General features: G+C 44.9%; 7 protein-coding genes and 1 non-coding gene across 22 annotated transcripts in view; 3 read left to right on the top strand and 5 right to left on the bottom strand.

Moving 5' to 3' along the window:
* Window positions 1–8,235: 8,235 nt before the first annotated feature.
* Window positions 8,236–23,739, bottom strand: RGS14 (regulator of G protein signaling 14). 2 transcript variants are annotated; one of them, XM_047730894.1, is made up of 16 exons: window positions 23,685–23,739; window positions 23,299–23,523; window positions 16,363–16,384; window positions 16,010–16,188; window positions 15,564–15,656; window positions 15,337–15,480; window positions 14,789–14,932; window positions 14,566–14,677; window positions 14,139–14,251; window positions 13,485–13,691; window positions 11,694–11,770; window positions 11,327–11,453; window positions 11,163–11,244; window positions 11,010–11,056; window positions 10,816–10,930; window positions 8,236–10,543 (listed from the first exon to the last, which is right to left on the bottom strand). In XM_047730894.1, exons 2-16 carry the CDS (start codon window positions 23,341–23,343, stop codon window positions 10,341–10,343), a joined length of 1,710 nt encoding a protein of 569 aa, XP_047586850.1. In that variant the 5' UTR covers window positions 23,344–23,523; window positions 23,685–23,739; the 3' UTR covers window positions 8,236–10,340. The 2 variants fall into 2 exon arrangements, with proteins under 2 accessions (XP_047586850.1, XP_047586851.1); XM_047730895.1 differs by having other exon boundaries at window positions 13,485–13,688; window positions 23,685–23,738.
* A 3,977-nt stretch (window positions 23,740–27,716) lies between these two features.
* On the top strand, window positions 27,717–46,595 carry LMAN2 (lectin, mannose binding 2). Its single transcript, XM_047730431.1, has 8 exons — window positions 27,717–28,063; window positions 28,233–28,351; window positions 35,256–35,373; window positions 36,170–36,249; window positions 36,423–36,584; window positions 36,681–36,795; window positions 40,829–40,948; window positions 42,714–46,595. The coding sequence occupies exons 1-8, from the start codon at window positions 27,868–27,870 to the stop codon at window positions 42,872–42,874; spliced, it is 1,071 nt and encodes a 356-aa protein (XP_047586387.1). The 5' UTR covers window positions 27,717–27,867; the 3' UTR covers window positions 42,875–46,595.
* An 18,948-nt stretch (window positions 46,596–65,543) lies between these two features.
* Window positions 65,544–73,131, top strand: MXD3 (MAX dimerization protein 3). Of its 2 annotated transcripts, none has more exons than XM_047731430.1 (6): window positions 65,544–65,739; window positions 66,017–66,122; window positions 66,770–66,799; window positions 66,928–67,042; window positions 69,098–69,281; window positions 73,034–73,131. In XM_047731430.1, the coding sequence occupies exons 1-6, from the start codon at window positions 65,670–65,672 to the stop codon at window positions 73,102–73,104; spliced, it is 576 nt and encodes a 191-aa protein (XP_047587386.1). In that variant the 5' UTR covers window positions 65,544–65,669; the 3' UTR covers window positions 73,105–73,131. The 2 variants fall into 2 exon arrangements, with proteins under 2 accessions (XP_047587386.1, XP_047587384.1); XM_047731428.1 differs by lacking the exon at window positions 73,034–73,131 and adding an exon at window positions 69,365–69,863 and having other exon boundaries at window positions 65,547–65,739.
* Window positions 70,113–73,652, bottom strand: PRELID1 (PRELI domain containing 1). Its single transcript, XM_047731427.1, has 5 exons — window positions 73,408–73,652; window positions 72,611–72,836; window positions 71,075–71,188; window positions 70,881–70,959; window positions 70,113–70,644 (listed from the first exon to the last, which is right to left on the bottom strand). Exons 1-5 carry the CDS (start codon window positions 73,497–73,499, stop codon window positions 70,496–70,498), a joined length of 660 nt encoding a protein of 219 aa, XP_047587383.1. The 5' UTR covers window positions 73,500–73,652; the 3' UTR covers window positions 70,113–70,495.
* Window positions 73,653–73,768: 116 nt separating this feature from the next.
* On the top strand, window positions 73,769–78,747 carry RAB24 (RAB24, member RAS oncogene family). 3 transcript variants are annotated; one of them, XM_047731432.1, is made up of 8 exons: window positions 73,769–74,239; window positions 74,324–74,392; window positions 74,607–74,685; window positions 74,795–74,862; window positions 74,940–75,039; window positions 75,258–75,308; window positions 75,440–75,502; window positions 78,614–78,747. In XM_047731432.1, the coding sequence occupies exons 1-8, from the start codon at window positions 74,123–74,125 to the stop codon at window positions 78,664–78,666; spliced, it is 600 nt and encodes a 199-aa protein (XP_047587388.1). In that variant the 5' UTR covers window positions 73,769–74,122; the 3' UTR covers window positions 78,667–78,747. The 3 variants fall into 3 exon arrangements, with proteins under 3 accessions (XP_047587388.1, XP_047587389.1, XP_047587387.1); XM_047731433.1 differs by lacking the exon at window positions 78,614–78,747 and adding an exon at window positions 75,590–75,984 and having other exon boundaries at window positions 73,770–74,239; XM_047731431.1 differs by lacking the exon at window positions 78,614–78,747 and adding an exon at window positions 75,622–75,984 and having other exon boundaries at window positions 73,773–74,239.
* Window positions 77,194–232,036, bottom strand: NSD1 (nuclear receptor binding SET domain protein 1). Of its 9 annotated transcripts, none has more exons than XM_047731423.1 (24): window positions 231,911–232,033; window positions 229,868–229,981; window positions 229,038–229,127; window positions 162,532–162,667; window positions 149,634–149,806; window positions 144,693–147,264; window positions 128,164–128,288; window positions 124,522–124,792; window positions 123,205–123,314; window positions 121,150–121,225; window positions 117,652–117,770; window positions 116,593–116,736; window positions 113,545–113,668; window positions 107,075–107,275; window positions 105,588–105,767; window positions 102,356–102,512; window positions 100,300–100,505; window positions 97,856–97,968; window positions 92,882–93,151; window positions 91,382–91,498; window positions 90,199–90,340; window positions 87,594–87,700; window positions 85,192–85,396; window positions 77,194–83,633 (listed from the first exon to the last, which is right to left on the bottom strand). In XM_047731423.1, exons 2-24 carry the CDS (start codon window positions 229,895–229,897, stop codon window positions 82,003–82,005), a joined length of 7,299 nt encoding a protein of 2,432 aa, XP_047587379.1. In that variant the 5' UTR covers window positions 229,898–229,981; window positions 231,911–232,033; the 3' UTR covers window positions 77,194–82,002. The 9 variants fall into 9 exon arrangements, with proteins under 9 accessions (XP_047587379.1, XP_047587381.1, XP_047587378.1 ...); XM_047731425.1 differs by lacking the exon at window positions 231,911–232,033 and adding an exon at window positions 231,432–231,453; XM_047731422.1 differs by lacking the exon at window positions 231,911–232,033 and adding an exon at window positions 231,113–231,381.
* On the bottom strand, window positions 206,105–206,297 carry LOC125101487 (U2 spliceosomal RNA). Its single transcript, XR_007127883.1, has one exon. It is a non-coding gene; the product is annotated as a U2 spliceosomal RNA (small nuclear RNA).
* A 26,836-nt stretch (window positions 232,037–258,872) lies between the features above and the next one.
* Window positions 258,873–267,095, bottom strand: part of FGFR4 (fibroblast growth factor receptor 4) — a 10,550-nt gene continuing 2,327 nt past the window's right edge. For all 3 annotated transcript variants that reach the window (XM_047731023.1, XM_047731024.1, XM_047731025.1), the window contains 17 exons: window positions 266,677–266,820; window positions 265,732–265,995; window positions 265,560–265,640; window positions 265,270–265,436; window positions 264,548–264,671; window positions 263,817–264,007; window positions 263,536–263,674; window positions 263,016–263,209; window positions 262,760–262,905; window positions 262,552–262,673; window positions 261,273–261,383; window positions 261,002–261,192; window positions 260,485–260,607; window positions 260,323–260,393; window positions 259,976–260,113; window positions 259,665–259,770; window positions 258,873–259,566 (listed from right to left, as the gene is read on the bottom strand). In XM_047731023.1, coding sequence (XP_047586979.1) covers window positions 259,420–259,566; window positions 259,665–259,770; window positions 259,976–260,113; window positions 260,323–260,393; window positions 260,485–260,607; window positions 261,002–261,192; window positions 261,273–261,383; window positions 262,552–262,673; window positions 262,760–262,905; window positions 263,016–263,209; window positions 263,536–263,674; window positions 263,817–264,007; window positions 264,548–264,671; window positions 265,270–265,436; window positions 265,560–265,640; window positions 265,732–265,995; window positions 266,677–266,820 — 2,459 coding nt within the window. In that variant the 3' untranslated portion in view covers window positions 258,873–259,419. The remainder of the gene's footprint in view (window positions 259,567–259,664; window positions 259,771–259,975; window positions 260,114–260,322; window positions 260,394–260,484; window positions 260,608–261,001; window positions 261,193–261,272; window positions 261,384–262,551; window positions 262,674–262,759; window positions 262,906–263,015; window positions 263,210–263,535; window positions 263,675–263,816; window positions 264,008–264,547; window positions 264,672–265,269; window positions 265,437–265,559; window positions 265,641–265,731; window positions 265,996–266,676; window positions 266,821–267,095) is intronic.

Here is a 267,095-nt window from a genome sequence, read left to right as displayed (position 1 = left end):
GTTTCCCTTTCACAGGACTCTGGAGCTTGAATTAGGGCCCAGGTGTACAAGAGAGATGAGAGAGATATTCCCTTCTGAGGGAGAAAGATTCAACAGATCCAGCAGGGGTAGGTTCCACTCAAAATCTAGCTTGGACAACTGCCTGAGTAACCTGTCCAACCACCCGTCCACCCATCCATCCATCCACCCACCCCCCTGGCTACCTAGCCAGCCAGTCATGTGTCCGTCCCTCCATTCCCAAGAACAATAGTTGAGTTCCTACTCTGTGCTGAGCCAAGATTGGCTAGGTCAGCTCTCTCCTGTCTAATCCCTGGGTCAGGCTGGGTGCTGAGGCAAGTCACTTCGAGTATAAGGTGGCAATCAGAGGGGCACCTGGGTGGCTCAGTCGGTTAAGTGTCCCGGTCTTGATTTCAGCTCAGGTCATGATCTCAGGGTTGTGAGATGTGAGATCGAGCCTCGCATCAGGTTCTGCACTTAGTGGGGAATCTGCTTGGGATTCTCTTTCCATCAGCACCTCCTGCTCATTGATTCTCTCTCTCTCTCAAATAAATAGATTTAAAAAAAATAATAAAATGGCAATCAGCAGTTCTTTTGCAGTGGGTTGAATTCAATGAGCTAGCTGACCCATCTCAGTGACCAGAAGAGTCCCTCAGCATGTGCGTTCTCTTCATGCTTGTGTGCCCCTCTTACTGTCCCTGGGATGGCTGCAGTGTCCCCACCAAGGGAACGGCTCCACTTCCTCTAGATTCGCAGCCCTATTTCAGGTCAACAACTTGCCTGGGCTCCCCGGTTGCCCTTTGATTGCTCAGGGTCTCCCTGAGTTGCAGCCCATTATATCTCACATATATTGGGGTGACACAAATCTAGCCTTTCTCATCAAAGTAGATGGACGTTTCTGCACAGCTCCCCTCTAATGTGACAAAAGTCAACTAGTTTGTCCTTAATTTGCAGGACACTGTGGGGTTGTCCGCTGGCTAGTGTTCATAATGGAGTCTCTGTCGGAGTGGTTAAGAGCAGACAACAAGGCCAGCCTGGGTTTGGATCCTGGCCCCTCCACATTGTGGCTGTGTCACTTTAGGCCACAGAAGCCCCAAGGGAGCAGGGAGGGGTGGGCAGAGGGGCAACTGGATTGGTTTTGGGTAGAGTGACCATAAGTCCTGGTTTGCCTGGCCAAGTCCTGGCTGATGACTGTTGGCCCAGAGTTCCCTTTCACTTAAAAAATGCCCTGGTTTGGAAAATCAGCCATAGAGCCTTATGACCTGTTCTGGGAGATTCTGGAGAACTGAGGCAGGCAATCAGCCACGTGGGACATCCTAGAAAGGTCTCCATTCACAGAAAAAAGAAAAAACAAACCTGCTTCTTCAACCCATTGTTGTCACAGAACACTGCCTCTCAACCTTTTCTCTGTACCTCTCTCACCTATTTGGATTTTTTTTGTTTATGAAAGATTGCGTCTTGCTCTTTTCCACCTACCGTTGCATATTACCTTCCCTGTGTATTTACACTCAGGGCCAATGTTGTTTTTAATGGTTGCATCATGTTCTGTCCTGAAACTTAATTTATGTAGTGATCCCTCGGGTGTCCCGGAAACTCTCCAGACTGGACAGAGTGATTTGGCAAAGATTGGGGTTTGTGCATGGGTGGGAGGGGTGTCGCTGAGCCAGGGGCAGGTAGTCATTGTTGAGTTCTCGTGTCAGAATCATCCTCGGGCTCACAAGTGCTGGTGAAGTCACATTGGGGCTCAGAGGCTGCCTAGGGCCAGGCACCCCCATCCCCAGTGGGTCCAGAGACCACCACAGGCCATGTTCCTCTCTCCTGCCCTGCTCTGGTCAGACCCAGAGCAGGAGCCACTGTATCCGAGGTGTTCTTTATAAACTTAGGGTGCTTCTTCTTTTTTTTTTTTTTTTAAGATTTTTTGTATTTATTTGACACAGAGAGAGAGAGAGATCACAAGTAGGCAGAGAGGTAGGCAGAGAGAGAGCGGGAAGCAGGCTCCCTGCCAAGCAGAGAGCTGGATGTGGGACTCGATCCAAGGACCCTGAGATCATGACCCGAGCTGAAGGCAGAGGCTTAACCCACTGAGCCACCCAGGTGCCCTGGGGTGCTTCTTCTTCTTTTTAAAAAAGATTTTATTTATTTATTTGACAGACAGAGATCATGAATAGGCAGAGAGGCAGGCAGAGAGAGGAGGAAGCAGGCTCCCCAACGAGCAGAGAGCCCGATGCGGGGCTCAATCCCAGGACCCTGGGATCATGACCTGAGCTGAAGGCAGGGGCTTTAACCCACTGAGCCACCCAGGCGCCCCTGGGGTGCTTCTTTTTAATAAGGTTAAGATCTTTGATAATTTTGCCGTCTACATTCCCTGGTTTCACGGAGCTCGGGGTAGTGGTCGGGCAGTGACCACTACCAAAGGAATTTGGGAGGGTGGCCTCTGGAGCCCTGGGGAGATGACCAGAGCTGTTTTCTGAACTCCCGCGAGCATGGAGAAGGCGACCTCCTCTCTGCCCCTTGGTTCACCTGAACTCCTTCCACTCACGTGCTGCCTCCTCCCAGCCTGTGACAGTCTCTGCGTGTCCCCCGAATACTGACTCCTGCCCTGTCTGCTCACCAGCACTCTGGCCGCAGCTTCCTCTAGACCTCTCAGCCTGGAGCCTGGGGGTTGGCGGTATCTCACCCTGAGAAGTGGCACCCGGGAGGAGGAGCAGTTTTGGAGGGAAGATGCCAAGATCCGTCTGGACAGACTGTGTCTGAGGGGCCTCTGGTGTGAGCAGTTGGCTCTGTGGGTCTGAAGCACACGACGTGCTCTTCACCCCAGACAGGGCTTCCCACACGTTCCCAGCCTCAGGGAGCAGCGCATGGTCCTCTGATCTGAGCCAGAAACAGAGCAGGTTCCTTGGACTGTCCTTCTCCCCCACCTCCTTGTCTCTCCTCCATCACCCAGTGCTCCCCGTTTCCCATCAGAGGGAGCTCCCTCAACCTTTCGCCGCCTCCCGGGTCTGGTCCACCATCTCTCACTGAAGGGTCTTCCTGCTTCTGGCCTTGTGCCTCCCGATCCAGTCTCCAAACTAGCAGCCGGCCAGCTTTTCAAAATGTAATTCTGACTCTGTCACCCCTCTCTTTTCAAACCTGGCCCTGCCAGTACAAAGACCAGCATCCTGTCCCAGCCTTGGTGCCCAGAGTGACTTGGCATCCCTCCTGCCTCAAGGCCTCAGGTGTAGCCTGTGAAGATGCCTCTCCCCTCCCAAGGGAGAATGTGCACATTGAATAGAGAGAAGGCCCAGGGCTGAGCCCAGAGGAGCACCCATGTTTGGGGGAGGGCAAAAAAGAAAAAAAAAAAAAGAGGGACTCCTGAGAGGAAGCCGACAGGTATGACAGGATTGGGAAGAGCAGAAAAACAGATGTCGCAGAAGCCAAGTTCACCCCTGTCTTGAGAGAGACAACCTGATCAGCCAGGTCAGATGCCACAGAGCTGTCGGGGAATGTGAGGACAGAGCAGATTTAGTGACCCAGGCGAGCTGTCCTGAGCCGGTACTGGGGGTGGGGGCAGCTTATGAGGGCTTGTTGGGAAAGAGCAGGAGGTGGGAGCCGAGACAGCATGGCCAACGTGAGTGTGACAGACTGACAGATCGGGAATCTGGTCACGCCAATGAAAACTGTTTCCGCGGGAGCAGCAGGACTGCTGAGCTGAGTAGAGAACGATCCCAAGAACGAGAGCTTGGGCCAGGAACAGAGCGAGCTGGGGAAGTTGGCACAACCAGCTGTTTCTGTAATCCTCGGCTAAGATCCAGCGGCTCCTTTAAATACACACAGTTTGTGCCTGTACATTTTCTGCAGGACCTAAAGTTGGAGGACCATCAGGGGAAGAAAAGCTAACATGCCAGACAGTCCCTCCATGAACTGGATTTTTGGGGGGAGAACTGACTAATGACCAGTGTCATCCCACAACAGGGCTTCTCCTGTCTCCTTGAAACAATGTGTTTATTTCTCCAACCAACAAATAAGCCCCACGGTGAGTCAGCATGTGGTGGACACAGCCGTGAACATTCCACCCCAGTACACAGACGCAATGTGGGTGTGCATTGTACACGCATGGGGGCGTCCTTTATCTGTGGCCGAAGCAGCCATTCTCACCAATGGGCTGGGTGACATAACAGGAGCCGCCTCCCACCTCCCCTTAGGGACCAGAGCCGTTCCTCCCCTGACCCCCTTGACTTTGTCCTCTCTTGGAGAATCTGGACTTCCATCTGAGCTGTCTGGCACAGAGCAGGCAGGGTCCTATGGTGTTCTCCCCTCCGAGCCCCGTTTTCCAGATTGGGTGCTGCAGGCTATGTTAGATCCATGGATCCAGGGCAGGGGCTGCTGACCTGAGGATGCCCCATCCTTGTTTGGGGGATAAGTGCCCTGAGTAATGTTTAATCCTTATAGCCCAAGCATTGGTCACTCATTGATGGAGGAGGCCAAAGTCTATGGCCAAAAGAGCTGAGCTTGCTTTGGGCTTTTCTCAGAAATCATCTTTTCCCCTGCAGCTCCCTTCCTAGTGTGGTTCCAGCTCTGTGCCTTCATGCCGGCCTCGGGGACCAGACCTAAGGGTGAGCATGGCAGTCCCATGCTCCAGGTTCCAGACCAGAAGCTCTGAGCTCTGGCTGTAGGCTTCAGGTCCTGAGCTCCATGTTCTGGGTCTGGTGCTCTAGGCCCCATACTGTAAATTCTCAGGGGCAAGCTCTGGGTTCCGGGCTCCAGGATCTGAGCTCCAGTTCCTGTTTCCAATTTCAGGCTTCTGATGTCCAGCTGAGTAAGGTCTCTGCTTCTAGGCATTGGGCTCTAGATTCTGGGCTGCAACCTCCAATCCCAGATCCCAGACTCCATATGGGGCTCAAACTTAAAACCCCGAGATTGGGGCGCCTGGGTGGCTCAGTGGGTTAAAGCCTCTGCCTTCAGCCCGGGTCATGATCCCAGGGTCCTGGGATCGAGCCCCGCATCGGGTTCTCTGCTCAGCAGAGAGTCTGCTTCCTCCTATCTCTCTCTGCCTGCTTCTCTGCCTACTTGTGATCTCTGTCAAATAAATAAATAAAATCTTTAAAAAAAAAATAAATAAATAATAAATAAATAAATAAATAAAACCCCGAGATCAAGAGTCTCATCCTTTACCAACTGAGCCAGCTGGTGCCCCTCCAGAGTCCAGTTTTTATTTTTATTATTATTTTTTAAAGATTTAATTAATTTATTCGATAGAGACGCAGTGGGAGAGGGAACACAAACAGGGGGAGTGGGAGAGGGAGAAGCTGGCTCCCTGCTGAGCAGGGAACCTGATGCGGGGCTCGATCCCAGGACCCTGGGATCATGACCTGAGCCAAAGGCAGATGCTTAAAAACTAAGCCACCCAGACACCCCCAGAGTCCAGTTTTTTAGACTTCAGGCTCTTGGCTCCAGGTTCTGGTCTGGGTTGCAGGCTCTAAGTTCCAGCGGCATACTGTACGCTCCAGGTTTTGGGTCTGGCTTCTGGGTTCCTCCAGCCCCTCAACAATAAGGCTGGAAGATGATGGCCTACTTGGCTAGTGGGGTTATTGGTGCCCACCCCTCTTAGCTGGCTGAGACTTCATTCTGGCCACCAGCATCCTGGGCTGGCCTGGAAGTGGGATGCTGCTTCTTTGGCGCTTCTCCTTGGCTTTCTGCCTCTGTTCAACCCCCAGACCAGTTCCTGGAGAGAGGAGCTGAGAAGGTCACAGAGCACCCCTTTCCTAGTCGATGCAGGAGTCCCAGGACACACACATGTATTCATGTTTCAGCTTTTCTTGGACCTGCCACGACCACCAGGGACAGGAATGGTGCCCCCTGTTTTTTGTGAATTGGCCTAGGTGGCATCTGATTCAACATAACCAACCATGTGTGTTCTCCCCATCCGGCTTTTCTTTCCCTGCGAAAGCTGAGTGCCAGGGTCTGATCCCCTAGACACTGGAGTCACCTGACCACCAGGCCAGGCCCCCTGCAGGGTGCACCTTGTGCTCGCTCCTGGGGATAGGGATGGCTGCCCCAGGGAGCATCTGTCCATGGCTGTGTCAGCACTTCCTGCCGGGACCAGGTAGCAGCTGGGGGCTCTGCCTGCCCCCACCCTGGAGGGGTCGCCAGAGCCAAGGTCACTGTGTGCTCTGCACTTGCCCTGTGGCCACCCCATCCCATCTGCTTGACTGTCACCATGACTGACAAGAGGGGTGAGGGGACCAGACAGGCAGCGGGTTTCTTTCTCAGAGGCTTGGGTCCTATGGCCGTCCTCATGGCAGTCCCACCCACTCTCTCCGCCCGGTCCTCTGCAAGATGGGGGTGCTGGGGACTGCAGAGCTGTCAGCAAATATGTGTCCTCTCCCCTCCTTCACACCGGGTGCTTGGTGGATATAGGCTGACTCCCCTCCAGGCTTCCCATCTGGTGGGGTGAGGGGAAGCAGGATCCATGACTTTTCCCAACCACGCAGGAGTCCAGCTCTGTACAGTGCAGTGGCTTTGAAAAGGGCCTGGGGGTTGGCCAGCTGGTGCCCTCTGTCCGTGGGCCTGGACCCCCATCGCTGCAGTGAGGGCCCAGGACCTTGAGGGATTCTGAGTGTGCAGAGCTGGGAGGAGGGAACTAGGTCTCCCTCAGCCTAGGACAGCTTCAGGGTACATGTTGGGGAATTGAGGACAAGGGACACAGCAGCCAGCCAAAGCGGGCCAAGGTGGGTGGTGGGCTGAAAGAGTTTATTATCCTTCTCGAGAAAGGGATGGTGGGCCAGAGCGACAAAGAAGTGGCCTTGAGAAGTTCTTTGTTCTTATAATTATTTTAATTGCATCATTTAAAAAGCATTAAAGCTAAAGTGAAAGTGTCCTTTGAGTACTATCCCCGGTCCTGGTCCCCTCTCTATTTTCTTGTCTGTTTGACATGTATCCTTCTAGAACATTCTCTGTTCTTTCTGTATCCTTATAAGTGTGTCTCTGTGTTTGTGGTTTATATAAAGGTATCATGTCATGCACGTTGCTCTACTTTCTTTTACCGAACAATAACACATCTTGAAGAACTTTCCACAGCAGAACATGTTCTACCTAATTCTTTATCTGCTGTGTGGTATTGCAGGGCATAGACATACCACCACCTTTTTGTTATCCCACTCCCCCAGCCCCCACCCCACCCACATTTGTCTGTTTGCCAGTTTTTGGGTCAGACACAGCCCAGCAGGGATGGGGCTCCCTGTGCCTCAGAGTGAGTGATTCTCTGGTGGTACTTCTGGGATCACATGCTGTGTGTTTTTAATTTTCAGCAGAAACTCCCAAGTTGCTCCCCAGAGCAGCCATATCAATGTATCTTCACCCGAGAGGGTGCTGGCTTCCCATCAGGGTTTCCTCCCTGCTCCCTGTTGTGTGTTCCTGAGTCAGACAGCCTATGTGTTGTCTGATTGTGTCCAGCAACACATTCCTTGCAGGATCCTGGACTTGTCACTTCCCCTCCTGTAGCCTTGGTTTCATCCCCATCAGGCTATTTTGTCATGAGGACAAAGATGAGATAAAGGATGGGACATGCCTAACTTGGGGGCCTGAGCTGATGTGAATTTTCCTCCCCCTGCAGGAGCTCCCATCTCTAGAGGCCCTTTTACCTGACCCATGACCTCCTCTGTTACGGGGCAGTCGCATCTCTTGGTCCTTTAGAGTAGTAGGCATCACTGCTACTACTGGTGGATGAAGGGTGCGCTTGCCTCAGGATCTGCCAACTTTGGGAAGGTCCCATCTTTCACCTGGTGTCCCCACCTCTTTATCTTCACACATGGAAAGTGTCTCTGCCCCCAAGGGAGAACCCCCAGGGTGCAGGAAGTATAAGGAGGTTCTGTAGCTGATTGGGGAAGGGACAGGGGTTTGTCTCTCCATCCTCTTCTGACCACAGACTATGATCCTGGTGCTATGCAGTCCCCTGCCCAGGACCCCCACTGCCCTGCTGTCCCTGTGTCCTTCACTGGGTCTATCTGAGGCTGCAGAATCATTTCCCACTAGGCCAAAGGGATACAGCACTGACTACGATGGACAAGGTCACTGCCATCAGGGCATGTTTATCGTGTTGTCAGCAAATAAGTGTAAAGTAAACAAGGTCACTACAGAGTGGGATGAGCACTGTGAAGGAAGGAAACCGGACAGCATGGTAGAGAACAAAGTTACGGAGAATGTCATATCTGGTATCCGTCCATTTGGGCTGCTATAACAAAAATACCAGAGACCAGGAGATGTATAAACAACAAAAATTTATTTCTCACAGTTCTAGATGCTGGAAGTCCAAGATCAGGGTGTCAGCACATCTGGTGTCTGTGACAGCCCTCTTCCAGGTTGTAGACAGCCAAATTTTTGCTCTGTCCTCACAGGGTAGAAAGGGTGGAGATTCTATTTTATAGGGGCACTAACCTCACTCACGAGGGCTCCACCCTCATGACCAAGCACATCCCAAAGTCTCCACCTCCTAATACCATCACCTTGGGACTAGGATTTCGACATGTGGATTTGGGGGGTGCTGGTGGACACAAGCATTTAGACCACAGCATCTGTGACTGGGGAAGGCTCCGCTGAGGTGTTCAGGCTGAACGATGAAGTAGGACTTTTGCAGTTGCTGGTCCTAGAAAACCTACTCAGAGCCACAGGCACATGCACGCAAAAAGAATGTGTTGCCTTTCCTAAAGGAGGATATCTAGGGGTGGGTGACTTCAAGCCTGGGTGAATTTAGGTGTTCAGGTAGCTTTGGTCAGGAATCTCCTTCTATCTCTCAGTCCTGCTGTCCTGTGTTGGCTTCACTGACATGCAGGTTCTCTCCCTGCATAATCTGCTCAAAGCCCTGGGAGATGGTAGATGACCACGACTGAGGTCAGAGAATTGTCCCTGCACCAAACTCTGATTGGCCAGGCCTGCGTCATGAGCCCACCCCCACCCCCAGCAGCTAAGGGTTCTGGTCAACCCAGCCAAGCAAAATGGGTAGAGGGAGCAAAAGGCTGAAGGCCCCCAAGAAAAGCTTGGGTTCAACTTCTGGAGAAAGGCATGATGGGCCAGCAAACCCAACTGATCTGTCTCAGGAATTTCAAGGAAGAGGTGCTATGATGGGGGGCGCCAATTCCTGGCAGAGGGGACAGCAAGCACAAAGAACTGGAGTGGGGAAGAGAGCTTGACCACCTCAGGGTCAGGAGGGCCCCTCACTCCTCAAGTGTCCCCTTGAGGTCCTCATGTCCCCTGGTTTCCTCTAGCTCAGCAGCACCAGGCCCGAGTCTGGCTTCTCTGCCCATACACTGGGCCCTCCTTCTGGGAGGTCCTCCCTGCTCCCCCTCAATGTGTGGGCTGCCTAGAGACAGGGATGACCCCCCAGCCAAAGCAGACAAGAAGCAAAACCTGCCCCCAGTGCAACAACCAGTATTTCCACATTATTAAGTTGTGCGGATTAAGTATTAAGTTGTGTCCAAAGGAGCCCACAGCCATGTCTGCAGACACTCGAGCCCCACTAGAAGCAGAGGACGACATCCAGATGTTGTACTCTGCTCAGATCCAGAGACTGAGGAACAGCATGGTGACAGGGGGCACAGGCATGGCTCCCCCGAAGGGTCTTCTCCTCCTTCCCCTTCCTCCGTCCCTCCTGTCTCTGTCTTATCTCTCATATTCACACCTCAATACTCTGTGCAGTCAGGAAGAGAAGTTCTGACAACAGGAAGTCAGGGGGCACATCCTGAGGTCCCCAAGGACTTCCTGGCACTAACCTTGGTGACAGAGGCAGTGCAGTTTCGGTGGGGGGGGGGGGTACCCAGGGTAGACAGGCACACAAGGAACACACTTCATGGGAGAATAATAATTACTATTATAATAACAATATCATACATCCAGGACAAACCCAGCTGCCCCAGGCCAACTTCAAAATCCGTATGTCCAGCAGCACCTGTGTGAGTAGTGAGGAGCTGCCCACCTGCAGCCCCCAGGACTTACTCATACCAGCTCCCTGCCGAGGGGCCAGCCCCTCGTCCTGCTCCCTGCTGAGGCTCTGCCCCGGGTGGGGAGGCTCGCACTCCAACGCTGCCCCTCTGTGCTGGGCCTGCCTGTACTGGGGAGGCTAGCCCCACCTCCCCTCAGTGGCCTGGCAGCAAGGGTTGAGGGAGTGAAGCGATGAGGGACCGAGTGGTGGCAGCTGTGGGGTGTGGCTCCTCTGAGCCCGCTCTCCACTGCCTTCCAGCTCTTCCTGCGGGCCTGCCCGTGGCAGGAAGGGGCCAAGGACACTCATGGCACAGACAGAGCATGCAGAGCGGGCCCATAGCATGCTTGGCCCGCCAGGTGCCGTGCAGCTGGCCTGGACTGCTGGGCGGGTGTCAGAGGGCCGCGTGGGCTGTGGAGTCCGAGGGGTCCCCCTTGGGCTGGACCTCTGATACAGTCTGTGGTGGGGCCTCCTGGGAATGGGGCCCTTGGGTTGGCAGCTGCAGAAATTCTGGAAGCACCAGGTCCTCTTTGCGCAGAAGGCCCCTCTGGTCATGGGCCCCACTGCTCTGCACTCGATTCAGCAGCTCCACCAAGCCTGGGGCGGAGGGCGGCGGCGCATAGAGTCAAGAGGCCCATTGGTGCAGACCTGCCTATGCTAGCCCACCACCATCCCGCTGCCCTTCCTATGACCACAGCCTCCCCAACCCCCACCCATCCTTCAGCCACTCTGTTCCCCTAGCCCCAGTGGACACTCTTCCAGCCCCAAAGACATGCAGGGCCCTGCCTCAGTTTAAGCCTCTCGGATACCACCCACCTTCGATGGTCCCCAGTGCTTCTAGTCCCTAGCTCCCACCATCCCCAAAGTACCTTCAATGTCACAGGTCTGCCGCTTCCCAGGGATACTATTGGGCGCCTCAGCCAGCGAGTTGAGGGACAGTGGAGGGGGATGGGTGGCCTTGTTCTGGGCTCTAGGCTGGCCACCCTGTAAGAATGTGGAGTCAGAGCCACAACTGGGAGGGGAGGCACGGTGGGTAGAGGGGGGAGCCCTTTCCCTCTCTCACCTGGCTGCAGCGCTGGGCTGCATCTCCAGCTCCGGAAATCTTCACACCTATGACAGAGAGCACCACTGTTAGTGTTTGCCTCCCACCCGGCCCCCTTTCCTTCTGGGCCCAAGCCATCTCCAGGGACCAAGCCCCAGAGCCTTGCTTCTCTACCTGGGTGAGTGTCCAAAACCAGTCTCTGGGCCGCCACCGAGCTCACGAGCTTCCCAAGATCCAGCGGCTGCTTCTCGCCTGGCTGTGGGGACAGGTCAGCAGCCCGCAAGCCAGGCAGCCCGCTCCCGGCCGCCCCTGACCCGCCCCGCTGTCCCCCGGCTCACCAGGCACACCGCCACCTGTTGCGGGCTCAGGCCGTGCTTCGCCAGAATGGGCTGCAGCGCCTCCTGCAGCCGCTTGGTGGGCTTGGCGGAGATCCGCACCACCCGCTCCAGAGCCACCAACTCGACCCTGCACGGGACCCTCGAGCTGCGGCAGGGCGGAGAGCAGGCCCGAGAGCCCCCCAACCCACCAGGGACAGGTCTAAGAGGGGGCGGAGCCTGAACTGGGGGTTGGGATTAGTTGGGGGTGGGCCCTTAGTTCCGGTGACACAGTTAGCCTGAGGCGTTAGGACGGGAGTGGGAGAACCTGAACTGGGACCCAAACAAGGGTTGGGACCCAGGCCCCAAGCCTGGGAGGAGGGGCACTCACTCGAAGGTGATCCTGTTCTCCAGACGCACTTCCTGGTCCGCCAGCACCGCGCAGTCCTGGTCCAGGACCAGGGCCTTCTGCAGATGCCGGAGGGAGGTCTCAGAGTCCCTCTCTCCCCAGCCCCAACCATCCCCAGAGTCCGAGGGAACCACCTCACTTCCTCCCATGGCGCCCACTGGGGTCCCCTGAGGGTCAGAGGCAAGGGCCAATGGGCTGGTGAGGTGTAGAGATGTAGATGGAGTAAACCACCTGGCCAGATTGGGATCCTAATACGGCCAAGGCCAGGGAGAAGGGGACAAGAAGGTTGGACAGCTTCGGAAACGAAGTGGAGTTACAGGAAGCATGGAAGTGGGGTAAGCACAGAATGGCAATGAGGCTGCTTGGGTAAGGAGCAGGCCTAGGTCCTGGATCATGGGGCCGCCTCTTCCCAAGCCAGGCCAGGTCAGGCCCTGCCTCCTGGACAGCTGCCCCCTTGTCTCTCAGGCATGTGAAACCCAGCCAGACCAGCTGGATGCATTTCCTTCTTCACCACCCACCTTTGATCAGCTACCCAGGCCTTGTCCCCTTTTTGACATTTGTCTACTTCTCTCCATCCCCACCTACCAAAGACACTTCCTGTCTCCTCACTGCAACAAGCCCTCTTCCCCCAAGACTGCGGTGAGGCCAGAAGAACGTAGTGTCTGCACAGTGCCGGGCACATAGTAGGTACATAAACAGTAGGTGTTGCGACTACTGCCCCTCTAGTCCCCACTGTCTCCACTAGCCCAGGGCACAGAGGGAGCCTCTTCCAGGGATAGATCCCTGCTATGCTGCAGGGACAGGTGGAGTGTGGGTGGGGAGTTATATTTAGCAGTCGTGAATGCCCATCTGGGCTTCAGAGGCTGCTCGGGTGGCCTGAGTGGGCAGAGCTCCTCCCACGGCTGCCCTCCCAGTCCCACTCTCCAGGCCCTGGAACTTGCCCTGCACTTCTTACCCACATCCAGGACTTCACTTAAGCTGCTCTATCTGCCTAGAATATCCTCTCCTGACAGCTCCACCAGGCAAACTCCTCCCCGTCCTCATTCTCCCCTCATCAACAGCTGCCTCTTCCATGAAGCCTTCCTGGCAGCACCCAGAAAAGCCTACCTTTCCCCAGGAATTCTCTGAAGCTTCAGCTTCTCTTTCCTGATCACATCCTGCCAGGCTCACCTCCATCCTGTGGGCCTGGAGGACAGAGCTCAGGCCCGGGTCCCTCTGCCTACCCACCTGGTAGGGCCTTAGGTACTGCCTGGGTGAAGGAAATCCTGCAGGGTCTCTCTGGAAGGCAGCATTCTTTCTTTAGATCCCTTTTATGGGATGGTTTAATCCAAAGTGAGTTTTTCCTTAGACTCCTCTTTAAAACTTAACGCTCATTTGCAGCTCAAGAAAAGTTTTTCATGGGCTCAGTGCGTTCGGGTGCCCCTAATGGCCATTTCAAGGATGGCCAGTAGGAACTCTGGGAGTCATGGGGGGAAACCCAGTTCTGGCCATGCTTCTCCCCGCAGTGTAGATGATGAAGCTGGAAGCTGGGAGGGGAGTAAGGATGGGACTCTCATGGGGTGGGGTGGAGGCCCGAGTTTGAGGAGTTGGTGCTAGGCTGCTTTGGAGTTGGGCATAGGGGGAGGGGCAGGGTTGTTTTGGGGACTGGTATTAGGAAGGGGGTGAGGATAGGAACGGAACTGGGGTTGAGGTCCTAGCTGAACAGAGATAGGAATGGGGTTGGGGTCAGGATCAGGAGGAGAGTGAGAGCTGGGGACCAGACCAGATTCACACCTGCTCATTGCTGACCAGGTAGACCTTGATGTCAGGTAGAGAGAGGCCTCGTTTCTCACAGATGCCCGCCAACATGGCACGGATGGTGAGGCCAGGTCGTGCCAGGGCCAAGGATGCTGTGCCATCAGGCAGGTACACGCAGCAGTACTTCCCTGGCCGGCTCTCACTCTCACCTTCTGTGCTCCCAAGGCTCTTCCGGTGACTCTGCTTCCAGGCAGGAGCAGAGGGAAGGTCATGTATACACATTCAGGGACATGCAGGGAGGTACACAGACAGGTAAGGTCACTGGGGCACACACACGCATGCACAGGCCTAAGGGCATACTTCTAAGCAGGCAAAGGCACTCCGCCTACAACAACATAGATATGCTCACCCAGATGTAGTGGTGCCTAGAGACAGGTCCTCCCACTGACCCACATACACCTGCTGGGGACACCTGGGCACCCACACGTGCACACACACGAGGAGAATGTACACCCATGGCACGCAGGGGCCCAAGGCGGTGAGGACAGGAAGAAAGTAAGGAGTATGAGGGGTTAGCAGCAGGAGACGGAATTGGGGACGAGGACTGTGACTGTGAGTGATGGCGGCCCCCCAAAGGTGCATGAGTAGCAGTTTTAGCCCAGGCCTCCTCTCCCCCAGAAGTCCGCTCACCTCAGATTTGCTGTTGACAAAGGCAAGGAAGCCAAGGTCCAGACTGGCAGAGGAGTTGAGGGAGCCCTGGGACTCTCTGCGTAAGGCCGAGTTTGGGGCTCCGCCTGCCAGTTCTAGAGGAGAGGGAGCAGTGAGCAAAACAGCCCCTGCTCCCTACACCCACTTCTCCACAACCAGGGGGACCCCGCTGGAGCCCTCCTGCAGGGGTCTAACGCGTCTTGGGACCATGGAAGTGTTGCTACTGAGGGGGCTTCCCAAACTTCTGCTCTAATCTAGAAACCAAATCAGCGGGGAAACATGGTGGTCATTGAGACTTCTATTTCGGTTTTCACAGATTTACAGACTGAGACAAGTAGGAGGAAGTGGGGATTCTCAAAGCTTGCCCAAACTCCCACCCCGACTTTTCTCTGGGGCCTCCAACCCTCACCCCTGCGGAAAGACTTGCGGAGTGGGCGGCCCCCAGAGCCCTCAGTAGCCGGCAGGTGCCCCAACTCCTCCACGCCCAGCGGCAGCGACTTCCCGGGCTTCAGCTTCGGCTTCTGCGGGTACAGGAAAGGCACTGGCACCGGGCTGGGTTCCAGACCGCGTGCAGACTAGACCCCTACAAATCGGCACCCGGCCCCCTGCTGCCCACAGCCTCCCGTCCGCACCTTCCTCGTGGAGTCAGGGCTGCCCGGGCTGGAGGAGCCAGGTTCCCGCAGGGGGCGTCCCTCGGCCTCCGCCAGGAGACACTCGCGGTATAGCGGGGACTTGACGAAGCGCGCGTAGCTGTCAAACTTCATCAGGTTGAAGATCTGCGGGACCCGCGCCGAGGCGGTGAGCCGGAGAGGGCGCTCGGCTCGCCACCAGCTTACCTGACCCTGCCCTCAGGGCTGGCTGGATCCCCAACCTGGCGGGCAAGACCCTAGCCCCTCCCACCCAACTCCTTGGTCCAGCCCCGCCCCCTTGGCTCCGCCTCGACCTCAGCCAGGCTCCGCCTCTAGCCCCTGTTCGCTGCAGCCTCTGGTACCTCCCTCTGACCCACGACCTGACACTGTATTTTACTTTGGCGCTGGCATCATAATTTGCCCTTTTCCGTACCCCACTCCACCCACATCCCACCCGCTACAATCGGCCCCGGCCCCTGGATCTGGCTCCGCCTCTTGCACTTTCTTCCAAGGCCACACCCCCTAATCCCAAGAGACCATGAACAGCTCACCTGGAGCTGCTGTGCGCGGAACATATCTGGTCGGGGTTCTGCCAGCACCTCCTCGCCTAGCCAGGCCTGCCGATCTATGTTCACTGGGCTCAGCGCCTGGCTGGACAGGAATTCCTGGTAGATATGGCGGGCTTCCTGAGCAAGCTGTTGCAGGAGGGACAGAGAAGTTCAGGGACATGGCCCAGGCTCTGGTCCCACCACTCTGTTCCAGCCCCCCTTTCCCCCACCTGCTGGGTGTCGCTGGCTGGGATCTGCTGGAAGCGCTCGCAGGCCTTCCAGAAAGTTACATTCTCAGCGCTGAACTCCTTTTTCAGGAACTCCTAGCACAGAGAAGGAGAAGGAAGTTAGGGACACAGAGACCCGGCCAGGGGGTGCAGTCAAAGAGCCTGGGATAGAGGTAGGGCCAAGAGGCCAAGTCAGGCAGATAGGGCCAGGCAGACAGATGAGGCCAGGCTGGAAAGCACAGAGAGAAAATGAGAGGCAGACAAGGAAAGTTCCCTGCAGAGAGAACAGGAAGAAGATGCCAAAGAAAGGCTCAAGGAGGCAGCTGACAGAGGAATCCCACTCTGAAGCTCCATCCATGTCCTCTCCCATGCCCACTGCCCAACCCCCTCCCCCCACACACTATAGTGACCACTGCCATCTGCCCTCCCAATCCCACCCCAAGGCTTACAGTGAAATAAGCCAGCCCCAGCGGGTCCTGCAGCAGCCGCTCGAAGGACAGGCCCCAGCTGGCCACAGGCTGCTCCTCGGTGGGGAAGGGGCTGCTGGGGCCACTAGGGAGGCTGTGGATACTGAGGGAGCTTCCTCGGCCCTCGCCCTGGCCCTGAGGCCCCGCCGTGCTGCTCAGCTCTGTAGGTGGATGGACAAGTGGTGGTGAACCCTGTGGCCTTTCCCAGCCCCTGACCCAACCCCATCTGCAGATATTTTCCCTGGAAAGATAGCAGGTGACGGGGTGTCCCCACCCTGTTTCCACATACCCTCCCCCACCCCAGGCAAGCCTCCTCTATACCCTCTGTCACTTACCTCCATCTGAGACAGCCAGAACCTACAAGAGACCCAAGGTAGGCAGTCAGAGCACAGCTCAGGGTGGACTCAAGGGACAGTTTTGGGTTCAGGCCCCAGGACTGGAGCTGTGTTCTCCTCTCCTTGGAGGACCACGCTGGGCATTCCCAGCCTGGTCACTGCTTACTCTGCACTTTGCTCAGGTTCTTCCTGGCTCCCCTTCCATCATGTGCCGACCACTGTGGGCTGGGAAGTATGCCAGCTTACTTTCCATTTGCCCCTGGTTCCCTCCTCCCGAAGCACCTGCTGGCTAAGCCCAGGTGTGCAGCATGGTGCTATCAGCAGAGACTCTGGATCTTGTCTCTGCCATTTACTAGCTGTGTGACTCGTTATTTGTTTGTCTTCCTCTGCAAATAGGGGATAATTATAATAACAGTAACTTACTTCCTCGGACTATTGTAAGGATCAGATCAGTTTAAGACATTTCCAGCAGCTGAAACAGTGGCCAGCATGTGGTAAGTGCTGTTTTTATCAGTGTTTGCTGGTGTCTCTATAGCCAGTGATCTCTTTGTTGCAACTGTGTCCTCTTGGAGAGGGAGAGACTGAGAGAACCTGCCCCGCCCCCCCAACCTTAGGCTGGTGCCAGGATGCTATTTTATAGTTGAGAACAGTCATTCTCAGACTCTCGTGTTCATTGAAATGAGTGGTAGGAGCCCGGTTCCAGAGATTCAGACTCAATAGGTCCAGATGGGTCCAGAGACTCTCCATCTCTAACAGGCTCTCAGGCAATTGCTGATGCGCTGGTCCATAGACCACTGTGAATAGCACTGCTGTAGACATCAACTCCATCCTCCCCCTCCCCCACACACAGCTCCGACTTCTCTGGGAATCCCAACCATTAGTGAAATAGAAAAAAACCCTCTTTTCAAAATGACTATTGCAGTGGTTTCCCTTGGTCTTCCTACCTTCCTAGCAGCTCCTCCAGCTTCCTCTTCATCTCCTACCCACGCAAGGTGGCCTCTACCCCTCCCTGACTCTGTCCTGGGCCCTTTCCCCCTCCCACATCTCTCCAATTCCAAATCCACATAGCCAACTTCCTGCTACCATCTCTGCCCAGATGTCCCACAAGCCCTTCCAACTCAGCCAGTCCCAAAGGGAGCCACCGCTGCCACCACCAAAGCAGGACATGGAACAGTTTCCCTACATCCTTCCTGTCTTTCATCCCCCTACCTGGGTTCAGTCATTCCCAATTCCTTCCCCTCTCTCGGATCCTATATTCTCACTAAGCCTGTCATGGTGGTTCCTCCCATCTGTCCCTTTGTTACATCCCCGCTGGAAACAGGTCTGCAAACATGTCTCCCAGCCCTCCTAGCTAGAATCTCCCTCCTTGCTCCCCGCGCTCCCCTAGGAACCTCAGGTCCCACATCTGTGGGCCAGAGCTGGCCTGGAAATATGTAGGACATTATTAATATCTTGGGCCTCATTTTTTTTTAAGTGGACTTACCTGATTGAGCCACCCAGGAGGCCCAAGACTTTGTTTTTTGTTTTTTTTTTTCATTGTAAGTTTAAAGGTGTTTCCCACATTTAAAAACCAGGAGTTTCACGTAAACTCCTGTGATGCCTCAGCTAGCCGGAGCTTCTTCCCAGCATGACAACCTTGGCTGGCCCTGAGCAGCAACTAGCTTCCCTGGAAGGGGCTCACGTTCTCTTTAGAGGTCTCTGGGGCCAGTTTTATGCATTTATGTTACTTATGGAAACAGGTGCTGTCCCAGACTGCCTGAGTCCCCATTTGTGCTGTGTCATCTTGGACAAGGCACTACACCTCTCTGTGCCTCAATTTCTTTCTCTATAGAAATAGGGCAAATGCTTCCCCTGACTTCAAAGGGCTGCTGTGACTAAATAAGTTAAATATATAAATAAGGAACCCAGAACATGATCCGGCATGATCCGGCGTGAAGGTCACTCTCATTGCTGTTGCTGCATTAGTATCGGTGTCTGACCCTGCTCCACTTTCGAGTTTGCTAGCTCTGTTGTAGAGGAAAGAACACAGGTGTTGGGGTCTGCCAGACCCAGAGACAAATCCCAGCTCTGCCCTTTTCCATTTCATACCCTCTGGCTCTTCCTTGAGCCTCATCTCCCACTGGGAGTGTGGAGGTAAGAGTTTGCTGAAGAGGAAAGAAAGTTCTCACAGAATGTGGCTGGGCGTGGAGCCTACCAGCAGGTGCCCCACTCCCACCACTGGCACCCTTGCCCCCCTGGCTCTGCATCCCCCCATCTGATGGCTTCTTTCCTTCTTCCGAGTCAGCTCCAGTGGCTGGCTGCCAGAGAAAGTCCCAACTCCTGGGGTGCATGAGAATTGAAGCTCAGGGTCCCTTCCAGCCTGCTCCTTCTGTTCCTGGCAGCTCTGCTCCTGCCACACCTGCCTATCTTGCCTGCTCTGCATCTTTGCTAACCTTAGGGCTGCTGACACCATCCTCTGCCCCAGGCTCTGGGAACCATCCTGCCTCCCCCTCCGTGGTGGCCACCTGGTCCTCTGCTCCCCACCCCACACTGGCCTCTCTCCCGCCTGCCCTGTATCCCTGCCCTCAGCCTCTCCTTAGCTCAGAGTCCCCATGGCTGCTGGGGCAGGCCTGGAGCCACGGGCAGGGCACAGGAGCTTGCAGCCCAAGCCAGCCCACACTCCTGTTTTCTTTCATTCTTGACATTATGTTGACTTGACTGTCCGTGTCTTTAGGCTGGCTCCCAGGTCGTGGGGGCGGCCGAGCTCCCTGCCCTGGGGGGTGGAGCTGTTGCTGGGTCACAGCTGAAGCTCAGCCTGGGCCTGACTAATGAATCCCATCAGCCTCCCCCATTTCCCTCCCCCTTACTCCACCCTACATTTTATCAAACTTTTCTAGGTTCCCCACACCCCGTCACATTCCTGTTTCCTGCTTTTGCTGCTTTTTCTTGCAGGGTATCTGCTCCCACTCCCCTCACTGAACTTATTGCTCTCCAATCGCCACTCATTGACATCAGTCCCCTCCAAAGACCAGTTGCCCTGAACCCTCCTGCCCACCACACTTGTGCCCACCCGTGTCTAGGCCTCTCTGTCCTTCTAGTTTTGTAGCTCCCTGAGGGTAACTCTGGTTTGTACAGGGACCCAACCTGCACTCCCTACCATGAAGCACCCTCCTGGCTCTGGTGTTAATGTGCAGCCATCAGGGTCCCTGCCCTCCCATGAGGTCCTGGCACCCTCTTTACCAGGGATCCTCTGAACGCCCCATCTCTGTGGCCTGCAGTTCACCTCTGCCTGTCCCTCTGGCCCCCCTGGTTGCTGATCCATAGAGTTGGGGCTGAGGTGGGGTATGGACAGAGATCCGGAGGTGGGAGGGAGTGAGGATTGAGTCCAATTTCAGTTCCACCATTCGAGGGCAAGTAACTTCCTCTCCTGGGCCTCAGTTTCCCCCCTGGGTAGAACAGGGCTCAGCATTCCCAATTTCTTGGGACTGTGAGGAAGAGTGAGTGGGCATGCGGCAAGCACGCAGCCGTCAGGGGCTCCGATGACCTCATGCCGTCACAGCTGACCTCATGCTGATGCCTCTGCCCAGGGCTCCCGCCTGCCCAGTCTCCCAGGCCTGGGGAAGTTGTGCTGAGCAGGTCCGGCCTTGCACCACCCGGGCTTGCTTGAGGAGAAGTGGTGAGTGAATGGGAGAAAAGGGGAAGAAAGGATGAGGAAGGGTGTGGTGGAAGGTGACTCCCCTGACCATGGTCAGGCCTCAGTGTGCCATACTTTCTTCTTAGGCCCTGGAAGGGTCACTGGTGTCCAAGGATACCAAGGCGAGAGTGGGGTGGCCCAGCACTGCTGAGCTCCGGGTGAGTGACAGGCTCTCTCTGACAGTATACACCCTTGTTCTTGCTCTCTCCTCAGATCTTTATCCTGTGTGGCAGGTGTTATTAGCCCCATTTTACAGATGAGAAAACTTAGACCCAAAGAAGTCACACAGTAGGGAAGTGGCTGAGCTGAAGTTAAAAGCCAGGTGTGCTCAGCTGGAGCCTGAGGTCTTTCCCTCCACTAAGCTGCCTCCCTGGGCCGACAGGAGATGTACAAGGGGAGCTGGGAGGCCCAGGGCCTCAGCTCTTCAGACACAGGTGAGCAAAGTCAATGAGGGCTAAAGGGCCCAGGGGGTCCTCTTGAACTCTGCCCTCTGGAGAGGTCAGGCCTCAAAGGGAGGGCCAATTGACTTAGCATCTTCTGTGCTGGACACTCTGTACCATCATCTCATTTCACCCTAGTTTGGGGAAACTGAGGTCCCCAGATCCTCTCTGGGTATATATATGCACAGAAAACCCCTTCAGCCTGAGCCGACCCTGAGGAGCTGACCCCTAGCCCCGAGCTGGATGCCAAGAAAGCAGGCAGAGCTCCAGGAGGCTCTGCCTTGTGGGTCTCTCCAGGTGGGTCTCTCCTGCCTGAGAGTGGCAGGATATGATAACCACCTCTCTCCAGGCTTGAGGCCCAGCTTCCCCTCAGGCCACGTCCCTCCACACACACCCTGTGTCTCCCCACATCCAGACCCTTCCCCATGCCATCCTCTCTTCCATATGGTGTAGCCTTTCAAGAACTTCATCCCACAATGCACAAAATGTTCCAACAAGTCAGGTCTCCCTTCCCAGGTCCCCCTCAAGCTTTCTCTACCCCGGGCTCGTGGCTCTTACCCAAATCTGAATAGTATTCTGATATTTGTCTCCATGCCTTTTGTGCCTTGCCAGACTGGGAGCTGCTTGAGGAGAGGGGCCAGGGCAATGGGTTTGGGTCTCCAGTGCCTGGGACAGGGCCAGGACAGAGCAGACCCACAGAGGAGCTGTTGACTGAATGACCACATGAACAAATGAAGTGGCAGCAGGGTTTGGGTGGAGATGTCCCTGGGAGGGGGCTGGGAGCCTCTCTAAGTGACAGGTTTCATTGCAACTGCCTGACAAGCTGAGTGGAAGAAAGACGAGGCTGACAAATGAAGCTGCCTCAGCAGGGAATGATGGCAGCCGTGGGTGGGGGTGGTGGCAGGGGGAGGTGGGGGAGGACGGAGCCAGGCAGTTCTGGGAGGTGGGGGAGCAATGGCGTTGAGTCAGAGAGGCCAAGCTCAGATACAGGCCCTTCTACTTGCTGGCCGCCTTCAGCATGTCTGCTCCTCTGAGCCTCCCTCTGGGGGTAACCCATAGAAGGAGCCCGCCACCGGCTCCAGGGGTGCCTCTGTGTGCTGCCCCTGTGTGCACCCCTGCCTGTCTGCCCCTCCCCATGTCAGCTGAGCATGGTTTTAGAAAGCTGACCGATGACCCACAAGCAGCTGAGCTGACCGATGACCCTCAGGGTTTCAAGAGGTGACATGGAGAGTTCAGAACAGACCCAGGAAGAGCTAAGATAACCTGTGTGTGAAGTTTGCTTCTGGGAATCAGGGAATCTGTGAGCTTGCCAAGGCTGGGAGCAGAACTTGGGCACCCTCCCTTCTCTAAAGGACTTTGGGGTAGAGAAACCATGGGCTGACATGGGAGGGGCAGAGGCTGGGTCTGTCTCCAGGTACCCTCAGTCGCCTCCCAGTTCTGGGCACTGCTCAGAAGCACCAACCCAGCTGCCCTCTGGGGTGGGCGTGAGAGTGGACATGATCCTCCTTGGCCAGCACACCTGAGTATGGTGCTTCTGGGGCTGGAGTGCAAGGACCTTAGGTTCTTGAACTTTCAAAGTTAGGTTGTAGTAAAGACAGTGAGGTGGGGCACTGGGCCAGCTTGGTGGGGTTTGCTTCTTTCCCACCCAACTAGCCTGGGGCTGGGCAATAGATAATGGAAGAAGGAGAGGTGGAGTAGGGTCTCGGTAATTAGGAGGTAGGAGTGTGAGTACAACCTCAGTTTCTGAATGAAGGAGGGGATCCTTGAAGAGGGGCTGAGCATGAAAGAAAGCATCGGGCTGACATTTATGGAGCCCCCGCAGTGGGTCAAGGGCCTCATATTCATCATTCTACTTTATCATCTCAACAAGCCTTTGAGAACTGCTCCAATTTCCTCGTTTTACAGGTAAAGAAACTGAGGGTCAAAGAGGACCCCTGGTAAGGGACAATGGAGCCAAGACTGGAACCCGGTTCTTTCTAGATCCATTGGTTTTGTTCCATAGTCCTAAGCTGGGGCTAGGTTGGAGGTTAAGACACTGGCTGGCCTTCCTGGGGTTGCGAGGAGGGGCTGGGGCTCTGCCAAGTGGGCTGGTATCCCAGGGAGAGAAGAAAGGCCCAGCACAGTCTGCCCCATCAGCTGAATGCATAAAGAAGCTGGACTGTCCGAGCACAGCTATGATTTACAGGTGAAGCAGCCAGGGAGAGGGTTTAGGGGGTGGGGCAGCAGCAGTAGCCAGGGCATCCGAGCACCCAGCTACTCCCACCCTTCCTGGTAGCCCAGGATAGAAAAGACAAGCTGCACCAAGCTGGCCCGGCCTGGCTGAGCCATCCCAGGCTGCCCGAAGACTACTTGTTCTGGCAGGAAGCCTCTGGAGCAGGTCCAGCTGAAGGGCAGTGACCCACCGAGGGTTCCCCTTACCTAACCTTGGACATCAGGACATGGGGTGAGGGGACAGGACATGAGGCTAAGTCAGATGTGGGGGTCTGGGCCCTTATGGGGGTAGGCAGGGGTCAAAGGGCATGCCAGGTCTCCCTGCCCCCGATGGGGCCAAAGTGTCCGGAGAGGGAGCAGTGGGGACCAGAAGCCTATACCCACTGTACTCTGCTCTCCTCTCCAAGGTTGCCCCAGATCCCCAGCAGGGCCCTCTAGAAGGTCCTAGGATGAGAGTCCCAGGTCCCATTACCTGCTCCTGTTTTTATCCAACTTCTCCCGCCCGTGAGCAGGATGCAGGCTCTTGCCCAGTCCTGCCTGGTGTGCCTCCTGGGCTCCACCCTGGGTGTGCCCACCCCTTCCCCATGGGCCTGGCCTGGAGCCCACACTCACCATGCGCCCGTTGGGGACACCCAGGTGCTTGGGCTTCCCTGGCATGCCGCCGCTCTTCACGGGTCCCTGCTGTGAGGAGAGCCCACCATGGGGACTGTGGGCAGCCCCGGCCAGAGCTTGCACGGTGGCAGGCAGGCAACAGAGAGAGCCCGGCTCCGCTCCTGCGGGCCCTCACATCCTGAAACACCAGCTCACTACCTCTTTTCTCTGCCACAGGAAGTGTCTCTATAGAAACCGAACCACAGAAAGAAGCAAGGTCTAAGAGAGCGAATGCCTCTTCCTACACACACACACACACACACACACACGCACGCACGCACACACGCACGTTCACAGGCACACACACATGCCACCAGTGCACCCTTGGCAGTGCCCCACACTGTCACCAGCACATCACAGAGACCTCTGTGTGCCTAGGAAGGAGCTCGGCCTGGTCTGGCCCAGTCCAGGGAGCTCCAAGTTCATGTCCGGGCACACAGAAGTGTGTGCTCACACACTTAGTCACCTTTTTGCACCCTGGTGGGGGCTCACGTCACCATGTGAACATGCGCACTGAGTATGCACACATGTACTTTACTCAACATATACTTAGCTCCCACCTGCTGTGTGTGTGCTGTGCATGGGCACACCCAGTGTCCCCCCAGGCACTTGTGCTCATGCGGAGTGACTACCTCTACCCCCAGGCACCACCCAGGTATGTGCCCAAGTGTACAGACTGATGGACACCTTGTGTGCACGGTCATGTACACACAGACCATTCAGGCATGTGTGTCATAAACACAGAGGCTCGCCCTTCATTAAAAACCCCTTTATAAAAAATAAAAAGAAACCCCTGTATATGTATATCTAGTGCCCTGGACAGGGGCATGTGGCAGGCACAACTGCCCATAGACATGCAAGTCCTCAGCCCTCCCGGTGACACGTGCATCAGTGGCTTCCATGTGTGACGCCTATGTGTTCATTCTCACTCAAACAAAAATCCCACCTTGGTGTAGCACCATCAGCTGAAGAGTGACACCCTGCCCTCCCAGCCCCGGCCCAAGGCCAGCTGAACTCTGGGCCCTTAGCGAGAGTCCTTAAGTTGGCCTCTGTCTTACACAGACATGCACCCACCAAAAGAGCTTGCATTTTACCTTGTGTATGGGCTTAGCACCCTCAAGTCACCCACCACTCTGGTCTGGGCCCCTCTTCGGTTTTCTACCCTCTATCCTACTGTCCCCTTCTAGGGCTGTGACTTGAACCTTTCGGTGGTATAACTGGCTGACTTTTCACTACAAGTTCATGTCCTCTTCCTCTGGGTACATGGTTAAACTTTAATTTCCCAGGCTCACTTGCAGTCAGGTGTGGCCTTGTGACTAGTCCCACCAAGTAAATATGAATGAAATAATGGGTGCTATTTCTGGACCAAGATCTTTATGTAATATGTACCCACCACATGGTCTTGTTCATCTTTAGCTGGCTGGGTGAAGGAGATTAAGGGATTGTGGGGCCATAGGAGGAAGGAGACAGGATCTTTGTATTAGGGCACAAAGGAAACCCACCCATCAACCAGGAACACTAGTTTTGCACTGTTACGTGAGTGAGGAATAATCTTTGAGCTGTTATACACATTCAAGTCTGTTTGTGATAGCAGCTAGTGTTCCCCTCTTCACCTGGCCTGATTTATCCCTTCCCAGATACCTTGCTCCAGGCTCCCCAGATAGAGGGATTCAGTCAGACTTGGTATGTGTATTGGGGGCTGCTTCTGGGCCTGGAGCATTGTCTTAATAAGGTGCATGACAATGGCAATGTGCTTGGGGGTGGTTTATGGGGTGTGTGATGTCAGTGGGAACTGCCCATCTATCTGCTGTGCCCTGATTCTGGGCCTCGGTTTCATGGAGGGCTTTACCATTTACAGGGTCTTTTCCCCATATGACTTCATTTGATCCTTATACCCTTTTTGTGAGTGGCGCTCATTATTTCCATTTTACGGATTGGGAAGCTGAGACTCAGAGAGCAGTGAGTTGCCCAAGGTCACAGATCAAGTTAGATACTGCTAAGTTGTGAATATGTGTGCTTGGGTGCTGGGAGCTGCACCTGGGCTGCTACTAGGCCAGGTGCCAACAGTTCATCTTTCTTCCCAAAAAGGCCCCATTACAGGCTCTGGCCCCTGCCAAGGTCATCCTCTCCTCTCCTCACTTCTCCACTACAGATGCCAATTTCAGCTTTGACCGCATCTTTACCCCAGGGACCCCAGCCAACCCTAGGACTTCCCATCTCTTAGTTCTTATCAAGATTTCTTCCCTGCAGCTCTCAGAACTCTGTTTTCAACTTCTCTTTCTCTCCCTGGCTCCCACAGGGGATCAGTTACTGATTTCTAGTCTTTGTGTGGAAGATCCAATCCCCCTTCCTTCTGTAGACTTCCCTGGATCAGGCCTTGCTATCTCTCATCTGGTCGTAATGACCTTCTATTCCATCTTCCCACCTGGGGAAGGTAGCTCCCCTCTAGTTTCTTCTCCTCACCATAGCCAGAGAAACCCATGTTGGCCACTCCCATGCTTAAAACCATCCCATTGCTTTCTGGAAAAAGGCCACATTCCTTAGCTGGAAATAGAAGGCCCTTCAAGTTCTGGCCTCAGCTATACTCTCACCCACCTCTCCTCAGCCACTCCAACCTGCTTTCATCCCTATGCTCTCTGGCATCCCTCTGGGCTTTTGCATCTCCTGTTCCCTCTGCTGAGAATGCCCTTCCTACGGCTGGTAAACTCCTACTCATTCTTCATGGCCCAATTCCAGGTTCTAGACCAAATATTCATATTTTTACTAATTACTTATTAATCACTTCCTTTGTGCCAAGTGTGGTTTTAGATGCCGGGCATAATGGGCAAAAATCCCAGCTGTCTTAGAGGTCTAGTGGAAGGTATAGATATACATTTCTGGAAGGGAATGGCAGGGGACTTTTGCTGTATTATATGTCTGTACTACATAGATGAGCATATTACTTTAATAAGCTAATCAAAAGTATGTGATCCAGAAAGATGTCTCAGCACTAATCTTGAATAAATTCACTCATTCAAAAGGGCAGATTCTTGAAATAAAATAAAGGAGCAACCAACCAATGATTCCACCCCCGACCCTGTCAGCTGTAGCAGGGGTTATTAATTCAAATAGCTGGAGGGGCTGGGCAGGTGTTATAAATTAGTGGCCAGTGGGAAGGCTAGCTCCCCAGAGGAAGGGCTTTGTAAGGCCACATGGGCGTAGTGTGGTTGGATTTCCAGATTTTCCTGAAAAGCCGGAAATTTGGATTTCTGATGTTAAGTCTGTCGATTTAGAAATACTGATGGGCTGGGGCGCCTGGGTGGTTCAGTGGGTTAAAGCCTCTCCCTTTGGCTCAGGTCATGATCTCAGGGTCCTGGGATCGAACCCCACATCCGGCTCTCTGCTCAGCGGGGAGCCTGCTTGCTGACTTCCCCTGGGAATCGCTCTAGGCGGGGAGTCCACTTCTCCCTCTCCCCCAACCCCACCCCCCTCCCGTTTTGTGCCTTCTCGCTTTCTAATAAATAAATACAATTTAAAAAAAAAAATAGGGGAGCCTGAGTGGCTCAGTGGTTTAAAACCTCTGCCTTCGGCTTGGGTCATGATCCCAGAGTCCTGGGATTGAGCCCCGCATCAGGCTCTCTGCTCAACGGGGAGCCTGCTTCCTCATTTCTCTCTCCCTGCCTCTCTGCCTACTTGTGATCTCTGTCTGTCAGGTAAATAAATAAAATCTTAAAAATAAGTAAGTAAATAAATAAATAAATAAAATAAATCAATATTTAAATCATTGTATTGAAACAGCATGAACAGGTAAAACAGAGCTCTACCCAGCTGTGCGCCAGCAGTTTTTGACCTCTGGTCCACAGGTGGCTTTTCTGGACCATTCATGGCCCCTTCCAGCTGCAGCGGGTGGGCACTAAAATGATTTGGATCCGGGTGGGTAGTAACCGTCTCAGGAGTCCGGGATAGGATCCGGGTCCGCTCCTCTGGCTTAAACCCTACTGGGCCACCGGAGTTGGAAATAGTGGAGCCCGCAACTGAGAATTCTACGTCTCCAAAGGCCTGGCGCTAGGAGAGGGGTGGGGCCAGAAACGGTAGCCAGAGCCACCCAGTGAGTGAGTACGAGGGGGCGAGGGAGCTGGAATTCAGGCTTCCTCCTTCCATTCTGAGTTCTTTCCCCCCAGGACTGGGAAATGTTACTCCAGAGATGCGATCACCGGCTGGTGCCCAAGGTCGTTCTTCGTCTGCCCAGCCCGCGCGAACCCCCCCCCCAAACTACAAGTTCCAGCATGCCTCGCTTCGCACACGCCCCTCCTAGAAACCCATTGCTGAGGCTGGCAGACAAGTTCCTCGGAGCCGCCAAGGAGATGGAACGGCATTTGGCCAGGTTGGGGGCCTGCTCAGTAAATAAAGCCGCCTTCCTTTCGGCTGCGAGGCTTTGCTTTTTTTAACTTCCCGGTGACATTAGGGTTGAAGGGTTTCCCGCCGGAGACATGAGGTGGGACACCCGGAAGGCGGAAGTCCTAGGGCGGAAGTGGCCAAGAGGAACGGAGAATGGCGGCGGAAGGCTGGTTTTGGCGCTGGGGCTGGGGCCGGCGGTGCCCGGGGAGGCCTGGGCTTCCCGGCCCCGGCCCTGGCCCCACCACACCTCTACTTCTCTTCCTGTTGCTGGGGCCGGTTGTTGCGGATATAACTGACGGCAACAGTGAACACCTCAAGCGGGAGCATTCGCTTATCAAGCCCTACCAAGGTGAGGCCTGGGGCGGGAATGAGTGCAGGGTGAGGGCGAGGCTGGATAGGGTTGGTTAAAGGGGTTTCTTTTCTCCTAAACAAAGCAGCTCTGTGGGTTTTCTGCCTCTGGCAAGGCCATTGCTGGCATGGCCTCTTACGCACCTGTCTACTCCCCTCTCTCCCCACAGGGGTCGGTTCCAGCTCCATGCCCCTCTGGGACTTCCAAGGCAGCACTATACTCACGAGCCAGTACGTGCGTTTGACCCCTGATGAGCGCAGCAAAGAGGGTTCTATCTGGAACCACCAGGTGAGTGACTCCCAGGACGCTAGGTGTATCCTTAAGTAAGCTGCTACTACCAGTCTCCGCAACACCCCAGATCTGAGCTTGGGTTGAAGGCTTGTGATCCCCCACCCCCGACAAGGTATCCTCATCTTGACTCTTGAAGTCAGTGTGAATGACTACTGAAGTTAACTGTGGGGAGCTGTGCCTGACACTTCACACCTTTCTCATCTAGTTTCTTGGAAAGCCAGGTGAATTAAGTGATGTTATTTCCATTTTACTGACGAAACTAAGACTCAGTTGAAAGTGCCTGACTCAAAGTCACATAGCTAGTAAGCAGTGGAGCTCATAGCTGTCTGAATTCAACTCTCAATAGTGGGTAAATGGAACAGATGGAATCCTTATTGGGTATTTTGTGTGTGTTAGCCACTGACCTTAAATAGCCTTATTGCATTTAATTCTCAAACAGGCTGTTTGAAAGTAGATGGTTGTCATGGCTTTATGCAGAGCTAACACAGACATTGAATGGTATAATCGGTATTTAAAGTCTGATCTGTCTGATATCGAAGCCCAGCAATTCACTTGCAACACATGCCCGCCTTGCTCCTCCTGTACAATGGAGGAATCCCTTAGAAATACTTGTGGACTTAGTCCACCTCCCCAGTGCTTTACTGAGGGTCTTGTCCATCACTGATAATAAAAATCACTTTTGATTTTTGAGACCTTCAGTCTAGAGGTTAGCGAACCTCAGGTGTCACTGGCATGTCATACGTGACCAGTGGCCAAAATAAGTTGCTATGCAGACTCCACACTGAGGAAGTCTAGGTCAGGAAAGGGGCGAAAGGGGACTAATTTGGGGCTGGGTCACACATGGACTGGAAGCTGTTCTTACCTCAGCGTACCTGATTCCACTTCTTCCCATAGGCCTAAGCTGTTGGCCATTGTCCTAGTTTTCTTCATCACCCTGTTCTTTAGTCCATTCTGAATGGCTTCCACATTTAGTTCTAGGAGCCCACACTGTCCTTGTCCTTGTCCATCTGCCTGTCCCTTCTGCTCCTCCTCTCCTTTCTGCTAGGGGCATCAGGGTTACTTTCTTCAGCTTTCACTCTGATCCTCAGAGCCTGGGGTCTTCTGTGAAGGGCATAAACAGACATTATGTCTACACAGTCTGGCTCCTGGTGCTTGGCATCTCCATTTATACTGGTAATTTTATACAGCCTCTCTGGCTGCCTTCTTGCCTCAGGACCTTTGCACTTGTTGTTCCATGTGTCTGGGACACTGCCTCCTGGTTCTTAATGCCTGCCTGCTTCTTTCTCGTCTGGTATGTCTCAGCTTGAGTGCCACCCACTCAGTATTTCATTAACTACTCTGTCTCCCCCGCGTCACATCCTGTCACATTATTCTGTCTTAGGGTTTTCAGATAATTTTTAAAAATTATAATGTGTTAAATTTTTTATGGGAGTGAGTTCAGTATGTCATTAATTTTTCTTTTTTTTTAAATTTTTCTATTTTTTAAGTAAGGTACAAACAGTGCTGGAACTTTCAGAAATTGGTTCAGCTACAAGTAACTTAATTATGGTTGTAGGTAACTGTTGGTTGGCACTGTCAGTGGCTTGGTGATGTCACAGGGCTGAGAGAGTTCTGCACTTAACTTTGTCAAATTTTCAGTCTGGAATATAATTCTCTTCCTTCCCCCACGTCTCCATTCACTTCTAGGGACTTTCCTATTTAGCCCTGCAGATATTCTTGAAAGAGTTGGAGTGGTTCCTGTAATTCTTGAAAGAAATTACTTGGAATGCTTAGAACTTTCTGCCTGTTGTTTCCCAAGAACTTTCCTTTACTGGAGAGGTGCTTTCTGGATGTTTCTTTGTCTCCCTCACTCTGGGAAGGGCCCTGAATTAGCAAAATACTCATAAGCACCTGCTGTGGTCCCAAGAAGAGAAAACATAGCTTCTGCTGTTTTGGGGTGGAGCTGTCCAGACCAGGGAGTGGCCCCAAGGTGACTGGAACTCCCAAGAGTCTGATGGCTGGAGCACAGGACAGAGGGAAGCCCAAGGGGCTGATTGGGCCCATCCTGGGGAGCCTTGTGTGGGCTGCAGAGTAGTATTTAAGCTTTTGTGGCTGATGTACTGTCTGAAAGTATATATTCTCTTACACTTTTTAGAAGTTGATATCCAGAACTGCTTTTCTTACATTTAAATGTTTGTAAAGGATGTAGTTTCCAGTATATTTTAAATACTGCCATTTTATTTATTTTTTAAAAAATTTTATGTACCTACGTATGTACTGAGGGAGAGAGCATACGCCCTGGTTGGGGGGTAGGGAGAGAGAATCTTCAGCAGACTCTGAGCGGAATGAACGGAGTGGGCATGAGATCATGGAGATCATGACTTGAGCTGAGAGCCAAAATCAAGAGTGGGACGCTCAGTTGACTGAGCCACCCAGGTGCCCCTAAATATTGCCATTTTAAAATGAAACTGTTAAGTACTCTTTTTTTTTTTTTTTAAGATTTTATTTATTTGACAGAGATCACAAGTAGGCAGAGAGGCAGGCAGAGAGAGAGGAGGAAGCAGGCTCCCCGCTGAGCAGAGAGCCCGATGCGGGGCTCCATCCCAGGACCCTGGAATCATGACCTGAGCTGAAAGCAGAGGCTTTAACCCACTGAGCCATGCAGGCGCCCCCTGTTCAGTACTCTTAAGTGTATTCAGTGGAATCTAAATATTTCCATTTGATATTCACCATACGTTTTAAATGCTGTGAATCAGCCCAAATTATACATCAAGTTTTTTCTTTATTGAATTTGTATTTTCATTTCATCCCACATAGAATTTTGTTCTGTGCAGTGTATTTAATGCTTGAAAATCTCTTACTGATTAGCGTGTCTCATTCCTTTCCAACTAAAATAAGTGTAATAATGTAAACCTTTTAACTTTGGTGGGACCTTAAAACTAAGTTTTAGTATTTGGGGGGGGAATATTATTAATACATATTTGGTCAAAATAAATGCATCACACAATTTTTGGATAATTATCGTAGAAGTAGAAATTTGAAGTGTGTCCCTGTCTGGATGGTTGTTATTGTCAGAATAAGATAGGCCTCAGCACCATTTCTGCTTTTTGTTTTTGTAGATGTGAGTGCTGGGAATCTGTTCACTTAAATAGTAGATGAGGATGGAGGGAGTTTTGTTATAGCAGAGTTACTTGATATTTTCAACTTCCTTAGGTTTACAAACCCCAAATCACATAGTGATTTCTCATCAGAATGTTTCATGATGTATCAGCTGACTCTTTGATTAGCTCTGCCTCCCACTTGTGAGCAAAAGCATGGAAATCACCTGTAGCCAGGTGATTCTGATTTAGTTGCCCCAGGGAGGGCCAGGGCGTTAAGATTACTCAGCGCCCCAGCCAGCTCAGCTTTGCATCGAGGATGGAAAAGCATGACCATATCACTCTGCGTCCAAAAGCAGCTTCTAAATCAGTTCCAGCTGGTACCTTACCTGAACCTGCTTAAAATCCTTCAGAGGCTATATAGTGTCTCTATCTTGGTATTTCCCTCCACCGATCTGCAGTTTTCAGTCTGCCATACGCAGAGACTGGTCGTGTAGGATTCAGTTTCTAGGTTTCAACTTCTGTGTGTACCCTTTCCGGAAACTCCTCTCCCTATAAACCGTACCAGGGGCAGGAGAGTAGGTGTTCCTTTCCCATCTCCCTGCAGTTGCCCTTCTGCTTGGAGGCACCCCTTATACCCGCTTGGGGTGTTATCTCAGTGCATTGTTCTCAGATGCAGAAAATTCCTGGGCACCAAAGAGACCATTTGAAATCTGGTTTCTGGGCTGACTTTTGTAGAGGTGAGATATGTTTAACTCTTTTTTCAAACATAAAAGCTTTTCTAGTTCCTAAAAAATTAAGTCATCATTAATATCTAGTTTGAGTTTATCATGGTCAAAGAACACAATCTATTATTTCCGTCCTTGAAGGTCTGTTGAGTCTTGCAAAGGGTCAGGTTTTTGGAAAATTTTCTGTGTGCGTTTGCAAAGAATGTAGATTCTCAGCTAGTTGAGTACATTGTGCCCTTTAGGTCCTTGGTCACGTTTGCTGATTGGGTTCAAGTATTTGTATTCTTCCTGACATTTTTGCTTGTTTTTATCAATTACTGAGAGAGGTGTGTAAATTGCTTTGTGGATTTGTTTTTATTTTTGTAATTCTGTCAATGTCAATTTCTGCTTGATAGATTTTGAGGCCAAATTTTCCTGGTAAATGAAATCTTTTGTTCATTAAGAAATCCTTTTGTCGGGACACCTGGGTGGCTCGGGGGGTTAAGCCTCTGCTTTCAGCTCAGGTCATGATCTCAGGGTCCTAGGATCGAGCCCCGCGTCGGGCTCTCTGCTCAGCAGGGAGCCTGCTTCCTCCTCTCTCTCTGCCTCCCTCTCTGTCTACTTGTGATTTCTCTCTGTCAAATAAATAAATAAATAAAATCTTTAAAAAAAAATTCCTTTGACCTGTTGTCTCACTTCTTATCTTCAAACTCCAGTTATACGTATCTTTCATTCTCTGTCTCTTACTGACAATTTTGTATCTATCCCTCACTCTCTGTGCTTCCTCCTGGATATTTTTATCTACCTGACTGGCCTTGAGATCACTGGTTCTCTCTTTGTTTTTAATCTGTTGTTGAACCTGTTTGTTATATTATTTTCAGTTACTTTTTTAATTCTGGAATTTTTTTGTGAGGTGATTTTTTTAAAATTTCAGTTATTTCCCAGAGTTCTCAATTTTGTCTTTTATCTCCTTGAAGTAGTAAGCTAGTTATTTGAAAGTCCAGTATATGGAGTTCCCATTAGCCTGTCTCTCCCTCCCTCCTTTTTGGTTTTGGTTGATAACTTGTCTTTTGTGTTTCTGATTATTTATTGTATGCTGGATACTGTATTTTGTAAGATTGTTTGTTGAACAGTTTCAGGTGTGGGTGAGTCGCTTTAGTCTACTTTCAGGGATGAGAGGGCTCAAGCTGGGCTCCTGCCACTGGCAGGGCTTTTCCTCGCAGTCTTTGTCCATCTATCCTTGAGAGCTGGTCTCCTCAGCTCTCACCTGTCCCCTCTAGAATCTGCAGATTTCCACAGAGCCAGTGAATTCCCAAGAATTGGGAAGGCCAAGATTTCACACTACTTGCGAGCTGTTGGTTAGGTGTCTGCCATCTGTGTTCCTGGGCTGAAACTGGGGTTCTTCATCTTGGTTTTTGGTTCCCAGAGCCAGAACAGTACGTCTGATGAATCAATGAATGCCCCAGCCAGATCATCTAAGAGGGGATATAAAGTTTTCTGTTTTTGAGTTTTAAAAATTATATTAATGATATAAAATTCAAATATAGAAAGTAAACATGTCTTGTAGTTCCCCTCTCAGAGTCCCGTATCATTAATGTTGGCCCATGTTCCTTTAATTTTTATTTTCTCTCTGTATACAAATTTTTTTTTAAAGTTTTTTTTTTTTTTTAAAGATTTTATTTATTTATTTGACAGAGAGAGATCACAAGTAGACAGAGAGGCAGGGAGAGAGAGAGAGAGAGAGGGAAGCAGGCTCTCTGCTGAGCAGAGAGCCCGATGCGGGCCTCGATCCCAGGACCCTGAGATCATGACCTGAGCCGAAGGCAGCGGCTTAACCCACTGAGCCACCCAGGCGCCCTCTGTATACAAATTTGAACTTTGTCAACTTTTCTTCTCTTAATATCTTTGATATCTTCAAGTATAAAGGCTTACGGATGTGCTGTGGTCTGTTAAAAAGCTGCAACAACCAGACTGCCCCCAAGAAAATGGGAGCATCTACAGTCCCATTGGTTGTTTGAGAGCATGTGTTTCTTTTCGTCCTCCTCTGCACTGGTATTAACGATCTCTTTAATAGTTGCCAATCTGATAAGTCAACAACATCTTGTTTTAGTTTGCTTTTCTAATGGGCCTTTGTTTAAACACTTGCTCGCATCCCCATCTGTAGACTTCCCCCGTGTGGATTCTTGTCAGAGTATGTGTGTCAACACCTTAGTTTTCACCAGCAACTTCCTGGTGGGTGAGGCTAGGCTGTTCCCCTTATTGTGGACAGTGCCCAGCTCTGCAGCTGGTGTTCCTGAATACCAGGGAATGTCTGTCTTTTCTCACATCACAACAGCCCAGAGACCCCAGAGCATGAACTTTCCAGCCACCAGCCCTGGCACTGTCCTCACACTGAAGCTGGACCAGGTCCGCAAGAGGCAGGAAGGGTGCCGGCCAAGAGGTTGGGGTCTGGAGTCATCCGTACCTGGGTTTGAGTGTCTCAGTTTGGAAACATGGTTAGAAAGGAAGACAGTAAGGTGGGAGACCAGAAAAGAGTTGCTGCACTTTGTGTTAAAGGCCTGAGGTTCATGGGAGGTATAGAAGACACAGCAAAAGTTTGAGTCCGACAGATCTGGGTGATCGTAACCTGCTGTGGTTAAGTCCACTTAACCTGCTGTGGACAAGTTATTTTGTCTTTGAATGGGTTTTCTGTTTTGTAAAACATGTGGCTCAAATAGGAGTAGTAATCCTACAAGATTTGGGGGCAGGAGTAGTGGGGATGGAGAGGAAATGGCTGGTTTGGTTGGTGTTGAGGAAGGTGAATCATAGAGTGAGAACCTGTGGCCAGGCCGAAGAGAAGACTAGGGCCAGGATGGGCAGCCCGGGCAGCCCAGGCAGCCCTGGGACACTGGGTGACCCCTTCCTCCCCACCTGGGAGGCCCAGCAGCCCCCTCCCTTCCTGTGGAGAATGTCGGGGGGGGGTCAGGTGTCTGTTGGTCAATGTCACTGGTGACTCTGCTGCCTGGCCCTGTTCCAAGGAGTGCCAGCTTCAGTGGAGGAGACGGGCTTGCGCTGGGTCACCTCTAACTGGCAGGATAGCCGGTGAGTTCTGAGCAGCTCTTTCTGCTTTCCCTGCAGCCCTGCTTCCTCAAGGACTGGGAGATGCACGTCCACTTTAAAGTCCATGGTGCTGGAAAGAAGAATCTCCATGGAGATGGCATTGCCTTGTGGTACACCCGGGACCGCCTTGTGCCAGGTAAGGACGCACTTATCTAGGTGAGGGCATTCTGTACCCTCCAGTTAGGGTCCTACTGCTCCTCTTTGAGTCTGCTCTGGGAAGTGTCCCTTTAAGAAGAGGGCTAGCTGGATCCTAGCAGCTATACCATTGTGGCCTGGTGTTGTACACCAGCTAAGAAAGGATTTTACCATTTGACTTTTTTTTTCCCAATTTATTTATTTACTTTAGAGTGTGCTCTAGAGCACATGAGTGAGCATGCATGAACCAGGGGGAGGGGCGGAGGGAGAGTGAGAGGGAAGCAGAGCTGAGCACAGAATCTGATGCAAGGCTCAATCCCAGGACCCTGAGATCATGACCTGGGCCGACTCCAAGACTTGGATCCTTAACTGACTGAGCCACCCAGGCATCCCATCATTCTACCATTTTTAAAATAGCAAAAACAAGACTTATGTGGCTGAGACCATATGTGTCTTAAAAGTCTAAAATGTTTTCTCTCTGGCCCTTGACATAAAGTTGCTGACCCCTGGCTTAGAAGATGGGGCTTCCTCTGTAGGGGTCCCTGCCCTCTTGTCACCTGACATGTCCGAGCACAAGGCCAGGTGCTATTCCCTCAATAGTTCTGGTTTCAGATTTTGAGTCTTCTCTGCTGCACCCCTGACACCTCCCCTCCCTTAGAGATCCTTCCCTTCCCTGGGTGAATGACCTCAGATTAACCTCTCTTTCCCCCACCTGCACTGGTATTACTTTGTCCTTCAGGTACCAGGGGACAACTCCCAATATCTCCCATTATGAGAGCATCTCCTTCTAATTCCAGGGCCTGTGTTTGGGAGCAAAGACAACTTCCACGGCTTAGCCATCTTCTTGGACACATATCCCAACGATGAGACCACAGAGGTATGCCTCTGCCTTCTGCCTCTGACAGGACAGGAAGGGCCGGGAAGTTGGCCGGAGGGTTGGGGACCAGGACGTCTCCCTGGTCTTGGCACAGTGGGGCCTCCAGGGATTGGGGCCCCCACTGCCTCCCACAGGTTGGGCTGGCCATGGAGTAACTGGTGTCTCGGTCTCAGCGTGTGTTCCCGTACATCTCGGTGATGGTGAACAATGGCTCCCTGTCCTACGACCATAGCAAAGATGGCCGCTGGACCGAGCTGGCGGGCTGCACGGCCGACTTCCGGAACCGCGATCATGATACCTTCCTCGCTGTGCGCTACTCCCGGGGCCGTCTGACGGTGAGCAGGCAGGCCAGGGCCAGCTCTGTCTGTAAGGGCTCAGGGATGTGGCTGGGCTTGAGCATGGTGTGTACTTAACTTGCTGGCTGGCTGCAGGTGATGACTGACCTAGAGGACAAGAATGAGTGGAAAAACTGCATCGACATCACGGGAGTGCGCCTGCCCACAGGCTACTACTTCGGAGCCTCGGCTGGCACGGGAGACCTATCTGGTGAGTGTGTGGGCTGAGCAAGGCATTAAGCTTCAGTCTTGCCCTTTGCTGGTCTGTCAGAAGCTTGCGATGCAGTTGATCACTTTCCTTCTTGAACTCCCTTCATTTGGGTCCGCATGTACCTGTGTTTCTTCCTTCACTTTCCAGCATCTGGGAATGTTGGCACACCTGGGGCTTACTGCATGAGCACTCCCTCAGCCATCTTCTATGCTCTTGAGCAGCTAGAGGGCTTTGAATCCAGATGCTGCAGAGTCCCATCTTTCCATCACCAGCTCAGACCTTTCCAGACCTATGTAACCACCTGCCTGCCCAAAATCTCTACCTGGATACCCAACAGGCATTTTAGCCTTCACATGCCCACAGCTGAAGCCCACATCTTGCTACCGAGGCATAAATGACACCTCTATTACTCTAGTTGTTCAGCCCCAAAAACCTTGGTGTCATTCCAGTCTCGTTTTTTACCCCTCTTACATGCCACCTCTCATTCTTTGGCGAGTCCTGCTGGCCTTGTCTTCTCAGTGCAGCGGACCACTTCTCTCCCCTCTGTTACTACTTGGCAGGTCCGGGCCATTGTCTTCACTCACTTCACTCACATGAGCCGTCCATGTGGTCCTCTTCTTCCACACTAGCCCCCGACAGTCTCTCCCAGTTCAGCAGCCAGAACGATTCCATGAAAGCTCGAGTGAGATCTCACCACTGCTCGTGTCTCCTGCAGAGTCAAGGCCACTGTCTGTCCTAGTAATGGTCTCCTGGGCCTTGTGTGCCAGTGCCTCTCCTCCCCCCACATCACCTGTGACTCATGGCTCCCTGCTCCCTTACATCACCCATGGCTTTTCTTCAGACATGCCAGCGCCCTCTGCCAGGCCTTTGTGCCTGTGCCTTACCCTCCTCTCCTTCAGGTCTTACTCAGATGTCACTTCCTCAGTGGGGCCTTCCCTGATTCCCTTTATTTATTTTTTTATTTTTATTTACTTTTTTAATTTTTAAAGATTTTATTTATTTATTTGACAGAGAGATCACAAGTAGGCAGGCAGACAGGCAGAGAACAGCGGGCGGCGGGGGGCTGGCGGGAAGCAGGCTCCCTGCTGAGAAGGGAGCCCGATGCGGGACTTGATCCCAGGACCCTGAGATCATGACCTGAACCGAAGGCAGACGCTTAACCCACTGAGCCACCCAGGCGCCCTTTATTTACATTTTTATTTTATTTTATTTATTTATTTTTTTAAGATTTTATTTATTTATTTGACAGAGAGAGAGATCACAAGCAGGCAGAGAGGCAGGCAGAGAGAGAGGAGGAAGCAGGCTCCCCGCTGAGCAGAGAGCCCGATGCGGGGCTCGATCCCAGGACCCTGAGATCATGACCCGAGCCGAAGGCAGTGGCTTAACCCACTGAGCCACCCAGGCGCCCCTTATTTACATTTTTAAAGTAAGCTTTACACCTAATGTGGGGCCTGACCTCACAACCCCAAGATCCAGAGTCACACGCTCTACCAGCTGAGCCAACCAGGCACCCCTGCTTCCCTTATTTAAAATGGCACACGAATACAGTTTTCTCTGCACTCCTTATTGCCTTTCTTGGATTTATTTTTCTTCATAGTATTTAACTATCTTGGAATCTACCATATAATTTGGCTTTCATGTGTCCCTTTCACCAAACTGTAGGTTTCATAAAGTCAGGGCTCTCGTTTGGCCCACGGTGTGCTCTGTAAGCACTGGGCTGCTGTCAGCCTGTGCAGGGTTTGCTGGGCCACTGGGCCTGGGTGACACTTGATAGTGACCTTTGGCTATGGTACTCAGAAGGCATCAGGGCCCTCAGAGGCACCAGGCCCAGGCCCAGTTGCTCCTGACCAAAAGTGGGAAGCAAAAGGGCTTATTCGTCCTCAGGATAGACCTTTCCAGGGCCTGTAATCCAGCCACTATCTGGGAGCCTGGGTCCACTTGGTCCCCAGAGAGTCATTGCTTTGGGGTATTAAAGTTTTTGGTATGGATATTTTTATTATATACCCCAGAGTGGGGAGAATGGTCTAGTAAGTCCCTTTGCCCCTGTTACCCAGCTTCAGGGAATCGTTAGTTGCTGGTGGACAACGTGGCAGTCAGTTATCAGGGGGCTGTCAGTCTGGTTTCATCTAGGTTTCCACCACAGTCTTCCCCCTCAGGCAATCTGGAATTTTACCTGATCGTATTTCAGCCTGTGTCAGGAGAAGGTTCTGGGAGCAAAGCCAGATCTGTGGCAGTGGATGCTCTCTGAGGCCATTTGGAGAGGCCCAGTGGAGACTGCTAGAGATGGCTGTCTACACAGTAGTGCCTGGCCATTCATCGGAGGTGTGTGAGTGTGAGCCTCTGCAACAGGCCGCTCACGAGTGTCACATGATGGTGTGGCCACTTTTCCCTTTTTTTTTTTTTTTTTAAGATTTTATTTATTTATTTGAGAATGAGAGAGAGCGAGTATGAGAGGAGAGAGGTCAGCAGGAGAAGCAGACTCCCTGCTGAGCAGGGAGCCCGATGTGGGACTCGATCCTGGGGCTCTAGGATCGTGACCTGAGCTGAAGGCAGTTGCTTAACCAACTGAGCCACCCAGGTGCCCCGCTTTTCTCTTTTATACACCTGATACCATGGGGAGTTTGAGAGGTGAAGGGATCTCCCCACGTTCATAGACCTAGGAAGGGCAGAGCTCAGATGGGAACTGCTGTCAGACCTGAGAGTCAGGACTTGTCCCTGGGCCCCCGGGGCTATGCACACTGGACTGGCAGGTACCACAGGGCTCTGCCTGACCCAGCTGCCAGCTCCCTGTTCTTTAGGCTCTCCCTTTTCCAGTCTCCAGAGTTCTTGGCATGAGGCTTTGCCTCACGTTCAGCTCATTAGCTGCATTGATACTAGATTTAAGGGACCAGCACCCTTGTCTCAGGTCGGAACCTCCCCATCTCAGAATGGGGTGATCCCTTAGTGTCAAGCCGAGGTTCTCTCTCTCTCTCTTTTTTTTTTTTAAGATTTTATTTATTTGACAGACAGAGATCACAGGTAGGCGGAGAGGCAGGCAGAGAGAGAGGAAGGGAAGCAGGCTTCCCGCTGAGCAGAGAGCCCGATTCAGGACTTGATCCCAGGACCCTGAGATCATGACCTGAGCCGAAGGCAGAGGCTTAACCCACTGAGCCACCCAGGCGTCCCAGAGGTTCTCTTCTGCCCACACTGTTAGACCCGACTTTTTCTCACGTCTCCTCGGGGACAGTCACTGCCCAGGAATTGGGGCCTAGCCCTCAGGTAGCTGAGTGGTTTGTCTGCATCTTGTTCTTGGGTCTCTGACAGAGCGCCTGGCAGCTGCTTACTGCCCCTTGAGAGGATCAGGCTTCTCAAACAGCCATAGAATAACATGCAGGTTTTCTTCTGGTACATACTCTCTGCTGGGCAATGTCTTGTGCTTTGTATGTACTATCTCATTTTCTTTTTCTTTTTTTTTTTTTAAAGATTTTATTTATTTGTCCTAGAGAGAGAAGTGAGAGCGCGCACAGGCAGACAGAGTGGCAGGCAGAGGCAGAGAGAGAAGCAGGCTCCCTGCCAAGCAAGGAGCCTGATGTGGGACTCGATCCCAGGATGCTGGGATCATGACCTGAGCCGAAGGCAGCCGCTTAACCAACTGAGCCACCCAGGCATCCCACTATCTCATTTTCTTGCCATGATAACCAGGCAAGGTGGAGAGTATCATCCAGATTTACAAACAAGGAACCTGACTCAGGATTTAGACCCAGCTGATTCTCAGTGTAAAACCCATGCTTTTTTGTGTGTGTCTGTTCTGCCTCCTCCCAGATTTCTTAATGTTTTAGAGGTATTACAGCCTCTGCAACGCTGCCTGTTGGGGGTTGCCGGAGGTGGCTGGAAAGAAAACAGGCCCCTCAGGCGGCAGGAGCAGGGTTTGCCCCGGGGGACCTGGCCACTTTCCCTGACTGGAGAGGCAGCCCTGAGCTGGGGAGGGGCATGGGCCATGTGCCCTAAGGCAGGCTCTGCACCCCTTATAATAAGCTAACTCTGGGTCTTGCAGACAATCATGACATCATCTCCATGAAGCTGTTCCAGCTGATGGTAGAACACACTCCTGATGAAGAGAACATCGACTGGACCAAGATTGAGCCCAGCGTTAATTTCCTCAAGTCACCCAAAGGTAGATGCTTGAGGCCCACCCCAGCTTGGGCAGCCTTGTGCAGGGTGGGGGTGGGGCCAGCTGGGCTGAGTGCCTGTCGTCTATTTGCTCTCACCTGGTCGGGTTGTGGCCTGGGGTCTTAGAGTAGCAGTCAGTGCTAATGAACAGATGTGAGAACACCTGGCCTCTGCTTCTGCCAGTGCTTGGTGCTGGGTTGATGGGCAATAAAGACAGAGGGGCCAGATTGTTGGTGTCGGTGGTGTGCAGGGCATTCTGATACAATATGTGTGTGGCCTCAGTGAATGGCCTGGGCAGGAGATCCTGCCTCGAGCTGGGGGAACTGATCCTCCAGCTTTCCTCAGCTAGAAACAAGTAAAGGCAAGATTTGACCTTAAGTTTTTGCCAAGCCACAAAGGCTCAGACTCTTCCCCTGGCACTAATTAGCCACCAGCCTGTCTTCACAGAGCAAGGGTTCTGGTTGAAGTGAAACTCCTGTGTGTGTGTGGACATACACCCCAAGAACCTTAAAGTTGTGCCTGTGGGGTTGGGGCCCTGAGGAGCCTCTCAGCCTAGCCCAAGGTTTTCATGTAGAGTGGGAGCCAGAGTGGAACCCAGCGTTTTACGTGACGTCTCACTGTTTTAAGATTCAAATTACTTTTAAACATCTCAGGGGCTAAACAGACCCTGCCATATGCCACTGGTTTTGCAACCTTTGATTGAAGGGTTTTTGGCTGCTGAGGGCTTTTGGAGACCTAATCTGCTCTGACCTACCCAGCAGCCCTAGGAGGTTGGCCACGTAGGGATTAACTAGTTTGCAGACTTGTTGCTCTTTTCATTCCTTTAGCAGATGGTTCCAGAAATTCCACTCGGTGCCTAGCTGTGGGCTGTCCTGGGGCTAAGTCTAGTGACTGAGGCAAGAGGAGGAAAGAGGCTGGTGTTAAGACCATGTCAGCAGGCCTGCCCTGTTCAGGTTGTGTGGGAGAGGAGGATGAAAGTTGGCTCCTGGCTGGCATTCAGGCCTGGCTGGGAGGAGGCCCCGAGTAATCCCCACAGTAAGGAGTAGGGGATTGTGGCTGCGGAGGGAGGCCAAGTGGCAGGAACAGGGCCCAGGCTGCACAGGGCAGAAGGGCCTGAGTCCAGACCCGAGTCCCTTCACCACAGACTGATAAACTTGACAGTTTGTTCCTCCCGTCAGCCTCCTATAAAAGGGAGATCAAGAGTTCCCCATCCCAGTGTGGTTGGAATTCCAGGAGATACCTAATGTGGCAGGGCCTCATTCCCTGCAGCGTTGTTGATGGTGTTAGCAGGCAGAGAAGTAGTGTGGCTGGAGCAGAAGGACAGGGGGCGGGGGGCTTGGGAGACCCCCAAGGAGCCGTGGAAAGCATCCAGGTGTGAGTCAGGGCAGCCTTTGGCCAGAGCTTTGTTCTTCCAGAGGGGGGCCTTGGGCCCCTGCAAGGGGCTGGGGTGGGGTTTTGTGAACACAGATCTTGGGCCTGCCCTGTGCAGACTCAGGCTCTCCTGGGGAGGCCAGGAATCCCAGCTTTCACTAACTTCTTGTGGCAGAAGGCTCCTGGGGCCTTGATCCCTGGGAAGCTAGGTCCTAGTGCGGTTCTGCCTCCGTCCATCCCACATCCCTCACCGGTAGGGCTGTGAGCAGGCCACAGCTTCCCCTGTAGGGCTGGCTGTGGCCTGTCGCTCGGCTCCGTCCCTTCGTACTCCCCTGTCTCCTGGGAGCCTGCCTGCCACCTCCACTTTGCCACTGCAGCTCCCCTCTCTTCTCCCCCAGATAACGTGGATGACCCGACCGGCAACTTCCGCAGCGGGCCGCTGACGGGGTGGCGGGTGTTCCTGCTGCTGCTCTGTGCGCTGCTGGGGATCATCGTGTGCGCCGTGGTTGGGGCTGTGGTGTTTCAGAAGCGGCAGGAGCGGAACAAGCGCTTCTACTGAGTGGCCGGTGCTCTGCTCCGGGGAAGGGCCTAGTTTTGGGCCCCAGCACTAATGTGAACTTTTTTCTTACTGGGATTGTAAAAGAAAAATAAGACGACCTTATTTCTTAACTGTTTCAAAGAAATGATTAAAAGTATTTTCGTACATTTTGCTTCTTGCCCAGCAAGGACAGGCTGCAGGGCTAGGGAATAGGGTTTGGCACCCCCACAGCTGGGAACAGAGGTCCTTGCCCGTTGCCAGCATCTCAGGAGCAGGAAGGAAGCTGTGCCTGGGAGCTGGGCCCTGGCAGGCTCTTGAACACTGGAGGGCCCCTCAACCACATTAGGGTGGGTGCCTGAGGACGTGAGCAGTGATTTTGTTCTCTGCAGGGTGTGTTGGTGGAAGAGGAGGCTGACTAGAGAACCTGGGCCTTCCCAGTTGCCCTCTGAGCTGCTTCCCAAGGCAGACCCTTGAGTGAGGCTGGAGGAGTAATCTGGTAGGGCTCAGAGGGTGACCATTTGCTAAATAAAGTGAAACAACCAACTTCAGCTGTGTGACTGTCCTCAGGGGCATGCTTCTCTTTTTCTTCAAGTAACTTCCAAGTGGCCAGTGCTTTATGGCTCTCACCCTCCACCCCTCGGCCCTGCCACATAGCCCCAGGAGGCCAGTGCCATGCTCCCCTTCCCAGATGGGGAAGCACAGCTCTAGGAGGTCAGTTGAAACTTGCCAAGTGTCTCATAGCAAGTGAGGGGATAGGGCCCTGTGCTGTCTCCCATGCCACACCCATGTGCCCTGAGCCTCTGGGTGAAAGGCTTCAGCCAGGGTAGAATGTGGGGTACCACATGGAGGCTGTGACCTAAGCGCAAGTGAACTCAAGGGAACTCTGGCTAAGGGGGCTTCAGGAAGATCTGGAAGGGATTCATGGGCTCAGGAGGACAGGCTAGGGTCAGTATTCCCTTTGGGGTGTTCTGAGGGGAGAAAGATGGCAGAGGGAGTAGAAGAAAGCCAGCAGCTGGAGGGAAAGCACCCTTATCTGGCAGCTTTCATGGGTCGGTCTGTCCTGGCCATGGCCTGCCTCTGCTCTCCAGACTGCTCTTGGATGCCGCTAACTCTGCCACAGAACAGTGTGTTCTCATCCATTCTAGAACCATCTTCAGCATCTTCCTAAGTCACATTCGAGTCTCCATCTTAAAAGTGAGAGCAACCCTGTCTTCCTGTTGGAACCAGGCTTTTTGTAATTGATATTCTTGATTAGATTCTCGCAGGTGGATAGAAGTAGATGAAGTGAGGAGGAGGAACTTCCTTTTCCTATTAATCTTTCACTCTCCCGAGCTCTTTGTCGAGCAGCTATTCACGTTCTCTTGTCCTTCTCCATGTGCTCTCTGCACATGTAGGACACATCCTTCGTGGGTCAGACGTCAAGAGATTGTTTACGAGACCGCAGTGAGACACGTCTGAGCTGTGTTTCCTTCTCATGGGGCTGGGAGACCATTCATGAAGCTGTAAGAGTAAACGTGATCTTTACTGAAATATTTTACTGAGCTCACTTAACCCCCAAACTGTTTCTTTACTTGGGAAGTAGCTAACTTTGAGTGCTTACTACATGCCAAGCGTGGTTCTGAGCAGGTGACGCATACTAACTCCTCTCTCTCCACAACACTTAATCCGTTCGGACACCGGAAATCCACTAGGTTGGGTGGCTCCTGTCTCCCCGGGCCTCTCCCTCCCCCAGGGGGAGCGCCATGTCCACCCTGAGGGCTGGGGTCTGGAACCCCCCACAGCTGCTCCAGCCACCATCGTCAGCACCACACGCACCACATTTGGCCTTTCATTCTGGCCCCTCAGGGCCTCCCTGAATTCCTGAATGATGAGGCACGGTGGCACCCTGGACGATGTGGCTCTGGCCCTTGGTTGCACATTGGAGTCCCCTAGAGAACAAAAGTCCGACCTCTGTGTTCTCTAGTTTGGGTTTGAGGAGTCAATGGGGTGTGGGCAAGGACAGTGTTTTCTTTGGAGTGGCGGGGGGGTGGGGGGCACAGTGCGGCCCAGGAAGGGCTGCTTTGAAATAACCACACTGGGTGGTTAGGGTGAGGTTCTAGGCTTGGGAATCAGTAGGTGTAAGACCAGCGATTTGAAGGCAAAGATGGAGTGGTTGTGGTCTCTTCTTGGCTGTCAGCGTCTTCTTTGCATCCCTTTCAGAGTTTATACCTGGAGGTGCTTCCCTAGAAGGTTCGATGTGTGCTTTCACATCTGCTTTCTCACACATGTGGGATCATGCTGCTGTAATCCACGATTTTTGCCACATGGATTTAAAAATGGAGTTATTTCATCATACAAAAGATAAATATGAATGTGTATCCTTGTACTTGCTGTGCAACATGAGAAATAAAGTGTTGCTGACACACTTGCATCCCTCCTTGTCCCCCTGCCCTGAGTGCGAGCCCTCCTTTTGAAGGCGATTGCTGCAGGTTCTGATTTTTTTTCAAGTGTTTCTTAAAAATGTTACCGTGGAGGTATGTATCCGTAAATACATAGTAGTAGTTTGCATTTTAAAAGTTACAAATGGCACACAGATGTATTCTTGGATCTTAAAATTCAACATTGTTTGTGAGTCTTTGCATTACATGTAGCTCAGGGTGGGCCTTGAGTGGACTCCAGTTTCTGCCTTTGGCTGTTGTTGGCTGTTTGGGTGGTTTCCAGGTGTTTGGCTCTGAGAATGTTCCTCTGACCATTCTTGAGCACGTCTCCATCTAGGCACAAGTGCACAGGAACTGCTGGGCAGATTTAGTTGGGTTTCAGGATTACTAGATGTCCCATTGTTCTCTGGAGAGGGCTGTATCCATTCTTCTCCCACCTGGTGATAGAGATTCCCTCTGGCCCTTTCTTAACACTGGCTGTTGTCAGTGTGTACTTTCTGACAGTCCGATAAGTGTAGAAGTTTAAATTTGCATTTCTCTACCAGTCAGGTTGAGGATTTTTGTTATCTTCAAAATCAAAATCCATTTGTATTTCCTCCATGGTCGTTTGATTTTTTTTTGCCTCTCCCTTTTTCTGGTTGCTGTGTGTGAGTTGTCATATGGTCCTTAGGTTGTGTCCTTTGTAGAAACAGCTCAGTATGCTTATCTTTTTCCTTTTCTAATGATGTCATGTGATATACAGTCTGCATTTTAATGTCATTCACTCTTTTCCAAAGACTTTTTTCCCCCAGAGGTTTAAAAATTTTGCTGTTCAAATTTAGTATGTAATTATGAAATTAACTTTTGTGTAAGGTGTGATGTAGGGACCTGGTTTTCCCATTCTGTCTAGCCAGTTATCCCAACACATTTCTTGACATTCATCCTTCCAATGGAGCCACAGCACCATCGAGTCAGACACTCCGGATACTGCTCCTTCAGCTCTTCCTCTTGTGCAGCGGGAGGGCTCAGTGCTCAGCCACATCTTCAGCGCCTTAGCTGGGTGGTTCCAGGGGAGTTGTGCCTGCTGAGATGCTGGAGGCAGTCTGCCAAGGAGGTTCTCAGGAGAAAGGGTCAGAGAGCAGCTGGCGTGGCTCTGTCCCCCTCCTCCTGCTGGGATGTGGAGGTGACCCCCCAAAGTATAGAGGCCCTCTTTGACCACCGGGGCCAAAGTGAACACCAGAGCTGGATAGAACGTGGGTTCTTAGGACGTCAGGTGCTGCCACAGTCCTGGACTCCTGACCGCTGGGCTTTTATGTAAAAAAATAAATTTGTATCTACTCAAACTACCTTGAGTCCTGTTTTCTGTTATTTGAGACCAATAATAGCTCTACCTCTCCTCCATGTATATGTCTGATCTTGTAACATGTCGGCATCTTCTCTGGATTACAGCGAATACTGACGTGACCCCCGTGCCGCATGCTGTCTTAAGCACCGGGACACAGCAGAGAGTAAAAGGAACTTAGGGTTCCTCATGGAACTCACAGTCTGGTGGGGACCGCAGGTGAAATAAAGCTTTATAGTAGAAAGTAGGTTTAAAGTATACAGTGAGCATGACTCTGCCATGTTTCTGCGAGTTGCCTCAACTAAGCACCATGGACTGGTGGCTTCAAACAGCAGAAACTCATCGTCTCACAGATTCTCTGCAACCTTTGGCATTGCTTGGCTTCTAGACCTAGATCGCTCCAGTCTGAGTCCGTCACTGTGTGGCCATCTTAACGTCCTCTTCCTTCCACCTCAGGTTCCCCTTTGTGGAAGGAGCTCAGTCATGTTTGGATTAGCCACGTCCCTGACCTCATCTTGTCTGGATTAGATCTACATAGACCCTATTTCCAAATAAAGTTGTATTCTAAGATACTGGGGATTGGGACTCAACATACCTTCTTAGGGGAATACAACCGGTAACCGTGTGAAGGGGAACAAAATTAAGGAAAGTGGATACAAGGAGTCAGATGAAGATGGAGAAAGACCTGCATTTGGCTGAGGGAAGCGGAATGAAAATTCATTGGTAAGATTTGTGCATTTTTCCATACATAATATTTCAGTAAACATGAACTTACCTATCAAAAGAGAAGCTTTTACTTAGTTTTAACTGCAGTATCGACACACGACATTATAGGAATTTCAGGTGTAAAGAATGGTGATTTGACAGCTCCGTGATGCCACGCTCACACAAGTGTGGTTGCCGTCCCCGTATAGCGCCGGTGCGACACCATCAGCTGTCTTCCCCGCGCTGTACTCTTCATCCCTCTGACTCAGTCATGCCCTGACCAGAAGCCGCTGTCACCCACTCCCCTTGGCACGTTTTGCCCATCCCCCTACCTCCCTGCACCTCTGGCAACCAGCAGTTCTCTATATTTATGGGTCTGTTTTGTCTGGTCTTTTTAGATTTCATATAGAAGTGGAGTCCTATGGTATTTGTTTTTCTCTGTCTGACTTACTTCACTTGGCATAATACCCTCTAGGTCCATCCATGTTGTTGCGAATGGCAAGATCTCATTCCTTTTTATGGCTGAGTGAGATTCCGTTGTGTATACGTATACTACGTCTCCATCCATCGTCTGTGTATGGGGACGCTTGAGTTGCTTCTGTACCTTAACTGTTGTGTGTTGCAGTGAACATGGGTGCATATATTTGAATTGGTGTTTTGTTTTCTTAGGGTAAGTACCCAGTAGTGGAATTACTGGATCGTATTGTATTTCTATATTTAGCTTTTTGAGGGCCCTCCCTATTTTCCCAGGTGGCTGTGTCAGTTTGCATTCCCAGCAGCGCATGAGGGTTCCTTTTTCTGCACATCCTCATGTACCTTATTACTTCTTGTCTTCAATTCTGGCTGTTCTGACAGCTGTGAGGTGATATCTTACTGTAGTTTTGATTTGCATTTCCGTGATGATGAGTGATGTTGAGCATCATTTTGTGTGTCTTTTGGCCGTCTATAATGTCCTCTTTGGGAAAATATCTATATAGGTCCTCACCCATTTTTTAATCGAATTATTTGTGTTTTTTGGTGTTGAGTTATATAACTTTATATGTTTTGGATATTAGTTGCAAATGAATATATCATTTGTAGATATCTTCTCCCAGTCAGTAAGTTGCCTTTTCATTTTGCTGATGGTTTTTTTTTTTCACTGTGCAGAAGTTTTTATTTTGGTGTCATCCTAGTAGTTTATTTTGCCTTTTTTTTTTTTAAGAGAGAAAGTGGGGGTGCGTGGGGGGAAGGGACAGAGGGAGAGTCTTAAGCAGGCTCCACATCCTGCACAGAGCCTGATGCAGGGCTTGATCTCACGACCCTGAGGTCATGATCTGAGCCAAAATCAAGAAGCAGGATGCCTAACTGACTGAGCCACCCAGGTGTCCCTTTGCTTTTGTTTTCAAAAAGGCAGGGCGGGGATGCCTGGGTGGCCCAGTCTGTTAAGCGTCTTCCTTTGGCTCAGGTCATGATCCCAGGGTCCTGGCGCAGAGTCCTGCATCTGGCTCCCTGCTGCGGAAAGGGGGTAGGGTGGTAGCTTCTCCCCTCTGCATGTGCTCTCTCTCTGACAAAATACGTAAAATTTTTTTCTTCTTCTTCTTTTTTTTTTTTTTTTTTGATAGAATGGGTGTTGTTTTAAGAATCTCATGATCAGGGTGCCTGGGTGGCTCAGTGGGTTAAGCCTCTGCCTTCGGCTCAGGTCATGATCTCAGGGTCCTGGGATCGAGTCCCGCATCGGGCTCTCTGCTCAGCAGGGAGCCTGCTTCCCTCTCTCTCTCTCTGCTGCCTCTCCGTCTACTTGTGATCTCTCTCTGTCAAATAAATAAATAAAATCTTAAAAAAAAAAGAATCTCATGATCAGAGGCATCTGGGTGGCTCAGTGGGTTAAGCTTCTGCCTTCGGCTCAGGTCATGATCCCAGGGTCCTGGGATTGAGCCCCGCATCGGGCTCTCTGCTTGGTGGGGAGCCTGCTTCCTCCTCTCTCTCTGCCTGCCTCTCTGCCTACTTGTGATCTCTCTCTGTCAAATAAATAAAATCTTTAAAAAAAAAAAAAAAAGAATCTCACGATCAATACTTGGCATTTCTTGATTTCAGTCAATAGTACCAGCAATGAATGTGACCTAAAATAATCTCACCCATGGTTTTATCATGCTTTATTTTGATTCCCAGTTTTAGTTCCGTCATGGACTAAAGGCTAGCTAATTCAACAAGTCCTTGTTAATGAACTAGTGTGTACTAGGCAGTAGGCAAGGGATGCAGAGGTGCAGTTCCTGTCTTCGCAGAGTGCAAAGTCTGGCTGAGAAGACAGGTTGCATGATTTGGGATCCAGCGTGGACAAAGTGCCACACCACGTATTTCAGACAGAGGGTGCTAGACATAGGGAGCTGGCTGTGGGGGTGTGGGGAGGCTCAGAGCAGAAGGGGGCCCTGTGATAGGCCAGAAATTCAGCATAGGTAAACACATGCCTCCCAGAGTCACCAGAGGAAGAGGGGTTATACTTTCAGAACCCTGGAGCTTGGAGGATCCTCTGGTTTGTGCTGAGCCCCGTGAGACAGTGGAACGTGGCACTTGCTTGGACTTGCAGGAGAGCCACAGCTCCCGTGGGGGCAGCCCGGGTGAGCTGGCGCTTTCTTTGTCTGCCCGGCAGGCCCTGTGCTGCTGGGAGTGCTGGAAGCGGGAGCCATCTGGTGCCCCGTTGCTGCTGCTGGCCTTGGGAAAAAGGAAGTCCCTTCTTCCTGCTTCCCCTTCCATCTGCCACCTCCCAGTGGCAGAACTCAGTAGGAGGCCAGCTGGGTGAGGAGCCTGGGAAACAGTGCAGAGTTCCAGACCCAGTGTCCCACAGCAGCATAGGGAGGCCGGCTTGAGGCTTAGAGATGGCTGGTGAGCAACCTGTGGGCAGCAGGGCTGCTGGGCACGAGGCCATCTGGAGGGCGGCCTGCCAAGGTCCCTGGACTGGCTGCCACTGGAGATCGCCTTCACAGGGAGAGAAGCCAACTGCTGTGTGTGCCTTGTGTTGGATTTCCTTTTACTCAAAGCTGAATGTAATCCTAGCTCATGCAAGTGGGGATTGGCAACCAAAGGGAGAATCTATTCTCTAGGAGGAGTGAAGCACTTGGTAGATTTAGGAGACTTCACAGGTCAGTGTAAGTTTAGGAAGGAATGGGCTCTTGTGGAGAGAGAATGTTAGGAGGGAAATGGGCAAGCCCTGCACTGAGGTGTGAGGCCAGTGGAGGTGACTAAAACACAGGAAACTGGGGGACGTGGGTTGCGTGTCTGTGGAGTGGTGCAGCCTCACAGGCTCAGCTCATCCGCTCCTTGGGCACCACGGCTTGGCTGCCAACTCCAGGGGCCTTGAATCCAGAGCCAGGATTCATTCTGGATCCTGGGAGAGATGTCTTAAGTAGCCGGGTGTCCCTGCCATCTTGGGAGAGTAGAACAAGAAAGCAACAGAAATTATGTGGGATTTTGGTTCCAAAATTGGTATTAATGTTTTAAAATGCTCATTTATTTGCTTGCCTAGTCTCTTTGCTCTGTGATTCTTTGTCCCATGTCTTCTGCATTTCTTTGGTTTTGTGGCACATACCCATCTTCTTAGAGATGCTGCGGGGAGGAGACCATTCTGAACTCTTCTGTGAAAATGGATTTCTTTTGCTCTGACACTTCTGCTTAGTGTTGCCAACTAGAAGTCTGACGTCATCTTCTGGTTCCTATTCCTCCTGAGTAGATTATTTTTCTTGACATTTTTAGGAATACAGTTGATCCTTGAAGAACTTGGGTTAGGGGCACTGACCGCCCCCCCGCCATACAATCGAAAGTCTTAGTATAAATTTTTTTTTTTTTTAAGATTTTATTTATTTATTCGACAGAGATCACAAGTAGGCAGAGAGGCAGGCAGAGAGAGAGAGCGAGGAGGAAGCAGGCTCCCTGCTAAGCAGAGAACCCGATGTGGGCCTTGATCCCAGGACTCTGGGATCATGACCTGAGCCCAAGGCAGAGGCTTTAAACCACTGAGCCACCCAGGCGCCCCTAACTTTTTTTTTTTTTTTTTTTAATATTTTATTTATTTGACAGAGAGAGACAGTGACAGAGGGAACAGAAGCAGGGAGGGTGGGAGAGGGAGAAGCAGGCCTCCTGCGGAGCAGGGAGCCCGATGTGGGGCTCGATGTGGGGCTCGATCCCAGGACTCCAGGATCATGACCTGAGCTGAAGGCAGATACTTAATGACTGAGCCACCCAGGCGCCCCCTAGTATAACTTTTGACTCCACTAAAACTAATAGGCTACTGATCCAGGCGCCCCAGACACTTGCCTCATTTTCACTTGGATTTTTACCCATATACAGACCATACTTCTTTCTAAAGCCCTCTCATTGTCTTTGCTTCCTTTTCCGTACGTCCACCCCCAGGGCGCCCTGTGGCCACACACCCATGCTTGGGTCTTCCATTCTTTGTCTTTCTGCACTGGAGCAGTTCTTCGGGGGCTGACATCTCTTTCCGGGCACAGCTGCCTTGTTTTGCTAGAATCTAAACTCTGAACACTGGCGTGGCCATGGCTCCGCTTCCTCCCAGCTCTAAAATAAGTACAGCAAGAACTTTAACCATCTGCCTCAACCTGTTACATGCACCCAAACACCCCCAACAGCACTCCTTCACGAGCACACCGTAAAGAAGAAATCTGTATAACATTGAATGTCGTCACAGCTCTGTAAAACTGGGAGAGGGTGCTTATGTGGAATTTTAGATAAACTGATCTTAGTGACAGTGCTGTGGCTGTAGATACCCAGCTGTGCTTGCATCCTTCCCGCCTCTCTTTGTAGCTGCTAGGAGAAGGGTACGTTCAGTTCCTTCTGTGTCTCAGTGCCCTCTTAAACTGGGGATCAGGTTAACCTCTGTCTCAGAACTGCTGAGAGTCACATGCCTGCATGAACCCATTAAACGGAGTTTAATTTCTTCTTCTTTTTTTTAATGTAGAGGAAGCTGGGGGGCAAGGGGGTGGTGTGGGGAGGCGGAGAGGGAGAAAGAGCACCTTGAGCAGGCTCAGCGTGAAGCCAAACATGGGGCTCAGTCTCTGAGGGCAGGACATGATCAAGAGTCAGACGCTCAAGTTCAATGAACTGAGCCACATTACCATGATTACAGATTATTCTCATGTTAATCCTTTTCGTTTAGTATTCTAGACTCTCCACATAGACAAATTATTTCTGCATCTCAAGAAAATTTGTAGTTTTCTATCTAAAGGTTTCTGAGTACTTTTCATGACCTGTGTTCCAGTTATTTGGTTGTATTTTTAACCAAATCTAGTTTAGTTAGACAGTCGTATTTTCTGATCCCTCCTTAAAAGAAAGGAAGATTTTATTTTGAATTAGTTGGAATCCAACAGCTTCCTTTGTAATCAGATCAAATATATCAGCAATTGTATCTGTAAGATTTTTAAAAATTGTATGTCTCCTTCAAACAAAAGATTTTCTATCAAAAAAAAAAAAAATAGCCACAGGTTTCCTATGTTCTCAGTTGGGACTTGTCTCCCAACTGAGACAGATATTATCTCCCCAATATTTACTATCTGCCTCTTCCTCCTGTTAAAACCCAGATTTAATTTGGGGTGGCCTCTCCAGTTCTCTTGCTGTTGTGGTTAGGAGAAGTTAATAGGAGTCATCAGGTGGCACTTCTAGAAAGTTCTTTGAAAGGGCTGGCTCAGCCTGAACCACACTCTTTTATCCTAGCCCTTCTCCTTCCAGGAGTGTCTGGCTGATGTTTGGAAGTGGAGTGGCCCCCCTCAGACTATGAAGTGAACTTCAGGGCAGATCTCTCATGCTAAGGATGGGCAAGCAGAAGGTAGAAGGTAGAAGGAGCTGCTGGCCTGCAGCCATCCTACCAGCCCCATGTGTTCCTGATGCTGAACACTTCAACGCAGAGAAAAACCGATCTTTGCTTGGTTAATACATGGGTTGGCCTCTTACCTGCACCTAGCTCAGTTTCTTTCTTTTCTTTTCTAAGATTGATTGATTGATTGATTGATTTGACAGAGAGAGAGAGAGAGATCACAAGGAGGCAGAGAGGCAGGCAGAGAGGAAGGGAAGCAGGCTCCCCACTGAGCGGAGAGCCAAATACGGGGCTCCATCCCAGGACCCTGAGATCATGACCTGAGCCAAAGGCAGAGGCTTAACCCACTGAGCCACCCAGGCGCCCCCTAGCTCAGTTTCTAACTGATGCATGAAACACTTCAATTATTTAATGAAAATACCACTTTCCCTAGAAATTCATTTTTTTTAAAAACTAATTTACTATAGAGTAATTTACTACCCATCGGGACCTAATTCTTCACTCAGAACGGTTCAAGCCCTATTTGAAGGGAGAAAAGGAACAGCCGAACTTTGAAAGTACTCACAGTCTGGCTGTCAGCTATAGCACACCTCGGCTGAGCCCCACTGCATTTTGCTCAGCTGCTTCTCCTGGGTCCGCAGGGCGCCCAGGGAGACCGTTCGCTTCTGGCAGCCCACCTGCCTCTCCTGCCAGCCCTCCCAGCTGTGCAGGAGCAGGACCCTGCCTGCGCTTCTGATGCCGCTCTTGTTGCCATTTCTGACCAACGGACGCTCAAGCCCGTTTCATCTCCCCATCAGCAGAGGTACCATCCCTCAGGTCTAGCTGGAATTCTCCCAGTTTTCCAGTGCCATGTCCTCTACTCTTCTGGAATGTTTAAGGCCTGACTTCCTCTGATCTGCCCCAGGATCAGCTCACCACCCATTTGTAGGGCAAATTACACATTCACATCCCCGGACCACAGAGATGAAAAACTGTCTTATTTTAGTTCTTATTTCCTTGAGTGCTGTCTGGCCGAGTCACTTCCTTTATATTCTCCCAGGCATTGTGCTTAATCTCCGAACAGTCTCATCCTGTAGATGTGGGTGTTCTGGGGTTTTTTTGTTTTTGGTGGTTTTGTTTTTGTTTTCTGCTTAAACTTTTATGTCAGTATGTACCTGGCTTCTAGAAATTTCTCTCAAAATTGTGGGGTCTGAACATATCATTTGTGTATTCTTTCTTTAACAAGTTTAGAGGGTTTTTTGAAGAGAGACATACGGGCTTGTGCCTTCCATTGAGGTCTGGCCTATATTCTGGCAGTCAGTTGAGCTTTTTTTGTTGTTTAATAAAGATTTTATTTATTTATTTATTTGTCAGAGAGAGAGAGAGAGAGAGCGCACAAGCAGGCAGAGTAGCAGGCAGAGGCAGAGAGAGAAGCAGGTTCCTTGCTGCGCAAGGAGCCCAATGCGGAACTCGATCCCAGGACCCGGGATCATGGCCTGAGCCGAAGGCAGCCGCTCAACCAACTGAACAACCCCGGCGCCCCAAGTTGAGCTTTTCTTTGTGGTATGAAATGTAGTTGATTTCTATAGGTAGGCTTGTGCATTGAAATTGTATAATTAGTTTTCAGAGGTAGAACTTGATGTGTCTGTATTAGATCAGCCTCATTCTGTAGTCCAGGTACTTTATACACTTCCTTTTTTGTGGTTTGTGGTTGTTAAAAACCAATTGAGGTTATTTGTTTTTGAGTACTGTTGTTATTTTAAATAACTATGTATAACATACATAGCTGGTATTTTTCATTTTATTTACTTTATTTTTTTAAGATTTTATTTATTAGAGAACGTGTGCATGCACATGCAAGCATAGAGAGAGAAGGAAAAGCAGACTCCCTGCTGAGCAGAGAGCCCAACATGGGGCTTGATCCTGGGACCCTGAGATCCCGATCTAAGCTGAAGGCAGACTTAACCAACTGAGCCACCATGGCGTCCCATATAGCTTGTATTTTTAATGTTGTTTTTTCCTGAAAGGTACATGAGAAAGTGCTTGATGTTTTTCTTGATCTGTCTCTAATCTTTAGTTTACCTCTTATACAAAATGGAATGAAGCATTCTTTTTTTTTTAAGATTTTATTTATTAGAGAGTGAGTGCATGTATAAGCAGGGGGAGGGGCAGGCAGAGGGAGAGGGAGAAGCAGACTCCTGCTGAGCAGAGCCCAGTGATGTGGGATTCCATCCCAGGACCCTGGGATCACAATCTGAGTCGAAGGCAGATGCTTAACCAACTGAGCCACTCAGGCACCCCAAGGAATGAAGCACTATTTGAAACCTTGTTCCAGCTAAATTAAATGAGTCATTAATATGGAAAAAAAGCCATTGGGAGATCATACAGGTTATAGGTTAACAGATCATCTGGAGGTCTTACTAACATGATTCTTTGAGAATATGACATATTGACCTGTCTTGTCTATAGAACTACCAAGAATAGTGGTTAAATGTTAAACTGTATGTACCACGTTGCTGTCCTTTAAATTTTTTTTTGGTAAAATATGCATAAATTGTATGCATGCTACATAACGACCATTTTGACCATTTTTAAGTGTCAGCTCCATGACAAGTATATCCACAGCGCCACGCAGCCATCTCCACCATCTGTGTCCAGGACTTTTGAATCTTCCCCAGTTGAAACTCTACTCATTAGACACCAACTCCCATTGCTTCCTCCCCACAGCCCCTGGTTATCTCTGTTCCATTTTTGTCCCTGAACTTGCCTATTCTAGATACCTCAGATATTAGTGTGGTCATGTAATATTTGTCTTTCGTGTCTGGCTGGTTTCCCTGACCATAATGTTTTCGAGGTGAGGGTTAGGGTTTCACTGTCATCATATAGTATGGCCAAACAGCATTTTGTCCTGTGGGTATACCACATCTCCCTCATCTGCTGACGGACACTTGGGGTGCTGGTGCCTTTTGGCTAGCGGGGATAATGCTGCTGAGAACACGGGGCACGTGTGTTTGCGCCCCTGCCTTTAGCTGAGTTGCACTGTGATTCTATGTTGAGCCGTTTGTGGAGCTGCCACACAAGTGGCTTGACTTCCCATGGCACTGTCACTCTGCATAGGCTGAGTCCACCCTCCTTGCTGCCAAAGGTTTGCTAGATGGGGCGCCTGGTGGCTCAATTGTTGAGCGTCTGGCTTCAGCTCAGGTCATGATCCCACTGTCTTGGGATTGGGTCCTGCATCGGGCTCTCTGCTCAGTGGGAAGCCTGCTTCTCCCTCTCCCACCTGCCCTGCTTGTGTTTCCTCTCTCACTGTGTCTCTCTCTGTCACAAAGATGAATGAAATCTTTAAAAAAAAAAAAAAAGGGTTTGCTAGATAAGCTGACTTGTGACCCTGCCTGTGCCCAACGGTGTGGCCCTCACTTAGGGCTGTTCGCCACTCTCTGAACACCTGTGGAAGAGGTGCCTGTGAGGTGCTCCAGGGAGCCTGCCTGTTGCTCCTGTGAGGGCCCGTGAAGTCCAAGCCTCCAGTCAGTAAAGAGATTGCTTCCCGGTCACTCAGGCACATTGGCAAACTTGGGGATCTCAAGGAAGATGGTGCCCGTCTAGTTAAAGTTTCCACCTGTGAGACCTGCTAGCAGCCAGTGTGATAGCCCTTAGGTCCTGAATGCAAACCGAAGACCTTAAACATGCTTCTGGCAGGATAGAAGCTGTAAAAACTATGACCCCTAGGGCTTTACCAAGCCTTAGCCTCAGTGCCAAGGTCGAATTTGTCAACCATCCAGGGAAGTCTCTCCGTGTTAAAGAACAAGTCTCGTTTCACCTCTGTAGAGAAAGCCTGCCAGGTAGCATCGCACATCAGAATAAATCTACAAATTCAAAAACAGTGAAGCTTTTCATGTCACTGGTGGAATTCTTTTTTTTTTTTTTAAGATTTTTTTTTTTATTTATTTGATGGAGAGAGAGAGATCACAAGCAGGCAGAGAGGCAGGCAGAGAGAGAGGGGGAGAAGCAGGCTCCCTGCTGAGCAGAGAGCCCGATGCGGGGCTCGATCCCAGGACCCTGAGATCATGACCCGAGCCGAAGGCAGAGGCTTAACCCACTGAGCCACCCAGGCACCCCTCTTTTTTTTTTTTTTTTTAAAGATTTTATTTATTTAGAGAGCGAGAGCGAGAGCACACACACAAGCAGGCTGATGGCAGGCAGAGGCAGAGAGAGAAGCAGGCTCCCCGCCGAGCAAGGAGCCTGACGTGGGGCTTGATCCCAGGACCGTGGGATCATGACCTGAGCCGAAGGCAGCCGCTCACCTACCGAGCCACCCACGCATCTCCACTGGTGGAATTCTTGGTTCCCTGACATTTTCTCGGGATGAGCAGCTCGGCTTCTCCAAGGAATAGTGTTGGTGGTGGTCGAGTTTCTATAGGCACACCTCATTTTACTGTGCTTTATTGTGTTTTACAGATACTGTATTTTTTTCAGAAATTGAAGGTTTGTGGCCACCGTGTGTTGAGCAAGTCTGTTGGGGCGATCTTTTCAGCAGCGTTTGCTCACTTTCTGTCTCTGTGTCACATTTTGGTAATTCCCATAATATTTCTACGTTTGGGTTTTTTTTTTTTATCATTATCATTGTATTTGTTAGGGTGATTTGTGATCAGGGATCTTTGATGTCACTATTGTAATTGTCATGGGGGGGCACCAAGAACTGTGCCCATATGAGACGGTGAATTGGATTGATACATGTCGGGTGTGTTCTGACTGCTCAGCCGACTGCCCTGCCTCTCCCCCATCTCCTTGGGTCTCCCTATTCCCATGGACACAACAGTACTGAGTTTGGGCTGATTAATAATTCTGCAGTGGCTTCTTGAGTGTTTAAGTGAAAGGAAGAGTCTCCTATTTCTCACTTTCAACCAAAAGCTAGAAATGATGAAAGCGAGTGAGGAAGATGGGAGGGAAGCTGGCCCTCATGTGTTGGGTGGCCAGCCAGGCTGTAGATGCAAAGGGAAAGTTCTTGAAGGAAATTGAGAAGGTGTTACTCCAGTGAATACACAAATGATAAGAAAGTGAGACAGCCTTATTACCGATATGAAGGAAGTTTGAGTGGTCTGCATAGATGATCAAACCAGCCACCACATTCCCCTAAGCCAGAGCATAAATGAGAGCTAGGCCCTTACTCTCTTCAACTCTTTGCAGGCGGCAAGGGGTGAGGAAAGTGCGGATCTGCCCTTCCACCAGGAAGGATTGGACATGCTGCATGGGAATCAGTGAGGTTGCAGGAGCTCCTTCCCAGTTGGTCGTTAGTTTGCTCTACCACAGCCGCATATATGCAGCCTCCTGGAATTTATGGCGAAAAGCCTGTGAGTGCCACCTAGTGGCCATTGATGGGATTTGCAACCAGAAAATTCCCATTTGAGAGCGAATCACTATTAGACTTTGAGATTTTCCCTGTGATTGAAGGACATAAAATAACCTTGAAACCTGAACTACCTACAGTGCCTTGGGTGACTTTGGGGAAATGCTTTAATGGGGAGGGGAGAGCCCAGAAGTATTCCATCATAAAATGTAAATAGTTTATACAGGAACAGGCCACCGGGAGAGTAAGAGGAAATACTCATGAGTAGCAGCCTCTTTTCCCCAGAGTCTGGCTCTGGAACCACCAGAGGAGCCTCTGGATCCTGTGGGCTACCGAGCCACTCAGGCAGTGCCTCATGAAAAGCTTTCCATTGGCCAACAACATTGTTGGTTTCTGGAGGACAGTTCCACAGTGAATGGACAGTTTCCTGTTTAGTCCACTACTCTGATGATGAAGGTCAAAACAAATCAGTTCAGTGGGCTGAATTGTATGCTGTTTCTCTAGCAATGATGGGAGAATTGAACAATTGTGAAAGCCCCCGTATTTGAACAATTGTGAAACCCCCCATTGCCACAGGCAGTGGCCACATGTATCTGGCAAGTCAGACTGATGCTGGTAAACCTGGCGGGGAAGAGGGTTGTGGTACAGATGGATCCTGAGGGGGAAGAGACAGTTACTCTGGACTGGGCGTAACCGATTCCCTGGTAGATATACATGCTCAGGGTGCAATACAAGGACTGGCACGGAAGATACCAGCAATACACGGACTGTCAGGTCACCCCTCATCAGACCAAGGAACACATTTTATAGCCCATAACGTCCAACAGTGGACAGAGGGATGTAATTTTCAGAGGAATGGCTTGGAGGACAATTGGAACAGGCAGTTGAAGTATATATATTTTTAAATCTAAAACGGGGAAATAAGGGCATGAAGGGCTGGCTTACACATGTCTGTGAGTGTGTACTCAAACTCAACATGGGGCCAAGACAAGGCCCCACAGACAGATTCCTCTGCTTTTTCGTGGGGAGGGTGGGTTTGGAGAAGAGACAATGGGAAGGATGCTGGTATTACTATACCTTTCTCTTTTTTGCCCACATCGCCTCAACTTCCTTTGTCCTGTCTGGTCCAGTGGTCCCAGGACCAGGGCTGCAACCGCTGGTGCCAGAAGCAGAGGCGATCCCTATGTAGAAAGCTGTCCCGTTAGACCTTCCTGTTGGAATTCCTAAGGATCTGCTGGGGCAGGTTGTGGCTTCGCCCCGCCTGGCAGAGTTCACGGTCACCGAATGCAGCTCTAGCGCACAGTGGTCTGGAAGGCTCCCCTCAGTTCTGCACTCAGTAGCCCTCCCTCCAGCCCCGCCCCAGCCCAATGGGAGCCGCCCAAGGTGGGTGTGTGTGAGACTAGTATTTCTGTTGTCAACCTGGACCACACAGTGGCCAAAACTAATGCCCCTTCCAAAAGTAGAAAAGTTAGGGTCTAAATGGAGGAGAGGAGGCCTGGTAGCTGAGGGTCAAGGTACGGGGGAGTGGCTTATGCAGTGAAAATGTGGCAGTGGGCATTGGTGCCTGGAGAGAGACTCGCAGCCAGAGGCTGTCTCCTAGCTCAGGGACACCAGGTGCCTGAAAGGGCAGGGACTCATGTTGCTGTGAGACCACCATAGCTTTTGAAACCTCAAAAAAACTCTGGGAGTCTGCAAACCTGAATGGCATCCCTCCGGCTGATGGTGTAGTCGCACAGTGTGATGATGGATGGACACACTGTTAATGGCTGAGGGGGACTCCAGTAATGTGCCAGGGCTTTTCAGGACACTTCTCCCGGCTCACTGCAACAGGGTGTGACACTGGCTATGTTGCGGTACTGGTATTCGTGGTCACATGTATTGGGAAATGGAGTCAAAGTCCCCTTGGAGAGCACTTGGAGAGCTCAGTCTGTTAAGCGGTTAGGTATGTTGGGCTCTTGGTGTCAGCTCAGGTCTGACCTTGGGGTCCTGAGATGGAGCCCTGCTCAACAGGAAGTCTGTATGTCCCTCTCCCTTGGCTCCTTGCTCCGCTCGCTCTGTTTCTTTCTCTCTCATAAATAGAATCTTCAAAAAAAAAAAAAAAAAAAAAAAAAGTCTCCCCAGGAAGTAACACAGATGGAAAAATGACTGTCCTGAGAAAACACTGGATTCATCTCACAGTTAGCCAGTTTCTTTTTTCTAAATCAATTAATTAATTTGAGAGAGAGTGAGTGTGTGAGGAGAAAGGGGGAACCAAGGAGAGGGAGAGAAACAGTCTCTAGCAGACTCCCCGCCGAACAAGGAGTCTGATGTGGGGCTTGATCCCACAACCCTGAGATTATAACCCGAGCTGAAATCAAGAGCTTAACTGACTGAGCTACCCAGGCACGCCAACGTCCGCTAATTTCTAAGCTGAATAGCTCTGTACCTGCTTATCATAAGGTAAATAAATAATTAGGACAAAAATTACTGGCTTTATATTGATTGTTGCTTTAAATCTATGCCTACTTCCACATGAGCCCCTCTAAACTTTAGGGAATATGATTATTTTGCTGTCAGAGTCTTGACCAAAGGCAGTGGTGGCATTTAACTTCACTGCAAAGGAGGCCTCTGTCTTCTGCCCTCAGCTCTTGGAAGATGATCCTTGTTTGCCCAGAGGCCTTGGGCCAGCCAGCAAATGACAGTGTGATTTAAGGTGGGCTTTAGGTCATATGACATCAGTCCACTGGAGACTTGAGATCAACCACATGGGCGCTCAGTTATTCATGCCCATGTAACAGAGCTCTGAAAACTGAGTGCTGAGTCTTGGAATAGCCTACCTAGGACCTGGTACTCTGTGGAATTGTCACACATCGATACCGGGCAAGTAACATGTCCTAGACGCACGGGGAGAGAGAATCATGGCAGTCCTGCTTCTCATAGTTCCCCAGACTCATGAGCTTCGTTCCTTGGCCAGTCTTTTTTTTTTTTTTTTTTTAAGATTTTATTTATTTGACAGACAGAGATCACAAGCAGGCAGAGAGGCAGGCAGAGAGAGAGGGGGAAGCAGGCTCCCTGCTGAGCAGGGATCCCGATGCGGGACTCGATCCCAGGACCCTGAGATCATGACCTGAGCCGAAGGCAGAGGCTTTAACCCACTGAGCCACCCAGGCGCCCCCCTGGGCCAGTCTTAATCTGTATCCCTTCCCTGTAAGGAGCTGTATAAGACAGTGTACACAGCCTGTATTTTAGGTTTGAGTGGTTGTGTGAATCCTAGCCAATCATCCCCGTGAACTTGCGGTTAGTGTAAGAAGTGACTGTGTTCACTCTTACTGTACATTTGGCTAAATTTCTCACAAAACTCACGAGGAATCCAAATCATAAGCCCTTTGCTTTAACTGCCAGATAGCTAAGGACTTGCTTGCTCTCGGGAAAATAAATGAAACAGATACACACACACATACACACACACACACTTTGATATAGTTACATTCTCTTTTTACTCCCTTTTATATTCTAGAATCAAAAATTATAAAGTGCATTTTCTTCCTTTTATGTCTCAAAATCAAGAGAAAACAGTCAGTACAAGTCCCATTGGCGCCTGGGCAGTTCAGTCACTGACGCATCCAGCTCTTGGTTTCGGCTCAGGTCATGATCTCATGGGGTCGTAGGATGGAGCCCCATGTCGAGCTCTGTGCTCAGCAGGGAGTCTAAGATTCTCTGTCTCTTCCTCTGACCTGCCCCCTGCTTGCACATGTGCTCTCTCTCTCTCTCTCTCAAATAAATAAATCTTTTTAAAGAAATAGAAGTTCCACCAAAAAAACCCCTAAGTTACTGGAATTAATAGATAAGGACATAAACCATTATACATGTATGAAATAATTAATGGGAAAAGAATAACTTGGAGAGAGAAGGGGTATCATGAGTTGAAAAGTGTTTTTCAAAAATTCTTATCCAGAACCTCTGAATATGACCTAATTTGGAAATAGAGTCTTTAACAGATGTAATTAGGTAAGTTAACATGAAGTCCTAATATTGGGCCCTAATCCAGTGACTGGTGTCCTTCTGAGAAAGGGAAATTTGGATCCAGAGAGACACAGGGGAGAAGGCTCTGTGAAGCTAGAGGCAGAGATTGAAGTGATACATTTACAAGCCAAGGAATGCCAAGGATTGCTGGTAGCCACCAGAAGTGAGGAGAGAGGCCTGGAACAGACTGTCCCGCAGAATTGCCAGATGGAACGAACCCTGCTGAGCCTGGAGTTTGGTCTTTTGGCCTCCAGAACTGTTAGAGAGTATATTTCTGTTTTTCTTAAGCCATTTATTTTATAGTACTTTGTTATGACCCTAGGAAATTAGTACATGGGGCCATAAGATATTCTGGGATATGGATAGAAAACTTTTTTAAAAATCTCAACTGGAAATTCTAGATCTGAAAGATACAATGGCTAAAATAAAAACCACAGTGGATGGGCTAAACACCAAGTTGGACTTCTCTGAAGAAAGAACAAGAGAACTTAAAGACAAGTAAATAGAATTTATTCACACTGAAGCAGAGAGTTAAAAAACAACAACAACAACAAAAACCACCTGAGGACATGAACAACATCGCTTAGCACGGATATATTCTCAGACTGGGAAGGATACATGAAATTGGGATCAGAGTAAGAGGAAGAAAAAAATAGGGCAGGAAAAATATTTGAAGAAAGAAAGACTGAAAAACTTTTCAGAAATTCACAACATTGTAAGCAAGACAAACACAAGGCAACCATACCCAGGTGTATCATAGCCACCAGATGAAAACCAAAGATAAAGAAAACTAAGAAGTAAAGGAAAAAGACACTTCTTCCTCCATCCTCCCCACTGCCCTGCTTCCTGGGAGGTGGTGCTTCCTGTCCCTCTGGCTGGTGGCCCTGAGCTGTGTTCACAGGAGGCCTTGAGGCCAGCCTGACCTTAGTGTCCCTGCTGTTGCTAGCTCCAGTCCTGCCTGTGGCAGCTGCTAGGGTGAGGGCCGCGTCTTGGGGTGGTCACTTGGGTGCTCTTGCAGCCGCGCTCTCCCCTTGCACAGCGTGGAGTGGGAGCGTCTCTGGCTCTTCAGGTGGGCCTTGCTCCCTTCTGCAGGGAGCTCTCTCCCTTCAGAACCACTCTCCGCCATCTTCTCCCCCCTCCAGGGTTCGGCCTCCTGGGTCACCGATGTCTGAATAGCAGGTTTGCGCCTGCGCTGCGTGGGTGCTGACTTCAATGAAATAAAATTGGGAATTCATTCGCAAGCCTAATGACAGCCTCTCTTGAGACATAACTGATTTTGGATGGAGGTTTGGAGGACCAGTCGGCCTGTTGTGGGGTTGTCCGCCTCTCCAGCATCAGCCTGCACTGTGCTCTCTGCTCTCTGTATTGCCAGCCACGTCGGCCTTCTTTTGGCCTATGTTCTTTTCAGCCTCAGGCCTTTGCACCTGTTGTTCCTGCGCCTGCAGGTCTCCCAGAGACCTCCTATACAGAGATGACACCTGTTTAGCCGCTTGCCCAGAAAAACCTTCTCAGACCTCCCTGATCAGGACAGATGCTCCTTAGGACTTGCCTTCATGTTGTGTCTTTTCCTATGAGGACCTGTCAAAACTGTAACTCTGTTGTGTGTGAGCTCTGCAAAGGCAGGAGCCCTGTCTGGTTTTGCCCATTTTGTATTCTCCAGTCCTGGGCACAGAGCCTGGGGTCCAGGAGCAGCTCTGCTACTGTCGTGAGTGAGTGGATGAGTGATGGGTGGACAGTGCCAGGCGGCATGTCGGCTGAGCATGGCAGTGGTTCCTCTGGGAGTGACTCTTAGAGAAACCCAAAGGCTTTTTTTCCCCTGCGGACTGAACTGCCAAGTATCATGTGTTTCCCAGGACTGTCTCTTAATAAATAATCTAGTCCCTCTTAGCCATTTCTCACTCAACCCCCGTCCGGCTATAATGCTCCACCCTGAAACAGCTGCTTTCATCTTCTGGTCTCCACCCTTAGACTCACTGTTCCTGCAGGTGTGGCCACACCTACTGGTGGCTACCCTTAGAAGTCACTGCATATACTTCTTTGGGAGGCTAAAAAGTCGTGTTAAAGAAGTGCTCCTGGACTCAGGCAACCAGGGGCTCTGTGGGAGGAAGAAACCTGTGTCTGTTTTGCACTGGCCTCAGAAGTCAGCAGCTACAACCTACTGGGCACAGATGGGAAGTGCTCTGATCCTGTGACAGTGCTGTCGTCACAGGGCTTCCTGAACATACAGGAGGGAGGTCACTTCCCGAGTCATACAGTTGAGAAGCAGCAGGGACAGGAGAGGAACCCAACTCTGTGGGTTCCAGAACCCTAGGCTCTTAGCAAGCTAGTTCGCCTGCTTCCAGAGTATGGCTTGGCTTGGGAAATTGGTACCCTACTGACAGTTTTTGTAGCCAGCAGTAGCTTCCCTGCAGATGACAAGGAGCAGGAGGAGCCAGGAGACTCTTCCCTTTCACGACAATAGGAAGCTGAGGCCCAGCACGGGCACGGGCATACAGGGGCAGATGGCAGGCCGGCGAGGGCACCGACCTTCGAGTGTAGGAGCGGATCTGCGCCCCCTCCCCCGGCGCCTGCGCACTGCAGCTCCATTCCCCGCCCAACCCCGCCCCGATCGCCCGGGTTTTCAAATTTGAAACCTGCTCCTTTTCCCGCCTGAACGTGTTGACCATCGGAGGGAGAGGGCGGGGCCGCACGCAGCCAATAGTGCCTCAGAAGCTCCCAGGCCCCGCCCTGAAGGTGACGGCAGCCAGCCGCAGGAAGCATGGGGCAAATGGGTGAGGGTGCCCACCGGCCCCGCCTCTGCGGCGCCCACGTGCAGCGACCGAGCTGGGCCTTCCCGGAGACCAAGGGCCCCCAGAGTACCATTTTAGGTGCGGAGCCTTCGCCATCAGCTTGGGACTGGAAACTGAGACCCTGATACACTTAGCAGCGCAGGGTCGTTGAGCAAAATGGGCAAGATGCGGCCCCCTTTAGCGCGGGGATTCAAAGGCTGAGCCTGGAACCGGCGCCCATAGCAGCCCCGGGAGTCTGAGGGGGGGGGGCGGGCTCGAGGAGGTGGTTGGCTGTTCCCTGGCCCCTTTGGGGGAGGGGCGGGGCCAAGGGCTAGGCCGTCCCAGGGGCGGGGTGACCCAGGGGCGGGGCCGGGCCCCTGTGTTTGTTGCACCCGTGTCAGTTACATTGTAACAAAAGTGGTGGTGCAGCCGCTCTTAGGGCCAGCACTCTAGGCCCGCCCGCCGCCAGCTGTCGCCGACATGGAATCCGTGGCCAGCAATATCCAGGTCCTGCTGCAGGCGGCGGAGTTCCTAGAGCGCCGTGAGAGAGGTGAGGAAGAACTCTTGGCCGGTCTCCAGACGGCAACCTCGCTGACACAGGCCTGGGCTGGACTTGGCTCCCAACAAGGATGGCATGCATGACTTTAGGCAGTAGCCCCGGGGCACCCCTCCCTCAAGTTGTTGGGGGGAGGGGTCCCCGGGCTGTCGGACAGGGAGGGGTTGGGGAAATGGCCCTGGCACCAAAAGCCCTTCCCTGACCGTGCCTTGCCAGGGGCGCCTGCTGGGACCAGCCCCAGGCTGAAGCGGGCTGGGGCTCTCTCTGGCAGAATCCGAGCATGGCTATGCGTCCCTGTGCCCGCACCGCAGTCCAGGCCCGGTCTACAGGAGGAGGAAGCGATCCCCCCAAGCTTCTGGCGCGCTGGACAGTGGGCGGTGAGGAAGGCTGGGGATGGTTGGGGGCTGAGGGGGGATGGGTGCCATCCCTCATGGGGCCTCACCTTTGCCCACTTCCTCCTTGTTGCTTGTATCTTCTGGGCCAGGTCCCCTACTCTGGAGGCAATTCAGACCTCTCCCGCCATCTCCTTACTCCCCTCTGTTCATTCAGGGACTATTTCTTGAGCACCCCGATGTGTCAGAAACCATAAACAAGAGACTTCAGGGTCCTTCCACTCACACTCTTGGCACTCTGCATCTCCACTCAATTCCCGTCCCCCCTCCCCCCAGACTTCTCTTTTCTCTTCTCATCCCTTTGCACATGCTAATCCCTCCAATTTTAAAACCTCTCCCTCCACCACTCTACTTTGGGTAGCATGTTTCTGGCCCAGCTCAACTGGCACCTCTGTCCAAGAAGCAGTTCCTGACTGCTGTTCAGGGGGCCTCGTTTGGACCCCACAACCACTGGGCAGGCCTCTCAGCATTTGGCTTGGTATCTCTGCCTCTGCCTGCGGGCTCCAGTGCTCAAGGCTGGTACAAGGGCCCCACATTAGGCTGCCCACATCTCTAGTGGATTTTAAGTCCCTGGGACTGAGGGTGTGGGTAGTAGCTGACGCCCCCTCACCTATCCTCCCTGGCATTGGCAGGTCTGTGCACAACGAGCTGGAGAAACGCAGGTGAGTCCCAGCTTTGCCCTGACAGCACTGGGCCCCAGGAACCATCTGCCTCTGGCCTTCCCTCCCCTGCTGTCTGTCTGGCCAGCAAGGCTAGGCTGGCACTGCCCTCCAGACCCCTTCCCCCGCAGGAGGGCCCAGCTGAAGCGGTGCCTGGAGCAGCTAAAACAGCAGATGCCCCTGGGGGCTGACTGTGCCCGCTACACCACCCTGAGCCTTCTGCGCTGGGCCAGGACGCACATCCAGGTAAAAAGTTCCTGCGGTGCCCTGCAGCCAGCCTTCCAGAACTTGTGAGACGTGTGTGGGGGGGGCTACGTGCAACTGGGGAGAGGCCTGAGGTAATAGCCCAGCTGTGGGACATGGGACAGTTCTCTGTGCTTTTGGCTTCCACTGTGTTAAGTAGGAAAAAAACAGAAAACAACTCAAAGAGGATTGTTCTGAGGCTTAGGTGAGTTTACCCAATAAATGTTCATGGTTATCAGGGCTATTATCAATTCAGTCCTAACTGAAGTCACTCAGCCTCTCTGGACTTGGTTTCCCTCTCTCTACAGACGGGTATGGCTGTTGAAAACATTCTGATGTGTTCCATGTCAGGGTCCCTAGGACTGCAGAGGTTTCCGCTCTCCCATCCTTCCAAGGCCTCCCGTTCTGAGCTGTCTCTTCTGATGCCATTTTGGGAGGCAGTGCCAGGGACCAGGAGAGGGGAAGGACAGAGGAAGCCAGTCACTCCTCCTCCCAGCATCCTTCTGTGGCCTGGGCTATGCTCAGTGCCCCCTGGTGGACAGGAGTGGGGTGAGCAGGCTCATGCCCCATGCAGACCCAGATTTTGGGGGTGGGGAGCAGGGAACTAAAAGTGGCCTCTGAAACAAGAGGCCTTTTCCTGCCATCCTGGCCCTCTTCACAAAGAAATGGGGGCACGGCCAGGCCAAGGACCGAGGAGGATAGCTAATGAGAGGCAGAGTTATAACCCAGGCCCAAGTCCCCTGCCTTGCAGTTTCCTTCAACAGGTGTTTATCAAGCACCTGTTCTAGGTACCAGGGGCTGTGGCAGACCCAGATCCATATGCTATGCAGCAAATCAATCCCAGTGCAGGGACTGTCAGCTCTGCCCCACAGTACCCGCGTCCACTCATTGTGCTGAAGAACACCCTAGCCTGGTAGCAGGACTGTTTCTCACCTGGAGCTCTCCTGGCCTGGTTCTTGGAGGGATGATGTGTGCCCTGTGGGGGCTGACTGGCCCATGGGCAGACCTGGGGATTGCTCCTTCCTTGAGGCCCTAACTCCCTGGCCTCCTGTTTTGCCTCCTCTGGGTTGCCCTCCACATTGCCCTAGAATGTAATTTGGAGCACACAGATCTGTCCAGGTTGGTTTCCTGCTGAAAAATTTCCATGGCTCGTGATAGGACAGTCTCAGTTCCTTACTTCCTATGAAACTATAGGCCCTTAACAGCCCAGGTGTTGCCACTGGTCTGCTTTAGGTCTCATGTCTTCCCACGCCCTACCAGGGAAGCTGAATCCTCCATGATCTTCCCAGTTTCCCTCTGCTTGGATGCTGCTCTTGCCCCATCTTTGCCAAGGCAGCTCCTACTCATCTTTCTACACCCAATACAAACGTCCCCTTGTTCAGTTCTTGTTGACTGAATGCAGGCTTCTGCCCAACCAGGGCTCTGGTGGGAGAACCCTTGGCACTCCAGTCCCTAGACCCCAGGCTGGCAGAGCATGAGGGGGATTAATGCTAAAGTTCTAGGGTTCCTGGGAGGGTCTTAACCAGGAGTCACAAACCCGCAGGCTTTGGTCTGTAGTTTCTAAAAATTTAAATTAGCTGCCAGCATTTAAAAGGATATTTGACATGGAAAAGTCTGACTTTCAGCTTTTCTTAAACTGGGCAATGTGGCGGTGCTAGGCCCGTTTGCATATGGCTGTAGCCAGCTAGAACCTAGAGGGGGGCCACCTCCTTGAGCTGTAGGGCCCACTTGCCACCATGTCACAGGCCTCCCCGGTCCCTGCTGCTTGCCATGGAAAGACTTCCATCACTTGATGAGGCCCTGACCGCCCTTGAGACTGGGATGCCCTTTCCAACTTACCCACACCGCATGCTCACAGGGCATGTACAGGGAACCAGAGGGCAGGAGGGCTGGCTCCCTGGAGGCTATGGGAGCCACCCTCTGGGGCCCAGATTCAGTCACCCCCGCCTGGAACAGGCCATCACCAAGTTGGCCACGGTCCGATGTTGAGTGGTGCTGGGGAGAAGCCTGAGCCCCCAGGCAGCTGACCCTGGGCCCTCGCTCCCTCGGGACTTGTAGAAGCTGGAGGAGCAAGAGCAGCAGGCGAGGCAGCTCAAGGAAAAGCTGCGCAATGAGCAGCAGAGCCTGCGGCAGCAGCTGGAGCAGCTCCGGGCACCAGCAGGGCTGGGAGAGAGGGAGCGGCCGCGGGCAGACAGCCTGGACTCCTCGGGCCTCTCCTCTGAACGCTCAGACTCAGACCAAGGTGAGTGCCCCGAAGCCAAGGAGTCACAGGGGTGGCGTGGGCTGAGCTGGCCAGGTCTCCTGACTGGACCCCTCCCTGCGCAGAGGAGGTGGAGGTGGACGTGGAGAGCCTGGTGTTCGGGGGCGAGGCTGAGCTGCTACGGAGCTTCAGCGCGGGCCAGGAGCACAGCTACTCACATGGCAGTGGCACCTGGCTATGACCTTCACCACCCCGGAGCAGGCCTCCACCCACAGACTGCCCTTGGCTCTGAGGGGAGAGCCCACCCACCCCCCCCAAGCCTCAAGGGCTGCTTGGAATGGACTAAAAGGACCCTTAAGTGGGAACAGGTGCCTGCACCCCACCTTGCCGCTGGCTGCTGGCAGTCTCTCCTTGGGGAGGGGTGCCTGGGTTTCCCCTGAGCCCTGCAGGGGAGGCAGCTTGGGCCTGGGCCATCCTTCCAGGCCTTTTTTGTAGCACTTGGCTCTGTTGTCCCCACGGGGGGGCGCAGGAAGCTTCTCGGGCCCTCACATTCCTTCCTAGAGAAGGCGCCCTGACTTTGTCCCAGATACTGTACAGTATTTTCATTAAAAACCTCTTTACTAACTTCCTGTCCGTGATCTTGCCTGATGAAAATGGGGAACTCCCAGTCACGGACAAACTGGAAAAGAGGAAATGAGATCAGTAGCCATGACTGACACCGTGCATCCTACCAGGCAGTGTCCCTTTAATCATCACAGCTGGAGGCTGCTCCGTTTCACAGGTGGCACTGAGTACAAGACTTGCCCAAGGCCCAAAGCCAGGAAAGTGTGGAGTCAAGGTTCCAACTAAGTTTTCTGACTCCAGAGCTAGGGCTCATTGAATTCAAGAACTATTTATTTGAGTGCCTGTTATGTGCTAGATACTGTTCCAGGTACTTGGGACACATCAGAGAACATGACAAAGGTCCCTGCCCTCATGGAGCTTACAGTCTGGCGCTTCCTAGCCCTGTACTGCAGGCTGTCTGGAACTGGGCAGGCCCCTGCCCCGCCCTGTGCCGAATGTGGGCATCCACAGGCCTGGCTTAGACGTAGGCAACGTGCCTGCTGCACTGTCAGTGCCAAACAGGACACCCAGCCCCAACCCACCCAGACAGCAGAAAGGGCTGGAAGTTGACTTTAATAATAAAGTACAAGGGGGACAGGCAGAGGGACTTGAGCCGGGTGGTCAGGTGTCCTACCACACCGGGCCTGGGCTAGCTACACGAAGTGCTGCTGCTGCTGCTGCTGCTTGGTGGCTGCCTTGCTGGCAAGGTCCTTGGCCTTCTCTGTAGCTGCCAGTGCCGTCTCCTTTGCCTTCTCCTTGGCTTCCTTGGCTGTCTCAACGAGGGTTTTGGAAGGGGCCTCACCTGCAGCAAAGGGCAGGGGCTGGATTCAGAAGACTCCAAGAAGACCCACCTCCACACCCCTCCTCCCCAATATTCCCCCACCTTGGGCCAGGCCCCTTCTGAAGGGTGGTATTTGCCCCAGGGTACAGATGAGGAGTCCCAGTCTTAGAGTGGGGTGGTGACAGCTGTAGATTCCAATACCCGTCAGGGCCGCTAGGACTGCACCCCAGGCTCTTTTTGTACCCAGAGCCCCTTACCCTGCAGCTTGGCCAAGATGTACTCAAAGCCCTTCATAGTCTTGGTCACATTGCTTTTGAACCGGGCAAGACCAAACTCCTGGCAAAAGAAGAAAAGAGGGTTAGGATTCTGAGCTTCCCACTGACCCCTAGCCCAGCCTCCATGCCAAATGCCTGGGCTCCCAAAGCCCCAGCACCCCCACAATGCTGCTCACCTGGACAGCTCTGGAGACACCAAATAAGCTAGAGGAGACCCAGGCTTCCCGGCGGATTTCGGTCCAGCCGCTGTTATCAGAGTTCACACAGTAAACACATCGTTCCTCCACCACCTGTGCAGGGAGTCAGGCCAACCACAATTGGGTGGGAGTCTTTCACTTCATCAACTTGCACATAAATTTGGTCACCTGCCTCTTTTTCACAGGGTAAGGCAATAAAGTGGAAAATCCACTTCTTTCCCCTACTGTGTTCCCAACCTTCATTTCAGGAAGAGAGCAAAAACATAAAAAGGGCCACTTTGCTCTCTAAAACCTCTTCTCTGACCCTTTCAACTAAAAGGCACATAGACTCGAGCTCAGGAGTGTGTGTGCCAGCTCCAGCCTGGCCCTGGACTTGGTTTGGTAGCTTTAGGTGCAGTGTTTTAGCCTGCCTGCCACCCACTGCAGCTCCTGAGCTCCCTGGCAGGCGAAATAAAAATGGAAATCAGGCAAACGTCATAGCTATCAGCTATCAGCATCCTGGAACCAGGACTTCCAGGACCAACACTTACAAGACATGTCTCACAGCTGTATCACTTATATTTGTAATTTACAAAAACAGATTATGCCCTCAGGGTAGTCAGCTGTGAAGCCTTCAGAAAACTCTGGGGCAGAACCTCAAGGTGCCTGCTCACTCTGTGACCTTGCAGGGCACTTCCTCTCTTGGAACCTCACTTCCCTCTTTGCACAATGGAGAGTAATACCTAGCTCCCAGAGCCACTGTGAAGAAGCTAGCTGAGAAAAAGAATGAGAGCTCTCTGAAAACTTTTACAGTATTCACACGTGAGATGATACTGTAGGATGTTCCTTTAACCATGGGTTTTCCAGATTTTTTTTTTTTAAGATTTTATTTATTTATTTGACAGAGATCACAAGTAGGCAGAGAGGCAGGCAGAGAGAGAGGGGAGGGAGCAGGCTCCCTGCTGAGCAGAGAGCTCGATTTGGGGCTCGATCCCAGGACCCCTGGGATCATGACCTGAGCTGAAGGCAGAGACTTTAACCCACTGAGCCACCCAGGTGCCCCTTCCAGCTTTTTTATAGGCAAGAAATCAAGAGGTATATGAACCTTTCCCCTCAAAATCTCAGGCAAAAACCCATTACGTAAAACAGATAAAGTGGAACTCCTCTAATCATCATGGGCAAGGGGCCCAGATCCTCTCCCCTCAGAGGCTCAAAGAAATTGCTTATGGCTTGATGGATTCCTGTTTGAAAATCACTGCCTCCTTCCCTCAGCATCACTTTTGTGGGCCCAAACTATATGTGTGCCAGGTACAATGAAGGTGCTCTGTATTTAGTACTTGGGACAACTCTGTAACAAGTACCCCTCCCCCACAGCATGAATGAAAAGACTAACTGGCTGAAAAAAATCATCGGAGTTTACACTCTAGTTTACTCCCCAGTAACCCAAATCTGCCTCAGATAATAGAAGCTCCATGGCTTCCTAGCCATATGTACCTGGAGCTACTTTTGGGGAACTAAAGGGGAGGGGAGTCTCACCATCAGCCGGGCGTGGTTGATGTTCCAGGTGAAGGTGGTCATGGTCTGGTTCTGCGGGTCCACAACAGAATCCTCCAGGATGTACACCGAGTGAGCGACATTGGCAGGAAACAGTCGCTCGGCCCAGCGGGGCATCCTGTTGGTCTTGGTCAGGAGACGCCGGGACAGGAGTTTCTGGTCAGGGGTCACCTCCCGGTGCACTATGTCTTCCGTCAAGACATGTTTGCTGCCAAGTATCAGAATGAAGGTGACCCTCGATGCATGCCGCTAAAAGACTGCCCGCTGGGATTCCCCTCTGAAGCTTCCCGGCCCAGAATGGCCATGCCTTCCCCAAACTTGCAACAGTAAGTAGAGTGGCTCAGACCTCAACTAGAGTTCCCTGCGACTATCCGAGGGCAAATTCCAACTCCTGCCCTCTTGCGGACCAGATTCCAGCGGGGACTGGACCTCAAGATCTATTACACCAGTGGAGAACGCCACAGGCAGAGGAGTAGGCCAGCGCCGGGATTTCCAACCCCAAGATCCCTCCCAACTGCTGTGCCGTCGCCTCTTCCTGTCTCACCACCCCGAAATGAGAGAACCTTGGACTACAGCCTCAAACCACCGCCCGGGCCCAGCCTCCTTCCACTACCTTGCAGGCCTGGCCTGGCCGCTTCTCGGATAGAGTCTTCTTACCCTAAAGATGGCCCCGGTTCCGACGGTGCCCTACCTCAGACTCGATGTCGAGTCTCTCCCGGACCCATACTTCGATCTCCAAACAGCGAGTGGGGAGGATTGCTCTTTCCAGGGCCACGTACCTATAGGGATTCGGGTACCGCTGCCAGAAGGCAGCGAACACTTGGTCCCAGGAACTCCGGAGCACGCTCTGGCCCAGGAAATACTTCACCATCGTCCCGGCCGGGGCGGGCTCAGCACCCGCGCAGCATCAGGGGTGCGAAGCCCGGGGTGGGGCACGCGGAGACCGGACCGGGGCTCGGCACACGCCCGCCAGGTTCGCAGCTCAGTCACCACCACGCCGCGCCCAAGGAGCCACCGCCGCCATGAGGAGTTGTCGAGCCGCGCGCAACTTCCGGCGCAGCGGCGCTGTACCCACCACTTCCGGCGCCTGCCCACGTGACCCCCACGACCCCGCCCCCTTACCCTTTACCACCTCCCCCCTCCCCCGCGGGAGTCGCGGCGCTGCGGGTCGGATCCAGGTTGAAGGGGCCCCCAGGTTCCGTGGGGATTCCGTGCGGGAGCGACCCCTAAGCCCGGCGAGGGAGCTGGGTGGCGGTATGCGGCGCCATTGAGGGCGCTGCCGCGCGGGCTCCCAGGCCGCGCCGAGTCCTGGGCTCTTCGAAGGAGGTTCAGCGCCTGGGGCCGAGCAGCGGGGCAGACGCGGACGCGGTGTCTCCAGTCGTAGGTTGGCGCCTGGGGTCGGGGACCGAGGCTTGGGCGCTGCCTGCCGGAGCGGAGATCCGGGCTTGCCTCCGCCCCCGCTCAGGACCCTGACGCCGGTGAGGCGGCCCCGGGATGAGCGGGCAGCGCGTGGACGTCAAGGTGGTGATGCTGGGCAAGGAGTACGTGGGCAAGACAAGCCTGGTGGAAAGATACGTGCACGACCGCTTCCTGGTGGGGCCCTATCAGAACGTGAGTGCGCCGCGCGGGGCCCGGCACGCGTGGGGAGGGAGCTGGTCCGCACCCGCGGCCCTGATCACTTCCCCCTGACTGCAGACCATCGGGGCCGCCTTCGTGGCCAAGGTGATGTCCGTTGGAGACCGGACGGTGACTCTAGGTATTTGGGTAAGTCCCCTAGGCACGCAGTCCCGAGAAAACCCATTCATGAAGAGGCTTACATTCTCCTGCCTATTATCAGCTGACTTGTCTTGTAGAGGCCATTTTTCTATTCTAGACCCCAGTTTAAAAATAGGGGTCTGGAGGACGTGGTGTTAGTTTACAGTCTTGGGGATGTAGCTAGGTAACTCAGGCCCGGGCTGAGCCGCCCCCTGCTCTTCAGGACACAGCAGGCTCTGAGCGTTACGAGGCCATGAGTCGAATCTACTATCGGGGCGCCAAGGCTGCCATCGTCTGCTATGGTAAGAGGGGTTCTAGCCTGTTTCTCAAACAAGAGGGGGTGGGTGTCAGGAAGGCCTCAAAGAACAGCCCCTGATCCTTGGTTGTGTTTTCTGCATGTCCCCTATCAAGACCTGACGGACAGCAGCAGTTTTGAGCGGGCAAAGTTCTGGGTGAAGGAACTGCGCAACCTAGAGGAGGTAAGTGCCAGACCTCACTAAAGGCCTAGGGGCTGGTGGTCCATGGGAGTGACTTTGACCTTGTCTTCTGCTTCCAGGGCTGTCAGATCTACCTGTGTGGCACCAAGAGCGACCTACTGGAGGAGGACAGGCGTCGTCGTCGTGTAGACTTCCATGACGTCCAGGACTATGCAGAGAGTAGCTGTTGCTCAGCTCCCTGGGAGTGGGGAAGGGAGGTGGCTGCTTGGGTGGAGCACAGAAAACAGGGACTGCCTTAGCTGCCTTGCCAAGACCCCGGGGAAGGTCTTTTGGCTTCCCTAAAGGTGTGGGGTCTATTAGATTCCCTGAACTGCTAGCCTTTCCCTTTGTATCCAACTGATTCTCAGGTAGGAAGCTTTAGTCACTTCTCTTTACAGATATCAAAGCTCAGCTCTTTGAAACATCCAGCAAGACAGGCCAGAGTGTGGGTGAGTGCTGTCCGGGTCCTCACAGCAGGAACAGGCAGGGGCGCCAGAGAAGAGCCTAGAGGGCTGGGTTACTGGGTGATTCCAGGGTTACTGGCTTTCAGCCCTCACTGACTTGTCCTTTTTCCTGCCAGACGAGCTCTTCCAGAAAGTGGCAGAGGATTACGTCAGTGTGGCTGCCTTCCAGGTGATGACAGGTGTGTGTGCATCCCCAGCCTCTCTGGAGACTTCTTCTAGGCCCACAGCATCTGGCCCCCTTCACGAGTTACCTGATCCCCAAACAGAATGGTGCTGAGCTGCCACCTCTCTTTGACAGAGGACAAGGGCGTGGACCTGGGCCAGAAGGCAAACCCCTACTTCTACAGCTGTTGTCATCACTGAGTCACCACCATTCACCTGGCCTAGGGGAATTAAAGGAGTTCCCCGAGAAGGGCTAGACCTAGCTCCTGTCTGGGCTTGAGTGGTCGTACGTCTGAGCTACCCCTGGTCCCCATGGCAGCAGAGGTGGCACCTGCCTGTGCTGGCCCATGAAACAGAGGCAGCATTGGGCTGACTGATGGGCATGAGGAGGGTAAAGGCTTATTTGGATCCCAGGCTCCTGTCCCGGACAACACTTGTGTCTGCAGATTATTTAAGTGGCTTTTGATTTGTAAATAAAATCAATGCACTGTGAATCACACTCAGCCCCTCTCCCTGCTGTGTGGATTAGGTGCCAAGACACCTAGTTCTGGGGCCACCTGGCTGGTCTCACTTCTTATATTAAGGCTACTCTCAGCTCTTTCGGAAGCCAAGTAACTTCACTCCGGATTGCATCTGAGATAATGTAGAAACAAAGGGACCTTTTCCTGTTCTTTAGGGGGGACAAAGATAAGTAAGGGGCTGGGGTTGGGGCAATACGAAGCTCACGCAAGGCAGGCACTTAAGTGGTGTCCAGAGATCAAAGGGTCAAGCACTCCTACCTCAGACTGGCTGGTTCTACCACTGCTTCTGTCACATCTAGGTCCATGAGTCATGTCTGTGGCTCAGATTCTAAGCTTCCCAGCAACATACTACAAGGTGGCTTAATGGAAGAAAATTTTAAGTTCTGCAAGACAGAAAGGTCTTATAGATCCAGACTGGAATCCAGTTCAGCTATCAACAGAAGAGGTACCTGAACTTGGCCTGAGTTTCTCATCTGTAAAATCCGGTAATCACTACCCAGTTCAGGGCTGCGAAGACCCTGAACAAAGTTAACTTTAGGACTGAATGTTTGCCTTTCCACACTATTCCCAGGAGGGCTTTCTGCTGAAGGGCAGAAAGTTCAGGACTAGGTCAGAAGGAGAGACAGACTCCCAAGACTCCCCCAAAGTATATCTTTGGGTCTTAGAACTATCAGGTGTTAGGGTGGATAGAACTGGTGCTTCCTGTTCAGCTAAAAACCATACGGCAGCCCTTTTCCAGTATTGAAGGCCTGGTGGCTTTGCCTCTGCTTTCCTGCCTTAGGCCTGGGCCAGGTCTTCTGCAGTGCCTAGAACCTATCTCTTAAGAACTAAAGACATGGCCAGAATGGTCAGACTCAATGCTCAGAAACAACTTTGGTTCCACTTCCTTTTTAAAAACCAATTCCTCAAAATACCCTTCCTTTATGGGTAATGGAAGCTTCCTGTATAGGAGCTGAAACTGACACCAGCCACTCCCAAAAGAAGTGAAAGACATTCTGGCAGCTGGTGGTGCTGGGAGGAAACCCACACCACTCCTGGAGATGCTCAGAGGAGGAGCTCACCTCCACCATGTCCCCAACCTGGGAACTATCTCAGAGGCTGGTTTCTGCTCTCACCCCAAGCCCAGCCTCCCTCCTGTTAAGCTACATCTCCCCACGGACAACAAACAAAACACAGGGCAAGGGCCATTAAGAGTAAAGTTAAACTTTACTTTACAGTAATTTTTTTTCTATATACAAAGAATTACAGTACATGTTTATGGGGACTCCTACAGGGCTCCCCTCTTTTTCACTAAGAGTTTCACTTACAGCTGACAATCTATGTGGGGAGGAAGGGGCAAAAGACCAGTGATGGACCTCAGCTGACACCCCCCCCGCCCCTTTCTTAAAAATATATAGATCTCTATTGTCAGCTTGTTTCTTTGCCAAGACTTAGAAAGCTGCTCTTCCATGAGCTCCTGTGTGCTGCACTCACCCATCTTCAACACACTCCTCTACACGCACACACAGGCAGCACCCACCTCGGACCTGGAGACCGCCTGTTCTCTGCCCCTACCCTGGAAGTCTAAAGCACCACAACCATTCATCTCTGCTCCTACTCCCTGGGCACATCTCCTGTCCACAAAGCTTTACTTGACTTCCAGGGTGTTAGACCTGAAGCCCCTCAATAGCCTGATGGTTTGAAAGTCATGGGAAAGCAGCTCTAGAGAAGGGACCATGTGAGAGTTTAACATGATTTTGCTTACACTGGTAGGAAACATTTCTCAGGCTGTGGATTTCTAATTAAAATAAACTCTTTCCACTTCCTTAAGAAATATTACCCTTAATCTTCATAACCAACTGAGGTGCTCCCATGAGAGTAGAAGAGGTAGAGAGGGGCACAAGGTAACACAAAGAGAACCCCACAGGCGGAGCTCTCTACCAACCTGTTCTAGGCATTGTGGACCGAGGCTACACCAGGTGACAAGGTGACACCAGCCCTGAGAAACTCAATGGCCACCCTCATCTGGATACAGCATCTCTTCCACTTAGGATTACACTGACCCACTCCAGGGTCGGGTGCAGGCTTCACTGAGGCTCTGCCTTCTCTAATTAAGCCTCAAAGAAACGATTCTATACAGAATTTCTTCCTCCCAAACAGGAACCTGGGTTTCTTAACTCACCAGTCCCTCACCCATGGCAGTGCTTATTTATACCAGAAAATTAGCACCATCATTACATTTTTTTGTGTTCAAAGCAATTATCTATTCTTATTTCAGTTTGTACTACAGCAACCTCTGGCCCTGCTGCACTGGCCCTAGGAAGCTCAGCTGAGAGCTAACTGGCTACAGCCAATGGAAGTCTCATGCAGCAGCTACCTAGCTCTAAGCGATCTGGAATGTCTAGCACATGAAACAGTCCAAGCATTACTTAGCAGGAGAAGGGGCTTGTGGCAGCTCCTTTCTTGCCATGATCTCAGGTGAGCAGACTGGACCACTCTGACCTCCTGGTTGACGAATTGCAAGAGGATGACAAGATCCTCCTAAAAAGCCTTAGGAGAAAACCCACTTTATAGGAGCTGAGGGCAAAATCCATCCACGTTTAGTGCTTTCCTGATTCCTTTCCACAGGGGAAGGTGCCAGGACCAGACATCCTTCCTGCCATTCTGTTCTCATGATGTGACCTGGGAGTCCAGCTCCAGTGAGGAGATGCTACTGAGCCTGGGAAAGGATCGCTGATGCACTTCGTGCTCCGACTGTAGTGTGGGGTAGAGAATGTGAAGATAAAATAATTATTTCCATCAATGCTAAAGATGCAGATTGGGTTCATTAGAGGACCAACACAGTGACTAAGTCACCTCAAACTCAGTAACTTCAGGGGGAAGCAGACATTTAAAAACCTGGGATCCTTCTATAGCAATGATAGCTATTTTGCTATTAGAATGGGTTTGTTCCAGCAGGAGAAGCAAATGAGGCTTTGAATCCAAATCTCAGCAGTTTCCATAAAGTTCTTCTGACTTAACAGGGCGAGGAGAGATACTGATTCTTTAGCTACCTATGGAAGCTGTGACTTCCCCTTTGGAAACGTTTCCTGGGGACAGGCTTAGAGGCACTTCTCTCTTGAGATCTTAATTTCCAGGCATTTGGCCAAATACCAAAATACCATCCTGCACAAAGATCAGGAGTTTCTAAGAGAAAAGCTTTCCTTTTAACTGCCAATTCACACCCTCTGGAGAAAAGGTCTCAGTACAAGGCTCCGGGAGAGTCCCCAAGGATGGCAGGGTCACTCCCTCCCCATTGTCCCTTATGCCAGAGTTTCAATTTCCCAACAGTCCTTTAACTCTGCTTCTAATTGTACGGTGACTGCTTTCTTGATGTAACAATCTGGTATCAGATGCTGCTATCAGTGGGCCTGATAGCTGAATTTCTAGTTTAATTCTACCTGAGAGTCAGTAACCCTTACAAAAGCCTGGATGTCCATCCATTTAGATAAAGAACTGCCACTCCCCCAACCCCGGCACAGCTCAAAAATTGTTTTCCCGGGCAGGTCTGGAAGGAAGTAAATGGTGGAGAATGGAAAGAACCAAAACAAAACCACAAAGTGGCCAATCATGGCCCACCTTTCCCTCACTCCTTGTCCTGTGAGACGTATCTAGAGCGCCTGTCAAGTCAATTACCTACCAAAGCCTACTTCAGAGAAGCTATTTCAGGATCAAACTTCTCCATTTAAATTTTTTACATAGCCTGCACACACACCCCTCCCCCCCAAATTCACAGTTTATTTCATGAAACAAAGAGCTACGGTAATTTAACACACAACATAGTGAAAGAAGATTCTGACAGTGCAGTGCGAATATCTTTTTCTGATCACAACTACAGATGACAGGAGAGAAAAGGGCACAGGACTGGCACCAAGCAAACCCTACTCATACAGCCTAAAAGATTAGGGAAAGGGACCTACTAGCTGCAGTTATATACTTATTATTCTCACACATGATAAATACTTAATATAATGAACTTTAATGTTCTGGGTGATTTCTTTAAAAATATCTTTTCCATGGTTTAAAATTTTTTTAAAAAGAAAATAAGATGCTTTGTTTTCTCTTCCTTTTGAACAAAGAGCTTTTCCTCTCTCATGATGTGGGAAGAGAGATAGGATGAAAAGGGAGAACTAGGCAGGTGGAATTTACAGAGGAGATTTCGAGGTCTAAATGGGATACAGAGAAAGGTCCCTAGACTTGGGACAGCCCTGCCCAGCCTCGTACCTCTGCCTGAGTTCAAGTGTCTCAACCCGAGACAGACTTTGGGGAATAAAAGCAAATTCTTCTTTTAATCTTTATATAAAGCGCAAATGCTTTTATAACTATTATTCCCTCCTTAAAAGTGATGTAACCTCAAAAGGAACTTAGGAGGAGGAAATTGGGACAAAATACAGAATCTTGTGAGGGTGTAAAAGCCATAACTGAAACAGAATGGCCAGGAGACATCTGGGCCAGGAGATGGCCTGTTGGCTAAAGCTGCTGGCTAAGTTGGCAAAGCAGAGAGGTAAACACGTTTGGTCTAGGGACAAAGGAGGGGTGAGTGAATGGGAAGGAACTGGCCAAACAGCACTTCCTGTTGGCAGTTGGTGAGCTGGGTGAATGGTAGGGCAGGGTAGCACCAACAGATTTCCCAGCCCTTGTGCCCCAGCTCAGGGCAGCAGTAACAGATAATCAGCAGTTATGAGGAATCCTCTCTCAGACTGGACATTGCTCTAAACACCACATCTTGCCAGTCACAGGGGAAGGGTTCTGGCCTGCTTCCGAACAAAGTCAGCAGGCACGTGCTCTCAGTACAGAACACAGCAATGCTCAGGGATGGGGTGGTAGAATCCACCAGTGAAGGAGAGGACGCCCTCCATTCAGATAGGAGGGCAAAGTATCAGAAGAGAAGTAATTTTCCATCAAGATCTGGCACTTTCCCTGAGCTGGTGGTAGATCTAGCCCAGAGTTTGCCAGAGATTCCCTATATCCACTTCCCGACTCTGAAATCTGAAAGCACCTGTTTGGGGGGGCGGGCGTGGGGTGGGCTGATGTAAAAGGGGGAAAATTGGTAGAAAAGAAAGGTAAGCTTGCCAATTGCCTTCTTATACTTCAGGAAAGGTATGTCCTTGTAGAGCCTAGACTCAACAACCAGCTGCTCTGCCAAGGACAGATTTTCAGACTCTGCACAGCCCAGACAAAAGCAGTAGTGGCTGCCCAGCCAACAGCTCCACTTGGCCTTGATGCAAACCCCTGCTCCCCACCCCACCTACAGAGACCTCCACATGAGCGTGCGTGCATCACACACACACACACACACACACACACATGCACACCCAACCAGGGGACGCTTACTCAACACAACCTCTTCTGGGGCCATAAAGGACATTACAAAATGAGTCTGGTGCCCCAGGGCCCCCTCAAAACTTCCTGTTATTTCCTGACCAAAGATTTGTCAAAACAGCCTGGGAACCTAGGCAGGCATGTTGGGTTCACAGGGATCAGGTCTTATCTCTGTTCTCCTGTCAGTGACTAGCACCTGGCCTAGCACATGTGAATGCTCAAGAATTATCACCACTGATATGAACAGTTATCAGTTCTTCCCAAGTGTTCATTAGGTGCCCTCGGTGGGGCTCTGTAGGGCTAGAGAAATAACTCCGAGAGCCCCTCTATCTTCCAACCTGACCAGTGGAATTGAATCCCATGCTTGACTCCAGAGTGGACTTTTTATTTCAAGTTACCATGTGTAAAGGTTGGAGGAAAAAGACCCAAGTCTGTCTGTCTCCTTGGCTGGGGCCCACTTGGATTTCCATACATGGTTTACACAACCACATGCCCCCACTGGCTAATGTCACAAGAGTTCTGAGTGTTGGGATATAAGGAAAGAGTAACAGTGGAAAAGTGTTGGGGTCTGTTTTTTAAGAGGGGAAAAGAAAGAGGATTTCCCTTCCCCAAGAACCCTGGGGGCAGCTGGTCTGGTCATGTGACATTTACTCATATTACTTCTGTTCTGACTCTGCACACTTGTGACTGGAAGGAGCCTGGTTAAGAGCTGGAAGTGTATTTTGCTCTGGTTTAAGGTCCTGCCCTCTTCCAAGAGACCAGCAAGTCTGTGCCAATGTCTGTGTGCTCCCAGACGACCAGCAAGATGGCGATATTGTCTGTCCAGCCACCATGGGCCAGAGTCCTGGCCCTGGTGAGGCCTTTCCCAGGGCCCAGGGACTCTGCTCTGCAGTTGCCAACTTCTTCTCTTCAGTACAGAAGGAGGATGGGGCCTTCCCAAGAGGCCTGAAGGACTGCCCACTCTTGGCAGCAAGTCCAGGGAGTTGCTGGCCTCCGGCCATCTGCTTCACCTGCTTCACCAGGCCTGGTACTTGGCTGGGAGGCCCTGTTGTCTGCTCCACCCCTGCAGGTGCTCTTCCTGAGGCCTGAGTTGTTGGCTCATATAAAAAAGCCTTGGCAGGGGACTGAGAGAGAAGTCTGGCCTGGGTGAGTGATTTAACTGGTTGCCAGGAGTGCTCCGAAGGGACTGCTGCTTTCCCCGGTGGCTGAAGGACAGGATCTGACACACTGCCTCTCTCTACAGCTCGCGGCATCTGCCCCAGACCTTTGCTGGCAGTCCACGAGCTTGACTCCAACACTGGCATCTTCTCATCAACCTGCGGTGTGACCTCATGAGGTGAAGTAGCCCGTTCTTTCTGGTGAGGAGTCAGGTCTATGAGATCCATGACCAAAGCAGCTCTATTTTTTGACTGAGTATTCTGGTCCACGGGCCTCAGTGCTTTTTCTTTAGCTACCAGGGTCTGGACCACAGCTGACAGTACTTTGTCAGGAGGTGGGAGTCTCTGGGACAAAGAAGCATGGGATTTGTCAGGTGGCCTGTCGGAAGTCTGGGGTTTGGGACTGCTGGTGACTAGCAGTCTGTCTGGTGGTGGAAGTCTCAGGCCAGCAGGGACTGGGGTTTTCTCCAGTGACTGGGGCCTTGGGCTGGCAGCACCTATGGATTTATCCAGCCTTGGGTCAGCTGTCCCCAGAGGTCTTTCCAGTGGTTGGGACCTGACTGAGGTCGAGGAGCTTACTCCAGTCACTGAAGAGAGTTTGTCCGATAGTTGGGGTCTTGGTCCTGCCACTGCAGGTGGTCTGTCCAATGGCTTTTGGCTGGATACCAAGGATTGGGGTTTGGTCCCTGACCCAGCAAGGTCCCTGACCCTATCTACAGGCTGGGCCCTGGAGTCAGTTCTGTCAGAAGGTCTTTCAGGAAGTGGTGGTCTCTGACAAGTCCCTGCCAGAGCTTTTTTGGACAGTGACAGTGTCTGGTTGGTGTCAGCAGGTAGCTTATCCAACATCTTGGGCCCCTGAGCAGCCACTCCTGATGAATGCTCTGCCAGGTGAGTGCCTGGGCCTGGAGGCAGCGGTACTGGGGGAGGCACATACTCACGGATCTCCCCAGGTTCCAGAGGGTTGGGCCCACATGGGTCATGCTCAGTACAAGACAAACGCCCATCCAATTTGGAGATGAAGAGCATCCCTTCCCGATGCTGCTTACAAAAGGAGCTGGGACACATCTCACAGAAGGAGGCTGCTTCCTTCCCACAGATGTCACACTGATGCCAAGGACACTCCCATTTCCCTAAAAACACAGATGTGAAACAAACGCTTAGGAAAATAAGCAAGATGCATGAAATGAGCCATGGCCCTGAGCCTAAGTCAAAAGAGTGATTTCAAACTGCCACCTTCTAAGAGAGCTCATGCCACTCACCTGATACCTCCCCTGCCCCAGAATCTGATTCTCCTGCACAACACACAAAAATATAAGCCAAGTACCAAGTAGCAACTGAGTATCAACTAAATATACAGGCAGGAGGAATTTCTTATTTCTATGACTATGTCTAGCAAGGGGGGGGAAAACCCAATGCTCCCCTTAGAATGTGAAGATACTACTTCCACAGTCTTGAAACTCCATTTGTCTAATATAGCCTTTTAATATTCAACTCTAAAGGGATAATCTTAGCTATTTAAATTTCTGCTTATTTGGTTGTATTTAGGAACAGGGAGCAGATGTACAAATGTTTTGAAAAACTGAGCGGATTTTTCTTTGCTCAGTTTCAAGTCTTGAAACTAGCACAAATTTTACCTGTACCATCCACACAGAACCAGTGGAAAAGACCCTGACCTACCATCTATTTGCCTCCATTTCTCGACACCTGAGAGTCTCTGCCATGGATGGTGTTTTGGCCCTGGCTCACAGTTTCCAAATAAACTATGCTAGCTGTGACTCCTGGCTCCCAGTCAAGACAAGTTCTATTGCAGCCTATGCCAGCTACAACCCTGAGCTATTGATTCTGAAACAATTCTCCATCTCCACTTCCTGGCACTGAGAAGTCATGCTGTGGCCTTACCCTCACACTACCTCCGTTTCTATTATTTCATTTCCCTGGCAACCATACATTAAAGGAAAGCTAGTTCAGGAACAAACTCCTCTCACTCCCACCCCAAAGTCCTCTTTCTGCAATTCCTGGGAGCAGGCCTCTGGTGATGTAAATCTCCTCAGCTAGAGCGGCTCCCTACTGCTTTCTTGCCCCCATCAACAAACCAGACCACCTATCCAAGTCCCCCAAAGTCTTCTAACGTCAAATCACCACTCAAGTTAGTAGCTTCTGTAATCACAAACTCCTGACACTCGATCTGCCCAAGAAGCTGCCTCTCCTTCATAGGGGAGTGCGTAAAGGGAGCTAAAAGGGTGTCTAGTCCATGCCTCACTGACCAAAATAACCCCAAACTCCATGCTGTCTCAACCTTTCTTTCTGTAGAAAGGAAACATGACTTCGTGGCCTTGAAGTCAGAAAACCTGGCTTTCAGTCCACCTCCTCCATCTACATGCTCTATTGTGACAAGTCATCTCACCAAACTGGACTCTCAGTTTCCTCATCTGCATCATGGGAAGGTGAAAAGGTCTCATCTTTATGGGTTGCTGGGAGGATAAAATAACATAACATAAATGTAAATAAAGTGCTTGACATATAATGAGTAAGTTTCTGTTCCCTTCTCTATAACCTAGGATTCCAAAGCCTTTATTTCCAGAATGAGAACATGAACCATACCCCCTTCAACACTATGCGTGGGAAGACAAAGGGCTCTGATAATTCTGGCAGAGAACGAAGACCACTCTACACGGATCTGGCACCAACCTGCTGGTCGCTTGGTTAGATTTAGACAGTCAGCGTGGTAAACCTTCGGGCAGCCTGGCTTCTTACAGGAGACGAGCTGGCCAGCATCCCCACAGCTGAAACATTCATCCTCTCTCTCCTTCGTGATTTCACCCTGGGTCCTGCGCTTCCCCTGTTGCTTCTTCTTGAATTTCTTTGACTTTTCTTCTGTGGCAATGGGTTGATTCTAGAGGTCAGATATTGAGCAGTAAGCATTCTGTTGATATATTAGTTGTGTGATCTTGACCAGGTTAACTATCCTCTCTGAGCCTCAGTCTGTCCTCTGGGAAGAAACAGTCCTCACAGACTGTTGTAAAGACAAGAGAAAATGCAAGAAAGGCACCTGGCACATCATAGGTACCCAATAAATGGTTGCATTAATTCTAACTTTTCTATCAACTACTCCTGCCACCTGAATGAAATAAAAGAGAAAAAAAACTTCTTTTTATTAACACGCAAGGCTGGTGTTGAAGGTTATCCTTTCATTAAGTTTTACTTTTATGTTTGTCTAGGTGTGTATGTTTGTGTGTGCACACACATTTCTTTGTTCAACAAACTTTCACTGAACACTTAGTAAGAATCATATGCTAGGAAGGCACAGAAAAATAATTCATGGCCCTTGACCTCAATAAGCTATGTGCCTTCATCTATATCAAATTAGGTTCATATCCACTACTCCCCAAGACAGATCCTGGTGCAGCCAGCAGCTCTCCTCCATGATCTCTGTAGCCCACCCTTGGTTACCAAACCCCATGGGTTTCACATTATTTATCTTGGACTAGAAACATCCAGGATCAATCTGATCTATTACTATCCCTCAGTGATCTCCCATTTCTTAACTTCTGCCCTCAAATTTCTCTCTCACTGATCCATGTGTGAAATATTACATAAATGTTATGGATGCAAAAACTGATATCCCTAGTGAATGTAATACCATTAAACCTGGGTTAAACTCAGTTATTATTTTGATTTATAGGTAGTAAACTGGACACCTTAAGGAACAAGACCATTTAACCGACTAAAGAAAAAAACCCTCAAATAGAAACATAATTTTCCTAATTTATAAAAGAATAATTGGTGGGTGTTCACTATCTCTATGTGTTTTTGCTCAAAACAATTACCCCCGGGGTGCCTGAGTGGCTCATTCGGTTAAGCATCTGCCTTTGGCTCAGGTCATGACCCGGGGTCCTAGAATCGAGCCCCATGTCAGGCTCTGCTTCTCCCTCTCCCCCTGCCTGCCACTTCCCCTACTTGTGCTCACTCTCTGTCAAACAAAAAAATAAAATCTTAAAAAAAAAAAAAAAAAAAAAATTACTGGGGCGCCTGGGTGGCTCAGTGGGTTAAGCCGCTGCCTTCGGCTCAGGTCATGATCTCGGGGTCCTGGGATCGAGCCCCGCATCGGGCTCTCTGCTCAGCAGGGAGCCTGCTTCCTCCTCTCTCTCTGACTGCCTCTCTGCCTGCTTGTGATCTCTCTCTGTCAAATAAATAAAATCTTTAAAAAAAAAAAATTACTCCCCCTTTAGTTATTGGGTTTTGTGCTGATTTACATTTTTCAGTTCTTAACACTGACTTCCATAATCAAAAAAGCATAATGGGAAATAACCAACTTGAGTCACTATGTACTTTTCATCAAAACTAAACTTCACTTTTCAGTGTAATGTAACTTAGGATAGAAAAATCTGGATGCATGTCCATTCATTATATAAAAAATTTAATTCACTAAAGACAATGGTTAGTCACTACAGACTATGCAACAGCAAGGAAAAAGATTTTATAATACTTAAGAAATGTAGGATACAGATTTGTAAGTAATTCTTTACAGAATTATAAGCCAGTTAAAATGCACATAAAAATTCAGGGATTAAGAAACAACAATTCTTATACTTTGTTAAGATAAGATTAAGGGTCCTATGTTTATCTACAGTGTTACACTACATTCAGAATCTTAAATTCAATATTGGATTCTTTGAGATCTTTAAAAAGACAATGACAGGAAGCGACAGACACAGATACCAAGAATCTAAGAAGCTTATTCAGAAATGTGAGTGAGATTAGCTGAGACCAATAAAGACATGGGTAGTAACCTACTTTATGGCTTCCTATTTTATAGGTTTTGTAGCTAGAAAAGTATCACCAATCAGAAGTCAGACTGCTCAAAAATAAATAAATAAATAAAATTAAAAAAAAAAAAATTCAACAACACCTATAGATCTGCTCTTGAATAACCAAACTGATCATCGGAATGCTAAGTTAACTGCCAGCAGCCCTACTGACAACAATCCAATGTCATTATTCCAAAGAGACATCTTAAAAGAGTCAGCTGTGCCATTGGTTAGGGAGGGAGGACCACACCATTATTTCTGATGGAAACATGTGGAAGGTACCTTTGGCCTTACACCCAAAAAGCCACTGCAGTTTGGGGCTCCACATTTGCAAACAGTCTTTCCATTCCCAAGACATTCTAGGTTGTAGTTGAAGGTAAGTTCAGTGCCTGCATAAAAGACCATGAAAATATTAATATCTATGATTTTAATTACATTACTTCTGTATTAATCACAAAGGATAAGGACTTGCAAGAGAACAGATTTTTCAGAGGATAGAAGGGATTTATTAACTCTAATCCCACTATACTAATGAAATACAAATAATTCTAATCCTATAATATTATTAATAAGCAAATACAACTTAATGAGAAAAACTGATAAAGGTTAATAAGTAATATTTAAAATAACTTTTACTTTAGATATGTTAATTATCCTAAGTTATTTTTTATTTTCTAATAAATTCAGATCCAAAATATTAATTCATTACCAAAACAAACAACTCACTGTGCTAGGCACTGGGAATGCAAGTATATGAAGAAAACCTGTTGATCTGTGCCAAACCTAGCAGAACTCAAGGAGATGACATCTCAATACAAAGTAATACTACAGAACTCTACACCACAGACTTGGGCCCTGGCTTTATATCCCTGTAATCACTATCTAGCTGGGTGATTTGAACCCTAAGTATATTTGTAAAACAGAGAAACCACCACCGTGCAAGCTCAGAGAATATGACATAATGCACACAGCAGTAATTTGTAAACTTTAAAAAAGAGATATACAAATTTAAAGTACAAATTGTCCCCTTTCTCTCAAAAGCGCATCTTATCAAAACTAAGAGAGGAAATAAAACACACAACCATTCAAATTCAAAGCACATTAAGGAAGGCCTAACAAATACAAGAATTTTATGTATGTATACAAAGAGATTAACTCTGGGTTGGGTAATGGTTCACTTACCATTAAGTGTGAAGTGACAATTATTTGGTCAAAATGATCAAATCTTAGCTCTCCCATTGCAGACTGACCTTTCCTCCATCAATGAGATAAACTCATATATATAGTTTTAGATCTAATATTGGATTACTATAGATCACTTTTTATTTATTCAGCTAAGCAAATTATAAAGCAGCTGCCTTACATTTAGGGGTCCAAATGGTACAAAAACTGGACTTACTCACGGCCTGGTGAGAGGTTCACACTGCAAGGAGCTTGCAGAAACTGAGACTGACCAAGGTAAGAGTAGGGTTCTGTCTCCCCTCTCACATTTATTGTGAAATTACTGAATGATAGATAATTCTACTCATACTACTCCTTTCTTATTAAGAATTTATGTGTATAGAGCGCCTGGGTGGCTCAGTGGTTTAAAGCCTCTGCCTTCGGCTCAGGTCATGATCTCAGGGTCCCGGGACCGAGCCCTGCATCGGGCTCTCTGCTCAGCGGGGAGCCTGCTTCCTCCTCTCTCTGACTGCCTCTCTGCCTACTTGTAATCTCTGTCAGATAAATAAATAAAATCTTTAAAAAAAAAAAGAATTTATGAGTATATAACTGAGTTTTCATTAATTTAATGTGCTTATAATACAACTCAACCATATACCCAAATATAAGGTGGCAGGATACTAGACATAACCTGCTGCTTACTCACAATCCACTATGTAAATCTAACTGCACAAGGCATAAATCAGAAGGTATTGTACATAAAGGAAAGACTCATACCATTTTAGAAAAGAGCCCAATATACAACAATCCTTGAGGTCTGCACTCATGGGGATGAAAGGGCGTTGGAAAAAAGATAAACAAGGAAAAAATAAAGATAAACAAGGAGTATGACACTTGTGGTAGAAAGTATAACAGGTATTGAAGAGTCCATGAACATGAATGAGTAAAGACAGCAAGCTAAAAAGTTCTGATTCAGTCTGTCAAGGCTGCAGCTCCACAGACCGCTGCACAGCACTAAGCATTCTGTCTCATTCCTCTCATCCCCACCATGCAGACTGGAAGTCAAGTGAGGACAAGAACAAAGTCTGTGAATTCCCGTACCATGCTACTTGAGATAAGTGAATATGGGAGAAGAGAGAAGAAAAATTTATGGCTAGAAATGGTAGAGGAATCCATTGCCATGAACAAAGACTAAAGTTACAAGTACAAATATGTTGAAAGCAGTCAGGAGAGATAGAAGGACCAAAGTCTTGGGCCTGGATAACATTTGAGTAACTAATACATAGGACACACCCCCAGGATGGTTAGAGGTGCCAGACCCAAGAATCCAAGTAACACCAGTATCTAATACCATATACTTCACTAACATTTTTTAAAGGATTAAACAGGAAAATATGCTTGGAATAGTGTCTGGCAGTGGTTCCAGGGGCTGAGGGGAGAGAAAATGGGGAATTAGTATGTAATGAGTAGTTTCATTTGGGGAAGATGAAAGGTTATAGAGATGGATGGAGGTGACAGCTGCACAACAGTGGAAATGGATCTACTGCCACAAAACTGTACAATTTAAAAAAATGGTTAAATGATAAACTTTATGTTATGTATATTCTGCCATACCATCATCATCACCAAAAATATTCCTTATTTCAGATTACAGGACATACGGGATTTTTCATTGATAAAACCTGAAATTCCTTTCTTAGCTCCAGAATCCTTAACTGATTCTTACCTGCTTTAATGTCACTCAGGGCAAAAAGACCAACACGGGTATCTCCATTCACAGACCATTTCTGTGTTTCACAGTTGGGCTGGCAGCAATGATTCATGAAGCGAGCATAGTTTCCTTTGGGACCAGCATCAATGATCCGGTCCTAGAATTCCAAGAGATGATGCTCATTAGATGTTTCCTGTATGTTCTAATAAGCTAGAGCTCCTTTTGTAAAGTTTGACAGTCCCAGGAGTGGTTCTCAAAGTGCAGTCACTAATCCAGCACTAGCACCACATCTATTACTTGTTGGAAATACAAATTCTTGGGCTGCACTTCAGATATACTAAAGCAGAAACTCTGAGGTGGGGCCCAGCAATCTGTGTTATAACAAGCCCACTAGATAATTCTGATATAAGCTGAAGTTTGAGGACCAATGCCCTAGAAGTAGCAGATTGCCCTATCCTCTCAATTAGGTGGTCCTGAACCCTGGTGGCACATTAGAAATCAGCTAAGGTGTTTTTAACACTGACGCTCACAACCCATCCCAAATGAAGATCTGAACACCTAGAGGTGACAATCTCTTAAATTGAAGGGTTCAACTTAATAACTGTTCACAAAGTTCCACACCAGGAAAGAATTCAGTTACAACAGCCAACAGTAGGGTCCAGGGACTGCTAATAGACTTTAACATTCAGGTATAAGGAAAAAAGTCTGATACACAGAAAATAAATACATTAGTCTACTGGAATTAGGAATGAGTCCCATATATAATTCTAGGCACTAATGAAATGAAAGTCCTCAGCAAATTCCTGTGATTGAAAAGATGACTTGAGTTCAGAAGTTGAGTTCTACAATTTATTATGACCTCCTCAATGCACTAAATATTAACAAATCAGTTTCTCAATCTGTAAAATAAAAGGGTGGAAGGATGATTATTTACTTGGCTGGCTTCAGGTTTTAATCTTATAGGAAAAATGCTAAAATACCCAACTTGTATTGGACAGTTCAAAAAGAATGCCAATAGCAGCTCTGTTGACTCTGGCAAGGGATGTATAGCCAGAAATGAGCAAATTTATCTACTCCAGAACCTTGACAAAGCAAACTCTATGAAGATGCTGTTTTGGCAGTGAACTACATGCCTACAAACAATATGGCTGGGAAAATGTCAATTTCCCAGGCTTGTAACGATGGAAATAACACTTACTTTGTCCAGAGTAAGCATATAGAAATTAGTGATGTCGTGTTCTTGGGCATAACGAATTCGAGCTCTGCACTCTTCTTCATCTATTAGCTCACCCACATACTCATTCACAAATTCACCCTAGAACCAGAAACAGTTCTTAATGGCAAAAAACTCAACCTGTGTTCCCAGATATACCTTATCTTTTAAAAAATTAATGAAAACAAATCTCCAAAGCAGTTCACGTACATATACCTAGTCAATTTAACAAAGGTTTATTCAAGAAACATAAATATGATGCTTCAACTATTTGACAATGAAAAATACCTCCCCACTCCTATCACTGTCACCAGGACAAAGACTGGGATACACTGGACATTAGAGATCAACTAACACAGAAGTAGGTAAACTACTCTATGAAGTAGGGCTCCATTAAAATGGTGATATACATAGTCAATCCCTTTAAATGCCCCCAAACCTGAAAATCAGTTTCCATAAACTATGTTCCTTTTCCTTTGACTATGCCCTGCCTGCCGCCCTTCCACATTTTACACTACTGTCCTCCTGATTCACTGAGCTACAGTCATACTGGCTTTCCCTCAGGCTGTCTGCTTTGCCAGCAGTGCCTTAACACTCACCTATCTTGAGCCAAAAACTTCTTATCCTTCAATTCTCAGCTTAAAACATTCTCTGAGTCAAAGCTTGTTTCAGGTCCTTTACCATTTACTGTATGCCTCTAGAACCCTTTGTGCTTCCACAATGGGTGACTACTTGATCAATGTCTCTCCCCCTTAGAATGTAAACTTTATGAAAGCATGGACTATGCCTCTCTTATTTATCACTGCATTTGTACCACAATGCCTGGCACACAGTAGATATATAACAGCTACTGAGCAAATAACAGAACAGCCAATATTCACATCATTTTCTAGACAAACTTCAGTAAAATTCTTCAGGAAGCATAACTAGAGTAAGGTTTATTTTATTAAAAGGTCAAAAAAGACTTATTCTACAAAAAGACTACATAATATTCTCTATTAGAAACTTGCAGGTCTTTCTAAGTTTGAAGTTGAAGATGTTACTGCACTTTTATTAGAGAAGGCCTAATCCTCTTCTTCATTTTCCATGAACAAAAACTGATTTTCCCTTAGTAAAAACAGATTTTATTTCACTATGTGATTAACACCTCTATATCACATACTCATTATCCCCTACCTCTTAACTACAAGTTCCAGGATTGTCACAAAAGAGCAAATAAAACCATGGTATCTCTACGAATTTCACTTTTTCATCCTCATACGACATGAACGTGATCAATACCAAGGACTTTAGAGGTAAAGGAGACTATCCTCAAGCATCTAAACTCTAGAAAGACACAGCAGGACCCAAGAATAATGTTAATCCTTACACTATGTTTTCTTTCCTCTAATGATCATTTTCTCATATTCATCAAGAATAATTATCCATATTAAGCAATTGTAAAGAAGAAAAAAAAATCTGGAAATTATGAAAAATTTTCTTCACCTTTTTAATATCTGTTTTTGTCCGGAGACCCCAGCCCCTCTGTAATGTGCGGAAAATTTCAACCTCTGGATACTGGCGCTTAGTGAAGCACTGGTTTTGGCAGCGTCCTCCAGCAGGACACACTGTGGGGTGGCACTCATAGAGCAGCATGCGGTTGATGCACTCAGAGTCTATCCCACAGGGGTTATCATCAGTAGCTTTACAGTTGCAACGGGGAATTTCAGACAAGTCTGCAGTGAAGATCTGTACCCTGCCAATAGGACGGTTCACCTGCAGAAGAAACACATACTACAGAACATCAGACTAGTCAACACAAGACAACTCAGGACCTATAAAAGTTAGACTTCTTTTCTTTGAAGCTGCATGCAACATTTTACATGACTTGGAACTTAGGATATTATTCACAATAGCTAAATGTGGTACAAGTAATGGAATATTATTCAGCTTAAAAAGAAAGGAAATTCTCACATGTTACAACATGGACAGACCTGGAGGACATTATGTTATGTGAAATAAATCAGTGACAAAAAGACAAATACCGTATGTATATAAGGTACTTAGAGTAATGAAAATCATAGAGGAAAAAGTAGAATGGTAGTTGCCAAGCAATGAGAGGAGGGGAGAATGGAGAGTTAATGCTTAATGGGTACAGAGTTTCAGTTTTACCAGATGAAAAGAGGCCTAGAGAGGGATGATGGTAACGAATGCAAACATTATGAATGCATTTAATATCTTTAATATGCATTTAATAACTGAACTTTATATGTTTAAAAATGATTTTCCTATTTTATCTATATTTCACTACAATAAAAAAATTGGAGGAAAAAAGATTAAGTCTGACATAAAAGCTTACTTAATAAACAAATTATGGATCCCACAAAAATTTTTAAAAAATCACTTTATGAATATCATAATTTCAAAGTTGGTAGGCCAAGTGAAGTATAAACTGGGTTTCTGCTATTACCACATGGTGGCGCCATGTTAGCTGCTACACTAAAAAAATTTTTTTAACTGGCAAATGGTTGACATGAAAATGTCTTTGGGTAACTGGGATTCCTCCCGTATGTGAAGAAATATTTTTAATATTTACTACCATAGTTTGAAATCTTTTTAATAGACTACAGCAACGTCACTTGTATTTATTCAGTACTGGTGCTAGTACTAAAAAACTACACTGAAAATCTGGTGATAAAACATAGAGGTCAAACAGCCTCTGTAACACTGAAGGTGTTAGCATTTTCCAAATGCTAGCAACAATGCTGAAGAAAAAAAAAAAAAAATTCCACAACACAAATGCTGATTTGGGCACTATGAGAATGAGTCTCCCCTACCTGGTATTGTCGGCAACAGTCAAACCGTGCATCATCAAAAACCCATCCCATACATAAAAATTGGCTTTTCAGGAATTTTGTGATTTTGACAAATCACTTCACTTGCAAGATTAGTGTGAGAATAAGAAATACATGTAAAAAGAAAAAGAAATACATGTAAAAAGACTACAGAGTCTACCAACCTCTTAAAACATGGCAGATAGTATAATTTTTTTTCTTTTAATATCCATTTTATTATTTGTCACATAAAATATTCTAGAATATCACATCCATTCAATCTAAAATCACTATGACTGGGGCGCCTGGGTGGCTCAGTGGGTTAAAGCCCCTGCCTTAGGCTCAGGTCATAATCTCAGGATCCTGGGATCGAGCCCCGCATCAGGCTCTCTGCTCAGCAGGGAGCTTCCTCTCTCTCTGTCAAATAAATAAATAAAATCTTAAAAAATAATAGTAATAAAATATGACTGGGGCATCTGGGTGGCTCAACTAAGCATCCAGCTCTTGATCTCAGGGCCATGAGTTCAAGCCTCACATTGGGCTCAAAAATATAAAATAAAATACAAAACAAAAAATGAAGGGGTGCCTGGGTGGCTCAGTGGGTTAAAGCCTCTGCCTTTGGCTCAGGTCATGATCCCAGAGTCCTGGGATCGAGCCCCGCATCGGGCTCTCTGCTCGTCGGGGAGCCTGCTTCCTCCTCTCTCTCTCTCTCTCTGCCTACTTGTGATCTCTGTCAATAAATAAATAAAATCTTTTAAAAACAAAAACAAAATGAAATCACCATGATTAACAAGTTTTTTCCATCCTCTAAATTCCCAAAAGGTTTCATTTCTAACATTTTAGTTTCTGCCTCTTAACAATATTATAAAATCTCCAATCTGTCTGCAGAAGTATATTGTTCTCAAACCTGTTCTTGATAACACCTTACAAGGATGTAACTCTGCCAGATCCTCTTCCCAGATACTTCAAAATACAGGCAAAAACTGTAGACTCTTGAGGGTGCCTGGGTGGCTCAGATAGTTAAGGGTCTGCATTTGGTTCAGGTCATAATCCCAGAGTCCTGGAACTGAACCCTGTCGGGCTCCCAGCTCAGCAGGGAGCCTGCTTCTGCTGCTTTCCCTATTTGTGCTGTCTCACTCTCCCTGCCCTAATAAATAAATAAAATCTTAAAAAAAAAAAAAAAAAAACCCACACACACAAAACCTGTAAACTTTCCTCCTACCACATGCAAATGGAAGTCACAATCCTGAGGAACGCAAACTCTAAGGGGACAGAAGGTAAGGACTGACTCAATCACCTCAGACTGCAGGTCCTACACACAGGGCATTAGAACACAGATACTTGTTTCAAGGTATCTTTACCTGACTTCCCTCCCATGAAAGTTTCATTCTACTCCTTTTCTTTCTATAAAAAAATATATTTCTATCATTCTTTCTTAACATCTGATCTAACCTGTTATTAATCCCAAATAAGTTTCTTGCCTAACATATAAACAAACAAACAAACACATAGTTAAGAATATAGATACATAAGTACAGTTAAATGCTCACTCTAGATCAGGGATTAACAAACTTTTCCTAGAAAAGGCCAGACAGTAAATAGTGTGGGTTCTGCAGGCTACAGATTTCTGGTGTGTGTAGTTCAATTCTGCCACTGTAGTATAAAAGAAGCAAAATAAATAAGATGGATGAATGTCAAAACTTCATTTATGGACACTAATATTTGAATTTCATGTAATCTTCACGTCCCTGGAAATATTCTTCTCGTTTTTATTTTTACCCCAACCACAGTAAGCCAGATTTGGTCCACAGACTATAGTTTGCTAACCCTTGTTCTAAAAGTTTTTCCTGGAAACGTTATTTGTTTGTTTTTAAAAAGGTAGGGAAGGGGTATGGAGAGGAAAGAAGTTGGCTTCTAAATTCTGTGATTTAGATCAATTCCAGGAAGCTGTTCTCTCAAGAGCTTCCTATGCTTGACGTGCTACTCTGAAATACCTCCCTTGCTGTTATCTGACACCTATTACTGTGAGAACCAGATTCTTTTCCCCTTTTTGAGGCCTAACTACACTTAGAACTCCGTGCACTATGTTATATCTCCATGCACAATAACTCCATTTAACTCTCAGTATACCACCATCATTTAGACCCAATTTTAAGTTTTGAGTGTATTTTCTTCAGCAGTTTAATCTATAAGGATGATTATTTTATGAATTTTATTCTTTCTTAGAGGTCTTCTGAAGATCAAAAAGAAAATTCACTTAAAAAAAAAGAAAGAAAGAAGGAAAGGAAAAAAACCTCCCTCACTCTATCCTGCAACTACCAAAAACATCCAATAAAACCCTTTTAAAAAATCTAAGCTACATTATGGAATTTTAGTGTTCTTAATTACCTGTATCTCATAACATTTTATTATTTCATCATTATTCATAGTTACTAATTAGTGGTTTCCACCATTACCAAAAAAGACTAAACTAACAAGAAAACAGAAAAATAATGGTATCACAAAAGCTTATGCATGCAACAGTGAAACAGTGACACTTTAGTTTCTCTATTGCATTGCCCAAAGTATTAAATAACCTTTCTAGAAAGTATGAAAGATTAGAGATAACATCTTTATAGTATGCTTTTAGTAGGGTTGCTTTATTGAGGAAATAAAAATCTAGGACACCTGCTTAAATTTGAATTTCGGATTTTTTTTTTTAAGTTTTTTTAGTTTAAGTATGTCCCATGGAATACTTGGGATACACTTGATCACATTAGACTCTAAAGATGGTGGTGAAATTGATCTCTATGTGAAACCTAAGACTCTAAGATTGCAGAAACCCAAATATTAATGGGTACACTAACAATGAATTTCTACTGACAAAAAAGAAATATGGTATTCTTATTCAGGAATGACATCACCACAAATACTCTACAATAAGAACCTGGGCAGTCTCACGTTGTTAACAGAGCTAATAGTGTTCTTTCATGTTTTCTGATGTTTGAACACTACAACTAACTTAATAAAACTCAGGTTTTTAAAAGAGTGGTTTTAGTAAATATTTACTAAAATGTCTGATAAATTTGTTCATTATTCCTGCATTTTTACTTCCATAAATTATTCATAAAAATGATTTAAAACATTAAAAAATACAAAGGGTCCACTGGACCCAGATGATAAATGGTGATGACTCTTATTAGGAACATCAAGGGTTAGGTACACCTAACATGAATTCTCCTGACCTTGGGAAACCTAATCATACTGGTTACTTAAAATATCTTTAGTATCAGACATTACCAAGAAGACTTACCATGTGTATTAGTCATACTATCTCAGGGCTATTTATCATTTTTTATCATGCTTCTTGAATCCCCTTCAAACTGTAAGATGTTGCTTGTGCAGAGACTCTAATCCTGTCCCTTCTATAAGAAGACTTTCCAAGGCAACAGAAAAAGTTATCAACACACAACTGACTTTATATAAACTGTAGACAATGTGTGAGGAATGGTGCTCTGGAACTTTTTCTTATCTTCTTTCAAGTTCACACCTCTACCTAGAGCAACTGTGCTTGTGCTTCCAATCCTCTTCATGAACAGAGCAGGAAGACAGCACTCTATAACAGGGTCTCTCCTGGAGAACAGAGTCTCCTGCAGTCTTTTCTCACCTTTATATGTTTGTAAGGCGGCGGTTTCTTGTCATTCTTTCGGTCTTCCTGGAGCTGTCTTAGCTCTTTCTGGGCCTTTAACTCCTCAAACCTTGCTGCAGCTTCCTGAAGAGCTAAGAAAACACACAGCACAAGTCACTTAATCTTGGGTGGAATAGTTTATTTTGTCTTCTTTCCCCCTTTAAAGTTGGGGAAAAAATCCATGCTTTAGACAATAAAGTCAGCCAGCACTGGACCGCCTGGGTGGCTCAGTCAGTTAAGTGTCTGCCTCCAGCTCAGGTCATGATCTCAGGGTCCTGGGATCAAGCCCCGCACTGGGCTCTTTGCTCAGCAGGGAGCCTGCTTCTCCCTCAACACCCTTCCCCAACTTGTGCTCACTCGCTCTCTCTCTAATTTAAAAAAAAAAAAATTCAGGCAGCATTATATGGAAAACTAAGAAGTACATATGACTGCTATTTTCAAGTTAATTTATAGTCCCCAGGGTATTCAGATATAGTATTAAGACAAAACACAATCTACTACTACATGGCACAATAAAGACTACCACCGTCAGAGGAAAATTTAAAACAAAAACAAATCTAGCTAAACGATTTGAAAAAGCCCACAAATAACATTTCCTAATGACAATGAGACTGTATCTGCTCAGCTAAGTCACTGTAGTTCATTAAACTTAATTCTTTCCTCAGTTCTGAACCTCCTGCCTCTAGAAACATTCTGTCTTCTAGGTGCCAAGTAACATGCTGCACTCCTCTGGAAGAAATTCAGAGTTGAAGTTTCCCTCTCCTTCTTGCCTAATTCTCTAAAGAGCACCTGTTCTATTCCTCTCCTAAGATTCATTCTGTAAATATCAACTATTAGCTGTAATGATACACAGATCTTCATAGCTGATTTATATTCAAGTCCTGTACTTTCATATGCTTAAAAGACTGTAATATCTTAGAAGTCCAACAAAATCTTAAGATTCTCATTCTTTCCCAGTTATAACAAATTTTTCATTCATTCTTTTCAAAAATTAATTCCTTGTAACCTAGATTAAAAACTCTCAAAAGAACTCTAATTCTTCCCTCCTTTCCTCTCTGTAGCTTTCCCCATATTCCGTCAATTCTTTAAAGAAAACAACTCCTTTGGTCCATATCCCCTTTTGTCCATTTCCCTGCTAAACATCTAACCAGAGCTTTTGTTGCCTGGAATCCTCTAAATTTTTTGTTCGTTGTTTTTGTTTTTTAAATTATCACTCCTTTCTTCGTTCTATTATTCAGAATGTCCTGACTAGTCTGTCTACTTAATGTCTATTCAAGTATCCATCATCCTCTCCACCCCAGGGACACTTCACTGTGACAAGCTTTTCTCTGCCTGGAACTACCAAAACAGTAACCTCACAGACATCCCTGGCCACAGCCTCTCATCTTCTACAGTTCCCAAACTCAAAGATTTCTAAAAACTCTGCTCTGACCATGTAACTTACCTACCACCTTTTCTGGCTAACAGCCCTGTGTTCCCCCAACTCCATCTTAAGCTATAACACATAGCTAGAGGTCATTCACTCAACATGTTAGATTTAATATATGTTTTCCCATGCGCTGTTTTCTTGTTAACATTTTCATTTGTTTATTTCTTCACTTTCAGTGTGAGTGAAGAGTTAGGATTCTGGAGCCTGACTGCTAGAATTTGAAACTTTCCTCTTCACTTACTGGCCCTGGCACCTTGGGCAAGTATTTAAATTTTATGTGCCTCAGCTTCCTCATCTGTAAGGTAAGGATAAAGACATCTAACTTAAACTGTTGTCACAAGGACTTAAAGCAGAAAACTAAACAGGGCCTGGCAAACAACAAATGATAACGATTATTAAGGTTCACTCGTCAAAGTCTCAAGGGAAAAAACCAACCCATGACTGCCTAACTCTGATCTCCAGCACAGTTATGCTTCCTCTTGGTCTATTCCCATAGCATACATAGCATGCACAGTTCTGCCACAACACGCTATGAGTAACATTTTGACTGCTTTCATCTGTATCCAATTCCCCCATAAAAACACGTTATGTATTCCTTGAAGGCAGAGGCACCCAGCCAGCCTAGGGTTGAGGCATAGAAAGAGCAGAATCCCAGAGCTTCAGCAGGGAGCCTGCTTCTCCCTTTGCCTGCCACTCCCCCTGCTTGTGCTCTCTCTCTCTCTGACAAATAAAAAAATAAACTCTTTAAAACAAAACAAAAAGATGTTGAGAAACCAACTGGTGAGACAAAAACCTCCCTAAAGGAAATTCCTGCTATATAAAGGCAAGGCTAAAAAGTAATTATGCAGATCAACTTTCCTGTAAAATCTTGTAGCTGCCCCAGAGAAAAGAACACAGCTGATAATGGAACATATGTGAATTCTAACACACAACAGAATAGATACGTGGGCAACAGAGGTCTGTGTTGGCCTGCGAAACAAAAGGATAAAGTTACCTTTTTTATATGTCCCATCCACTCCTTTGCCCATCTTATCCTTGCTGCTCACATCCCCCTCCATATAGGGAAAGACTCGGGCCTGATGTGTCCACAGATAGTCATTAGACCCAAAGAAGAGCACAGGGAACTCGCCCACATCATGTCTCATCTTATCGATATTGGAAGGTACAGCGCGAGGATGGCAGATCTCAGCTGGCCACCACCTGGGAAAGGTGAAAATAAGGAAAGAAATCTTTAGAAGGCTCTAAGACACTAGGAAAATGACCTATCTCTTAGGACATGAATAAGGAATGGTCCAACCTAGTGCATTTTTACAATCTAACTAGAGAACAATGAGTAATATGTGCTGAAAACCTGAATGGCCACCCTCACAGATGTGCTCACATAGACACTTTTTAGACCCAGTTACTTTAAGGAAATTATAAAGGAAATAATAATTTAATAGTAAATAATAATTATCTCATATAAGATAGAAACAAAGCTTTGACTATAATGTTCACTTAAGTATTATCTATAAGAGTGAAAACCTGGAAACAATCTAAATGCTCAACATTTAGGGAATGATAAAGTTACTACAGAATATGATACAATGAAATACAATTTGGCCTTTTTTTTTAATTGGACAGACAGAGCGAGAGAGAGAGAGAGAGAGAGAGAGAGAGATCACAAGTAGGCAGAGCAGCAGGCAGAGAGAGAGGGGGAAGCAGGCTCCCCTCTGAGCAGGGAGCCCGATGCAGGGCTTGATCCCAGGACCCTGAGATCATGATCTGAGTCGAAGGCAGAGGCTCAACCCACTGAGCCACCTGGGTGCCCCTCAATTTGGCCTTTAAAAAGTAAAAGTTTCATTAATTGTGAAGGGTATAGAAAAATGACACCCCCCCCAAAGACACCAAGAAATGCCTCTGAAAATAAAAAGCATACAAATTTATGCTTTACATCCACTTTAGAAAGACAACTTGGCATTTGCTAGTTAAGCTGGAAACCCCTATTCCTAGAAAAACTGTGCATGTACACTAAGGAAGATTGACAAAATGCTCATAGTCCAAAGAGGAGAATGGATAAAGGAACTGCACTATATTTTAAAACTATATCAAAAAGAAATGTAGAATAGCAAAGTATGAACTAGAGTACTGCACTACTACAAATCTCAGGAGCATAATAGTAAATGAGAAAAACAAGCTGCAGGAAAATACAGCAAGAATTTCTTTACGAAAAGGTCTACAACATGCAGAACAAAACATTATACATGTGGTAAACCATTACAGCAAGGCAAAGGAATAAAAAAACACAAAATGCAGTATAGTGGTTACCTCTAGGGGTGGGGAGAGACTGGGTTCAGTAAAGAGTCATGGAGGGAGCCTCAAAAGTACCAGCAATATGGTATTTCTTTAAATGGGAGGTACCATACACAGATGTTCCTTTCTAATCTTTTTAAATCATGCATGTTATGATATTCTTTTATATATTCTATGTTCAATAAAAATAATTTTAAAAAGGAAAAGATAAAAACTGAGTATAAATATAAGGCCAATTATTTTGAGGGTACATGCACTGGTGTGTCTCCAAATAAATATGCCAAACTGTTAGCAATGTATCTTCCTTGTTTATTATGGGTTTATTTTCATTAATGAATTTTCTACAGAGAATATGTATTATTCCCATATTTACAAAACATAAAAATGAGGTCTTTTTCTTATAATGGAAAATTAATGGGCAGAGAGGTTGACCTTGCTTAATCAGAAAAATTATTTAAAAAAGAAAGAAAGAGGGGCGCCTGGGTGGCTCAGTGGGTTAAAGCCTCTGCCTTCGGCTCAGGTCATGATCCCAGGGTCCTCTCTGCTGAGCAGAGAGTCTGCTTCCTCCTATCTCTCTCTGCCTGCTTCTCTGCCTACTTGTGATCTCTGTCAAATAAATAAATAAAATATTCAAAAAAAAAAAAAAGAAAGAAAGAAAGATAGGAAAGAAAAAGCGTTAAGCACTGTATCTGGATCCAAAGAAACAGAAGATGGGATGGTAAAAGAAATCAGTGCCAGTCTCCTTCATGCTCACTCACCTGTATCGTCCAACTTTTACCCAGACAATTTCCCTGTAATGTGGCTTTTTGCCTGCCTTACAATCATTGCAATACCAGTTTCCTTCAGGGATATCAATGTTCAGGCACTCCCGATGAAAAGCAGCAGGGCAAGAATCACAGCACAAAAGGCTGCCTCCTGTGGGAATCAAAAAAATGTGGCACTCAGAATCACAAGGCAGCACACAATGACCCAGCTGAAATGGCTTTTGCTCCTAACCAATTATTTATTGCCCAGCGAAGGGCTTAGTAATTTAATTAGTTATTCAGAAAGACTTTTCTTCATGAGCACTTCGCCCCTCTCCAATATTCCTGTGAACCACAACCTTGAGGGTTTGTTATATTCACAGCAAATAAACATGAGATCCCACTGGCAAAATTAGGTTAGGGCAGTGGTCAGAAGTCAACTTCCCAAAGTCAAATATGTGCATAATACACATTTCTTTCTCTTCACTAAAAGACAATACACTAAATTTTCCACAACATACAGTAAATAATCAAGTCTATCTGAAGACTAAACAAATGAATAAATGGCACAGTAATGTTTGACATTGAAGTCATCCCTATATGGTCACCTCCTTCCCCCTTTTAAAATTACTAACTCTTTAATCTTTTTTTTATGTTTTGCACTCTGATACCTATGGGCTCTTTTCAGATTATCATTTATGAACGCTCTAACCTAAAACATATATTAAAAGGACACTGTTACATTAAGGTATAATTATCAAAGTGTTAGAACAAGAGATTATAGCTACATGTTTCTTTGTAATACAAAAGTAAGATCTAGCAATAACGATGATTGCAAGATACTTTAAGATATCTAAACTGAAATATCTGTGATTTTCAATGGTGACAAAAATTACAAGTACTAATGCGGTTTGTTGCCTAAACTTCAGTTAAAGTTCTCCCCCTCCATGGAGGTTTTCAGACACCAGGGTAATTAAATACATTGCAATGACAATGAATTTTCACTTGAAGATTTTTCAGAGTGACTCAATTTATATATCTGAAGCTGAAACCCATGGTTGCAGACTATAAAAAATTTCATATCAAGATGATTCATATTTAAGGAATATAATAAATACCCTATTATCTTATGCCAGAAATGAGCATGTTACAAGGTCTTAGCAAAGTGTATGTCTACATCCATCTGGGTTTTACTATGCCCATTTTGCCTCATAATATCTTATAAAAAATTTAACGTTTTGTGACCCCATCCTAACCATGCTAACTTTTTTCCTTTTCTTAATTATCTGAAGCAGGCTCTTAAAATAAGCTTTGGGGTGTTTATTTTCTTGGGGCCAGGACTGTGTGTGCCTAAGACCCAACTCCTTTTCAGTTACAGAAGCTTTTCTCTTATCTCTGCTGTATATTGTAGCTTGATTCAGTGATATTTGGAAAAAAGACTTTTGCTACAACTTTGAAGAACTTGTTTACTCAATACATATAACCTGTACTCTCTGCTCTGAAACTTGTATTTAGCTATTCCCGGGCATTTTGTAGGATGAGTTGAACAATTTTAGCATGGGACGTAAGAATGATGCAGAGTACATAATTTATCTGACACAGTAATATACCTTCTAGAACATCTCCTATTTATGCTTAGTTATTGCAGCTGAGTCACAATCTAATTAACAGTATAGTCTGCAAACTACATGGACTTGGTAGAAAAATCTTCCTTTTGCTAAGTTGGCTTTCATTATACACTAGAAATATTTCATGTACAAAAAGGCCTTTGCACTAGGCCTTAAAAGGAGGTTAGACAGCATGAAAAGAAATCTGCACATAAGAATACCCACTGAAGAAAGGCAAAGGACAGAGCTGAGGGGAAATAGTGGCAAAGAGTTTTGCAGGGAAAGACATATGATATGAGCTGAGAGAGAATATGAGAAAAGAAATCAACAGGATTTATCTGCATAGATGAATGGGAGGTAGGCAGAAGAGTTTATCTGGTGGCATATACATACATATATATATATATATATATGAATATATATATATATGAGTATATATATATATGAATATATATTAAAAACCTAACACTATTCTAAAGGAGAACTATGTTTTAAGTTGAAGGGAAAAAAATATCAATTTTTCTTCATCCACTTTAGAAGAACTTTTAGAAATTAATATCCCTAAGAGTGAAAAAACATTTTATAGACATTCATAAATTCCTTCACGTTCCTTTTGTTCCATCCCTTTAAATTCATGACAAAATGATTTAACAAAAAAGAAACACAACTTTATTATATAATACCATCTTCTAGAACTGTATACAACTATCTTAAGTAGTATCACTTAAAATTAAGCAATGGCTTTTTTTCTGATGGTGGGACTTGGGATGATTTATGATTAATTAATTAATCATTTCCTCCATTTTTTATCTTTCCTTTCGCTCCCTCCAGATTTATTAAGATATAACTGATTTATAACATCATGTAAGGTTAAAGTGTACAACAGAATGACTAGATATATGTATATACTGTGAAATGATTGCTGAAATAAGCTTAGGTAGAACATTTAACACCTCGCATACTTAAAATTTTTTTCATTTTGGTGGTAGTGAGAATTTTTAAGATCTACTCTCTTTAGCAGCTTGCAAGTATACAATAGAGTACTGTTAACTACAGTTACCATGCTGTACATTAAATCCCCTAAACTTGCCCATCTTCTAACTGGAAGTTTGCACTGTTTGATCATATTCCCCCATTTTTCAAGGACAATTTTATTTCCTTCCCCTTGTCTTTTATTGTTTCATTTATTATTATTTTTTTTTAGGATCTATTGGTTTATTTGAGAGAATTTGTGCACACACATGCATGCGCCCAAAAGCTGGGGAGAGGGGAGTGGGCACGGTGAGAGAGAAGTTCAAGGTGACTCCATGCTAAGCACTGAGCCCAAGGCAGGGCTCAATCCCACTGCCCTAAGATCACGACATGAGCAAAAACCAAGAGCGAGATGCTCAACCGACTGCGCCACCCAGACGCCCTTCATTTGTTCATCATTTTAATAAAAATAAGGTAAAAAAAATAAAAATAAAACCCCTCTCTATTGGGAAAAAACCCCAAGTTTAAACGTTCTGTTATCATTAATTCAGAACATTACTTCCCAATATTTCTCTAGTAGCAAAGTGAAGAAAATTATTTTTGTTGCAGTTAGAATACTGTATTAATCTCTTTTTAGACTATTCATACATTAAGCAGTCATGTCTTACCTTCTGAGCATACGAAACACCAGCTAACATTAACATGCTCATGATTTCGGCAGCCCCGTCTAGGTGTAAAGTGATTAGGGCAGATGATACTATTAGATGCAAGAATCTTGGACCCGGCAGCCAGGCAAAAGTCATTGGCATGGTATGCCACAGGGCAGCGAACACAGCGCATCAGACGACCTAAAATTAGGAGAAGCAGGAAAACCAGGTGTAAAAGAGAAACAAAGAGATTAAACATAAAAGCAATGTGAGTTATTGAAATGTCTTTGTAAGCACTGAGAAAATGTCACTAGTAGAAGGAAGCACTACTAGGACAAGGGATCGTAAAACACACAACTCACTATGAAAAAGCTCAGATGGGAGCTATGTGATAAGCTGCCACAAGGCATCCGATCTCACAACTGTTAAGTGAGCCTACCTCACCAAAGAAAGCCCTATTCAATCCATTGCCCTGACTCCTAGGAAACCTGGCATCAGCCTCAAACTAAATACGGGAGATGTCACAACCTGAATAAAAGACCAGCTAGGAGAAAGACTATGCTTGCTTTCAATGCCTGGTACTGTATGATTCTTAAAGCCTGAACTTTTAGGTGAATGAATCTTTCCAACCCTTCCAGATAAAGTATGTCCTCTCATATACAGCACCTACTAAAAACCATTACCAAACCACCTAAATACAAACTACAATAGCAACTGAAAAGGGGAAGATAAGCTGATGGTTAAACTGTAATTTTGATCAAGCAAGTGAAATCAATGTACTTAAGACTGATGAGATCTATAGGCTCAGGAACTCATATTACAAAAGGTACTGCCAGTCTAATTAGAAGAAAAGTCAAAACACTAGTAATTTTCCTGTTTGATCCCCTATGGGAGAAGCAGGGGCTCATTTAACAATAGACACACAATATTTGGGTTAGGAAAAATTAGTAAGAGATCCCATTATTACTAAACAGAAATGTCTGTTTTCCCAATTGAGAACAGACTTAAAAGCTTAACTTTGCCTATATAACCACAGGCAGTTTTGGTAACCTCAGCTCTATAAAGCAGGAAAGACGTTTCAGAATAGAAGTTTCCAATTTAAAAAACAAAACAAATTAACACAAAACAAAAACCTCAATTCTGCCCTAAATTTATGCATGAATAATATTACACCTGACAACCACAGATATAAAGGGTCCACAGGAAAAGAAAAGTACTTTAGTCTAATGGAGTAGAGAGAGGGAGACTTACAGCAGAACACTTTCCTAAACTAAACAACACATGAAATCCAAGTATTTGAAACCACCACATAACAACAGGGCTCCAAAGAATACAATGTGGGAACTGCTGGATTAGTCCATTATTTTCCCCTCTCTCACATAAAATAGTGGTACTCTGACAAAAGCTAGAGAGGCCATGAAGAGATATGCCACACTGCATCTGGAAATACATGCTATCAATGAAACCAAGGTTCTGTAATTAGATCAGTCCATGTAAGAATCCCATACCTTTAGATGCAGAAACACTGGCTGGATTAGCAGCATGACAGGTTATACAGATGTGGAGGGAGCACCGGAAGCCCTTGTTTTGCATGACAGTGGGTGGATACTTCTGGACACATTCTTCATGGTAAAACTTTCCACACAAGGGCAAAAGGCACCTTTTAACATCTTCCCCACTCTGCTTACAAACAAAACAGGTATGGATTCCTGGTAAACAAAGGAAGGTAATAAATTAACACCAATTCAAGAATTCATCCAATGCTAAACCATTAGATGAAAAGTTTATTAAGTACACAATTCTGTACCAAGTTCCAATATGGAATTCCATGCAATTCTCCAACACCAGCTGTGTGTCTTACAATTCAACTAAATTCTGAAACTATATACAAGGTAACATCATATCCCACAGGTTAAGGACTCAATTGGGCAAGATGGCCTTTGCCCCTAACTTCAGATGCCAATCTCAAGTTCAGGTTGTCACCTATACTTCTGACTGGCTATAAATCAGAGGTTCCTATAACCTGCACTTCCTTGGGTTTGATTAATTTGCTGGAATGGCTCAAAGAACTCAGAGAAACATTTTATTTACCCGATCACCAGTTTATCATGAAAAGATAATACTCAGGAATAGCTAGATGGAAGAGATGCACAGGGCAAGGTATGAGGAAAGGGTGGGAAGCTTTCATTCCCTCTCCAAAAGCAACACTTTATTCTCAATCTCCACACACCCACCAATCCAGAAGCTCTCCGAAACCCATTCTTCTGGGTTCTGAGACTTCAGTGCATAGGCTGATTAAACCATTGGCCACTGGGGACTGACTCAACCTCCAGCCTCTGACCCCCCGTTTCCCTAGAGATTAGGGGGAGAGGAGTGAAAGTTCTAGCCCTGTAATCATAAGGTTCGTTCTCTTGGCAATCAAGCCCCTATCCTGAGATGTGTCTTTTATTAACATAGTCAAACACACACAAAGAACATCTTGGTAACTCTCACCGCATAGGAGAGACCAAGGTTTTGGGAGCTCTGTGCCACAAGCTAAAGACCAAAATATGTATTTCTTATTATAAATCACAGTATCACAATAAAGAACTTTGTAACAGACTAATCGGGCTGACAAGAACCTACCAAACAATTTTAAGATCATTATTAAGTGAGAAACTCTTGACAATATATGCTTGCTGATATGACACAATAGGAAGAACACATTACCTACAAAGCATTCCTGCCAAAAGAAAACTGATCTGAAATTAATCCAGCCTCTAGATCTAACTACAAATTTCCAGGAAATATGGAAGATAGGGCAACAAGTTAAAAGGACACCTGAAAGATGTAATAAACCAAATTTGCAATGCAGAAAATTTAGCAGGACAAATAACTGTCAAAACAAATAAACAACATTAAAAAATAGGATGGAGGTGTACTGTTGTAGATTAGAAGAAATTGAAGAGACATACCAAAAAATACAATAAAAGCAGTCTTATCTGGATCTTGATTAAAATACTGTAAAAAGACATCTTTGAGACATATGGAAAAACTGAAAATGGGACTGGGAAGTTGGTGACACACAGAAGTTACTATATAATCTTGCTACATATTAGATATATATATTTTTAAAAAATATTTTATTTGACAGACAGAAATCACAAGTAGGCAGAGAGGCAGGCAGAGAGAGACAGAGGGAAGCAGGCTCCCCGCTGAGCAGAGAGCCCGATGTGGGGCTCAATCCCAGGACACTGGGATCATGACCCGAGCCGAAGGCAGAGGCTTTAACCCACCGAGCCACCCAGGCATCCCTAGATATATATTTTTAAGTTGCATTAGATCTTTTGAAATATATGGGTAAAGCACCTGGTATTATATAAGACTGATGACTCAAAGAGCTGTACCCCTGAAACAAATATATTAAAAGAAATATATGGGTAGACAGAAGCAGAAAACTGATAACTACTGAAGCTAAATGATGAATACACGGGATTACTTTATACTGTTCAACTTTTGTAAATGTCTGAGGATTTCTGTAATGCAAAGTTTAAGAAAAGTGAAAAACAAAACAAAACAAAACAAAGAAACAATTACCTCTCTTTGAGAAGCCATACAAAGTAAGGGAAAGCCCAGGCTTGAGAGACAGACCTGAACATGAATCTTGCCCGTAACACTTGCTGGATACAGGAATTCATTAAAATAACCCGCCATACCTATAAACAGTAAGATCACCCAGCTAATAGTGATTTTAAGAAAAAAATTTTAATTATCCATTTGGAAAAAAGCAAACTTCTTACTGTCTGATGTCAATATTAAACTGGAATAACCTAAATTATGGTGTGGTCACTCCACATTAGAAAAATAGGGTGAGCCACAAGAAAAAAGAAATGACTCCCTTATTTTTACTCTATTCACCTAGGGTAAAATTTCCTACCCTCAAAAATAGTAGGGCACCTGGGTGGCTCAGTCGGTTTAACAACTGTCTTCGGCTCAGGTCATGATCCCGGGGTCCTGGGATTGAGTCCCACATCGGGCTTCACCTGCTCTGTGGGGAGCCTGCTTCTCCCTCTCCTTCTGCCTGCTACTCCTCATCTTGTGCTCTCTCTCTCTGTGTCAAATAAATAAGGTAAATAATCTTTTAAAAAATTTTTTAAAGTTAAAAAGATAGTAATAAATCTACCTCACATCATATAGAAAAATTAATAAAGAACAGACCTTAGACATAAAGGTAAAACCTCAAACTATAAAATTTTCATTAGAAAACAAAGAAAAGCTTTATGACATTGGGTTATAAAAGATTTCAACATGACATCAAAGCACAAACTCTTTAAAAAAACAAGCTGATAAACATCATTTACAATTAAAAAACTGCTCTTCATGGGACGCCTGGGTGGCTCAGTCATTAAGCATCTGCCTTCAGCTCCAGTCATGATCCCAGGGTGCTGGGATCGATGCCCACGTCAGGCTCCCTGCTCGGTGGGAAGCCTGCTTCTCTCTCTCCCACTCCCCCTGCTTGTGTTCCCTCTCTCATGGTCTCTGTCAAATAAATAAATAAAAATCTTAAAAAAATAAAATAAAAATAAAAAACTGCTCTACAAAAGACATGATTAAGGAGAAAAAAAAAAAAAAAAACCCACAGACTGGTAGAATAATTTTCAAAGTATGTATCTGATAAATAACTAGTATCCAGAATATATATAATGAACTCTTAAAACTCAACAGTAAGAAAATAAACGACCTAATTAAAAAAAAAAGATTTGAACAGATACTTCATCAAGGAAGATGGCAAAAAAGCACATTAAAAAGAAGCACAACATCATCTGTCATTAGGAAAATGCACATTAAAACCACAATGAAGTACCACTACATATCTGTCCAAATGGCTAAAATTAAAAGGACTGACAATACCAAATGTTGATGAAAATATGGAGAACTGAAACTCTCATCCATTACTGATGACAATGTAAAATGGTACAAACACTCTGAAAACAGTTTGGATGTTTCTTAAAACGTTAAACATATACCTACCATGCCTTCCACCCTTAGGTATTTAGAAGTAAAAAGAAAATGTGTCCTTACAAAGACATGAATGTTCATAGCAGCTTTATTAATAATACCCCAACCTGAGAACAACTCCAATGTATTATCAACAGATGAATGAATAAACCAACTGTGACACATTTGTACAATGGAATACTACTCAGCAATAAAAAGGAATGAACTCTCAACACGTACAGCAATGTTGCTGAATCTGAAATTACCTATGCTGAGGGATGGTTTCGCAGGTGTATGTGCACACACATATGTATCAGAACTTAACAAATTACACTTTGTGCACTTTACTGTACAACTCTCCCTCAAAAAAGCTGTTTTAAGAAAGAAAATGAACTACTGATAAACACATTAACACAGATGAGTGTCAAAAACATTATGCTGAACCAGACAAAAAAACTACATACGTTTTGTTCCACTTATGAAACTCTTTAAAAAATTAAATCTCGTGTAATTACAGAAAGCACATCATTGCTTGCCTGAAATAGGATTGGGGTGGGGGGGGTAGTGAGGGGCGGAAGGATCAACTAGGACTAATTACAAGGGAACTTTCTGGAGCAATGGAAATGTTCTGAATCTTCATTGTGGTTATCCTTACATATGTTTATAAATTTTATCAAAACCTACCAAAACATATATTAAAACTAGTGCATTTTTTAATAGGTAAATTATACTTCAGTAAGGTTAATTCTTTTTTTTTTTTTAAAGATTTTATTTATTTATTTGACAGACAGATCACAAGTAGACAGAGAGGCAGGCAGAGAGAGAGAGGGAGAAGCAGGCTCCCTGCCGAGCAGAGAGCCCGATGCGGGGCTCGATCCCAGGACCCTGGGATCATGACCCGAGCCAAAGGCAGAGGCCTTAACCCACTGAGCCACCCAGGTGCCCCAGTAAGGTTAATTCTTCAAAAAATACCTTTACCATAACTAGTTCAGAGAATATCACATTATAATAAAGATAAGACTAGCAGGGGCGCCTGGTGGATCAGTGGGTTAAGCCTCTGCCTTCAGCTCAGGTCATGATCTCAGGGTCCTGGAATCAAACTCCCCATCAGGCTCTCTGCTCAGCAGGGGACCTGCTTCCTCCTCCCACTCTGCCTGCCTCTACTTGTGATCTCTGTCAAATAAATAAATAAAATCTTTAAAAAAAAAAAAAAGGGTAAGACTAGCAAAGCTGGATTATCTGTACAAAAGGCAAGACTTCTCTAAGATTAGGATTAAGAGATATGCACACACCTAAAATTTTTTTCCCTAAATTTCACTTATAGGGCTGGATGGCACTATTTCCCATAATGATCAAAAAGACCACTGTACGGGAGGCAAAATAACCCCAGAACTATCTTGCCTTTTAGCTTTTGTTCCCACACTGCTAAAAGTAGTGGCAGAAAGAGGAGATAACTCAATATGACACAGCCACTGATTTACAGACGCAAATTAATTCTCTAGGTTCCCACAGGAGCTACTTTAAACCTACCACTCCACCCTTCAAGTTAGAAACCACCTTTTCCCCATCATTCTCATCAAACTAAGAAAAACTCTGGCTTATTCTCCAACTCTCCAACTCCAAGGTACATTCCTGTTTTATCTTTTTATCTCTTCAAGATTATTCTCTCCAATCACTTAGCAACTACACTCCATTAATTATTCCCTCCTCTTGCAGGAATTTATTTCCCTATGTGGTTCTTAACATTTATCCTACAAACATTCAAGATGTTCTTCCTCTTGACCCTATAATTTATCCTCCCTTCAGCTACTACCCTTTTTTCCATGGATATCAAAGCTTTTGTAAGAAGTAGCGTATACTGCTAACCATTTGCCCCTCAACTAGGTTTAGTGTGGAACACCTGTGTGGCAAATATATTTCCCACTGCTATATATATTAGCCTCTTCTCACCCCAAAACCTCCTTGGTCTCTCTGCCACATATGCCCCTGCTGATGATATCCTACTCTCCCTGGCTTCACAAATATTCTTTGACTAGCTCCTCCTCACCCTGCAGTGTTTTTTTTTTTTATGTGGGCACCCCCTGAGTACTTTTGTTGGTCCTTTTCTCACTCTCCAGATGCTTTTTCCCTGGGCAGGTTCATGCACACTCATGGTTTTAATGACTCAGGAGTGTAACCGCTTTTAGCCCCCATTTTTCCCTACTACTTAACTGCTGTAGCATTCGCATATAATGCTGAAGAAAGAACCATCTCCTTAGCGTAGCCATGAGGTACTTTACAGTTGGTTCCATCTGACCATTCTCAGTTTCTGAGCCAATCTATATAACTCTCAAGATTACATACATCTTTCCCCTGTACCCCTGGGGCTAATAATATATTACATGTTAATAAAAAAGTAAAAAATATGTCTTTCCTTATTTTTGTAAATAGTTTTGTTCACATATGATATACACACAGAAAAGTATAGCATCCTAAGTGTACAGTTCACAAATAATCATAAAGAAAACATGCTTATGTAATCACTGTTCAGCTCAAGAAATATAAAACATCACCAGTAATCCAGAAACCCTCCTTGTAACTAACAATGCCTCTTCCCTAAAGTATCTTAAACTCTAAACACACTAACTTATGCCTCCTATTTCCCAAATAGTCTATACTTTCATTACTGGATCTTCTTGTACTTCACCTCCCCACACCAATTTTCATGTCTCTTTTAAAGCCAAACTTAGCTATCTTCCTCTGTGGAAATGGCTCACCTTTGTTCACCTATCACTATAAATCTAGCTCTACTACAATCCTTTTGCACTGTATTATACTATCAATTCATTATTCACTTGGTATTCTTTTCCACAGGGAAAGACCACACAGCACTTATCTGCGTCTATCGCAACTAGCCCTGTATTGCTGTAGAAAGTGTCTGCAATAAATGTTGGGAATTTTTCCTGAAGAACTTAAAACTCAAACCATCTTCGGAAGAAAACCCCATCTATAACTACTTCACCTGTGCGACATTCATTGCAGATAAATTTTCCTCTCGGCATCTCAGTTAATCCAAGGCACTCCAGGTGGAAAGCCCCACAGCACTGAGCCTCACATAACAGCAGCTCACCCAGTTTCTCACAGTTCTGTTAAGAGAAAGAAAACAGGTATGTCTATAAAGGGTTTTTAAAATCCCAAGCAGAAGGCCTTCGTGAAGAAAGATTAAGCAGGCGCTTTCCAGAAAGAAGAGAGCCACCATTTATTCAGCCAATATTTAATGATTAATTCCTCTATGCCAGCTTCCACAAAGTCCCCAGCTCTCACGGTTCATATATACTAAGGATTGAAAATAGAAGTAAACAAACAAACACAAAAGATATCAGATAATTATAAGCATTAAGTAGAGAATTCAAATAGCTACTTGGGATTGGGTCATCGGGAATGGCCTCTCAGATGCAGTTCAGAACTCCAAGTTAGTCACATGATCTGACAGAAAAACCAGGGAGACAAATACAGAAAGTCCACAGATAGGAAAAACTATGTTAGGTCTGAGAATCATAAGGGAAGTCAGTGGACAACACTGAACAAAAGTTATACGTGGTAGAAGATAAGGTAAGAAAAAGGCAACAGCCTGATTGTGTGGTCTTACACATATGCTACATTTTTAGATTTTATTCTAATTACAGAGGTGTGCCATTAGAGGGCTTTAACAAGAAAAGGCTAAAATCAGATATTCATTTAAAAACAGATTCCTCTGATTACTACATGGAAAATGAATTCAAGAATGAGAAAGGTGAGAATAGCAGTAAAGAGACAATCAAGAAGGCTACTGTAATAGTTCAAACAAGAGATACTGGTTAGCTAGACTTGGGTTCTAACAGGCCAAAAGGGCTCTAGTCAAGGTTTAAACAATGTTTGAGATACATCTACAACCATCTCAGAGAGGTCACCTTTCTGAGATGATCTCATCTAAGATAGGGTGTCATTTATGATAGGGCCTTAGGAAATAGAGATCTGGCTTTGTTGCTTTCAAAACATAGATTTATGAAAATTCTGCAAATTCCCAACATTTGTTACTTTCATCCCTCTAACATCCTGACTTGTTGCCCCACAGGGATTAGCAGGAAAATACTAAAACTGAAAAAGAGTCTTATTGCGGAAGACAAGAAAGAAGAAGGCAACTAAGTAAGTCTAGTATCTTCGAGCACCTGAAGAAACAAAAGGTCTTGGCCACTTGACATCAAAGCTTGAATAAACAAATGAGTAGAGGAGAGCTTTGGGGGAAAAATGGCAGAGGCAGCCAGGGATTAAGAGCAGACAGACCTCAAGGTCTTAAACAACCTATACTGTAAATTAAGTCTTACAACTCTGGCTCTTCCATTATCCCCTAACTCACACATAAAAATTGACAAATGCCGGGGCGCCTGGGTGGCTCAGTGGGTTAAGCCGCTGCCTTCGGCTCAGGTCATGATCCCAGGTCCTGGGTTCAAGCCCCACATCGGGCTTTCTGCTCAGCAGGGAGCCTGCTTCCTCCTCTCTCTCTGCCTGCCTCTCTGCCTACTTGTGATTTCTCTCTGTCAAATAAATAAATAAAATCTTTAAAAAAAAAAAATTGACAAATGCCATAAATATTACCCACTTTATTTTATACAATCACAGTGCCAGTGATACCAGCTTTTATGTACAATAAACAAATTTGCCTTCACCATTTAAACAGGGAAACTTCAATTACAGTATATATCAAAGACAAATTTAAAACATGTTATGGACTAACCCTTTAACTGGGATGACCAAGTAATTCATCTTTCAAACTGGTAACCATGTGAGTGAAAGGACATGATATTAATAAATTAAACAAGGACAACAGATTTAAACAAAAAGTGATCCGAACAATCCAGGACCACAAAGCAACTATCCTTTTAACCACATTTTGTTGATAATCTTTGTTGTTATACAATCTCTGAGGAATAACACTGTGTTTGGGTGCTGATCTGAATATGATCAGCGTTCTTTATACAGTAATGAAAATGAAAAAACAAACTGAATGGAAATTCTGCTGTTCTACATATTCTAGGCTTGGGTTAACTTTATTTTTAGCTGTTTCAATAAAAAAAAAAAGAAAAAGAAACCTAGTATCTTCAACTTTTTATAGGCCAGCTTTTAAGAATTTACAAAGGTAAATCAAGCCCATAAAAAAGAGAATATAATCAAAGCATCAATTTAACTGACTCTACTCCCAAGTCTGATAAAATCTCTTTACAGAGAGGCAACACAACATAGTGGTTAAGACTCTAAACCCAGATTGCTTGAGTTTGAATCCTGGCTTTGCTGTGTGACTATAAGCAAGTTATGTAACATCTCTCTGCTTCAGTTTCCTTGTCTGTAAAAATGAGGATAATAATGGCAATCTACTTTACAAGACTGTTATGACTAAATGACCTAGTATTTATAAAAGTTTAATTTGATAAATTTTTAAAATTTATTTGGGGTGGGGGGCACAGAGGGAGAGAGGGAGGGAGAAAATCTTAAGCTCACAACTCTGAGATCATGACCTGGGCCAAAATCAAGAGTCAACTGCTTAACCCAGGTGCCCCCAGAATATTTATAAAGTGATGGAAACTCTTGAAACACAGTAAACACTGTATAAATACTTATTAAATAAATATAAAAAGGCAGCAGTAGATTCTCTGAAATCACTATTTTAAAGAAAAAGAAATCTCAAAGTGAAAATTTCCCTTACAACATTCCTTAGAAACCCAGAGATTCTCACACCATGAAACATACAGGAAAATGATTTTTAAGTAATCTGTGATTCCTTCTTCCATCTCAGACCTGCTCCATGGCATCTACTCATGGGTAACAAGGGCAGGTATTTTACCAACACTAAATATTTATTTTCCTTTCTCTTTTTGTGAGAAGGGTAAGACTTAAATCCTTAAAGGGAAGTGACTCCACTGGAATCATCCACGAAAAATGTTTATTCTAACATGACTGGGTTATCAAGAGATGGAGAGGGCTTTTCTTAAAAGACACACAAGCAATCCAAATGCAAGTGGGCAACATCCTTTACCTGACAAACGTTCTCCTTGAGTGCAGCTCCTCCGCCTCGTTCGCCCTGCAGCCTTTTAGATGCTGGCATCCCATGATCATTCTCTACACCCTCCTCAACAGTCTCCTTGGGGCTTGCAGCTGTTCTGTGTGTCATCAGTTCTCCCTTGCAGAGAAAAAATAATGTCCCACATCTGTATTACAGATGTCTCCTCCATGTGACCCCCTCCCTCTGGGCTGCTATTTGTCTAGCCATTAAGCACTTACAGATGTTCAGCCAATCACGCGGGCGGACTGCATGCAATGTTAGTTCTAACCCTGCTGTGATTGGGCGGGTAGTGGGCGCCTCATGCCCTGCCACTAACTGCTCTGAGGCTGTTCCACTGGAACTTTTTGAGCTGTTCCATTTTAAGGTTTCACTAAGGGAGAGAAAACATTCTTAAGTTTATTTGATTACTTATTTGTCCTTCCAAGATCAGTGTTTCCTAAATAATGCCTCCCTTGGGCATTCGATTCAAATTATCCTGGAAAGAAACACTCCGTATAATAATGTGTAAAGCTGACCTCACTTGTTCTAATTCTCTTTTAACCTGAGTTGAAAAGCTAGAGACCGCATCAATGACTGCACTGATGCTCTACAATGGTTTTAAATGCTCTACATGGTTTTAAATCTACCTTTGTTTCCTTAAAGCAAATGTTTACAAACATTAGTCTAAAATTAAGCAGTTGATGGTTTCAAGAAATAAGCAAATGAGTTTCCCTCTAATTGCAGCAGTCTCAACTTGTAAAGGGCAATATCTAAGTTCATTCAGATCATATGGTTACTTGGTATTGTGCTCTGGTTATTTAGAAAAAGCTTACTTCATGATGAAAGCTATAAAATGCTCAGATACCTAGAGCATAGGATATGGTCTATTAAAAAGATCGTATCCATAGTTGCCATATATGTCTTCTTACAGCTGTTAATTAGCTGTTTCGGTAGAACATGATTCTTAAGAAAACTCAGGGAAGAAGGGTGTGGTCTCTACTGTGAAAAGTAGATTTTCTTTGGAAGGTCAAAAGATGAGGAACTGAGTAATACCTCTGAGGTTGGAGTTTCTTTTGATGAATCATCATTTTTCATTTTTTTACAGTGCACCTTGGCTGTAGTATGCCTCTGTCGTTTTCGCTTCCTTGGTTTATCAAATATCTTGGTAGTGCCTAAGACAGAAAACAGGCGTTATCTGCTGGTTATTCACCCACATGTTCAAGAAATCCTATCCTCAACTTAAAGGACCTCAAAGAATTACAGAATGTTAGAGTAAAAAACCAATCATAAAGTCCATTTAATTCCCCAACTTAGTAGATGAGGAAAAGGGCACAGAAGGGAGGAGACTTACCCATGACTATATAACTAGTTGGGGAAAGAACTACGCATATATAAATTCTGTCTCATACAGATTAAATGGTAAAATGAGTAAGTAGGTTAAAGCAGTTTCATTTTACACGATGAAACGAAAGTCTTCATAGTTCCTCAAAGGACTTAAATATCCTATAGATGGGGAGGAAATACATTTAGTACTCAGGAAAAGATACTAAAACCTGACCTCCACAACTAAAGACAGCAAATTATATCACTATACAATGTAAGGAATGTAAGGATAAGATGAAAAGCTGCAATACAAAAATCTGGCTTGGGGAAAGAGGAGACCTCCCACAAAACATTTAGTGGCTTAAAGGATATTCATGCTGTAGTACTAAAATCCTGAACATCCAACAATATAAAATAGATAATATATGATCTAATCAGGCATATTTATAAAATTCCAGTCTCTCCCTCATTGTCTATTACACATATTTCAACTTTTTGTTATAGAAATAAAGAGGAATCTCAAGTGCTACTTCATAAAATGTTCCAGGATAATTAGACTAGATAAAAACATGAAGGCTAGACTTTGGAAAACCGGCTTGGTACTCTCTTTCTTGAGACTGCTTGATGGAGATGGAGAAGCTCTATCAAAGCTGCCAATCACCTATGACTAAAAGAATTAATATGGTAGCAGAATAAAAGTTCAAAATTCGGGGCGCCTGGGTGGCTCAGTGGGTTAAGCCGCTGCCTTCGGCTCAGGTCATGATCCCAGGTCCTGGGTTCGAGCCCCACATCGGGCTTTCTGCTCAGCAGGGAGCCTGCTTCCTCCTCTCTCTCTGCCTGCCTCTCTGCTTACTTGTGATTTCTCTCTGTCAAATAAATAAACAAAATCTTAAAAAAAAAAAAAAGTTCAAAATTCTCAGGAGCTAAAACAGCTGATGAAATTTACAAAAGATAAAGTACAGGTTGTAGATTTTATAAAAACTGAACTACAAAAATAGAAGAGCTGGTATTTTGGAAGTCTGTTTTTTTGTTTTTTTTTTTTTTAAAGCAAGCAAGCAAGCAAGCAAGCAAACCGGTGAATCTGTGAAATTATGTATGAACACAAGGTTAACATAAGCTAATATACTACTAGATTTACTTACTAGAAAACTTAATAATCTTGGGTTATATTTAAAGATGTGCGTATTTACAGGGCGCCTGGGTGGCTCAGTGGGTTAAAGCCTCGCCTTTGGCTCAGGTCATGATCCCAGGGTCCTGGGATGGAGCTCTGTGGGGAGCCTGCTTCCCCCTGCTCTCTCTGCCTGCCTCTATGCCTACTTGTGATCTCTTGTCAAATAAATAAATAAAATCTAAAAAAAATATATATATCAAAAAAATGCTCATAAATAAATAAATAAATAAAGATGTGCGCATTTAAGGAGTGCCTGAGTGGCTCAGGCACAAATTGAGCATCTGCCTTCAGCTCAGGTCATGGTCCTAGGGTCCTGGGATTGAGCACCGCATCAGGCTCCCTGGTCAACAGGTGGTCTGCTTCTCTCTCTTCCTCTGCCCCCTCTCCACCCCTTCTGCTCTTCTATCTCTCAAAAAATAGATAAATAAGGGGCGCCTGGGTGGCTCAGCGGGTTAAAGCCTCTGCCTTCGGCTCAGGTCATGATCCCAGGGTCCTGGAATCGAGCCCCACATCGGGCTCTCTCCTCAGCAGGGAGCCTGCTTCCCTTCCTCTCTCTGCCTGCCTCTCTCTCTGCCTGCTTCTCTGCCTACCTGTGATCTCTGTCAAATAATAAATAAAATCTTAAAAAAAAAAATAGATAAATAAAATCTTTAAAAAAAAAAAGTGCTCATTTAAGATCATATGTAGTACTGCCTGGGGGGCTAAGATGATTAAGTGTCTGCCTTCAGCTCAGTGATGATCCTGGGGTCCTGATATGGAGCCCTGTGTCAGGCTTCCTGCTCAGCAGGGAGTCTGCTTCTCTCTTCCCATCTGCCCCTACCCCTGCTTGTGTGCTCGCTCTCACACTCTCTCAAATAAATAAAGTCTTTTTTTTCCCTAAAACAATCACATGTAACATAACCTTCCCATGATACCCTTTGCTGGCAGACCACATCTGAGGCTATATGCTGAAATTTGGGCTAATATCTCAGAAATGACACTAATCAATAAATGGCACTGGCAGATGAATGAATAAAGTGGTACAAAGAATTGGCATGGAAAATATCTGGGGTGGATAACAAGATGGTAGTGTGGCAATGAGTTTGGTCAGGTCTGGATTTAGTACCCCAACACTGCCACCTCTTTCACCTTATTTTTCTATAATACAGGGATAATACGGATAATACCCTAACTCTCTGTAAAGCTTTAGATGGGTTAGATGTTAACAGTCCTAGAGCAACGGACTGAGCAAACAAAGAATCTGGTAGAGGAAATGCTTGAACTACGATATTATATCTATTATTGAATTACTTGGTAATTCTGCCTCTCTGCCCACTTGTGATCTCTGTCAAATAAATAAGTATAATATTTTTATTTATTTTTATTTTTTAAAAGATTTTATTTATTTGACAGAGAGAGATCACAAGTAAACGGAGAGGCAGGCAGAGAGAGAGAGAGAGAGAGAGAGAGAAGCAGGCTCCCTGCTGAGCAGAGAGCCCGATGCAGGACTCGATCCCAAGACCCTGAGATTATGACCTAAACCGAAGGCAGCGGCTTAACCCACTGAGCCACCCAGGCGCCCCAATAAATATAATCTTTAAAAAAGCAAAAAAATGCCAAGAAAGAAAGTAACGATTTCAGTTAGAGAATCACCCAATAAGAAAATTGAGTAGGAGATTTTTCTTTATTGCTCCTAACTTTTTTTTTAGTCTAACATAATTCTAATTCCATGTAACTAATTTCAGCATGAAGCTCAAAATGACCATCCAATTTTCTAGTGTCACGCACTGTATTAGGAAGCATATTTGGGCAAGCAAGTTTTTGTTGTTGTTTTTTTAATCTTATTTTTATTTATTTCTAAGTAATTATTACACCCAATGTGAGGCTCAAACTCAAGACCCTGAGATCAAGTCTCATGCTCTTCCAACTGAGCCAACCAGGTGCCCCTTGGGCAAACAAGTCTTAGAAGATACAATCTCACTGGTCTTGCTAACATATGTAACAACTTCTCTAGTTAGCTGACCAGGTGGTTCATAGTTATTTTGCATTACATTTTTTTAAGTTTCAAAAATACACACCTCCACCATACTCTTTAGAATGAGATGCAGCACGTGATTCATTAATGTCGTTCTCCAAGTGACCGGCTTCATAACACTACAAATAAACAAAATGCAATAGATTTACAGAGGAACCGAAAATAAACCTTTTATATTATATGGCATAAGCTGAACTATTATCACAAATACAGAAATCCTGGCTGTTTCTGGCAATTAAATAAACAGTATTAACAATAATGGGTTGAACAGAAACTACATGGGGAAAGACATCAAAAAACAAAAAATACAGCTCCAAAAGACTCCTACGAACACACACTCCTTTGGGGTTAACCAGAGACTCCCAATGTATCAAGCAAATACAGAATGGTACTCTGATTCAAATGGTAGACAAAGAGAAAGGGTATATTCCCAGAGACCCAGCATCTCAGCTCTATTCCATACCACCCTGCATTTAAAATCTATCTTCTTAAAACTGCATTTATAGCCATTAGATTTTACAAAGACTTATTTACTTGATGAACTCTAAATATTAAAAAGCTCTGAATCAGTGCTCACTCCAGCAGCACATATACCAGAAAGCTCTGAATCATGGAATTATCTTTCTGATTTAATTGGCTATAGATTAATATAAATGAAAGCAAGATTAAATCTCAAAAGAAAACACTCAGACATCAAGAGTAATTTCCTACACATTTCACTCCCCTACTAGTAATGCTTGTATGAATTAGTTTCAGTCCAATAAAATGTCTTCTACAATAAATATATTCTTCAGCAGGAATGTTAAACAAAATTTAGTGGCCACAAAAAGTCAAGAGATGTTATTCTTACTGTAAAGTCCCCAAATTTTGTGATTGAAACAAGCTAAAATATAGCAGTGAATGTCCAAATGTTCACTATATCCATTAATCAAATCATTAACTTATGCATGTCAATTTTATCTCAACAAAACAGGTAAAAATAATATCATTCTCTAAACTGACCCAAATGCTGATTTTCTTTAAAATGTGTCATTACCTCAGACTGTAGCATTAATGCAACAGCTTTACATAATTCGCCTTGTATAATACTACTAAACTTATCACCTGATAGCAAATGTTATTTCCATGCTCAAAATATTGTGATGAATCAGTTTCCGGGTCCCTTACAAGTGGCTAAGATTTGAATAAGACAAAGTTAGGAGAGAAAGCAGTGCAGAAAGAAACTATCACAGTCTCACCGGGACATGTCTCAGGAAATGGACTTTGAGAAGAATGAAAGAATTAAAGAATATAATGCAGACTTTTTAAATGAGGTATAAAAACACAAATAAACTGAGTTTTACAATTACATGCTAATCCAGCTGGGTGAATAACTCATAAAAGCAAAAACTAGGATCCTCAATATAGGATTAAATGACATAAGCCTGTTATAGCTAATGAAAGAAGTCCAAAAACACTATTTTTTATCTGATTACAATCTGTATTTTTCCTATTAAAATTTTTCTTTAAAAGAAATCTGTGCATCCTAACAACTGAATTTCTAACACTTACCCTAAGTTACTCCTCACACATATGGGCAATAGGAGGATTCTTAAAAATTATATCCAGGAAAATAACCTTCTATTTCCATCTACTATTTAGTGATGCCTTCTTGGCCAATAAAAACCATGTCTGCAAACTCAAAAACTTAAGTTCAAATGTTTCTGCCTGGTTATAACTAAGCTGAGTCTTTTCTGAGGTGTTATGCAGACAGGGGAATGGGATAAGAGTAGGTTAGTGGCTCACAGAGAAAGAAGTAGAAAGCAGGTAAGAGTTTTAATCCCAGAAAAGAAACAAACACACACTGTACTCAATCTTATAAGCTCTTTTTATTTTCATTTGAAAAGAACATCTAAAATGAACTGATACACATGTCCATACAAATGCAGAACAGCTTCTCAATATAGGATCTCTTAGACCCAAGGAATATATTCTGCGATTCTCTTATTTCTATGTATGTACGCATCCATATTGCTAAGCATTACTAAAAGATTTGTTTTTAAAATCCCATATTTACATATGGTTAAATCATATTTTAGAATTGACAAAAATAACATACCTTTTTAGAAAGGCCAAGATCCCCTTTCTTGGGCATAAATCCAGGGTCCAAATCATTGGATTCGAGAAGTTTCTTAGTTGGTTTTCTCTGACGTTTACTTTCATAATTTCCTGAAATGTATGTATCTTTTCATTAGATGATTTAGAAACTAGACATAAACTAATTTTTAAAAAATCTATATGCCACAGAAAAATGTTTTTTATGTTTTCCTCATCATCTTCTGGTGAGGAGCAGGATATATCAGAATGTATTTATTTATTCTAAAATATTAGTTAACATAAAAAATAGGAAAACAATTCTCAATACAGACACAAACTAATCTGAAAATGTTCTTATGTCTCTGTGTGTGTGTATCATGAAAAGACTAAGGGGGAAATCAAAAGGGCAGAACTATCTTTATAATAATTAACTGGTAGTAAGGACAAAGGAGAAGTGAGGTGGAGTAGACCCTGAATTCCAGGCATGATAGAACCAGGATCAGAATTTTTATTCTGCTCCTAAATAAACAAAACACATTTACTTTGTAGGACTGTTCTTAAGAATTATATACAAGAGCCTAATAACAGAGTTTAGTACATGCTAAATTATGAAATAGTAACTATCTGTACTATTTTTAGTCTTTCTGATTCTGTCTTACTTGATTAATAAACACGACTGGGATACTCTCATTTTTTAAATAAGAGAAATATCATCACAAGCTATTGTTGGGAATATAAAAAAAGTTATATGCAAAATTTTCTTTGGGTGACTACAATGTTTGAGAGTCAGAAGGTAAATTAGAGACAGTATGTTTAGATTCAACTTACACCAGGTGACATGTATATAAAGAATAATAAAGTGAAAAGCAACTGGTAATTAACTTCATAAGGGAATATTTACATTTAGCTACTTACAATGTATCGGGTAAACTGCATTATGATGTCCATTTTATAAAAGAGGAAACAAGTTCAGAGGTTAAACAATTTCTTAAGTAATACGAAAACTGATAGAGCCAATTTATCTGAAGCGTAAGTTTCATGTGTTTATTAGTATGTAGTGCCCTTCCCACAAACCCTGCTAACCTGAGTGTTGACTCACATGGTGGTTGATCAGCAATCATAACAAGTAACAATGGAGTAAGGAGAGTTGTTTTTAAAACATATCTTAAGGACAGTGTCCCACTAATTCGTGATCATTAACTATATTCAGTTAGCTGACACTTTCAGGATTTCCCAGGACAAAAGTGGGTAACTTGCTGTACAGATTCACTATTGGCTTTTTATCACAACATGCTAAAATCATATCTACCTACATTCTGAGACCCCATTCCCATCTTACCTGGTGTTTTAACTAGCAATTCCTCAGACTCAAGGGCAGGCCGTGGAGAGACTTCCGGAGCCACAGGCACAGACAAGGTCAGCTGTGGCAACTCAGCATGTCCACCTCCAAGTTCTGAGTGAGCCAAGGGCCCTTCCAAAAATGGAGCCTCCCTTTCAAGAACTGGAGGCTCTTCTTTGGTTGAAATCAAAGAATTCTCATCCACCTGCTTGTTCTGAGCACTAGATCGACATCGGGCTAAAAGGCTTTCCTCTTCACAGCGGGAACTTACCTGAAGCAAAAAAATAAATGTAGAATCCATAGAACAAAGTTGCTATAATTTCAGTTTCAAAAAGAATAATGCACTTAAAAATGAAATTCTGACATGCTACAACACGGATGAATCTTGAAGATATCACTAAGTGAAATAAGCCATACACAAAAAGACAAATATTTTATGATTCTACATATATGAGGTTAACCTAGAATAATAAAATTCATAAAGACAGAAATAGAATGGGGGAGGAGCATGGATGGCTCAGTTAGTTAAGCATCTGATTCTTGATTTTGGCTCAGGTTATGATCTCAGGGTCATAAGACCAAGCACCACACTGGGCTCTGTGCTAGGCATGGAGCCTGCTTTAAGATTCTCTCACCCTGTGCCCTTCCTCTACCCAACATGCATGTGTGCACGCAGTCACTCTCTCTCAAAAAAGAAAGAAAAAAAAAAAAAAAAAAAAAAAAAAAAGAAGAAGAAGAAGAAAGAGGAGGAGGAAAAGAAAACAGAATAGTGGTTGCCAGAAGCTGAGGGAAGCGTAAACTGGGAGGTTACTTTTGTAATAGGTAGAGTTTTAGTTTGGGAACATGAAAAAATTCTAGAGATGATGGATGGTGGTGATGGTTCACAACAATGTGAATATACTTAATGACAAAGAGCTGTACACATAACAGTGTTTAAATTACAAATTTTGTTATGTATATTTTACACAATTTTAATTTTTAAAAATTTTTTTAAAAGGGAAAAAATGCAGTTGAGATATACTAAAGCTGTAAAAGTTCATTAAGACCATGGGGCGCCTGGGTGGCTCAGTGGGTTAAGCCGCTGCCTTCGGCTCGGGTCATGATCTCAGGGTCCTGGGATCGAGTCCCGCATCGGGCTCTCTGCTCAGCGAGAAGCCTGCTTCCCTCTCTCTCTCTCTCTCTGCCTGCCTCTCCGTCTACTTGTGATCTCTCTCTCTGTCAAATAAATAATAAATTAAAAAAAAAAAATCTTTAAAAAAAAAAAAAAAAAAAAGACCATATGATAACCCGGGGCACCTGGGTGGCTCAGTGGGTTAAGGCCTCTGCCTTTCTGCTCAGGTCATGATCCCAGTGTCCTGGGATCGAGACCCACATTGGGCTCTCTGCTCAGCAGGGAGCCTGCATCCACCTCTCTCTCTGCCTGCCTCTCAGCCTACTTGTGATCTCTGTCTGTCAAATAAATAAATAAAATCTTAAAAAAAAAAAAAAAGACCATATGATAACCCACCCCACCCACAAAAAGATTTCCTAATATGTCACCAATAAAGCAGCTAATAATGAATTCCCAATGTTAAGTTAGTAAATTAAGGAAAGAAATAAGCATTTATGCTTCTTTCATATATATCAAGACAATAAAGTGTTCAGTTAATAAAAGAGATCGCTAGCTAATAAAAGTAGAAGAAATAATCTGAAAGTTTTCATTTTGTAACCCCTAATGAAATTATTGATACAGGCAAGAAATCTTTGACTGATATTTAAAAAAAAAACATTAGGGAAATGATGGTTAGAGAAAAAAGACATTCTTATGAAGCCAAAGTAATTACATACATACTGCTTCATTGTTGCTATTTTAAAGATTTTATTTATTGTGGGGCACCTGGGTGGCTCAGTGGGTTAAGGCCTCTCTGCCTTCGGCTCAGGTCATGATCTCAGGGTCCTGGGATCGAGCCCCGCATTGGGCTCTCTGGGGAGCCTGCTTCCCCCCCTCTCTCTCTGCCTGCCTCTCTGCCTACTTATGATCTCTGTCTGTAAATAAATAAATAAAATCTTTAAAAAAAAAAGATTTTATTGATTTGATTTGATTTGTTTTAGAGTCAGAGAGAGCCTGTGAGCAGGGGAAAGGGAGAGAGGCAAAAAAATAAGACTGTGCTGAGCACGGTACCCAATGCAGGGCCTGATCCCAGGATTCTGAGATCATCACCTGAGCTGAAACCAAGAGTCAGATGCTCAACTGAGCCACCCGGGTATTCCACATATTACTTCTTGATCAAAGGGAGCAAAATGACTTAAAAGAAGGAAATCAGAACTATGGATAACTTCTAATGTCGTGCAATATACAACACAATAGCACCTATAATTTAATCTAGCTGAAACTGTTCAAATTGAATCCATCAAATTGTTAGTTATATTTTCCACATAACAAGGAAGACAGAGAAGAGTTTAGTGAAATATATGAGGAAGCCATCATACAAATCTAGAAAGGGGATCCTGTAAAGGTATTATTCTCATTGGTTAGATAGGGTCATGAAAAAAAGGGGACTGTTCTAGATTTAAAGAAATTTAAAAAATGTTAACAAACAGATATAATGTGCAGTCCTAAAATGAATAAACCAAATGTAAAGATTAGAGAGCAAGTGATCTAAATATGGATTTGTTGTTATTAGATGAACTAATCTTATAAGATGCAATAAAGTTAAATCATTTATGAAGGAAAATGTTCTGTTTTTTAGAGATGCATATTATTTAAGCATAGAAGGTAAAATGTCTCTAATTTACTTTAAAAATAAGTGAGCCTATCTCTGCTCTGCAGGGAGACTGCTTCCTCCTCTCTCTCTCTCTGCCTGCCTATCTGCTTACTTGTGGATCTCTCTCTCTGCCAAATAAATAAATAAAATCTTTAAAAAAAAATAAATAAGTGAGCCTAAAAAAAAACTGAATTAAGGGGTGCCTGGCTGGCTCAGTTGCAAGTATGTGCAAACTGCTGATCTCAGGGTCATGAGTTTGAGCCCCAGAGATTAAATAAAGATTTAGAGTAGTGTAGAGATTAAATAAAAATTCAAAACAAAAGAACTGAATTAAAAATAAGGCAAATAAGTTATCAATAACCTTTGTTTAAAAAATTACACTCCTGGGTTGCTGTGGTGGTACAGTCAGGTGAGCCTCTGTTTCTTGGTTTGGGCTCAGGTCATGATCTCGGGTTGTGAGATCAAGCCCCACATGGGGCTCCGTGTTCAGCACGGAGTCTGCTTCAGACTCTCTTTCCCTCTCCTTCGGGCCCTCCCCTCCATGCTATTTCTCTCTCAAATAAGTAAATCTTAAAAAATAAAAATAAAAAATTATCCTACCATATTTTATGTTCTATGATTTTAATATTTTGTCATAATAATATTCCTAAATCATTACTCTCTAAAAGCAAAGGGAGGAAAAAAATTTATGCATACACATACTACACACAGTGCATACAGTCATTTATACTTTCATGTATATTCTAAGTAGTACCAAAAGCTAGAGGTAAAAAATGGAAAAAGCAAGATCCCAGTTAAGGAAATTATTGTCCCATGCAGACAAAAAAGGATATTAAAGGCAAAACTGCAATATCCTAAAAGTACTGATGAAAAGACTGTTGAAAATGTTGGAACATACCTTGTGCACCTGTTCCTGCACCTTCTTTTGTTTTTTCTTAGGAGCAAATATCTGATCATATTCTTCTGTATACTCCAGAAGCCACTTGCTTGGCTTCCTAAGGCGTTTCTTCTCTGACCGCACAGCTAAAAGAGGAGAAACGAGTTTTAGCTGTTAGAGGAGAGCCCATTGCTTTCATGAAACCATCCCTGCACTCTCAAAGGTACAGAGATGGGAAATTCTCAAAATCACTCTGCTTAAGATCCAAGACGCTAAAAGTGATTTCCTATGGTTTATCATATGCAGAAGCTGAGAGGGGAGACTGAGAGCAACTTCTGTTGCTCTATACACATATACACAGACCATGTGAAGTTAAGGAAAAGGTTTAAAAAAAAAAAAGATTAAACTGAAACTAACTCGTGTCTCATAGTGACTGATAGAGCTAACATTAAAATATAGTCTAGGGGAGCCTGGGTGACTCAGTTGGTTAAGCATCTGCCTTCGGCCTAGTCATGATCCCAGGGTCCTGGGATTGAGCCCTGCATCAGGGTCCCTGCTCAGGGGGAGTCCACTTCTCCCGCTCGCTGTGCCTAACCCCCGCCTAGTGTTCTCTCTCTCTAGTAAGTAAATAAAATCGGGCTACCTGGGCAGCTCAGTGGGTTGAGCCTCTGCCTTCGGCTCAGGTCATGATCTCAGGGTCCTGGGATCAAGCCCCATATCTGGCTCTGCTCAGCGGGGAGCCTACTTCCCCTCACCCCACTGCCTGCCTCTCTGCCTACTTGTGATCTCTGTCAAATAAATAAAATCTTAATAAATAAAATCTTTAATAAAGTCTAAATAAAGCAAATTCATAAAATATACCATAAATTATTTTAATAACATCTCTCTAGATTATGTAGAATACTAGACAGAATTCAGATACAATATTTACCTTATCAGTATTACCGTGTGAATTTCAAAAGCACTTTACACACACTTCATATCATAGTTGTGATAGGAGTTTCACGTTAGAAAACTGAGGAATAGATCTTAATAGAATCATTAAAAACTATAATTATATGTATACCATTACCTCAATGACATAAAGAGTATGTGGCATGTATGCCAAAGGCAGAAAATAAGATAAAAATACAAAGTTCAGGGGCGCCTGGGTGGCTCAGTCGTTAATCATCTGCCTTTGGCTCAGGTCATGATCCCATGGTCTTGGGATTGAGCCCTCCATCAGACTCTTTGCTCAGCGGGAAGCCTGCTTCTCCCTCTCCCAATCCCCCTGCTGTGCTCCCTCTCTTATTGTCTGTCAAATAAAAAAATACAATCTTAAAAAAACAAACAAACAGAGTTCAGGGTATCTTTTGAGAAAAAAATTGTCATCTTTTATGGTCAAATTTCTAAGTATCATACCATTTTTCTTTGAGTTAATTGTAAAATAAACACCTATTATAATTTCCCAATAAAACTTTGTCCAGTTTAACATGGTATACTCATTTTATAAGGTCTTTGGGAGCAAAACCTAATGCATACAGAATGTAGGATAAATTCTCCCCAGGAAACAATAAGTACTTCATGAGACAATGACCTCAGAGGAACTATTTCTGCCTCAGTTGAATGAGGAATACTAGTGTTCTTTCAAAGAAATGCATAAGTTGTGAACAAAAGGAAATGGTCAAATCACAGGCACAGTAAACTTGGCAAAGGCTTTTACTATGGAAAAAAGCCATAGAATTTTGTTAGGATGAGATATGAAAAATAATTTTTTTCTAACTACTGTAATTTCGTAGTAATAAATAGTAGTAACATATTACTTAGTTTAACTATTTAAATCTAATATAAAAGGAGTTGAAAACTTATATTCACCTAAAAACCTTGACATGGGTTTTTAAAGCAGCTTTATTCATAATTATCAAAAGTTGGAAGCCACCAAGACACAGGAATTGATAAACTGTGGTATGTACAGACAAGAGAACATTATTCAACACTAAAAAGATATGAGGTATAAAACCATGAAAAGACATGGAGAACACTTAAATGTATATTACCAGGTGAAAAAATCCAATGTGAAAAGGATATATAAATACTGTATGATTACATATATACATTTCGGAAAAGGCAAAACTACGAAGACCATAAGAAGTAGCGTTGGTGGTATAGTGGTGAGCATAGCTGCCTTCCAAGAAGTAGTTACCAGGGGGTAAAGTCGGAGGACATGCACATGGAGGGAGAAAGGGCTAGATACGCAGAACACAGAGGATTTTTACGGCAGTGAAAATACTCTGTATGATAACATAATCATGAACACATGTCATCATATATTTGTCCAAAGCCAAAGAATATACAACACTAAGAGTGAACCCTAAGATAAACTGTGGACTTAGGGTGATTACAATGTGCCAATGTAGATGCATCAATTTTAACAAATGTACCACTCCAGCAGTGGACATTGGTAACAGGGGAAGGTTGTGCATGTGTGTGGACAGGGTATACAGAAAAACTCTGTGCCTTCTCCTCAATTTTGCTACACACCTAAAACAGCTCTAAAAAAAATAAAGTATTAATAAAAAAAAGAAAGTCGGGCGCGTGGGTGGCTCAGTGGGTTAAGCCTCTGCCTTCGGCTCAGGTCATGATCTCAGGGTCCTGGGATCGAGTCCCACATCGGGCTCTCTGCTAGGCAGGGAGCCTGCTTCCTCCTCTCTCTCTCTCTCTGCCTGCCTCTCTGCTTACTTGTGATCTCTGTCTGTCAAATGAATAAATAAATTCTTAAAAAAAATAAAATAAAATAAAAACAGAAAGTTAATGGTAGAGGCTGAAATAGTTATCAAAATTATATACCTACAGAGCTCCCAATATAATTACGAGGCTTGTTAAACCCTTCAACCAATGCAATTTTTCTAACTCCTCAGTTTTAGACAATACACCTGTAAGTGATCCAAGCTGGTGAGTTTTTCCCAAGTAAGTATTTCAAAAGAAATTAAAACCACCAGCCAAATAATGACTTAAAATGTTCCCCTCAAATAATAATGTTTAAAAATCTCTCTCTTGGGGGTGCTTGGGTTAAGCCGCTGCCTTCGGCTCAAGTCATGATCCCAGGGTCCTGAGATCGAGTCCTGCATAGGGCTCCTTGCTCAGCGGGGAGCCTGCTTCTCTCTCTGCCTCTCTCTGCCACTCTGCCTGCTTGTGCTCTCTCTCTCTCTCTCTCTCTCTCTGAGAAATAAATAAATAAAATCTTAAAAAAAAAATCTCTCTTGGAGAAAAGAAATAAGCTAAAATACATTCTGAAATAAGTATATATGTATCTGTACCTGTGACAGTTAATGGTTAGCAATTTTATGCTCTGAAGCAAATAGATTATGCCTTTAATAAAGCCCTATTAGATAGCATCTAAATTTTCAAACACCAATGATTTTTTTTTAAAGAATTATTTATTTACTTATTTGACAGAGAGAGAAATCACAAGTAGGCTGAGAGGCAGGCAACAGAGAGAAAGGGAAGCAGGCTCCCTGCTGAGCAGAGAGAGCCCAGTGCGGGCATCGATCCCAGGACCCTGAGACCATGACCTGAGCTGAAGGCAGAGGCTTAACCCACTAAGCCACCCAGGTACCCACCAATGACATTTTTTTACATTTTTTAAAGATTTTATTTATTTATTTGACAGACAGAGATCACAAGTAGGCACAGAGGCAGGTAGAGAGAGAGAGGAGGAGGCAGGCTCCCCACTGAGCAGAGAGCCTGATGTAGGGCTCGAACCCAGGACCCTGGGATCACGACCTGAGCCGAAGGCAGAGGCTTTAACTCACTGAGCCACCCAGGTGCCCCCACCAATGACATTTTTAAACACAAATAAGACCAAAGAAATGATACGGAATAACATGGGTTTACTATGTGCATGCAAGTCACAGTTCAGCCATTTAACATTCATTAATTTCTAATCTTTACTTCAAGGTAAGTGATGACATCATCATTTTATAAAAAATGTAACTGAGAGGTGCCTGGCTGGCTCAGTTAGTACAGCATGCAACTCTTGATCTCAGGGTTCTAAGCCTGATCCCCACATTGGGTGTACAGATTACTTAAAAAAATGAATTTCTTAAAAAAAAGTAACAGGCTTGAAGAGGAAAGTATCTTGCCTAAGCCCACTCAAGTTAGTCCATTACTTAAGTGGCAAGGCCATGATTCCAACCAAAAACTCTCCATGCTTCAAAACCACTGGGTTCTTTTTACTAAAACAGATCCCTATGCTATCACATCATCATATCCCTTATCCTACTGCACCCCACACAGCCACATCCATCACTACCTCCCCACATTAATTAGACCTCAGTCCCAGACAGGTTATGTTCTCTGTCTTCTTAGAAGATTCCATGGGCTAATCTGTCCCCTCCATTTCCTCCTGAAGCTACTGTCCCCATTCTGTCTCTGGGTTTACTTCTCTCACCAAGTAAGTTCTCAGACTAAATTTTAGTCCTTTAGTTCTTTACTTCCTTATGATCCACAAGAAAATCAACGAAGAGCACAAAATACTGGAAATTAATGTAAAAACTGTATCTGACATACTACTAGGTTCCTGCACAAATACATACATTGCAGGCAACCCTCTTGGGTCCCCTCTCTCCTCGGGAGCTTTGTACTATCACTTTGCTTTTGCTCACCAAAAAAAAAAGAAAGGAAAAAAAGAAACAAAACAAACAAACAATAAAAACCACACAAGTACATGCATTTCTCCTCACCAACACTGTATCAAACAATCCTTTAAAGGTTTAGGGTTTGGCAAACTACCAGTGGGACTATTTTAGTAAATAAAGTTTTACTGGAATACAACCACGCTCATTTATTTACCAATGGCTTATGTCTGCTTTTGTGTCACAAAGAGTTGAGTTAACAGAAGACAGTATGGCTTACAAAGCTTAAAATACTTACTATTTGTCCTTTTAAGAAAAAGATTACCAATTCCCCCTCTTAAATGTACAATAGGGTAACACAGTGTAAATGAAAACACCCTGGTCACAACTGAATGACTTAAAACCCAAAGTCTCCAGCTGTTCCTGAGTTTCCATTTTCTTGCCCTCTTCAACTACACCTACTCCCGAAACTCCCTACTCCCATCTATGTTCTCACCTAAACTAGAATGCTCATCCACTAAAACTACTTTTGAGTTGAAAGAACCCAGAGAAGGGGCGCCTGGGTGGCTCAGTGGGTTAAGCCGCTGCCTTCGGCTCAGGTCATGATCCCAGGGTCCTGGGATCGAGTCCCGCGTCGGGCTCACTGCTCAGCAGGAAGCCTGCTTCCCTTCCTCTCTCTCTGCCTGCCTCTCTGCCTACTTGTGATCTCTCTCTGTCAAATAAATAAATAAAATCTTTAAAAAAAAAAGAAAAAAAAAGAAAGAAAGAACCCAGAGAACTCACTATATCCAATTACTCTACAAATGGCCAAAAGGAAGTGGCTTGCCAAATTAACATAAACAGAGTATCAAGAATGAAAGGGGAACATGACCTTTTGGATACTAAAGGGAAATATTAAAAGGTGGAAAATAACAAAATGGAGAGATGAGTAAATCATGCAAACCTCAATTCATGGCACAGAGCAAGAGCCAAAATATGACCATGATTAAATTTCTTGGCAAATACACATCAACTCCTAGCACAGAGCCAAGACCTACTGTAAAGAATGGATAGGAAAGTTTAGCAGTATCTTTTTAGACTACAGTGTGTACATAAACCAGTTAAAATAATAAAATATCCAAAAAGTTAAATCAACCCCAGCTGTTCACCAACTGAAGAACAGGTACATAAAGTGTGGTTTTCTGTACCCTGAATACTATCCAGCAATAAAAAACAAAATATTGATATATGCCAGAATATGGATAAATCACAAAACCAGAAACATTGTGCTAAATGAAAAGAGCAAGACACAAAAGGTCATATACTATATGATTCCATTAATACGACATGTCCAGAAAAGGCTAATGGGAGTGGGGGTAGTGGTGGATTAGTGGTTGCTGGGCTGGGAGTACAAACAGACCAACTATAAATGGGACAGAAGAATCTTACTGGATAGAAGAAATGTTCTAAAACTCATTTATGGGGGTGGTTGCACAACTCAACAAATTCACTAAAAATCACCTCCTTATGCACTTAAAATGTATGAACCTTGGGACGCCTGGGTGGCTCAGTCGGTTAAGCCACTGCCTTCAGCTCATGTCATGGTATCAGGGTCCTGGGATCAAGTCCCAGGTCGAGCTCCTTGCTCAGCAGGGAGCCTGCTTCTCTCTCTGCCTCTGCCTGCCACTCTGCCTGCTTGTGCTCTCTCTCTCTCTCTCTGTGACAAATAAATAAATAAAATCTTTCAAAAAATAAATAAAATAAAATGTATGAACCTATGGTATATAAAGTTGACTATATTCAATTATATTGAATAAAGTTTATTTTTTTAAGTCTTTTTTTTTTTTTTAAGATTTTGTTTATTTATTTGACAGACAGAGATCACAAGTAAGCAGAGAGGCAGGTAGAGAGAGAGAGGAGGAAGCAGGCTCCCTGCTAAGCAGAGAGCCCGATGCGGGGCTCGATCCCAGGACACTGGGATCATGACCTGAGCCGAAGGCAGAGGCTTTAACCCACTGAGCCACACATGCACCCCAAAAGTTAAGTCTTTTTAAGACTAATTACAAAACTTTATTTTTTTCCTCAAAATGGTGAATTTTCCTAAAGGACTACGGTACTAACATCAATATCACTCCTCACTACACATTATCAGTTCTTGTCATACCTCTACTTTCCTAAGTCTGAAATCTCAGAAGCAAAATGTTAAAGGAAGGGGGTAAAAAAAGCAAAAATCCAAACATCTCTTCATAATAATAGTTAAGTTACTGAGTCCAACCTCCTCTGAAAACAAATAAAATGCTGTATAAAAATTTTTTTAAATTTTATTTATTTAAGAGGGAGTGGGAGAGGGAGAAGCAGGCTTCCTGCTGAGCAGGGAGCCTGACGTGGGACTTGATTCCAGCAACCTGGGATCATGACCTGAGCCAAAGACAGAAGCTTAACAACCTAGCCACCCAAAAGCCCCTGTATAAAGTGTTTTAAAAGATTTGTCAGCAAAGCACTGACAAGACTGTTTAGAACTACAAACCAAACACAAAGGAATAGCGCAGAGAAATAAATACAGCACTGCAATGGATTTTGTCCTGAAGGCTTTTTTGTGATCCTACTGAAGTATAAGGGGTAGAAGTTTAAAAGAGAATTAACTAGTGCCCTGAGGAATAAACTAGTGCCCCAAAGGACTCTTTTCCTCAGAGTCACAATGAAGCAAAAGTACACCATTGTCCAAACCTCCAGAAGACCACAAGGAAAGGTGCTTTGGCACAAAGCAGAAAGGGAGCAATAAGTCCTTGAGAAGCTGTGACTGGTCCTCCTAAGGATTTGCAGCTCCCATAAGAAAATCAATCAATGTAATTAATACATCATGTTAACAGAATAAAGGGAGTAAGAAGGAATGATTATCTCAACAGACACAGAAAAACCGTTTAACAAACAAAGTATATAAGGGAACGTTCTCAACCTGAAAGGCCGTCTTTCAAAGTCATAGCTAATACCACAGTTAACGGTAAAAGATTAGATGCTTTCTCCCTAAGATCAGGAGCAAGACAAGAATGCCTGTTCACTCCACTTATGCTTAACACTGCACTGGAGGCTTTAGCTGGGAATCAGGCAAGAAAAAATAAAAATAAAAGACATCCAGATTAGAAAGGATGAAGTAAAACCATCTTTATTAGTTGATGACATGATCATGTACGAAGAAAATCCTAAGGAATTCACAAGAAAACAATCAACTAAAAAAAATGGGTTCAGGAAGGTTGCAACATGCGAAATCAATACACAAATACCAACTATATCTCTGTATAGTTGCAAAGAGCAACCTAAGAATGAAATTAAGGAAATGATTTCACTTATAACAGGATCAAAAATGAATAAATTTTTTTAAAAGATTTTATTTATTTATTTGACAAAGAGAGATCACAAGTAGACGGAGAGGCAGGCAGAGAGAGAGAGGGAAGCAGGCTCCCTGCTGAGCAGAGAGCCTGATGCGGGGCTCGATCCCAGGACCCTGAGATCATGACCGGAGCCGAAGGCAGCGGCTTAACCCACTGAGCCACCCAGGCGACCTGAATAAAATTTTTTAAAAAAACAGTAAAATACTTAGGAATAAACTGAATAAAAGCAGCATAAGATTTATACACAGAAAACTACAAAACATCATTGAAATAAATGAAACAAAACTTAATTAATGAAAGCCATTCCTTGTGTACAGTTTAGAGTAAACTTAATATTGTTAACTATGGCAACACTGCCCAAACTGATATACAGATCCAGTACAACCCTCATCAAAATCCCAGCTGGAATTTTTGCAGCAATTAACACATTGTTCCTAAAATTAAAATGGAAATGCAAAAGATCCAGAAAAGCCAAACAATCTTGGAAACAAAGTTGAAGGACTCAATACTTTCTAATTTCAAAATTATAATAATTACTGTACAAACAGTGTAATTAAGACTTTGTGGCACTGACATAAAGACAAGACATATATATACACACGAAAAGAAAGGAGTTGAAGGCTGAAATGAATCATCACATTTATGGTCAAATGATTTTCAGCTAAGATACCAAGACCATTCAATGGAAAAATAATATACTTTTTAACACAAATGGTGCTGAGACAACTGGAATAAGCAATGGTTACTCAAACATGACACCAAAAGCCCAAGCAACCAAGGAAAACACAAACTAGACTTCATCCAAATTAAAACCACTTGCGCTTCAAAATATGTAATCAAAAATGGAAATGGTAAACCCATTAAATGGAATATTTACAATTCATATCCAATAATACTTAGATCTACACGAAGTAAAGAATTCTTAAATTAAATAATAAAAAGACAAACAGTCCAATCAAAAAATAGGCAAAGGATCTAGACAGACGCTTCTGCAAAAGATTTAAGTAAGACCACTAAATACATGAAGAGATGCTTAATATTAACAGCCAGCAGGGAAATGCAAATCAAAGCACAATAATGAAATACCTCATGACACTACTAGGACAGCTATTTAAAATAGGTGTGATTAAAGAGGTAGAGAAACTGGAACCCTTATATATTGCAAATAGGAATGTAAAATGTCAAAAGAGCTTTGGCAAAACATTCTGGCAGTTCTTCAAAAGTTTTACATACATAATTACAAAATGACCCAGCAATTCTGCTTCTAAATATATAAACAGTAGAAATGAAAATATAGCCATACAAACCATGGCACACAAATGTTCAAATAATACCATTATTCATAAAGGCCAAAATGTGGAAACAACCCAAATATCTATCAGTTGATGAAATAATAAAAATGGTTTGTTCATACAATGGAGTATTATTTGGCATTAAAAAGACATGAAACAGGGTTGGCCTGGGTGGCATAGTCGGTTAAGTGTCCAACTCTTAGTTATGGCTCAGGTTGTTAATTTCAGGGTTGTGGAATGGAGCCCTGTGCCAGGCTCTGCATTCTGCCCAAGTCTCCTTGGAGTTTCTCTCTCCCTCTGCCCCTCTTGCTTCTGCACATATGTGCTCTAGCTCTGAAAATAAATAAATAAATAAATCTTTAAAAAAAAAAAAAAAAAAAAAAGGACATGAGGAAAGAGTAGTGACAGTAAGATGGTAGAACTGGAGCCCCTACAGGAGTACTCTAGAAACCAGTTAGGAGGCTGCAGGCAAGTTCAAAAGACAAGAACTATAGCATCAAAACGGGTTAAAAAAAAAGCCAGTTCACTTTATCTGAGACTGCCACTCCCAATGCAGGCAAAGCTCCCCTCATGGTTGGGGGAAGTGAGGGAGCTGGGGATGGGGAGCTTGTGTCCAACACACCAGCTTTTCAAAGGGCTGCCCAAGAGACCAGACTGTTTAACAGGACTGGAACCACTAACAGAACCCACATAGTTTGGATTCATGAGGGCTGCTGAAGACAAGGCAGAGAATGGGCAGCATGCTGAGGAACCAGATGGCTTGCGATGAGGTAGTCAAAGGCCAGCACAGTTTGATGAGATCAGGAGAAGGTACTAAATTTATACTCCTCAAGGTTAAAGACTGGAGCCAGCATTTGGCAATCTGGATTCCTAGAGAATTGCCCAAGGGGCTAGTTAGCATCTGTCTTGCCTGCTTTTGAGAGCAAACGGGGAATCAGTACTCTTTGAATACCTGGAAGCCACTAAGGGAAAAGTTTCAGTGACACAAGTAAGCCTTCAGTACTGCAGAAAAACACTAGAGGGAGCAAGATTACAAGCCCCGAAAAAGAAACAGAACTCCCTAATTAGGAAATTACACATACAAGCCCAGAGAAGCCCACCATTCAGAGGTTTCCAGAATATCCTATTGAGGTGATTGGTGAAATGTCCAGAGCCAATCCCTAAAGACTTAAAAGTGGTTCTTATTCAAATGCATAGAACTCGGGGGGCGGGGACGGATGGATCACCAAGTACACAAAGAAACAGGGAAACACGACCCTAATCAAAGGGTCCAAACAAATCTCCAGGAGTGCCTGGGTGCCTTAGGTGGTTAAGCATGCAACTGTAGATTTCGGCCCAGGTCACGATCTCAGGGTTGTGAGATCAACCTCCCAGATGGGAGCTTGAATCTTAAGAATCTCTCTCTCCCTCTCCCTCAGCACCCCAACCCAGCTCTCTCTTTAAAAACAAACAAACAGGGGCGCCTGGATGGCTCAGTGGGTTAAAGCCTCTGCCTTCGGCTCAGGTCATGATCCCATGGTCCTGGGATCAAGCCCTGAATAGGGCTCTCTGCTCAGCGGGAAGCCTGCTCCCCCCCCCACACACACACACAACCTGCCCCCTCTGCCTGCCTCTCTGCCTACTTGTGATCTCTGTCAAATAAATCAATAAATAAAAAAACAAACAAACAAACAAACAGGGGCGCCTGGGAAGTTCAGTGGGTTAAAGCCTCTGCCTTCCGCTCAGGTCATGATCCCAGGGTCCTGGGATCCAGCCCTGCATCGGGCTTTCTCCTCCGCAGGGAGCCTGCTTCCTGCTCTCTCTCTGCCTGCCTCTCTGCCTACTTGTGATCTCTGTCAAATAAATAAAATCTTTAAATAAATAAATAAATAACCAAAAACCATCCACATACTTTGGAAGATAACAAATATAAGTATATGTGCATACAACATCAGAGCACCAAAATATATGAAGCAAACACAGAATTGACAGGAGTTTGAAACACTCAAACAATAATAGTGGAGTATAATACCTGGCTTTCAATAATGGGTATAACACCTAGATAGATCATCAATAAAAAACTGGAAAATCTGAACATCACTATTTATCAAATGGATCTAACAGACATATACAGAACACTCACTCCACCTTATAGCAGCAAAATACACATTCTTCTTAAGCATACATGAACTGTTTTCCAGGGTAAATCATGACAAACCACAAATCAAGTCTTGGAAATATAAGAAAACTGAAATCATAGCATTATCTTTTCTAATCACAATGGGCTGGAACTCTAGCAGTTGGAAAACTGGAAAATCCACAAATGTATGAAAATCAACATACTCCTGAACAACCAATGTGTCAGAGAAGTCCCATGAAAAAATTAGAAAACATCTTGAGACAAATATGAAAATACTACATACCTCAACTTATGAAATCCAGTAAAGGAAGTACTAAGAAGTTTACAGCAGGAAGCACCTACATTAAAAAAAAGATTTCAGGGCACCTGAGCAGCTTAGTCATTTATGCATCTGCCTTGGGCTCAGTTCATAAGTCTGGGATTGAAGCCCACATGAGGCTTCCTGCTCAGCACAGAGTCTGCTTCTCTCTCTCCTCTCACCCCTGCTTGAGTTCTCTCTTATAATAAAAAAAAATCTCAAATCAATAACCTTATTTTTATACTTCAAGGAATAAGAATAAACTAAACCCAGAGTTAGCAGAAAGGAAATAATAAATATTAGAGCAGAAATAAACAGAAAATTAAAAATATCAAGACTAAGCACTGATTTTTATTAATGATCAATAAAACTGGAAAGTCCTTAGCTACATTAACTAAGGAAAAAAAGACACCAATAACTAAAACCAGAAATTAAAGTCATTTCGACTGATACCACAGAAACAAAAGAATTATAAAAGAATACTATGAACAACTGCATGCCAACAAACTGAATAACCTAGAAATTTCTAGAAACATGCCATCTACCAAGACTGAATCATGAAGAAATACAAAATCTGAATTAGTAAGGAGATTAAATCAATCATCAAAAGCCTCTGAAACGAGAAAAGACCAGGATGAGATAGCTTCACTGGAGAAATCTACCAAGCATCTAAAAATTAATTAATGCCAAACCTTTTCAAATGCTTCCAAAAAACTGAGGAGGACAGAACATTTCCAAACTCATTTTATGAGGTGAGCATTGCTCTCATACCAAAGACAGACAATATACTTTAAAAAAAAAAAAGTTAACCAATATTCCTTATGAACATTGCTGCAAAAATTCTCAACAAAGGGGCGCCTGGGTGGCTCAGTGGGTTAAGCTGCTGCCTTCGGCTCAGGTCATGATCTCAGGGTCCTGGGATGGAGCCCCGCGTCGGGCTCTCCGCTCAGCAGGGAGCCTGCTTCCTCCTCTCTCTCTGCCTGCCTCTCTGCCTACTTGTGATTTCTCTCTGTCAGATAAATAAATAAATCTTTAAAAAAAAAAAAAATTCTCAACAAAAATTAGCAAACTGAATTCAATACACCATGACCAAGTGGGATTCACCCCAGGAATGGAAAGAGGATTCAACATATAAAAAAGTTAATGTAATACAAATGTTACCAAAATGAAGAAAATCACATGACTATCTCAAGTGATGCAGACAAGGCTTGACAAAATTCAACACTTTTTTTTTTTTTAAAGATTTATTTATTTTGGAGAGAGGGAAAGCAAGAGAGCACATATGCACACGATTGGGGAGGGGAGGGGCAAAAGGAGAGAATCTTTAAGCAGACTCCCGGCTGTGCACAAAGCCCAATGACAATGCTCCATCTCACAACCCATGAGATCATAACCTCAGCCAAAACAAGAGCTGGACACTTAACCCACTGAACCACTCAGGTGTCCCTCAACGTTTTTTTAAGTAAGGTCTAGGCCCAACATGTGGCTTGAACTCATGACCTTGAGATAAAAAATCACATGTTCTATGAACTGAGACAGCCGGGCACTTTCTACCAATATTCCAACAGCATTTTTTGCAGAAACAGGAAAAAAAAATCCTAAAATTCACGTGGAATCTTAATGAACACTAAATACCCAAAAATAATCTTGGCAAAGAACAAATACATCCTTTCTTCAAAATATATTATAAAGCTACATTTCAATATGATATTGCCATAATGACAGACGTATAGGTCAATGGAACAAAAAGGAGAACGCAGAAATAAACCCTAAGTGTATTATCAAATTATCTTTGACCAATATGCTAAGACTACACAATGGGGAAAGGATGGTCTCATCAATAAATGGTGCTCGGAAAAGTGGATATCCACATGCAAAAGATGGATCCTTATCTTACACCATATACAAAAACTAACTCAAAATGGATCAAAGACCTAAATCTAAGATCTGAAACTATAGCACTCCAAAAAAAGCAAGGGAAAAAAACTGATTCATGACTGGAATGAAAGCAATGATTTATTTGATAACAAGTAAAAGCATCACAAAAGCAAAAATAGACAAACTGGACTGCATCAAACTTAAAACCTTCTGCACAGCAAAGTAAACAATTAACATAGTGAAAAAAAAATCAACCTACAAAATGAAAGAAAATATCTGCAAACCATTTACCAAATAAGGGGGAAAAAGAAAGAAAAAAGGAGGGAACGTAGGAAGGGAGGGAAGGAAGGAAGGAGGGAGAAAGCCTTGAACTCAGTAACAAAACATGCCGATTCAAAAATGGTCAAAGCACCTGGAGAGACTTTTTTTTTTTTTAATTAAGATTTTTTTTTTTTTTAAATTTGACAGAGATCACAAGGAGGCAGAGAGGCAAGCAGAGAGAGGGGGAAGCAGGCTCCCCACTGAGCAGAGAGCCCGATGTGGGGCTTGATGTCAGAACCCCAGGATCATGACCGGAGCCAAAGGCAGAGGATTAACCCACTGAGCCACCCAGGCGCCCCGATTTCTTCAAAGAAGATACACAAATGGCCAACGGGCATATGAAAAGATCCTCAACATCACTAATCACTGGGGAAAGGAAAATCAAAACCACAATGAGCTATCATCTTACACCTGTTAGGATGGCCACTATTTAAAAAAAAAAAAAAAATAACAGGTGCTGGTGAGGATATGAAGAAATTGAAACACTAAATGCACTGTTGGTAGGATTATAAAATGTGCAGCCACTATGGAAAACAGTATGGAGTTTCCTCAAAATACTAAAAACAGAATTCCCATATGATCACTTCCAATTCTGGCATACATCTAAAAGAACTGAAAATGTGATCCCAAAGAGAGATTTTCACACCCATATTCAGTACAGTTTTATTCACAATAGCCAAGATAGAAGCAACTTAAATGTCCAATCCTAAATGTCTGCTGACAGATGAATAGAAAAAAAAAAATATATGGTTTACACATACAATGGACTATTATTCAGCTTCAAGAAAAATAGAAATCGTGTCATATGCTAAAACATGAATGAACCCTGAAGACATTATGCTAAACGAAATAATTCAATCTCAAAAAGACAAATAGTACATGATTCCACTTACATGAGATATATAAAGTAATCCAACTTATAAAAACAGATAGAGAATGGTGGTTGCCAGGCGGTGGGGGAAAAGTAAAAAACTGTTGTTCAATTCAGTATGGTTTCAGACATGGAAGATGAAAAAGTTCTAAAGATCTACTCTTCAATAATGTGCATACAGTAATACTGTACGGTTTAAACTTGTTCAGAAGGTAAATTTATGTATTTTTTACCACAATAAAAATAAAGCATTGCTACATGCTAACTCAAAGAACCAAACACCAAAGTACTACATATTGTATGATTCTATTAACATGAAATGTATAGAACAGGAAAACCTATAGACTGGGGAGAAATGAAGGGAGGTTAATAAAGGGTACTATGCTTCTTTCCTGGGTGATGCAAATATTCCAAAATTGATTATGTTGATGACTGCAGAAGTCTGTGAATATAATAAAAATCACTGAGGTATAAACTTTAAAAAACGATAGATATTTCATGGTATTGATTTGTATCTCAATAAAGCTGTTTAAAAAAATCTACTACAGTGGGGCGCCTGGGTGGTTCAGTGGGTTAAGCCTCTGCCTTCGGCTCAGGTCATGATCCCAGGGTCCTGGGATCAAGCCCCACGTCAGGCTCTCACCTCAGTGGGGAGCCTGCTTCCTCCTCTCTCTCTCTCTCTCACCCTGCCTCTCTGCCTACTTGTGATCTCTGTCTGCCAAATAAATAAATAAAATATTTTTAAAAAAAAATCTACTACAGTAAGCAACTTTGAGAGTCTTATGTTTAAGGATAGTTTTACCCTCAACAACCATACTGTAGGGGCACCTAGGTGACTCAGATGGTTGGGCATCTGCTTTGGCTCAGGTCACGATCCCAGGTCAAGGTCCAGGGATTGAGCCCCATGTCTGGCTCCCAGCTTAGCAAGGAGTCTGCTTCTCCCTCTCCATCAGGCTCTCCCCCTGCCTGTGCTCTCTCTGTCTCTCTCTCTAATGAATAAATAAAATCTTAAAAAAAAAAAAAACTTATAATGTACAATATTAATATCTTGAAAGACTTCGGCTGTTTTTCTTTTGCTGCTAAGGTAAGATACCCTAGTATTTCAGTTTTTTGTTGTTCTCAAGCCTTGTTACAGAAGGGAAGTTAAGACATCTAAAGCCTTCAAATAAGTACTACAGAATACCTTCTTTCTCCCCCAAAGCAAATGTCCCTTTGTCTACATAATCAGTGGACCTTCCTTAAATTGTGTAAAGGAAGCCTAACATTCAATAAAATCTATTCACTTTCTGTAAACTAATAACTATACATAAATTTTAGGCTCAGGGCTTCTCAATAATACAATGCCAGACTGAGTTCCAAAAAGTTCACAGATTTAAAAAGGTCAGGGTGGGAGCACCTGGATGGGTCAGTAGGTAGGTTAAGCATCTGGTCATGTTACTGTTAAGCAACTCTATGTCATGATCCCAGGGTTCTGGGATTGAGCCCCCCATCGGGCTCTCTACTCAGTGGGGAGTCTGCATCTCCCTCTCCCTCTGCCCCCTACCCTTGTGCTCTCTCTCATTCTATCTCAAAATTTTATAAAAGAGGGAGAGCTTCTGGTGAAACATAATTTCTGAAAGTATATGGAAACCTGGCCCTCAAGATTCAGATCCTACATGTAAAGCTCTTCCTTCAAGGGATAGCACTTTCCTCCCAATTTACACTTGCCCTGCCATCAAAACAGACCAACTTCAGATGGGTAACATTATCACCACTTCTCTAATCCTTATCATTGTCTCAGGAGTCCTTACCTGGTTCAGGGAGCTCAGGCTGGGGTGTCAAACTGGGAATTCCCGGCTCTTTTTCCATCTCTTCGATGCTGGCACTGGATTTATCACAAACAGTCAACCGTGGTCCAACTGCATCTAAGCAGCTGGCATGATTTGGATCTGCCAGCGTATCATCCAGTATGTTTGCTGACGTAGGAGGTCTATGCTCTGGGAACTCATCCCCCTTCTTTGCGGGGTCAGCAGGAAGCAAAACCCCAAAGGCACCCTCAGAGTTTTCCTTCTCCCTAAATCTGTTAGTGCGCTTTCGAGGTTTAGTGCGCCTTTGGTTTAAACGCTGCCACCGCTTTTTAGGCACCGCTTGATTTACACCATTGGGTTCATCATTCTCACTGTTCATTTCAGTATCCACCTCTGGGCCTTTTCTGTTTTCAAAAGAGGAGACTTTATCAGGAATTTTATCAGGGTCACACTGCTTGACTTTGTTATCAAAATGAACACTAGAAAAATGGGCGCTGTCTTCACTTGTTAAATGGCCCATTAACTGAAGGGGTTCCTCTTTACCAGGGTCCTCTAGCCCACCTCTTGAGGAACCATTCTCTGCAACCCCACTTGCTCTGTCTCCCTGCAGTGCAGCATCAAGAGTTACAGCTGGAAGTCGGTTGAGTTTTCTTTTGCGCTCAGTCTTTAAGGCTTTACGGTTCAATGTGTTCTTTCCCATCTGGGCTGAAAAACTATCTCGCAGTTTAGATGATGGTTTTGATCGCCCACAGTTGCGCCTAGTAACACAGTTTGAGCGACTTTTACCAGAAGCAGGGACGTCTCTTCTGTCAGACACTAAGCCAGGTACAGATACAGACAACTCTCCAGACACTGCAGGGTCACCCCCACTAGGGCTAGGACGGACTGGGTTCTGAGTGCCATCTCCATTTTTTTCTGAACTGTGAGTGGAGCTTCCTGAAACCAAGACCTTAGATGCACCTACAGGACTACTCGTAGAACAGTCTCCAAGACCAGGACTCCGATAAGAGACCAAGTTCTGAGCAGTCATTAACCGCTGCTCCTTAGTCTTACTATCATGCATATCTTTTAACATCATTAACAATGTACTGAATTTGTAATCTGGTTCAATAGGTATATGATTCTGACCCGAGGCAGGAGAAAAAAGTAATGGTTTTGAAGGCTTTGATGTTCCAGAGTCACTCACATCTTCACTTAAGGATCTATAAGAGAGTTCCTTCAACTCTGACAGAACATGTTTCACCACTGCTGTTTCTATGTCATTTGAATCCCTGGTTTTCTCATGCATGTTGCTCAGTAGTTTTAGCCCATCCACTTTCCCACTTTTGGAAATGCTGGCCAAAGGAGAGCCTTTGGTATCAGAAGAGCAGCATTTCAAACTGCAGTCCTCATTTGTAACTGGAGGTTCCACTACAACTGGATTTTCTTTATGTTTGCACTTTATACTTCGGATCTTGGGCTGTTTGCTTTTTGAATGTAAAAGAGCTTGATTTGTAGCCCCACCTTTTATTAGTGAGTTCTCACTGGAAATGCTTGATGGTGTGTTGAATTTTGGAGAGAAACCATCATTTCTAAAATCTGATTGGGGTTTGCGGACAACAGTAGATACTTTAAGATCAGAGAGATTAACCTGAGATGTCTCAGTTCCAGGTTCTGCTGTTTTAGTACAATCCATTAAGTGGTCTGTATGTGAGTTAGTAATGAGGGACTTTTGCTTTGCTTTTACCTTAGTGTTTGTGGCAGGATACCTAGTATACTTTACCTTTTCATGTTTCTGCACAGATAACATATTCTCTGTTCTATCAAAAGCATCTGTAATTTCAAGGACACTGTTATCAGACTCTGAACTGTGATCTATGGGGTCCAGATCACTGCTTCCATCATCAGAAGTGGTACAGATACTAATAGAATCACTTCGCTTTTCTTCATCACCTGCTCCAATATAACAGAGCTGCACTTTTGAACTACACACCAAACCTCGTTGGAGTTTCTTCTTCTCCCCAGAACGTTTAGAGATCAAGGCACCCTCAGACAAGCCCAGTAAAGAGTCACAAGTTGAAGTCTCAAATTCTTTCTTTGCCGTGTTTTTCGCACAAGAAGAAAACAGGAAACCTCCTGGGGCAGTGCTGGACCCTGTGAGGCTGTTTGCTATCCTGGAAAGTTCATTAGAGGCCTGCTTATCAGATACATCCCCAGAAATAAAGTTTAGGCCGAGGTTCTCTGGAATCTTTCCCCTTCGTTCTTCCTTATGTGCTTCAAATTGCATGTGGCCCTTTTTCATACTAGTCCTTTTTGGATTATCAGAACTCTTCCTGGCTCGAGACTTAGCACAAGGCTTTTCCTTCTCATCTGCAGAATGTTCAGAGTCAAAAGCCAGAGATTTCAAGCAGCCATTAAGTAACAGGTCATGTTCTGATTCAGGATCATTTGCACAGTCCTCAAATGGCATATCCTCCTCACTGTCCAACTTGATTGAACTGGTGACACATCTTCGGTTCTTCGACCCTTTGGGAACATCGTACTGTTCAGCAAGACCAACACTGGCTTCCCATTTACTCAAAATTTTCTGAGGAACCTTAAATTTAAAGGAGAAAAAGATTATCACTTATCAAAAAAAAAAAAAAAAGCAAAAGGGAATAGAGAGATTATGAGCAAAGACCTCTCAAGAAACTCTTCCAAGCCTTGTAACTTCTTCAACGATACTTTTATGGTACTAGCTAGGTGTTTAGTACCCACTGTTCACCCAAAGCCAAACAATGGGGGATTCCTCAAATCTACTTCTACCACCAAGATCTATCATTAGAGGAAAGATTAATCCTCTGCTCTCCCTCCTTTATAAGGACAAAAGAGTAGACCATAACTAGGACTGCATTACTAATAAACATTACATTACTAAATCAAGGAATAATAAGACCCTTCCCATTTAGCCCTCCACACTTTACAATAGGACTTATTTACTTCCTGACTTATGAAGGCCAAGCACTTGCTCAGCTGTGTATGTGTAAGAGAAAGCAAAACGCTAAAGAAGATAAACATGGAAAAATGAGGACAGGAAAAATGAGGACCTCTACCCTAGGAGACCCTAAACTGGAACCTCTCGTTATCCCTAGACCCCTTTATTTCTGGTGTTGTATCTAATTATTCAATACACGTTACATAAAATCTGGATTATAACCAAGCAGTCTCCTGGGCTGAGTTATGTCCAGAGACACCAAAACACCTTGGGTATTACATACGTGCCTTTGTTGATTCTTCACAGATGGAGATACTGATGCTCTGTGAAATGTTTTTTCAAACTCTTCTTTTCCTCCCTGGCTTCATACAACAGTTATCAGTCAAGGTTCTAACTATTAGCTAACTATATTTTAATACTTATAAAAGGGATATTCCACTGAGCATGAAAAAATTCAGGTCACTGGAAAGATAGCCTCCTCTTATAAAGCAATGAGCTGACCATCTAATCTATTTTATACACACTCATTAATTCTCATAACTGTGACAAGAGTAAAACAACTTTCCAGAATCTGAAAGCCCTACTGAAATCCTTTGAAAAGGGGCTTGGTTAAGCTACATAACTAAAGGCTTGACACAAAAGCTTGTAATACCTCCCTACCACCAACCACCCAAAGTATTAGAACTGATGCAGTTAGCCTCCTTCATTGTAACAATAGCATATACTAGTTATTTCAGGACATCCAATTTATCACATATTAAATATTTATAATTATTTCTAATTTCCCAACAGTCTGGAGGGTACATATTATTATACTAGTTTTAGAGAAGTCAACTAAGAAACATTAGGGACTACATAATGACTCTAACTTATCCTAATAACGATTATTAAGCATTTATACACAGAGAAGACGAAACACTAATCGAATAGGAAATATTTCACCTTCTAGAATTGACTACAAAGGAATATTAAAAGAAATAAAACAAAATTTGACTCACCCAACTTTAACACAAATATCAAACAAATGGAAGAAAAACACAATATTCTTTATTAAAACGTAACTGGGCTTGAAACCGCAATATTAAGCATGAATCACCCCATACAAAAACCAGAAAACCACCATTTGCAACAACTTGGATAAAGCTAGAGAGTAACAGTGCTAAGTAAAATCAGTCAGTCGATCAGTCAAAGACAAATCCCGTTATGATTTTACTCATACATGTAATTTAAGAAACAAAAGAGCAGGGGCGCCTGGTGGCTCAGTCAGTTAAGCTGCTGCCTTCTGCTCAGGTCATGATCCCAGGGTCCTGGGATCAAGCCCTGCATCGGGCTCCCTGCTCAGCAGAAAATCTGCTTCTCCTTCTCCCTCTGCCTACTGCTCTGCCTACTTGTACTCTCTACCTCTGTGTCAGATAAATTAAAAAAAAAAAAAAAAAAAAAAAAAGAGCAAAGGGAATAAAAGAGAAAGAAATACAAAGAAACAGACTCTTGAAACTATAGAGAACAAACTGATGGTTACCAGAAGGAAGATGGGTGAAATAGGATAAAGATTAAGGAGCGCACTTGTCTGTGAATAAAAACAAACAAAAGCCAAGACAACAAACAAAAATGTTTACAGTTTTATCTTTCTCATTTTTTAGAGAAATAATTAATCCACGGAGTGAGAAATAGAATATTTCATTTCAATGATCATTTTCTTCTTATAAGAAGTAAGACAAAGGAAGACTGGTCATGTCATTTTATACTGTCACATCTAAGTGACAAGGCAAAAGTTATCTGAAATCATTTCTCAAAAAATTGAGAATTGTAAATATATGGAAGGCTGGTCCTATTTCATCCCAGGAAAAATACTGCTTCCATCAATTTTCTCACAAATACCTACTATCAAAGGAAATAACTTACATTTAAAAACTGTAAGACTTCTTCCTTGCCTCTTCCCTGTCCACCCCAAAGAAGATAATTAGAGAGGCTTTATTTATTTATTTTTTTACCTTGTGCCTATATCCTTTTTCTTTTTGCTTCCCTCTTCTCCTAAGAACAGGTAGCTCTTCAAACTGATGTCTGCCTTCGAACATGACGATTGCTTTTCCAGCCACCCAGGCTCTCTCTGAAGGGTCCCCAAAAGCCTCCACGTAGTATTGTCGATAGGGCCTCCGGTTTGAAACTAGACAAAAATAAGAACCAGTGTCATTACTTTAAAAAGATGACTGTTCATCTTCAAGAGAACAGCCATATCACTACTGCCAAAGAAATCTCTACTTAAAAAAAGCAAGAAGAACAAGAGATCACAGAGTGGAAATTTTATATATTCAATTTATGTGGCAAGAAAATGCGTAAGAGGGGTGCCTGGGTGGCTCAGTCATTAAGCATCTGCCTTAGGCTCAGGTCATGATCCCAGGGTCTCAGGATCAAGCCCTGCATCAGGCTCCCTACTCAGTGGGAAGCTTGCTTCTTCCTCTCCCAATCCCCCTGCTTGTGTTCCCTCTCTTACTGTCTTTCTCTCTCTCTCTGTGTCAAATAAATAAATAAATAAAATCTTTTAAAAAGGAAAGAAAGAAAACATGTAAGAGTTTAATAAAAAGGGGCACCTGGGTGGCTGCCTTCGGCCCAGGTCATGATCCCAGGGTCCTGGGATCGAGTCCCACTTAATAAATAAAATTACAACCTGGCTGAATTTTGATTTCTAGACCATTTCAAAAACAAGATCTATGAAAAAACTGACCTCCTTAGTCTCAACCTATTAAATCCTTCCATAGAAACCACCTATAAAGGGGGATTAAAATTGGTAAGATATATATGTATCTATATAGAATTTCAAAAGGTTAATTTGAGAAGTACATAGTTCTCCCATAAATAAGCAAATTCAATCAACACAGTGTGAACATTTATGATGTATCAGCACTATAAATAGACAAAAAAGAAACCTACTGCCTGGTGGTAAGAGATATACAAATAGATTACAGTAAAAGAATTGCAATAATATAAACATTCACTTTTTTTTTTTTTTTAAGATTTATTTATGAGAGAGAGAGCATGCATGCAGAGCGGAATTAAGGGAGGGGCAGAGGAAAAGGGAGACAGAATTTTTTAAACAGACTCCATGTCTGAGCATGGAGCCCAACATGGAGCTCGAATACACGACCTGAGCCAAAACCAAGAGTAGGCTGCTTAAGCAAACATTCACTTTTTTAAAATAACATTAAAAAATGAAGATCAGTGGGGCATCTGGACAGCTCAGTCATTTAAGTGGCCAACTCTTGATTGCAGCTCAGGTCATGATCTCAAATCCTGGGATGGAGCCCCTCCGTGCTCAGTGGGGAGTCTGCTTAAAGATTCCCTCCCCCCACCCCTCCCTTCACCCATGTGCATGGTCTCCAGCTCTCTCAAATAAATAAATGAATAAATCTTAAAACAAAACAAAACAGTGGAGATCACTAACTGGAGGACAAATGGAACATCCAAGCAGAATTTTTAAAGGTAAATAGTTTGTTAAGGAGAGAATTCCAGTATAAAGGCCCAGAACCTTCAAAGGCATGAATGAATAAACAAATAGCTGGGAATTAAAAGTAGTTCAGAACACTGAATCATAAAAACGTAGCAGGTAATAAGCAGTGGCTAGACCTGAAAGAGCTTGATGCCAGGTTAAGAGCCTGACCACTGTATGAGCTCTTGTCGTTAAGGAGTCTCATTTAAACCGTGGAACCACAGGCTCAGTTTTGGGTTTTAGAAAGATAAATCTTCTTGACCTTGGAATAACACATTCAAGAGGAAACAGAGAGAAGACTCAGTAGACAAGAGATTACCAAAATAGTGTACATGCAAGATGACTAGAACTTAAAGCAGTAACACTGGGAATCAAAAAAACAAAATTTGAAATATACTTTTTAGAGATAAAACAAAAGGACTTAACAAGTAATAAAAAGTCAGAAGGGCTCCTGCCTGATTCAGGTCGAAGAGCATGCACTCTTGATCTTGGCTGAGGTCGTGAGTTCAAGGCTCATAGTGGGTATAGAGATTACTTACATAAAAATAAAACTTAAACAGAGGAAAAAAAAGATCGGAATAGATATTTGAACACCAGTGTTCATACCATTATTATTCAAAACAGCCAAAACATGGAAATAACCCAAATGTCCACTGAAGGATGAACAAAATGTGGTATACACATTCAACAGAGTATTACTGAGACTGAAAATGTATGAAATACTGAAACATGGATGAACTTTAAAGACATTATGCTAAGTGAAATAAGCCAGACACAAATAAACAAATAATTCTACTTATATGATGGACCTAGAATAGTCAAATTCATAGGGAAATAAGTGGAACAGTACTGACCAGGGGCTAATTCTTATCAAATGGGTATGGATTTATACACTGAAAAGTGTAAAAATATGAAAAGGTTCTGGATATGTACAGTGGTAATAATTGCACAACAATGTGAATGTACTTAATACCACTAAACTGTACACTTAAAAATGGTTAAAATGGGGACACCTGGGTGGCACAGCCAGTTGAGGGTCTGATTCTTGGTTTTGGCTCAAGTCATGATCTCAGGATTCTGAGACTGAGCCCCATGTCAGGCTCCAAACTCAGTGCAGAGTTTGCTTGAGGCTCTCTACTTCTACCTCTGTCCCCCAACCCAATAATATTTTTTTAATGGTTAAAATGGTAAATTTGTGGGGTGCCTGGGTGGCTCAGTTGGTCAAGCATCCAGCTCTTGGTTTCGGCTCAGGTCATGATCTCGGAATTGTGGAATCTAGCCCCAGGTTGGGCTCTATGCTCAGCATTGAGTCTGCTTTACCCTCTCCCTCTGCTCCTCCCCTCACCACCACCCACTCTCTCAAATAAATAAATAAATAAATAAATAAAAATATTTTTTAAAGTAAATAAAAAATAAAATGGTAAATTTGTTACATATATTTTAGCACAATAGAAAAGAGGTCAAATTAACAAGTATTGGTGAGGACACAGAGAAATCAGAACCCTCACTTATGCTGATGGAAATCTGAGCTGGTGTAGCAGCTTTTCAAAGCAATCTGGCAGTACCTCAAAAAGCTAGAGAGAGTTAACATGTGAGCCAGCAATTCTACCCCTGGGTATATATGCAAAAGATTTGAAAACATTATGTCCACACTAAAACTTATAAACAAATATCACAGCAGCACTATTCTGAACAGCCATAAGGTAGAAATAGTCCAAATGTCCACCGACTGATGAATTCATAAATAAAATGTGATCTATCCATACAATGGAATACATTTACCATGAAACAGAATGAAATACTCATACATATATAGACTTCGAAAGCATTACGCTAAGTGAAAGAAGTAGTCACAAAGGACCACATAGTATATGATTCCATTTATATGAAATGTCCAGAATGTGCAAATCTATAGAGATAGAAATGTATTACTTGTTACTTAGGGCAAAGAAGTGTAAAGGGAAAGAAGACTGGGGAGCAGGCAGATAAATGGTTTAAGGTTTTTTGGGGGCATGATGAAAATGTCCTAAAACTGACTACTCGTGGTAATTACTCAACTCTGAATATACTAAAAACCATTCACTGAATTGTATACTTTAAAGGGGTGAATTTTAAGTTGTAAATTATATCTCAAAAAAGTTCTATAGAAAATAAAAGATCTAATGGTATAAGGGCACAAAGAAGGAAGAAAGGGTGACTCCTAAGAATTTGGGGTATATGACTAGGTGGCAGGGATCTATTCACCAAGGCGGGAAATAAAGAAGTACTGGTCTGAGGAGGAAAATAATTAGGTCAGTTTTCAATAAGGTAAGCTCAAGTGCCTAAAGGACATCCAAGTGAAAGCTTCAAGTACACAGCTGGGCTTGCAGATGTGAACCCTGAGGAAAGCACTAGTATTGTGTATATAAATTAAGTTTACCGATAACAGTTAAAACTCAAGAGTTAATAAGACTGCTATTCAAAAAGAATAGAAAATAGGGGCTCCTGTCTGGCTCAGTCGAAAGAGCATGTAACTACTGATCAAGGATCGTGACTTTGAGCACCATGTTGGGTGCAGATTACTAAAAATAAATAAATAAATAAGTAAATAAACAAACTTGAGAGAGAGAGAGAAGTAAAAATAAAAATAAATAAAACTAAAAATAAAGAATTACCTACCTGAATGGCAAAGTAGAAGAGGATCCAGCAAAGGAAAATAAAAAGAATTTTTTAAAAAATTAGATAAAAATAGTGATTATTTTAAGAAGAGAACACAAAAGTCAAGGATGAGAGAGAAATATTAGAAGCAAAGGGAGGGTTTCCCTGCACCAAATGCCCATAAAATTAAAAACTAGTACATACTGTATTACCAGGTAACTAATGCCCTGCATACAGCAAGGTTAGTAGAATAAAAGGAGAGAATGGGTGATTTCAGAGCTTTCAGAAGCTGAGTAGCACACCCAGAAATGGAGAAAGTCCATGGTTCCTGCAATCATGGTTATGAATGGAAGGTGAAAGCTGCCACAGGTAGAGTCACCGGTAGAGCTTTTTGAACAATAGGTTTATTCAAATATTAGTTCTCTTCAAAGAGCCACAGTAATTCTCTGCTCTAGTAAAACAAGTTAAGAATCTTTTTAAAGGGGCGCCTGGGTGGCTCAGTGGGTTAAAGCCTCTGCCTTCGGCTCAGGTCATGATCCCAGGGTCCTGGGATCGAGCCCCACATCGGGCTCTCTGCTCGGCGGGGAGCCTGCTTCCTCTTCTCTCTCTCTCTGCCTGCCTCTCTGCCTACTTGTGATCTCTATCTGTCAAATAAATAAAATCTTTAAAAAAAAATTTTTTTTTAAAAAGAATCTTTTTAAAAACTATTATTAATGTTAAAGTAGAAAACTTTAAAGATAAAGAATGAGACTAATACTCAAGTTTAGTTTTGTTCCCCTCTGAAACCCCATTTAAAAAAAAAAAAAAAAAACAGTAAAAGCAGTTTTAAAAAAAATAAACACAAAGGATGCAGCACCAGGAAAAAAAAAAAACAACAACAACAATAAAAATCTGGAAAAGTTGAAAGTCAGATGGTAATGAGAGTTAAAAAGAAAACTGAGTAATAGACAAGCTCTGAGAAAAGTTAAGAAGCAATCTGATTTCCCCAATTGCTTTGCAAAGGGTATCCTAGAAGAAGTATGAAAGGTCAGATAGCAAGATTGACTCAGTCTGTTCAAGATGAAGTTAAGAGTATTTCCAGGTCCAAGATGAACAACTGGATAAACATTTCTAAATTATTTTCCCTCCTAATCTCCACTAAAGCTACAATAAAAAGATTTTCAAGTAATAAGCCCTTAATGACAGGGAGAACAAGAAAGGACAAGTGAGTATAAATTATATAGCTGTGCAGGTATGCACAGTTCTGCAAGCAGGGAAGCAAATGGATTAGTATAATGGTAACTATCTTAACAGATTTAAGAATGACAAATTTTAAGTCTTCAGTGAGTAAAAACAAGAACCACCTGTATCTAGACACCATCAAAAGGCCCATGAACTGGCAACACCTGGTACAACTCTGGAGTTTGAGAGGGTAAGACACAGAGAACTGGTTGAAAGGGGTTAAGCAGCCTCCTCCATTCCAAACCACATTGTCAATGGCTCTCCCCTTCTCCCAGTAAAAGACTAGAGCTTTTTCCACCTCTAGTTGGGAGTAAAATAGAAAGTCTCTAGACTAAGCAACACCAAGCATAGCCCAGGAGTACAGCAATACCAAAAAAAATGAGTGAATCAACTGAATGCTAAAACCACTTAATGGAGTTCCCCAACTGAATACCCGGGATATGAGAAGCCAGAGTCTTATTTTCTGGGTAGAAGACTAGACTCTTCTCTGAGGAATCTCACCAAGCCAAGAACGAAATGGAGAAGATACTACTGACAAGGGATTGGGAGGGGAAAGGGAATCATCCTACAAGAAAATTATAGGTTGACAAACTCCAACCATTCAGAAGTATCTACATGCTCTTTATTCTTTTTTCAAGGATTTTATTTATCTGACAGAGAGCACAAATAGGCAGAGTGGCAGAGAGAGAGAGAGAGAGAGAAGCAGGCTCCCCGTTGAGCAGGGAGCCCGATGCAGGACTCCATCCCAGGACCCTGGGATCATGACCTGAGCCGAAGGCAGACACTTAACTGACTGAGCCACCCAGGAGCCCCTCCATCTGCTCTCTGATCCAAAACAGAGATCTGAGGAAAACTTCAAACATAAAAAACAGAGAACAAAGAAAGGTACAAAGAGTAAAGAAAAAAAAAGAACTTGAAAACATACTATGTACAGAGAAGAAAATTTCACAGAAACTATCATTAACAGCTTCAGAAATGAAAAGAACTGCACCCAGGAAATAAGATGCAGGGAGCAAAAAGATAATCCTTAAATATTAAGAACATAAGAGCAGACATGTAAAACTCAAAAAAGGGTTTGAAGACAAAGCCGAAGAAACTTACTATATTAAGTAGAGCAAAACAAAACTGTACTCAAAAAAATGAAAAAATTAGGGCACCTGGGTGGCTCAGTGGGTTAAGCCTCTGCCTTCAGCTCAGGTCATGATCTCAGGGTCCTGGGATCGAGGCCCTCATGGGGCTCTCTGCTCAGCGGGGAGCCTGCTTTCTCCTCTCTCTCTCTCTATGCCTACCTCTCTGCATACTTGTGATCTCTCTCTGTTTCAAATAAATAAATAAAATCTTTAAAAAAATAATTTAAAAAAAAAATGAAAAAATTATTAAGTCCAATGCAGGAAAGTCAACATCTGAGTAAGAGTTACAGAAGAGGGAATAAACAAAGGGAAGAAAATAATGAAAGAAATAATTCAAGAAAATGCCCTTGAAAGAAAAACTAAATTTGGAGATCAAAAGGGTCCATCAAGTACCTACCACAATGGATGACTCATAGCAAGATATAGCCTTGTGAACTACCGGACCAAAGAGAAGAGTCTGCAAGCCATCAGAGATGGACAAAAACACAGTGAAAAATACCAGATTCAAAATAATTTGATTTAATAGCAACTCTGGACGTAGAAGATGGAGCAATGCCTTAAAAATTATGAGCAATAATGATTTCCAGGCTAGTGTTTTATACCAGCCAAACTATCAAACAAGTGTATGAAAAGAATAAAAACATATTCAGATAATGCAAGGTCTCAAAAAATTTGCCTCCATATACCCTTTCTCAGGAAACTACTGAAGGACTTGCTGTATACTCAAAATGAGTGAGTAAACCCAAATCAAGGAAGACGTGGAATTCAACAAGAGAAAGCTGAAGAGAATCCTCAAGATAACAGCAATTCACATAGAGAAAGTAACTAGTATAGATTGAAGGAATATACACTTGACCCTTGAATAATCCAGGAGCAGCAGGGGGCAGAGGGCTGGTTAGGGGTCCCAACTCTCTGTGCAGTTGAAACCTGCATATAACTTTTGAGTTCCCAAAAACTTAACTACTAACAGCTTATTGCTGACTAGAAGCCTTACTGATAACATAAACAGACAATGTTTTGTGTATTATATACTATATTTTTACAATAAAGTAAGGTAGAGAAAGAAAATGTTATTAAAACAATCATAAGGAAAACAGATTAATATTGTTATTAAGAAACCTGTAAGGAGAGACAATACATTTACAATACTGTAGCATATTTACTGAAAAAGAATCTGTGTATAGAAGATTATATATAAAGACTGAGGCACCAGAGTGGCTCAGTAGGTTAAAGCCTCTGCCTTTAGCTCAGGTCGTGATCCCAGGGTCCTGGGATCGAGCCCCACATCAGGCTCTCTACTCAGTGGGGAGCCTGCTTCCCCCTCTCTGTCTGTGCCTGCCTCTCTGCCTACTTGTGATCTCTGTCAAATAAATAAATAAATAAAATCTTAAAAAAAGAAAAAGATTATATAAAGACCTACACTGCACAATTCAAACCTGTGTTGTTCAAGGGGCAACAGCGTAAGTAAGGCTCTAGGTGAGATTTCCTCAAGATGATGAAAACGACAAATTACCTGGACACCTGATTGGCTCAGTCAGTTAAACATACCATTCTTGATGTCAGCTCAGGTCATGATCTCAGTGCTGTGAGATCTGAGCCCTGGGTCAGACTCCACACTGGGCCTGGAGCCTACTTAAGATTCTCTCTCTCCCTATGCCACTAAACCCACCCTCTCCCTGCCTTAAAAAACAAACAAACAAACAAATAAAAACCAGAAAATGACAAATTAACAATGCAACAGATCATGTGGAAAAAGTTAAAACCAGGAGAGTTTTACTATGAATTAATAACAAATATATACAATACTAAGAAACCTCTCCTTCACCAACACACCCGCACACAGAGACAACTGCAGAAAAATCAAAAGGTTCGAAGGAGGGACGCCTGGGTGGCTCAGTTGGTTGGGCGGCTGCCTTCGGCTCAGGTCATGATCCCAGCGTCCTGGGATCGAGTCCCACATCGGGCTCCTTGCTCAGCGGGGAGCCTGCTTCTCCCTCTGCCTCTGCCTGCCACTCTGTCTGCCTGTGCTCATGCTCGCTCCCTCTCTCTCTCTAACAAATAAATAAATAAAATCTTAAAAAAAAAAAAAAAAGGTTCGAAGGACACAGAAAATACTGGACATCACATGGCTAAGCTGTGTACATTGTTAACATGATAACATTACACACTGAATTCCTAAGCAAAATTATAATAAAACAGGTAAGACAGCAGGATGTCGGAGGTAGGCATGAGGTAAGGCCCAACACAAGGACTAAAATGACTAATCCACAACTTCTACAGTGAGAAGTAAAAAGTACTTCAGAAGGATGGAATTTTAAGATACAGAGGTAGGGGCGCCTGGATGGCTCAGTAGGTTAAAGCCTCTGCCTTCAGCTTGGGTCATGTTCCCAGGGTCATGGGATTGAGCCCCATATCAGGCTCTCCGCTCAGCTGGGGGCCTGCTTTCCCCCCCTCTCTCTGCCTGCCTCTCTGCCTACTTGTGATCTCTGTCAAATAAATAAATAAAATCTTTAAAAAATAATAAGATACAGAGGTAAATATCGAAAGACCCAGCTGACAAGAGTTAAAGGTGGTTAGAAAGAGGGATATAGCCATAGAAGATCATTTTCCAAGCAAAGCCTATCGAACTAACCACTTGCCTTTTTAAATTATATGCACCTTGTATAATAAAAGTAAATAATGACTTAAAAAGTGATTTTATAAAGACCTGGATTTTCTAACACCATTTGAAATATTAGGCTTTGCTAAGAAAACAAACATGGATGATCACAATAATATGAACACTGCAGTATAATTTTTAATTTTTCACTGATATCATCTAATAAATAGTACAAACTAGTAATTGTTGAGCCTATGTAAAATATATATGGGTGTTCATTGTGCTACACTTCAATCTGTCTATAGGTTTGAAATTTTCAAAATGAAAAGTTGGAGGAGAAAATTATAAATGCCCCAGAAAAGAGTCAAACATTAATACTGGTCATAGTTCTAATGTAGTGGAGAGCAGGATTACTTTAACAGCAGTCTATCCAAAATTTCTACTACTGGAAAGTGTCAATGGCAAGACCAGTAATTCCACCAGGTTATGTGCTATGAAGGAGATGAGAAAAAGGAGCACATTCGAAGAAAAATGGAGAATTAACTACTAAGAGGTATTAATTAGGCTTTCCAGAACTTGGCTGACCATACCTTGCCATAAGCTATGGGGAAATGAAAACAAAAGTGAAAAATGGTGAAAGAAAATGGAAAAAGTATTATGAAATAACTAGCTGTAAGGCTAAATAGATCCATTTTACCACGTTTTGTCATTTCTTTAATAGGAAGCTACATAAATTGACCCTTTCTGGGAAGCTCACTTGAATTTAGAAGTCTTAACCTTTTTATAGCCTGAAAACAAAACATGGTATTTTCCAGTCAGTAACAGCACTTGCTCTTTGGTGTGATCACATTCCCAGCTCATGAGAAACAGGCCAGACAGGAATCCTCAGGTATACTACACCAAATCTGCAGTCACTGCACCCTTACCCACCCCTAATGTTAAGGGTGTGCTGCCCCTCCTCCCATCAAGGCCAATTTCACACTGTGATACCAATCCCATCTAACATCTTCTTTTCCCAGAAATCTATATCCCTTACTACTCCTGTCTTAGCCCTCTATTTCCAGAACTTTTCTCAACAGCATTACTAACATGATTATCCCCACTTTCAGAAATCCTTCTAGACCCCATATATCTCTCTACCTATAGCATCCCCACTTCTCTGCTTTGTCTCTATTTCCAGTCTAATTCAACTTCATATACAATCATACCACCAAAAATACCACTGATCTCTACCTCCTTACACCAAATGGACATTTTATTTGACCACCAGACAAAGTTCAACCAAATCATCATATCTCCCTTCTCGAAACATGCCAGTCACCAATACCACATGCCAAATAATCCTGGTTTTCTTCTTCCATCTCTGATTTTTTCCCAACTCTTTTCCAAACTCAGTATCCTCAACAGACCTCAAATGCTTGCTTCCTCAAAACCACCCTTTTTCTCACTGCATATTTCATCACAAGCCATCTCATCCATGCCTTGCCCATGGCTCAGTTAATTTCAACAAGCAAAGGTCACCTTGCAGTTACTCATGTTCTAGTGCTCTCACTTAAATGGCAACATTATTTATGTATTGGTGAAGTTAAAAACTTGGGAGGCATCCTGACATAGAAACCTCAGGACTTCATTCTCCCTCATTCCTCATTCCCCATCCACTACCAAATTATACAGATTTTATCTTCTAAGTTGTTCTTTAGTCTCTATCCACCATACTCACCTCACCATAATCATTGCAATGACCCTTTTAACAATTTCCTCTTACTTAATCATGGCCCCTTCCAATCCATTTTCAATACCACAGTCAGAGAAAACTTTACACAGATCAAATCACATCATCCTCTACTTTAAGGGAATCACACTGTTCTAAGAATAAAATACAAAATTTTAAATGAAGTCTAAAAAAATGCTACACAACTGACTCCAATCTACTTCCCTAGCCTCTATTGTACCCTCTTCCGTCACTCTATGGGTAGGAGACCTCTCAGAGCCAGAGCATATACTACTTTCTGTGCCTGGAACATCTTCTCCTTCTTTCCGTAGTTAATTCCTACTCATCCTCTCAACTCTCAGACCAAAGATACTTTACTAACATATCTGCCCCTGAATACCTTGCACCAGAAGTCCAAATTACATACCCCTGCTATAACACTGATTAAACACCAATATTATCCTTGGACACACTTTTCAAAGAAGTAATTATCTTTCTGATTATTTGCTGGAATCTTGTCTCTGGACTAAATAAACCAGGGCAAGCAGAAGTGATGTTTTGCTCATTAGGGGATCCTACTACGTAGCATACTACCCATATCATATAGTGAGAAATTGCTGAATAAATGACATGGACCCAATTTGTGTGCATGAACAGTACATAAGTAAGAAACTTAATAGGAAGGGTAGAGGGGGACAACTAAAAGAATTTTCTACTAGTAGTACTTTAATGTCCCAACATGCCACAAAGATTAAGATATTATTTTTTTAAGTGAGCTATAAAGGTCTTTAGGTACCTCAATATTCAATATTTGAAATAAAAAATCAAATTTAGCAATCCCACCTTTGATACATGTATATGTGAAAGTTACTCTTTACACCACTGTTGTGTGCACAGAAACACTTTATCTTATGTACGTATGTACATAAATATGTATATAGTGACATCAAAACAACCTAAACACCCATCAACAGGAAAATGGTTATATAAAGTATAAAATAATCAAAAAGTGGAAAACTATTCAGCTGTAAAAAAAGAGAGAGAGAGAGAAACAAAAAGGAAGTCTTCAATGCACTACATGGAAAACCTGTAAGAACTGAAAAAAGCAAATGTAGAACATATGAAAAAATATGCTACTTCTGTGTTAAAATAGAGAGATGAGACTATATACTTGGATTTACATAAAAATACTCTAGAAACAAACTACAACTGGTTACTGTTTGAAAAGAAGGGTAAAGAATGGGACAGATCAGACAAAAAGAGGAAGTGAGCTGATTTTTTAAAATATTATGACTATATGACCTATTCAAAAACTAGAATATACATATTAAATCACAAAACATCTTAAGAGAAAAAAGGTAGCTCAAGATGAAGTTTTAGTCTCTAGCTTACAGCAGTTTAAGGATACCTGAGAGTCAAAGAGAACCAAGTAAGACACAAACTACAGTTATTAAAGGGAATGTTCTAAATCAAGATTTTACAATTCAAACTTCAAACGATTCTTTACAATTGTTTCAGCTTTAAAACTTAACAGCAATGATATAAACCTAAAGGCTGAGGTAGAAAAACCTAAATATACTGAAAAGGGATTGTAAACAATGTAAACTTTAATGTTAGTAACAATAACAATGTTAATAAACCTAACATTTCCTAGCATCTAAATAGAATGAGAATTTTTAAATCTTTTTTTTTTTAAGATTTTATTTATTTATTTGAGAGAGAGACAGTGAGAGAGAGCATGAGCGAGGAGAAGGTCAGAGGGAGAAGCAGACTCCCCATGGAGCCGGGAGCCCGATGTGGGACTCGATCCCGGGACCCCGGGATCATGACCTGAGCCGAAGGCAGTCGTCCAACCAACTGAGCCACCCAGGCGTCCCGAGAATGAGAATTTTTAAATCATAAAAATAAAACTTTAAAAAAAATTCAAAAAGATATATTAACAACAAAACAAAACAAAAAGATATATTAATAACAATTCATTCACCAAATGCTCAAAGGTAAAAATGCATTACTACTAAAGGCAACAAAAATTAGGTTATATTAAAGGCAACTACAAGTTTTTTACTTCATACTGTATTTTATCACGTATAATCAATACTAGTATTACCTTTCATTTTTGAATGTGTGTTAATCAACGGATCAGAACAAATCCTGCAGGGCCACCATGGACGTCTCTTGAATTTTGCCCAGATGAGATCTCCAACTTCATACTTCAGTGGCGTAGACTTTTTCTTGGGTTGACACTTTAGACAGACAAAATATAGGGCCATCAATAAGAATCAAAACCTTTTCCAACAGTGTACCATTTTCCTATTAGCCTTCTGGGAAAGCAGAATTCTATAAAAATCTAGATGAAACAGACTAACAATTACAAAGCAAGTACAATTAAATCATTTTGTCTTAACGTTCCTAACATAGCCCTATATAAAGTAGTAGCTCTCAATTTATATTTCTTTTATATAAGTAATCTACCTGCATTCATGGAGAAAATTAGTTATTTTCATTAATAAAAAAGCTAATAACTGAAAAAGGAAATAGAATCATCCCTAGGAAAACATACCTTTGCCGTAGTCCTTAGATTACAACACAACATGGTGCAGGGGGAAATTATAAAAAGAATTTATGAATTTATGAACAAAGTCAAAAGTCTATGTTCCCAATATAATCTGTTGATTGTATCTCAATAAAATTGGGTAGAGGGTGCAGGGAGACTGCGGTCCCTTCTGCAGCTGATATTCTACAGCGTTCTCAAATAAACATAGACTTTCCTATTAATTAATTAACAGTAATAGCTCTAATGAAATAATCCTGAAAGCCACAGGCTAGACCCTAGCAATGTCAATGCACATGACCTGGACTTCTTCCAGGACCTATAGAAGAGTGAGTATACTGGACAATTGCAAGGAACACCATTCATGCAGAGTAAGTTCAATATGAGTCAAGCTCCTTTGACTTCTGTAACACAGAGACTTTGGCTGCATCTTTTCTCCAGAACCAATAACCCTAACTGATCTGCAATCCAACATCCTCCATCTCCACTCTAAACCCATGGTCATGCCTTTAACACACCATAAGAACTGCTTATCTTTAAAAAAAATCTTGAAAAAGGAAAAAAGAAAAGACTACTTTTGCCTGTTACCAGTTTGTAAATCATCAAGAAACAAACAAGACTTCAAAGCTAGTTAGTTGGCTTTGAAACTTTAAAACCAAGATACAGAGGACCTGGGTGGCTGCGTCATTAGGCGTCTGCCCTCAGCTCAGGTCAGGATCAGCTAAGGTCATGATCCCAAAGTCCTGGGATCCAGGCCTGCATTGGGCTCTCTGCTCAGCGGGAAACCTGCTTCCTCCTCTCTCTCTCTCTCTGCCTGCCTCTCTGCCTACTTGTGATCTCTCTCTGTCAAATAAATAAATAAAATCTAAAATAATAATAATAGTAAAAAAACCAAGATACAAAGAATGGGAAAACAAATTTTTAAAAATTTTATTATTTGTCAGAGGGAGAGAGAGGACGAGCACGAGCTGCAGGCAGGGGGAGAACCAGACTCCCTGATGAGCAAGAAGACGGACTCAGGACTCGATCCCAGGACCCCGGGATCATGGCAGACACTTAACCAACTGGGCCAATCAAAGGCAGACACTTAACCAACTGGGCCACCCAGGCACCTAAAACAAATTTTTTATTTCCCTGTACTGAAAACTACAATTTGAGTAGGTTCCCATAAATTTCTGATACAATTTATAACCATTTAATTTATTTGGCAATCATTGGTATTGGCTTATTTATTCAAGTCTTAAATCACGTGAAACATATTAACAGTTACTTGATGTTTGCTATGTGCTAGACACTGTTCCGTTTTTAGTCCTATTAAGGTAGACACTATATTATTACTTATTTTACTGTATGTTTAAGATCATATAGTATTTAACAAGTTGGCAGAGCCAGGAGTCAAATCTGGACAAACTCTCACCACTGCCTAATCATCCAATAACAATAAAACCCCATGACTGTTACATGCTTTATGACAAATTAAGCCATAATCAATCTATGACATGATACTGGTTCAGTCTTTCCTCATATTACTCCAACAAAATGATTAAACTATATTATCAGAATGTATAGCCATAAAACACATGCTTCCAGTGTCAACTATATTTCAATTAAATTTTTTCAAAAAACATACTTTCAATAGATAGCAAGGAAGGAACATGAGTAGTCTAAAGAAAGTCAGAAGCTGAATCACTCAACTAGACAAAGCATCAATGAGTTCTGTCTTCTGACTCCATCACAAATTATGTCATCTTAAATAAGTCACTTAATGCAGCCTCAGTTTCCTAAGCCATTGAATCAGGAAAGAAACATTTGTTCTGGGGAGCCTGGGTGGTTCAGTGGGTTAAAGCCTCTGCCTTCGGCCCAGGTCATGGTCCCAGGGTCCTGGGATCGAGCCCCACATCGGGCTCTCCGCTTGGCAGGGAGCCTCCTTCCCTTCCCCTCTCTCTCTGCCTGCCTCTCTGCCTACTTGTGGTCTCTGTCTGTCAAATAAATAAATAAAATCTTTTAAAAAAAAATTTTTTTTAAAAAGAAACATTTGTTCTGCCATGAACCATCAAAATGAAAATAATTCTATTCCTAATATTGCAACCCAAAGAAAATAATCCAAATAAGTAGAATTACAGAAAAATATTTCAAGCAGTTATTTATGACAACAAAAACTTAACATCCAACAAGAGACCTGTTAAACGAATTATGCTGACAACTCAATGAAATATGCAAAGTGCAGATGAAATTATGGAATACTGAAAATGTAATATACACCCACACAGACAATATAACAACCATTTAGAAACTATGCTGAAACTGAAATTATTTAAAAAAACAGTCGGACACGCCTGGACGGCTCAGTCAGTTAAGCATGCCACTCTTGATTTTGGCTCAGATCATCACCTCAGGGCTATGGGATCAAGCCCCCAGTCGAGCCCCAATCCAGGCCCTGTGCTCCAAAAGAAGTCTGCTTGAGATTCTGTCCTTCTCCCCTGCCCCTCCCCTGTTCCCACGCTATCTCTCAAATAAAAAAATAAAAATCTTTAATATATACACATGTGTTTTTGTATGTGTGTGTGTATACACATATTTAGACACCCGGGTGGCTCAGTCGATTAAGCATCTGCCTTCAGCTCAGGTCATGATCCCAGGGTCCTGGGATCAAGTCCCACATCAGGCTCCCTGCTGAGTGAGTAGCCTGCTTCTCCTTCTGCCTGCCACTCCCCCTTGTGCCCTCGCATGCTCTCTCTCTGACAAATAAGTAAAATCTTTAAAAAAAAAAAAAGATATATATATGTATGTGTGAATATATATATATAATTTTGTTATAATACAGTTACTAGGAGATTAGACAGAATATAACATATGTTAATATATAATATACATATGTTATATAATATATGAGATAGATAAAACAAAGTCAATGAGAAACATGAGTAAAAAAGTTTCATTAGGGACGCCTGGGTGGCTCAGTTGGTTAAGCAACTGCCTTCGGCTCAGGTCATGATCCCAGCGTCCTGGGATCGAGTCCCACATCGGGCTCCTTGCTCAGTGGGGAGCCTGCTTCTCCCTCTGCCTCTGCCTACCACTCTGTCTGCCTGTGCTCATGCTCTCTCTCTCTCTCTAACAAATAAATAAAATCTTTAAAAAAAAAAAAGTTTCATTAAACTGATGGTATTGTGGATAAAGATTTTCACAAACTTGAAACATTTTATTATCTCCATCCCTTTTTTTTGGAAAGATTATATTTTTATATAATCTCTATACCTAACATGGGGCTCAAACTTACAACCCCAAGATCAAGTTCCATGCTCTAATGACTGAGCCAGGCAGGTACCCCTCTCCAGGCTGTTTTGACTGATTAACCATCATGACCAAATAATACAATATATGCAAACCCACTGGAAAATAATGTCTACACAAATACATATTGTTAGTACATTAATGGACAAAAACAAATTCAACTGACTTTAACACATAAAAAATTAGACACAGGCAGGAATTCCAGATCAAAGACAGGCCTCTAATTATGAAGTAGAGAAAATAAGGATAAGAAAAAATATTCTTTTTAAATATGACTCTTCTCTTCAGAAGAGCTTATATATTTCACCTTGGAATGAAAGATACCCAAATACATCAAACTGTTAAACCCATAATTCAAGTGCATACAAACTTACTAAACAACCACAACAGAACACTCAGTAAGAGACACAAAGATGAATTCCTGATCCCAAGATACTTGAAGAAAATCAGGAAAAACAAAAGTGAAGAAATGTCATCTAAGCTTAGACTGGAAGGATAGGCATAATTTCAGAATGATTTTTCCTAATATCTATGTATGTCCGTTGGAAGACATAATGGTGCTAAGCCTTTTTATATACACTATTGAGCTGAACCGTGCTCACCCAAAAGTATACTTCACAATACCTGTAAATGAGACCTCATTTGGAAATAGGGTCCTCATCAAAATGAGATCAATTAGGGTGGGTTCCTAATCCAAGAGAAATGTGTCCTTATAAAAAGGAAAAATTTGGAACCAGAGAGACAGACATACATAGAGGGAAAAGGATGAAGACACAAAGAAAACACCTTCTACCAACCATGGAACTCCTGAGGCAACTAGACATTAGGAGAGGTATGGAACATATTCTCACAAGCCCGAAGAAAAAAACACCTTGACATTGCATTTCTAGTCTCCAAAACTGTAATACTATTAAATTTCTTTTGTTTAAGCCACCCATTTTGTGGCACTTTATTATAGCACCCCAGAAAACCTAAATACATAATCTTGCTTAATCCTCACATTATGACATGGTATTATCTCCATTTTGCAGATGGATAAACTGAGGATCAAAAAGGTTAAATCACAGTAAGAAAGGCTAAGACTTAAACCTGATTAATTCTAAAGACCATGTTTTAATATAACATCTTCCCTTCAATTTTAACTGAATAAATATAGCCAGATTTTGTTTTCAAAGTGTTTAAAAGCAAATCTAAGAACTAACTAAGCTCAAAATCTCCACTGCCATCCTTTCTTTGACATTAACATGTCATTTTAACAATAAATTTTCCTATTAGCTTGTCCCTACTATTTTTAAGGGACTGATACATCTCCTTCAATCACAATCAAGAAGTGGCTCTTGAGCCAAAAGCTATGGTTAACAGACATTTTAGATCTCCAAGCACTTCCACTAATGAAACTTCCATCAAAGGTACAAACCAGACTATATTGCATTTCTAAGATAAAGTAAGCTCAGTGATCCAGGTATGTTCCTGGGATGTACGGGATAAAACTTAAATTGTGTTCTATTTTAACGTTAATTGAACTGATAATCCTTGGACACCAATAACCTTCACATACATATCCAAAATTTAAGAGTTGAGTCAAAATCAGCTAACTCATAGAATAACAGTAACTTTTTTTTAAATTATATTCTAGTAAGGATATATAACAGATCTATCTTCTTAACAAATTTTATGTGTACAATACATGGATGTCTACAGATTTAACAGACAATATCTTCTAAAACAACTTCTTAAAGAATGTATAGTGATACAGAATTGGAGGTAAAGACCTAGGGATGTCATCACAGAACTTAGACTTTAAGATTTAGTTCTCGTTTTCAGGTTTTTTTTCCTGGGGGGGGGGGGGCGGCAGAGCACACAATGCATGCAAGATGGGGGTAAGGAGTGGGTAGGAGATGGGAGAGATGGGAGGGGGAGAGAGGGAATCCAGGCTTCATGCCTAACACTTAGCCCAGTAAAATGGCAGAGTATGTGCTCAATAATTTCTGTCTGATTCCACAAACTGACTAAAATGCTATACTGTATTACTAAAAAAACACTTAAGCATGTATTTCAAGTTAATTACAAGGGAGTCCTTGCAAATATTCCCTATAAGAAATAATATCAAGTTCTTCACCTTTAGCTAAAGGACAATGGACATAGCTCAAATCTACACAAATAAAGAACATGGTAAAGGTAACAAAAGAGGTAAATACAAAAGGGAGTAAAATGTATTTTTGTTTACAAAACTTTTCTCACATCTGACTTAAAAGACAACTGTGTAAAACAAGAATTATAAGTCTATGTAGATGGGCATGCATTATATATAAAAATGTATTTGTATCACAATAAAATGACAATGGAGAGGAGGACAAATCAATTAAGGAGCAAAGTTTTACTACTACTATTAAAATTAACTTGAGGGGCACCTGGGTGGCTCAGTGGGTTAAGCCTCTGCCTTCTGCTCAGGTCATGATCTCAAGGTCCTAGGATCAAGCTCCACATCAGGCTCTCTGCTCAGCAGGGAGCCTGCTTCCTCCTCTCTCTTTGCCTGTCCGTCTGCCTACTTGTGATCTCTGTCTGTCAAATAAATAAATAAAATCTTAAAAAAAAAATAGTATAAAAAAAAAACACTACAGGGGCGCCTGGGTGGCTCAGTGGGTTAAGCCTCTGCCTTCGGCTTGGGTCATGGTCTCAGGGTCCTGGGATCGAGCCCCGCATCGGGCTCTCTGCTCAGCGGTGAGCCTGCTTCCCCCTCTCTCTGCCTGCCTCTCTGCCTACTTGTGATTTCTCTCTCTCTCTCTCTGTCAAATAAATAAATAAAATCTTTTAAAAAAAACAAAAACTACAATTTAAAGACATAAATTGGCAAAATGATTCAACTATATGATGTCTACAAGACGACACTTTGTACCAAATTCAAGAAAGGAGCGGAAAGAGGAGTTGGGTGGTGCCTGGGTGGCTCAGTCAGCTGAGCATCTAACTCCTGATTTCAACTCCAGTCACAATCTTAGGGTCCTGAGATCAAGCCCGGAGTCAGGCAGGCTCCCTGCCCAGTGGGGAGTTTGTTTGAGATTCTCTCTTCCTCTCCCTCTACCTCTCCCCCTGCCTCTCCCTCCACCTCTCCCCCTGCTAATGTATGTGCTAGCACTCTCCCTCTGCCTCTCTCTCAAATACATAAATAATAAATAAATCTTTTTTTAAAAAGGAGTTGAAAGCAAAAGGTTAGAAAAGAAATAACATGCCAACAGTAACAGTGGGGTGGCTTCTTCTCTACATTAACAACACACAAAATATACTTAAAGGAAAAATGGTTACTAGAGACAAAAGACTGTAATTTCATAATGATAAAAACGTCAATCTTAGGGGAAGATGTAACACTCAGAAACACCATGCATCAAACCAGACTCTCAAATTCATGAAGCAATAACTACAGAAATAAAGGTAAGAAAGAGAAACAGTAACAGAAGAGTTCAAACCCACTTGCAGCAATGGAGAGAACTAGACAATCCATAAAGACACAAAAGCCTTGAATGACACTGTAAACCAACTAGACCTAACAGGCATCTGAAAAACACTCAAACAACCACAAAATACACAGTCTTTCTAAGTGCACATGAACATTCTCAAGGACAGACCATGTGTTAGGCCACAAAAATAAAATTAGAAGAACTGATACAGAATATATTTTCTAACCACAATGGGATGAAATTTAAAAAGTCAAAAAGTCAAGGAAAACTGAAAAATTAAACAACACACTACTAAATAACCAGTAAGTCAAAGAACATACATGGTTAAGTCAAAAAATACTTTGAATGAAAATGAACACAAGGGGCGCCTGGGTGGCTCAGTGGGTTAAAGCCTCTGCCTTCAGCTCAGGTCATGATCTCAGAGTCCTGGGATCTAGCCCACATTGGGCTCTCCGGTCAGCAGGGAGCCTGCTTCCTCCTCTCTCTCTGCCTGCCTCTCTGCCTACTTGTGGTCTCTGTCTGTCAAATAAATAAATAAATAAAAATCTTTAATTAAAAAAAAAAAAGAAAATGAACACAAAATATACCACAACTTAAAAGATGCAGCAAAAGCAATTCTTAGAGAGATACTTACAGCTGTGAACATGTAGATTTCTTAAAAATCTTTCATGTACCCTAAACCTTCACCTTAATAAGCTAGAAAAGGAACAGAAGACTACATCTAAAGCAAGCAGAAAGAATAATAAAGATTTAAAGGGAAAAATCATAAACCTTTTTTTAAAAGATTTATTTATTTATTTTAGAGACAACAAGAGAGAGCACAGGAGCAGGGACAGAGGGAGAAGCAGACCCCTTTGCCAAGGAGGGAGCCCAATGCAGGGCTCGATCCCAGCACCCTGGGATCAGGACCTGAGCCAAATGCAGATGCCCAACTGACTGAGCCCCCAGGCATCCCTAGAGGGAAAATTAATACAGAATCAATAGTTTAAAAAAAAAAAAAAGTGGGGGGGGACAAAACCGAAAGTTGGTTCTTCAAAAAGATCAACACAACTGATAAACCTTGAGCTACATGTACTAAAGAAGACTCAGGGTGCCTGGGTGGCTCAGCTGATTAAGCAACTGCCTTCGACTCAGGTCATGATCCTCGAGTTCTGGGATCGAGTCCTAAATCGGACTCCCTGCTCTGCACGGCTTCTCCTGCTGACCTCTCTCTCCTCTCAGGCTCTCTCTCATTCTCTCTAATAAATAAATAAATAAAATCTTTAAAAAAAAAAAAAAAAAAGGACTCAAATTACTAAAATCAGAAATAAAAGTGTAGACATCACTACCGATTCTACAGAACAAAAAGGATTATAAGAGCAGTATGAACAACTGTACACCTACAAACTGGATAACCTAGATGAAACAGACCAAAGCCTAGAAACACAAAACTACCAAAACCAAATGACACAGAAACAGAATATCTGAATAAACCTGTAAGAGTGAAGAGACTGACTGAGTAATGAATAACCAAAATGTCCCAACAAAGAAAAGGGCCTGGACCTAACAGCTTCACTGGGAAGTTGTACCAAACATTTAAATAAGAACAAACATCCACCCTCAAACTTTTCCAAAAAACTAAATAGTGAGGAACACTCCCTAATTCACTGAGGCCAGCATTACTCTGATACCAAAGCCAGATGAAGATATCACAAGAAAAAGAACAGACCAATAACCTTTACATATACTGATGGGAAAATCTTCAACAAAATATTAGCAAAACAACTAAACAGTAAAAAAACATAATACAGGGGCGCCTGGGTGGCTCGGTGGGTTGAGGCCTCTGCCTTCGGCTCCGGTCATGATCTCGGGGTCCTGGGATCAAGCCCCACATCGGGCTCCCTGCTTGGCGGGAAGTCTGCTTCCCTCTCTCTCTCTGCCTGCCTCTCTGCCTACTTGTGATCTCTCTCTCTGTCAAATAAATAAATAAAATCTTTAAAAAAAAAAAAAACCATAATACAAAATCAAGTAATTGTTTTTTTAAAGATTATTTATTTTGAGAGATAGAGAGAAAGCATGAGAGAGGTAGGAGGAGAGGGAGAGAGAATCCCAAGCAGACTCTGCGGGGGCTTAACCAACTGTACCACCCAGGCTCCCCTCAAATCATTATTTTGTATACCTAAATCTAACATAATCTTACATGTCAATTATATGCCATTTAAAAAACAAATGGTTAACTATAATGGAATCAAATTAATGAAAACAACAAAAACCATACACCATGGCCAAGTGCAATTTATTCCTAGAAGACAAAGATTGTTCAACATATGAAATCAATAAATTTAATATACCACATTAACAGAATGGATAAAAATCATATGATCATCACCACTGATGCAGAAAAAGTATTAACAAAATTCAATAGTCATTTGTGGGGAAAAAAAAAACGCAACACTCAAAAACAAAATAGGAATAGGAAACTCTCTCCACATAACAAAAGCCATTTATGAAAAACCCACAGAGAACATCATGATTAAAAGTCTAAGACTGAAAGCTTTCCCTCTTAGATAAAGAACTAAGAAAGGGTGCCTGCTTTCTCTACTTCTATTCAACAAAGTACTGGAAGCTCTAGTCAGAGCAATTAGGTGAGAAAAATAAATAAGATACAACCATAGGAGAAATGAATAGGTAAAATTATCTCTTCGTAGATCTTACATGTAGAAACCATAAAGATCCCGGGGCGCCTGGGTGGCTCAGTCACTAAGCATCTGCCTTTGGCTTAGGTCATGATCCCAGAGCCCCGAATCGGGCTTACTGCTCAGCAGGAAGCCTTCTTCTCCCTCTCCCACTCCCCCGGCTTGTGTTCCCTCTCTCATTGTGTCTCTCTGTCAAACATGTAAATAAAATCTCTAAAAAAAAAAGAAAAAAATCCCACAAAAAATTTTTGAACTAATAAGTGAATTCAGCAAAGTAGGAAGATACAAAGTCAACATACAAAAATCAGTTGAAGTTCTGCACATTAATTATGAACAATCCAGGGTGCCTGGGTGGCTCAGTCAGCTAAGCATCTGCCCTCAGCTCAGGTCATGATCCCAGCCAGGGTCCTGGGATCGAGGGTCAGCCTCCCTATGCTCCTCCTGCTCAGGCTCTCTTTTTCTCAAATCAATCAATCAATCTTTTTAAAAAATGAACAATCCAAAAAGGAAATGAAATATTCTATTTACAACAGCATCAAAAAGAATAAAATAGGGACGCCTGGGTGGCTCAGTTGGTTGGACGACTGCCTTCGGCTCAGGTCGTGATCCCGGGATCCCGGGATCGAGTCCCACATCGGGCTCCCAGCTCCATGGGGAGTCTGCTTCTCCCTCTGACCTTCTCCTCGCTCATGCTCTCTTTCACTGTCTCTCTCTCAAATAAATAAAATCTTAAAAAAAAAAAAAAGAATAAAATACTTAATAATTGACCAAGGAAGTAAAAGACTTGTACAATAAAAACTACAAAATGTTGCTGAAAGATATTAAAGAAAACAAATACATGGAAATACTTTCCTTGTTTATGGGTTGGAAGACTTGATATTATTAAAATGTTATTGCTACTCAAAGCAATCTACAGATTCAGTGCAATCCCTGTAATAAACAGAATGACATTTTTTGCAGAAATGGAAAGCCTCCTAAAATTTGTATGAAATCCAAGGGACCCGGAATAGCCAAAGCAATACCAAAAAGAAGAAAAGAGCTAGATACTTCCTGATTTCAAAACTCACAACATGGGGCGCCTGGGTGGCTCAATGTTTGGTTAAAGCCTTTTCCTTTGGCTCCGGTCAGGATCCCAGGGTCCTGGGATTGAGCCCCACATCCGGCTCTCTGCTCGGCAGGGAGCCTGCTTCCTCCTCTCTCTCTCTCTGCCTGCCTCTCTGCCTACTTGTGATCTCTGTCTGTCAAATAAATAAATAAAATCTTTAAAAAAAAAAAGAAAGAAAGAAAGAAAGAAAACACTCCTTTAAAAAAAAAAAAAAAAAAAAACTTGGGGTGCCTGGGTGACTCAGTGGGTTAAAGCCTCTGCCTTCGGCTCAGGTCATGATCCCAGTGTCCTGGGATCGAGCCCCGCATCGGGCTCTCTGCTCAGCGGGGAGCCTGCTTCCTCCTCTCTCTCTGCCTGCCTCTCTGCCTACTTGTGATCTGTCTGTCAAATAAATAAATAAAATCTTTAAAAAATAATAATAATAAAATTAAATTAAATTAAATTTTAAAAACTCACAACAAAGCAACATTAATCAAAACACCCAGGGTTGGAACTAGAGGGTATCATGCTTAGCGAAATAAGTCAATCGGAGAAAGACAACTATCATATGATCTCCCTGATATGAGGGAGAGGAGATGCAACATGGGGGGTTAAGGGGGTAGGAGAAGAATAAATGTAACAAGATGGGATTGGGAGGGAGACAAACCATAAGTGACTCTTAATCTCACAAAACAAACTGAGGGTTGATGGGGGGAGGGGGGTTGGGAGAGGGGGGGATGGGGTTATGGATACTGGGGAGGGTATGTGCTATGGTGAGTGCTGTGAAGTGTGTAAACCTGGCGATTCACAGACCTGTACCCCTGGGGATAAAAATATATGTTTATAAAAAATAAAATTTAAAAAAAAAAAAAAAAAAAAAAAGAATGGATATAAAGAGGAAAAAAAAAAAAAAAACCGCCCAGGGTGCCTGGCTGGCTAAGCTAGTACAGCTTATGACTCTTGATCTTAGGATCCTGAGTTCAAGCCCAACATTTGGCATGGAGCCTATTTAAAAAACAACAAAACATCGTGTTATTACTATAGCAAAGATATACTGACCAACAGAACAGAACAGAGAGCCAGAAATAAACCCTTATATATATGATCAAATGATTTTGACAAGGGTACTAAGACCATTCGATAGAGAAAAGACAATCTTTTTAACAAACGGTAGTATTATATGTAATATAATATAATAAACTATACCCTTACCTAACACCATATACAAAAATTAACTCAAAAGAGACCAAAGAGGGGCACCTGGGTGATTCAGTCAGTTAAGCATCTGCTTTCAGCTCAGGTCATGATTCCAGCCCCACACTGGGCTTCCTGCTCAAGGTGAGGGGAGTCTGCTTCTCCCTCTCCCTCCACCCCCTGCTCATGCTCTCTAAAAATGAACAAAATCTTTAAAAAAAAGACCTATTAGCTAATCTAATCTAGAATTCTGTATTCAACAAAATTAACTTTCAAGTAAGAAAATTTTAGTTAGATTCCAATGAAATCTGCTGATGGACTGGACATGGATGTTACAGAAAGAGAGAATTCAAGGATCACTCTAAGTGTGTCAGTCTTAAATATAGATAGGAAAGATGGAGGTGCCATTTATTAAAACTGAGAAAACTAGAGGAGAATCAAGTTTGGGGAAAAAACAGCTAAAATTTGGTTTTGAACAAAACTCCATTTCACAACCCAGTGAAAAATGCCCAAAAAAGTCACCATTGGGGCACCTGGGTGGCTCAGTCAGTTAAGCATTTGACTCTTGGTTTGGGCTCAGGTCATGATCTCATGGGTCCTGAAACTGAGCCCTGAATCAAGCTCCTTGCTCAGCAGGGAGTCTGCTTGAAGATTCTCTCCCTCTGCTCCTCTCCACACTCATAAACTCTCTGTCTAAAAAAATAAATAAATCTTGGGGGGGGGGGGGGGAAGCCACTGTATATATGATTCAGGAATCCCAAGAAAAGATCCAAGCTAGGGATATAAACTTGGGTCAAGATAAAAGATTATCAACAAAGTGAGCACACACAGAAAAAGGTATCTGAGACTATGGTCTGAATCACATAAATAAGTAAGGATTCTTTTTAACCTCTAATGGAATTGCTTGACCAACAGAATATTCATATTCTCTCTCCAGGGGAAGGGGGAAAAAAAAAAAGAAACAGCCAAGTCTTAGAAATAACTTATCACTATTACTTTTTTTTTTTTTTAAGATTTTATTTATTGGGGCAGCTGGGTGGCTCAGTTGTTAAGCATCTGCCTTCGGCTCAGGTCATGATCCCAGGGTCCTGGGATCCAGACCTGCATCGGGCTCCCTGCTCAGTGGGGAGCCTGCTTCTCCCTCTCCTACTCCCCCTGCTTGTGTTCCCTTTCTCACTATGTCTCTATCAAATAAATAAATAAAATATTTTCTTAGCGGCGCCTGGGTGGCTCAGCGGTTAAGCCTCTGCCTTCGGCTCAGGTCATGATCCCAGGGTCCTGGGATCGAGCCCCACGTCGGGCTCTCTGCTCAGCAGGGAGCCTGCTTCCCCCCCCACCCTTCTCTCTCTACCTGCCTCTCTGCCTACTTGTGATCTCTCTCTGTCAAATAAATAAATAAAATCTAAAAATATATTTTTTTTTCTTAAAAAAAACTCTGAAAAAATTTTTAAATGATTTTATTTATTTATTTGAGAGAGGGAGAGAAAGAGTACAAGGACGTGGGCACAAAAAGGGGGGAAGGGGGAGGGAAAGAATCTCAAGCACCCTTGGCACCAAACAGTCTGATGTGGGGCTTGATATCAAGGCCTGAGCTAAAACCAAGAATCAGATGCTTAACTGACTGAGCCACCTAGGCACCCCACTTACCACTATTAATCAGTTTTAGTATGCTGTCTTGGAAAGCAATATCATAATACCCCTTGAGGTAATACTTACATTCCTGGGACTGTATGCTAAGAAATAATCCAAAAAGAAGGTAAAAGACTAAGGGCTATAAACACATTTTCAATTCATCATTAACTATAATATAATAACTAAAATGAAGAGAACTATAAAAAGATGGCTAAGCAAATATAGAACAATTTGCTGGTCTATTGAATAGTCATTAAAAATTACCATGGGGGGGCACCTGGGTGGCTCAGTGGGTTAAGCCTCTGCCTTCAGCTCAGATCATGATCTCAGGGTCCTTGGATCAAGCCCCGCATCTGGCTCTCTGCTCAGTGGGGAGCTTGCTTCCTCCTCTCCTCTGCCTGCCTCTCTGCCTACTTGTCTCTATCAAATAAATAAAATCTTTAAAAAAAAAATTACCATGGGAAGACAGGAGACACAAACTAACAAACTGCCGGTTAGAAGGCAGGTGGGTGGAGGGATGTTTTCAATAGGTGATGGAGAGGGCGCCTGCATGCTCAGATCATGATCCCGGAGCCCAAGGATCAAGTCCCGCATCGGATTCCCAGCTCTGCAGGGGGAGTCAGCAGCTCCCTCTAACCTTCTCCCCCTCATGCTTGCTCTCTCACACTCTCTCTCTCAAATAAATATGCAAAATCTTTTAAAAAAAGAAAAAGTAGGTGATGGGGATTAAGGAGTGCACTTGTTTTGATGAGCACCAGATAATGTATGCAAGCATTCAATCGCTATACTGTATATCTGAAAATAGTATTACACTGTATGTTAAATAACTGGAAGTTAAACTTTTAAAAATTTACTACAGAAAGCCAGGGAAGTATGCTATAAAGAAGAAAAAATACAAAAAGATACTATTTAAAGATGTTACAACCAAGTGGGTGCCTGAATGGCTCAGCAGGTTAAGCAACCAACTCTTGGTTTCAGCTCAGGCCTTGATCTCAGGGTAGAAGGGATCAAGCCCTGTCAAGCTCCATGCTGGTCATGGAGTCTGCTTGGGATTCTCTCCCTCCCTCTCCCTCTGTTCCTTCCCCCTGCAAGCACTCTGGCTCGCCTGCCCTCTCAAATAAATAAAATCCTAAAAAATAATAATAATAAATAGGGGCACCTGGGTGGCTCAGTTTGTTGAGCATATGCCTTCAGCTCAGGTCACAATCCTGGGGTCCTGGGATCGGGCCCTTCGTCAGGCTCCCTCCCCCTTCCCCTGCTTGTGCTCTTTCTCAAATAAATAAATAAAATCTTAGAAAACAATAAAGATACTATTACCACCGTGGAAATAAAATCTGTGTAATAAATATACAAATTTTCATTGTTAGATACAGAACTCTGGGGGGGGGGGGTTTCCTCTTAAACTTTCTTTAATCATATAATTTTATTTTACCTAGTTCAGTTAAGAAGATACAACATGTAAAACTGGCCAAACAGGTCATTTAATTTCTCCCATTACTCCTCAGTCATTTTAGGATACATTGTTTAATAATACTAAAAAACCTTAGGTTACTTAATAGTAGAGATTATGGTCTATGTCCCTAGCATGTTACATAACAGATGCCCAGATAATGTTTGCGGAGTTGATTAAGTAATTAAGTAATTCTTCTAGGATCACTTAATCATTCAAATATTTACCAAGTTTGGAAAGTGGTAAAACAGTGATTATTTCCAGAGGGTGAAAATTATGGAAGACTCATTTACTATATATTATTTATTATATATTATATATTTATTATATATTATTTTTCTACAGTAAATACTCTCAAGAAAACTATATTTAAGCATTTTATAAATATTCTGAGTGCAAGACTGTACTTTCAGGGATTTTTTAAAAATATTTTATTTATTTGTCAGAGAGAGAGAGAGCACATGTGCACAAGCAGAGGGAGCAGCAGGCAGAGGAGAAGCAGGCTCCCCTCTGAGCAAGGAACCCGATGAGGGATTCCATCCTAGGACCCCAGGACCATGATCAGAACTGAAAGCAGACGCCTGACTGACTGAGCCACCCAGGCTCTCAGAGATTATTTCTATAGGCCGTTAAAGAGAAAATATATATATATTCTGAGCGGCATATAACTGAATGTAGAGATGGAACAAACAAGGCCTCTGGGAGCTGTCTCTCTGGAAGAGACAAAGTAAAATACTACAACTACTTAAGTGAGATTGGGGTGGGAAGTGGAGGGATCTTCGGGAAAGATTACTAGTAACAAATTTACTTATTATTTGTAACATTATTTTTATTTATTGTTTTATTTATAAATAAATTTGTTTATCATTAGTAACAAATTTCACAAAACAAACTCCAAGAGATAATGGCAGTCAAGGTAAAAATAGTTGACTACTTCCTGTAAAATAGGGCTAGAATCTAGATAATGTTTGTTTTCTTTTTCTTTTTTTTTTAATATTTCTGTTTTCAATCTCCTATTTCACCTTTCCCTACCTCAAAAGCTTACACTAAGCTGTCATGCTCTTTATCCTTCCATCTCTTTTCTGCCTGGAATTCCTTTCTCCTAGGTCTCCTCAGGACCCCTTACTTTCATCATTCTATGTTTCTCTTTCATTCTCTTAGCTTACCATTATATTCAGTTTATAATTTATCTATTCCACCAATCTCTAAACTTCAGGAAGACAAGGTGTCATCCACTCATGTATCTCCATTATCTGGGACAGAATACATTTTCAATAAAAACATTTTAAAAGGCTACAATGGGCCATTTCCTAAGCAGCAAAATTAGATGCCTTATTTTGCCACTCAGGCACCTGTCAAAACTTATGGGTCCTTAATCCACACAACCCTCATTTGTCCTAAAAATATAAATGATACCCAAAAAAAAAAGATAAATGATATATTTATACATATCTGTATTACAGGTCTTTACTTCGAAGATGACCAGCAATTAGTCTCTACCCCAGAACTCCCTGGTTTGGAAATGAGTAATACCAGTAAATTTGAGACAGCTGTAGCACATTAGAATTTAGCCACAGACTATTAAATTTTGAAACTATAGTTCTCTAGCCAGCCTTCAGATTACCAATTAGTCTCCCCAAATATCCAGATTTTGGAAAGAGGGCAGGTATTCTGGCTATTCAAAACAAATATTCCAGTACAATGGAATTATCACTTTTCCCAACATTTATTCATCATGGGGGTATCAAGGGCATTAAGTCCATTTAGACACCGGATACATTAACAAATTTGGTTTTCTGTAAAGCTTTTGAGTAATCCTAGAGACTGTGGGAAGGGTCACAGATAAACCTCTAAAGCTTCTCAGCTCCAACATCAACCTTTCTAAGCACAAGTGAAAATGGAAAACCACTTCTAATATTTTATTACTTTGTTAGAAACATCCCCAGATATTTCCAATCTAAACATTCATAATATTGTCTAAGTACTCAAAATCATTCTAAGTTCCCCAGGCCTCTTCAAGACAGACCAAAAAAGAAAACAAAACAAAAAAACCCTTCAGCCCAGTCTCACAATAATATTCCCCTCAACTCAGAACTGAAAAGTAAAAGTGCATTTCAACCACATCACACAGAGGAACTGCTAAATAACTATACTAAGTATAGTGATTTAGCTACCTACATTGTGCATAATAAAAATAAAACACTGTGCTAAACACTTAATAATCTCATAACCTCACAGCAGCTTCTAAGAATAAGGTTAGAAGAGTATTTTCTCCATAGTATGGATGAAAAAACTGAGATAGAAATTAAGTCATTTGTTTCGGTTCACAAAACTAGTACCAAAAATAGCAAGACATAGCAAGCAATGTCTTCCTTACATTGCACCGGCCTAGTAATTCCCAGAAGATAAACCAGAATTCTCTCAGAAAGGATTCTATATAATTGAGTTTTCTTTTTTAAAGATTTTATTTATTTATTTAACAGAGAGAGAAAGATCACAAGTAGGTAGAGAGTCAGGCAGAGAGAGAGGGAGGTAGGATCCCCACTGAGCAGAGAACCTGATGTGGCGCTCGATCCCAGGACCCTGAGATCATGACCTGAGCCAAAGACAGAGGCTTTAACCCACTGAGCCACCCAGGCGCCCCTATAATTGAGTTTTCTACAATATTTAAATATAACTCCTATTCTTCCAACATCTGGAAGTCCAAATATTCTTCAATCAAGAAAAACTTCAAAGTTTGGGTTGCCTGGGTGGTTGAGTCAGTTAAGTGTCTGCCTTCAGCTCAGGTCATGATCCCAGAGTCCTGGGATGGAGCTAAGCATCCAGCTTTCTACTCAGTGGAGTCTGCTCCTCCCTTTGCCCCACACCCCTGCTCATGTTTGCTCTCATGCATGCTCTCGCTTGCAAAAATAAATAAATTTTTTAAAAAAAAGGAAAAACTTAAAGTCTATCACACAAGCAAAGCCACTGAAGCTGTTCTTCTGCAGCTCTCAAAATATTTTCTTCAGCCAAGGGAACTGACTAAAATCTCAGAAATGATGAGAGAACATGGCATAGTTTAGAAAAGTAATACCTTATTTTTTTATTTTTTATTTTTTTTTTTAAAGATTTTATTTATTTATCTGACAGAGAGAGATCACAAGTAGGCAGAGAGGAAGGCAGAGAGAGAGGAGGAAGCAGGCTCCCTGCCGAGCAGAGAGCCCGATGCGGGGCTCGATCCCAGGACCCCGAGATCATGACCTGAGCCGAAGGCAGCGGCTTAACCCACTGAGCCACCCAGGCGCCCCTTATTTTTTTATTTTTAAAGTAGGCTCAGCATGAACTTGCTTCACCACACGGCTTCAACTTAGAACCCTGAGATTGAGACCTGAGGTGAGATCAAAAGTCAAATACTTAACCAACTGAGCTACTAAGGCATTCCTGCAAAAATAATACTTTAAATGTACCTTAGTTTCATTACTTTTTAAACAGCATATGCTCTCTGGAGTCTTACTTCCTAAAGTTGTTGTAAAGAGCCTGGCTCATAGTAACAATTCAAAAAGCAGTTGCTATCATATTATTCACTGTACTTCTTTGAAAGGTTACATTATTTCAATTACTTTTCCTCAATTACATAATTAATGACAGTAGAGGTACTCAACTTCCATTTAGTACTGTTTATGAGAAAATATTTCAAATGCCAAATAAATGACCTAAAAATAATGTTTAACTAGAAACATAATTTAGGGGCACCTGGGTGGCTCAGTCAGTTAAGCATCTAACTCTTGATTTCAACTCAGGTCATGATCTCAAGAGTCATGGGAGTCTGCTTGAGAGTCCTTCCCTTTGCCCCCCTACCCTCTCAAATGCACACTCCTCTCTAAAATAAGTAAATCTCAAAAAAACAAAACAAAACAAAAAACAAACTCACACAATTCAGCACAATGCCAATGCTGTTACTATCTTTCTAAAAAACCGCTGATGCTTATTCCTCTAATGTACATATCACAAAATACCCAAATAAAATTCAAGACCCACCATCAACTACACCAATCTGTTCACTTTACTTCCTACATAATCTTTTTGCTACCCCTTAAAATCTAACCAGAGTTTAATTTGTACTACATATTTCCCCATATAGCATTCTTTCTGCCTCAGGGTGCTCTACACCTTCTTTGTGCCTTGTTTAAATATGTCCCATGCTTCCTTCAAGACCCAAGTTGAACAAACCATTCCCTCCTCAAATAACCTAATCCCATAGAATCTTGCCCTTTTGGCAGTGCTGATTTGCCATCTTGCAAGTTAATCACCTTAGAAATGCAGCTATTACCCCTGCTATTAAGGACTTGTCTTGGATCGTTTCTATTAAGGAAACTGTTACAACACATGATAGGAATATGCAGACATATAAAGTCACAACAACATTATAAAACACAAAATATGCTTACAAATCATTTCCTTTTAAACTAGCTTAAATCTAGTAACAAGATTTACATTATAACTTACCAAATATACCAAATCCCAGGTAAAGAATGTGAAGGGCAGAGGGAACAAATGACTTGTCCAAGACTACAGGAGAAGCAGGGTAAGAAGATAAATAGCCACACTATTCTGTGCACATCTTTGAAGTTTTAATCCTTGCATACGTTACATTTGCTTATAGTCAAATGTGAACTTATACACACCAAATCATACTCCTATGCCAGTATATCAGAGAGGCAGTGTGCTGGGTTTTGTTTTTTCTTTTTTTAATATAGTTGACACACAAATATTACATTAGTTTCAGGTATACAACTCAAATTCAATTTCTCATACCTTATGCTATGTGTTCTGTGTACAGAAGCTCTGTGTAATACAAGAAATGCATGGGGCTTAATTAATTTCTGCTCTACCACTAACCACCAGTGAGATTTTTGGAAGTTATTTTACCTCTCTGACGTGTTTCTTTAACTGTAAAAGTAGGATAATACTGCCCCCTATTTGTAGGAGGTTGTATCAACTGAACAAATGTTAAATGTACTTTTTTTTTTTTAAGATTTTATTTATTTATTTGACAGACAGAGATCACAAGTAGGCAGAGAGGCAGGCAGAGAGAGAGGAAGGGAAGATGGAAGGAAGATGCAGGGCTCCATCCCAGGACCCCGGGATCATGACCCGAGCCGAAGGCAGAGGCTTTAACCCACTGAGCCACCCAGGCTCCCCTGTTAAATGTACTCTTAAAATAATTCTTAATCCAGCAGTGCCTGGGTGGCTCAGTGGGTTGAAGCCTCTGCCTTCGGCTCAGGTCATGCCTGGGATCGAGTCCTGCATTGGGCTCTCTGCTCAGCAGAGAGCCTGCTTCTCTGTCTCTCTCTGCCTGACTCTCTGCCTACTTGTGATCTCCGTCTGTCAAATTAAAAAAAAAAAATCTTAAAATAAAAGATAATTCTTAATCCAGTATAGGTCATCAATAATAAATGATAGCTACTTTTAGCAGGGACAACAATTCTTCTACAAGAATTGTGACTTTCCAGGCTCAATTCAAACTGCAAAGGAAATGTTCAATTCAACAATGGTATGGTGAAGTAAAATACGACTATAAATGTATACACTGCCACATTACCTAATAAATGCATGTGTGTATTCTAGTTGTCAAAACCCTTTTAACATGTTTTGTATCACCTGACTCAAAAAATAACCAGGTAAAGTAGGCACCACAAGTTTTATCTCATAATTACAGACAAGAAAACAGAGGCTCTGAGCCACCATATCAGAGGGTTGAGAGCCCTTTAGCAAAAACCAGGGATTAGAGGCAGCCATCTTCTGACCCCTACTCCACCACACCAACCACAGAAAAGGAATGAACTAGAGTACCTGAAGTCTCCTCTCACCAATCCTCTCTACCTAGCACAGGGAGTCAGAACTCAAAGACTGTTAACTTTCGATGAGAAGAAAGGAGATCTTGTAAGGTAAGCAAATCTATCTACAAAGGAGTAGTTAGATAAGTGATCTCTGGCAACATTATAATTTTAGACTGTAACAAACTAAGACAAAAGACTATAGATTATTGCAAAAAAGTTAACTGTTACTAAGTAAGAAATGACTCTTGCTTATTGGCTAGATGCCAGAATATCAAATAGAAAGCCTGGACAACAGATCAAAGGTAATCACTTAAGTCTTGGAAAAGAACAGAGGAAAAGCAGAGAATTAGCCCAATGAAGGCCGGAAAGCAGAAGAGCGGCTAGGTTGGTTGTGGAAACTGATACATCGAAGGCCATGTGGTAAGAAGCCCAGCCTTGAGAAAAGAAACATTACTGGATACCCAAGTACTAGAAACTACTTTGAACATTCATGTATTTTGCTCCTCTGAAACTTCATGCTGATAATGAGACAGGTATTAATTACTACCTCCTACTGTAAGTATAGAATCTGAGACTCAAAAATAGGAAGTGAGCTGGCCAACTGCCAAACAGCTGTGTTGGTGCTCTGTCCTATATCTGTGCTCTTTCCACTAGATACAGAAAAGGAGACATTTAAAACATTAGTCTGTTTCAAGACTTTAGTACCTGTAACTACACTTAACCTTAGCACAATTGTGACCATACTATCTCATTCAATAAGAGAATTCCTTTTATAAATTATCACCAGGAAAATTTTTCTCCCAATACCTTTATACTAGAATTAAACTAACAGCAGATGTCCCTGATCTCTTCAAATCCCATACATCAAAGGGGTGGCTGAGGTTGGGGGGGGCGCGGATTTCAGGCTCTTGGTTTCAGCTCAGGTCATGATCTCATGGGCTGGGGGATGGAACCTTGCATTGGGCTCTGTGCTCAGTGGGGAATTTGCTCCAGATTCTCTCTTCCTCTCCCTCTGCCTACCCATGCTCTCTCTCTCTCCCTCTCTTTTGCTCTCAAATAGATTTTTTTAAAAAAGATTTTTTTTATTTATTTGACAGAAAGACACAGTGAGAGAGGGAACACAAGCAGGGGGAGTGAGAGAGGGAGAAGGTGGCTTCCCGCAGAGCAGGGAAGCCCAATATGGGGCTCGAGCCAAGGACCCTGGGACCATAACCTGAAGTAAAGATACTTAACAACTGAACAACCCAGGCATCCCTCAAATAAACAGACCTTTAAAATGAAATGAGATTAAAACAGAGAGGGAGGCAAACCATAAGAGACTCTTAACTGTAGGAAACAAACAGGGTTGCTGGAGGGGAGGTAGGTAGAGGAATGGGGTATGGGGTGATGAGCATTAAGAAGGGCACTTGAGGGCACCTGGGTGGCTCAGTGGTTTGGGCCGCTGCCTTCGGCTCAGGTCATGATCTCAGAGTCCTGGGATCGAGCCCCGCATCGGGCTCTCTGCTCGGCAGGGAGCCTGCTTCCTCCTCTCTCTCTGCCTGCCTCTCTGCCTACTTGTGATCTCTCTGTCAAATAAATAAATAAAATCTTTAAAAAAAAAAAAAAAAAAAAGAAGGGCACTTGATGGGGATGCCTGGGTGGCTCAGTGGGTTAAAGCCTCTGCCTTCGGCTCAGGTCATGGTCCCAGGGTCCTGGGATCGAGCCCCACATCAGGCTCTCTGCTCGATGGGGAGCCTGCTTCCTCCTCTCTCTCTGCCTATCTCCTCTGCTTACTTGTAATCTCTGTCTTTCAAATAAATAAATAAAAATCTTTAAAAAAAAAAAAAGGGCACTTGATGTAATGAACACTTGGTGTTACATGCAACTGATAATTCACGAGATTCTACCCCTGAAACTAATAATACAATATATGTTATCTTAATTGAATTTAAAAATTTAAAAACAAATCAAAAAAATAAATAAATCTTTTAAAAAATAATGAAATAGGGGCCCCTGGTGGCTCAGTAGGTTGAGTGTCTGCCTTCAGCTCAGGTCATGATCCCAGGGTCCTGGGATCAAGAGCCCTGCCGAATCATGCTCCCTGCTCAGCAGGGAATCTACTTTTCCCTCTCTCTGCCCCCCGCCCACTTGTGTGCTCTCTTTCTCGATTACTCTCTCTCTCAAATAAAATCTTTAAAAAAAAAATAAAATACAAAATTAAAAAAAGGATAATGATGCTCTCTGAAATACCTAAGTGATTTCCTCAAGACAACAAAGAGACTAAACATCTAGCTTTCTATTCTAATGCCTTTTTCCTTAAAACCATGTTATCTTTCCAATCTTTTTTTAAGATTTTATTTACTTATTTGAGAGAGACAGAGAGTACAAGCAGGTGGAGGGGCAGATGAGAGGTAGAAATAAACCTGAATGAGATGCCTGATTACAGAGCCTGACTTTCAAATAAAGAGTGACAATAATTCAGGTTTTCTGAAGGCTCTACAAAGAGTGTTCACTCCCTAGAACCAGAGATGTATAATCCTGTACAGTTAATTCCCTTTGGGCTCATCTATAAAATGGATATTATAACAACCTGCTATTAGTTCCTGGTTAAGTACTGTCAGAATTGCAAGTACTCAAATATATATAGGTCATAACATTTTAATCAAAATGCCAGGCACATTAAGCCAGTATCAGAACAAAGCTTCCTAATGAGTTAAAACCAATTCCAAAGCAACCCAAACTTAAGCAAATAAACCCGTTTACTTTTAATTACTAATACAGCTTACAACTGACAAAAAAGAAATTAACTTGTTAATCACCTGAAGATATAAAAAAATCGTAACTACTCACGTCCTTCTACTCCTACTCTTAATTACTCATAAATAATGGCTTAATTTAAAAACTATAATTAGGTCTAACACTACACTTGGATATTTAAATAACTGAAAGAAGTTACTAGAAATAATACAGCACTTTCACATAGTTTGAAATGAGTTTCAGGGGTTGGAGGGGAGGAGAGGTGGCAGAGAGAGAATCTTCAACAGGTTCCACACCCAGCACGGAGCCCAACACAGGGCTCGATCTTACAACGCTGAGATCCTGACCCATGCCGCAATCAAGTCAGACGCTTAACCAACTGAGCCACCCAGGTGGCCCAGTCTGAAATTGGTTTTTAAGCACATTAAAAAAAAAAAAGTGTAATATATATATGTGTGTGTGTATGTATGTATCCCAGCCTAAGCATTCATACTTCCTTCCTGAATCATTACCAATTAGTAAAAAATGTAATCTTCCACTTAAGCCTAAAAAAATTGTCCATAAAGGGGCACCTGGGTGGCCTAGTCAGGTAAGCATCTGCCTTTGACTCGGGTCATGATCCCAGGGTCCTGGGATCCAGCCCAGAGTTAGGCTCCCTGCTCAGCACGGAGTCTGCTTCTCTCTCTAAATCAGTTAGATTTATTTAATGTTTTCTCTCTACCCCTCCCCCTGCTCATGTGCATAAACAAACATGCTCTCGCTCTCTCTCTCAAATAAATAACTAAATAAAATCTTTTTTTTTTAAAGCCTGCCTTTTTCTACCCCAAATCAAAGTAGCTTCATCTCTTTTTCTGTCTTGTACTGCTGTTCTGTATGAAATCTCATTCAAAACTGAAAAGTAAAACATAAAACCAAGTCCAAGTTCTTAGGCTAACAAATAAAAGGTTTCCTGAACTGACTGACCCTATTCACCCATCCAAATTTAGGTCCCATCACCAGCTGCATCACATGCTTTATACTCTGAAGTTACACATACATCTCATGCTGTTATACTTCTAGGCCATTGATCCTGCCTTTCTATCTAAAACATTCTTCCTTTCCCCTTCTGACTAATAGCTACTTACACTTCAAGATTAAACTCAAAAAGCCTCTCCATGGATCCACAATAACCTTAATTAAGGCTCTGAATTCCCCTGTACATATCTCTTATTACTGCATTTCACATATTACACATTGATATTAGTCCCAGATTCTAACAGTCTCTAAGAGACAATATCTTATTTTTTGTCTTACTCATTTTTTAAATTCCAGCACTTACTGGGTAACTAAGAAAAAAGTCTGCTCAAACACTATCATCACCGAAATATAGACAATGCTGGTGCTCAATACTTCTTTGTTAAATAATAATGTACCCTACAGGTGAGTGGGGGGATGGGTAAAGTAGGTGAAGGGGATTAAGAGGTACAAACTTCCAGTTATAAAATAATTAAGTCGGGGCACCTGGGTGGTTCAGTGGGTTAAGCCTCTGTCTTCGGCTCAGGTCATGATCTCAGGTCCTGGGATCAGGCCCTGCGTCGGGCTCTCTGTTCAGCAGGGGGCCTACTTCCCCCTCTCTGTCTACTTGTGATCTCTCTCTCTGTGTCTAATAAATAAATAAAATCTTAAAAGAAAATAATAATAAAAGATTGGAGAAAAAACTAAACATCCATCCCTAAGGGACTAAATTAGGGTATATCCATATAATGATCTATTCTGCAGTCATAAAAATGAGGCAGTTCTTTATGTGCAGATATAGAAATAAAATATGTATAATATAGATACAAATATTATAACCACTGTGGGATGACTTATTTAATGTTTTCTCCCTGCCTGGACTAAAGATCCATGAAGGCTAATCATGTATGTTTGCTCATTACGGTATTCCTGGACTTAACAATAGTGTCTGGCACACTGTTAATGCCTGGTATTTGTTCAACTACAGTAAATAAATGAAAAAGTGAAAAAATAATGAAATATTGTAAATGTGAAGTTTTTATCTTCCACTTCAGTCCTTGGAACATAAGGCAACTTTAAATACACGTAGGAGAGGGACGCCTGGGTGGCTCAGTTGGTTGAGTGACTGCCTTCGGCTCAGGTCATAATCCCAGCGTCCAGGGATGGATTCTCACATCGGGCTCCTTGCTTGGCGGGGAGCCTGCTTCTCCCTCTGGCTATGTATGTACTCACTCACTCTCTCTCTCTCTGACAAATAAATAAAATCTTTTAAAAATACATACATACATACATACATACATACATGTAGATGAGAAAACACAGCATGGATTACAAAGGGAAATCTTAAATGCCAAGCTGACGGGGCGCCTGGGTGGCTCAGTGAGTTAAGCCGCTGCCTTCGGCTCAGGTCATGATCTCAGGGTCCTGGGATCGAGTCCCGCATCGGGCTCTCTGCTCGGCAGGGAGCCTGCTTCCCTCTCTCTCTCTCTCTCTGCCTGCCTCTCTGTCTACTTGTGATCTCTATCAAATAAATAAATAAAATCTTTTTAAAAATAAATAAATAAATAAATGCCAAGCTGAAAAGCATCCACTGGAAATGTCACACACATTAAACACCACAGCCAATAGGCACTCTGTCTTCCAGTTGCCAGTAATCTACTATTCCAGAAATATTGCAGAAATTTAACTAGTCTCCTCCGGAGGTATAAGGTTTGATTCTCACACAGAGGTAGGGATGACGCAAGTACAAAAAACAGTTGAGAGAAGAAAGCTAGCGCTAAGAGATCCTGATACAAATACAAAGTGACTAGAAAAAGCAGTGTATTCCACAGTTAATCCACATTGCTAGATTCTCAAAGCTAAACCTACTAGATTTCTGGAAATTCTGTATCTGAAGTTTCTGGTTAACAAGTAGGATCAAGGGGCGCCTGGGTGGCTCAGTGGGTTAAGCCTCTGCCTTCGGCTCAGGTCATGATCTCAGGGTCCTGGGATCAACCCCCGCATCCGGCTCTCTGCTCAGCAGGGAGCCTGCTTCCTTCTCCCTCTCTCTGCCTGCCTCTCTGACTGCTTGTGATCTCTGTCTGTCAAATAAATAAACAAAATCTTAAAAAAATAAAAAATAAGTAAGATCAAGTACTAACTTAAAGATCAATGACCCAACTTAGCAAGTCCACTGAGTCAGTAAGCATTCTGAACTGATCAGTGACATGTGTAATTTGAAAACTCCCATGTTTGGGGCCCAGTATTTGAATTTTAAAAGAAAAATTTGGGGGCACCTGGGTGGCTCAGATGATTAAGCATCTGCCTTTGGCTCAGGTCATGATCCTGGGTTCCTGTTATCAAGTCCCACATCGGGCTCCCTGCTCAGCAGGAAGCCTGCTTCTCCCTCTGCCTCTCACTCTCTCTCTCATGAATAATAAATAAAATTTAAAAAATAAAAAATATAAGAAAACTCTTGGGGCACCTGGGTGGCTCAGTCAGTTGAGTGTCTGACTCTTGGTTTCAGATCAGGTTGTGATCTCATGGGTCTTTTTTTTTTTTTTTTTAAGATTTTATTCATTTATTTGACAGACAGAGATCACAAGTAGGCAGACGGACAGGCAAAGAGAGAGGAGGAAGCAGGCTCCCTGCTGAGCAGAGAGCCTGATGTGGGGCTCGATCCCAGGACCCTGGGTTCGTGACCTGAGCTGAAGGCAGAGGCTTTAACCCACTGAGCCACCCAGGTGCCCCTGATCTCATGGGTCTTGAGATCCAGCCCCAAGAAGGTCTCTGTGCTCAGCAGAAGTCTGCTTTTCTCTCCCCCCCAGCCCTCTCCCCACTCGCATACTCTCTCTCTAAAATAAGTAACTCTTTAAAAAAAAATAAAAATGAAAACAGATCAAATTGAATCTCAGGGTGAGAAGAAAATAACATTTCTGAGAACTTTCTAGTACGTGCCAAGCCCTTTTTCCATAGGTAATTAAAATAATCAGAAAAATTCTAGTAGATGGATATTACCTGCATTTACTATTGAGAAACCCCAAACAGAAAGTTTCCACTAGCACACCATTAACTGCCAAGTTCAACCCTGACTGATCCCCAGAGCCTGGGTATCTACCATCTTACTCTCTTGAAAAGGTTGGACCCAGGCTCTGGAATAAGTTCTGGAGTTAAAAGAATCCTAGGGTCACCACCTAAGGCTTTTTGGCAAACTACAAAAAAGGTGGGGGGAGGGCACCTGGGTTGCTTAATCAGTTAAGGGTCCGATTCTTGATTTTGCTGCAGATCATTATCTCAGGGTCATGAGATTGAGCCCCAAGTTGGGCTTGGGGCTCAACACTAGACAGGGAGTCTGCCTGACATTTTCTCTCTCCCTCTGCCCCCTCTCCATGGCACTGTCTCCCTTTCTCTCTAAAATAACAGATCTTTCTTTTTTTAAGATTTTATCTATTTGGGGCACCTGGGTGGCTCAGTGGGTTAGGCCTCTGCCTTCAGCTCGGGTCATGGTCTCAGGGTCCTGGGATAGAGCCCCAAATCGGGCTCTCTGCTCAGCAGGGAGCCTGCTTCCCCCTCTGACTGCCTACTTGTGATCTGTCAAATAAATACATAAAATCTTTTTTTTAAAAAAGATTTTATGTATTTATTTGAGAGAGAGCACAGAGGAAGAAGTAGACTCCCTGTTTAAAGAGATCCAATGTGGAGCTCAACCCCGGACCTGGGATCATGACCTGGGCTGAAGGCAGGTGCTTAACCAACTGAGCCACCCAGGCACCCCTAAAATAATTAGATGTTTAAAACAAAATCAAAGGCCCCTGGGTGGCTCAATCCATTAAGTGTCTGCCTTGGGTCAAGTGTCTGCTCCTGCTCAGGTCATGATCCCAGTGTCCTGGGATCAAGCCTCTAGACATCCTCCTGCTCTGCGGGGAGTCTGCTTCTCTTTCTGCCCCTTCCCCTACTCATTCTCTCTCAAATAAATAAAATCTTTAAAATAAAACAAAAAACACAAAGATTGTCATAAGCTCTACCAACATGATGTATACCTTACAAAAATGAGTACTTGCAGATTTTCACTGTGCTATTCAGGAAAAGTAATGACAGATGCCCATTTAAATTATTTTGGTTAAGGGTGCCTGGCTGGCTCACTCAGAAGAGTGTGCAACTCTTGATCTCAGGGTTGTGATTTTTAGCCCCATGTTGGGTATACAGATTACTTAAATAGATAAAACTTAAAAATATATATTTTGGTTAAATGCAGACAATAAATGTACTGGCTATACAATCATAAAATCCAACAGAATAATCAAATAGTAGATTATTTCCTCAATTTCCTCCTGAATTCAAAACACTGAGTTTGAAGTCACTGAAATGAAGAAAAGATGAACATTCAAATGAGAAAATTCCACATCACCAATAAACCTTGTTATAAAAATGCACATGGGATATATCCCTTGCCTTTCTAGAGATTAATTTTTTTAAGACTTTAGCCTGCATATATAATTTTAAATGACACACAAAGTATCCTTTTTCTTTATGGTTTAAATGATAGACTACTATTACAAGTCAAAGCTTTAACATTATTTGTCCTTCCAAGAAGACTCTGAATGCAATTTTCAAAATGCTACTACCTTCTGTATAACTAATATATGCATTCAAATTATCTTTCTACTAACCACAGAGATTAATTATAGAAAATTAACCGCAGTACCTTTTGTGACCACATTTGTGATGACACAACCCAAAGTCAAAAAATTAATATATAAAAGCCATACTCTTGGATTCAGAGCTAAGAGGAAGATAACTATTTCAGGAAATAGTGCCCTGTGTAGTAATTTTCTCCAACTGATTCAGTCTCTCACAAGTCCCTAGTTATTTTCTTTGTACATCTTTATTTGACAGAGAGAGATCACAAGCAGGCAGAGAGGCAGGCAGAGAGACAGGCGGAAGCAGGCTCCCTGCTGAGCAGAGAGCCCGATGCGGGACTTGATCCCAGGACTCCGAGATCATGACCTGAGCCGAAGGCAGCGGCTCAACCCACTGAGCCACCCAGGCGCCCTTCTCTGTACATCTTTAAATACAAATCTAGCTTTCCTCTCTCCAGGAGGGCCAAAATGAGAAATGACTCAGGTATTTATAGAACACTCATTATAGGTGTAAAATATACTTGTGCATCAGAGTACAATTTATATAATCTGTATATGTGTGATTACATTTACAGAATACTTTTTCATTCCCTCTGAAAAGATTATTGCTTACCTGCTTAACCAGGAACTATGTCAGTCCTCAAGGATACAAAATAAAGACAGAGTTTGCCAAACACAAATCCCAAACTTGAGTTCTAAATTTAGTGCAGGATACAGGGCACAAAAATAATCAAAACGTAATATGAAAAATGATATAACAGTATTATAGGAACATAAAGAACTTTTACCCTCTTCTCTGAAAACCAAGAAGAAATGACCAAAATGACATGAATATCAGGCTACCTATAAACATCCTTCCCATTAACTAGAAAAGTTGTCATTGTAGTCAACTTAACTACCAAATTACTGTTGCCAGTCGTTAAAACTTAAAGTATTAGATGTGCTTAAGAACAAATAATATTTTGACATACACACCAGAACTCAATAAACAGGTACTATCCTTAAAAGACCATTTAATAACTCTTGGGATGACCTACAGAAGAAGCTGATAAACATTTTCTATTAAGGGCTGGATAGCAAGTATTTTAGACTCTGGAAAACATACAGTCTTTTTCCAAACTACTCAACTTTCACCACAGCACAAAAGTAACTATAAACATCACATAAAAGAACCATGTTCCAACAGAACTTTATATATTGTTACTGGAGTCTGATAGGATTTTGTTTTTCTCTTACCCATTCAAAAATGTAAAAGCTATTCTTGGTTCATGGATTGTTACAAACACAGGTGGTGGCCAGATGTAGCCAAAGTTTGCCAAGCACTATCACTGCTATGTAAACTCTACATATCACATGATAAAAACCATTCACATTAATTTCAAGTCACATTTAAAACCAAACCAGATTCAATCCTTACTTGATTTTACCTGATAAAAGCACCCAAGGTCTGAAAACAATTACAAAAAATTAAGTTCCAAAAGTAATTTGAGCAAATATTGCCAAAGTCAAATGTCTAGCATCATCTCAAGAAAAAAGGAAATAGGGAACTTCAAGGGTCAATCTCACTACAAAAATAGCAAATGGGGCGCCTGGGTGGCTCAGTGGGTTAAAGCCTCTGCCTTGGGCTCAGGTCATGATCCCAGCGTCCTGGGATCGAGCCCCACATCGGGCTCTCTGCTCAGCGGGGAGCCTGCTTCCTCCTCTCTGACTGCCTCTCTGCCTACTTGTAATCTCTGTCTGTCAAATAAATAAATAAAATCTTAAAAAAAAAAAGGCAAATAAACAGGAAAAACTATCACAAGCAAACATCAGAACTGGGTAAACTACTAAATCCCTGTGTAACCAAGCAAATAGCTAATCAAAAAAAGAAGAAAAAGAGGGGCGCCTGGGTGGCTTGTCAGTTAACAGACAACTCTTGATTTCGGCTCAGGTCATGATCTCAGCATCCTGGGACAAGCCCCTCATAGCATAGGACTCAATACTCAGTGGGGGAATCTGCTTGAGATTCTCTCTTCCTCCCCTCTGCCCCTCCCCCCAAAACCACGCTTGCTCTAAAATAAATAAATCCTTAAAAGAGAAAAAAAAAAAAAGGAAGAATACTTCCAAAATGTAAACAAAAAAAATCAAAATATAATCCAGCAATTCCACTCCTATATACCAGAAAGAAATGAAAGCGGTCAACCAGATATTTGCAAACCCATGTTCATAGCAACATATGTAAAATATTAAAAAGGTGGAGATAACTCAACTGTCCACCACAGATAACTGGATAAACAGAATATGGTATATCCACATTGGAAGATTAATTGCTATAAAAAGAAACAAAGTTCTCATACATGCTACAACACAGATAAACACTGAAAGTATTATGCTAAGTGAAAATAAGCCAAACACAAAGAGATAAATGTACGATTGCACTTATGAGTTACCTTATCTACAAGAGGCAAATTCAAAGAGAAATCTCTATAATCTATTATAAATTACCAAGAGCGGGACGCCTGGGTGGTTCAGCCAGTTAAGCGGCTGCCTTCCACTCACGTCAAGATCCGAGAGTCCTGGAATCAAGTCCCACACTGCACTCCTTGCTCAGCAGGGAGCCTGCAACTCTTCCTGCCTGCCACTCCCTCTGCTTATGCTCACACTCTCTCATATAAAAATAAATAAATATTTTTTTTAATAAAATGTTTTTTTAGGGGCGCCTGGGTGGCTCAGTGGGTTAAGCCGCTGCTTTCGGCTCAGGTCATGATCTCAGGGTCCTGGGATCGAGCCCCGCGTCGGGCTCTCTGCTCGGCGGGGAGCCTGCTTCCTCCTCTCTCTGCCTGCCTCTCTGCCTGCTTGTGATCTCTCTGTCAAATAAATAAATAAAATCTTTTAAAAAAATAAATAAATAAATAAAATAAAATAAAATGTTTTTTTAGAAAAAGAAGTTACCAGGGGCTAGAGGAAGGGAACAACATGGAATTACTGACAGGAAAGTTTATCTTAAGATGATGGGAAAGTTCTCAATATAGATAATGGTAATGGTTATACAACACTGTGGGTGTAATTAATACCACTGAATCGAACGCTTACATATGGATAAAAGATACATATCTGTACTTAACAAAGGATACTCATCAAAAAAATTAACATAATACATACTAATATAACAAAAGAATGCCTGACCACCTCAATAGATGCAGAATAAATATTTAAAACACACTGTCATGATAAAAACACTCAACAAACTAGAAATAGAATGGAACTTCCTTAACATAATAAACAATATTTCTGAAAAACCTGCAGCTAAAGTCCTACTCAATGGTGAAAGACAAAGTTTTGGGGCACCTGGGTGGCTCAGTTGATTAAGCCTTTGCCTTCAGCTCGGGTCATGATCCCATTGGGCTCCCTGCTCAATGGGAAGCCGGGTGCTCCCTCTCCCACTTCCTTGCTTGTGTTCCCTCTCTCATTGCTTCTGTCAAATAAATTTAAAATCTTTAAAAACAATTAAAATTAATTAATTAATTAAAATGAGTGCAGGACTTAGGGCACCTGCTGGCTCAATTGGTAGAGCATGTGACTTTTATCGTGGGATTACAAGTCCAAGCCCCACAGTGGGCCTGGAGATTACTTAAAAATAAAATCTTAGGGGAGCCTGGGTGACAGAGTCAGTGAAGTGACTGCCTTCAGCTCAGGTCATGGCCCTGGGGTCCTGGGATCAAACCCAGCATTGAGCTTCCTGTTCAGTGGTGAGCCTGTTTCTCCCTCTCCCTCTGCCTGCCATTTCCCCTACTTGTGCTCTCTCAATCTATGTCAAATAAATAAAATCTTTAAAAAATAAAACAAAATCTTAAAAAAAATAAAAATTAAAAATTAAAAAATAAAATAAAATCTTAAAATAAAAGATAGAGGGGCGCCTGGGTGGCTCAGTGGGTTAAAGCCTCTGCCTTCGGCTCAGGTCATGATCCCAGGGTCCTGGGATCGAGCCCCACATTGGGCTCTCTACTCAGTGGGGAGCCTGCTCCCCCCCCCTCTCTGCCTGCCTCTCTGCCTGTCAGAGATCTGTCTGTCAAATAAATAAATAAAATCCTTAAAAAAAATTTAAAAAAGAAAAAATAAAATAGAAGATAGAACAGGGGCGCCTGGGTGGCTCAGTGGTTTAAGCCTCTGCCTTCAGCTCGGGTCCTGGGATCAAGCCCCACATGGGGCTCTCTGCTCAGCAGGGAGCCTGCTTCCCCCTCCCCCTCTGCCTGCCTCTTGGCCTACTTGTGATCTTTCTCTCACTGTCAAATAAATAAATAATCTAAAAAAAAAAAAAGAACAAAGGACTTGAATGACATTTTTGAAAAGAAGATACACAGATGGCTAACATGCACATGAAAGGATGTTCAACATTATTGGTCACGGAGGAAATGCAAATCAATACCCCAAGAAGATACCACTTCATACCCATCAGGACTACATTAATCAAAAAAAAAAAAGGAAGGGGCGCCTGGGTGGCTCAGTGGGTTAAGCCTCTGCCTTTGGTCCTGGGATCAAGCCCCGCATCAGGCTCTCTGCTCAGCGGTGAGCCTGCTTCCCCTCTCTCTCTCTGCCTGCCTCTCTGCCTACAATCTCTGTCTGTCAAATACATAAATTAAAAAAAAAAAAAAAAATCTTAAAAAAAAAAAAAAGGAAAATAAAGTAATGGCAAGGATATGGAGAAATAAACATTTCAGTACATTGGGGATGGGGATGTAAGGATATAGCCACTGATTAAAACAGTTTGGAAGATCATTAAAAAGTTAAACACAGGGGCGCCTGGGTGGCTCCGTGGGTTAAGCCTCTGCCTTAGGCTCAGGTCATGATCTCAGGGTCCTGGGATTGAGCCCCACATTGGGCTCTCTGCTCAGCAGGGAGCCTGCTTCCCCCTCTCTCTGCCTGCCTCTCTGCCTACTTGTGATCTCTCTCTCTGTTAAATAAATAAAAATCCTTATGCCTCCATCAGAAAAAATGAATACCCAACTTTTGTATGAACAACCAGGGGACTGGAAGAGATTATGCTGAGTGAAGTAAGTCAAGCAGAGAGAGTCAATTATCATATGGTTTCGCTGATTTGTGGAACATAAGGAATAACACGGAGGACATGGGGAGATGGAGAGGAAAAGTGAGTTGGGGGAAACTGGAGGGGGAGACGAACTATGAGAGACTGTGGACTCTGAGAAACTAAGGGTTTTGGAGGGGAGGGGGATGGGAGGTTGGGTGAGCCTGGTGGTGGATATTGTAGAAAGCGCATGTTGCATGGAGCACTGGGTGCAGTGCATAAACAATGAATTCCAAAATACTGAAATGAAATTTAAAAAGTAAATAAAAATTAAAAAAATAAAATAAAATCTTAACCAAAAAAAAAAAAAAAAAGCTAAATACAAAATTACCATGTGACCCAGAAACTCTACTCCACTAGGTGTAGACTGAACAGAAATTAAATTATGTGTAGGTAAAGAGACTTGTAACACAACTGTTTACAGCAATATTATCGGTAATAGCCAAAAAGTAGAAAAAACACAAATGTCCAGCGCATGGACAAAAAAACGTGGTATGTAAATACATGGGAAGATTATTCACCCATAAGAATAACAGTCTTGATATATTCTACATGGATGAACTTTGAGAATATGCTAAAAATAAATTAAGTGAAAAACAGTCACGTATTTTATGATTTCAACTACAGAAAATATCTACAGTAGGCAAATAAATAGAGAAAGAAAATAGACTGATGACTGTCAGATGAACAGGGAGTGACTGTTTAATGGGTATGGGGTTTTTCATTTAAAGTGATAAAAATTCTTTGCAATTAGAGACAGTAGTTGCACAATACTATGAAAGTACCAAATGTCAATGAAGTATACACTTCAAAATGGTTAATTTTATGTTCTGTGAATTCTTCCTCACTTCTTTAAAAGGGGGGAGAATGGTAAGACATCCACACAGTAAGAGAAAACATATAACTCATATATCTAATAAAGGTCTCATATCCAGAATAAATACATGGCTTCTACCAATCAACAGAAAGACAATCTAAATATAAAAGGAGTAAAGGAAAAAGTGTGGAAATGGATGGTGATAACGGTTATACAACAATGTAAATATACTTAATGCCACTGAAATACACACCTAAAAATGTTTTGTTTAAAATGGCAAATTTTGGGCGCCTGGGTGGCTCAGTGGGTTGAGCCGCTGCCTTCGGCTCAGGTCATGATCTCAGGGTCCTGGGATCGAGTCCCGCATCGGGTTCTCTGCTCAGCAGGGAGCCTGCTTCCCTCTCTCTCTCTCTCTCTCTGCCTGCCTCTCTGTCTTGTGATCTCTCTCTGTCAAATAAATAAATAAAATCTTTAAAAAAAATAAATAAAATAAAATGGCAAATTTTATGTTATGTGCCATTTTACATTCATTTAAAAAAAAAAATAGACAAATAACTTAGCGAAGCCTGGGTGACTCAGTCAGTTGAATGGCCGACTCCTGATTTCGGCTCAGGTCATGATCTCAGGGTTCTAGGATCCAGCCCTGCATGGGGCTTCCTTCTCAGCAGAGAGTTTGCTAAAGGATTCTCCCTCTTCTTCTGCCCCACCCCCCACTCACACGAACACATGCTCTCTCAAATAAATAAATAAATCTTAAAAAAAGAAACAAAAAAAAAAAAAAACTACCAAAAAAGAACAGTCCAGGACCAGAGAGTTTCATAGATGAATTCTTCCAAACACCAAAAGAATACCAATCCTTTTCAAACTCTTCAAAAAACAAAAGACCACTTCCAAATTCAAAAACACACATCACTATGATATCAAAGCCAGACAAAGATAACACACACACACACACACACACACACACGAAACCACTGCAAGCTAATATTCCTGATGAACACAGATATACAATCTAAAACAGAACATCAGCAAGCCAAATTAAATAGCACACTTAAAGGATTACGAACTGGGCACCTCGGTGGCTCAGTCAGTTGGGGAACTGCCTTCGACTAGGTTCATGGTCCCAGGGTCCTGGGATCAAGCTCTGCATCAGGCTCCCTGCTCAGCAGAGAACCTGCTTCTCCCTCTCCCTCTGCCTGCCACTCTGCCTACTTGTGTTCTCTGTTTCTGTCAAATAAATAAAATCTTTAAGAAAAAAAAAAAGATCACTAACTATGACCAAGTCAGATGTATCCCAGGGATGCAAAGATGCTTCAGCATATGCATATCTATCAATGTGACACACCACATTAACAGATTAAAGGATAAAATCAAGTGACAGATGCAGGAGAAGCATTTGACAAAATTCAACATCCTCTCATATAAAAACTCTCAAAAAATTAAGTGTTGAGAGGGCCCTGGATGGGGCTGCTGGCTAAGCACCAGTTCAACTCTTGGATATTTCCTTTTTATCAGATAAGATCATGATCTCAGGGTCCTGAGATCAAGCGCCGCATCACACTTCCAGCTCAGTGAGGAATCTGCCTAAGTTTCTCTCTCCCTCTCTCTCCCTCTGCCCCTCCCCACACTCACTCACTCTCTTTCAAAAATAAAAAAATATTTTTTTTAAAGATTTTATTTATTTGGGGTGCCTGGGTGGCTCAGTGGGTTAAGCCTCTGCCTTCGGCTCAGGTCATGATCCCAGGGTCCTGGGATCGAGCCCCGAGTCGGGCTCTCCGCTCAGCAGGAAGCCTGTTTCCTCCTCTCTCTGCCTGCCTCTCTGCCTACTTGTGATCTCTCTCTCTGTCAAATAAATAAAATCTTTAAAAAAAAAGATTTTATTTATTTATTTTTATTTTTATTAATAAAATTTTTATTATTTTTAATAAAATTAATATTTTATTAATATTGAGGTATTATTTGAGGTATAATATGAGGTAATATTTATTATTACCTCAAAACAATAAAAGCCATATATGAAAAGCCCATGGTTAACATGATACTCAATAGTGAAAACTGAAAGCTTTTCCCCTAACATCCAAAACAAAGGCAAAGAGGCCCACCCTCATGACATCTATTCAACACAGTACTGGAAGTTCCTGGTCAAAACAATTACACAAGGAAAATCAATAAAAGGCATCCAAATTGGAAAGGAAGAAATAAAATGATCTGTTTGCAGGTAAGATGATACCTATATAGGAAACCTTAAAAAGTCCCCAAAGTAACTATAAGAACAAATAAACTAATTCAGTAAAGCCGCAAAACACAAAAATTACTATGAAAAATTTCAGTAGTACTTCTTTATACTAACAATAAACTATCTGAGACTGAAATCAAGAAAATAATCTCATTTACAATAGCATCAAATAGAATACTTAGGAATAGACCTTACAAAGAAGCTGAAAGACAAACACTGAAAACTGTAAAACACTGACCAAAGAAATTAAAAAGATACAAATAAATGAAAAAGACATTTGTGTTCATGGACTGGAACACTTATTATTGTCAACTGTACATTTTACAGAAAGCAATCTATAGATTCAACTCAATCCTCATCAAAATTACAATGCCATTGTTTGTATAAATAGAAAAAAAGGGACTCCTGGGTGGCTCAGTTGGTTAACCATCTGCCTTCAGCTCAGGCCAAGAAACCAGGGTCCTGGGATCAAGTCCTGCATTGGGCTTCTTGCTCAGTGGGGAGCCTGCTTCTCCCTCTGCCTGCCGCTCCCCCAGCTTGTGCTTGTGCGCTCTTTCTCTCTGACAAGTAAATAAAATCTTAAGAAAGGAAAAGGGGCGCCTGGTGGCTCAGTGGGTTAAGCCTCTGCCTTAGGCACAGGTCATGATCTCAGGGTCCTGGGATCGAGCCCCACATCAGGCTCTCTGCTCTGCAGGGAGCCTGCTTCCCCCTGCCTCTCTGCCTGCTTGTGATCTCTGTCAAATAAATGAATAAAATCTTAAAAAAAAAAAAAAAGAAAGAAAGAAAAGAAAAGAAAGGAAAAGAGGAGAAAAGAAACTGCCTTCCGTTCTTTAAAAAAAATATAAAAAAAAAATTAAAGGGAAAAAAAAACGCTAAAATTCGTATGGAACCAAAAGAGACCCCTGAATAGTCAAAGCAATAATGAGCAAGAAGAACAAAGTGGGAAACCTCACACTTTCTGATTTCTGAACATACTACAAAGCTACAGTAATCAAAGCAGACATACTGGGGGCGCCTGGGTGGCTCAGTGGGTTAAGCCTATGCCTTAGGTTCAGGTCATGATCTCAGGGTCCTGGGATCTAGCCCCACATCGAGTTCTCTGCTCAGCAAGGAGCCTGCTTCCCCCTCTCTCTCTGCCTGCCTCTCTGCCTACTTGTGATCTGTCAAATAAATAAATAAAATCTTAAAAAAAAAAAGCAAACAGACATACTGACCAACAGAACGGAATACAGAGCGCAGAAATAAACCCATACATTCACAGTAAACCGATCTTCAACAACGGGGTCAAGAACATACAATGGGGAAAGGACAGTCTCTTTAACAAATGATATGGGGAAAGTGAATATCCACTTGCAAAAGAATGACACTGGACCCTTAATTTATACCATATACAAAAAATCTATTCAAAATGAATTAAAGCCTGCAGCTTAAGACCTAAAATTCCTAGAAGAAAATACAGGGGAAAAGCTTCTTGACATTGGTCTTGGCAATGATTTCTTAGATGTGACACCAAAGGCACAGGAAATAAGGAAAAACATACACAGGCTCTGCAGAGCAAAGGAAATGATCAGCAAAATGATAAGGCAACACACAGAATGAGAGAAAATATCTGATAAAAAGGAAATATCCAATATATATAAAGAACTCTTAACAACTGAACAGTAAAAATATCCAATTTAAAAATGGGCAAGGGGCACCTTGGTGGCTCAGTGGGTTAAGCCTCTGCATTAAGCTCAGGTCATGATCTCAATCAGAGTCCTGGGATCTAGCCCCACATCGGGCTCTCTGCTCAGCAGGGAGCCTGCTTCCCTGTCTCTCTCCACCTGCCCCTCTGCCTACTTGTTATCTGTCAAATAAATAAAATCTTAAAAAAAAAAAAAAAATGGGCAAAAGAGGGGCACCCGGCTGGCTGTCAGTAAAGCACACACGTGACTCTTGCTCTTTTGAGTTCAAGCCCCACAACAGATATAGAGTTTACTTAAAAATAGGGAATAATAAATAGGGAACTTGGGTGGCTCAGTCAGTTAAGTCTGCCTTCGGCTCAGGTCATGATCTCCCATGTCAGGCTCTCTGCTCAGCAGGAGACTGCTTCTCCCTCATACTCTCCCTCTGTGTTCTCCCACTCTTCCCCCACACCCCTCTCTTAAATAAATAAAGTCCTAAAAAATAAAATAATAAATAAATAAATGAGAGACTGGCAAAAGATATGAATAGACATTTCTCTAAAGACAACATAAAACGGTTAACAGATATAGGAAAGGTGCTCAACATGAGTAATCACCAGGGAAATGCTGGGGCACCTGGGTGGCTCAGTCGTTAAACGTCTGCCTTCAGCTCAGGTTATGATCCCGTTGTCCTGGATTCCAGCACAACAGGCTCACTGCTTGGCAGGAAGCCTGCTTCTTCCTCTCCCACTCCCCCTGCTTGTGTTCCCTCTCTTGCTGTATCTCTGTCAAATATATAAGAATCTTTAAAAAAAAAAATCACCAGGGAAATGCAAATCAAAACCACAATACAGTATCACCTCACACCTATTAAGATGGCCATAAGAAAAAAAAAAAAAAAAAGATGTTATTGAAAACATGGAGGAAAAGAGAACCCTGGTACATTGTTGTTGTAATGGAAATTGGTATTATAAAAATCAGTACGGAAGTTCCTCAAAAAATTAAAACTAGGGAAAAAAAATTAAAACAGGACTACCGTAAGATCCAGAAATCCTACTTTTGGACATACACCCAAAAGAATAGAAATCAGGATCTTTTTTTTTTTTTTTTTAAAGATTTTATTTATTTATTTGACAGAGAGAGATCACAAGCAGGCAGAGAGGCAGGCAGAGAGACAGGAGGAAGCAGGCTCCCTGCTGAGCAGAGAGCCTGATGCGGGACTCGATCCCAGGACTCCGAGATCATGACCTGAGCCGAAGGCAGCGGCTTAACCCACTGAGCCACCCAAGCGCCCAGAAATCAGGATCTCAAAGAGGTATCTGCATCCCCATCTTCATTGTACCATTATTAACAGTAGCAACAACTTAAACATCCATCAACAGATGGATAAAGAAAAGGTGGTATACACATACAATGAAGTATTATTCAGCCTTTTTTTTTTTCTTTTTACAGTAAGCTCTAGGAGAGGCCTGGGTCTGGGCTCAGTGGGTTAAGCATCTGACTTGATTTCAACTCAGGTCATGATCTCAGGGTCATAGTAAAGAGCCCTAAGTGGGGCTCCTCACTACAGGGAGTCTGTCTCCCTCTCCCTCTCCCTCTGCTCACTTTCTCTGTCTCTCTCAAATATAATAAATAAATCTTTAAAATAGCTAGATGAATAAATGTAAAAAGTAGAAACAAACAAATGTCTATGAACTGATGACTAGATAAACAAAATGTAGCATATCTACATCATGGAATATCATTCAGCCATAAAAAAGGAATAAAGTACTGACAGATGCTATAACATGGACAAAACTTGAAAATATGATACTACCTATATAAAAGAAGCGAAGCACGGGAAGCCACATACTTTAATTCCGTTTATACGAAATGTCTAGTTTTGGTATATCCATAAAGTCAAAAGAGCAGTGGTTTCCACAGAAAAAGGAGAGGGTACCTGGCTGGCTCAGTCAATGGACCACGTGACTTCTGATAAACAGGGAACATTAAGTCCAAGCCCCAGACTGGGTAGAATTTACTTAAAAATACAATCTTAGGGGTACCTGGGTGGCTCAGCAGGCCAAGGCCCTTGCCTTCGGCTCCAGTCATGATCCCAGGGTCCTGGGATCAAGCTCCACATTAGGCTCTCTGCTCGGCAGGGGGCCTGCTTCCCACCCCCCCCAGAGCCCTCCCTGCCTCTCTGTTTACTTGTGATCTCTGTCAAATAAATAAATAAAATCTTTTTAAAAAATCTTAGAAAGGGAGGAGAGAAGGACAATGTGGGGGAGTAACTGTTTAATGAATAAGGAGTTTCTTTTTGTGTGATAAAAATGTTCCTGCAATTGGAGTGGTAGTGGCTGCACAACATTAGAAATAAAAGAAATGCCAATGAATATACTTTAAAATCATTAAAATGGTTAAAAAAATTTTAAATATTTTATTTATTTATTTGACAGAGAGAGAGGGAACCCAAGCAGGGGGAGTGGGAGAGGGAGAAGCAGGCTCTCTGCTGAGCAAGGAGCCCGATGTGGGGCTCGATCCCAGGATCCTTGGATCATGACCGGAGCCAAAGGCAGACACCTAACGACCGAGCCACCCAGGCAGCCCCAAAATGGTAAATTTTTTTTAAAGATTTCATTTATTTGAGAGAAAGAGTGCATACGCAAAGGGAGAAGAAGAGGGAAAAGCAGACTCCCCACTGAGCAGGGAGCCTGATGTGGGGCTGGATCCCAGGATACTGAAACCATGACCTGAGCTGAGGGAAGATGCTTAACCAACGGAGCCACCAAGGCACCCCAAAATGGTTAAACTTTAAGTTATTTAAATTTTATCTCATTTTCTTAAAAAGTGTCTAGCTTCCCAAGGTAAATATTTTTAAAATGGAACACTTTATATCTGGTATGATAAACTGGAAGAACATTTTATTACTTCATGGTTACACTTGTACTGTGGTTATTTATTAGTTAACAAATATAATTCAAGTCAGGCAGAAATAAATTCTCATTCTATATAGAAGTTAACATGTAGCTTTGAAATACAGGACAGATTTTCAGATAACATTTGTCTTTCTAATCATGTTTTTAGGCCAAATTGACATAGAGACATGAGAAAAGCTAATAATCAAATTTCTATCTTACTTTAATCTTCCATTTACAACAAGACAAGAATCCACGAAAAATACATTAGTAATGAGCAGTGCCCTTAGGTCTTTGTAACAAAGGAGGCAGCATAGCAGAGAGAAAATGCTATGAAGCCAGATGGCCTTAACAGGAATACTAGCCCCATCACTTGGGAAACCACTCAATCTAACCTTCCATTTCCTAATCTATAAACCTAAAATAATGACTGTGCCTAGCAACTTGTGGGGTTGTCCTGAGAATTAAATGAGATAATACTTAAGTGCTTAGTAGAGAGCCTGGCTTCCAAGCATATGGTACTCAATGTATGTTATGTATTATAATTTAACAATAGGAGCAAATATCCACCATATGCCATGAACTGCGCTAGGAGTTAATTTTCAAATATTTTATGCATTAAGAAACTAAACACAGGAATCAAGTCTGGTCCCAAATGGAGTTATGTGCAATTCCAAAGCCTACATTCTTTCTATAATCTCAAAGTGCCTATGTAAGATATTAATCTTTATCACTTTGTCATTAGTTGTCAACTGAGGGAGAAGTTAATTAAATTATCTCACATTTACTACAGAAAAGTAGAAACATAAAATGATTAAATACAATATTAATAAATACTGTTAAAAAGGGGCACCTGGGTGGCTCAGTGGGTTAAAGCCTCTGCCTTTGGCTCAGGTCATGATCCCAGGATCCTGGGATCTAGCCCCCCATCACATCTGGCTCTCTGCTCAGCAGGGAGCCTGTTTCCCTTCCTCTCTGCCTACTTGTGATCTCTGTCAAACAAATAAATAAAATTTTTTTAAAAACTGTTAAAAAAAACTGTAGAGGTGCCTCACTGACTCAGTCAATAGAGCATGTGACTTTTTTATTTTTCTTATCGATTTTATCTATTTAGGGCACCTGGGTGGCTCAGTTGATTAAGCACCTGCCTTGGGCTCTGGTCATGATCCCAGGGTCCTGGGATCAAGTCTTATGTCTCACTCCCTGCTCATCGGGGAATATGCTTCTCCCTCTGCCCCTCCCCCTCACTTGCACTCCCTTTCTCTTTCTCTCCCTCATGCTCTCTCTCTCAAATAAATAAAATCTTAAAAAAAAAAAAAAGATTTTATGTATATACTGGAGATAGAATGTGAGCAGAGAGGAAGGGGAAGAAGCACCCCCTTCCCCCTTAGCAGGGATACCAATGTGGGGGCTCAAGCCCAGGACCCTGGAATCATGACCTGAGAATAAGGTAGATACTTAAAGTGACTGAACCACACAGGCTGCCAGAGCATAAGACTCTTGATCTTGGGGGGTGGGGGGTGTAAGTGCCAGGCCCACGATGGGTGTAGAGATTACTTAAAAATAAAAAAAATTTTTAAAAGCCTTAAAAATATATACATATATACACACACATATTGTAATGATTTCTACATTGGTCAGTTTTTAAACTGATAAGAACAGATTCTACACTTGATCTTAGCCAAAAGGCCGAGAAGCGATACATTGGTCAGTTTTTTTAAAAAAGATTTTATTTGTTCACTTGACAGAGAGAGCACAAGCAGGGGCAGTGGCAGAGGGAGAGGAAGAAGCAGACTCACCACTGGGCTGGGACTCCCCCCCCCAACATGAGGCTCGATCCCAGGACCCTAAGATCATGAACTGAGCCAAAGACAGACGCTTAACCAACTGAGCCACCCAGGCGCCCCTAGTTTGGTCAATTTTAATAAATCTTTAATAACGGTATGGGAAACTCATAACTTTTTAAAAATAGGATTTGATCTATGCTTTTTCCTAATGAGTAGCAGCCTAAATTAAGAAACAGAAAAAGATTAGTACTAGATACAAAACTCAGAGTTCACAACTAAATGTAAGTGGGGAAAGGGGCGCCTGGGTGGCTCAGTGAGTTAAGCCTCTGCCTTCGGCTCAAGTAATGATCTCAGGGTCCTGGGATTGAGCCCCACATTTGGCTCTCTGCTTGGCAGGGAGCCTGCTTCCCCCCCACTCTCTATGCCTGCTTCTCTGCCTACTTGTGATCTCTGTCAAATAAATAAATAAAATCTTTTAAAAAATGTAGTGTATATTTTTAAAAAATAATATAATCCGATCATTTAAACAAAAAGTGGGAGAATTCAGGTAAAGGCCTAGACCTTGACTACCAACCTCCAAAAACATCCCTTATTGTCCTCACCCCCCTATCTAATCTTGACATACTGAATCCCTTATTCTCCTAAAGCGTAGCTATTTTTTTTTTTAAGATTTTATTTATTTATTTGACAGATGGAGATCACAAGTAGTCAGAGAGGCAGGCAAGGGGGGCGCCGGGGGAAGCAGGCTCCCCACTGAGCAGGGAGCCTGATGCAGGGCTTGATCCCAGGACGCTGAGATCATGACCTGAGCTGAAGGCAGAGGCTTAACCCACTTAGCCATCCAGGCGCCCCTAAAACGTAGCTATTTCAATCCTTGGAATCCTAAACCCTATTCCTCTCAGTCTAGAACACACTGCCCTGCCCCAAAGTCTACCATATATCTTACAAACGGCTTGCACATAAAAAAAAACAAAACAAAACAAAAAACAAAAACTGGTAAATGAATGAATATACTGTCTCAGTGTTAGTAATTTTCAAAATGCAAAAAAATGTACTTGGTAAAGTCACTTATAATTTAAAACTTAGAAATTAACTATTATAAAACTAATCACATAAAAAATAAGGCAAATTCATTGTTACAACAATATTACCCTGATATCAAAACCTGACAAAGACAACACAAGAAAAAAAGTAGACAAGTACACCTAATGCACGAAGATGTAAAAAGATGTAATGCATGAAGATGTAAAAAGAAAAAAGAAAGTATCAGCGACCCAAATACAAAAACCTATAAAAAATATTGTACAAATTTATCCCAGGAACGCAAAACTGATTCAACATACCAAAAATCAATGTAAAGACACTAAAACATTAAAGAATTAGGGGGAGGGGGCACATGGGTGGCTCAGCTGGTTAAGTGTTGAACTCCTGATTTCAGCTCAGGTCATGATCCAGGGGTCCTAGAGATTCTGTCAGGGTGACAGACCCTCTCCCTCCATGCCCTCCCCTGACATATGTGTGCATGTGTACTTTCTCTAAAATGAATAAATAAGGGGTGCCTGGGTGGCTCAGTGGGTTGGGCCGCTGCCTTCGGCTCGGGTCGTGATCTCAGGGTCCTGGGATCGAGTCCCGCGTCGGGCTCTCTGCTCGGCGGGGAGCCTGCTTCCCTTCCTCTCTCTCTGCCTGCCTCTCTACCTACTTGTGATCTCTGTCTGTCAAATAAATAAATAAAATAAAATAAAATAAAATGAATAAATAAATAAAATCTTTAAAAAAAAAAAATCTGGGGCCCACGGGTGTCTTTGTCATTGAGCATCTGCCTTCAGCTCAGGTTATGATCCCAGGGTCCAGGGATCCAGCCCTGCATCAGGCTCCCTGCTTCCAGGGGCACCCTGCTTCTCCCTTTCCTTCTGCCCCTCCCCCTGCACATGAGCTCTCTCTCTCTCTCTCAAATAAATAAAGTCTTTAATAAATAAATAAAATTTAAAAAATAAACTTTAAAAAAAAAAAGGGGGGAATAAAGAGGGGATGGAATATACCAAAATAAAGTTTTTGTACAGTGAAGGAAACCATCAACAAAATGACAAGGTGACCTACTAAACGGGAGAAGATATTTGCAAATGACATATCTAATATGGAATTACTACCCAAAATATATAAAGAATTTAATACAAGTCAACATCAAGAAAACCCAAATAAGCAGAGGACCTGAATAGATATTTTCCCAGGGAAGACATACAGGTAGCCAGGAGACATGAAAAGATGTTCAACATCACTAATCATCAGGGATAATACAAATCAAAACCACAAGATATCATATCACATACATGAAAACAGCTAAAATCAAAAACACAAGGAATAACAAGTGTTGGTGAGAAAAAAGAACCCTCATGCACTATTGTGGTAATGCAAATTGGTGGAGCCACTGAAGAAAACAATATGGAGGTTCCTCAAATAATTAAAAACAGAAATATTATATTATCCAGTAATTCCACTACTAAGTATTTACCCAATGAAAACAAAAATGCTAATTCAAAAAGACATATGCGCCCCTATGTTTATACAGCATTATTTATAATAGCCAAGATATGGAAGCAACCCAAGTATCCATCAATAGATGAATGGATAAAGATGTGATACACACACTAGAGTATTATTCAACTATAAAAGAACAATGAGATTTTGCCATTTGCAACAACACAGACCCAGAGGGTATAATGCTAAGAGAAATAAGTCAAATAGAGAAAAACAAAAACCATGTAATTTCAGTCATGTGTGGGATTTAAGAAACAACGAAAAAGAGAGAAACAAAGAAACAGAATCTTAAATACGGAGAACAAACTAGTGGTTGCCAGAGGGGAGGTGGGGGACTGGGAAAATAAAGAAAATTAAGAGTACACTTGTGATAAGCACTGAGTAATGTACAGAACTGCAGAATCAGGGGCACCTGGATGGCTCAGAGGGTTAAGTATTTGACTCTTGATTTCAACACAGGTCATGATCTCAGGGGTAGTGAGACTGAGCGCCTCCTTGGGCTCCATGCTCAACAGGAAGTCTGCAAATAACTATGGAATCATTATACTGTATACTTGAAACTAATAATACTATATGCTAATTACACATCAACAAACAAAACTGGAATGAAAAAAACAAAAAACAAAAAACAAAAACAACTCAGTAATGAAAGAACATTTGACAAGGGCGCCCGCCTGGGTGGCTCAGCCTATTGAGTGAATGTATGGCGTTGGCTCAGGTCATGATGCTGGGGTCCTGGGATTGAGTCCCACAATGGGCTCCCCACTCAGCAGGGAATCTGCTTCTCCCTCTCCCTCAGCCCCTCCCCACTGCTTGTGCTCTCAAATAAATAAAATCTTTAAAAAATACATTAAAAAAAAATTTTTTAGGGGCGCCTGGGTGGCTCAGTGAGTTAAAGCCTCTGCCTTCGGCCCAGGTCATGATCTCAGGGTCCTGGGATTGAGCCCCGCATCAGGCTCTCTGCTCAGCAGGGAGCCTGCTTCCTCCTCTCTCTCTCTCTGCCTGCCTCTCTACCTACCTGTGATCTCTATCTGTCAAATAAATAAATAAAATCTTTAAAAAAAATTTTTTTTTTAAACCTGACAAAACCTAACACCCTTTCACTAAAAAAACATTCAAGAAACTAGGAATAGATGGGGCACCTGGCTGCTCAAGTGGTGGAGCATATGACTCTTGACCTCTGGATTACAGGTTTGAGCCCCATGCTGGGTGTAGAGTTTACTGAATAATAAAATCTGAAAAACCAAAAAAAGAAAAAGAAAAGAAACTAGGAATAGAAAGGACCTTCCTTTATCTGATAAAAGAGCATATAGGAGAAACTTTCAGATAAAATCATGTTTAATGGTGAACAACTGAATGCATTCCCCCTAGGACCAGCAGTAAGAGAAGGATGTCCACTCTCACCATCTCTATTCAACATCATACTGCACGTTCCTGCTAAGATAATTAGGTAAGAAGCAAAAATAATGCATTAGGATGGGGGGGGTAAAACTATCTCTCTTTACAGATGACATGATCTTGTATCAAGAAAATTCTAGAAAATTAAAGAAAAAAACTATTAAAATTTAATTCATCAAGACTGCAAGATACAAGATTAATATACAAAAACCACTGTATTTCTACATACTAACAATCAGCCATCCAAAATCAACCTAACGATTCCATTTAAAATAGCATCAAAGGGGTGCCTGGGTGGCTCAGTCGTTAAGAGGCTGCCCTTGGCTCAGGTCATGATCCCAGGGTTCTGGGATTGAGCTCCACATCAGGCTCCCTGCTGGGTGAGAAGCCTGCTTCTCCCTCTCCCACTCCCCCTGCTTGTGTTCCCTTTCTCACTGTGTCTCTCTCTGTCAAATAAATAAATATTTTTTGTTTGTTTTAAAGATTTTATCTATTTACTTGAGAAAGAGAGGCAGTAGGAGTGGCAGACAGAGGTCAGGAAGAAGCAGGCTCCCCGCTGAGCAAGGAGCCCAGCACCCCAGGAGCATGACTGGAGCTGAAGGCAGCCTGCCCAACTGATGGAGCCGCCCAGGCATCCCTGCCAAATAAATAAATAAAATCTTTAAAAAATCTTTAAAAAAAAAAAAAAAAAGAAAAAAGAAAAAATAATTCTCTCTCTTCCTCTGCCCCTCACACACCAATAAATTAAAAAATGGTTAGGATGCTAAGTATTATGCTATGTGCATTTAACCACAAGAAAACAAAAACAAAATTAAAGAATCTCACTGAAACCAGCACATAGATAGAATGGTGATTGGACTACAAATATAGTACTCTTTTAGTAAGGAGTGTGGCAATATCTTTTAAAATTTATGTGTATTAAACTTTGGCCCACAAGTCCAATTCTTGAGTAGACATTTATTATATAGCGGTCTCGCTTATTTCCATAGTTGTTCACTTTCAGCAAAAAAATATATGAATTGAAAAATGCCCATATTCAGGGGTGCCTGGGTGGCACAGTTGGTTAGGCATTGACTCTTGGGTTTCAGCTCAGGTCATGATCTCAGGGTTGCAGAATCAAGCCCCACCTAGGGCTCTGAGCTCACCAGTTTCCTTGTTCCTCTCCCTCTCCCTCCCCCTCTACCCCTCCCTACACTCGTGTTGTCTCACTCTAAAATATGTAAAATCTTAAAAGAAAAAAAAAGCATGGGGTGCCTGGGTGGCTCAGTGGGTTAAAGCCTCTGCTTCGGCTCCGGTCAGGATCCCAGGGTCCTGGGATGGAGCCCCACATCTGGCTCTCTGCTCGGCAGGGAGCCTGCTTCCTCCTCTCTCTCTCTCTGTCTCTGACTGCCTCTCTGCCTATTTGTGATTCAATCTGCCAAATAAATAAATAAAATCCTTAAAAAAAAAAAAAGCGAATGCCCATATTCATACAATAGCATAGTATCCAGGTGTAAAAAATAATTAGAGAACTAGGGCTCCTGGGTGGCTCAGTCAGTTGAGCATCTGCCTTCAGCTCAGGTCATAATCCCAGGGTCCTGGGATCAAGCCCTGCAATGGGCTCCTTGCTCAGCAGAGAGCCTGTTTCTCCCTCTCCTCCCCGCTTGTGCTCTTTCTCCCTGTGTCTCTCTCATAAATAAATACAATCTTAAAGAAAAGAATGAGAGAACTACGTCATAAAATGGAAAGATTTTTGAGGCACCTGGTTGGCTTTTGATCTCGGGGTTCTAAGTATGAGCCCTACTCTGCACATAGAGATTACTTACTTAAAAATAATTTTTAAAGAACTTATTTAGTTATCTGAAAGAGAGAGAGAGAGAGTGCAAGTGCAAAAGAGCACAAGCAGGGGGAGTAGTAGGAGCGGGAGAAGCAGGCTGCAAGGGCTCCACCCCAGTACCTTGGGATCATGACCTAAGCCAAAGGCAGACGCTTAATCAAACTGAGCCACCCAAGCTCAGTTGATTTAAAAATAAAATCTTGAAAAAAATAAATAAAGTGTAAAGATTTCAACAATTATTTAAGTGAAAAAGGTTAAATGTACATAACCTGTTACCTCTATCATAAAAAAAAGGTGGAAGGTGCCCCAGGAATTGAAGGTGCTAAATGAGCAGACAAAACAAGGTACAAGGGTACTTCGCTGATTACCATTTTATATTATGCTTTTGAGCTACACATCTATTCAAAAATCAATTCAGTTTAAAAGTAAAAAGTAATTAATCACTGTCAATTCTGTATACTTAAGAGCTTTTCCTTTAAAACTATTCAGTTCTTGTTGGGTAGGTGTGGTCACCAGCCTCCTACATGGTACCCAATGAATCCCACATTTTGGTATTCACATTCAACCCATGGTATTCCCCTCCCACATTATCTCTTCAAATCTTCCTGCTTGGTCTCTCTTGGATCACTCACCCTGGAGGAAGCCAGTACATAATTGTGAGCACCCCTATGGAGAGCCTCACCTGGCAAGGAACTGAGGCCTACTAACAAGTCAGCCAGCAGCCATATGAGCCATCTTGGACAGGGATCCTACATACAGCCTTCAGATGACTGTAGCCCAGGCTGACATCTTACCTGTCATCTCATGATAGACTCTTGAGCCAGAACCACCCAACTAAGCCACTCTAAGATTCCCTAACCCTCTGTGATATAAATGTTTATGTTTTATGTTTATAAATGTTTTAGGCTGTTAAATCTGAAGTTAATTTGTTAGACAAAATAGATAACTAATATAGAGGGAAACATTCCCTCCACAGCTCTAAGAATTTATGTTTTCAAGGGACACCTGAGTGGCTCAGTCAGTTAAGCCTCTGCCTTCGGCTTAGGTCATGATCCTGGGGTCCTAAGACTGAGCCCCATCTCAGGCTCTGCAATCAGCAGGGAGTCTGTTTCTCCCCCACTCTCTCTTTACCTCAAATAGATAAAATCTTAGAAAACAAAACAGAACAAAGCAAAACAAAACAAAACAAAACCAAACCCTGGGGCACCTGGGTGACTCAGACTATTGAGCACCTGCCCCTTCAGCTTGGGTCATCATCTCAGGGTCCTGAGATGGAGCCCCAGATCGGGCTCCATGCTCAGTGGCAAGTCTGCTTCTCCCTCTCCCCACCCCTCACACACTCTCTCTCTGTCTCAAAAAAAAACACAAAATCCTTTTTTAAATACATACATACATACACATACATACATACATACATACATACTATTAAAATAGTTGAATCCTTTTGGAAAACCATACAGAAGTAGATACATCAAGACACAAAAAATCTAATACAGATAATTCCACAATCGGCATTTTATCCTCAGGAAATAATTCCACAAACATTATTAGGAAATTATTACTAGAAAGTAATTCCACAGATATTACCTATCAAGACTTTACTTAAAATACTAACATCTACTTCACCAAAGAACTGATCTCAGTGGCTTTATTACCTGCACTGTAATACTTCTGCCCAAAGCTCTACTATGTGGGGAAAAAAAAAGCACTTTAAGGGACACCTGGGTGGTTCAGTTGGTTGGGCGACTGCCTTTGGCTCAGAGTAATGATCCTGGAGTCCCGGGATCCAGTCCCGCGTCAGCCTCCCTGCTCCGGAACAGGGGTGTCTGCTTCTCCCTCTGACCCTTTCCCCTCTAGTGTTCCCTCTCATTCTCTCTCAAATAAATAATATCTAAAAAATAGAAAAGCACGTTAAATGTAGAATTTTATTACCTCTCAACAACTGCTCTGTAATTCTTTACAGGTGACAGCATGCGTAGAGTGCTTATTCCTTGATATAATTATAAAAACAAATTCAATACACTGTCGACTGAACAAAAGGTAATGTTAGAGAAATACTTTTGGAGGTAAAATTCCAATAACAATTAGCATGGCACTATTGTCTATTATTTTTACTGAGTACAAAGATTAAGTTGTACATCACCTACTTGCACTAGGGATCCCCAACAGCTCCAATTACACCATGAGGAGAAATTAAGAGATGACAAGGGTAATATACCCTCATAATTTACAAAGAAAGACTACCTTCAGACTCTTCCTGGTATATAAGGGAATATCATATAACCAGTAATTATTTTTAATTTACTATAGTGTGTAAATACAATTGTTCATACTCTAAAATGGATTTTATCCTTCCAGCAATCTTTACCAGAGTATTATGGTATTTTATACAGCATTACTGGAGATGTGAAAAGAGCTTTAGAAACCTTAATAAAGTAATTTGCCTAATAAAAGCAACCCTAAAATCTGTTTCAATTTATAAAAGGGAAACCACAAGTATGTACGGCTTTGTTCATTCTCTATCTAAAAGTGGAAGCAATGCTTAAAAATTATGGTTTGTATATAACCATTACAAAGAATGTAGATCATCTAGCAAGAACTCTCAAAACGCAACAGTAAAAAAAATAAAAAAAATAAAAAAATAAAACAATCCAATTAGAAAATGGGCAAAAGAGATGAACATATTTCACCAGAGGATATACAGATGGCAAATAAGCACACAAAAAGATGTTCAACATCATTAGCTATCAGGAAAATGCCAATTAAAACCATAATGAGATATCATTACATAACTATCAAAATGGCTGAACTAAAAATAGTGACCATACAAACGCAAATCAAAACCACAATTAGATATCATCTCACACCTGTCAGAATGGCTAAAACCAAAAACACAAGAAACAAGTGTTGGCAAAGATGTGGAGAAAAAGGAACCCTCATGCACTGCTGGTGGAATGCAAACTGGTACAGCCACTGTGGAAAACAGTATGGAGGTTCTTCAAAAAAATTAAAAATAGAATTACCAGATGACCCAGTACTTCCACTACTGGGTATTTACCTAAAGAATATGAAAACACGGGGCGCCTGGGTGGCTCAGTGGGTTAAGCTGCTGTCTTCGGCTCGGGTCATGATCTCAGGATCCTGGGATCGAGTCCCACATCGGGCTCTCTGCTCAGCAGGGAACCTGCTTCCCTCTCTCTCTCTGCCTACCTCTCTGTCTACTTGTGATCTCTCTCAGTCAAATAAATAAATAAATAAATCTTTAAAAAAAAAAAAAAAAGAATATGAAAACACAATTCAAAAAGCTGTATGCACCCCTATGCTTACTGCAACATTATTTGCAAATAGCCATGATATAGATATATACAATGGAATATCAGTCATAAAAAAAAGAATGAGATCTGCCTTTTGCAACATGGATGGATCTGGAGGGTATAATGCTAAGTGAAATAAGTCAAAGAAAGACAAATACCCCAAGATTTCTAATCTTCTTCTTCTTTTTTTTTTTTTTTTTAGAGAGAGAGAGCACGCCCATGCATGTCAACAGGGGGTGGTGAGGGGCAGAGAGAGAGGGGGAGAGAATCTTAAGCAGGCTCCACTCCCAATGTTGGGCTTGATCTCACAACCCTGAAATGACCTAAGCCAAAATCAAGACTCAGATGCTTAACTTCCTGAGCAACCCAGGCATCCCAGGAATTTAAGAAACAACATAACAAAAGAAAAGAGATAAAAGACTAGACTCTTAAACAGAACAAACTGATGGTTACCAGAAGGAATATTTGGTGGGGGGGGGGGATGGGCAAAATGGATTAAGGAGATTAAGAGTACACTTATAATGAGCAGTAATGTGTGGAATTGTTGAATTATTAGGGGCACCTGGGTGGCTCAATCAGTTAATCGTCAGAATCCTGATTTCAGCTCAGGTCATGATCTCATGGTGGTTGGATGGAGCTTGCCTAGGGCCCTGCACTCAGTATGGAATCTGCTTGAGATTCTCTCTCCTTCTCCTTCTGACCCTCCCCTCTTCCCCAGCTCTTGTACACTCGCCCTCTCTTGAAATAAGCAGAATCTTTAATTTTAAAAAAAAAAAAAAGGAACTGCTGAATCATTATACTGTACCCCTGACACTAATACAACACTTGTGTATTAATTACACTAGAAAGGAATGAATGAATGAGGAAAAGAAAAAAGGGGCGCCTGGCTGGCTCAGTTGATAGAACGTGTGACTCCCTGATCTCTGTGGTTCTAAGTTCAAGCCCCATGGGGAATGTAAAATTTACTTAAAAATAAAAATTTTAAAAAACAAAAAGAAGGGCGCCTGGGTGGCTCAGTGGGTTAAGCCTCTGCCTTCGGCTCAGGTCATGATGCCAGGATCCTGGGATCGAGTCCCGCATTGGGCTCTCTGCTCAGCAGGGAGGCTGCTTCCTCCTCTCTCTGCCTGCCTCTCTGCCTACTTGTGATCTCTGTCAAATAAATAAATAAAATCTTAAAAAAAAAAAAAAAAAAAGACGAGGGGTGCCTGGTTGGCTCAGTTTTGAGCGCCTGCTTCGGCTCAGGTGATGACACCAGCATCCTGGGATGGAGCCCAACATTGGCTCCCTGCTCGGTGGGAGGCCTGCTTCTCCCTCTCCCACTCCCGCCTTCTTATATTCCCTCTCTCTCAAATAAATAAAAATCTTAAAAAAAAAAAAAGAAAACAAACAAACAAAAAGAAGGGGCGCATGGGTGGCTCAGTCATTAAGCATCTACTTTTGGCTTAGATCATAATCCCAGGGTCCTGGGACCAAGCCCTGCATCAGACTCCCTGCTCGACTGGAAGCCTGCTTCTCCCTTTCCCACTCCCCCTGCTTGGTTCTCTCTCTCACTGTCTCTCTCTCTGCCAAATAAAGGAAAAAAATTTTAAAAAGAAAAAAATTAATAATAATGACAACATCAAATGGTAACAATGATGCAGAGAACTGCATCACTCATACAGTGCTGGTGAGAATGTAAATGATACAGTCACTCTAGATATCAACTTGACAGCTTCTTATAAAACTAAACATGTCACTACCATACAATTCAACAATTCTAACTCTGGGGCATAAATTTATCCCAGAAAAATGAAAACTTATGTTTAGACAAAAACCTGTACACAGATGTTCACAGCACTTTTACTTCTAAAAGCCAAAAGCTGGAATAAAGCCAGATGTCCTTTAACAGGTCCATGGTTAAACTGTGGTATATCCAAGATCTGTGGAATCCTACTTAGTAATAAAAAGGAATAAAATATTGATCCAGAGACTTACATATATAAGTGAAAAAGCCCAATCCCAAAAACTATATACTGTATGATACCATTTATGTAACATTTTTGAAATAACAAAATCTTACAAAGGACAGATTTAGTAGTTAGCAAAGGCTGGAAAAGGAGCTTCAAGAAAGGAGATGGTTATGATACAAAAGGGCCAGAGGAGAGATCCTGTGGTGCTAAAACTATTCAGTATCTTGACTGTGGTGGTACATATATGAACCTATACAGGTGAGAAAAATGTAGGAAACTTAATATATATATATAGTATATATTATGCATTACATATAATGAGGACAGGTATAACTGGAGACATCTGGTACAGGTCTTTTTAGAAATACGAACTTCCTTTTGGGGGAAAAAAAAACAGTAACATGAAAAACAAAAACTGGGACATCTGAACAAGATTGGTGGATTACAACAACATCAATATCCTCATTATAATATTAGACATCGGGCGCCTGGGTGGCTCAGTGGGTTAAGCCGCTGCCTTCAGCTCAGGTCATGATCTCAGGGTCCTGGGATCGAGGCCCGCATCGGGCTCTCTGCTCAGCAGGGAGTCTGCTTCCCTCTCTCTCTCTCTCTGCCTGCCTCTCCGTCTACTTGTGATCTCTCTGTCAAATAAATAAATAAAATCTTTAAAAAATAATAATAATAATAATAATATTAGACATCTTCACAAAACATTAGCATTGCAAAACCAGGCGAAATATGTAAGAGATCGCTTTGTATTATTTCTTAAAATTGTAAACCTACATTTATCTCAGTAAAAATTTCAATAATAGGGGCGCCTGGGTGGCTCAGTGGGTTGGGCCTCTGTCTTCAGCTCAGATCATGATCTTAGGGTCCTGGGATCGAGCCCCTCGTCAGGCTCTCTGCTCAGCGGGAAGCCTGCTTCCCCCCCTCTCTCTGCCCGCTGCTCTGCCGACTTGTCATCTCCCTGTCTCTCTCTAATAAAGAAATAAAATCTTTAAAAAAAAAAATACCCTTAACATGTTAACAAAGGTATTGAGTAATAGATATTCAGGCCACTTACATTACCAAAATATTTTTAAAAGGTACATATATAAAGAAAATTCTAATAGGACATCGAGTGCAAATGAGGAATATGAGGGTTGATACAAAGAGACTTTTACATTCCATTTTTGACTTTTTTTTTACCACAATCCACTCTATCTTATTACCTTTCTTTTCCCTTTTTTTTTTTCCGTAAAGATTTTATTTATCTGCTTTGACAGAGAGAGAGGGAGAGAGAGAGATCACAAGCAGGCAGGCAGAGAGAGAGGAGGAAGTAGGCTCCCCGCCGAGCAGACAGCCCAACTGGGGGCTCCATCCCAGGATCCTGAGATCATGACCTGAGCGGAAGGCAGAGGCCCAACCCAATGAGCCACCCAGGCGCCACCCTTTTTTAAAGTAGGCTCCACACCCAGTGTGGAGCCCAACATGGGGCTTGAACTCAAGACCCAGAGATAAAAACCTGAACTGAGATCAAGAGTCAGACGTTAAATCGACTAAGCCACCCACATTCCCCTATTTATTACTTTTCTAACTAAACACTAAACTTCTTCAAAAGGCTACACTTGAGACATTAAAAAAGTTAAAGAAACAATCATTCAATGAAAATCAAACCTACCACCGCAAAAGAGATGGGATCTTCTTTTCAATGGATTCCCGTGAAAACCAGAGGATAGAGATTCAACATTTATATACACAGCAATGACAAAGGACAACCAGCAAAAATGCAATAACGTAATGAAGTTATAACACTTAACAGATGGAGTACAGAAAGATCCTGATCCTACTGCACATTAAATTCTGGTTCCCAAGCAAAAATGGGTAAAATTCTGATTATTAAACACAAACAGATTAATGTCCTTAATTTAGCAAGTTAAAGCAGAAGTATTTGGAAGAACAGAGAAGAAAGCAAAAATGCAGAGATCTATTTCTCAAAATTCATGACTAACTCTTCCAAATATGTTTTTAGTTCTTGGCATATAATAATAAAGGCATCATTTACTGAGCACCTACTTCAGAACCAACACCATCAAGCTGCTTCACATAAATTACTTTGTTGCACACTCTCAAAACAACCCTGTAAGTAAGGGACTAGCCCCAATTTAGAGATTAGCAACTGCGCCTCAGAGACTAAAGGGACTTCTCCAACTAAACAGGAAGCACAATACACACTCAGGTATCTGTTCAACAAAACCAATATGATTTAATAACCACAATTAAAAGACTCTAAGAACAGTAAGAAAAATTAATGATATTAGATACCAGATATTAGGGAGCTCAAATTCAAAAGCCTTTGAAATTGAGTGCATGAGGAGATAAAGTAAAAAAAAAAACAACAACAAAACAAAAATAAACCAACTCTTAAATTCTGAAAGTGGTACATAGAGTCCACTCATCACCTTCCTACTAAAATTTACTCCCCTCCCAACTTGTACCACTGTACGATCCACTCTTTCTTTAACTGAGTCACTACAAAGAAAGCACCATGTTACATACTGTTAACATGTAAAGATGAATCAGACCAGGAAGATAAAGGCAGGAGCCATGGGTAAGTGTAAAGCAAACCACCATTAATAGTGCAGACTGGCTAAACCCAGGACACCCTGGGTATAGCATATGAGATTTCACAATGTCAGGAAAGGGTCCATGGGCCTAATTATATGTTAGGCAAATCGGGGAAAAAAGTGAGGTATTCACTTAAGGTAAAACTTTAACCAGGGACCTAGGATTTCTTATCTTCAAAGTCAAAGGTAATTTTGGGTAAGAGAGACTGGAAAGAAAAACTATACGAAGATGGGCGGTAAAGCCTCACCCTAGAATAGAAATGAAGAAATGAAAAATGGAGAATTTGTATAAATTAGAAATCCCATAATAGGGCACCTGGCAGGCTTAGTCAGAAGAGCGAGCAACTCTTGATCTTGCAGTCGGGAGTTCAAGCCCCACGTTGGGTGTAGAGACCACTTAAATCTAAAATTAATTGTAAAAAAGTAATGCCTGGGTACCTCAGTCAGTCAAGCACCTGACCTCCGCTCAAGTTATGATCTCAGAGTTCTGAGATCAAGCCCCAGGTCAGGCTCACGGTTCAGCAGGGAGTCTGCCTGTCCCTCTTCCTTTGCCCCTCTCCCAACTCATGTGAGCATGTACACACTGGCAAGCATACTCTCTCTCTCTCTCTCTCTCTCAAATAAATAAATCTTTAAAAAAGCTTAAAAAAAAAAAAAAACTTTAGGGGCGCCTGGGTGGCTCAGTGGGTTAAAGCCTCTGCCTTCAGCTCAGGTCATGATCCCGGGGTCCTGGGATGGAGCCCCCCATCAGGCTCTCTGTTCAGCGGGGAGCCTGCTTCCGCCCCCCTCTCTCTGCCTCCCTCTCTGCCTACTTGTGATCTCTGTCAAATAAATAAAGAAATTATTTTTTTAATTAAAAAAAAAAAAAAAAACTTTAAAAAAAAGTTCACTTTGGGGCTCCTGGGTGGCTCAGTGAGTTAAAGCCTCTGCCTTCGGCTCAGGTCATGATCTCAGGGTCCTGGAATCGAGCCCCGCATCGGGCTCTCTGCTCAGCAGGGAGCCTGCTTCCCTCTCTCTCTGCCTGCCTCTCTGCCTGCTTGTGATCTGTCAAATAAATAAATTTTTTTTTTTAAAAAGTTCACTTTAGGGACGCCTGGGTGGCTCAGTTGGTTAAGCAGCTGCCTTCAGCTCAGGTCATGATCCCAGCGTCCGGGGATCGAGTCCCACATCGGGTTCCTTGCTTGGCGGGGAGCCTGCTTCTCCCTCTGCCTCTGCCTGCCATTCTGTCTGCCTGTGCTCGCTCGCTCTCCTCTCTCTCTGACAAATAAATAAAATCTTAAAAAAATAAAATAAAATAAAATAAAATAAAATAAAATAAAAAGTTCACTTTAAGGATGGCATACAAGGCCTATCTTTATACTCTGTCTCCTGACAAACCCACTCCTCCACAGATGCCTATCAAAGAATTTCTTGGCATTTGTATATATTATCCCTTCTTACTTACCGTCATGTCTCTGCTCAATTACATATAACCCCTCTGTGAAGCTCTTCCTGATTACTCCAGACATGCCACACTGCTGTATCACTAACACCTATTAGACCACTTAGTATTCTGTACTGTCACTGTTCACATTTGTCTTCCTTAAACAGTAAAGTTCCCTAAAAACACAGACTACGGGGGTGCCTGGGTAGCTCAGTGGGTTAAGCCTCTGCCTTCGGCTCGGATTGTGGTCTCGGGGTCCTGGGATCAAGTCCTGCACTGGGCTCTCTGCTCGGCAGGGAGCCTTTTCCCCCCTCTCTCTCTGCCTGCCTCTCTGCCTACTTGTGATCTCTCTCTCTGTCAAATAAATAAATAAAATCTTAAAAAAAAAAAAAAAAGACTATGTCTTCCCTTTCTTTTTTTTTAATACTAGCAGCCCCTGGCATAGAGGAAGCACTCAAATGTGGTTTGATCACATAAATGAATTAAGTTACCCCAAAGTTCCACCCTTAAAATGAACAGGAGGATGATGCCATCATTAACACAGAAGAAAATGCATGTCTGGCAATATAAGGGACAGGTTTGAACGTTGAGTATGATACAGGTGAAAGAGAAGGTGGGTTATAGTGACTAGAATTTCTTAGTCTGAAGCTCAGAAGTCAGGTCAAGAGCATTTTCACACAGCAGAGTAGCAGTAAAGTGAATACATGTAAGTATATGAGACTGGAAAATGAAAGAGGAAGAAAAGAGAGCAAGCAGTCAAAGGACAGTTTAAAGGAGTGGTAGTCAAATGCTGCCAAGTCTGGTATAGTATTGAAGTGTCCCCTGTGACTTATAGAAGAATAGATATAGCAGACAGGAGGATATACATAAAAGCCAATTCACAGAGCATTAAAGAGAGGTAAACAAAGTAGATAACTCTTTAAAGAAATTCACCACAAAGGGGAAAGATCACTGGAGGGATTATAGGATACACACATTTTTCCTTTAGAATAGGAAGATGTCATCCCATTTTTAGGCAGAAAAAGCGATATATTAGGTAGGGGCACCTGGGTGGCTCAGTAGTTAAGGGTCTGCCTTAGGCTCAGGTCACAATCCCCGGGTCCTGGGAACAAGCCCACGGTCGAGCCCCACATTGGGCTCCGTACTCACCGGGAACTCTGCTTCTCCCTCTCACTCCCCATGCTGTGTTCCCTCTCTCACTGTATATCTCTCTGCCAAATTAATAAATAAAATCTTTAAAAAAGAGAGAGAGAATGAAGACTCCAGAGGAAAAGAGAAAAGAATAATGAGTAACATAGGGTCCTCCAGCAAGGCGGGAGTGAGTAGAACCTGAGAGGCATGGAGATAGGATCTATTTTCTTCTGAGACAGGAAAGGAAAAAGTAGAGAATTGCTGCAATGATGAGAGCAGAGGAAGAGAATCCCTAAGGAATCACTGTCTCAGGCACCAACAAAAGCCTTACATATTATCTGCACTCACCTCTCCTTCTTTCCTCAAATGGAGACTCCAATTTTGCCTCCAATCCAGGCCACCCAAAAGGACTGCCCATTTCCCTCCTCTGAAATAATCTTTTGGACTATCCCCCCCACTTTCTTTCTACTGCTGATTCTGCCCAAGTCTAAATTTTAATTACAACTGCAACAGACTCCTGCATCCTAATGCTGCTTCTACTCTTCCCCAGCCTGTTTTCCAAACACAGACTTCATCATTATCACTTCTCAGCTAAAATCCCTTGCTGGCTCCCAATCCTATCACTTTAACAGTAAATGTCACAGTCGAGATTTCTAGGCCCTATTACTTGACTACATCCATGCTACCCACCCAACCCCAACAAATACCCCTTGAAAATATTATATTCATTTAATTCTCCACATCCAAAATACATTTCTAAACCTAACCAAACCCAACCAAGACCAATTTAAGTTCTACTTCTTCCCTGAAGCCTTGATGACTCTAGGTTTCTCTCATCTTTCCACTCAACTCTTAAACCTCTTAATCATCCACAACACACAACTCAGTATAGTGGGTGATTTTTGAGTACTTTATGAATCCCCGAGATTGTAAGTAGGGGATTGTTACAACACCAAAGTACCTCTTTTTATGTATTTTTAAAAGATTTCATTTATTTATATGAGGGAGAGAGAGAGAGAGAAAGACAGACATATTGAGAGAGAGCATGAGTGGGGAAGAGAGGAAGAAGCAGGCTTCCCGCTGACCAGGAAGCCTGACATGAGGCTCTATCCCAGGATCCTAGGATTATGACCTGAGCCAAAAGCAGACACTTAACCAACTGAAGCAGGTGCCCACAAAATATCTATTTTTTTTTTTAAGATTTTATTATTTAGAGAGACACAGTGAGACAGGGAACATAAATTGGGGGAGTGGGAGAGGGAGAAGCAGGCTTCCTGCTGAGCAAGAAGCCCAAAGAGGAGCTCAAATCCAGAACCTGGAATCGTGACCTGAGCCGAAGGCAGAGCCACTCAGATACCCCAAAAATATCTATTTTTAAATGGCAAAAACATCTCCATTCAGGGGCGCCGGGATGGCGCAGTCAGTTACGCATCCCACTCTTGGTATCAGCTCAGGTCATGATTTCAGGGTCATGAGATCCAGCCACAAGTCAGGCTCCTCTAAGCACAGAGTGGAATCTACTTGAGATTCTCTCTCTCTCCCCTTCACTGTCCCTCTCCCCACCTGCACGAGCAGGTGTGTGCTTGCTGTCTAATAAATAAACCTTTTTTAATCTCCAGGGGAGTCTGGGTGGCTCAGTCGTTGAGTGTCTGCCCTCAGCTCAGGTCACGATCCCAGGGTCCTGGGATCGAGCCTCGCTGCAGGCTCTTTCCCTCTGCCCCCTGCTTGTGCCCTCACTCTTTCTCTCTCTCAAATAAATAAATAAAATATTTTAAAAGATAAAAAACAGGGACACCTGGTGGCTCAGTCATTGAGTGTCTGCCTTCAGCTCAAGTCATGATCCCAGGGTCTGGGATCGAGTCCTATACTGGGCTCCCTGCTCAGTGGGAAGCCTGCTTCTCCCTCTCCCACCCCCCTGCTTTTGTTCCCTATCTCACTGTATCTCTCTGTCAAATAAATTTAAAAATCCTTAAATAAATAAATTCTCCATTCAAATATCTTTCTATGGACAATGTAGTGTCTATCTCCACCTAATGAAAGAACTAATATTATACTACCAGTTACAATTAAAACTGCAAAGAAATCTGGTGAAAAGATGCTGTTTTTTTCTTAAGATTAAGGCACCCCAAGACGCTGTGTTTCTTAAAGTCAACGTAAATAAAGAAAAACCATTTTGATTACAGACAAAGAAAGGATAATCCAGGTCAACCACTAAATAAATGACAGCTGACAATAATAGGACAGGAGCTTCAAAGAGTGACATGATAAACATCAAAGGATTAAGAAGTATAAGTGAACAGCAACAGAGGGAAGATAAAACAAGATTGATAAAATATCAGTTATTTTTTAAACTGGGTATGTACATGGGAATTTCTACCATTCTCTCTTCTTTGGTACATGCTTGCAATTTTCCAGAGCCTACATTTCTAAAAGAGAACCTTACTAAAACTGATTAAGTCCTTAACTATTTTACAAAAATTTACCCTCTTTATGATCATGATGAGAGTAAAACAAAATAAAGAATATCATCTCCCTATTGTACAATTTCACTGGACAATATTTCTTTTAATCCATTTGATTCTTGTCTTATTATAATAAACAGCTGCCATCAAAACCAAAGTTTTGATAGAGGTCTAAAAAATTTATTTTCGGCACACCAGGGTGGCTCAGTCGGTTAAGCAGCTGCCTTTGTCTCAGGTCATGATTTTGGGGTCCTAGGATCAAGACCCACATCAGGCTCCCTGCTCAGTGGAGAACCTGCTTCTCCCTCTCCTTCTGCCTGCTGCTCTGCCTACTTGTGCTCTCTCTCTCTCTCTGTCAAATAGATAAATCTTCAAAAAAATTTACTTTCATAATTCTTAATTTCACTTTTCAATATAAAATCCTAAGTAAACCATTTTCTCATTATGAAATGGTTGTCCCCATTTTAAGTGGATTCATTTTTAAGGATCTTCTTTAAATAGAGTATAATATATACATCAGACGAGCCTGAGCTAGCTACATCCTAAGAGTTTTGACTATCCCTAAATTCATGGATACCACCATAGTATAAAATCTCTATAAAATATCTAAGCTAAGAGTAGAAAACAACTGCTACAAATCCGCCTAGTGAGTAAACCAGGCCCAGGAAGAGTGTCAGAGACGATCAGAAGTCACTACAGAAAAACCAAGAGTACTGAGATAATTCTGATTTCAAGGGTTTTAGTCTTGTCTCTAATAATCTCAAGTGCCTTGAAGGAAGACCTATGTCATTTATGACCTCCCTTTTTACAACAAGGCTATAAAGACCCAGTGAGACAATATAGACCAAAGCACTTAATAAGCTGTAAGTTATTGCCTGTTTAAACTTGCAGCTCTGGGACCAACTTTCCTTCAATATTTTATCAAGCACCTACATATCATGAAGCATTGTACACCCAATCAAATACAAAAGCATCCAGTCAGGACGATTAACTATGACAATCATTTCACATCACTATAATCAGACAAAGTAACTCAAAAGCACATAAGGGGGGAGCCTGGGTGGCTCAGGTGGTTATGTGTCTTCCTTCCAGTCAGGTCACGATCCTGGAGTCCTGGCATAGAGATCCAAGTCAGGGTCCCTGCTCAGCAGGTAGTCTACATCTCCCTCTGCCCCTCCCTCCTACTCGTGCTCTCTCTTTCTCTCTCAAATAAATAAATAAAATCTTCAAAAAAAAAAAAAAAAAAGCACATAAGGAGAAACTGATGAGGCTGCTTACTTATGACAGGACACAGTCTGCTTATAGCTAGATATACCAAACAACAGACAATATAATCTTGAATCATGTGTCTTTCTTTAATTTAAGACAGGGAGTATATAATCCTAGTAACCATTCTTACTATTCCGTAAGAGAATCTTATTCTATCATAATATCAGACAGAACAAAAGGACAAATAGCATTTGCTAATGATTTTCTAAAATTTCCAGCCCTGAGGAGCCTGGGTGGCTCAGTCAGTTGAGTGACTCTCTTGATTTCAGTTCAGGTCATGATCTCAGGTCCTAAGATCAAGCCCTGAGTTGGGGTCCCTGCTCAGTGATGGGTCTGCTTAGGATTTCTCTCCCTCTTCCTCTGCCTCTCTGCCCGTGAGCTCACTTGTGCTCACTTATGCGCTCTCTCTCTCAAAAAACAAACAAACAAACAAACAATATGGGGAACCTGGGTGGCTCAGGGGGTTAAAGCCTCTGCCTTCGGTTCGGGTCATCATCCCAGGGTCCTGGAACCAAGCCCCCACACCAGGCTCACTGCTCAGCAGGGAGCCTGCTTCCTCCTCTCTCTTTCTGCCTGCCTCTCTGCCTACTTGTGATCTCTGTCAAATAAATAAATAAAATATTTTTTAAAAATACAATAAATCTTTAAAAAAAAATAAAATTTCTAGCCCTGAGCATAAATCTATACCTGCTGTATCAATGTATCAACTGTGAATGGTCTATATGTATTAAGTGTGTGACCATATAGAATTATTTTTAATTACACCTTTCCCAGGCTATTTTGTTCAGCTGAATCTGCATTCTCAGATTGATTTGACTTTTTCAAATCTTCAGTTAAAAAATATCAAAGGCAAAAATCAAAGCTACAGATTGCATCCACAACCTTAAACCAAAGGCCTAAAATAAACAGGTTACTTGCCTCTTCAAACCCATAAAGTCTTTAAGCAATTCAGACTTCCTGCCAGGATAAAAAAAAAATTCTACTTATACAAGTTTTCTAACTCCCAGTTTAGATACCTAACGTATTGTCTATAGGCTCCAATATTTTCAACTGTTTATAAATGAGCCAATACTCCACTGACATCTCTTTTGATGAGAAACAACAGATATAGATTCTATATATATGCTTCTAGAGAATTATCTATTTCTACTGTCAGATCTAGGGTTTTATGTAAACACAAAGGCAAAACTATACACATAAAATAATTTCAACATGAACCCAAGGAAAAGGGTTTGTCTAAGCTGCCAATAGGTTGCCAATACAGCCTATCAACCCTAAAAAATACCTAGGACAATACAGACTCAAGATAACTACCAAAACAAAACAAAAAACAAAACAAAACAAAAAAGATAACTACCAAAACAAATTTTTTAAATCTGCAACTGCCAAGTTAAGAAACCAAGAAGTTCTAAAGCATATTTCATAAATGAATCAACAAACAAAAGTGACACACCCACATTCTCGTGACTTTAAAGAACATCAAGGCTATCAAGGCTCTATGATAAAGTGAATGTTTAATGCACCCAAAATGACCAGCCCATAAAATTTTTTCTGATTAAATCTTTAAAGATTCAGATGACTCTGAATCTTTAAAGATTCAGATCACAGGGAGATCCTCTGTGGTGACATTACAGATGACCTAACAATCTGAGAAGAAAACAAAATTAGAATCAAGTATTTAAAACTGAGGGCTATCTTTTAACAACTAAGAAGTTTGATTTTAAAGATGATGAAACTCGGGGTGCCTGGGTGGCTCAGTGGGTAAAGCCTCTGCCTTCGGCTCGGGTCATAGATCCCAGGATCTGGGATCGAGCCCCACTTCGGGCTCTCTGCTCAGCAGGGAGCCTGCTTCCTCCTCTCTCTCTCTTTCTCTGCCTGTCTCTACTTGTGATCTCTGTCAAATAAATAAATAAAATCTTAAAAAAAAAAAAATGATGAAACTGAGACTGAAAGAAGTCAACTGTTCATTCTGCTAACTGATCAAGAAATTCTACAAAATTTCAAAAAAGGACCTTTATCATTTATAGTACACAGCACTACCAAGTAACAACTCAAATTAGTTCTTCTATTTCTTCACACGTACACATACCACACCTGCGTATACATACATAAACTTTGAAACTAAAAACCAGAAAAGGCTCAAAAAAGCTCAAGGCTCTGATGGTGGCATTTATCTAAAGCATAGGATGCTATACCTTCACAACAGGTAGTTCAGAAAAACTGGCCTAATTTAAATTTTGACTGATGTTCAAGAAGGTCTCCTCATCTTAGCTACTTTCAATTTGCACCCAAAATGCACTCCAAACTGAAGCAAGAGTCACCCCATCAACTAAAAAAATAAGCCATGCCTTGTGTTAAAAAAAGGACTCCAGGAAATTAATTGGTTCACCTGTGCTCATGATACCAGCAAGCCAAAGCATTTAAAGAAAAAAACAAGAACAAAAAAAAAACTAACAAATGTATACCTCCATTTGAAAAATAAAATCTGAACTCAATCAAATGCCCTTGAAGTTTTAACTCTTAGGCAATCCTCAATGGAAACTTAACCCGGAAAAATCTGAAAAGAACCAAACTCTTACAACAGATAAATTTAAAAATCAAAGTAAAATTTCCCCAAAAAGCCTATCATTAGCAATAGGCTCTCAGCTGTGAACTGATATGCAACCAAAAACCAATTAGTTACATTTCCCTTTAAGTTGCCTGTATATATACATTTATGTATATATTTAAGTTGTACCAAAAACTGCTTACAAATGGCAATTCCTGTGAAGTAGATGATGATGAAGTTCCAGGTAATTCTAGCATGTTTCCTAATGTACTGGTACTGGAGTCTGGATCATCCTGAAAAGATAAATTTATTGAGTTTAATTGCTCTTCTATGGTAACGTTTGTATCTCCTAGTGAAAAGGGGGCTGGGAGAAGGGCTGCTTTTTCATTGCTGCCGTCCACTTCATTTCTTTGCTTATTTTTCTGTGTTTCAGTTTGAGGAGCTAATGGCAAGAATGGCGATTTGACTGCACCGTGTCTACTCTCTGATGTGCTGTCTTGTTCATTTCCCATGGCCACGTCTACACCATTCTCTGATTTAGGCTCATAATTGCAGGTGGCATTGGTCTGAGTTTCCTCAAAGATCTCCTCTATACTCTCATCCTCTGTGACTGGCTGTTCTGGGTCCATTTCAGAATCTACATCTGCATCGTCCACACAAGTAAAATTCTCAAAGTGCAGAAAGCCATTCTTGATAGTCTTTGTTACTTTTACCTGGAGTTCAGGGGAGTTATTACAAGAGGGTTCCTGTTTCATAGCAAGTGCTGTTGGACCACCAGGACTCAAGGAAGTGCAAACAACTGGCGACTGAGCTCTTGAATCACTTTTTTCAGGGTCTTGAAAGGATTCTGATCCATCAGCAGACCCATTTACATACTCTACATTGATCATGGAGGCCAAATCCTGTAGTCTCCGCAGTGGAATGTAACAAGATGGAGAATCTTGTCCATAAGCATTTTGGGATGTTCCACTGGCAGTCGATAACTGCATAGTACACCCATTAAGTGGCTCAGAAAAATTGGATTGACCATTACCGAAAGGGCTGTCCTTGTCTTCAGGGGCATCTAAATTCACTGGATTGGAAAAGGGCAGCAGACAATTTCTTCTAGATAGTTCACAGGTCTGATCCATCCTGCGCCAGCATCAACCTGGAATCCAAAAACAGCAATTAATCGGAGTTTACAGGCCATTTGACTCTGATCTTCAAAATGGCAGCCACTTCTCAAGGCCTAGTGGCCTCGATGCCTTTCTGCTGCACTTCCATGGGCGGAAAAAGTTCCCCAGCTGACGATGGAAAAATGGCTTCGGTGAGCCTCCGCAAACTCCATCTTCCCGGAGCTGGGCAGATCTTGCCACATGCAAACAGCCCGTCCCTTTTTCCTGCACTGCAGACTGGTGGACAGTTGGGCTGAACTAAAATTAAAATCCCTTTGGCAGTAGAAATTCCTAAATCTCAAACAGGAATCGTCCTCCCCATCCCCCGCTGAGGGGGGGGGGGGTGTTCAGCGGCCGGATCTCCAAAAGGGAGGGGGCTGTAGGGTTCGAGGGGGGTCCCGGACGCTGCACAAAAACGTTACCCCCCCCTTCCTGGCTCGCTCGAGCGCAGCGGTCACAATAGCGCTGCACCCTGCGCCCAGCCGGCGCTGAAGCCCTTGCAGGGGCCGTGCCCAGGCCGCAGGCTAGTCGGCCGAAGCGAGTGCACCCCGAACCTCGCCGTCCAGACTGCAGAACTGTTCGGTCCACGGCTGCAAGGCCCAGAGGCCGGGACGCGGCAGGGGGAGAGAAACGGAGGCAGCCGGTGAAGCCGAGTCAGGCCAGCAGCAGCTGCTACAGCTTGACAAACATGGCTGCTGCCGACGCCGCCGCCGCCGCCTGCCCGGGCCGCGCTCCTTCCCGCAGCCGCGGCAGCACCTCCTGGCCAAGCCGATCGCACTCATCAATATTAAGCAGCAAGCAAAGTTTGCTGCAGGAGGGCCGCCGGCCCCGCGCCCACCAGCCGGCTACCTGAGGGGAGGCGGAGGCCGAGGTGCGCGCGGGAGGCCGGCGGGGCACGGGCCGCGCCGGGAGGAAGTTCGCGGCGGCCCGGCCGGCTAGGCCTGAGCCCGGCTGGTAGTGATGGAGGGGGAGGGGGGCCCGCGGCTACAACGCCGCGGGCCACCAACACCGCGCCCGGCCCTCCCCCGCACCCCTCACCTCACGGCCACCACCATCTTCCCCGCCCGGCCACCTCCTCCCTCCTCCTCGCGCCTGCCCGCCACCCACCCCAGCGCACTAGTTACCGTGCCCCGCGCCCCCTCCCGGGCCGGCTGGGGGGAGGGGGTGACCCTCATTACACTGGGGCGCGAGCGGAGCCTTGGGGAGAGAGCGGAGCCGCTCGCCGCACCCCCCTCCCCCCGCGTCTCTCTTCAGGGGAGAAGGCAGCAAGCGCGACCTGCCCCGGCCTATTCCGCCGCCGCCTCCTCCTCCTCACACCCCCACCGCGCGCGCCCCCGCGGCGGCGCGTGCGACCCAGCGCCTCGCGCCGGCCCGCGTGCGGCTGGGGCACCGAGTGCGCGCGCACCCCTTCCCCCACCGCGCGCGCGCGCTCCCTCGCCTCACTCTTCGGGGTTCAGGGCGGGTGAAGTCGGGCTCGCGAGCGCGCCGCCCAATCAGCGGAGCCGCCGCTGCCGCCCCCTCCCCTCCCCTTGCGCGCCCGCTCGCGGCCCGGGCCTACGGGCCGGCCCGGCTGCCCGGGCGGGGCCTGAGGCAGGCTCCCCAGGGGCCTCGCGCGCCTCCCCGGAGTGTCTGGGCCTGCGGGCGTCGTGGGTGGCACTCAGATCCCCTAGTCTACCTCGGGGCGCTGCGCCGGCCCCGAGCTGCACACGGCTCCTGCACCCTACCCAACTCGAGCCCCAACCCCGGCGGCACCTGGCCCGGCTGAGGCCTGTCCGACCGCCCCGCCAGCCCCGCTCGGGCCCGCGTCAGTCCCGACCTCCATCTTAGGTTACAGCCCGTCTCCCCATCCACTGGGCACCTGCCCTCAGCCCGCTCGGCTCGGCCCGAAGCCAAGGCAACCCCCCTCCTACCGCGGGGCTCACCTGGGGGCTTGGGCTGGGGTCTTCGAGGCCTCAGACCCCGAGCAGGCGCGGCCGCAGGTGAACCCCCTGCCCGGCCGCACCCCAAACCCACACCACCACCACCACAGACCAAGCTGAGCAGGAAACAAAATGGAGGCAGCAGCTCGGGTCTGCCTCCCCGAGCCAAGCTTGTGCAGCCTCAGGGCTCCCTTCTGCCGCAGGCCCGACGCCCGCGAGGCAGGGGCTGGCTCGTCCCGGGCAACACAGGCAGCCGCCCTAGAGCAGCGCAGACAGGCCAGGGACTCGGCCCAGCGGTCCCCACAGCCCCTCACCCACCACCCTTCCCCTTCCCCCTCCCCCCATTTCTCTCCCTCCCCCTGCACGGCCTTGCGGGATGAGCGGCGACCGGGAGCCGGGTCGGGTCGGGTTACCCGCCCGGGCACTGCTTGCCCTGCCGTAGCCTCGACCGGGGGATGAGGCCAGGCGACCCCCGGCTGAGCCCACCCCCCGCACCCGAGCCGGGCAGCAGCCTGACAGCGCGCCCGCACCTCGGCCTGCCGCCGTGCGGCCCCCGCCCAGTGATGCCGTGTCCCCAGCCCGGGCACCGCCGGGACGAAGCTCCCTCACCACCCCCGGGCCCAGGGGTCCTCGCTGCCTCGGGCGGGGCGAGGGGAGCGCTGGGGGGAGGGGTCCACTAATCCCTGCACCGCCTCCCGCGCCTAGTCTGGGTCTGGGCCTGGCACGGGGACTCGGGCCGCGGGCGCGGGCGGGCGTCAGTAGGTGTGTGCGCGCGGGGCAGGGGACGCGGGCTGGGGGCCCGGAGGGGCCGCGCCTCGCACCGCAGACGCTGCAGTTCTCCGCACCCAGGCAGATGGCCCTCTCGTGCCACAGCAGCCCAGCGCAGGCCGCCGGCTCCGCAGCCCTGATCCCCCGGGAGCGCGCGCTTCGCCCCTGCGAGCCGGGCTTCGGGACCCCGGCGGAACTGCGTTGGGAGGGCGGACCGCCGGGCTGGCCCAGCAAGGCCTAATAGCCTTATTTTCGGCCGGGTGCTGTCTGCTCCCAGGGCGCCTTGGACCTCGAGGCCTGTACCCAGCACCCCGGGCCCCGCAGCCCTGGCCTGGAGCGGCCACGATGCGTCCAATCATCAAAGACGGCGCAAGGACGGTCAAGGAACCCAAACCCAGCCTCACCCCGGGACTCCGGCCCCCTAGGTCCGTCCCCCAATTCGGCCTGACTCCGTCGCCCCCTGGGCCTGTGCCCCGGCAAAAAGCTCACCGCGGCAGCTAGCTGTTACCTAAAATGCTAAGGGCATCCTCGCTGTTCAGAGAAAACCACGATCTACCGCCATAAAAATCCCGCCTCCTCCAGAAAGCCTTCTGTGATTAGCGCTAACTCCATCTCAAAGCTGAGGGCACCGCCCTCGAGAGCCACGTGACCACCATTCCTCCCTAGGCTTAGTAAATGTGCATAATTATTGCCCCAGTGGAGTGTTTACCCGCAGCCCTTCTATCTGTTATCCGTGAGCCCACTTGGGAAAAAGGCCGCTTTTGACCTTGCCCTGCACGGCATCGCCACAGGGATCCCTAAACTCCACCCTTCAGCCTTTCCGGACCTTCACCCCGAGATTGGCCCCGGTAGGCTAGAAGCTCAGCATGCCCCTAACCTCCTACTCTCCAAGACCCACAGTCCAGCCATGGAGGCACACAAGTAAACACAGGCTTAACAGCCGTAAGTGCCGGAATACATGCCCTGCCAAGACAGCAAGCCGACTTTCTTAAAGGGTAGATTCCCCCCTGGAACCAGAGTAATGTCCCCGACCAACATGACCCCAGGGGGCTTCTGAGGTACCCTGAAGTTTCCCAGGTACAAAGTAAGGTTGGCGGTGTTCTGTGCACTAGGACCAGCCAGAGAAGGGCAGGGTCTACACTCCCGGGTCCTGCCCTACAGGGACCAGCCCTTGTTCTGCAAAGGAGTCGCTCCTGCCAACCCCTTCTGGGCAATTCAGTGGGGAAGCTTTGACTGTTTCCTTCTTCACACCTAATAATTTGAGCTAAGCATTTCTGACTGACAGTTATACCCTGCCAATTGCCTCAATTCATCAAGGTTCCTCTCAACCTTTTACTTTCCCACAGACCATCCTGAGAGCCTCAGAGTTGCCCCTGTTTGGCCTTGAGCCAGTCACTTAATAGCCCCAGACGTCAGTTTCCTCATCTGTGGCTTCCAATGCATAGGGTGGCATGAGGTTTCTCTAAGGTTAAAGGCATGTTTGGGGTGCCTGTACAGACTAAGAACCTGATGAGTCCTGAAATGTAATTCATTGCTTCATTCAACAACCATTTCCTGCATTCTGGGCAATATGCTGGGTGCTGGGAAAACAAAAGATGAGATGCCAGCTTCTGGAAACCCAGGCCTCCGGAAAAGACAGTTAAATAAAAGTGCTATGAAGCACGTATGAAGACGTGGTGACCTCTGGACATTACTGCCCTACAGGAAACCCTCTTTCCAACATCCCAGCTCCCAAAAGGAAGAAGTAGGGGCTAAAGGGGGACAGGCAGCTAGGGCGAACAGGTTACTGATGGGCTTTGGGGAGGCTGACTTTCCTGGGGTGACCTTGGGGGGGCCCTTGCTGCCTCTTAAGTAGAACTTGACTGCAGTGGTCTCAGCTACAACAGCCCCCTCTGAGGCCTCCACATCTAACAGGCCCAGGCCAACCACCAGAACTGTGTCAGTTCTGGGTTAAGGAGACCCACAGGACCACATATTTGCATAAGGACACTGGCTCTTGAAGTCAGGGAAGAAGGGACAGGACTCTGTCCTACCCTCCTCATCTTAGCTCAGGGAACTTTTCTGGGCCTATGTCTCCCATTAGAATCAAATACTTGCTAAGTCTACTCTATATACTGGACACCATGCTGGGCACTTGGCTCACATTATTTCCTGTAAGTCTTCAGCAGCCCTGTGAAGAACTGAAGTACAAAAGTTTAAGCTCTTCTGCAAGGTCTCAGGGCCTTAACTGTCACCTGGTGTGCTTGGCCTTGTATCTGTTGCTCTTAGCTGGCACACAGATACCATCTGTGAGGGCCCAACACAGTGCCTGCCTCATCCACAGGTGCTCAGGAATTTAAGTGTCAGGAAGTGAGATTACCTTAGCCTCAGTCTCCTTATCTGTGAATTATGGGTACTGATAATTCCTACCCTGCTGAAATAGATACCTCTCAAAGCATTTGGCCAGTGTACAGTGACCCCCTTGTTTCTTAGAACTGCCCCCCTTTCATTCATTCATTCAGCAGACATTTATTGAGTTTTCCCCTCATAGACTTGTGAGGAAGGCAGATAAGTGAAAACAAGGTAGAGAGCTGAGCACTAAGAAGCTAAATGTCCTGGGAGTTCTGGGGGTCTCAGGGGCCGTCAGGGAAGCCGTAACGGGCCTCAGGTGAGGATAGGAAAGGCGGAGGGTGCCTGACCAGGCAGTGCCTTATTGTTCAAGTTAAAGAATTTAGGCTTTCTCTAGAGGGTAGTAGGGAACCATGAAAGGTTGAGGAGCAAATTATGGGTCACATCTATGCAGTACAAAGCTCACTCTGCCAACAGTGTGCAGAAGAGATTGATACTCTGGAACTACAACCCTGGCCAGGGCCTTGTCTCTGGGATATGCCAGAACTTCCTTGTTCCAGTAACAGTTGTAGCTTCTCCTTCTTTGCGTCAGCTGTTCTCTAAGACACCCTCTCATTTAGTCCTGAGTTGGACACTCTTGTTATCTCCATCTTCCAGAAAGGAAGCATGACTTTGTCAGAGCCAAACTCCTAAGCCCATCTCCCGGTTCAAGGTCCTCATCCCTCGAGGACATGAGCATCATCTGCTTTCTGACTAAACAGCCAGGTTTAAGGGGAGGTATGTGGGTCTTTGATAATTAATCCCAAATGTGAACACCACAACTATCCCTTCTTATGGGTCTAGGAATTGAGAATTCCTTTCTCTTCCCACTCATTGATTTCCCCAGAACTGGATCAGGCTTCTATTCAAGATCAAGGAAGACTTGGCCACATCTGAAAGCCATACAGCTTTCCAGCAATGTCTCCGTTCTACCTCAAATACCAGGTTTCTCTCTGTTAACCTGACCCTGTAACCTGGCCCCAAGGACTCAAGTTTCCACCTTCGAGTGTCCTTTTTCGCAGACATTCTCTTTTGAAAGCCATGTGTGTGCTGGCCGCTAACCCCTGCCCTTTTGCCCTCATCACTTCCCTGGCTGCCCAGTGGTCTCCCTGTGCCAAGACAGGCCACATTTCATCCATCCACATATCCATCTATCCATGCCCATGCTCCTCCCTCTGCCTTTTCTCCTGTCCAGCAAACTCCTGTTCAACCTTTGGGGTCCAGTTTAGAGGACTCTGCCTCCTGGAACCCTTCCCTGATCACACCCCAGCATGAACCACTGCTGTAACTATTGGCTTCCAAATATGGTCCCAGCCAGTTGGTGAGCCTCTTACAACAGACTCAGGGCGTACACTTCTCTGATCTCCAGTGACCAAGCCCAGGATCGTGACACTCAGAGTAATTACTAGAGAAACATTTCCTGATGCCTGATCCGTCCCTTCCCCTCTTCTCCAAACTTGTGTCTCCATTAGACAAAAGAATACTGGTTTGAATTACGGACCAAATGGGTAAAACTTAAACCCTCCTGAAATGGATTCTCAGATGTTTGGTGAACACACATTCCTCTGTGCCAGACAATGCTTTCAGAAACTGTAAGACAATCTATAGGAGCTTGAGTCAGAGACATATGGGGTCAAAAGTGTAAGAGAGCCTATAGGATCTGGAGTAAGAGAACCTATTAAGTTGCACCCTCAGCCCCCAGCCAGGAACTTCTGAACATATTGATTCCAAGGGGAGAAGTGGGAAGTGGAAGAACGCTGCTCTGGGGGGATGCCTGTGGCCAACAGAGTGCTTGCACCTTCTACTTGCTTAAGGTTTACCATTTTGCATTCACCTACTAATTATCTCCTTGCATGGAGAGCATAGGATCCGATCTTACAGATGGAATAAAGGCAGGGGCGCCTGGGTGGCTCAGTCAGTTAAGTGTTTGCCTTCAGCTCAGGTTCTGATCACAGGGTCTTGGAATCCAGCCCCTCATGGAGCTTCCTGCTCAGCGGGGAGTCTGCTTCTCCCTCTGATTCTGCCCCTCACCCCGACTCATGCTTACTCTCTTTCTCTCTCATTCTCTCAAATAAATAAAAAATTTAAAAGAAAGAAGGGGAGAGAGAAAGAAAAAAAGGAAAGAAAAGAAAATAGAGCCTGAGAAAGGAGTGGCTTGTGAAAGGCCCTGCTCTGGCAAGCAGTGGGATGGCACAGAGTTCATACCCAGTGTCATTCCAGAAATATTAGAAGGAGGTCAAGTAAGATAAAAGCAGAGATGAGACTCTGAGGTAAGGGGTTAGTGAAATAAGTGGTCTTCCACATTTTTGACCAAGTGGGCCTTTAAAGAATTTCCAGAGAGTATGTATATAAACTGCTCATAGTTGAAAGGTGATATATAATTCAACTTTATTTTAAGTCATATATTACAAGTAATATAATTTTTTAAAAGATCTTCTTTATGTATTTGACAGAGAGAGACGGAACACAAGCAGGAGGAGAGGGAGAAGCAGGCTTCCTGCCAAGCAGGGAGCCTGATGTAGGGCTCCATCCCAGGACCCTGGGATCATGACCTAAGCCAAAGCCAGATGTCCAACGACTGAGCTACCCAGGCTTCCCACAAGTAATATAATTTTTGGTGTGTTATATGGCACTTTATTTTTTAAAAGATTTTATTTATTTATTTGAGAGATAGAGAGTGAGCATGAGGTGGTGGGGAAGTGCATTTAAATTATTTCTTCATCAAAGCCTTAAGGCTGAACCTAGATTTAGCTCTATTGATCCAGAGAAAACAGCCTCCATATTTCTAAAATGGCAAAGTCAGGTCCCATCATCAACTCCCTCAATCCAAAAAGATGAGTCCACTTCTCAATGAAAGCAATTATGCTATCACGTATCCCCATGACAATCATCCCCCTGCTGGGTTCTAGTCCTAGGACAGACAAACAAGGCATGAGACTTACCCTGAAGTTGTAGTGAGATCCTTGGGTAGCTCTGAGGGGTTTCCCAGCACCCACTCTCTTGAGAAGCTCTGCTAGAGAGATTCATTTGGATGAGACGTGGGTTTTCTCACAAAGACCATCTGAAAGGAAACATGGAAAGAGGCATTTCTCAGGTATACCAAAGTTTTGTATGAAAGTTATGTAAGTATGAGGACTTGTTCCATTAATTCCAGCCATGTCAGAACAACCCAGAAAATCTCTGCACCAATCACGTACAGAATTTAGGCAAAAATTGTAATTGGGAAAACAACCATGCTCAGAATAATCTTGAAAACCTTCACATCCCCAAGGTGAAAACCTTCAGCAAAAACCACGTTTGGAAAACGCGTAACTGTGCAGAACAGGAGGCAGAAGTTGGAGAGGGGCCAGAGAGAGAGAGTGCTTTTTCTGAAGGCAGAAGAGACTTGGTCTTGTGTAAACTGGTCCACCTCAGGGCCTGTATTTGTTGTTTCCTCTGCCTGGAAGACTGCCCTTCTAGATCTCCCAGGATTCTGTCAATCCATTCAAGAGTCCCTTTTCAAACAGGGCTTCCCGGCTCCTCCCTCACCTTGAGGAGCCCCTCTCCACCCCAGGTCACCCCATCACATCTTTCTGTTGAAGTGACTTATACCAATTACCATTCCCCAAAATTATTTGTTGTTGTTTTTTAACTATTTATTTCTCTGTTTTCTTTTTACTGAGATATAATTCACACACACCTTTTAAGTGTACAGTCCAGTGGTTTTTAATATACTTACAAAGGTATGCAACCATCACCATTATGTAATTCCAGGACGTTTTCATTACTCTAAGGAGAAACTCTGTGCCCATTAGCAGTCACTCTCCTTCCCTCCCTTTTCCTAGGCATTGGCAACTGTTAATCTACTCTTGGTCTCTATGAATTTGCCTATTTTGGACATTTCATATAAATGAAATTATATAATATGTGGCCTTTTATTTATTTAAAACATTTTGGTGGGGGGCGCCTGGGTGGCTCAGTCTAACGTTAAGCGTCTGCTTTCGGCTCAGCTCAGGTCATGATCCTAGGTCCTGGGATGGAGCCCCACATTGGGCTCCTTGCTCCTCAGGAAACCTGCTTCTTCTTCTCCCACTCCCCCTGCTTGTCTTCTCTCTCTGTCTCTCTCTGTCAAATAAATAAATAAATCCTTTTTAAAAAATAAAGAAAAAGGGCGCCTGGGTGGCTCAGTGGGTTAAGCCGCTGCCTTCGGCTCAGGTCATGATCTCAGGGTCCTGGGATCGAGTCCCGCATCGGGCTCTCTGCTCAGCAGGGAGCCTGCTTCCTCCTCTCTCTCTCTGCCTGCCTCTCTGTCTACTTGTGATCTCTCTCTGTCAAATAAATAAATAAAATCTTTAAAAAAAAATAAAGAAAAAAACATTTTGGGGGGGCACCTGGGTGGCTCAGTGGTTAGGCGTCTGCCTTTGACTGGGATCATGATCCGGGCATCCTGGGATCAAGCCCCTTTGGGCTCTCCCTGCTTGGCGGGAGGCCTGCTTCTCCCTCTCCCACTTCCTGTGTTTATGTTCCCTCTCTCTCTGTCTCTCTCTCTCTTTGTCAAACAAATGGATAAAATCTTTAAAAAAAAATGAATAGGGGTAGGGGCGCCTGGGTGGCTCAGCAGGTTAAGCCTCTGCCTTCCGCTCAGGTCATGATCCCAGGGTCCTGGGATCAAGCCCCACATCTGGCTCTCTGCTCGGCGGGGAGCCTGCTTTCCTCATCTCTCTGCCTGCCTCTCTGCCTGCTTGTGATCTCTGTCAAATAAATAAATAAAATCTTAAAAAAAATGAATAAAGTCCTTTAAAAAAAATTTTTTTTATTAAGTAATCTCTGTGCCCAATGTGAGGCTTGAACTCACCACCCAGAACTCAAGAATCACATGCTCTACTGACTAAGCCAGCCTGGTGCCCCTAAGATGTGGTCTTTTACTGAGTATAATGTTTTCCAGGTTCATTCATCTTGTAGCATGTATCAGTACTGCCCTCCTTTTTATAGGCAAATAATAGCCTACTGTATGACTAGAACACACGTATTTATCAATTATGTCCGTCAGTTGATGGATATTTGCCTTGCTTCCACTTTGGGACTATTACGAACAACGTTACTTTTAACATTTGTGTACAAATTCTTGGGTGGACATATGTTTTTATTTCTCTTGCATATATACCTAGGAGTGGAGTTGCTGAGCCAGATGGTAACTCCATATTTAACTCTGAGGAATTTTTTGAAGATGTTACCAAAATGACTGCACCATTTTACATTCCCACTAGCAATGTGCAAGGCTTCCAGTTTCATCCACCTTTACCAATACTTGTTATTATCCACTTTTTAAAGTTTTTTTTATTTTATTTTTCTGACAGAGAGAGATCACAAGTAGGCAGAGAGAGGCAAGCAGAGAGAGAGAGAGAGAGAGGAGGAAGCAGGCTCCCTGCCGAGCAGAGAGCCTGATGTGGGGCTCAATCCCAGGACCCTGAGATTACGACCTGAGCTGAAGGCAGAGACTTAACCCACTGAGCCACCCAGGTGCCCCAATTATCCACTTTTTTTAGTATAGCTGTTCTAGTATGTGTAAAATGGTATCTCTTTGTGATTTTCATTTGCATTTCTCTCATGATGCATCTCTCTAATGACAACTGAGCACCCTTTAGTGTGTTTGATGGCCATTTGTATGTCTTTGTTTATCAGATTATTTGTGCAATTTTAAAGTTGGGTAATTTGTCTGGGATGCCTGGGTGGCTCAGCTGGTTAAGCGTCTGCCTTCGACTCAGGTCATGATCTCAGGGTCCTGGGATTGAGTCCCACATCAGGATCCCTGCTCAGTGGGGAGTCTGTTTCTCCCTCTCCCTCTACCTGCCACTCCCCTGCTTGTGCTCTCTTTCTCTCTCCCTCTGTCAAATTAATTAATTAATTAATTAATTCTTTCAAAACATTGAGTAATTTGTCTTTTTGTTGTTGTTGAGTTAAAAGAGTTCTTCACATAGTCTGGGTACAAGTCCTTTATTTGATATAAGATTTATAAATATTTTCTCTTATTCTGTGGATTGCCTTTTCTCCTTCTAGATAGTATCCTTCAAAATGCAAAAGTTTTTCACGTCTGCACAGTCCAACTTGTCTATTTTTTATTTTGTTCCTGTGTTTTTGGTAATATCTAATAGAAACAATTTCCTGATCCCAGTTCATGAAATTTTACCCTATGTTAACTCCTAAGGGTTTTATAGTTTTAGCTCTTACATTTAAGACTTTGATCCATTTTAAATTACTTTATAGTGTGAGATAGGGATCTAACTGTATTCTTTTGCATGTGGCTATCCAGTTGTCCCAGCACAATTTGTTGACTCTCTTTCCCCAATGAATGGTCTTGGCACCCTTGTTGAAAAATCAGTTGACCATAGAAGCATGGGTTTATTTTTGAATTCTCAATCTGTTTCATTGACTGATAAACCTATCTTTATGCTGATATTACACAGTCTTTTTTTTTTAAAGATTTTATTTATTTGAGAGAGAGAGACAGTGAGAGAGAGCATGAGCGAGGAGAAGGTCAGAGAGAGAAGCAGACTCCCTGCGGAGCCGGGAGCCCGATGCGGGACTCGATCCCGGGACTCCAGAATCATGACCTGAGCCGAAGGCAGTCGTCCAACCAACGGAGCCACCCAGGCGTCCCATTACACAGTCTTCATAGCCTGATTTTTTTCGGGGAGTTCCACACCCCCATCTTTCTCACTGTCTAGAATGGATGCACCAAGAGGTCAGGATGCTTTTACCACTATGTTCCCAATGCCTAGAAAAGGGCCTGATGTGGAGTAGGTACTCAGTAAATATTGTGGATTGAATAAACAAATCTTTGAGTGAGTATAATGTTATTGGGAAGAAACCATTGAGAGGGGAAGGTTAAAATTACAGGACTGAGAGGTCCCTCAGGTCAAGGAGGTACAATGTGTGTGAACGGGTTGTGGGTGAAGGGATGGGCCCTGGAACAGAGGAGAAATCCCTCATCCTCTGAGAACTTGTAGGGAAAGGCAAAGTAGAGCCTCAGCTATGTTTTAGGTGGGAAGAGAAGGAAATTGAGGGAGATCTTACAGCCTCTGTTTTCTTGGAGAAGTTGGAAGTAAGAGGGAAGGGAAGGGCTATAGGCTTAAGGAAGCTAAGGACAGCTGAGTGGCCTCAGGGCCTGAGCCCAGGGTTAGGCCTAAGCAATGGGCATCCTCCACTCATGACTGGATCCCTTCAGGGTTCTGAGGGAGGGTGGGTACCAGATGAAGGGTCAAGGGTGAATGTGAGGTTATGGCTGTGACACCCAGTCTTACAGAAATAGGAGAGGAGCTATATCACTTAGGTTCTTATAGGCAACATTTCCTGACTCCTAAGTGCCAGTCCCCCCCCAGACACCCACAGGATAGTGTGAAGTGCTAAGGAGGGTTTAGACAGGACTACCTTCTGTGGGTGACTTCTCAAGGCTGGAATGATTTGTGGCAGTGCACATGGCCAACAAGTTTGGGGTCGGGGCAAAGGTAAGCCATGGGGCCAGCTTGGGGGCAGAAATGAGGCCCAGCTAAATGAACCAACATGTCTGTGTCCCCTCACTTTTAAAAAAGATTGGTTGATTGATCGATTGATTGATTTGAGAGAGAGAGAGAGAGAACGAGTGTGGGGGGAAAGGGGCAGAGGGAGAGAAGCTGACTCTCCACCTAGCCCAGAGCCCAGCCCAGAGTTGGGGGTTGGGGGGGTGGCTTGATCTCATGACCCTGATATCATGATCTGAGCCAAAACCAGAAGGTGGGCACTTAACCGACTGAGCCACCCAGGCATCCCTTTACGAAGCATTTCAAAGTGAATTATAGACATTCTGAGATTTCTCACCTGAGCACTTAGCAAACCTCTCCCAAACATGAGGGTGTTGTCTTACATAACCACAATGCCATCTAACAATGATTTTCCAATATCAAATACTCTGTCCCTATTAAAATTTTCCCCCATATCTTTGGTAGATGGTTTTTCTGACTTATAAATGAATCAAGGATCATATATTGGTCCCTATATTGCTTATGTCTCTTTTAACCTGAAATGCCCCCATGTCATGTTTTCCATGACATTTGGCTTTTGAAGTGACCAGGCCAGTTAACTTGAGAATGCCCCTCATTCGCAGTTGGCTGATGCTTCTCCTTGGTATCATTTAACCTGTTCCTTTGCCCCTACATTTCCCTTAAAGTGGACATTAGGTCAGGGGCTTGATTAGATTTAGGTTAAAGTTTTTAGCAAGAATAATTTTAAGTAAGGAAGCTACTGGTATTTTGACATGTTAGGTTTGGGGAGTCCAAGGGACATCAGGGATAGACACCTCACCCTATCTGCAGCTGGACATACATGTGGTGTGAAGATCTGGAGGAAGAACCAGGCAAAAGAATATACTACAAGGATCATCACAGAGAAGACAGGACTTGAAGCCTTGGTGGGGATGGGAGAGGAAGTGGGAAAACACAGGAAATCTGAGGAGAATCCCAGGGAGTTTCCAGAGGAGTCAGTGGTAAGACAGGATAATGAGATGACTGCCCAAGACCTGACAATCAAAAAGGCCCCCTCCTCCCCCCAAAATCCTGGGCTCCTTATATGGAGAGCCAGTTTATGGATCTAGAGTTGGTAATAAGCACCTTGGGGAGAATTTCAGAGGCCTTAAATGATAGGGCATCTCCAAAATCAAAACTGGAAGCATAGGCTTGGATAGTCAATGAGAAGGTGCTGTTGGTTTCTGGAGGTCTAATTAGTTGTATTAATGAGCCTAAAGCAAAAAAATAAGTTCAGAAAGGAGGACCTGGGGGGCTTCAAGTTGGTGGCATCTCCAGGCCTGCCCAGGGAGGGAGCCCAGTGGGTTACCAGGGCATATAGGGCCATGATGAGCCTGGGTCTCCAGGCCCGGCAGGAACTGAAGCTAAAACATAGTGACAGAGGCCCCTGCTGCCTTCTACATCCCAGGCCTCTGACAATGAGGGGTCAGAAACACACTTAAAACACACTGTTACATGATTCCCACATTTTGACACCAGCTCCTCACTGTGGCCCAGGACTCCTTCCAAGATGTGATCCTGCCTGCAAATCCAGGCTCATCGCCTACCTTATTCCCCTCATTCTCCACCCTTCAACCACACTGACCTCCTTTAGTTCCTGGATGCAGAAGCCCTTGCCCTGTTAGTCCTAGCCTTCTCCATAGTTCTGTGTGGTGGGTCGCTGGTGTGCCAGCTGCCTGTGCTGTTGTCTGAGAGACATCATGCTCTGAAGTTATGAACACAGGCTATGACCCAGAAGGCCTGGTTTGAACCCCCAGTTCTGCCACTTAATAGCTATGAATCTCTCTGTGCCTGTGTTAACTCTCTGTAAAGTGGGATTGTGAGAGTTAATATGAGCTTTAAATAGTGCCTGGCACCTGGAGAGTTCTGCAATGGTTATAGTCGTGATTGTCATACTTTCTAATGAGGCTCAAAGAGATCAAGGTCTGCCTAAGCTCTCAGAGCTGGCCTTCAAAGATGTCCTTCCAGTAAACCCTGTTGTGTTACAAATATCCCCATCTAACCGCTGAAGTTTTCTGTGTTATAAATCCCATGATTTTGTGTACTCTGTTCTACTACTGTTGCTTCTGTAGGTTAAATTTACCCTTGTGAGAGCAAATGAAGGGATTTTGGGGTTAGCAGACTGAAAAGGCATATTGGCACATCCTTGTTGATAAGCAGTTTACATTCTACTGATGTAATAGGAATGAAAAATAGCCTTAACACAAGGCTGCATGGGACAAGGATGGTGAGTTCTTTGAGAACAATATCAACAATCATAAAAAATATAACCGGGATGCCTGGGTGGCTCAGTCATTTAAGCATCTGACTTCAACAACCTAGGTCATAATCTCAGGGTCCTGGATCGAGAACCCCTCTTTTGCCTCTGCCCCCCCAACCCCCCCAAGGCCCCACACTCAGTGGGGAGTCTGCTTCTCCCTTTCCCTCTGCCTCTCCCCTCGCTCCTGCTCTCTCCCAAACAAATAAATAAAATTAAAGCCATCTATCTATCTATCTATCTATCACCTCCAATATTTTTTGGGAACTCACCACATACCAGGCACTGCACTTAACAGTCCTCACCAAAATACCTAGGTGAGTATTAGTAGTCCCATTTTATAGATGAGGAACCTAAGGCTCAACAATATTAAGCACCTGTCCTAGGTCACATGGTAAGTGAATGACTTGAATTTGGTTCTGTCTTCCTCGAAATCACCACTTTGGGGGCACCTGGGTGGCTCAGTGGGTTAGGAGCCTGTGGCTCTTGATTTCCACTCAGGTCATGGTCTCCAGTGGTGACAGCGAGGCTTGCAGGGGGTTCAGAGCTGGCAAAGTCGGCTTGGGATTCTCCTTTTCCCTTTGACCCTCTCTCCATTTAATAAATAAAATATTTAAAAATAACAAATCATCACTTTGGACCGGAGGGCCAGGCATTAGAACCTGGCAGAGAGTAGAAGAAGGATTTAGCAAAGAGGGGTTGGGTTCTTGGCTTCTGGGCGGGCGGAAACAGGGCCTGCTGAGGGAAGGCGGGACACAGCCTCAGGGTTCCCCGCGGCCGGCGTGGATATTTGCACGTGGCCTTCTGCGCCCCGGGCGCCACTGCAGTTTGGCACTCAGCTCTGGGAGCCACACAGGGGGCCGCATTCCTAGGAGGGCGTCTCTGATTGGCCGGCTCCGTCAGGTGGGTCCCGCAGACCAATCAGCAGCGGCCAGGCCGGAGGCCGTAAGATCCGCGGCCGCTGGTGGGGAGTGTAGGGGAAGGTGGTCTTTGTTGGGATGTACCCGGAAAAGGCGGCCGACACCGGTGATGTCCGGCGTGCCCCACATCCAGCCGGGTACTCCGCTGGCCCTGCCCAGTCACCAGCCTTTCCCCAGTGCTCCCAGAAGGAGACGGAAGTCCACTGTGCCAGCCCTCCTCTTGGGATTTGGGTTCTGTCCTCATGCTCCCTGCAGCTTTTGTGCGTCTTGCTCCACCTGCTCCCCTGGAGCTCCAACCTTCCGGTCTTCTTGCTCCTTCCTGGCGGCCCACGAACAGTGTAGTCTCTCTCTTGGGAGAAAAACCCAGTGCTCCCCTACCCAGACTCTGCCTTTTTCTCCCCACTACTGCCTCTGGCCTCCCTTCTTCATCTCCTCCCTCATCTTACTGCAGTCTGTCTGCATATCACCAACAGCCCCACTTTGACCAAATCTGGTGGCGTTTCATACCCTTTGCTGCTGCACTTCTGGGAGCATTGGACTCTGTTGACGTTTGGAACCGACAAGGCTTCCAGGGACTCCCACTCTTGTCTGTTACCCCTCCTATCAAGCCTTTCTCTATGCATTCACAGCGCTGGGATGCCTCCCAATTTCCCTGCCCGGCAAGGAGGCCCACTTGGCTGATCCTTTACCCAGTCTCCCTGAGGGATGTCACCTACTCATCACTGGCATTCCCTAAATGCCAGCAGTGCCTGAGTCTCAATTTCAAGTCTAGATTTGTCTCAGAGCTCCAAACTCATTACCTGCATGTCTTGGGTACCTCAGGCTCAAGGTAGGTCATTCACTCGATATTATTAAGTGACGTGCTCATTTATAATATAAGTATAGAAATATTTATTTGTTGTTGTGTGCCAAAAATTGTCTCCTGTGACCACACAGTAGCTGTTCTCATTACTATGTGGTGATTTCATGTAGGAATGAATGTCTGGCAAAGTGCCTGGCACAGAGGAGGTGCTCAAAGTCGCCTCATCCTTCATCCTGGTTCCTCTCTATCGCAGGGATGGAAACAGGCCCATCACGTCCCCTCCAGAGCAGAAGCCACATAATCGAGCTGCACTTCAGAGAGAGAAAACCAAAGTGAAAGTCCTCCTCGTCCTCAACTATTTCACTACCAGAGCAGTCTAATCTGTAGACTCAGCAAAGTCAGCACTGCCCTAGGGATGGGAGCAGGAGTTCTTAGAGGAAACTAGAAGACTGGTACTTGGCTCTGGTTTTTACTGAAAGGGAAGGTAAAAAGGACTTTCATGTTACACTATTGCCACCGTGTGACCAGCTGGGGAATTACATATGTAGGGGAATTACATACGGTGGAGGAGGTTCTCCAGCCTGGGAAGGACTACCCGAATTCAGGTTCTCTGAGGACTGAGGAATGTGTCCCCTGCTGCTGGTGGCTTCCTCTGCTGTCCTGGCTCCTTTGGGCATCCAAAGCCAGTGCTGTCACCTGTGGAGGAGGAAGCATCTCACCCCTGGGTTTAGGAACAACCCATGTTTCTCTGACTCCGAAACTTTTGGGGGCTTCTCAGTGTGGCATTCAAAGCCCTACAGAGCTGGTGCCCTTGACACCTGCTCTGTGCTTTGAACTCAGGATGGCCTAGCTCAGGACCCACCCTGAGATGCTTTCTCTGCTTTCTTCTCCCTTCCTAGCCACCCCCTCCCTCCCCCCCTCCCCCAACCCTCCACAGTCTTTTTTTGTCCTTCCCCTGATTCAGGAGCCTGAATACACCTCCCCAATGAGCATATTAAGTTCCTGGGACAGTATTAATGTGAACAACAGTTTATACTGAGCACTACTGTGTGCCTGGTGCTGTGCTGGGCCCCTTATGAGCATTTATTCCATATATTCCCCATAGAGCAGTTTGCTATGATTATTCCAGTCTTGTAGAAGAGGATGCTGAGGCAGAGAATGGTAAAGGTAAAGCCAGTTATCAGGTGACAGAGCCCTGCCTGTAACTGCTAGGAACATAGTGTGGTGGAAGAGGCAGACTCTCGTTCAAATCCCATCTCTGCCACTCACTACTGACTTCCCGACATTGAGACCACTGTCCTGTCCTGCTCTAAAATGGGATGGCAGGCTGCCTCTCTGCCTCAAATGCTTGTGATCTCTATCTGTCAAATAAATAAAATCTTTCAAAAAAATAAATAATAAAATAGGATGGCAGGGGTGCCTGGGTGGCTCTGTCGATTAAGTGTCTGGCCTTGAATTTCGGCTCAGGTTGTGATCTCAGGGTCGTGAATCAAGCCCCCAGTCATGCTCCTTGCTGGCTCCTCCCTCTACCTCTGTCCCTACCCCCCCACCCCCCCAAAAATAAAACAAAATGGGATGGTCGGTCCCACAATACACAGTTTCTGGCTCTGAGGGGCAGGCAGCATTGGAAACCTTAACACCAGGAGATGAGAAGTTGGGTCAGGAGTTGCATCAGGCAGCCCGAGCTGGTGTGGAGCGCACTGGGGTAAGTAGGGGTCCTGTCTTGGAGGCTACAGCCAATGACAGGGAGCCCCAGTTCAAAATCCAGACAGTAAGGGGCTCAAGGGCACAAGTCGCCATCATTTCCCATGTATGCAACCCCTACCTATCCTCCCCACACCCACTTTAGCCTCTTCCGTGCCTTACTGTCTTGGCAACCCCATGTGGGTCTTTCCATACACACATCTGATCATGTCCATTGCCTCAGAAAATTATGTCATTCACCAGGAACTCAATCCTTTACCCCAGCCTGTGAGCCATGTGGGGGTCCGTGGCTGCAGCCCTGCCAGCTCTGTCAATCTCTCTGGTCTCTAGCCCCCTGCCATTTCCTTGAAAGCATTGTAGGCCTTTGCACATGCTGTTCCACTGCCTGTTCCCTCTCCTCTTTGCCTAGCTCATATCAGGGTGCTAGATCTCCTCCTGGAGGAAGGGGGTTTTGAGACCTGAAAGAGGACTAGGAATTTAGAAAACCACTAGGGAGCAGGAGAGTGTTCTAGGAAGAGAGAACAACCTGTGAAAAGGGATGGAGATGTAGGGATGCAGGGTAGGGAAGGAGGGAGGACAGAGGGAGGAATTTGGGATTGAAGCTAAAAGGAATGAAGGCCAGGGCCAAATCCTCAAATGCTTTGTTAAAGAGCCTGGACCCAGGGGCCCCTGGCTGGTTCTGTAGGAAGAGTATGAAACTCTTGGTCTCAAGGTTGTGAGTTTGAGCCCCCACATTGGATATACCACGTTGGGTAAAAAGTAAGTAAATAAACTTTTTTTTTTTTTAAAGATTTTATTTATTTATTTGTCAGGGACAGAGGGAGAGAGAGCGAGCGAGCACAGGCAGACAGAGAGGCAGGCAGAGGCAGAGGGAGAAGCAGGTTCCCTGCCGAGCAAGGAGCCCGATGTGGGACTCGATCCCAGGACACTGGGATCATGACCTGAGCCGAAGGCAGCCACTTAACCAACTGAGCCACCCAGGCATCCCAGTAAATAAACTTTTAAAAACGGGGTGCCTGGGTGTCTCGGTTAAGCGTCTGCCTTCAGCTCAGGACATGTTCTCGGGGTCCTGGGATGGAGCCCTGTGTTGGACTCAGCAGGAGTCGGCTTCTCCCTCTCTCTCTGCCCACCCTACTCATGCTCTCTCTATCTCTCGCGCTCTCTTTTCTCAAATAAACAAATAAAATCTTAAAAAAAAAAAAAAAAAAAAAAAAAAAAAGCTTGGGCCTGATCCTGAAGGCAGTGGAAGGTTTTTGAGCAGGGATAATTATAGCAGTTTTATCCACCTGGGTATGGTGGAGACGGTCTCGTCAGCACTATTCTGAAAACTACAGCACCCAGAACTGAATGGGTGCTCCAGGAATGACCTGATCACCACCAGCAGAGGAAGACACCTCTTCACAGGATCCCTAAATGAAATGTCTATAGGGATAACCCGAGGCCCCCCTCCCTACTCTGCAGGAGGAGGAAGTGGGATGCTGCACTTCTTGTGGCTTCCAGCAGGTGGCACCATCACCCAGCATGTCCCCCTCTGCTCTACTCCCTGTGCTGGAGACCCCTCCCTGGGCACAATTGTAAGGTAGAGACCACAGACGAAGAGGTGGATGAGGAAAGGAAAGCCAAGGGATGAGGCTGGGGAGGTTGGGATGCAAGCCATAAGGATGGGGGAGTTAGGATGGTATTGGTACTCTTGCTTTTTTCAGAGTCAAGAGCAGCACATTGGTTTGACAGATTTTTCACCATTATCTCCCCTGCCTGCCTCCTTGCCACCCTTCTTCAGGCCCCTGAAACACTCACATGGACTCCACCTGGTCACCCGGTTCTTGGCCCTTTTCCATCTGCAAGTTTTTGACCACCTTCCTCTCCTTTCTGCCCCCAGTAACAAATCCACTTAGTCGACGTCTTAGATCAATTTCCACTTCTCTCTGTCCCCTGGCCACCTTCTAGTCCAAGCCTGGGGAATGGCAATGCAGTTGTGCAGGATAATGCTGGTCCCAGGTCAGAGAATAAGAGGAGAAGTGGACAGTCCCTCTACGGCCTCATTATTTCTGTCCCCTTGGGAGACCAGGTGTGTATTTTGGAAGTGCTGTCCCAGTTTCCAGCTCTGTCTCTAGACTCTGCAACAGTCCCCTCACCTGTCTCCCCACATCTGCCTCAGCAGCCCCTTGCTTCCTGGTCTCTTCACTCCCCTAGGGATGAAATCCACAACCTGCAAGGTTCTTATAGTGTAGCCTCATCTGGTACCGTGTTCTCCTTTACTCTGTGTATGTTTTGCCCAAGTGGCCAGATTAGAACACCTCAAATTCTCCCCATTCCTGCCTGCTTTCAAGACTTTGCAGAGACTGTTCCCTCCACCTGGGATGCTTTCCTTCCTGCTGATCACAAGGTCAAATGCTCCCCTCCTTCACCACAAATATCACTTCCTCAGGGAGCCCTTCTCTGAGCTGAGTCAGGATCGGTTACCACTGTAGATTCTCAGAGCTGCAGACAATTGGCCTTGAGACTCTGTGTTTAGTCAGCGCTTTCCTGGGAGTTGGTTTAATGTCCCTCCACACCTCTAGATTTTACTTCAGGACAGGAACCTTTCTTCATCACAGGGTGTATACCCAGTGAGTAGAATGGCACCTGGCCTGAGTAGGTGCTCAATAAACGTTAGTTGATTTACTGGGCCTTCTGGCCCCCATTGCACGTGCGTGCGCACACACACACACACTCAGACTTTCTTCTGTCTGGTTAGCTCTTCATTCTTCTCAACCTGAGCACCCTGGTCACCTCCTCTGGAAGTATCACTGACTCCTCACTGGGGCGCCTGTTGCTCATCTGCTTCATTCCTTTTTTTTTTTTTTTTTTAAGATTTTATTTATTTATTTGAGAGAGAGAGAGCATGAGAATTGAGAAGGTCAGAGGGAGAAATAGACTCCCCATGGACCTGGGACCCTGATGCAGGACTGGATCCCAGGACTCCAGGATCACAACCCAAGCCAAAGGCAGTCGCCCAACCAACTGAGCCACCCAAGTGCCCCCATTCCTTTGGTTTTTTTAAAATTCCTTTGATCCTCATCCCCCATCCTTATCACCCTGCCGCTTAGTCAGTTGTGCTAATGATTTTGTGTGTGTTCTCATAATGTGTGTTTTTTTGTCATTTCTTTAGTGGGATGGACCTGGGATTGTCTACGGGATGGACCTGGGATTGTCTACAACCCATGCCCAGCCTTCCTTTGTAGTCATTTTTGAAGACTGAGAGTGGGAGAGGGGGTGTACAATCAGGGCAAAATGGCTAGATCATAGGGTATGTTTGCATATAATTAGCTGAAAGCTCCCAGACAGCTCTGGGATGGTTACACCTCCAGTCCCGAAGGGGCCCCTCTATTCCTGCCAACACCTGGCATTCTCCAGCTTCCTAACTTACGTCAGTCTGATAGGTGCAAAATGAGAGCATCTCTTGAACTGACTCTTCTTGAGGGTTAAGATCTTCTCACATGCTTGTTAACCTCTGTGTAACCTTGTCAGCCAATAACTTTGTCATACGCTCTTTGTATTTGTATTTTGAGGTGTGTCTTTTTCTTGTAGATGTACAGTCCTTTCTTCGTTATGGGTCCCTTGTCTCCCATGCTATCCTCAACCCAGTGTGTGGGCATGCTGCTTATGAGCGGATACCCTGAGCTTGTCCTTTTTTTGAGAGAGAGAGAGAGAGAGAGTATGTGAGAGCAAGCAAGTGGCGGGGGGCAGAGAGAGAGGGAGAATCTTTATTTTATTTTATTTATTTATTTGACAGAGAGAGAGAGAATGAGTGAGCTCATGAGTGGGGTGAGGGGCAGAGGGGAAGCAGGCTCTCAGCTGAGCAGGGAGCCCCATGTGGGGGTTGATCCTGGGACTCAGGGATCATGACCCAAGCCAAAGGCAGATGTTCAACTGACTGAGCCACCCAGGCGCCCCCACCTCTTTTTAAGATTTTATTTATTTATTTGAGAGAGAAAGTGAGAGAGTACAACAGAGGGGAGAGGCAGAGGGAGTGGGAGAAGCAGGCTTCCCACTGAGCAGGGAGCCCGATCCCGGGGCTCTATCCCAGGACCCTGAGACCATGACCTGAGCTGAAGGCACTTAACCAACTGAGCCACCCAGGCACCCCAGGGGAGAGTGAATCTTAAGCAGGCTCCATGCCCAGTGAGGAACCAGATGTGGGGCTTGATCTCATGACCGTGAGATCACACGTGAAGTCAGAGTGGGATACTCAACCAACTGCTCCCCTTAGGAATTCCCCCACCCCCTTCCCCGGAGACTGTTCTTTAAGGGTAGTGACAGTCCCGAGGTCTTCCTGAGTTTCCAGCTCCACATCAGGACTGGGCCTCAGACCAACTGCTCCCCTTAGGAATTCCCCCACCCCCTTCCCCGGAGACTGTTCTTTAAGGGTAGTGACAGTCCCGAGGTCTTCCTGAGTTTCCAGCTCCACATCAGGACTGGGCCTCAGGTCAGAGGATGGGTTGAGCATTCCTCTGTGGATACTGTGGGGCTCATTACTGTGGTCCCCTCAGGAGGCTATGTATACAGAGCAGGGGCATTGTCTCAGCTCCCAAAAGACTTGGGAGGACTCTGAAATCAGCTTGCCAGTCTGGGATTTGAATTTTGAGTTTGGGAAATTCATTTAACATGTCCTCATTGAACTCCATGAACATCTATGGAACACTTCCTTGTAGATGTTTGAGGCATGGCTGTGGACAGAACAGCCTCCTAGCTTTTCAGAGGTCACCTTCTAATGAGGTAGCAGCTACTAAAGAATGAACAAATAAGATAATTATAGAAGAAAACAAACAAAGAGCTAAAATATGGAATAACAGAGGGAAGACTTTAGCCAGAGTGGTCAGGAGAGGCCACTCTTTTAAGAGGTAACCTTTGTTCTGAGAGCCAGCCAGAAGAACTAGGGGACTAGCATTCCAGGCACAGAACTGCAAGTGCAAAGGCCCTGAGGTTTGTGTGAACTTGGGGTGATGCAAAAAGAGAAAGAGGGTCATTGGGTCTGGAGACTAGATGGAGGATGGGTAAGTGAGGGGCTTGGGGAGTGGGGGCAGCAGTCAGTTCAGGTTGTGTCTAGTGGGCCTTGATTCCAGCCTGAGCTGCTGTGCGAAGCAGGGAGGAGGACAGTGTAGCTGTTTAGGAGAGTGCTGGGCCCTAGAGGCTCTCAAACTGGCTCTGGGGCAAACTGAGGTTTGGGCCAGGCAGCCTTGGAAGCTGGTGTGTATGCAGAGGGGATACTTTTCTTCTCTGGTATTTTTTCTTTATAAGAAAGAATTTCTGGGGCACCTGGGTGACTCAGAGGGTTGAGCCTTTGCCTTCAGCTCAGGTCATGATCCCGGGATGCTGAGATCGAACCCTGCGTTGGGCTCTATGCTCAGCAGGGAGCTTGCTCCCTGCCCCCCCGCGCCTGCCTCTTTCCCTACTTGTGATCTCTGTCAAATAAATAAATAAAATCTTAAAAAAAAATTCTATTTTTAATTTTTGTGAACAAATAATGCAGGTACAAAAAATAAAAAGAAACAAAGGTCCCTCCCTGCCCCCACCCCAGCCACCTAGTTCCCTCCCCAGAAGCTGCCATCATGACCACTTGCCCAGCGTTCCTGAGGAAATGCATCCCCACAACCTTGGGCACATATTTCATATGGATGCGAACATGCTATGCACGCTGCTTGTACCTCAGATTTTCCTCTCAGCAGTGTGACTTGGGGGAGAATTCCCCACCCAGCCCCTTTGTGAAGGCCCGAGAGCTGTGCTGTCAATACACAGCTCTTTAAGTTAACTAAAATAGGGGTGCCCTGGTGGCTCATTTGGTTGAGCGTCCAACTCTTGGTTTCTGCCTGGGCTGTGGCATGGGGCCCCCATCAGGCTGTGCACTCTATGCACGTGGGGGCTGCTGGCGATGCTCCCGCCCTCTCCCTCTGCCCCGGCTCATGTGCACATTCTGTCTCTCTCTCTCAACATGGTTAGATCTTAAAAAAGTAATAGTAGTAAATGAACAAAAATTAAATAATCAGCTCCTCAGTCACCGGAGCCACATTTGGCTAGTGGCTACTGTCTTGGACAGCACAGATCTAGAACATTTCCATCGTTGCAGAAAGTTCTGTTGGACAGTGCGGCTCTAGGGAATTCCATTCCATCATTGTTTATTTTTAACCTGTCTTCAGGGGTTGCTGGGAAGGGACCCATACCCACAGGGGTAAAAACTCAGCTGTACTGGTGATGCTGTCCTCAGCATATGCAGTAGGTCCCCCAGCAATAATCATAAAAATCTTGGTCCTTCAGGAGCCAAGAGCCATTTCATTTTAAAGATTTTAGAGCTGTGCTCCTGAAATGGGTCACACTGTCTCAGCCCTGCCAGCCAACCCCCTCTTCTGGGCTTCTGTTGTTGAAGGAAAGGGCCTGTGTGGTTGGGAACCACAGTGTCACCCTTACCAAGTCATCCAGTTATTTGACAAGCCTTAGGGTGGCCTGCTCTGTACTGGGCCTGAGTTCCCGGGGGGTGGGGGGCCCTGCCCTGAGTGGGACAGAAAGGGACATAAATGGGTCATACTAGTCGTTCATAGAGGCAGAATGTCTCTGCTGCACTGTGAGGTCAGTGTGGGCTTTCTGGAGGAGGGGATAAGTAAGCTGAGTCCTGAAGGGCACAAGGGTGACCTGGGGTTCGAGAGCTGCGCGGAGCCCTCAGCCATACTAGGTAGGGAAGTTGGTGAGATCAGTAGGGCCCTGTCAGGCTGGGCCAACGCACCCACACAAGAACATGAGCCTGGCACTGGGGGGCCCGGAAGGAGCTGGTGCTATGGAATGTGAGCAGCCACCAGTTTGGGGAGGATGTGGGAAAAGCCTGGGTGTGTTCAGCTGTTGGCAATTTCACGCCCCCTCCTCAGCCACTTCTTGGGGACAGGCCCCAGCCGTGGGGCCCAGGTGCCGACAAAGGTCAGATTTCCACAGCAAGAGCATACAAGGAGATTTCCTCCAGAGGGGAGCCCTCTCCCCTCAGAGAGCTGCAGCTGCCTCGAACACATACTCTGGGATTAGGTTAAATCCTATAGCAGGTGGAGGAGTGGGAGGAGAGACCCCCGTCAGAGAGCTGGAGTGTGGGAAGGGTGGGTAGTAGCCGGCCTAGGGTGCTCACCTGAGTGTGTCTGTACTGGGGAACGGGTGTCTTTATTTTCCTTCGGCACTGTACTGTGCCTCAGTTCTGCCAGGTGAGGCCCTGGGTTTCAGGGGGCAGGAACAGTATCTATAAATGAGATCAAGGGCTATACAAGCAGGAAGGGGAGGGGAGTGTGCAAGAAGACTCAGAAAAATGGGGCTGTTTCAAACCCTGGGGTCCAGAGATAGTGGGTACAAGGGGTTGTTTTTTATTGAAAATCTTTTGAGCCATTGGAATTTTGGTTTAAATTATTTAAACTGTGAATGCCTCTTTAAAACTGTGGTGTCCAGGGGCATCTAGCTGGCTTAGTTGGTAGAACATGTGACTCTGATCTCGGGGTTGTGAATTTGAGCCCATGTTGGGTGTGGAGATTACTTAAAAAAATAAAAATCTTAAAAAAAAAATAAATAGGGGTGCCTGGGTGGCTCACCCAATGAAGCATCCAACTCTTGATCTCAGCTCAGATCTTTTTTTTTTTTTTAAGGTTTTATTTATTTGTTTACCAGGGAGAGACACAGCAAGAGAGGGAACACAAACAGGGGGACCAGGAGAGGGACAGCAGGCTCCCGCCGAGCAGGGAGCCCAATGCGGGGCTTGATCCCAGGACTCTGGGATCATAACCTGAGCTGAAGGCAGATGCTTAATGACTGAGCCACCCAGGTGCCCCTCAGCTCAGATCTTGATCCAGGATTATGAGTTCAAGCCCTGCGTTGGGCTCCACACTGGGTGTGGAGGCTACTTTAAAAAAATAAGTAAAACAGGGGCTCCTGCGTGGCTCAGTGAGCTGATCATCCAACTCTTGGTTTTGGCTCAGGCTGTGACCTCTGGGTCATGGGGCTTACCCTGAAGGTGGAGGCCACTTGAGATTCTCTCTCTCTCTCCTTGCCCCTGATGAACAACTATGAAAGCATGGCTTACTTCCTGCTGTTTAGTTTTGGGGAAGGAGACTATTGAGAGCATTTCCTCTTTAGCCTCTGAAGAGGGGGGCTCAGCAGGAAGAGGAGGCTTCTTGGAGAAATGAGGTTTGAGTGAGAACTGCAGGGTGAACAGGATTTGGCCAGGGGACAGTGGGGAAGTGTGTGCCCCAAGAAGTGTGTTCCCCTGGGGGAGCAGCCCATGTGAGGTAGCAGGGGTGAAGGCCATAGGGCTGGAGTTCTGTGCTGGGGCGTCGTGAGTGTCATCCACCCAGGTACATGGACATTCTAGTAGCCGATGTCTCCTGCTTCACGCAAACCCAGAGGCTTTCCTGGTTCTCCAAACACCAGGCATTCAGGGCTGTGGGAATGAGCTCTGCACCAGGATCAAGGTCCGAGGTCCTGGTGCAGAGCACCCACTCTCCCACTTGCCCCCAGGTAACCTCGGGCCACTCACTTCTTTCTTCTGAGCCTCGGTGTCCTCATCTGGGCAACAGGAACAAAAATGCTTTCCAGGAAGGGCTGCCATGAGGAGGGAATGAGATCATGGCAACCCGGCCCTGGGGGCCATTCCCTCCTAATCCCTGAGCAACAACAACCATTGTTGACTGAACACTTCCAACCATTCTCAGACATGTCATCATTCCTGTGTTTCAGGCTCTGAGAGGGTAGCTGTGGTCATAGTACCTCCCCCATCCCCCAGCCTCACCACTCACACAGTGGACAACCTGACCTTCCCTCCCAGCACCTCCTGTTCCCTGGCTTGGACTTTTGAGATCAGGGCCGCTATCTATCTGCTGCTCCCACCAGAGCCCTGACTAATATACACAGCCAGCAAGTGGCCGAGTCCAGAGGTGACCCAGTGCTTTTTCTGCAAGCTCCCAAGGCCAATATCACTAGCTAGGAGGCTGCTCAGAACTCTGGCAGACTGAGGGGACCAGGCTCCAGATGCTGCCATGCCATCCGAGAGGCCTGGGGGAGGGGAGATGGAGCAGGAAAGCTTGCAAGGGGGAATTAGCAGCATCTGTCTCATTCTGACTTGGGACATCAGGAATGTGGCAAGTGTGTGCCTGCCAGAGATGCTGGCTGGGAGGGGGCACAGGGTGGGTAGCTGAGCCCTCCTGGCCCCCAAGACCTACAAGGCACCATCTGCCCCTGTCACTCTGAGTGACCTGACTCTGGTCTCCCATGTGCACAGGACCTGCCGGGAACCTGGACTTGGAGGAATGGAGGGGTCAATTTAGCTCCTTCCTCAGTTCCCCATCCTTGTGATCTTGGGCCTGTCACATTCCATTTCACCATCCTTAAATTGGGAAGATCGTTGTCTTATGAGGCTGTGGCGAGGGGCAGTGGTGGGTGGCTGAGGGTAGCTCAGCAGTGGGTTCACAGTGGGGAAGTGGAAAAATGGAGTTCTCATTTGTCATCCCCTGTCTTTATCCACTGCTCTAGTCTCCCAACCCTTTCTTCCCCGGGTGGATTCTTAGGGACCTGCCTGTCCTCTGATTGACTGGGCTGGGCACAGGGACTTCCAGTGGGAGAGTAGGTTTGGTCAGGGGGCTCAGTCAGAAGGAGAGTGCACAGGTGGAGGTTCGAAGAAACCCACCCAGAGCAAGAAGAGAAGCATGGCCATGAGCTGCTGCTCAGTCTGCCAGGACAGCCCAGCCTCAGATTCTTAGATCCAGGCCCTTCTGACCCTATCTATATTTTCAGCTGCCACCCCCTGGAAGGCTATGGGGTAATCCAGGTGGCCCTCACAATGGGTCTGTCCTGTCCTAAGAGAGGACAGGGCAGGAAGGAACCCCAGGCACCGGGTCAAGTGCCCCCACCCTATGGTTCAGGGGCTGGAGAGTAGCAGTAACTGCCTGGATGGCCCCAGCGAAGGTTCCAGGCTCAGAGCCCTGGGAAGCTGATCTCCCTGCTCCCCCCAGAGGGTGTTTGAGAACAGGGCCATGACAGCCTCCCCAGGGGAGGACCAGGCAGGCAGGGACAGCTGCAGCCTAGCCGGGCGGCAACCAGCTGCTGCCTGGGAGACTGGCCAGAGTGGGGTGGGGTGGGGTGGGGTGGGGCGGGCACAGCCCCCACTCGCCCTCAGTCTGAGCAGCAGAGCGTGGGAGCGGGCAGCAGCCTCGAAGCTAGGATTCAGGCTTTCACGCTGTGTTAACGGTCAGCCTGGTTAATGCTGAGCAGATGGGGGAGGGGTGCTGCCAGCTCCCTTGGGGACAGTCCCAGGGCAGGCACATGCACACGCATGTGCAGAGGGTACAAGAGTTTCACCCAGTGGAGAGTGCCGTGTGGACTCCTCCGCCATCAGCGCTCATTCAGACCATCGCATACATGAGATGGTGCGGGTAAGACAGACCAACACAGAGGCGCACACAGGTTCCTGGGGGCGCCCTAACGTAGCTGTAGGTGGATGTGAACCCAAGGCCTGGCACAGAGCCCTCCATTTGTATCATACAAAACTCCCAGGTTGGGGAATCCCTCCACCCTGTTTCCCCTCCATCCGCTGCAGGGAAGACACCAGGAACACAGAGGTTTATTTCAAAAATAATTTATAAAAGGCCATTTGCTTCTGTGTTTTTGGCAGGCTTCCAGCTGCTCAGCGAGGAGCACAGGGACCAGTGTTCTTTCCACCAAGATGCTGGGACAAGCAGCAAGGGGAGGCAGGGGAGACTGGGGGAATGGGGTTCAGAGGCCAAAGACCTCTCTTGGTGCAAGGAAGCAAGGAGGTTTAGGATAGCTCTACAGCTAGGTCCAGCCAAACCCCTGGATCAAGGACTGAGTGCTAAGGCCCAGGAGGCCAGGTGGAACCCCAACACTCAGGCCATTAGAACACGGGGGCCATAAGGCAAGGGCAGGGCCTTAAGACTGGGGTTGAAGTCTAGTATGGGAATCTGAGGCCAGAGCAGGAAGCCTCAACTAGGAACCCCAGGAATAAGAACAGACCTCCCCAAAGCAGAACTATAGATCTGGGACAGTAGCCTGCAGGGGCCTAGGGCCAAGGTCAAGCACCCGCAGGCTGCAGCTAAGCTGGGACTGGAGACTGCCAGCCTGTCTGACTACACAGCCTTGGGGCCCACTCATGTCTGCCCCCCTGGGAAGGAAAAGGCACTGGGCCCCAGGGGTAGGGGGTCGTGGCAGAAGACAGAGTCGCTGGAGGAGCAGGTGCTGCTGGCATCCCCACTGGCAGGAGAGTAGGGTCCAAAGGTCAGACGGAGGTCTAGGTACTACAAGGAACAGTGCTGGTCAGTCTCAGTGCTCAGCTGGGATGAGGGCCTGAGGGGAGTAGTCAGAGAGGGCTCACGGGACAAGAGGGGAGCAGTACCTCCTCGGAGACGGCCAGCAGGACCTTGTCCAGTGCCTCCACCAACTGCTTGAAAGTCGGCCTCTGGGAAGGTGCTGCGTGCCAGCACTCCCGCATCAGCCCGTACCTGGCCGAGGGGGCGGAGGGGGCGGAAGGTCTGAGTTAGGGGCAGGCTTTGATGAGGGGGTCACTCAGGAGAAGGGAAGGGCTAGGACCTCCCCTTGCAGCTGAGGAGGGGATGGTGACAGTGAATTAGGAGGCTGGGCCCTATGGCCAAGGTCAAGGCAGAGGATAAGGACTGTAGAGTGGGGGAGAGGAGGGTGAGGCCTCACAGCTCTGGGGGGCAGTTCGGGGGCCGATCCATGCGATGCCCTTCCCGCAGCAGTGAGAACAGCTCCTCCACAGGGATGCCAGGGTACGGGGAGCCCCCGAGGGTGAAGATCTCCCACAGCAGGATCCCAAATGACCACCTAGAGGCAGAACCAGGGTTCAGCAGGGCACAGCTTTGCTCCCTAGTCCTAGGGCTGGTATGGGGGACCTCGCAGGCACGATCCACCACGGAGTCTGGCAGCACTCAGGTCCTAGGTTTGTGTGACCTCGGGCAATTGCTTTGCCCTTTTTGTGGGGTAGGGTAGTAGCTACCGGGAGACGCTCCAGAGCCCCGACCTCCAGGACTTACACATCAGTCTGGTGTGTATAGACTCGATCAAACAAGGCCTCAGGTGCCATCCACTTGACAGGCAGGCGGCCCTGGATGGGACAGGTAGGGGCATTGACACCGAGTCCCACAGGTCCTGGTATCCCCCACCCGCCCTCTCCAATTCTGCCCTGCCTTCCTCACATTGCTGGTTTTCTTGTAGTAGTCAATATGGTGGACGCCACGGGCCAGCCCGAAGTCAGCAATCTTCATCACATTGTCCTCTGTCACCAGTACGTTCCGGGCAGCCAAGTCCCGATGGATGCACTGTGGGTAAGGCAGGGGACTTAGGTTTATTAGGACGCATGGCTGGATGCTGGGCACACTGTACTTCCCAGTAACCCTAGGGGAGGCACTATCCACTTGTTTCATAGACAAAGAGGTCAATATTCAGAGGGGGAGACTAAAGCTGCCTTCAGGGCCCACCCCTCTCACATGGCCTCTTCCCTTGCCCCCTGAGTTAGGGCCTGTGAGAGAAAGGAATGGGGACAAGCAGTGTCAAATGTGTACATATGGGGGTTACAGAAGGGCTTGGGGACATTTAGACAGGGCAATGGAAAAGGGGCGAGAGGAAGAAGATGAGGACATTCAGTGTTGGGGGGCAGGAAAGTGTACAGACGGAGCAGTGAGAATGGTCCAGAGCGCAGCCCACCGCCCATACCTTCCTCGACTCTAGATACTGCATGCCTCGGGCCACCTGGTAGGCGCAGGAAACCAGGGCGGGGAAGGAGAGCGGCCCCTCACTGCTCCTCGGACCATCAGGGCTGAGATCAGGGCCTGGGGGCCGCCGGGCCCGCAGGAACTCCCGCAGGTTTCCCTTGGCGGCACATTCCACAATCACATACAGGGGCCCTGTCGGTGGGGGGACAGGGAGGCTGCGGAGGCTGTAGCTCCACACCCCCATCCCTGCCCTTAGCCCCATTCCAACGCACCTTCCCGAGTACAGACGCCCAACAGATTGATAATGTTCTTGTGCCGACCGATCAGCTTCATCATCTCCATCTCGGAGACCAGGTCTGCCAAGTCCTTGTCGGAGGCATTGTCTGCGGGGGCGGGGGGTGCAGCCAGGGTGACAGACATGGGGGAGCTGGGACAGGGCCTCGATTGCTGGACCTGAATCCCTGCTAGGTGGTGTGGTCTTAAAAAAGTCCCCTAACTTCTCTGAACCTCAGGAGCATCTTGTCTCTAATGGGACAATGGATCATGCCCCACCCACCGCTCACAGAAGTTACAGGGAAGCACCAAGATCAAGGGTCTACAAAAGGTGGGCCTGTCTGTGAGTGGGACCAGGAAACAGAATTCTGAACAGGAAGAAGCTCCATCTGGAGGATTGCCGTTAGTTCCTGAATGCGGTAAGAGCTCTTGGGGGCAGGAGGCAGGCTGGCGCCCTGAGGTCAGACTGGGGCCTAGAGACCATCTGGCCTGGGAATTCAGGGAGCCGCCAGTGGGGTGCAGCTAGGGGAGGTTGGGAAGAAGCTGCTCCAGATTCTCTTGAGAAGGCTGAAGAGCAGGGGCTGACCTGTGGCCCTGGGCCAATGACATACCCGCCCTGCCAGACCTCACAATGCACATTTCTCAATCCCTGCCTCCCAGAAAGTACCAGGTGGCCCCAGCTGTGCAGAGGGGATGGGGGAGCAGAACAGCGGTTTGGGCTGCTCTTGTAGAGGAGGTGGGGGTAGCAGTGAGAGGCCCTGATGGTAGGTCCCTAGGTATCTCCTGTGGACTTTGGGGCTGGCACTTGGGCTGTTCTCCCAGAGTGGTAGACGCAAGAGGACGGATCTGGGAAGGGCCCAGGGTGGGGGAGGCTGAAGGTGTGGCTTGGGGGTACTCGGGAGGAATGAGGTGGAAGCCTGTGAGACTGACAAGGTTATTTGAGGCCACGGCTGATGTGGGGCTAGGGCTGAGGTGGGGGTGTCTGACCCCTAGTCACCCCAAATCCTTGTAGTCATCATCCTTCCAGTGGGTAAGGTTTTATATACCAGGCACTCTCCAGGAACCTCAGGCTGGGAGGTAGGAACTACTGTTTATCCCCAGGTAACACGTGAGCAAATAGGTTCAGAAATGGCTTGCCAAGGTTGGTAGCAAAGTTGGGTCCCAGGCCCAAGGGTGGGATACTGCAGCCCTACTGGCCACCAGTGCTCAACTGGTAGCACCATGAGCCTCTTCTGTTGGTCCCAAGGCCACAGCAACTCCCTTGGGGCCACCACTCACCCTTGAGCATCTTGACAGCCACAGTGCTGGCTTGGTCAGGCTGGGCAGGGTCCATGCCAAAGGCCTCTGCACGCACCACCTGCCCGAAGCAGCCCTCGCCCAGCGGCTTCCCGAGCACCAGCCTGGAGATGAGACAGCTGAGGCCTCAGCCAGAGAACGTCCTTCCTGCCTGGAGCCTGAATGCCCATCCTCCCTCCATGCCACATACCTGTCCCGGGGGAACTCCCACAGTGGGTCGAGAGGTAGGTCTAAACTCACAAGGCCAGCGAGCAAGGGAGGGCCACTGGAGGAGAGACGGACACCCCGCACCAAGGAGGAGCTGGACTTGGCCGAAGAGCCCGACTCCAGGGAGAACTGGAAGGTGGGTGACTCGGTCAGCCTGCTGGAGCTGACCTGGGGAGGCAGGTGGGAAGCGAGAGCTTCGCTATGGGGGACATGGTAGGGGGTGGGGAACAGCATGGTACCTGCCGGGCCAGAGGGAAGCGGGACAGCTTCTGCACAGTGGCGGGCTGCCTGGGGTGCCGGCTCAGGAGTACCTGCCCTCGATACAGCCCAGCCAGCAGCAGGAGGACAACCAAAGCCAGAGAGCCTGACACGTAGAGAATGATGTCCGTGTACCTGGCCTCAGGGGCCGCTGCTGTCCATGTGAGGTCCTCCTCTGCCCACAGACACACACATAGACAGAAAACTGAGCAGTCAGTGGTTAGATGGCCAGCTCCACATCCTCTAACTTAGGCCTCACAGCTCCCAACACCCACCGAGACACTGACCACGAAGGCTGCAGTGACACCCTGTCCTGCTCACCCCTAACCCAGGGGGTCACATGGCAGTCCCACAGGGACACGCACAGAAGCACTGCGACACGCGGATTCGAACACACAAACCCTCATGCCATGTCCCGAGCCCCACAGACCGAGGGACACAGTCCGCTGCTGGGGCAGAGCGGGATTCCTGCAGCCCCTCCCGGCCCCCTCGAGTGCTCACCTGGCAGCACCGTGAGCCAGGCTGACTGGTAGGAGAGGCCGATGGAGTTGCCTGCCAGGCAGGTGTATTCGCCTGCATCCTCAGCTGACACGTTCCGAAGATACAGGACTTCCACCTCTGAGCTATTGATGTCTGCTGTCTGGGGATGGGGAGGGGGACATACTCAGGGGTCAAAACAGGGCCAGGGGCCATATTGTGGCCAGGAATGAAGCGGGGGGCCAAGCCCGTACCCCCACGCCCCATGGGAGAGCAGGAGGGTTCAGGGGCAGGCTCTGCCAGACCTTCAGGACTTGCACGTAGGGGAAGCCGTCGGCGCCAAAACTGCTGCCGTTGACGACGATGTGCTTCAGCCACTGGATGTGGGGCTGGGCGTCACTGTACACCTTGCACAGCAGCTCCACGTCGCTGCCTGCCACAGCTGTGGTGTTGGCAGGGAGCCCCGCCTGCAGGATGGGCCGGTGCGGGGACCGCTCTGGGGGCCAGGCCAGGCGGTCAACCCTGACCAGTGGCATCCACAGAAGCACCCTGGTCACCTGCCCTCAGCTCAAGGGAGGGAACTTCCTGATGTGCAACTCAGACCTTGTCTGCCCCCTGCTCATGCTGCTGCAACCTTCCATGGCTCCCTATTGCCTTTGGGGGTCAAGGACCAATTCATAGCCTAGTATTCAAAACCCTCTCCACACACGGCTCCCTTAATGTCCCTTAATGTGGCACACTTAAATGCCACACCCCAGGCATACACTTCTTCACAAATGCATTGTTTTCATTACACCTAGAACCTTTATTCAGCCTGGGCCCTCTGCCTGGATGTCTTTCCCACCTTTTCTGCTCAGCTGACCCCCATTCTTCCAGGTGAACATGACCCCCCCCCCCACCACCACCCCTGAACTTCCCTCTGACCCACTGGGACACCTAGGGCAGCTTGAGCCCATGTTGCCAGCCAGACTGTGCGCTAGCCGAGGGCAGTGTCGGGGCTCCCACCCCAGACCACCTTGCCTGCCCGTCCGCTCACCCAGCACATCCAGCAGATAGCTGTAGCGGATGCTGCCCATTGGGTTCTCCACAAGGCAAGTGTATGTGCCACGGTCCGAGGGCACCACGCTTTCCATCACCAGGCTCCAGTGCTGGTGGCGCAGCTGCGGGCAGGGAAGTGTCTCTGAATGGCCATTCACTGGTACCCACCCAGGGGTCCAGGGCGTGAAGGGGGAAGGAAGCGCCTGTGAGCGGCCATTCACTGGTGCCCACCCAGGGGTCCAGGGCGCAAAGAGCCTAGATCCTGCCCACAGTGGTCTTCTCAAGTTCTCCAGGCCCTGGGGAGGCCAGGCCAAGGCCAAGAGGAATCTGAACCTTTGGTTTGTGCCTCTGAGTTTTAGCATGGCTTCTTCTTGGTTGTACCACCTGGAGCCAGTGTTTGCCCTCTCAGAGTCCCAGCTTCCTCACTGCATCCTGGAGCCGACCCCATAGGGTCTTATGAGAATTAGTTGCTGAAATGCCCTACATGCCAGTCAGTGAGCCTTCCCACTTTACAAGGAAAGCTGAGGCTGAGAGATTAAGTCACGTGCAGGAGGGTGGCGGAGTGGGGACTTGAATCGAAGCTGTCCCAGTCCGCGGTCTAGCTCTCCTTCTAGGGCCCGCAGCTGCCTTCCTCATTGGAGAAGGAATGACTTCTAGGCTGGAGCAGATCAATGGGAGAGTGAAAATGGAGGAGCAGATGGTCTTGGAACCTGGACTCACCCGAATGCCTCCAATGCGATGCTCCCCGTGGAAATCCTGTCCGTCTTTAAGCCAGCGGATGGTGGGTGTGGGGTTGCCTGCCGCTGGACAGCGGAACTTCACAGTGTTCCCAGCAGGCACTGCATGCAGTTTCTTCTCCATGCGTTGAGGGTGTGTCCAGTAGGGTGCTGGGAGGGAGGGGGAAGGCAAATTTACTGCCCCTAGGATGATCACCTGTTTCCACACAGGTCCCTTCTTCTCAGTGACCAGCTGGGAGGCAGGGAAATGAGTCCCTGAGGACTCGTACTGACCTTGCTGGGGGTAAATGTGCCCATTCAAGGGGCCCCCGTGGGCCTTAGAGTCCTCATTGTCATTGCTGGAGGTCAAGGAGTCTATGTCAGGGACAAAGAGACCCATCTGAGGTCTAGAATGGGGACAGTCTCTCTTCCCAGGCACCCTTTAGCCCCTGCTAGACCCCCTTACCATCCAGAGCCAAGGTAACATTATGCAGGACAAGCATGGAGCCTCGTGCCAGGCAGAGGTAGCAGCCAGCATCCTCCGGTAGGAAACTGGCGATCTCCAAGCGGCCCCTCCAGCCTCGTACCCGGCCAGCAGGTGGTAGGCGACTGCCCTCCTTGTACCAGTGGCCACCACGCTCAGCCCGTCCACAGCACAGCCGCACAGGCTGCCCGAGGGCCACGGTCAGCTCCTGCTCTTGCTGCTCGGGGCCAGGGGCCAGGCAGGGCTCTGTGGGCCAAGGGCAGAGGTCAGCGAGCCCCCCAGAGCCCCAGCTGAGGGAGCCCTCTGTGTATGGGGAACATGCTGCACAGGCGGGACACAGCATCCCTCGACACATGCTGGACTCCCGCTGCTCCTCAACATAGACACCTGTCATCACATGCTACCGACACTGTACATAAGGCCACTGCCATGCCTCTGGTGCACATCACACACATGGTGCATAGCACACATGCTGGACTGGACATGCCATTGCCACACACACACACACCCCACATGCTACAGGTGCCACACCTCCGGGGCACAGCACACCCACAGTGCACACACCACACATGCTGCTGGGACTCCCAAACCACACACCCAGTGCACAGAACACACACGCATGCATGCGCAAGTGTGCACGCACACGCACGCACACACACACACACACATACACACACACACGGCGAGGGGCTCACCACCAGCTCTGCAGCCCAGCTCAGGACCCTCACCCTGCAAGGCCATTCCTCTCTTGTGGACATAGAGATAGGTGGATGCTTGCTGGGAGCCAGACACTGAGTCTTAATGGTTGGGTCCTGCCCTGCTGTCACCTCCTTAGGGACTGGGCCAGGTCATTCCCAGCTTTGCTCAGCTAGTAGCCCCCCTCCAGGTGCCCACCCCTGCCCCCTTCTCCCACCTTAAAGGCCATACCTAGCTGCATTTCCTCAGAGGCTTCAAGGGACAAAGTGGGAGCCCCAGGCACCTCCACCAGGACCCCCAAGAGGGCCAACAGCAGCCACATATCCTTCCTGCCGCTCACAAGGACCCAGGCTGGGTTTAACACCAACTGCCTTCCTGCAAAGGAGGGAGAAGAACTCCTGCTATGCAGGCACCTTTGGGGGTGCTATTCCCCTGTTCTGCAGATGAAGAAACTGAGACCAGAAGTGGTCAGAAGACTTGTCCCCCCACCCTCACCCCCACACAGCAGTGCGGCAGAGATCGGGCAGACACTGGAATCGACTCTGCTGTGGCCAGAGCCCAAAGCTTCTTCACAGTAGGTTGTGCAGGGGGGCAGGGCCAGGCTTCCTGCTCTCCTCCGGTCCTGCTGAGACCCTGGCACAAGTTCACAG

Source organism: Lutra lutra, chromosome 5, assembly GCF_902655055.1.
Source record: "Lutra lutra chromosome 5, mLutLut1.2, whole genome shotgun sequence".
Taxonomy (NCBI): Eukaryota; Metazoa; Chordata; class Mammalia; order Carnivora; family Mustelidae; genus Lutra; species Lutra lutra.
This window is presented reverse-complemented; position numbering and strand designations above follow the sequence as displayed.

Excerpts from the sequence above, each read along its gene's own strand:
- RGS14 (XM_047730894.1), bottom strand. The coding sequence starts at position 23,343 with ATGCCAGGGAAGCCCAAGCACCTGGGTGTCCCCAACGGGCGCATG. Across the intron at positions 14,933-15,336 it reads TCCGCGCACAGCAGCTCCAG|ATCTTCAACCTGATGAAGTT; the intron begins GTGAGCTGTTCA and ends CGGGTCCCGCAG. Across the intron at positions 11,245-11,326 it reads AACAGGTGGCGGTGTGCCTG|CCAGGCGAGAAGCAGCCGCT; the intron begins GTGAGCCGGGGG and ends CTGTCCCCACAG.
- LMAN2 (XM_047730431.1), top strand. The coding sequence starts at position 27,868 with ATGGCGGCGGAAGGCTGGTTTTGGCGCTGGGGCTGGGGCCGGCGGTGC. Across the intron at positions 28,064-28,232 it reads GCTTATCAAGCCCTACCAAG|GGGTCGGTTCCAGCTCCATG; the intron begins GTGAGGCCTGGG and ends CTCTCCCCACAG. Across the intron at positions 40,949-42,713 it reads TTTCCTCAAGTCACCCAAAG|ATAACGTGGATGACCCGACC; the intron begins GTAGATGCTTGA and ends CTTCTCCCCCAG.
- MXD3 (XM_047731428.1), top strand. The coding sequence starts at position 65,670 with ATGGAATCCGTGGCCAGCAATATCCAGGTCCTGCTGCAGGCGGCGGAG. Across the intron at positions 66,123-66,769 it reads GGCGCGCTGGACAGTGGGCG|GTCTGTGCACAACGAGCTGG; the intron begins GTGAGGAAGGCT and ends TGGCATTGGCAG. Across the intron at positions 67,043-69,097 it reads GGGCCAGGACGCACATCCAG|AAGCTGGAGGAGCAAGAGCA; the intron begins GTAAAAAGTTCC and ends CGGGACTTGTAG.
- PRELID1 (XM_047731427.1), bottom strand. The coding sequence starts at position 73,499 with ATGGTGAAGTATTTCCTGGGCCAGAGCGTGCTCCGGAGTTCCTGGGAC. Across the intron at positions 72,837-73,407 it reads CGGTACCCGAATCCCTATAG|CAAACATGTCTTGACGGAAG; the intron begins GTACGTGGCCCT and ends GATACTTGGCAG. Across the intron at positions 70,645-70,880 it reads CATCTTGGCCAAGCTGCAGG|GTGAGGCCCCTTCCAAAACC; the intron begins GTAAGGGGCTCT and ends CCTTTGCTGCAG.
- RAB24 (XM_047731431.1), top strand. The coding sequence starts at position 74,123 with ATGAGCGGGCAGCGCGTGGACGTCAAGGTGGTGATGCTGGGCAAGGAG. Across the intron at positions 74,393-74,606 it reads CGGTGACTCTAGGTATTTGG|GACACAGCAGGCTCTGAGCG; the intron begins GTAAGTCCCCTA and ends CCTGCTCTTCAG. Across the intron at positions 75,040-75,257 it reads CGTCCAGGACTATGCAGAGA|ATATCAAAGCTCAGCTCTTT; the intron begins GTAGCTGTTGCT and ends TTCTCTTTACAG.
- NSD1 (XM_047731419.1), bottom strand. The coding sequence starts at position 229,964 with ATGGATCAGACCTGTGAACTATCTAGAAGAAATTGTCTGCTGCCCTTT. Across the intron at positions 162,668-229,037 it reads CTTCACAGGAATTGCCATTT|TGTCAACCCAAGAAAAAGTC; the intron begins GTAAGCAGTTTT and ends GTCTGTCTAAAG. Across the intron at positions 116,737-117,651 it reads AAGAAACTCCAACCTCAGAG|GGAGAACTGATGACACACAG; the intron begins GTATTACTCAGT and ends TTTCTCTGCAAG.